The sequence below is a fragment of the Stigmatopora argus genome, chromosome 1, assembly GCF_051989625.1.
Source record: "Stigmatopora argus isolate UIUO_Sarg chromosome 1, RoL_Sarg_1.0, whole genome shotgun sequence".
Lineage (NCBI taxonomy): Eukaryota > Metazoa > Chordata > Actinopteri > Syngnathiformes > Syngnathidae > Stigmatopora > Stigmatopora argus.
Window position 1 is genome coordinate 3753399 of NC_135387.1, and position 288358 is coordinate 4041756.

At 41.6% G+C, this 288358-nt stretch overlaps 13 protein-coding genes, 1 long non-coding RNA gene and 2 other non-coding genes across 33 annotated transcripts in view; 11 read left to right on the forward strand and 5 right to left on the reverse strand.

Moving 5' to 3' along the window:
• The window catches only part of LOC144065338 (acid-sensing ion channel 1-like), a 36556-nt gene extending 23690 nt beyond the window's left edge, over window positions 1-12866 (forward strand). The window contains exons 3-10 of the mRNA XM_077588101.1: window positions 7942-8092; window positions 8187-8314; window positions 9052-9202; window positions 10906-10962; window positions 11086-11239; window positions 11414-11505; window positions 11613-11692; window positions 12169-12866. Of these exons, the coding sequence (XP_077444227.1) occupies window positions 7942-8092; window positions 8187-8314; window positions 9052-9202; window positions 10906-10962; window positions 11086-11239; window positions 11414-11505; window positions 11613-11692; window positions 12169-12285 (930 nt within the window). The 3' untranslated portion in view covers window positions 12286-12866. The remainder of the gene's footprint in view (window positions 1-7941; window positions 8093-8186; window positions 8315-9051; window positions 9203-10905; window positions 10963-11085; window positions 11240-11413; window positions 11506-11612; window positions 11693-12168) is intronic.
• Window positions 12867-20876: 8010 nt separating this feature from the next.
• LOC144077189 (glycerol-3-phosphate dehydrogenase [NAD(+)], cytoplasmic) lies at window positions 20877-31688 on the forward strand. Of its 3 annotated transcripts, none has more exons than XM_077604843.1 (8): window positions 20877-21116; window positions 27271-27448; window positions 27682-27822; window positions 27945-28083; window positions 28713-28825; window positions 29005-29241; window positions 29319-29387; window positions 30853-31688. In XM_077604843.1, exons 1-8 carry the CDS (start codon window positions 21073-21075, stop codon window positions 30955-30957), a joined length of 1026 nt encoding a protein of 341 aa, XP_077460969.1. In that variant the 5' UTR covers window positions 20877-21072; the 3' UTR covers window positions 30958-31688. The 3 variants fall into 3 exon arrangements, with proteins under 3 accessions (XP_077460969.1, XP_077460897.1, XP_077461052.1); XM_077604771.1 differs by having other exon boundaries at window positions 20881-21116; window positions 29319-29425; XM_077604926.1 differs by lacking the exon at window positions 20877-21116 and adding an exon at window positions 25615-26141 and having other exon boundaries at window positions 29319-29425.
• Window positions 31689-46455, reverse strand: g6pd (glucose-6-phosphate dehydrogenase). 3 transcript variants are annotated; one of them, XM_077604500.1, is made up of 13 exons: window positions 46389-46455; window positions 43810-43931; window positions 40627-40664; window positions 40394-40502; window positions 40084-40301; window positions 39797-39955; window positions 37142-37267; window positions 35236-35329; window positions 34989-35175; window positions 34655-34890; window positions 34471-34547; window positions 32833-32925; window positions 31689-32748 (listed from the first exon to the last, which is right to left on the reverse strand). In XM_077604500.1, exons 1-13 carry the CDS (start codon window positions 46408-46410, stop codon window positions 32658-32660), a joined length of 1572 nt encoding a protein of 523 aa, XP_077460626.1. In that variant the 5' UTR covers window positions 46411-46455; the 3' UTR covers window positions 31689-32657. The 3 variants fall into 3 exon arrangements, with proteins under 3 accessions (XP_077460626.1, XP_077460706.1, XP_077460787.1); XM_077604580.1 differs by lacking the exon at window positions 46389-46455 and adding an exon at window positions 46231-46382; XM_077604661.1 differs by lacking the exon at window positions 46389-46455 and adding an exon at window positions 46308-46367.
• Window positions 46456-50925: 4470 nt separating this feature from the next.
• LOC144077341 (adenylate cyclase type 6-like) lies at window positions 50926-100660 on the reverse strand. 4 transcript variants are annotated; one of them, XM_077605133.1, is made up of 24 exons: window positions 100528-100660; window positions 100194-100435; window positions 95533-95779; window positions 94539-95463; window positions 78120-78269; window positions 71715-71836; window positions 68038-68149; window positions 67151-67278; window positions 66909-67067; window positions 64808-64949; window positions 62549-62680; window positions 62296-62472; window positions 62118-62215; window positions 60320-60407; window positions 60129-60245; window positions 58102-58260; window positions 57809-57984; window positions 55550-55576; window positions 55446-55475; window positions 55230-55362; window positions 54085-54348; window positions 53802-54006; window positions 53595-53719; window positions 50926-51406 (listed from the first exon to the last, which is right to left on the reverse strand). In XM_077605133.1, exons 3-24 carry the CDS (start codon window positions 95550-95552, stop codon window positions 51278-51280), a joined length of 3618 nt encoding a protein of 1205 aa, XP_077461259.1. In that variant the 5' UTR covers window positions 95553-95779; window positions 100194-100435; window positions 100528-100660; the 3' UTR covers window positions 50926-51277. The 4 variants fall into 4 exon arrangements, with proteins under 4 accessions (XP_077461259.1, XP_077461174.1, XP_077461422.1 ...); XM_077605048.1 differs by having other exon boundaries at window positions 100194-100660; XM_077605296.1 differs by having other exon boundaries at window positions 62549-62677; window positions 100194-100652.
• Window positions 100661-112022: 11362 nt separating this feature from the next.
• On the forward strand, window positions 112023-162937 carry cacnb3a (calcium channel, voltage-dependent, beta 3a). 3 transcript variants are annotated; one of them, XM_077616326.1, is made up of 14 exons: window positions 112023-112440; window positions 119883-119975; window positions 139946-140065; window positions 142906-143028; window positions 143102-143217; window positions 143441-143520; window positions 143609-143628; window positions 143753-143830; window positions 144018-144076; window positions 144154-144254; window positions 144335-144486; window positions 148501-148596; window positions 153043-153391; window positions 156705-156825. In XM_077616326.1, exons 1-13 carry the CDS (start codon window positions 112375-112377, stop codon window positions 153355-153357), a joined length of 1419 nt encoding a protein of 472 aa, XP_077472452.1. In that variant the 5' UTR covers window positions 112023-112374; the 3' UTR covers window positions 153358-153391; window positions 156705-156825. The 3 variants fall into 3 exon arrangements, with proteins under 3 accessions (XP_077472452.1, XP_077472370.1, XP_077472299.1); XM_077616173.1 differs by having other exon boundaries at window positions 112072-112440; window positions 153043-153213; window positions 156705-162937; XM_077616244.1 differs by lacking the exon at window positions 139946-140065 and having other exon boundaries at window positions 112071-112440; window positions 153043-153213; window positions 156705-162937.
• A 3122-nt stretch (window positions 162938-166059) lies between these two features.
• Window positions 166060-193014, reverse strand: ddx23 (DEAD (Asp-Glu-Ala-Asp) box polypeptide 23). Its single transcript, XM_077600772.1, has 17 exons — window positions 192866-193014; window positions 191927-192084; window positions 191722-191829; window positions 191338-191431; window positions 191201-191266; window positions 190477-190615; window positions 190258-190391; window positions 186233-186345; window positions 175774-175917; window positions 175482-175707; window positions 175210-175355; window positions 174392-174569; window positions 173535-173777; window positions 173310-173461; window positions 173132-173240; window positions 166609-166783; window positions 166060-166509 (listed from the first exon to the last, which is right to left on the reverse strand). The coding sequence occupies exons 2-17, from the start codon at window positions 192082-192084 to the stop codon at window positions 166286-166288; spliced, it is 2409 nt and encodes an 802-aa protein (XP_077456898.1). The 5' UTR covers window positions 192866-193014; the 3' UTR covers window positions 166060-166285.
• An 11494-nt stretch (window positions 193015-204508) lies between these two features.
• Window positions 204509-210378, reverse strand: LOC144078456 (rho-related GTP-binding protein Rho6-like). The gene is made up of 5 exons (XM_077606530.1): window positions 210135-210378; window positions 209557-209644; window positions 206875-206984; window positions 206638-206772; window positions 204509-205225 (listed from the first exon to the last, which is right to left on the reverse strand). The coding sequence occupies exons 1-5, from the start codon at window positions 210252-210254 to the stop codon at window positions 204980-204982; spliced, it is 699 nt and encodes a 232-aa protein (XP_077462656.1). The 5' UTR covers window positions 210255-210378; the 3' UTR covers window positions 204509-204979.
• Window positions 210379-215808: 5430 nt separating this feature from the next.
• Window positions 215809-219889, forward strand: prim1 (DNA primase subunit 1). Its single transcript, XM_077614603.1, has 13 exons — window positions 215809-216232; window positions 216555-216712; window positions 216787-216893; window positions 216971-217044; window positions 217121-217257; window positions 217360-217418; window positions 217502-217611; window positions 217714-217805; window positions 217882-218014; window positions 218086-218155; window positions 218230-218339; window positions 219562-219660; window positions 219734-219889. Exons 1-13 carry the CDS (start codon window positions 216109-216111, stop codon window positions 219751-219753), a joined length of 1293 nt encoding a protein of 430 aa, XP_077470729.1. The 5' UTR covers window positions 215809-216108; the 3' UTR covers window positions 219754-219889.
• Window positions 219890-220742: 853 nt separating this feature from the next.
• naca (nascent polypeptide associated complex subunit alpha) lies at window positions 220743-231341 on the forward strand. The gene is made up of 8 exons (XM_077614725.1): window positions 220743-220848; window positions 221379-221453; window positions 228784-228869; window positions 229066-229143; window positions 229240-229386; window positions 230106-230234; window positions 230324-230446; window positions 230653-231341. The coding sequence occupies exons 2-8, from the start codon at window positions 221384-221386 to the stop codon at window positions 230665-230667; spliced, it is 648 nt and encodes a 215-aa protein (XP_077470851.1). The 5' UTR covers window positions 220743-220848; window positions 221379-221383; the 3' UTR covers window positions 230668-231341.
• LOC144087337 (small nucleolar RNA SNORD59) lies at window positions 228916-228987 on the forward strand. The gene has a single exon (XR_013304691.1). It is a non-coding gene; the product is annotated as a small nucleolar RNA SNORD59 (small nucleolar RNA).
• LOC144087343 (small nucleolar RNA SNORD59) lies at window positions 230507-230581 on the forward strand. The gene has a single exon (XR_013304699.1). It is a non-coding gene; the product is annotated as a small nucleolar RNA SNORD59 (small nucleolar RNA).
• Window positions 231342-232230: 889 nt separating the features above from the next.
• LOC144077832 (prostaglandin E synthase 3-like) lies at window positions 232231-237269 on the forward strand. Its single transcript, XM_077605857.1, has 9 exons — window positions 232231-232581; window positions 232653-232720; window positions 233648-233761; window positions 233867-233936; window positions 234003-234101; window positions 234183-234272; window positions 236115-236168; window positions 236254-236281; window positions 236368-237269. Exons 2-9 carry the CDS (start codon window positions 232701-232703, stop codon window positions 236391-236393), a joined length of 501 nt encoding a protein of 166 aa, XP_077461983.1. The 5' UTR covers window positions 232231-232581; window positions 232653-232700; the 3' UTR covers window positions 236394-237269.
• A 2682-nt stretch (window positions 237270-239951) lies between these two features.
• baz2a (bromodomain adjacent to zinc finger domain, 2A) lies at window positions 239952-266260 on the forward strand. Of its 5 annotated transcripts, none has more exons than XM_077605500.1 (30): window positions 239952-240078; window positions 241446-241569; window positions 241643-242245; window positions 247992-249647; window positions 249727-249984; window positions 250081-250464; window positions 250537-250597; window positions 252586-252694; window positions 252776-252877; window positions 252975-253197; window positions 253324-253385; window positions 253856-253921; window positions 255434-255808; window positions 255884-256138; window positions 257654-257868; window positions 257937-258011; window positions 258084-258255; window positions 258328-258390; window positions 258464-258608; window positions 258694-259244; window positions 260014-260530; window positions 261131-261286; window positions 261366-261526; window positions 261600-261662; window positions 262463-262746; window positions 262827-262962; window positions 263808-263954; window positions 264044-264291; window positions 264372-264515; window positions 264833-266260. In XM_077605500.1, exons 1-30 carry the CDS (start codon window positions 240076-240078, stop codon window positions 264990-264992), a joined length of 7518 nt encoding a protein of 2505 aa, XP_077461626.1. In that variant the 5' UTR covers window positions 239952-240075; the 3' UTR covers window positions 264993-266260. The 5 variants fall into 5 exon arrangements, with proteins under 5 accessions (XP_077461626.1, XP_077461710.1, XP_077461875.1 ...); XM_077605584.1 differs by lacking the exon at window positions 239952-240078 and adding an exon at window positions 240191-240297; XM_077605749.1 differs by lacking the exon at window positions 239952-240078 and adding an exon at window positions 240204-240403.
• On the reverse strand, window positions 266079-268311 carry LOC144078023 (uncharacterized). 2 transcript variants are annotated; one of them, XR_013301164.1, is made up of 4 exons: window positions 267724-268311; window positions 267583-267661; window positions 266916-267001; window positions 266079-266829 (listed from the first exon to the last, which is right to left on the reverse strand). It is a non-coding gene; the product is annotated as an uncharacterized LOC144078023 (long non-coding RNA). The 2 variants fall into 2 exon arrangements; XR_013301154.1 differs by having other exon boundaries at window positions 267583-268311.
• Window positions 268312-271150: 2839 nt separating this feature from the next.
• Window positions 271151-281358, forward strand: LOC144077816 (aquaporin-4). Of its 4 annotated transcripts, none has more exons than XM_077605954.1 (6): window positions 271151-271310; window positions 272381-272575; window positions 272657-272818; window positions 275066-275230; window positions 276461-276541; window positions 279533-281358. In XM_077605954.1, exons 1-6 carry the CDS (start codon window positions 271296-271298, stop codon window positions 279734-279736), a joined length of 822 nt encoding a protein of 273 aa, XP_077462080.1. In that variant the 5' UTR covers window positions 271151-271295; the 3' UTR covers window positions 279737-281358. The 4 variants fall into 4 exon arrangements, with proteins under 4 accessions (XP_077462080.1, XP_077462161.1, XP_077462242.1 ...); XM_077606035.1 differs by having other exon boundaries at window positions 272384-272575; XM_077606116.1 differs by having other exon boundaries at window positions 271151-271273.
• Window positions 281359-284704: 3346 nt separating this feature from the next.
• Window positions 284705-288358, forward strand: part of LOC144071214 (lens fiber major intrinsic protein-like) — a 3706-nt gene continuing 52 nt past the window's right edge. The window contains exons 1-4 of the mRNA XM_077596116.1: window positions 284705-285377; window positions 285458-285622; window positions 285702-285782; window positions 287333-288358. The exon at window positions 287333-288358 is cut by the window's right edge and continues 52 nt beyond it. Of these exons, the coding sequence (XP_077452242.1) occupies window positions 285018-285377; window positions 285458-285622; window positions 285702-285782; window positions 287333-287518 (792 nt within the window). The 5' untranslated portion in view covers window positions 284705-285017 and the 3' untranslated portion in view covers window positions 287519-288358. The remainder of the gene's footprint in view (window positions 285378-285457; window positions 285623-285701; window positions 285783-287332) is intronic.

The following is a 288358-nucleotide window of genomic DNA, read 5'->3' on the forward strand; positions in this document are numbered from 1 at the left end:
AGTTTAACTGTCTTTGCTCAGTACGACCCTGAATACAATAATTGAACTAGAGGATTTTTAATTTAGAGAATTTTTTGTTGTTGTTCTTGAAGCAACCAGAATTGTTTTCCCCTCATGGCAACAAAACAAGTCATTTTTTTGTCATAATGTTCCAGATCAAATCTCCGTCCTAAAGGTACTACAAAATATTAAAAGCAAGTCAATCCACAAAACTGACAAAAAAACTTAGATCCTAATTAATCTCTTTTTCAGCTACCCTGGCCCTCTGGCCGATATTTGCAGGCTGCTAGCACGCTATCCATAAGCGAGCTTTTTTTCTATTGTTGCCGTGTGATTGTTTTGTTATTCTGTGAGCGTTTACTACCTAGCACAGCATTAGAAGGATTAGGCATGATCATCAATTCTGGTTGGCACAAAAAAATGGGGTTTCTTTGATGCAGTTTGGGTAGAAAATTTGTTTTCTTAAAAAAACGTAGTCATTTTCACCTTTAACATGAAAATGGATCACAATTTTCATTCATTCATTTTCCGAACCACTTTATCCTCACTAGGGTCACGGGGGCTGCTGGAGTCTATCCCAGCTGACATCGGGGACTAGACGGGGGACACCCTGAAATGGTGGCCAGCCAACCGCAGGGCACGAGGAGAACAAACAGCCATTCACGCTCACACTTACATCTAGGGGCTATTTAGATTGTCCAACAAGCCTATCATGTACGAACATGCAAACTCCACACAGGTGGACCAACTTGACAAAATGTGAGGCTGATGCGCTAACCACTCAACCGCCGGGTCGCCAGGTTCACAATATGTTAAAATAATAATAATTCGAATTTACGCTGCATTTTTCTGTACAGGACAAAACATTTGTGTATAGTTACTTCTATATAGTCTAGGCGCAGGGGTGGCCAAGTCCGGTCCTCGAAAGCCCCTATCCAGCCTGTTTTCCATGTCTCCCTCCACCAACACACCTGAATCAAATAATCGGGATCGGTATGAAGCTTCTGGACAGCTTGCTGATGAGTTGATCATTTGATGCAGGTGTGGTAGAGGAGGGAGATATGGAAAACAGACTGGATAGGGGCTCTCGAGGACCGGACTTGGCCACACCTGGTCTATAGCTAGTGGGTTGAATATGTCCTCTTGTTTGACATCAATTGTTTCAACATTGAACGCAATTTTAACGATAGCAAAGACAGAACAACCATTTATCCAAGGCCCCAACTGTTAGAGTTTGAGTTTGATTCATTTAATTACAGACAGCAGATATTAATGAAGATACAGTCATACCTCTACTTACGAAATTAATTGGTTCCTAACTGTTTTCGTTACTTGCAAATTTCGTAAGTAGAGGTGTATTTTATATGTAAATTCTCTAATTCGTTCCACGGTCCTCACATATCTACCAACTAAACCCTTCACGTCAACATGTCCCAATTTTGTAAGAAAGGTGTGAGAAACACACAAAAATGAGAAAAAAATGATCACAAAAGTATTTATTAATGTCACAAAATGAATAACAAACCCGTGTTAAAACGCATGGGAACAAGAGAAAGCTACCGGGATGGAACATTGAGATAACACACAAACATGAACACACATTTAATAAAAACAACATTAAGAATACAAACAACAACATTAATCAACAACAATTATTATTATCGTTTTGTGATTTATTTGATATGTAATTTTACTTTAAGTCTCTACTTATGTTCTTACCTGCTTCTGCAGTGCTGGGAAAAAAATACAAAGACGATCGCCTTTGAAGACTTTTAATGTTTCTAAAATGCATAAGACAAACGCCGTCAAAGTGGGCACGATTCGTGAACACTTTTTCAGGATGTTTTTTCCACAAAGTCGGAAAATTCGTTTGTCCCCCGTTTATTTCTGTCTTGTGCTGTTGCAATGGCGGCTGCTTCTTCCGCAGCCTCTGCCTTCTCATTGAATTCCTTGTGTATTGCCGTGCGTTGCATTTACCAATGCTCCGTTGAGAGTTCGTTCAGGATGTTTTTCATATGCAGCGCACAAAATAAAATCCAACCTAAATTGTAAAAAAAGAAACACATTAAATTTGTTTCTGTGCCATTTTCCAATGGAAATCAGAGAGTGGTAGCCTGTCACTGACAAACGACAAGAAATAGTAATTACGGATAAAACTATGATGAACACTGTGTCCAGCCAATGATACGATGCGGTTCACGTCAGGTGTGTTTACTTCCAAGACATGAGTAAATGTTAAGGACATTGATTGGCTGCGTTAATTACGCGTTTGCCTGTGTTTTGCAGGATATCATATAGCTAACGGTTTGGTGGAGCTGCTGCCCATCCTTTATCATGGCGAAACGACTGGGCTTAGGCAGGGTCACTGAACAAGCCAACGTAAAAAAGAAGTGCGGTTCTTTTAAGATGCAATGGGACTCGGAGTATGCAAATAGAAGAACAAGCCTAAATTCCCTTACCATGCATTCACGTTACCTTTTTCCTCGATTCCACGTGTTTTCCCTAGTCCGGTTTGGTTTCATGTTTCGTTTCCCAAGTCTTTGTTATTTTGTGAGGTCCCTCCTAAGTTATTAAAGTTTTGGTTATGAGCACCATTTCCCTCGTCCTTGCCTGCTTCCCCGCGATTGGGTCCTAATTTCTCCTACCTCGCCTCAGCGTCTCCCGTGGACGTAACAGAACGATCCGACCACATGGACCCAGCGGGAAGCCATCGACGCCCGCGCCGACGCTCTCGCCGACGCCAGCCACCCAGCTCATACTCCACCGACCACATGGACTCAGCGGGAAGCTCCTGAATCACTTTTAGGGAATTTATAATGACTACGCCGCGGTGTTGGCACCTTAGAGACGTTTTGGCAGCAGAAGAGTCCCGGAATAGCAGCTCCACGGACCCCTACCGGAGTTCCCGTCTGGCCATCCACAATAGGACACCGCGTGGTGGCCGGTGGGTAAGCTCAGGTAAGACTTTCGAACACAGCCCGCTGATGACCGGGAAATCGCCTTGTTTTCTTGGGGAGGCGCAGCGGCGAGACTATTCCCGTGTGACAGGTTCACCAATAGATACACTTTAAGATAAGGAAGACATCGGACGCATATCAAGCTTTATCGTGTCGCGGAGGTGAGCGACGGTCGTGTCACGTCGTCCTCCCGGAGGAGGCGAGGAGCGGAGAGGAGGGAGGAGTGGCTGGACGCTTGAGCTCCCAAAGGAGCTCCTCACTCGACCTCGCCCGAGCTCCCGAAGGAGCTCGTTGCCCGACCTCGCCCGAGCTCCCGAAGGAGCTCCTCGCTTGACCTCGCCCGTCCAAGCTCCTCGCTCGACCTCGCCCGTCCAAGCTCCTCCCTCGCCCGTCCAAGCTCCTCGCTCGACCTCGCCTGTCCAAGCTCCTCGCTCGACCTCGCCCGTCCAAGCTCCTCGCATGACCTCTTCCGTCCAAGCTTCCCGTATTCCCGTGCCGAAGCCATGCTCAAGACTCCCCGTGCTGGCTGGACCGCCAGTCGCACCCGTGCCGAAGCCACGCACAAGACTCCCCCTGCCGGCTGGACCACCAGTCCCATCCGTACCGAAGCCACGCACAAGAATCCCCGTGCCGAAGCCACGCACAATACTCCCTGTTCCAGCTGGACCGCGAGTCGCATCCGTTCCGAAGCCACGCACAATACTCCCCTTGTCGGCTGGACCGCCAGTCGCACCTGTGCCGAAGCCACGCACAATACTCCCCGTTCCGGCTGGACCGCCGGTCGCACCCGTGCCGAAGACACGCACAATACTCCCCGTGACGGCTGGACCACCAGTCTAACCCATGCCGAAGCCACGCACAATACTCCCCGTGCCGGCTGGACCGCCAGTCGCACCCGTGCCGAAGCCATGCACAATATTCCTCGTGCTGGCTAGGCTGCCAGTCGCACCCGTGCCGAAGCCACGCACAATATTCCTCGTGCTGGCTAGGCTGCCAGTCGCACCCATGCCGAAGCCACGCACAATTTATTCCCCGTGCTGGCTGGGCCGCCAGTCGCACACGTGCCGAAGCCACGAACCAGGTTTCCCGTGCCGGCTGGCCCGCCTAGTTCCTGCCCGCCTAGTTCCTGCCCGCCTAGTTCCTCCCCGCCTAGTTCCTCCCCGCCTAGTTCCTCCCGCCCAGTTCCTGCCCGCCTAGTTCCTGCTCGCCTAGTTCCTGCCCGCCAAGTTCCTGCCCGCCAAGTTCCTGCCCGCCAAGTTCCTGCCTGCCCATAAGCGGCAGCGACTCGCTGGGCCCCCTGGACGAGGGGGTCAGCGGCGGCGACTCTCCGTCCTCCTGGACGAGGGGGTTGGCTGCGGCGACTCTCCGGGCCCCCTGGACGAGGAGGTCGGTGGCGCCACTCTCCGGGCACTCTGGGGGGGACTTTATCCACGACAGCGCACTCGTAACCGAACAAACAAATTTAAATTAACTTGGATTAATATATACAGACACACTCAAACATATGTTTAATGTAACTTTACACAAAACTGAATTCTAATTTATTTTTATTTATTTTTTACCTTCATTCTGCGGGTTAGCTGTTTGCCACGCCTCCACCCTCACGTTCGCTATCGATGGGCTGTTTGCTGTTGTATTCCCTTCAAAATATTCCGAAAATGATGCACACAAATGTCCTCACACTAGGATAACGTGTGCACGAGTATACTACATTACACAGAAAGCCCTCTTTTTGCCTGCGCATGTGCGTTGTGCGTTTTCTGGTCCATGTGTAGGAGAAACTCGTTTGACGAAATCGTTCAGTGCTCGTAGATATCTGTTATACACGAAAGAGATGCGGCAAAAAAGAGTGCGCTACAATGATAAACAGCCTCTCATGTCATGGCCACCTGGCTTTCTCGCATCTCAAATTTTTTCTCGTATCTAGAGCGAATTATTTGCTCGAAATTTTCCTCGTATCTCGAGCATCTCATAGGTAGAGCTGCTCGTATGTAGAGGTACCACTGTACTGTATTGACCACTCTGGATGTGTACTGCCACGTTGGTGCCACACGAAGCAGGCGCCGCTGGCAGATTTCGTCCAGCAGCTGTGTGCGTCGAGGTGATTGCGAAAAAAATGCAGCAAAGCCATTAAGGTGAGCAAAAAATATCTTGCATTTTTAAGCTTTGAGGCCCCCTGAGTCAGTACTAAATTGAGCCGATGTGCATAGCACATTGAATAAAGCTAACGGTGCTCTCTCCTTAACTTTAGCCTCCACCCCATTTAATCTAGAAGACATGACCGCTGCACCGTCATAACACAGTGCCACAACTTTACCCAGACATTCATTTTCCACCAAAAATTGAACGATAAGACCTGCAATGTCATTCGCTCACTTCCCACTGCTAACATTTTCAAATCTGACAAACCGCTCCTTGACACCTTTGCCAGTGACAACGCAGAACCAGTGCGAGCTCTGCTGCATTACTCGCGTCTGTCGTCTCATCCACCATTACAGAGACAAATAGTACTTTTTTAAATTTCCCTTCTGATATCTTCCTCCATCAGTTCAGCAATAGCAGTGATCAGGTCGTTTTGTATTTTGCCCAACGTGCCACTAAACACTTAATTAGTGGACAGGTGGAAATGTAAATCTGTGTTTCTCTCAGCGATGCGAGAAAGAAGTTCCACATATATTCCTTTGTTCGGGGGTGCAGCGCTTTCATCGTGTCCCCGAAATGAAAGTTCCTGCTTGCCCCCAAAAAATGACACGGTTTATCAAACTTTTTAAGATTTCCCTATTTTTCTGTACCTTTTCGTTGTGGCGCTCCGTTTCCCTGCGCACTTGCTCGCTGAACTGTAACTCCACTCAGGTTTCTCCAAAAGTTTTGGAGAGCAACGTTGCTTGTAAGTGTCCGGCAGTGCTTTGGTGTCTCGTTGCTGCTTTAGTTAAAAAGTCAAAATGTGCAAATCCAGTGTTGCTTCAAACACCATGTCGATCGGTGGCAAATAACCATCACTCCCAGCAATACAATTTGCAGTGTTCCTCGGAGCCCATGAGCCAGGAGTAGCGCTCGCTGTTGTTGTCTTGACTATTGCTATTGTTATACCAAGTGTCTCAGTGGTTGTGTCCAATTTTTTAAATTATCATTGTGTGTTATCTTCCTTATTTTATTTCTTCTGGGATACATCCAAAATAAATATGTCTAAAACTCATTTCAAAACATTCAAGGGTTTAGAGACAATGGCCCTTCATGACCCCTTATCTAAATCTTGTTGGACATTAATGGAAGGAGCTTTAGAAAACACCCTTCAAATTTGAGTGGTTTTGTTAGTGAAGAGAGCGGAAAAGTAGCTCATATAATCTAAATTATACTGTCTTGTCTCCACTGTGAGTTTTCTTTCATAACAGAGACGTCGCAATGTTTATACTAATCTTGTGTGTCCATAATTTGAAAATTTCTGATGTCGCACTTATGTCACCATTATAACACAAATTGTCTTACAATTAGTCTATAATTCTTATAAAGCGGGATTTATGGGTGCGTGAGTGTGTGTGTGTGTGTGCGTGCGTGTGCGTCTGTGTACGTTAAGATTCTCTCGCTACGTTTGTCCAAACAGTGCAACGTAGAGAGTTGAAATTTTTTACGGTGGCCAGAAACGGCTGTCGGGTCCTATTAGACGAGTGATTGAATTTTTTCACCTTCTCTAAGTGTGTAAACTCAACTTTTATTTGTTAAAGTTGTTAGCAGAGTTGATGTATGAATTTTTTTTTTTTTAATATGATGTGCCCTAAACACACCGCGTGGCTGATTGGTCGTAACGTAGAACGCCTTTCCACGTTATTTACAAATGTCATTTTCGGAATACTTTCTGCCAGCGAGTTTCCCGGTTGTCCCCAAAACACTTTTTTTCCGTCGTTACGGGAAGACTCGTGAGAGTAGGCTGCGCTGAACCAATTTAGTTCGAAGGTACGACGGCTTTCCACGTCATTTACAAACGTCCCTTTCAGAAAAATTTCCGCCAGCGAGTTTCCAGGTGCTCCCCGGTACACTTTTTTCTGTCGTGACGGGAGTTATAAACATCCACCGATCCATAAATCACGCTTTATCTATTCTTTAATCCTTATAAAGTTTGATTTATGGATGGATCTGTGTGTGTGCGCACCTGGAAACCACACTGGAGTGCTTCCGCTTAGTCATTTCCGCTTGAAGTTAGTTGCATGAACTAAGCAACAGCTATTGTGAGTTTTTATTCTTTTCATATTTTCACTTTGGTTTACAATGTTTTACCAGAAATAACACCCAAACATTGCTTAAATGGGTAAAATTCGCCAGCCTTTCTTTTGAAATTGACCATCAGTTTTCCTTACTTTTTCCTAAAAGGCATACTCCTGCTTCTGTATATATTATACATTCCTTTTTTGCATACTTTACATACATTTGCACCATCATTTTTCACAAATGATGCCAAAAAAGAGTTCTCATTTCGTATCGAGTTGGGAAAGGCGTAAACAATCTTCTGCATTTCAAAGTGGTGGCGAGGCTTCCACCTCGGGATTCTGCATCTATATCATGGTTACATAGCCCCGACCATGCTCAGATGCCTATTACTGAGAGTGTGGACTTAGCAAGGGCAATATCAGCTGTGGGGCCCGCATGCATGCAACTGAAATTTTCCTTTCTCATCTAACCCCTTTTTCAAAAGATATATTTTTAATAGCGCAACAATTGTCATTTGGTTCTAAACAAGCAAACAAGCAGGTGGGACCGGCAAAGCCGGGCCCCCTGCTTGTATCAAATAAAGCCTCCCTGATTTTACCAAAATGCATTTTCCTTTTAAATGCAGGGAATGGTCATGGGTTTTTCTCTTTCCCTTGTCCCCCTCATGTTCTCTTCTAAATGTTCACCCACAAAGAAAGACAAACATCCATGTTCCCTAGTGGAAAAACAGCGCTAAATATAGTATCATAAAAACTGGTTAAAAATCGGTTCTTATTTTCAGGTCTTCACTCGTTATGGCAAATGTTACACCTTTAACGCCGGAGGTAAAGATCGCCCTCCACTCCTAACCACCAAGGGGGGAATGGGTAACGGACTAGAGCTCATGTTGGACATCCAACAGGACGAGTACCTGCCTGTGTGGGGAGAAACAGGTCATTGAAACATTGCTCACTCACTCATGCAGGCATGTAGACAGGTGTGTCAGGTGACGATTCCAATGACGCCCTATTATTGGTCAATTTGCAGATGAGACATCATTTGAAGCTGGTATCAAAGTGCAGATCCACAGTCAAGATGAACCGTCTTTCATTGATCAGCTTGGTTTTGGAGTCGCTCCTGGATTCCAAACTTTTGTCTCCTGTCAGGAACAGAGGGTGACGATTTTTTTCTTTTGCCTCACTTCCACCAAAGCTGTCTTTTCCTGTTTATTTGCACCAGGAAAAAAAAACATTATATTGACAAAAGGTTCATTCTCTTTTCCATTGTCGTCTCATACTATACTTTTCTTGATTATATTTCTCATTTAATTATATCTAAATGTGTTCATGTTAGGGCTAATCCCCAACATCAAAGTAATCTTCAAGCAGAGGAGGCATCAAGCACGAAATAGTTTTAGACTCCATCGGCCTTCAGGAGTGGTGAAATGGCAGGCCGCTTTCTAAGATGGACGCTGCTCGCTCGCTTCTTTGTCTCTTGTCTCGCCCCCACCCTTCCGAAGAGGGAGGGAGCGGACGGACAGAGCACACGTCGATCTGGTAGCTCTGCTCGCGCCAAATACACCCCTCCTGAGGCCATGGGAGGGCTTTTATTGAAGGTAGGCGGAGACAAACTTTAGGCGGGAATACATGAACAAAGCAAGGGGCGGTGACATAGTAGATGACGCGCCTTTTAACCTATAGGTGTTATTGCTGTAAAATTCCTCAAGGCAGCGTCTGTGTAAAATTCTATTCTAGTTGCTAAAGCTGAGAATACAAAATAAGAATACAAGAGAAAGAAATACATTCCATATTTCACAGTTCACTCTACCAAAAGATAATCATTGCTTTTTTGTTTAGCTTTTGATTTTATTCCTATAAATGCCTAATAACAAAATTGTTGTTTAATGCTGCAGTTAATATATCTCCCACCACCCTGGGGTGACTGCAAGGTGTCACCCACAGACTTGGACTTCTTTGATACTTACAGCATCACAGCCTGTCGTATTGACTGTGAAACACGCTACCTAGTGGACAATTGTAACTGCCGCATGGTTCACATGCCAGGTAAGAAGCCATCCAACAATTATGTGTTTACTCTTAAAACTTTTGGAATTAGTTGGATTTCTGCAAAAACAACAATAATAAAACCAAAACAAAAATAGAGGAGCAATCTGAAAAATTCGGTATAATTCCAGCATCCCCATATTTCTGAGGCCATGACCTTTTAACCTCTCTTCTCACCTACACAGAAAATTTTAGTTAAATAAATTAATCCATTACCAAGTTATCGCAAAATTCCTTTTCTGACCTCTGAATTTAGACCTCCTTACCCCAAAATGTAGTCACATTTCATTTAACAAGCAAATCCTGCCAGTTTGTTTATAATCCTTTAATGTTTTTGAGTTATCTTCAGCATAAACATACAGTGGTACCCCGACATACGAGTGGCCCGACATACGAGCAATTCGGGATACGGGTAAAATTTCGAGCAAATATTCATCTTGAGATACGAGACAAATTTTGGTATACGAGCAGACAGCGGACGCGAGAGGCTGCTCATAAGAACATCATGGGCACTGTCCCTCTCCCCGCAACTCCCTCGTGTAATGTCTCTCTGGTCGCAACTCCCTCGTGTAATGTCTCTGCGAGCACTGGGCGGAGCGTTGCATTTTTTCAGTGATTTTTTTTCCCGTTAGTCATTGCGAATGGAGACGCGATCGCTAATACGAGAGTTATATATACTACTCGTTGGCAAGTGGTCGTGCGTTATCCTATTGTGAGGACATTTGGGAATATTTTGAAGGGAATACAAAAGTAAACAGCCCCTCTTGCATGTGAAAGTCAGGGTAGGGGCGGGGCAAATAGAGCCAACCCGGGAGAAGAAAGGTATCAAAATTTAAAACAAAATTAGAATTAAGTTTAGTGTAAGGTTAGATTAAACTTATTTTTGAGTGTCTGCATCATAATCCAAGTTCATTTAAATTTGTTTATGTTTTGTTACGAGCGCATCTAAATCCGTCTAATTTTAGTTCTATTAAACACATTTTAATACACTATTAAACCACAAGTTATTTGTTACTTTGTTAATAGATAGCGAATTAGAACAAATAAAACATTTTTTCCAATCCAATATCCTGTTTTTGGTGTTTTTTCAGAGGGTTGGAACAAATTAATTTGTTTTTAGTTCATTTCTATTGGAAAAGTTTGTTTGAGTTACGCGAAAATCGACATACGAGCTCAGTCCCGGAACGAATTAAGCTCGTATCTCGAGGTACCACTGTATTGACAAAGGCATTGAATTCAATTCAATTTAGTAGTGTTGCTTCACTAGATTAATTCATGATGGGATAAAGTACGTAACAGCAAATTTAGCTACACTAGCCGTAGTTAAGGGTGTGCGATATTAGATTATTAGACGCTCTCATTTTATTTGTAACTACAAAAAAAAATGAAAATCCACGCTGAAACTCGCAAGCGGAATCCACTCCTCTGTCCTCCGCTTGCTACTAGGACTCAGCACTGAAGTAATATATATATATATATATATATATATATATATATATATATATATATATATATATATATATATATATATATATATATATATATTGTATATATATATAATATAGTATATGTATATATATATATATATATATATTTTTTTAAAAGGGGTGACCCTACTTCGTGGATATTCGTTTATCCCGGCCTTGTCTGGTGTACATTAACCACGATAATCGAGGGATTACTGTATTGTGTTTTTGTTGCAGGCGATGCACCCTACTGTACGCCGCAGCTGTACAAAGAATGTGCTGATCCCGCTCTTGGTAAGAAATAGGCTTTGTTGTTATGTGGTATGGTCCTAGACAGAGAAAATAGATTTATTTGTAACATGGTACTGACACAATAAAAACAATTTTCCAGAGGATTGTTCTTTTCTTGCTCTACAGACTTTATGGTGCAGCGAGATAATGATTTCTGTGTTTGTGAAACGCCATGCAACATAACCAGATACAGCAAAGAACTGTCTTTTGTAAAAATCCCCAGCAAGGCCTCTGCCAAATATCTTGCAAAGAAATACAACAAATCTGAGCGGTACATTAAGTAAGTGTCACAACCACGACTTCCAAAACTATGGAAAATAGCCATTTTCTAATCATTATATCTTTAATGGAGCCAATTTGTTGATAAATATTTGACAACGATGTTCAACACAGTGTTATTGTCAGGCCACATCTTGGCTAACTTATGCCATTAAAATTGATATCTTTTTTGCAGGGAAAATCTCCTGGTTTTGGACATCTTTTTTGAGGCTCTGAACTACGAAACTATTGAGCAAAAGAAAGCGTATGAAGTGGCTGGACTATTGGGTACAGTCTTATATAAATCATTTACAAGTGGACAGAAAAATGTGTTTGACATTTGTGAATAGTAATTCTTTTATCTGAAGTATCACTGTGTGATTTAAATATTTCAGGAGATATTGGAGGTCAAATGGGACTTTTCATTGGTGCTAGCATACTTACCATTCTGGAGATTTTTGACTATCTTTATGAGGCAAGTGAATTTTGGAAAAACTACAGTGAACAAAAGAAAATGTACAAAAATAAAAATTGAGGTTAATTAGAAGATTTTGTGTTATGACTCCCATTTAACATGATTTTAAGTGTGATTGGTTCGTTCTTAAAACTGCCCCATTCCCATCTATGAGGGCACACTTGTGCCACTAAATTATCTGTTGTTAATATGTAATCCCCATTTTACAATCTATTGTTTCCAATTTAGTAGTTTAAGATAAAAGTCACATTAATGGTTAAAATAAATTTCAAATGGTTTATTTTGGTGTCAGTTTTTAAATGCCTTTTGAACACAAGATGCGTGTGCGTGTGTGCGTGCGTGCATGCATGCATGCGTGCGTGCGTGCGTGCGTGTGTGTGTGTGTGTGTGTGTGTGTACAGACTTTTTATTCTCTCTGTAGTTAAATCTAATCCCGTTTTCTTTCATCACCTGCCATGCTTCTTTTATCTTCTCAGGTGATAAAGTACAAACTCTGCCGCTGCTCAGATGAAAAGCACAAACACAACAACAGCGATCAAGGTACTGTGCTAAGCCTTGACGATGTCAAGTGTCCTGTCAGTAACTTTCATTAGGAGTCCTGCATTTCAAAGATTTTCAATGGACCTTGCCTAGTTTTGAGAAACAAGGCAAAGTTTGTCAACTGTGACTGCGGAAACGAAGAAAAGAACATTTAGGGCAGGATTGCAGTGACTTTTCAAGAGTTGGATGCCAATGTCTCATTCTTCTTTTTTTGACACATACAGCAGCACTAACTGTTTTACTAGGAGCAGTGGCCTGGGGTGCACGTAGAACTTCAGAGGCGCACAAATTAAACATCTACAATTTCAACAGCTCATCTGTGCATTACTGCCAACAACTGTGCTTCTGTCTGGAGCAGAAGTGTGTTGGTAACAAAAAAATATTAAAGGAATCTTTTTAAAGATAAAAATCTACCAAAAATCTGGCAAGAGGCAAAAGTTAGTTATTCAAATTTCAATCCAAATGTGTCAAGTTTGAGGCGCAAATGCCACTATGTAAGGGCGTGACTGAATGTTTCGTTGACGGACAAACCACACAAATCCACACAAACCCAGGGAGAACATGAAGAACTCCACACAGTGAAGACCCACCTGAGATCGAACCTACAACCTCTGAATGGTACCCGGTCGTTTGGTCGACGGACGTTTGGTCGATGGACGTTTGGTCGAACGGACGTTTGGTCGCCGGACAGTTCGTCGAACAGACATTTCGTCGACGGACAATTCGTCGCCAGACATTTCGTCGAACGGACAATTCGTCGCCGGACATTTCGTCGAACGGACAATTCGTCGCCGGATTCGCTCGCTCTCAAAATTATAAGCATGAGAGAGAGTTTACTGTTGAAAGCGATCAACCAGGTAATCTCTCGCTCTCAAAATTATAATCGTGAGAGAGAGAGTTTGTAATTGTATTGACAATGTCAGAGCATTAATATCTAAATCAAAATTATCAATAAGTTGCCTGAATTCAGAGCCCACGTCGCTCTGGTAGCTCTGTCCGGCCAAATACACACCCGAAAGCGGGCCGCGAGACTTTTTATTCAAGGTAGGCGGAGACAAACTTCAGGCGGAAACAACAAGGGGAGGTGCTATATACAAAGTGATGACAGGCCTTGACCAGTAGGTGTCACTAAAATTCTATTCTAGTTGCTAAAGCTAAGAATACAAGAGAAATACATTCCATATTCCACATCAAAATTATCAATAAATTGCGTATTACTGGCGTTGTGTGAACATGTTTTTCAAACTACGGCCCGCGGGCCATATACAGCCCGTTAGGCATTTTTAATCCGGCCCGCCGACGTCCAAATTGTAGTAAAAATCAATGACCTCATTCATTTCCCTTTGCCCTGCAATACCCGCGTTTCCCCGATAGATAACGCACTAGTCTAGACATTTGTTGGAGTGTAACTTGGAGACCAACAACACAGTTCCCACTGAAATGTGAGTATCTCTACTGTGTTAAAAATAGCAACTTGCACATGTACGCACAGCCGGAGTACAGTAGCTTAATTAACATGCCGCTCATCACTCTCAATTTAAAGACTGCTTTCTTTCCTTGAATAATAATATATTCTTAATGTTGAAAGTAAATTTGAAAATAAATTTTCCACCTTCAATTGTGTCTTTTTTCTTACACGGAATGTCTGTTCGACAAATTGTCCGGCGACCAAACGTCCGTTCGACCAAACGTCCGGGGACGAAGTGTCCGTCGACCAAGTGTCCGTCGACGAAACGTCCGGGTACCATGTAAGGGTAGTCTGGAGCCCAGGAAGACATCAACAAAATAATGTCAACGTGTTTGGTTTATTCACATAACGTAATTTTGTTTTGTGGTTTATGTGAAATAATATGGATAATTTTTAAGGAATTTTTACTTGAATAGTGCATGCCATATCCCAATTTTATTTTCGTGCCATCGCAGTTCAAATTGATCAAATCTCCAAATTTTACCTCAAAACATTGTAGAGTTCTACCTCATTGTACTGATTGCAAGTGCAAGTGGCTGAAATGAGTAAAATAGACACAATCTCAACAACTGTATTGGGCAGTAGGGTATTTGGGCCAAAAAAGAAAAAAGAAAGAAGTATGACAACAAGATTAAGTCATAGTGTTAGCAGGTAATAAAGAAATAGTATGAGACAAGAATAAAGTTGTTGCATTACTCCAAAGAAAAAAGTCTTACTATTAGTATGAGATGTAGTACGGGTAATGTAGCTAGATTAATGTCTATGTACTTTATGAAGCTCTTGAATGCCTCCATTAAAATTAACAATATTCAGATATCTGGTCTGAGATCTGGTGTGTTATATAATTGGTTTTATAAATAAGGTCAAATGAAACTATAATGAATAGGATTTATTCAAATACAGCCAAACCTTGACTTACGAATGCCTCTAGGTCCGAAATGTTCAGGTTATGAAATTTTTGATATGAAAATGAATGACTCGAGATACGAAAAAGATCCAAGTTACAAAATCCCCCAAAAAGTAAATGCATTTCCTTATCCGTTATTTTATTTTGAAAATATTGTTGCGGATGGATTGATTCTCACTTTAGAACATCGCTACTCTCTACTGGGCTCTCATTTCATCACTCTGATTCTATCTCATATAATGACAATAAAAGCATTCACCTCAATTCAATTGGCTGTCTCACAACAACCACTATCCATGTTTCAAGATTCTCTCTTACATACCTGTCCACCTCGACTAAATGATTGCAATTCCCCTTATTAAGCGATCAAAAATCATACAAATGCAACACGGCACACATTTTCACACATATAGGGCACAGGTAAAAATCTAAAATTTAGTACTAAGTGGACGGCTTCTGGGCCTTGTAGAACGGGCTATGGCCGCCATCTGGCGGCAAAACACAGGTATTACGTCTCCCATAATAACGGCCGCGGAGGGAACTATTTAAGTGGTGCAGGGCACATTTTCATATGCTTTATTTTATTTCATCTCATTTTCTGAACTGCTTTATCCTCACTAGGATCGTGGGGGGTGCTGGAGCCCATCCCAGCTGACTTCGGGCCAGAGGCGGTGGACACCATGAATTGGTGGCCAGCCAATCGCAGGGCACAATGACACAAACAACCATTCATGCTCTCACTCATACCTAGCCAAACCTCCGAGTACCCACAAATGTCCTCACAATAGGATAACGCACGACCACTTGCCGAGTAGTATATATAACTCTCTATTAGCGATCGCCTCTCCGTTCGCAATGACTAACGGGGAAAAAACACTGAAAAAATGCAACGCTCCGCCCAGTGCTCGCAGAGACATTACACGAGGGAGTTGCGACCAGAGAGACATTACACGAGGGAGTTGGGGGGAGAGAGACAGTGCCCATGATGTTCTTATGAGCAGCCTCTCGCATCCGCTGTCGGCTCGTATATCAAAATTTGTCTCGTATCTCAAGATAAATATTTGCCCGAAATTTTACTCGTATCTCAAATTGCTCGTATGTCGGGGCACTCGTATGTCGAGGTACCACTGTATAGTACAATGAGATTTACAGCTTCACCAAAAAGTGCACACATTAGTCATAAAAAGATTTATATACAGTAATACCTTGACATACGAGTGTCCCAACATACGAGCAATTTGAGATACGAGAAAAATTCTGAGCAAATTTTTGCCTTGAGATACGAGACAAATTTGAGATACGACTATACAAGATGGTTCCCGATGAGGCCATCCGGGTGGCCGAGTCTGCGAGAGGCTGCTTATGAGAACAGTACTGCTCTGCTTTCTCGCCGCATCTCTCTCGCATAAAGATATCTACGAGCACCGGGCGTACAGGTTGCAGCGGAATCCACATGGACTTGAAAGCAAAGCAAGTATCTGAAAAAGACACCAGCCCTTCAAAGCGAGTCGTGACTGGTTCGATAATTTAAAAAAAAACGAACTGGGATACACTCGGTTTTGAGGCATGGAGAAGCAGCAAGTTCCGACTCGAAAGCTACTGTGGAATACATCAACATCTTTGCCTCGGTTATCGCAGGTTTAATTTTATGTAAGATTCAACCTTATTTTTAAGTGTGTATAGTAATCAAAGTTCATTTAAGTTAAATTTAAAGTTAATGGTATGTTACGAGCGCATGTCCGTCAAGTCTCTCTCCTGTGCTTTCTTTCGCTCTGTCGTCCTCGCACTCCGCAGTAAGCCGCTACCATCTGTCTGTAGTGAGTAATTAAATATTTTCCTATTGAAGATCATAACCACTAGATAGGTATTTGTTACTTTGCGTGTAGGTGGAACAAATACATTTTTCCATTGCAATATCCTATTTTTGGTGTTTTTTCAGAGGGTGGGAACGAATTCATTTGTATTTAGTTATTTTCTATGGGAAAAAATGATTTGAGATACGAGTAAATTGACATACGAGTTCGTTCCCGAAAGCTCGTATCTCAAGGTATTACTGTACAATAAAAATGAAGCGAGGTAAAGAAAAAAAATGGCTGGAGTGCTTAGCACCAAACAAGAGCATTCACACCCAGAACCTCCAGTTTTAATTAATTGGATGACTATTGGGCATCAATGGCAGGAAATGAGTTAATGACAAGAACCTGGCTTGGTCTTTAATTTGTCCTTAAAAACTTTGACTTAGAGGCGTTTATCTTTTGTGAACGGATCGGTTGATAATGACAACAACAAATTGTTGAATACTATGTCCCCATCTAGGGCTCAGGTCGCATGTAGCACTGCACAGCAGTCAGGAATATGATCTACCAATGCAGATGAGGTTGTATACTGATAGCATGTTTACCATTGTGCAATGCTAAGGACAAAGGCTGCAGCTGATATCGGATGAGTTCATGTTGTTTCTAGCAGTGCCTGTTTGGAAGTTTGAATCTTGTAACATTCTGTCATATATTATTGAGAATGTAAAATACTTGCAGTATTTCACTTTGATCTGAATGCTAAACTACAATAACTAAACCACATGGCATGAAAATAAAAAATTCTATATACCAACTGCATAACAGCATTGTTTTAGGGTTGTCTAAATTGTATACAACAGTGATAAATTTGCTATGAATTTGTCTTCTATACGATGGCTTCAGTAAACAATCTGGATATTATGCTTTACATTTTAGCTTTGTGGCAATTGGTCAGATCTTGTATTGTAAACTACACCGCTTGATTGCGCTGTGCTTTGTATTCTCCGTGGAGTCTTCTGCCCCATTAGAAAAAAACAGTTTAATCTCCAAATATTAAACCATTTTATTATCTGACACGTTTTGTGGGCTTTTTGGATTATCAATAGTGTACATAACTCACAGCATTTGGAGATGCATGCTTTACTTAGATAGGTTGAGTTGTTTATTTTACTGCTTTCATTTTTATTACGATTATCTGATGATACAAAGAAATATGGAATTTAATCTTTTAATTGAAGTTAAAGTATTAATGTTACCTTTTATTTATTCTAATCTTTTCTGAGTCATAATTTGTGATGAAGATTGTTGCACTTCATGGTTTTCTTCCTCCTTTCCTTCACTGAGCAATCCTCAGTTCACAGAGAGCATATTATTCTTCCTAACTAATAGAAGTCCCTCTGTACAAGTATTCACATTAACTCAGAACCTCCAGGCAGTTACTGCCCTTAAATACTGCATCAATGTGAATGACTGGTCTGCATGACAAATGAAATATTTGCTGTGTGCATAACAGAAAAAATCATATATATTTTTTTGCTTACTCATTTGTATTTCATGTTGAGTTTTAAAGAGGCTAAAATGTCCTTCTTAAACTAAGATGATTTATTTTTAAACCTCAGACCACTAAACTGCTGAATCTGTACTTAATAGTTCCTTCATGAGTCTCTAGTCTCTTGTTCAAGTCTTACACAACAAGGTCCTCTTTTATAGTCTTTGAACACAGACATTTGAGAGTTATATATCTTTTGTGACTTTTCATATGCCAGTTTGTAATTACATTAGTGACATTAAACAAGAGACACAAATGTAAAATATCAGGTTTTCTACAGTTAATGTGACCTCTAACTGTTCAACACAATTGAAGAAAGGTCATGGTATTGGAATTGGAGTCCAAAGAGAAATAAGCCTATATTTAATTTTTTTGTAAAAAGTTGAAATTTCTTGTGATATCTATCAAATTTAGAAAAATGTGTCTCTTTTGTTGTTGTTTTCACAGATCCAATAATCAATTTAACAGACCAAAAATATTTTCCTTTTGTACATAATGCATCAGTTTTATTTTTTATTTTGAAGGAGTTAATCAGATGAAATGTACTTTGGTTTAAGAATGTGCCCAATTTACTCTTTGGATCATGTGTACATAGAAAATAAGATTTTAAAAAAAACATAACAAAAAACTTGGTCTTGATTTAGGTAGGCTTGGACCGATTAATGCCTTCTGAACAGATTATAAAATGCATTAGAAGCCTCTCTCTCTCTTTTACTGAACCGCTTTATCCTCATTAGGGTTGCAGGGGGTGCTGGAGCCAATCCCAGCTGTCTCTGGGCCAGGGGCGGGGGACACCCTGAATCGGTGGCCAGCCGATCGCAGGGCACAAGGCGACGGACAACCATGCACACTCACACCCATACCTAGAGGCAATTTAGAGTGTCCAATAAGCCTACATGCATGTTTTTGGAATGTGGGAGGAAACCGGAGTAACCAGGGGAAACCCACAAAAGCCCGGGGAGAACATTCAACTCCACACAGATGGACATGACCCAGATTTGAGCCCAGGACCCCAGAGCTGTGAGGCCGACGTGCTAACCCAGCGGTCACCAAACTACGGCCCGCGGGCCGGATACGGCCTGCCGGCACATTTGGACCGGCCCTCTGAACAATACCAGAGACGCTATCTGATTTTTTTCCTATTTGGCCTTGAAGACTGGGACGTTTTAATCTTGTGTTTGGTTCATTGCACCCCTGCTGAGCCCACAAATCATCCCAGTGAAGCGGGGCTTCACATTGCTTCTTTGGTGAGACGCGCGGGGAGAGTGTTTCCCTTTGATGCATGCGGGCACGTCCACCATTGCATGCACGAGCAGTGATACCGAGACATCTGGACGATCGCAGGTGAGGGCGGAGCCCTGGGACCATCATGGACTATTCAAGCATATAAAAACTGCAACCTGTTTGAGAACGGAATAATGGCGAAAAAGTTAGTTAAGAGAAAAATTGATTCAGAATGCAGGGTATTTAACCTGGAGTGGACAAACGATTATTTTTTTGTTCAATGCAAAGAAAAGGCTGTTTGTCTCATTTGTCAAGAGACGGTGGCGGTATTCAAAGAAGACAATCTTTGCCGACACTATGAATCCCGTCACAAAGACAAGTACGATAGCTTGCAAGGCCAAATACGAGCAGACAAACTCTCAAAGTGAAAAAGTGGACTACTATCTCAGCAGAACCAGGCATCCGTTCGGGCCAGCTTTCGGGTTGCTAAATTGATAGCAAGCAGCGGTAAGCCTTTCACTGACGGAGAGTTTGTTAAGAAATGTATGGATACTGTCGCGGATGAGGTGTGTCCCGAGAAGAAAGATGCATTTAATGCCGTAAGTCTGTCAGTGAGTACAATGACCAGACGCGTTGAAGAAATCGGGAGTAATGTATATGCCCAGCTGCAGCAGAAGACGAAAGAATTTGACTTTTTTTCATTAGCACTGGATGAAAGCACAGACATGCAAGACACAGTGCAACTGCTAATTTTTATTCGTGGAGTTAGCGCAAACTTTGAGATTTGCGAGGATCTGGCAGCCCTCCAAAGTCTCAAAGAGACTACAACGGGAGAGGATATTTTTGACAAAGTGTGCCAAACCATGGGAAAGTTGGACCTGGACTGGTCAAAGCTAGCTAGCATCACGACTGACGGGGCTCCTAGCATGGTGGCCGAAACTCGCGGTCTAATAATGGGACGCATGAACCGGGAGTTGGAAAAAAGGGGTCTCACCGCCCCGCTACGAGTCCACTGCCGAATTCACCAGCAAGCACTGTGCTGCAAAATGTTGATGGGGGATTCTGTAATGACGGTTGTGGTGTCGTGCATAAACTCCAGAGCAAAGGGAGAAGATTGTGCATGGCACAACAGAAAGTTAATGTTCCATGGCTTTTTTTCTATGAAGAACCCAGAGAGAGTTATTTAGTTATTATTTATTTCATAAATAGTGTTATTTATTTCCTGTTTTTTTCTGTGAAGAACTCAGAGAGGGTTATTTAGTTATTATTTATTTCATTAATAGTGTTATTATTTGTTTCCTGACTTTTTTTCTGTAAAGAACCTGGAAAGGGTTATTTGGTTATGTGTGGCTTTCTGGAAAACAATTAAAAAAAAAAATTAAGCTCCCCTACGATCGTCACACTTTTTCTGTTACAAACTGACACCGGCCCCCCATCAGAGAAGGGAAAAGTTATGTGGCCCTCACAGGAAAAAAGTTTGGGGACCCCTGCGCTAACCACTCGCCCCACCTGGCCGCCCTAATTGTAAATGTGTATGTATTTGAAAATAATTACATGTATTAACTTCTATTGTAGAAAACAAAAAATGGTTTTAATGTAAAAAAAACGGACAGACACAAGTGAGGTGAAGCGTGAGAGAGACATTTGCCCCCGTTACTTTGAGCCCACTATCCTCATGTCAGCTCAATGAATGAGTAATCGAAAGCTGGCTTGGAGGCAACGTGGACGACTGCAATGGGCGGGCCGGAGTCTCCCTTCTTGCGGGCCAATAACAACGACGGATGGGCTACACGGCTAGTCGCCTCGGCGTCGACATTGGCACATTTGGCAGGCAGCTGCTTTTGATTGCATAACCTCGCGTGGAGTTCAGCCGCTCATCGATTTTGCCTTTTCACAATGGCAGCCGCGAAGAAAGTCTGTATAATCGGCTCTGGAAATTGGCAAGTAGTCGCACCGATGCTCACGTGTATCCAATGCATAGACCAGCGAGAGCGAGAGGGCAAATGGCGTTAGATAGGGCGAACTTTAAGAGCACAGACAGCTCTTCTGTGGTCCCCGTTGCTACGGTTGCTAGCCTAATTAGCACCAGCACGCACCGGTCGCCAGTGCCTACAGCTAGCTAGTCAGGTGCTTCTTTTCTGACCGTTCGCTTTCTGGGCTCTGTCTTGTTTTACTTGATGCGTATAGAATAGCAACGTGCAAGGCATGTCGTGCTGTTTGTGGCGAAATGCCGGAGAGAAGTGTATTATGAAGGGCTCGCTTTTGGTAGGACTGTAGTGTGTCTGTCTTGAAAAAGATTGGTGACGTCGTATGCCGTCGGACAATTGTTGCCCAAAAAATAAATGCATTACAAACAAGTTTCCTGTAAGTTCTATTAAATATTCTAAAATTGATGTTGGGCTTCGTTTATTTATTTATTACTTTGCCAAGAATATCAGAAAATTTCAAAAGATTTTGATCTAAGGCATAGGGAATATTATCTTTTATGATTATGTAAACATGAAGATTATCAAATGAAATATCAGACCATAGGTATCAGATATATCATGTTGTGTAGTATTTATTTATTACTTAGCCCAGAATACCAGAAGATTTTGATCTGAGGCATAGGGAATATGGTCTTTTATAATTATGTGAGGGGTGGCCCGAGGGAAGCGTGTCGGCCTCACAGTGGGAGTCCTTGGTTCAAATCCAGGTCAGTCCACCTGTTTGGAGTTTGCATTCTCTTCCCAGGCCTGTGTGGGTTTTCTCTGAGTACTCTGCTTTCCTCCCACATTCCAAAGACATGCATGTTAGGCTTATTGGACACTAAATTGCCCCTAGGTATGGGTGTGAGAGTGCATGGTTGTCCGTCTCCTTGTGCCCTGCGATTGACTGGCCAGCAATTCAGGGTGTCCCCTGCCTCTGTCCCGAAGTCAGCTGGGATAGGCTCCAGTACCCCCCGCAACCCTAATGAGGATAAAGTGGTTCAGAAAATGAGATGAGATGATTTTGTGAACATGAAGTATACCAAATGATTGATCAGACCAAGGTATCTTAGGTATATTATGTTCTGTGGTATTTAAATATTACTTAGCCAAGAATACCAGAAGATTTCAAAAGAACATTTTGATCTGAGGCATACAGAATAATGTCTTTTATGATTATGCAAACATGAACTCTACCAAATGATAGACTAGACCACAGGTATCTTGGGTATATCATGTGTGCCCCACAAAAGCAGGCAAGTAGTGACGGTTGAATCAGAATTGCTGTAAAAACTACATTGACTGCACTATAAGTTGGTAAAATGACCTCTTGTAACACTTAAAGTAAGGAAACAGGTTAACAACCTTCCTCAGTTGGAATGGCTTTTTTACCTGCACTCAAAATAGATTGGATGTCTATCCTTGTCAATGGCATTGAAAAATGTTCATTCAACGCCAGCCCACTGAGTTCAAATAGATTTCCTGTCAGTCCCTGTAAAAGGCACTGAATGAGTTACCGTATTTTCTCGCATATTATTATTTTATGTATAATTTCATACTAAAGCAGCAGTCAACAACCACCGGTCCACCAGAGAAATAAATATTCACTTTTCAAACCTCATGAATGTCGAAACTAGCACAGCCTCCTACTTGAAATGGGAAAAGTTGTCATAATAATAATTGGTGATTCTTAATGATCCCATTTACTTTGATTTGCTTTGTGCGTTTGCTTTGTTGTTCTGTATAATCACCCTCTTGCTACTGCCACAATGAAATTTCCCGAATACGGGATGAATAAAGTTATCCAATCCAATTAAAGCTGCCAAAATTAAATATTGATACAGTGGTACCACGAGATACAAGCTTAATTAGTTCCGGGACTGGGCTCGTATGTCGATATTCTCGTAACTGGAACGAACGTTTCCCATTGAAATGAACTAAAAACAAATTAATTTGTTCCAACCCTCTGAAGAAACACCAAAAACAGGATATTGGATTGGAAAAAAATGTTTTATTTATTCTAATCGCCATCTATTAACAAAGTGACACATAACTATTGGTTTAATATTACTAAAATGTGTTTAATAGAACTAAAATTAGACGGATTTTGCAGAGGGTAGAGACGGAGGGACATGGAGGGAGGGGGGGCCCGAGCGGGGTCGACTTTTTTGCACCGGTGAATCGTAATATAACATAAACAAATTTAAACAAACTTGGATTACGATGCAGACACACTCAAAAATAAATTTAATCTAACCTTACACTAAACTTAATTCTAATTTTGTTTTACATTTTTTATACCTTTTCCTGGCCGGGTTAGCTGTTTGCCCCGCCTCCACTCTCACGTTCGCTATCGATGGGCTGTTTGCTGTTGTATTCCCTTCAAAATATTCCGAAAATGATGCACACAAATGTCCTCACAATAGGATAACGCACGACCACTTGCCAAAGAGAAGTTGTCTTGAATTAGCGATCGCTCCGCTAACGGGAGCTAACAGGCTAAGGGGGGAAAAAACACTGAAAAATGCACTGCTCCGCTTAGTGCTCGCAGAGACATTACAAAGAGGTAGTTCCGACCAGAGATATTACACGAGGAGTTGAGAGGGAGAGAGCCAGTGCCCCTGATGTTCTTATGAGCAGCCAACGAGAAGTAATATATACTGCTCGTATTAGCGATCGGTCCGACATTCGCGCTGAGTGACGGAAAAAAACTGAAAAAATGCAACGCTCCCCCCAGTGCTCGTAGATATCTGTTATACACGAAAGAGATGTGGAAAAAAAAACAGTGCGCTACAATGATAAACAGCCTCTCATGTCTTGGCCACCTGGGTTTCTCGTGTCTCGAAATTTTTACTCGTATCTAGAGATAATTATTTGCTCGAAATTTTACTCTTATCTCGAAATGCTCGTATGTCGGGATGCTCTTACGTCGAGGTACCACTGTACATGAAATTGAAAATAAAAACGATTAGAAATACAAAAATAAGAAATGAGATTAAATAAATGCAAAAATAAAAATGGAAATGAATATATAAACAAAAGTTTTTAAAAAAAGTAAATATACAATACAACAAATAAAAAGGTAAAAAAAATAACCTGCCTACAAAAATATATGTGGAAATGAATAAAAATAAATAAATGCATAAATCAACTCACTTTTTTTATTGTTGTTGTTTTTATTTAAATATTTTTTTTCAACTTTCTGTTTTTCCGATTAATTATTTTGAGGGTTGTTTTTCGATTTTTTTTCAACTTTTTTTATGAACTTAAAAAAAATGTCCTCAGTACTGAGTCATAGTTGAAAAAGTGGCCTTTGCTTACAAGTTTCAGTGTGGATTTTCACATTTTTTTGAATTTTAAACATTTGTTTTTATTTTTAATAATTAAATAGCGGAAAAAAATTGCAAAGTAGTGAATTTGCGATAAATGAAGACGCGATATTCGAGGGATTACTGTAATTGTTTTTTGCAACTCTGTTTTTTCCGAGTATCTTCTGAAGTTGTTTTTGAATTACTTTTTTTTTCCAACTCTGTTTTTTAACCCTAGAATGGTAAGCCTCTATTTCAGGGGTTACCTTTCACGCTTCTGAAATAGAAGGTTACCATGGTTACCGGGGGAAAAATGGGACCTAAGCAAGACGGTGCAATGAAGGGTACCCATTTTTTCCCCGGTAACCCTCTTTCAGAAGCGTTAAAGGTAACCCCTAAAATAGAGGGTTACCATTCTAGGGTTAATTTATCTTTGAAATTGTTTTTTGAATATATTTTAGTCTCTCTTTAAACTTGACAGCTTGTTAAAGAGGAGTCTTTCATACTGTTTTTTTTCTTTCATCAATTTACATAGAAAAAATGAAAATGTTGGAAGTTTTCATTTTTGGCTCGCCATTTTAACTTGGCATGATGTGTAATTTTGAAGCGCAATGTCATGTTCTGAATCTGTTTTGTATTTTGGACATTGTCAAAACATATACAATTATTTTGAAAGTTAAGTAGTAGTGTGCTCACATCCTTTGGTGGTGTGCTTTCTCACCAGTGGTTTCATGCAGTGTAGACGTTAGCTATGTCTACAATACGAAAACGTGAGTAATAATTTATTGCTGTTTATATTTCTTAGCAAGAATTAAATATTTAAAAAAGGAAACTATTTGAAAGCATTCGAAAATTAGATAATTTTGAGCTTTATTTGTGTACATGTACCCTGGTGAATGCAACAAGGAAAAAGGGTCACAAAATCTGAAAATTCTCTTTACCCACCACAAAATATGATTTTTGACATTTGGCAGATCTGCAATCTATTTCGCGCAATCAAGTTTTATTTTCATATGGGGCTATGACACTGGGAAATAGCCCAGTCTTTTATCACATTGATGGGGTTGTTATGAGTTTGTCAACCTTACGTAGGCAACTTGTGCATATACATTTGTTCAGGCAAAAAGCCCATTGAAATATGCAGGCTCAGGAGAAAAAAAAAAAAAAGAAAAATGAAGGGGAGAGGGGATTTTGTTGTTGTTGAAAAAAACAACCCAATAAAAAATTACTAAAAAAACAGAGTTGGAAAAAGGAAATGTAAAAAAACAACCCCTAAAATAAATTACTACTAAAAACAGTCTGACCTTTAAAATAAAAAAATGAAAATAAAAATCAGAAGAATGCAAAACCCTTCCATTGGTTTAGGAACTCCCAATATATATAAAAAAACCCTGAGAAAACCACTTCACTAGGGTCGCAAGGCAGTATGCGGAAGACCCCCTCAATTGGTTGCCAGCCAATCGCAGGGTACAAAAAATAGGGACAATTTAAAGTGGTCAACCAGCCTACTATGTATGTGTTCTTTGGTTTTTTTAGGGTTTTTTTTAGTAGGAAGAAAACGGGAGAAAACCCACACAGGCAGAGGGAAAACATGCAAACTCCACACAGCATGGTTGAAAGCACTCTTGATCTTTGAACTTTGAGGCGAAGATTCTAAAGACTCTTCCTGTGCTCACATATTAAATTAAATGTACATATTTTTGTATTTTTAATTTTGTAACTTATTTTTATACTATAGTTATTTTCCTTTTTTCCTTTTATTTAAATGTATTTAATTCCATATTTATTTGGGGATTTATTTTTTTGTCTCATTTTTTATTGTATTTGTAGTCATTTTTATTTTCACCGTAATGTATTCATTTGTATTCCGTTTTAGCAGCCTTGGTCCTCCATCACTATGCTCATGGGCGTCTCAAAATGTGGCACGATTCATTCATTCATTCATTTTCTGAACCGCTTATCCCCACAACGGTCGTGGGGGGTGCTGGAGCCTATCCCAGCTAACTACAGGCACCAGGCGGGGTAAACCCTGACATTTTGAAGCTACTTTCTAGTCATATTACTAGATCAATCAATCAATTAGTCTTTGTAGCTCTAATTGTAATATTTTTTTAATGATTTACTTTATGAAATAAACTGAATAGTTTTTGGACAAAACATTTTTTTTACTTGATCCTGATTCCAACAGCAAGTATCATTCAATTTGTTCTGTTCATGACCTATGACACAATCATGAATTTAGACCGGTACAAACCATATCTGGCAATACAGTAATTCCTTGATATACAATTATCCGAACATATGAGAAATTTGAGATGCAAGCATATGAGAGTCGGTTCCCTAGTATGCAAGAGGCTGCTTATGACCGAGTTGATAATCTGCAAAAAAGACAGTGGGTTCTACATAGACTTTAAAGCAAAGCAAGCATCTGAAAAAGACACCATCTGAACCCTTCAAAGGGAGTCGTGGCTGCTTTGATAATTTTAAAAAACGAACTGGGGGGAATACACTCGGTTGCGAGACACGGGGAAGCAGGAAGTTCCGATTCGAAAGCGGTGGTGGAATACATTAGCACCTTTGCCTCGGTTATAGCAACAAAGTTACACCCATTTAAGTGTGTATCGTAATCCAAGTTCATTCAAGTTAAATTTAAAGTTTATGTTTTTGTTACAAGCGCGTTCCCCCCCCTCCCTCTCCTCTTCCTTTCCTCTTTCAACACAGTCAATGAGTGTCTTCCATCCGACACACAAACTGAATTTTATGTTGAACAACATATTTTGGCCAAGTCTAAAACTAACTGTAACTTGTAAACAATACAGGGGCTCTGCCATTGCCAAGATAGTGGGTGCCAATGCTGCTCAGAATTCCAAATTTGACAGCATGGTAAAAATGTGGGTGTTTGAGGAGATGGTGAACGGGCACAAACTGACTGAAATTATCAACTCTGACCATGAGAATGTCAAGTACCTTCCTGGGCATAAGCTACCAGCAAATGTGGTATGTATGAATGTTGCTTTCTCATTATTTCCTAAACATTTGCAGCATATTGCTTTGCCCTTTTTGCTAATCCGTCATTGGTTGGTGGATTGTGCTTTTCACGTTGTTCATTGTTTTCTCAGGCTTTCTTTGTCTCAGTACACCCTCAAATATTGTAGGAAATTATATCAAATGTACAGTAATTTCATCAGTGTATAACTCATACTTCATTTGATTCTGTCGTTTCTCCTCAGCTGGCAGTTCCAGACTTGGTGGAGGCATCTTGTGATGCAGACATTCTGGTGTTTGTCATCCCGCACCAATTTATTGGGAAAGCCTGTGACACCATGAAGGGCAAGATAAAGACTGACGCACTAGGCATTTCTTTAATCAAGGTTAGATTTTGCAGTAAATGAACATTATACTCTAAAGAGCCATAAACTATTACATCCACTGCAATACTTTTCTGCACTGTGAATACTTAACAATTATGCGTTGTGATTTTTTTTTTTCCTAGGGAGTTGACGAGGGGCCCAATGGACTAAAACTCATTTCTGATGTGATCCAAGAGAAGCTCGGCATTGCAATGAGTGTTCTGATGGGGGCCAACATTGCCAACGAAGTAGCAGACGAAAAGTTTTGCGAGACCACCATCGGTAAATCTTACTTAGCTTTTGTCTCACCCAACTTATATTTTGCCAATGTCCAGCCAGTACAGACATGACAAACTTCAAAATGCACCACAGTTGCAGGTTTGTCCCTCAGTCCACCTAATGTAAATTAAGTAAAAAATTATAAACTGTTAGTATACTGTTATTGAATTGAATTGTGTTTTTGCATCCCACCCTGTAATGTACAGAATGTACAGTTATTATTACCTCTCAGTTTTATAATGCATTCTAAATAGCGTTTGTGTTCAGATTGATTGGCCTTTTTAGAGTGAAAAAATTTTCAGGTAACAGCCTAAAGCTGCAATTTAAGAGCAGCTATTCAAGCTGTTTCATTCAGAAAGACAAATCAGAAAGCTGTTTTCATTTCATTTCAAGTTACATGAAGAAAATTGTATTTTCAGTGAAGGTTCTATATTTAGCGCTTTGCTATTGTATGGCATGTGGTTTATTCTTTCTTGTTAAATAACAGCTGGTTTGTTTGGTATTACATCTCCACATTTCTTGACAGCCAACATAATATGGTATTTAAAACCGATCCATAGTTGAGGGGGAACAAAGAAAAGTATGCCATATTTGTCAGAAATTGTGGATTGTGTATTTCTTTTATTTTTCAGGATGCAAAAATGAAAACCACGGGGCTCTTTTAAAGGAGCTCATGCAGACCAGCAACTTCCGTGTGACTGTCGTGCAGGAGCATGATGTGGTGGAAATCTGTGGCGCTTTGAAAGTGTGTTTTTTTTTTTAAACTAAAAAATGCAAGCTCACAAAAACAAAAAAACAAAAAAAAAACAAAGGAATGTTTTGTTTTGTGAATGTGGACTCAACTCAATAGGCAGAAATATAGATGCAATCTCTCTCTTGGATATTACAGTGAATTGTCATACAATATTCTCCCCAATTTTATAGAACATTGTTGCAGTCGGAGCAGGTTTTTGTGATGGACTGGGTTTTGGAGACAACACAAAGGCAGCAGTGATCCGGTTAGGTCTGATGGAGATGATTGCTTTTGCCCGCATTTTCTGCACCGCCGGGACTGTGTCCTCGGCAACCTTTCTTGAAAGCTGCGGTGTCGCTGATCTCATCACAACCTGCTACGGTGGCCGCAATCGCAAGGTAGCCGAAGCCTTTGCAAAGACAGGGAAGGTGAGTGGGAGGAATACGTGCTTGAGATACTTCGAACTTTGGCAACATTTTTCCATTGTGTTTTGTCCCTTGTTCAGTCCATTGAGACGCTGGAGAAGGAGATGCTGAATGGTCAGAAGCTCCAAGGACCCGCAACTGCAGCAGAGGTCTATCTCATCCTCAAGCACAAAAACTTGGTTGACAAGTAAGCCTAGGAACAAATACGCAGAATCGGAGGACATTTTGCCTTCAAAATTTTCAACAAATAATCCTTCTTTCTCTGGTTTTCCGGTACACCAGTAACAGATACTGCTTGAACTAAACTATCAAAGGCTAAAAAAATGTATTTTTTATATTTGGCACAATCACAGTAAAAGGGTTGCAAATCTGTACTAATGCTAGTTTCTTCTCGTGAGCAAAAGCTAGTCAACTAGTCTTTGGTAAAATTGCCTATCCTGAAGGCACTTCTGATTTACTTATCTAGTCTTAAAAATGTAAAGCATTTTGTTCCTTTTTTGATTCAGTGCAAATACATTTCCCTAAAAAGTTTTAGTATTTGTATTACAGTGGTACCTCGACATACGAGCGTAATCCGTTCCGAGACTGAGATCGTATGACGAGGTTCTCGTAACTCGAGCGGACGTTTCCCATTGAAATGAATGGAAAACAAATTAATTCGTTCCAGCCCTCTGAAAAAACACCCAAAACAGGATATTGGATTGGAAAAAATGTTTTATTTCTTCTAATTCGCCATCTATTAACAAAGTAACACATAACGAGTGGTTTAATAGTAATAAAATGTGTTTAATCTAACTAAAATTGGGCAGATTTCGCCGACGGGAGACAGAGACGTTTGGGGGCGTGGGGGGTTGGGTTCTTTTTTTTTCCCACGACAACGCACTCGTAAACGGAACAAACAAATTTAAATTAACTTGGATTAATATATACAGACACTCAAACATACGTTTAATGTAACTTTACACAAAACTGAATTCTAATTTTGTTGTAATCTTTTGTTACCTTCGTTTTTCGGGTTGGCGGTTTGCCAAGCCCCCGCCCTCACGTTCGCTATCGATGGACTGTTTGCTGTGGTATTGCCTTCAAAATATTCCCAAAATGATGCACACATGTCCTCACAATAGGATAACGCATGACCACTTGCCAACGAGAAATAGTCTTTAAGGAACGATGGCGGGACCTTTCCTAAGAAAGAATAACAGGAAATGACATAGCTGAGCTTCCCACGTATTGATTGTGGGTAATGAAGTTTTATTCTGAGAAAGGTTGCCATTGCCTATGGGTGTTTTGTGCAGGAGTATACTTCATTACCCAAAAAGCCTTTTTGCATGCGCGTTGTGCGTTTCCTGGTCCGAGGAGGAACTTGTTTGAATTAATCGTTCCGTGCTCGTAAATATTGTTATACACGAAAGATATGCAAAAAAAGACCTGGCTTGGTCGCATCACGAAATTTTGACCGCATAACGGGCGAATTATTCGATCGAAATTTCCCCCGTAAGACGAGCGGTCGTATGACGAGGTACCACTGTACTTAAAAATGTCCTTCAATTACGGAATGACAAAAAAAAAATTGGTCAATAGAGTACACTTACTGCAAAATGTTCCTTTTACCAGGTTCCCCCTGTTCAATGCTGTCTATCAGATCTGCTACCAGGGCCATCCAGTCACAGAGTTCATCAGCTGCTTGCAAAACCATCCCGAGCACATGTAAAATGCTAACAGACTCAACAAGTGCCTTCTACATGGATAACGTTACCCACCTCGTTACTCATCCAAAATCCGAGGCGAACTGCCACTCCACTGCTGTCAAGAAAATCTGCAGCCTTGGCACCCACTCCATGGAGATTCTACATATCACTTATGTGTTGAAGTCAACCATTTTGTCCTAAATCATCCTGTCCTTAAAGTGCGTTGTTATTTTATGAATCATGATGAAGCTTGAAATATTTTATTGAATCATTGTACCATTGACAGTTATGGATACCCAATCCATTTTTACCTTTGGGGGGGTGCTTGCACCAAACTAATTACTATCCACTTTCCAGTCAAATGGATTGGACATCTATTGCTGTCAATGACAGCTATTAAGGTAACATTGTAGAACCTTTCTGAGATATGGACAGGTTTTACCAAAGTAATTGGCTGTGATGGCGTAAATAATGCTGTCCATTGCTGAAAGTCATTTTATCAAAATGTAACCCTGCTTAATGTCTTACTAGCTTTGTGTTCTCAAATCATTTCAAGACTTTGTATTACTGGTACCTATGCATTGCAACTATTTTTAAACAAGTGCCTTATGTATGAATTCTAAAGTGTTGCCAAGTGCATCTATTTGTACAAAGCAAATACAATGTGTTCCTAAAATGTCCATTCATTTGTTAACATTACTAACAGCTTGCATTTTTTTTTAAATGACACGTCATTTGTGTGAATAAACTGCCATGTAGACATTGGTTGAATTTTTTTATATCATACAGCACTAAAAAATATATGTTCAAACAAGATCAAGATGAAATTATTTAAAGGAATAATAGATGTGAAAGCTGTGCATTTATAACAATATCTGAAAATACAGCAGTACTTCAGTAAAGAACTTCTACCATTAAACTATAAAGCAAATTAGTTTATTAAATGATTTAAAATAATATTGCTAGCATGACATGATTGTGCAGAGAAGTGCACAGTTGGTCGTTAAAGAACATTCTGAGCTGATGTGTAGACTGCATCTTTCTAAAATATGGAATGAGCCTGTGTAAATTAAGTAACAATGTGAACAAACTGGAATGTGATCAGAGGAGGCAATGCAAGAGTTTTTTTACCATCTCATCCTAATTCCAACATAAATGCTGCAAAGATCAAATATCAGCATTTACCTCTATGTCAATTTACACTGGTAACAGACAGAGCAGGCAACAAGTGTTAAAATGCGACAAACTAAATGAATAGCTTTGTGGTATTACAATCACTATAATAGGGTTTTGCTTGTGCACAGTACTTCCCATGCTTCACTCTGCAGTTATAGTTGCCATCTTTTTGGTACAGTACAACACTCAGCTCAGTATAGCAGTTGACTAGGTAATAGAGGTTATGGACTAAATATTCAGATTTGTTTTGTTTCCAAACTAAGTTAACTGTTGCCCACAAGTGAATCAATATTTAAAAAAAATACAAATAAAAAAAAAAAACCACATAGTGGGATTAAGTCATAGGATCAACTTGGTTAAATTCATCATCCTTTTGAATATCTGATAAAGTGTCTCAGAGGAATAACCTATTTACCTGAGATATGATCACTTGAGTCTCAGCATGGATATGCTTTACTTTGTAGACCATATTGGAACATAGCGTGACTCACCCACCCACTGTGTTACACCCCACCAGACTATCCTACCCATCTTAATCCCAAATAGTAGCACAACTCAAAGTTTGTTGGGGTTTACCCATTTGTAAGTGCCTTCATAGCGGAATCCAACTTTCTTTACAAGCTCGTCTGCTTCTGCTGGGCCCCGGCTAGATTGAGGGCAGATTAAGGGGGGGGACAATGAATGTGTTTGTATCTTTTTCTGTCAATTGAAGAAATAAACTCTCACTTACCTTCCAAATTTGTAAGGAATAGGCTTTGGTTTATCTTGATCTATTTGGTGAAGGAGCGGAGTAAAGATCCTCCAGGCTTCTTTTAATTCATCACTGTAAAGAGCATTACGTAAAATCAGAGTAAACACTGGTTCCCAAGTTATGGTACGCAGCCTCCTCCTAGTGGCGCGCAAAAGAATGACTATATAGTGCAACCCTTAAATCCACATACCACATGAATACTGGACAGTTTAGTTGTATTCAACCTAATCTACAAAAGAGTCACTTTAAATGTTTAAAAAGATGTTTCTTTTCTCATATTCACGAACAAAGTGGGTCGAAGGGCGAGTGTTTAGCGCGGTGGCCTCACAGTTCTGAGATCGAGGGTTCCATCCCAAGGTTTGGACTTTTCTGTGTGGAGTTTTCTCCCCGGGCTTGTGTGGGTTTTATCTGGGTACACAAGTTTCTTCCCACATCCTAAAAACATGCTCGGTAGGCTGGTTGAACACACTAAATGTGCACTGCACTTGGCTGGGCACCAATTCAGTGTGTTCCCTGCCTAATCCCCTTTGTCTGCTGGGATAGGCTCAAGCACCCCCCATGACCCTTGAGAGAATAAGTGTTATAGAAAATGAATGAATGAATTTTGAAATTTTTACTGCCAGGCCCTTCCAGTAAAAATGGATTGGATGCCTATTGCTGTCAATGGCAGCCAGTAATTTAATGTTCATCTACCCACATGGTGGTAGGAGCCAGGTGTTCTCTGAAGTGGCAAGTGTAAAATATTTAAGAATCACTAGAATAGAATGTTTAATTTGTAAAGGTGTGTGCTCAATCGGGGCCAATTTCAGCCGCATGTGGGTCTTTGCTTCTTATATTTTGTATATACTGTGGCTGTTTCTCTCATTTCATGTTTCTCTTATTTTTATTCTCTCTTAAAACAAACAAATTAATTAGAGCCCATTAAAAACAAATAATACATTACATTTTTTTAAAAGAATTTGTAGGGCAGCCCAGCGGGTGAGTGTAAGCGTCTCGGGCTCACAGTGGGAGACCTGGGTTCAAATCCAGGTCGGTCCATCTGTATGGAGTTTGCATGTTCTACACGGGCCTGCATGGGTTTTTTCCAGGTACTCTGGTTTCCTTCCACTCTAAATTGCCCCTAGGTATGCGTGTGAGCGTGAATGGTTGTTTTTCTCCTTGTGCCCTGCGATTGTTTGGCCACCAATTCAGGGTCTCGCCCACCTCTGGCCCGAAGTCAGCCGGGATAGGCTCCAGCACCCCCCGCGACCCTAGTGAGGATAAAGCGGTTCAGAAAATGAGATGAGAAAATAATTTGTCAGATTGGATTTTTTTATGATGCTTCTGACGTAAGGTGTGGCTCTTTGACGCTCACAGTTTAAAAATATTGCTCTTTGCGTCTAACTCGTCGCCACCTCTGACAAAATATCACTGATCTTGGCCGTAGATTGAATATGGAGTCAGTTAGCCACAGAAGCTCGCTAGCATTTGGTCACAAACATTCCTGGTCATTAATATGCATGAATAATTGCACCTGTAATTGACAGTATTTTGTAAAGCCCCACTAAAACTGAACCATTGGTGACTACAATAGGTAAATGCAGGACCACTTTTCAAGTAGTAATGGCTCCTACAAACCTGCGTACAAAGTGCATCTGACTCCCACAGAAGACGTCCAGAATGAGACGTTCATAGGCATCTGGTAGCTTCACATCCTGTGAAAATAATGATATTTTGAAGAGAGCACTAGTTTGTAATGCTTGGAAAGAAAACCTTTCATCGGCAGTGAGAATACATGCAACATAACAAACCAACTACATACCTTATATCGGCTCTTGTAGGTAAGGTCCAGCTCCGTTTCCTCAGGGCAGAAGTACACGCCTGGTTTCTTGCTCATCATCTTGGCATAAACAGCTTCATTGGGTTGCACGCGGACCACCAGCTCATTTCGGCGACACTGATTTCCAAAAATATCCCCAGGGACATCTGTGAATTGCAGCCGCACCTCAGCCTTCCTCTCATTTAGGGCTTTTCCACAGCGGAGAATGAAAGGAACGCCTGGGGACAAATCAGGTTCCATTTTACTGTTGGCCGGAATAAGTGGAAGCAACAGAGAGGGTGTTTTGGATATTTTCCAAAGGGTTACTCAGTTTTACCATCCCAGCGCTCATTGTGCACATAGAGCACTGCTGTGACAAATGTTGACTGTGTGGATCCTTTGGGAACTGTGGGATCATCAAGGTAACCCAATTTGGCCTCGCCTTCACCCTCTGGGTCACCAACATACTGACCCAGCACCACATCTGACATCAACACCGGATTGATGCATTTCAGCACTTTGACCTTCAAGAAGAACAGCATGATGAAAGGCGTTATTTTTTTATATATATATATTTTTTGTACCTTTTCGTCCCTGACATCATCAGAGCTGGTGGAGGCTGGCTTTTCCATCGCAACCAGAGACAGCAACTGGAGCAAGTGGTTCTGCATGACATCTCTATTCGGTAGAACAAAAAACAGATTACAGAGGGGAAAATGTGACGCCCATCAAGGTAGCACATGATCACGCCGATTATGATGAGAGCTGATCATGTGACCGTCATCAGCATTATCTTCAAGTAAGGATCAAATGGATTCTACTGGTACCCTCCAGGGAAAAATCATTTTTGTGCCAAAAATTAATTTGTCTTGCCATTTTGGCCTAAAAAAAATAATTAATTTAATTTTCAGCAATAAAAGCAATAATTTAAAAAACGATTGCAATATATTTTGACTCGGGTGGCACGGCAGCTCGATTAGTTAGCACGTCAGCCTCACTGCTCTGGGGTCCTGGGTTCAAATCCAGGTCGGTCCACCTATGTGGAGTTTGCATGTTCTCGCTGTGCCTGCGTGGGTTTTTTCCAGGTACTCCGGTTTCCTTCCACTCTAAATTTCCCCTAGGTATGGGTGTGAGTGTGCATGCTTGTCCGTCTCCTTGTGCCCTGCCATCGGCTGGTCACCGATTCAGGGTGTCCCCCGCCTCTGCCCTGGAGTCAGCTGGGATAGGCACCAGCACTCTCCACGACCCTAATGTGGATAAAGAGCTTCAGAAAATGAGATGAGATGAGATTCTGACAGCCATAGTCTGCCAACTAACCATTAAATAATTCCCATACCGCGTCCAAGCGGTCAAGATGGCAGTCCCAAAGTTACCATCCCAAATCATTTTAAAAAATTGGTTTTTTGGATTTAGATTGTGGATTTACAACATAAAATCAATTCACTCATAAAGGGTATTAGTCTTACATTTATTATATATTTGCTCGCAATGAAGAACGCTTTGCTTTATTTACATTAGAAAAGTTATTCTAGTACATCTGCTTGCAACGATGTAAATGCTTTGCTCCTTAGTTAGACCAAACAACAGGAAGGTCGAATCCTCTTGGACTGCTGGAATGTGGAGAAGAACCTTCAGCTCTACATGACCTTCCTTTGTTTTGAGAGCTAATACGTATATTGAAACTAGGGTCCTTGACTATTTGACGTCTCAGTCCTGTTTCCCACCCCTTCCTTGAGAGCTGAGACATCCATTGTAACTAGGGTCCTTGAAGCTAATAAACAGGGAAAAGATGCGTGTGACGCCAGAACGAACCTGGACAGAGACCTGTAAGGTTCGATTCCCCCTTGAAGAAAACCCAGAAGATTGTCTTGTCTCTTTATTTGTGCGTGCATTTGGGAATGACTATTGGTGAACCTAACAGGGGCCTTTCGAATGAGCAATTGATGAAACGATACGGGAGACAAATTCACGATCCCAAAAATTGGCATTAGTGTGTAAATAAAGTTGCATTTCCAAGCACTCGGGGAACATTCTGTGCCTAGGGTCGTCAAAAACAAGTAAAGCCATGCAGAAAAAATACAATGCGTGCGTTGAGCCAATCAACTAGTCTAACGTGTCCCGTCCAATAATTAGGCACCTTGCGATCAAGCGGATTATGCACGCTGGTGTGTGCGTGCACTGTACACACTCAGCATTTGACTTTGAACGCATGGAGAAATGCCTACTATGTGCGTGCAAGCGTGCAGGTGCGTGTCTTTTGTGTTTTTCTGCACGCATTCCTTTGCAAATTTCTCGCAGGCTACAGAGAATGGCGGAGGAAAATTACTGCAAATAATTTTGGTTTGGCGACTAAATAATTGATAATTTGTCAACATAAAAAATATATTTATATTGCAAAAGCTCAAATGAAAATATATTTATGGAAATGTATTGCAATAATTTTCTGCAAATTATTTCTTGCCCACCACTCTCTTAGCACTGCCCTCTCACCGGATTATTCCGAAGTCATCAAAGTAGCCTCCTCTTCCCTGAGTGCCAAACGGTTCCTTAAATGTGAGGACAACACAGGCCACGCTGTCCCTGTTCCAAATTGGTCCAAAGATGCGGTTTCCAAATCTGTAAGAACATCAAATATAGTGTTCTCCATTACAAAGACACAGCTGCTCATAACTAGCTACTTTGTTAAATGATGTCGTTTACTGGGTGACCCCGGCAGTCAACGGAGAGAGCAGCAATTTAAATTTAATCCATGATTTGACAACAAATACATAATATAGATCGACCAATTATCGAGGATAATATTTGGACATTTGACGTATATCGGTAGCGGACCTTATTTTAATCCAACCGATCGATATGAGGAAATCATTTTAAAACTGGGTTATTTCGGCCCGGATGTAGCCGCGCCTCTCCTGTCTCTACTGCCTTCCGTCTCATGCGCTGTCACAGCGCATCATTAAGTCGAGGGCTTTGATGTTGTTGTAACTGCTCTGCTATGCTTCAATTCGTCGCCCTTTATTTGTAATAAACACACACCAGCACCAACGCAAATATAACACCCTAACCCTCTGTTTCACTGCTGCTATACAAATAAAGTTGAATTGTACATTCTATAATATACATCAACATAAGTTGTAACAATCCTTAATATATTTCTTAATAAATTATATGTGGAGATTAATCCATTTTGATGTGGTCATTTTTTGTCATATCAACATTTATATATTTTTTTATAAACCACAATAAGGGAATTATGGTTTACTCAATACATTCGTACCTCGTGATACGACAGCTCGTCATACGACATGCTCGTGGTACGACGAAAATTTCGATCGAATAATTTACTCGCGATACAATTAAAATTTCGAGATGCGACTAAGCAAGGTGGCCATGACATGAGATGCTGTTTATCATTGTAGCGTCTTTTTTTGCCGCATCTCTTTCGTGTATAACAGATATCTACGAGCACCGATCGAATTATTCAGACAAGTTTCGACCAGGAAACGCACAACGCCCATGAAAAAAGAGTGGTTTCTGGGTAATGAAGTATACTCGTGCACACAACGCCAATAGGCAATGGCACTTTCTCAGAATAAAACTTCATTACCCACAATCAATACGTGGGTAAGCTCAGCTGTTGCATTTCCTGTTATTATTATCGAATACGAGGAGTATTATATTACTTCTCGTTCGCTGCTCATAGGAACATCAGCGGCACTGGCTCGCAATTCCATCTTTGTAATATTTCTGGTCGCAACTCTCTCTCATAGGCGCCGTTAAAAGCGGTTGCGACCAGAGATATTGCAAAGGGGGAGTTGAGAGCCACTGATGTTCTTATGAGCAGCGGAGCGATCGCTAATATTACAAGACTACTTCTCGTTGGCAAGAGGTCGTGCGTTATCCTATTGTGAGGACATTTGTGTGCATCATTTTCGGAATATTTTGAAGGGAATACCGTAATTACTCGAATATAACACGCATATTTTTGCTATATAATTAATTCCAATAGTTGGGGGTGCGTGTTATAATCAATAACTAAAATAAATTACAAATTTTCGATCGAAAAAAGCATTGTCAAACTCACTCTGACGCACGGACATTGTGCAATTTCCAACTTTGAATTCAAAATACACGCATATTAAAGATCGTCAAGCCTCACAAACATCACAATCCTGCATTAATAAGCTGGAAAGTAGAATACTACATTGTAGTGTAGTACGTACTTGTATTTAGAAATATGTCCAGCGGGGGGCAGTACATTCCCTTGTTACATGTGATAGTCTTTCCCATTGTGCATATCTTCAAATCATTTATTTATTCAATTTGTATGTTCCTTTTCTTGTTTGAGAATGACAATAGATATTTGAATTAAAACATGGTATTGTCAATTGAAATGTAGTCAATGTTCAAGGAAGTCTAAAAGGTATTGCAACATAACATGTCTACATGATGTTTGTCCACTCTGTGTATCATCTATTGCCCTAAAATTCAAACGCTCGTACCTGAAGATTTCTCTATCCGGTTTTGAACAAAACAATCGTGAAACGAAGAAAAAAAGGTAAGATTTCTGATTTTCGTCAGCGGGAAATTTTAGGTGCGCACTATATTCGAGTACTGCGTTTTTCCAGATTTTTTTGGCCCAAAATTACCTGCGTGTTATTTTCGAGTGCGCGTTATATTCGAGTAATTACGGTACGTAGAACAGCAGCAAACAGCCCATCGATAGCGAACGTGAGGGTGGAGGCGTGGCAAACAACTAACCCGGCCAGAACGAAGGTTAAAAAAAAAAAAAAAAAAAAAATTAAAAGATTAAAACAAAATTAGAATTCAGTTTTGTGTAAAGTTACATTAAACGTATGTTTGAGTGTGTCTGTATATATTAATCCAAGTTAATTTAAATTTGTTTGTTCCGTTTACGAGTGCGTTGTCGTGGAAAAAAAAAGTCTCGGAACGGATTACGACCGTATGTCGAGGTACCACTGTACCACTTTGACAGGGTTTAGCAAAAATAAAAATAGGGCTAACTATTATACTATAATTCTTCCCATGTTTCAGCATCCCAAGTTAAATACTTTCAAATTCATACACAAACAAACACACACAAAAAAAATCTCTTTACTACAAATGGTAAATTTGATTGCTTACCTGAGCACCATAAGGTTTTGCACCATTTCTTTGCCTAGGTAGTGGTCAATACGGTAGATTTGGTCTTCAGTGAAGAGGGACGAGAGGTGAGCGGACAACTCTTCAGAGCTCTGAAGGTCATGTCCAAATGGCTTCTCAACAATAACTCTGGTCCAGCCACTACAAAGAACAGAAGTATCATTATTAATCCAATCTAAAACCTGAGCTTCGAGCATTTTGTATATTTGGACAGACTGAAGTCTTGTTTTTCTTTGCTTACACAAGCAAACATAAAAATGTAGACTGACCTTTCACTCATACAGTGCTGTTTGATGTTCTTGGTAACATTGTGATAAACTGTGGGTGGCAGGGCCAGGTAGAAGAGCCGATTTGCTTCTGATCCTTCAGGGAGTGTGAGGATTTCTTTATTGAGATTATTGAAGGAATCCCCATCTGCATATGTTCCACATACGTAAGAGTTCCTGCTGAAGAAGACTGACAAACGATCTGCTTCCGAGTCTGTCGCCTAGGCAAATGCGCAAATCAGGTGAAATTGCAAGTAAAACTATTATTTTGATGAGAAAATACTTTTATCGATATGCATTTGCGCACTGATACCTTGAGGTATGGCATGCAGGAAGTCCTGATATCGTCAACCGTCAGGTCAGAACGAGCAAAGCCAATAAAAAATGTTTTCTCGGGGAGAAGACCATCTCTGAACAACCACCTGGAAGAAGACTTCAGGAGTTACTCACAAGTAGCAGAAGTCCTTGTTTATGTTAGTATTATACACATCATCACTATCTGCAACATAGTGATACGCAAAATAGCAAGGTTTCAGGTTTACTTACCACAGTGTTGGGTAGATTTTCTTCTTGGCCAGGTCACCCTGCAGACCCAAACACACAAACACGTGTAGAATTTACAACAGGTTTACTGATGAAGTTAGTGAGGTCACCATAGTAACCAAGGTTTTCCCCTTCAACTACAAAGTTCAAAATGTGATGTGGTGAAGCTCATCATCACCCAATAGATTGTACTCTTAATGGGGTACAAAAGAAAACGATAAGATTCTGAGTTTGAGTGAGAACGGAATGTTGGTTGAAAACTAATTAACCAAGACATATTACTTTTTTTCAACACACAATTTGAAACCATACATAAAATAGAATGGTCATTTTTAAGTCATTCATCAGGATCTTAACACTACATTCAGACACAGTTAGCGAACTTTGTAATGTGCGGTATACAGTACACGTTTGTTGACATCATTAAATCCTATTGTTTACCAGAATTTGACAACTCTTGTGTAACGGAAAATCTTGGTAACAACGACCAACGGTCTTAATTGAACTATACAATAGTGGCATTGGACTTTTGGCTAAACAGGTTAAACTAGAGTGAAACTCACAGTTCCCCTTCCTTTTGTCTGCCAGTGTACCAACCTCAAAGGAAAAAGCTGACAGACAGTAACAATGCAACACCACCTCTCCTCTCATCAATGACCAAAAAAACAAGGAAAAAAACTGAACTGGTACTAACCCAGGCGGGCAGTAATTACACCTATTCATGCTGTTTTTATCTTACGTTACACTAAATTTAAACCTTCTTGTGCAATAACCAAGGCAAATATGTTAATGTATTCCACCACAGGTTTTAAGGCAGTACTTCCTGCTTCTCCATGCCTCAGAAACGAGTGTTCGTTTCGTCCAGTCTTTTTTTTTTAAATTATCGAACCAGCCATGACTCGCTTTGAAGGGTTCAGCTGGTGTCTTTTTTCAGATGCTTGCTTTGCCTTAAAGTCTATGAAGAACCCACTGGCTTTTTCGCAGATTATTCACTCGGTCACGCTATCTCCCTCTAACTGTTTATCTTTTATCCATATTAATGTGGATAAAAAATAAGGCCCTCCATCTCGTTATGAATGTCTCTGCGCCACTTGGAAATAATGGTTAGTCCTTTGGAAGGCTTGATATCCTTCATATCAACCTTCTGCTTAAGATGGTACATATTGTGGAAGTACTTCTCTCGTATTGGCGAGCGTGCTGAGTCACGCGTACACCAATCATGTTTTTCGATTATTCGTGCATAATATCGATTGCCATCATAAGCTATTTTCTTCTCACTACCCTTCATTGCATCGGCTTGCTTTGGACCCATTGTTTTCCCTTAATTATGCACTGATTAACGTACGCCCCAGTGCTCGTAGATATCTTTGAGAGGGAAATTCGGCGAGAAAGACAGTGCGCTGTTATTACAAGCAGCCTCTCGCGTACTCGGCCACCTGGCTGTCTCGTATGCTCGTGTCTCAAATTTGTCTCGTATCTCAAGGCAAATATTTGCTCAGAATCTTACTCCTATCTCAAATTTCTCGTATGTTAGGGCACTCACTGGTATGTCAAAGTATTACTGTACATACATTTTTGACTGTGTGACTAAATACACTTTTATACACCATGTTTTCAATCCATAATGCTGATGAGAATTGCTTTCTTATCATAGGCCTCAGGTTTTATAAACATAAAATTGATGAATACATGTTTGTAAAGGGGCATGTCATATAGCAAAACATATCAACACATTGGTGGATGCTCCTTTTTTCACTGACATTTCTTCTATTAATTGAAAATGATAAGCAATTCACAAGGTTTTTGAATGACGCCCCCTACCCCACTTTTATCAGTCCACCATCTGCAAATGAGTAACACAAACAACCACTTTTCAGTTTTACCCTTTAAACAAAAATATCTTAAGGATCTATTTGTACTTCAAGTGTTCAAATCGTCTACTCTCATGTGTCTTCAAGTTTCAGCAGGACCTATAGTGAAATTGCAGAATAGGTTGTTTCATACAAAGTATAAGCAAAGAGGAACCTGGAAGTGATGCTTTCGAAACTTTGGCTTATTGAGCAGCACTTGCATGCAAAAGCTTGGTGAAATAGCTTTCAACATTTCCTAAATGAGTTCATGTGCAAGTACAGCAGCATTTTTATTAATGCTTATTACATATACTTATGGAATGACCAACATCTCTAAGAGATAATCCAGGAAACAGGATGGTGAAAAGTTGCGCATAGTCCAAACTCAAAATGTATCACTAAATGTTTTAACAGAATTTAAAGTTTTCTTTTTTTCACCAGTCCACTAATTCATCTAGGAATAAGACAGCTAAGCCGTTAATAATAAGTACTGTATTTACTCGCATATAAGCCGCCCGCGCGTATAAACCGCACCCATAAAATTGCCTTAAAATGGTTGAATTTTACAATTTCTCACGTATAAGCCACCTCCTGAGTCACAATTTTCACCTCCATGTTCATGGTTTTAATAGGGAGTACAAATGTGTTACTTTGAAGGGAAAACCTTAAGAAAAATCATCGCATGTGGTATTTCTGAGATACTGTATGAATCAAAAGCACATTAGGGTCAATATCATTAGGAAGTTAATATGCCCGTCTTTGTAAATGCAAAATATCAAATTATTCAATTTGAAAAAAGAAATAAGTCTATCTTGATTAGAACCTGATGCTTTTTAATGACAGAAATTACAATTTCTTACCAGAAGTTTAAGATGTTGTGGCAGCCATATTGCTTCTAATGTCAAAATATCGCGATTCTTTCGATAGTTCATATCACTGCAATAGTTGTCACTTCTGACCAAGAAATAAAATGGAAAAAAATTAAAGTGTAATTTTGTTTTATTTCAAAATTAAGGCTACTCGCGTCTGGCCAGTCAGAGCACGTCTAACTAGGTAAGACGGGGGTGCCCTAGGTAAAATGGCGTCACCCCTAGGTAAGATGTCTTTTTATGTGCATGTTGTCTTTTTATGCGCATATAAGCAGATACTCTCGATTCAGTCATAATTATTTTTGACAAATGCGGCTTATATGCGAGTCAATACGGTAAATGTATCATATCAAATTTCGCTCTTGTGAAAGAGATTAATGAATATTAAGGTCTCAAGTTGCTTCTCTGATCCGGCCTTAAAAATCACACTCAAACACTGACTAGGCACCTCACGCTACAGTTCTCACCGAGGCTCCCATGATGATAAAGATATGCGCATCGGATTTTCGGAACTCATGATCATTGTGCAGCTCCTTCCTCAGCTCCCCGAACACCTCGGAGCGAGAAAGGGGAATGTTGCTCATTTTCTCTAAAAATAACAAAAAAACAAATAAGAAAAAATGGTTAGTTAAAAAGGACTTTAACACATTTTAAAATAAAACCGTAAGATAACAAAGTGAACCAAATGTAAGTGTAAAATTTAACTCCATATATATGGTGGTTGTTTTGATTGTAATTTACAATAATTCACAAATCTAAATAACACTAAACTTAATAAAAATAATATGTCGTTGGCAAGGTGAAAAAGTTGGGAATAATGTGTGAATTATGTAAATGATGATCGCACAAACTTTAGGAGACACAAAATAATCCTAATCCAGGATTTTAACATTGATGCTTTGGTTTTGTGCCAGATTATCCAAATAGCTATTACCTGAAACTATAACGTTTTTACTAGTATTTGTAAACACGCTGTTAAAATCCTTCTTCCTTTTCCACAAAATTGACATCCTGTGTATCATAAGTAGGAATTTTGTTGTGCTTAGTGACCTTAGTTTTTGGAGCATTACAGTTAGCATAGCCATATGCCTAATATTGCAGTTACTGACAATAAAAGATAGAATATTTTAATTATCAATAAAACAATTTATCACAAAAGGAAAAAAAATACAGCAGTAAAGTAATAGTTATTTAACCAGCAATTTTGTAGTGGTATTTAGTTGTTGTGTTTAAGATTATTGTTTTAAATTCAAAATAAGAGACAATTTATAAGTAAAAAATACAAATGTTTTAACACAACAAATCCAGTGAACTGATGCACTAATGACATTGTTAATATGGTTTGTTGTTACTTTATTTTTGTATTTTACGGGCATTCCAAAGTTTGTACTTGTTTTTTTACTGCAATTTATTAAAAAAATACTTGAGTCCACTTGTACCAGTCTTTTACAACAAAAGATATACATTGTATTTGAAATACCAATTGAAACACTGTCTCAACATTAAAATTCCTTGAGTGTGAATGCTGTGAAATTAGTTCCTCATCATTGACTCATTACTCTGAGTGAAGGAAGCTCCTCCACTTAAGTGTCGAGTTAAAAATTCTTGCAGTACTTCCTGGAACTACCAGGAAGTACAGCATTCATTTCTTTAGCCCAGGGGTGTACAAACTTTTTTCCTCCAAGATCTACTTTTCAAGAAGTTAACCTTCCACAATCTACTTTTTTTACAGGCCACTGACAAAGCTCACAAATTATGTATTGATATACCTCGCATAAAACTCCATTAACATGGAAGCGGTAGGGAACAGCGGTGAAGATCCACTCCCGATTGATGCTAAAGTTTACTGTGACATGCCGAATTCATTAGAGCTTAGCTAAGGAAACTGAAAGAGGGCAGGGCTCAAAATGTTATTGTTGTACGATCTACCGATAGTTCCTTGGAGATCTACCGATAGTTCCTTGGCAATCTACTGATAGTTCCTTGGCAAACCTACCGAGAGTTCCTTGGCGATCTACCGAGAGTTCCTTGGCGATCTACCGAGAGTTCCTGGGCGATCTACCGAGAGTTCCTGGGCGATCTACCGAGAGTTCCTGGGCGATCTACCGAGAGTTCCTGGGCGATCTACCAAGAGTTCCTGGGCGATCTAACGAGAGTTCCTGGGCGATCTAACGAGAGTTCCTGGGCGATCTACCAATAGTTCCTGGGCGATCTACCAATAGTTCCTGGGCGATCTACCGATAGTTCCTGAGCGATCTACCGAGAGTTCCTGGGCGATCTACCGAGAGTTCCTTGGCGATCTACCGATAGTTCTTTGGCAATCTACCGATAGTTCCTTGGCGATCTACCGGTAGATCACAATCTACGTAATGGGCACCCCTGCTCTAGCCCATTGAAGTTCAGACGCATCTTCTCCATGTAGCAAAGCGTTGTTTTACACAACATGGCAAGCACGTGTACCTGTCAAAAGCCCTCCAACAGCCACTACAACTCCCAGAAATAGCTTGCAACAAACTATAATGACATTAGTCAAATCCTCCACTAAATCCCGTATTAAGCAAAGCTCAACCTTTCCACTGAACATCTTAATAGATAACCCAACTCGTCAATATACAGTCCAACAGGGATTGCTTCGCCTGTCAATGAAAAAGTGAAGACATTTTGAGCACTGGCATGCAAACGCACCATTCAGCGATATTTGTCCTACATAAAGGTTCCGTGTGGTATTTTGCAGGGTACAGTGAATTATTTCTCTGGATCAATTACAAAAAGCGCCCTGTCATCAGTGTTTAGCTTCCCGTGATGTTATGACAACACCGGCCGTGTCTTTCAAGATAAAATTCAAACGCTTAAACAACGCCGGGAGGAACAAAAAAAGTCCTACTTACTTGCCCGTTTTCAAGAAGATAAACGCAAGACGACGGAATACACTTTGGATGAGAAGAAATACGCAAGGCAAACCCACCAAACCGGGACAGCGCGCTACTTCCCTGTTGAAGTGACGAGGCTGGAATTGTGAGATATTATTGGTTTGCGAAAAACTCACCAGCGCTCACTTGAGTTCCCATTGCTGTCGGACAACGTCACGATAGCGCTGGTGGGCGGAGCTAAAAGGAGATATACAGTACAGGCGTGTTAAGTAGTTTAGTTCAGCGTTTCCCAACCTTTTTTGAGCTGCGGCACACTTTTTGCATTGAAAAAATCTCAAGGGACACCACCATCTGAAAATCGTTTAATTTAAAACTATGTCGCCTATTTTAACAATGGTCATTCTCATCAAAGTTTTATCAGCAGGAATCACATAAACCTCCAAAATCTAATTTTTCACACTGACCTAATGTCACCAAAAGTGTCTGCGGATGCTGAACAACTTCTGGCAAAAATAAGTAATGTAATGTTTTTAATTGCATAATTTCATGACATTTGGACAATTATTACTTAAAAATATCCTAAATTTACGCAAAAAAACACCGTGTGCTTACACAGACTTTATGTCGCCAAAAGTTGATGCCCTAGAAACCAGACAACTTCCGGTTCATGTAAGAGGAAAAATAAGCAACAAAATCACCGTTTCACAATTTCTCTCTCATCTCATTTTCTGAACCGCTTTATTTTCACTAGGGTCGCAGGGGGTGCTGGAGCCTATCCCAGCTGACTTCGAGCCAGAAGCGAGGGACACCCTGAATTGGTGTGTGCCACAATTTGAATCTTGTAATAGTATAATCTATAATTTAACATTAATCATCTAATTTCATTTTCTGAACCGCTTCATCCTCACTAGGGTCGCGGGGGGTGCTAGAGCCAATCCCAGCCATCTCCGGGCCAGAGCCGGCCGGGGAACACCCTGAATCGGTGGCCAGCCGATCGCAGACAACAAGGAGACGGACAAACATGCACACTTACACTCAAACCTAGGGGCAATTTAGAGTGTCCAACCAGACTACCATGCGTGTTTTTGGAATGTGGGAGGAAACCGGAGTACCCGAAGGAAACCCACACAGGCAAACTCCATATTTCTCATCTTATATAAGCAAATGACAGCTTAAAGAATTATCCAAATGTATATATTTAATATGATTGCTTAAAATCCTATTCTACCCATTTTATGCTGAATATTTTCTCTATTAAAACAAACACAAAAATAAGGCACCAATTAACTCATTCATTACCAAACAATGCATAAACAATGTTTCTGATGTTTAAATGCTTATCCCTAAAGAACAAAAAAGAGTAGAAACAAATATTTTTATGACAGAAAAATGTGAATCTAATGTTTGTTTTTGTAAATTATGCATCGTTATGAGCACAGAACAGGATGTTTTGTGGCGTTTGAAAAATCTGTCAAAATCATGGTATAAAATCGACCCAATTACACCAGTTTTCCACCAAATAAAACATTTTAAAACTTGAGATATTAGAAGCATGTTTAGTTTAAAAAAATGTTGAACAAAAAAGTTTTACTTGCTTCTGATTTTAAACCAGGTCACATTCCATTTGCTGTGTTATATAAAGATATCATGCTCTGGGTTTGCAGTCACAATGGCTCTTTGAGGAAATGATGTTTCTCGCTATTGGGACGTTTCAATTGAAAGCATTGATAATAATTGGCGTATTTGATGTATGCATTTTTCTCATAATGTCAAATTAAAGTTAAGACTGTGCAGACCAAACATGCAGTAAATTGACCCATTCACAGGTCTGCTCCCATAAAAACCAATCAAAGGTGACAACTGTTCTACTGAAGATAGCCTGAGGGAGAAAATTGTTCTTATCAATTTCTTCTAAATAACTTTTGCACTGTCATGCCATGCAAGAGTTTTTACAGTGTGTCCTTTCGGAGGGCAGTGAATTTAACAAAAGTGGCCTTTATGTATCCTAATCCCTGCCTGGAATCTAATGTCCTTATCTAAGAGCCTAATAACCATATTGGCTTCCTCCTTTTGGAAACCGAATAACACGTTTGACAAGAATGAGGAAATGATTTTCGCAAAAGTATTTCTTCATGTACTTGGCTAACCTTAATGATTAGTAACTGTTGCTACAGTTTCTCCTTTTCCTTAACTGGTAGCAGTGAGTTTATTTTTATAGTATTCCAAATGCAAAGTGAAATACATTAGTTGCAACAACAAAATATCTAACACTAACGTTAGTAAATAAATTCAGACAGACTACGAGTAGAGTAGAAATTTGAAAGCATCAACATAATAGAGGAAGTGCAGTCAATTCTGCCTAACCGGTAAATCATGCACATTTGTGTACATCGGCCATTTTGCTGTGATGACCCAAGGTCAAATGCCTTAGCTATTATTACTGAGAAATTTAGAATAAAGCATGTAGTTGTTTGGGAAACAGAAATAATGCAACAATTTATGCATTTTATGTATTCATTTACCCATTGAGATCTTCTAGTACTTGGACCGAATATTTTCAGATTTACTGATGCGTTGTAGTTCACAAGTCTATTATAATGCATAGTGTCATACAAATGAGCAATCAATATCTTTTTTTAGTTTTCTTTCATCAAGGGGAAATTTTATTTTTCTGCCATAAGCCTTAACTTCTTTCGGCGATAGCAAAACACACCTCACTCAGGAAAAATACAAATAAAACAAGTACGGAAGGTCATTTATCAGGCCTGAGCACAATGCTATTTCAGTTGTGTAGAGACAATCTTCCTCTCCGGCTTCACCAAAACATCCCAAGAACGAATAACAAAATTAGTCCATGGACAGCCAACAGAATTAGAATACATACAATGAACATTTTTATCAACGCATGTCCATTATTTTAACCTTTCGATAATTGGTCACAGTTCACTTGCCCGTTGGGAGTTTTTCCTATTACATCGCCGTCTTCTGGTGTTTCTGTCACACTGGAGCGTGAACATCGTCAAACAGTAGCGATTGAAAGCACAAGGCTGCGTGAGCTGGCTTTGGTACAAACTAATTGCCACCGGCCAGTGTGGTGAAAAATTGGAGTCAGGGCAAAACAGATGGGTGATGAGCTGTTGCATGGCGAATATTCTCAACAAGCCCTTATTCTTTTTTTTTCCCATCAGCACTCCAGAAAGGGCCAGCAGGCACAGTTCCTATGTAATGTTCTTCTAATAATATGTCTCATATTAACTTAAGGCAATCAAAGTCAGCCGTCAGCACAAATGTTACTGAAAGACTGGTAAAATAATATAAGAATTGATGAGATTATCCTGAAAAATATGTGCAGCCTTCTACTTCCCCCTTGTCCAGTCACCACATAGTGGTATAGTACCAAGAAATGCAGGTATCGTATGTTCCGTTCTCTGCTGAGGTGCTGAAAAGCCTGACTGAGAGTTACAATACTGCAGGAGTGTCATAAAAACATTAAAAGGAGAAGACCAGTAAATTTTCCCAAAAAATGTGTTCACTGCTATGCCCACCAACAGGGCTCTCGAGTTATTTGCTGAACATGATCGCACTAATAACCAGTGTATATGAGGACTGAATAGCAGATTTCATTGGCTGCAGTTGAGTAGTTGTTTACTGTGAGCTTAAGCTTCACAAGAAAGCGTGCTGGTCTCTGATCCTTTTTCACTAGAATGGAATCATCAGAATAAGCATAATTAATCAGAATCGTCATCCTCATCATCATCACCATCACCATCATCACCATCATCATCATAACAACTTTAAGAATATAAAAATGATGGATACAGAAGTGGTACAAATTACCCTACATTGAAACTAACAAAAATGAACTGAGATACAACAATAAGACATGCTTCTAAGCGTTTACGTTTGACAAGAAAGCATTTTTGCTGTAGAATAAAAACCTCACAGTGAAAATAGTTATGCCCCTCCCTACAAAGCACAGTATTCAGTCATAACAATAAATATTTCTTTCCTTCGTCTTGTTTTTAAATTTCAAAATTTTCTCCTAAATTCCTTCGAGACGGCTTGCTGACAAAGCCTCCATTTCTGTTTCCACCAATTACACCTCCAAAAGGCGAAGGAGTGGTTGACATATTGTTACGGCTTAAACCAGCTGAATATCATCGGTGGCTCTTATTCTAGAAAAGCAACCAATGGGTTGTGAATAAAATCCAGCTGAAGCTACTTGTACTCCTCGGAGAACACGCGCGCACAGACACACACAGAAAAGAAGAATTTTCAAATATAGCCATCTTCAAAACATCCTTAGTCGTCTTGGGTCAGCTTAAGTTTGAGGGCACTATAATAATAATTTAGAGTTAATGCGCTTTGCTGCCGGAATGACAGATAAAAATAAATACTTTTTTTGTTACATATTTATGAAAAGAAAAAAAAGCAGTATTTACTGCCAGCAGCTGGACAAGAGGAAAAAGGAAAGGGTCAGGCCTTACAAAAGACTGCGAGAACATGTCTCGCCTTGCTTTTAGTAAATACTTTTGTCTTTGGTCAATATAGTCCTCCTCTTATTATACATATCCATACACAAATATGCATGTACGTACACACTTATTATCGTGTAGTAAACAGGATATTTGTGCACGTACTATATGTATTCACACTTTTTCATAAAGGACCTTTTGCACAATACATTTGACCTTGAAATAAATAATCTGGAACTAAAAGAGTAGTACCTTTTTTTAATTTATGTCAAAACAAAACGAAAAAGTAAAAGGAAGTAGCCTTATGTACAGCGTTAAATCTTCTTTTGACACAGGCTAAAAGGCGTTGATTTAAATAAACAGACTTTGCATCTTTCAAGAAGCCTGAGAGAGGCCAAATAGGAGAAAAAAACAGTTGTCCTCCGACTTGTGAGTGGGCCAAAATGGCCATCAATTGAGACATTTTTCTCTCCTCCCATCTTGGGATTCAAGTGATGGAGTTTCTGGATACTTTAGGCATTTGGTCACCATGTGAGTCCTCACTCTGTGGTGTTTGTCCCTGTACTAGCCACTTGCTGTTGCCGTGGCCGCTAACTGTTGGGTGGGCCATCATTGAGGAAGTAGGTTGTCATTTCCCCTTTACCTTTGACTTTAACAACCCCCCGACACTCCAGCACGTATCCTTTGCCTGCCAGGACCTGGTGGAGATCTGTCGTTACCTGGCAGTGGAAAAAAATCAAAATAAAGGTTAAATATGGACTAAATAAATATCTAAAGTGCTAGTTAGAGTGAAAAGTGAGCTGGAGCCAGGTGACTCTGGATAAAGAGGCTTAGTACTAACCAATCACAGCGCGCATGTAAAGGCAGATCATTTAAATACAAAATGTATGTAGCGGTAATTAATAATGTTACCAAGGAAAATATGCAACTTGACATTTGAACAGTTTAATCATTATTCTACAGTCTGGCATCAGTAATTATATATTTTCTCCGGCTTTTAATTTGTTGATAATTATAAAATGTTTCTCTCATCTCATTTTCTGAACCTCTTTATCCTCATTAGGGTCGCGGCGGGTGCTGGAGCCTATCCCAGCTAACTCCGGGCCAGAGGCGGGGGACACCCTGAATTGGTGGCTAGCCAATCGCAGGGCACAAGGAGATGGACAACTATGCACACTGACACATATACCTAGGGGGAATTTAGAGTGTCTAATCAGCCTACCATCTATGTTTTTGGAATGTGGGAGGAAAATTGAGTACCCAGAGGAAACCCACGCAGGCCCGGGGAGAACATGCAAACTCCACATTGGTGGACCGACTAGGATTTGAACCCGAATTCTGATTGGTTAAAGCAACAGTGTTATCGACCCTTGTTTAATGCAGCAGAGCCTGCAGAACTGATTGTGAAGGCCTTCAGGCAGATTTCTGACCCTGGCAAGAAATAATGGCTGAAATGTGATTGGTTAAATGCTTCAATATGAAAACACACATCTGGAAGCAGTGCAACCAGGGGGAAAAGCAATGAGAGGAAGCTAACAGACAATTTGGAATTATTTAATGAGTATTCATGGACAAAATATAATTAACATCAGTCTGTGATTCAGATATTTCTTAGGCCAGCAGAGAAGGCCTTGAAGGCTCTGACGGCACACCACTGCTGTAAACATTTGTTTACTACAATCTGTCTCAAAACTGAATAGGAACACGTGTGCTCTAAGGGTACCAGTAGACTAACTAGTCTAGCCTGCTTGCTTTTGTTGGAGTCAAGAAGATTTCTAAAACTGGATATCAAAGTTGTCGTTACTCATTCATTTTTTACACCGCCTAACGTCAGAGTCCCAGGGTGCTAGAGTTTAGCCCAGCTGACTTTGGCCGAAAGGCAGACTACACACTAAACTGGTCACCAGTCAGTCGTGTGGCACACAAAGACAGACAACCATGCACAATCACACTTCCATCGACTTGGACTCGATCCCACACAGTCTGCACTGAAGGCAGGCAAAAGAACCACTTCACCATGGGTGGCTGTTGTAGTGACTATCATACTCTCTGCTAGGATGTCTATAATGTCTAAGTATTGCAGTTTCATTATTTTAAATTAGTTAACTTTATGTCTTTGTTCCCAGTCCATTTATTTTCATTTTTTTTGGTAACATTTTGTGAAAGACCATCAAAGTATCGCAACCCTGGGCTTTCTTATAGTGTAGAACCTGTATGCTTTTGCTTCAATAACTTTCTCCATTTAAAAAAAAAAAGTCAACCCAACCGGGCGGCCTGGTGGCGCGATTGGTTAGCGCATCAGCCTCACAGCTCTGGAGGCCTGGGTTCAAATCCAGGACACGTCCACCTGCTGTGTGGAGTTTGCATGTTCTCCCCGGGCCTGCGCGGGTTTCCTCCGGGTACTCCGGTGTCCTCCCACATTCCAAAAACATGCACTGTAGGCTGATTGGACACTCTAAATTGCCCCTAGGTATGGGTGTGAGTGTGCATGGTTGTCTGTCTCCTTGTGCCCTGCGATCGGCTGGCTGGCCACTGATTCAAGGTGTCCCCCGCCTCTGTCAGCTGGGATAGGCTCCAGCACCCCCGCGACCCTAATGAGGATGAAGCGGTTCAGAAATGTCAATCTAACCCTTAGCTGCATATTGTAAACCCCTTGCCTCAATTTGCAGAACATTGCATTGGTATTGCTCCAAGGGGAATCACTTAAAACGCTCCTGTATATGTCTGCCTGCAATGACATGTGCCATTGGAGTCACCTAGCTTGTCGGCCTAGCATCCATATCTAAGAAGGAGACAGTGCTTTTGCGAAAGGTTACTTTGAAGCATTATCATACAACTGTAAATAAACCTATTTTTTCGCCAGCTTTGCCTGAATGATTGTGCTACCACCATAGGCATGTGACCCACCTGTATGCAGTCTGGTACACCTGTGCTGTCCATGCGACTCGCCACATTGACAGTGTTTCCCCAAATATCATATTGAGGCTTCCGTGCGCCAATGACCCCTGCTACCACCGGTCCAATGTTCAAACCTGGATATGTGAGGGTAAAAAAAAACTTACAGAAACCATTTTTTGAAAAGTTGGCACAAAAAACACAATGTTCTCTCATTACCTATCTTCATCTGAAAGTTGTTGAAGGAATGCTCGTTAATATATTTCATCTGTTCTCTCAGTCTCATAGCGTAATCAGCCAGTGCTGTAATGTGGGATCGGCCCTCTTTGTCATAGGTGGAGTCATTGAGGCCCGAGGCAGCCATATACGTGGAGCCAATGGTCTTGATCTTCTCCAGCTGCCTGTATTTCTCCTCGCTGATGATCTGCCAATGAATGACCCACGGCAAGAGTGAAACCTGTACTTTCGCTGCAATGTAAAGCAACCATGCAGAGTCTCGTACCTCATCAAAGTCAGCGATAATCTCATTGAGCAGACGTAGACATTCCACTCCCTCGTTGTTGGCCTCCAGTTCTACGTAGAACTCGGAGAAATTGCTTATGGAGGCAAACATGACTGCTACGCACTCACAGGACTGGTAGTAGAGCTCATCATTGCGCCGCTCACGTGCCAAGAAGTGCGCAGCCACGTCTTTAGGCAAAATATTGTGGAGCAGGCGGCGATTGTAGGCTTGTAGTTCCTCCATCTCCTCCTTTTCTTCAGTCGCCTAGGAATGAAGGTTCTTCTTTAGTTGGATTCAGAAAACCCCTTATCCCATGTTCAATTCGTCGCCGGACACTTCGTCGCCAGACAGTTCGTCGACTGGACATTTCGTCGCCGGACAATTCGTTGCCCGACACTTCTTCGCCAGACAGTTATGATAACAGACGAACTTAGGGTTTCGTTAAGAGGGGAGAGATTTGTTTTTGTCGAAGAGGAAGATATCGTTTTAATGGCAACTGACACTAATCTCGATTTATTGGCAAAAAGTATGCACTGGTATAGAGTTGATGGTTGTCAGGTGCACTATCGAACGTAGCTTCAATAAACCAGTGCAAACTTTTTGCCAATAAATCAAGAGATTAGTCCGAAGGGATTCGAGGGATACGATATATATATATATATATATATATATATATATATATATATATATATATATATATATATATATATATATATATATATACACATATATATATATATACACATATATATATACACATATATATATATATACGTATATATATGTATATATATGTGTATATGTGTATATATATATATATATATATATATATATATATACACATATACATACATATACATATATATATACATATACATATATATGTATGTAGATATATATATAAAAATATCCATAAACAGGGCATTTCCAAAGCAAAAAGGCAGACTACTTTCTTGAGCAATGGCTACTTGACTAGATAGGACTAATGTCATGTCATTCATTTGATTATTTTACGTTGAAGAGTTTTAATATAATACATTACTACTGCATTCTACGAATGAGGACGATGTAGTTTACATATTGCTGGTCAAAGAAAACGAACTTGAAATGTAACTATAACGCTCTCTGGTGGGCACAGGGCCTACCTGTAATTTCCACAGGAAGTCGAGGCGTGCAGTTGATTCCACCTGCTGTGCATGCAGGTAGAGTGCCAGTACAAAAATTGTGAGGATCACAGGCGTCATGACCCTTAGGGACACTTTGGTCACAACAAATTCGCTGAAAAGAGGAGATAAAAATGTGCAGTGCGGCAGATTAAGACAATGACAGAGAAAAATATGAAATGAAAATAACGGATTTACCACTGGCTTGTAGTTTCATTGAAACTGGACCTAAATTACAAAACAAAGGGGAAATCAGTTTTGAAATGTACATGGGGAAAATGCTCAAGAGGTCAATTACTTACCACTGAGTACTTGTTTCATTTTGATCACTAAAAAGACAGAGAAACAAGATTATAAATCCTCAAACTTAATGATGTTATAGTCTAAAACACAGGTTTCAAACTCAAAGACCAAGGGCCAAATTGGGCTTACTACATGATTTTATGTGGCCCACAAAAGCTAATCATACACATTTAATTCATGTTTCTTGCTAAAATACCTAAGTTGGACATTATCCTAAATAAAAATTCTAGATATTTTTGTTTGCTATAAATGGAATAATTGCTGAACTAAAGGTTTTTACTGGATTTTATTTTAATCCTTTCAGAGACAGTGAATTTATTCAAAAGTTATTGTTATCCTAACTCACTACAGGGAATGCCACGAGGTTTTGTGGTAGTTTGTAAAATAGGGAAATTTAATTTGAAGCACATTGACTGTCATTTGATTTCCAATCCATTTCAACTGGGAGAGGCTAGACTGGCAATCAAAGTCTTAAGCAATGTAAAGCCACAAGAGATATGAAACAAAACAAATAAATAGAAATCCCAATGTGTACCTTTATTTTTCTTTTTTTTAAATTTATCTGAGTTTGGTTGATTTTTTTTTTTAATTCATTTATGTTTTTCATTGATTTTATTGCTGAAAATGAGGTCTTTTCATTACTCGTGGCTTTTTATATTAGCGCTTTTAAAATACAGTGGTACCTCGACATACGAGTGCCCCGACATATGAGCAATTTGAGATACGAGTAAGATTTTGAGGAAATATTCATCTTGAGATACAAGACAAATTTTGATATACGAGCAGACAGCGGACGCGAGAGGCTGCTCATAAGAACATCACGGGTACTGTCTCTCTCCTCGCAACTCCCTCGTGTAATGTCTCTGCGAGCACTGGGCGGAGCGTTGCATTTTTTCAGTGTTTTTTTCCCCCGTTAGTCAGTGCGAATGGCGTATATACTACTTCTCGTTGGCAAGTGGTCGTGCGTTATCCTATTGTGAGGACATTTGGGTGCATCGTTTTAGGAATATTTTGAAGGGAATACAAAAGCAAACATCTAGGTTGCATCTGAAAGTCAGGGTGGAGGCGGGGCAAATAGAGCCAACCCGGCCGGGAGAAGAAAGGTATCAAAATTTAAAACAAAATTAGAATTAAGTTTAGTGTAAGGTTAGATTAAACTTATTTTTGAGTGTGTCTGCATCGAAATCAAAGTTCATTTAAATTTGTTTATGTTGTTACGAGCGCGTTGCCGTGTAAAAAGCCCCCCCCCCCCCATCCTCCCCTCTCTCTCTGTCCGTCTCTCTCTCCTCCCCTGCAAAATCCGTATATTTTTTTAGTACTATTAAACACATTTTAGTAATATTAAACCACTAGTAATTTGTTACTTTGTTAATAGATGGCAAATTAGAACAAATAAAAATGTTTTTCCAATCCAATATCCTGTTTTGGGTGTTTTTTCAGAAGGTTGGAACAAATTAATTTGTTTTTAGTTCATTTCTATGGGAAACGTTCGTTTGAGTTACGAGAATATCGACATATGAGCTCAGTCCCGGAACGCATTAAGTTCGTATCTCGAGGTACCACTGTATAATATTTTATATATTTATGTTTTTCTCAAAAAGAAATCCTTCAATTAATTTAGTCATTTGATTTAAAATTACACATGTATTTTTTGTTGCTTATTGCAAAATATGTTCAGGCAACACTAATACTACAACTGAATGTCAAATGTGGTGCGCACTGTACTATAAATATAAAGGAAAAAAACTGAATTTATGCACAAATGGGGTAAAACAATTTGCCACTCAACTTTTTGCATTATTATAATAGCATGAAAAAATCAAATATGGGTTCGCAGTCATATTGACCCTGAGAGTAAAAATATAACTACGATAAAGAGTCTATGAAGGAAAAAAGTTCACAAAATAATGACGTGTTCCTTGGGTTTTACAAAAATGTATTCTGCTTACAATCCCCCAAAATTACTGATTTTTTTTTTTTAGATAAATCACACCAGAGTAAAGCGCCACTAGTCAAAAAAATGCAAAAAGAAGAAAATTAAACTTGCGCTAGAGTATAAATGGCATGTAGGAGAATTTCCTTTCACCAGGAACAAATTATGAACATTATAGTGACAAAAAAATGGAGAACAACGGGCGTCTGGCAACACAAGAAAAATACAACATATTGTCTCAAAAACACTGTAAATTTTAGGAAGGAGCAGGACAACATGCGAATTAATGAAAGTCGACTATGGTCTTCCCAGAATGGATGCTTACATGGAATTGGAGGTGACAAAAAGGTCTGCATTGTCAAACAGTGCTACTTGTGGCCACTCGACAAGCAGCAGGAAGATGAGCTGGATGAGCAGCATCAGGGCCAACTTCCCAATGCTGCTGATCTGCAGGAACACTGAGCAGGCCAGCAGCGTCAGCAGCACACTGTAGCTGAAGTACTGTCAGAAACGAGAGCGTATCATCATCTCAAGCGCTTTCAAATGCAAATATGATATTAGGTCGCACAGTTGAATCTGGAACAAATGGGTTTCACTGGAGACGCACAATGAACTCACCTCAGGAAAGGGGCAGGAGGGACCTTGACTGGGACAGATCTCAAGACCCCCTTCGACAGACACATTCAAGCGGCGAATCACACATGGTGTCACCATGGCTGCGGAGGTGTTGGACTTCTCAGCAACACACTCTGCTAGGCTCTTGGTATCACATGAAAACTACAAAACACCAAAGACAGATTTTTTTTGCTTCCAGTGTGTTGGAAATCACATAAACGAGTACTCAAGTTACAACCGTGTTCCACTACTACGCTAGGGATGTACCCCGAATTCCCGTGTAAATCAGATTTTACCGTTAAAGTCAGAATACTTTGTATAAAAAAAACACAAGTACATCACCGTATTTACTCGCATATAAGCCTCCCGCGTGTATGAGCTGCACCCTTAAATTTGAATTAAATATGAAAGCGTAATTTTGTTTTATTTCATAATCACAAATGTACAATCATTTCCGTTCTGTGTTCCGAAAGGGACGGTGTTGTTTGCACGTAGACAAATTCAAAAAGGAGGTAACGTAAGCACAACCAGGAAATATATCCATAGCGCTATTCGTAGAGTTCACCAAGTGTCTGGGTACAATAATAGCATACACATTACGTACATATCAAGGTTTATATTTTAACGATCGACCGCAAGACCTTCAATCAGTCTTAACTATTGTGATGTGCTGACATGGTAAAAACTACGGTCAGAGCACATTTAACTAAAGCAAGATGGCAGCGCCCCGAGCGAGCAATAGCAGTACTCACGTCTGGCCAGTCTGAGCACGTTTAACTACGGTAAGATGGCCGTGCCCCGAGCGAGCAGTGACGGGAACGTGAGTTTTTTCACGTTTTATGCAAGATACGGTTTATTTTTTCCTTTAATTATATTCATAGAGGTCAAAATAAATTTTGTTTAGCGTTTTATCTATTTATCTTTTCTTTATTTTGAAATAAATGACCGTATATTGCCGCATTGTCTTGCGTCATGACGTCACGACAGCGCCATTTTGTCGTGACGTCATCATGTCATTGTCATCAACTTGCAGTTTTGTGCATGTCGTGTTTTTATGCGCATATAAGCCGTACCCTCAATTCAGTCATCATTTTTTGGCCGACAATAGCGGATTATTTAGGGGTTAATACGGTGATTCATTCATTGATATTCCGTACTGCTTATCATCAGAATGGTCGCGGGGGATGCTGGAGCCTATCCCAGTCAACTATGGGCGCCAGGCGGGGCACCCCCTGAATTGGGGGCCAGCAAATCCCAGAGTACAAGGGACAACCATTCATGGTGACACTAATACCTAGGGAGCAATTTAGAGTATTCAACCACCCTACTATGCATGATTTTGGGATGTGGGAGGAAACCGGAGTACCCGGAGAAAACCCTTGAGGAGAACATGCAAATTTCACACAGGAAGGAATTGGAAGCATGGAACACAACTACTGTAGCCCCTGCAGAGGCAAACAAACGTGGTCAGACGTGGTACGTTTAGGGGTCAGCCCGGAAAACACAATACTCAAAACCGCAAACCGTGGCATACAAGAAAAATGATTTGTTACATTACTGTCCTAATTCTTATGTTACGTGAACCAGAAGTTGTTTGGTTTCATAGACTTCGAGTGTACGGTCTTTGTGAACACTAAACTGCTTTTGGTGATCAGCAAGGCCTTTTCATACAGCGGTTAAACTTTGATATGAATGCAGCATATCTTTACTGCTCTTCGTCTGTTTTCTCTCCATTCTCCGATCTTTTTGTGGTGATTTATTATTGCATTTTTTGGCTGGGCAAGCATTGCTATAAAAGACAGGTTTATTTTCGGGGGCAGAATGAGAGAGAAAAAGATGGCCGATAAAGCAAAGATACTCTGATCAGCTAAACAGGAACTGGTGGTGCTGAGGACTATATAGCAGATGAGGAATAAGTGTCAAAATGTTGAAAGTTCATAGATCATTCAACATTTTGACACTAATAGATCGAGTAACCCAAAGTCTTGCTGTATTTAGATGACGGCGGTTAACTTTGATTTCAATCATACCATATTGACAAAGGCAGAGATGAAGACGAGGATAATGGTGAACACACCAACCAAAGTGCTGTTGGTGCGAGACTGGACAATCTTCTTAGAAACGGTCTGCATTGCAGCAGGAAAGAGCTGCAAGACAAGCGCAAACGTGTAATGATCAAAATTCACTGTTGAGAATATAACCTTTTTGTGAGGGCTACTACCTTGATACAAGAGTATATGGCACAGATGAAAAGTATGTTGGCCAGGATGATGAAAATACTGATGTAGATTCCCAGCATGACTGGAGTGCTGCAAGAAAAAGAACAGTTAATTAAGTGAGTATTAGTAAGTATTAAACATTACCACTGAATTTCCTCAGGAATCAACAGCAGGGGAACGTTTGTATAAAAAATGGCAAAGGGGGCAAGATTTCCGTAGGGCTATGGTTTTTTTTAATTTAATGATTGGTCAAATTGTCCAGCAAACACGCCATTTAAAGCTGAGTGTAATATTTTTAGATCTAACGAATGTAGACAATGTAAAAAAAATTAACAAACCATGCAAAGTGCAAATTACGAGTCTGAAATTATCACTTATTTGGGTCTTTTGAGGGAAAACGCACTTAATGGAGAAGCACTACCAATTTCGTCATACGCAGCTGTGTATGATGACACTTAGGCTTTTGTCGAGACAATGATGATGACAAAGCCTATGTCCGATTATTAAAGAGTTCGGGAGTGAGTCAATTTAGGAAAACCCGCCGACAATGAGACTCTGAGCCCTTCCAAATGAAGTTTCGAGCATTTTGATACTTTTGTCAAAATGCAGACCAGATGATGAAACTAATATTGCTGACTAAAATATAATAGCTTACCAGCTTGCTATTTTTAATACAACAAAGCTACTCACTTCTTTACATATACCATATTTACGCCCAATTTTGATGAACATTTTTTGATCCTAGCCTCATATTTTGATTGAGTTTTCAATGAAGGTTTTGGAATACCTTGGAGGATGCACTTTGCTTAATATTTCATTCAAAAGAAAAATAGGCAAGTAGGAGAGTTTTCTCCAGATACTCCGGTTTCCTTGGAAATTCCAAAAACATATATTGTAGGCTGGTTGAACACCCTAAATTGCCCCTAGGTATGTGTGTGAGCATGTATGGTTGCCCGTCTACTTGTGGTCTGCGATTGGCTCTTTTGGGGATGTGGGAGGAAACCAGAGTATACAGGGAAAACCCACACAAGCCTAGGAAGAACATGCAAACTCGACAGAGTGAGGACTAATCTGGGATCGAATCCTCAACCCCAGAATTGTGAGGCTGACACACTAACCACTTGGCCACCAGGCCACCCTACCGCCATCTATGGCACAAAAAAAGTTCATACTTAACCTCTTAGGACCATGGGTCCATTTTTGGTTCTCACAAGACTACAATGTTAAATTTTGGACTTACAAGGGCCTGGCGTCCACTTATGATGTGGACATCATTTTTCTCAGAAACTACATCATGTAAAAATATAATTCTTAGTTTTTACACTCATCAGGTCCCAATAAGCCTACATATCATCTCCTCCCATCTCATTTTCCGAACCGCTTTATCCTCAATAGGGTCGCGGGGGGGGGGGGGGGGGGGGGGGGGGCACTGGAGCCTATCCCAGCTGACTCCGGGCCAGAGGCGGGGGACAGGGCACAAGAAGACGGACAACCATGCACACTCCCACCCATACCTAGGGGCAATTCAGAGTGTTCAATCAGCCTACCATGCATGTCTTTGGAATGTGGGAGGAAACCGGAGTACCCGGAGGAAACCCACGCAGGCCTGGGGAGAACATGCAAACTCCACACAGTTGGACATAACCCGGATTTGAACCCCGGACCCCTGAGACCGACGCGCTAACCACTCGCTCCACCGGGCCGCTCCTTAATATCAAAGAGAAAATAAAAATGCACGCCTTGCAAGAGTTTGGGTCTTAGTAGGTTAATACTATATATGATCAGGTGTTGGCTACTCACTGTGGAAAAATGACAATCTGTATGAAGGATATGAAGCAGAAAACGAGCAGAGTGCAAGCAACGTAGCCACCAAAACGATCATCCACCTTCTTGGAATACTGGAAAAGTAGAACATAGTCTGATAAGAGGAAGCTTAAATAAATGAGCATTATTTTTTGATTCAGGTAGAATCACAGACCTTCTTCTCCAAACTAGAAGTTTGAAAGGTGAGCAGGAATTTTTTAACGTGATCTTTTCTCAGCTGGTCGATACTGCGTGCATCAATAGCCCGTCCCAGGAATTCATCCACCTCATCTTCCGGGTTCATGGTCTCCTGAACACCGCGGTTGTCTTTAGTGGACGCTTCATCGATACCCTGAAGGAGACAGATAACATGACAAATGGTCAAAATTTCTTTTTTAAGTAAAATCGGACGGAAGAAGGAAACTCACCATTTGTCTGAATACTTTGGAGTCTTTGGTCCTGGAGAATGTTCTGTCAGGGACCCAACGTGGCATCAGTCCTTCATTGGAGTTGGCTCTTGTTCTTTGCATCTTAGCCATCATTGCCTTTTCTTCCTTCTGCTTGGAGAAAAAAAACATGAAGGCTTTACCAACTGTTCTAATGTAAAGAAAAACAATGCACTAGTAGATGTCTTCTGTTCATTGGTGTAACTTTTCATTGGTTTGATATGCAACAGGCTTTCTTTGCAACTGGTTGCGAGCGCATGGAAATACAGTAATTGAACAAATTTCGCCGATAATGTAGACCAGACATGGAATCAAAAAAACGCAAAGTAGGATCACTCCTATTTTTAGTACCATACAACATGTTTTTGCGCTGATACCAAAATACAAGTACACAAGTAAAATGATCAAGAAGTGTATTTATTAAATATTACAGTTATATGCATATGAAAAGACTGTCATGTATCTAAATATAATCTATAAAAAAAAATAGTACTGTGATCCTTCTTCACTTTGCGGCTTCAACTTTTGCAGCTTCACTAAATCGCTGATTTTTTTTCGGACGTATTAAAAAAAGAAACTCGCAAGCGGAAGCCACACTTAATTCAGCGCCGAGAAAAAAAAATAGCCGGCAGTGGCCTTAATTTTTATAATAATAATCGGACATAGGCCCTGTCATCATCATCAACAACAAAAGCCTAATTGTCATCACACCCAGAAACTAGGTATGACGAAATTGGTAAATTTTATCTGAAAATAGAGCGGTCGGGAGCCTCTGTGAGGGTGTATTTTTATCAGAAATGTGAGACCCGGGCGACGTTACGGCGGACGTCGTGGTCCTAAACCGAAAATTGAGCTTGTTTGGCTCTCAATCATTGTGTTGATGTCCTTTCATCATGCCAGTTTCACTGCTTTATCTATGGTGTAAATCCTTCATTATGCTGGTTCATTTTTTTTATTCCTAGTGGTTAACACCTTCTTGGTGTCCTTGAAAAAGGATAGTGTTGCCGTTTTCTGAATGTTCGCTTCTTCTTTCTTGGTATACCCCATGGTAGATTCATTTATACCGCAATTGCGTGCTACGCCTTTAGCATATATATCAACATAACTTTTTTGAACATAATTTTCAATGGTGATTCAAAATCCCCAAAAGCTGGAATGGGCTCATCATAGTCTTTCTCCACTGGTGATGTGCACGATGGGAAATCAATTTGGATAAAAACAGCAAAAGGAAAGATGTCGTCCTTCTCAGCGCTTCGGCACATCATTCTTCTACAGTGAAATATCGCTTTTTCAGCGCTATGGCTCTCACAATCGTGCCCAACCTTCAGGCCTGGCTCCAGAGTGGGGCAACGGTGACCCACGTCCAGGCAAGGGAAAACGTTGTTCAATATTCTTGTTCGTCATAAGAGGTCTTCTGAGTCATTCTTTGTCTGATCCCTCACCTAGGACCAGTTTGCCATGGGTGACCTTGCCAGGGGCACAAGGCTCCAGACAACATAGCTCCCAGGATCATTGGGACACACAAACCCCACCACTGCAATAAGGTGATGACTCATCCGGGTTTTTATGCATTTCAACACATTTGTTGAAAATTATATCTATAAAAGAATGGATTCATTATAAATAATATTTAAAAAAAATCTCAAATTATAATAGCTTTGTGCCAAAATAAAAAAAATCAGTTGTATTAGATCTCACAGCTGTTTCTCTACATTTTTATTCAGTGTGGAATGTAAAACAGATCTCATATCTGAATTGGCTCACCACCAATTCAGGGTGTCTGTCCTCTGCCTGCTGCCCATAGTTGGCTGGTCCAGCCTCCAGCACCCCCTACCACCCTTGTGAGGATAAGCAGTACAGAAAATAAATGAATTAACAAATGAAATTTAATGTGAAAATGACAAAAAATAGACAGAAGAATTTTAAAGTCATAATTAAATTAAAAACCTCTACAAAAGATGCCAGATTGCATCAAAAACATACCAAAGTTAATAACACAAATCACAACATTTGGTATACCAAACTTATTTATTCCTTTGTTCATTATCCGTTCTGCTTACCCTCACCAGGGTTGCGGGGGTGCTGGAACCTATCTCAACCACCAGTAGTCAAGAGACACCATGAATTGGTTGCTAGCCAATCGCAGGGACTGAATTATGGGTAATTTATAATTCCCAACCACTTGATCACTTGAAGATTGTGCTGAGTGTCATTTAGGAAGATCTGCTTTTGATCACTGACCCGCTTCTGACTGCAGCCGAGCACCAGGAAGGTCTCGATGCTGTTCTCCTTTAGATAAGCATTCCTCTCCCCTCCAAAACCCGGCTCCACCTCGTAATCTCCATTTAAATATTGCAGTGTGGCTTTAGTGATGTGGATTCGTCTATAGGAAAAGAGAATTCCAAAACAAATGTTAACTTGTGTTTGCACTTTTGGAAAAACATATCCATGCATTCATTTTTGAAGTTTGGATTATTGCAATGCGGTATTTGAAGGTCACATCATTTACATTATTACAATTCAGTGGTGGGCGGTTCATTTTCTGGTAGCGCCTTCAACGTATCAATCCAACCCTCAAAAACTATTTTATTGCTATAAAACCTCTACTGCAGCTACAGCTGCGACACATAAAAAATAATCAATGAATTAATGCACAAAAATGGGGTAAAATCCACTTCCTAGTGGCATGTCATGATTAAATACAAATACTGGAGCTTTTCAGACATTAAAACCAGGCCAGGGGGTGATTTTCCCGGGAAAAGACAGCGATGAACGTCAATGGCGTACGGGCAAACATTGCCCGAAAATGGGGTAAAATCCAGCCGAAAACAGCATTTATTGATTAAATACAAATACTGGAGCTTTTTAGACATCAGAACCGGGCCCGGAGTATCATTTCCCCGGTAAAAAGACAGCGATGAACGTCGATATGTCCATACGTGAAATGACAATAAATGCACTAAAATACTAAAATTTGGTAAAATCCACTTCCTAGCATCATTTATTGATTGAATACAAATGCTGGAGCTTTTGAGACATTACAACCAGGCCAGGGGGGTGATTTTTCCCGGGAAAAGACAGCGATGGACGTCAATGTTGAAACGCCAAAAATTAAATTGGGGTAAAATCCACTTCCTAGCAGCATTTTGTGATTAAATACAAACACTGGAGCTTAAATACAAACACTGGAGCTTTTCAGATATCAGAACTTGGCCCACAATTGAAATATTATTTAGGAATATAGCCATATTTTACTCACCAAAAATCCTTTTTACACAATATCCATCCTCCTTTCTTTCTTCCTTCTTTCCTATCGCCATCGAAGCTAATGATGAAAGTCGAGCCTGTCCTGTCATATTTCCGGCATAGTCCGTTTTGAAAATGGCCTTAAATCCACACAACAATATACTATTTGCTTGTGGAGCTAAGTTAGCGCGCTGAAAGTGCCCCACACACCATTTTCCCGGCTGTAACAGGCTTGCTAGCTACGGAGTTGACCGCCCTTTCTTAATGATGTCCATTTTTTTCCTGAAAAAGTCCGTCTAGAAAATAGCTTTGTGAGCAAACAGAATCTATTTGTTTTTGCTTCTGTCGGCCATAGTGGGTGGAGTTTGCGATCTCGGCTGCCTCGGTACTGCTTTGGCCCGCCTACTAGCCAATCATAGTTTGTGAAAGCAATGACATGTCCCAGCCAACAAAATGCTAACGCCTATGAAAAATCATTGTGGGGTTGCCAACTTGAAATCTGATTGGTTAAAAGCAACAGTCTAGTTTAATGCAGCAGAGCCCGCAAGAACTGATTGTGCAGGCTTTGAGGCAGATCTGATCTGGCAACAAATAATGGCTGAAATGTGATTGGTTAAATGCTTCAATATGAAAACACACATCTGGAAGCAGTGCAACCAGGGGGAAAAGCAATGAAAGGAAGCTAACAGACCATTTGGAATAATAAGTACGTATAGATGGACAAAATATAATATGATTCAGATATTTCTTAGGCCAGCACAGAAGGCCTTGAAGGCCCTGACGGCCCGCCACTGTTACAATTATTTCCAGTACTTGCGTGTTTCGGATTTTCATGTGATGCAAAGAGCTTAGAATTAACTTGTGTTGAATTGTGCTATACAATTAAATTTGCCTTTCAATAGAAATTTTGGGGAGTTGAGGCTGCCATTGACAACGATAGCCAGCCAAATCACGTAAAGTGCGAGGATTAGCTGTGAATGCTCGTTTCAATGCCATTTACAGCACTGGACATCAATGAACGAATGTTTAGTCGCCCTTCCCAGTCCAAATGGATTGGACGTGTAGCGTCATCACTGGAAGCCACCCGGCTACCTACCCGGCTTTTCCTCCCGCTTCCATGTGATTAGCCAGTGTAACATCGTTGGACCACACGTCGAACTGCCACTTCCTGAGACCGAGGACACCGCAGTGCACACGTCCGCTGTGGATGCCGACGCGCATGTTGACGTTGACCCCCGTCACCTCGCGTACAAGACTGAAGGCACATGTGAGAGGGTTAGCATTTTTGCACAGCAAAAGCATTCCAAAGCAGGTTTTATAATTTGTCTTTTCACTCACGAGATTGCCTCGATCATGTCCACGCCCATCTCTACGCAGCAGTGGGCATGGTCTGCGCGAGGTTCAGGCAGCCCAGACACACAGTAGTAACAATCACCCAAAATTTTAATACGTAGACAGTGGTTCTCCTGGAAAAGGGATAAGCCATGATAGAGGAAAGAAAAAAAAGACATTGTGTGAATTTAAAAAGACAAAATTAGTTGAATATTTAGGAAAAAAACATCAACAAGCAGGAAGCAAAACTGAAAATATAGTTATTCTTTACCGCCTCAAGTTTCTGTTATCTATTAACCATTTTTGTTGTTGTTACATTGTTACATAACAATTGCAGTATGTCATATCCTGTGTTGTTCCTGCAGCTGATTTAGCCATATGGGCTGGCCAATGCAACTATGGTGCATCAGGAGCGTCCAGTACTTGAGGACAACGATCACTGTCAGCTGACTGTCAGACGATTGCTGCTGCTTACTGCTTTTTGGCCCTTCATAGATCCATTCCCCAACGGCTTGCCGTTCATTACACAGTCATGACTGTTTCTTTTACATTTCATTGTATGTCAATTTTTGAAATTTGTATTGAAAAAGCTCGTATGTTAAATTACAGGTTTTTTTCGTCATTGTCAAGAAAATGGTGTTCAAGAATTTTACGTGATAGAGAACTCTTTTGGATTCCGTACAGAGAAATTAAGTAAGAACAGTTGTTGGATTTTAAAGAATCAAAAATTAATGGTATAATTAATACAAGCAACCAAAGTTCTTCTGACTCAGATGGTGACAATAATCATTTTCCCACCACTTCTCAAGTTATTATACCGAACTATTTCTTCACAAAATCATCTATCAACACGCAAAGGTGCCAAGTTGGAACAGTTGACCGATCAGCATTACCGAGGCCAGCTTGTCAAAACGGGCGAAGAGTTCATTGAGTGTCATGACCAGTTCTTGAGCCGTGCACTGGGAAGCCAGGCTGGTAAAACCCTCGATGTCAGCAAAAAGAATACTGTGGACGCAAACAAAATGTACAGCATATAGAAGAAATAAATTTAAAACTGTGTAATTTCAGCTCAGATGCAGGCATGCTTTTCCTCTCTCATTCTCTCGCTCTCTCTTCTGCCTGCTCTCTAACACAAACAAGCGACTCCTCATTGTTGTTTCGACTGCTATGCTTCAATTTGCAGCTCTATTTATTGGGAATTAACACAAAGAAAGCGAGAGACACACACCAGCACCAACACAAATCCTTAACCCTCTGTTGCCTTGCCACCATACAAATAAAGTTGAATTGTATATTCAATAAGATACGTGAACATAAGTTGTTAGAATCTTCAATATATTTCTTAATAAGTTAATGGGTAGAATAGATAATTTTGACTTTGTCATTTCTGTAGTATATCTATATCCTATATACTATATCTAAATAAATGTAAAGTACCTTTCACCACATTTCAGGCTTCAAACATAAAAATATCAGATACATTTTGTTTGTCAAGAATCAACAAGTTGGACACAATTGTGAAGTTTATTGGATATTTTAAACCTTTTAACAAATAAAACCTGAAAAGTGGGGCGTGCATCATTATTCGGCCCCTTGCATGAAAACTTTGTAGTGCCACCTTATGCTGAAATTACAGCTGCAAGTTGCTTAGGGTAGATCTTTATCAGTTTTCCACCGAGACTCAAATTCTTGCCCATTCTTGAAGTTCAGGGCTTACATTATGTTTTTACACTATTCCTGCAAACGAATATCAGGTCCAAATGTCAGCTATCGGCCTCCTCTAACTACTAATACAGTAATCCCTCGAAAATTGCGGCTTCAACTATCGCGGCTTCACTACATCGCGGATTTCTTTTCTCTGGGATTTTTTTGTAATTAATTTTGTTTTTGTAATTTTTGTAAATTCATAAAAATGTGAAAATCCACGCGGAAACTCGCAAGCGGAAGCCACTCCCCTGTCCTCCGCTGGCTATTAGAACTCAGCACTGTAGTAAATAGATTTTTTTTTTTTGAAGTTCATAAAAATGTGAAAATCCACGCAGTTCTGAAAAACCTATATTGGTTTATCCCTCATAAATACACTAAACAAGCATAAATTCTTAAAGTGGAATTATTTCATATCCCAGAATAGGTGTGCAAGTGGTTACAGCAGAGATGGGCAAAGCGGTCCTCGAGGGCCACTGTGGGTGCAGGTTTTTGTTCCAACCGATCCAACACAAACAGTTTAACCAATGAGGTTTCTGCTGAAACAAGAAGCACTCGACTATAATCCACTTATTGCACTTTTAAGATACTAGATTGGTGGAAATGTTTACTCTTATAGGTTAGAACAAAAACCTGCACCCACTGCGGCTATTTTTGGAATAGTTTGCCCACACCTGGGTTAGAGTGTCAGCCACTCATTTCTGAGATCAAGGGTTCGATCCCAGGTCCGGACCTTCCTGTGTCGAGTTTGTATGTTCCCGTCGGGCTTGTGTGGGTTTTGTCCGGGTACTCTGGTTTCCTTCCACTTCTCAAAAATATGCATGGTAGCCAGATTAAACACTAAATCAGGGTTCCTCAACCACCGGGCCTGGGACCGGTACCGGTCTGTGAGCCACCTGGTGTCCGTCCGTCAGAGAAATAAATATTAATGTTTTATATATCACCCTCTTACTTGAAATGAGAAAAGTGGTTATAATAATAATAAATACAGTAATCCCTCAAATATCGCAGTCAATGTAGACCAGACAGGGCCTCGATAAACGAAAAACCGCAAAGTAGGATCACCCCATTATGATTACCACAAAATATGTTTTCGTGCCTATACAGAAATACAAGTACAAAAGTACAATTATCAAAGTGTATATTTATTAAATATTACGGCTATAAGCATATCCATACTGTGATGTATTAGTGTCTAAATATAATGTATATATTTAAAAATGTAACTACCTCAAATACTGTGCGCACAGTGAAAATAGTTCCTCTCCGCTTGATATAAATCCAAAACAAACAGGTAAATGGGAGATTTAGTGCAAGTACTCACCTGATTAAACATGGCAGGTAACAAAATGACTTAAAAAACAGCATTGTCTGTTATAAATGAATCTGTCAAAACATAGGCTTTGTTCTTGTCTTTTTAAACCATGAGGGTGATCGAATTTGTTGATTAAGGCTTGCTTTTCCATGAAGCCAGCCAGCAGCATCCCTACATATGTGATCGGTGTGAAGCCTGGCATTTTCAGTTCGTTTTCAAAAAACCTGTTCCGGAGCAGACCTCGCTTGCCGCCGGATCACCGGCCAACGCCGCGGGCACAGGCCGTGGAAGCTCCAGCCGACAAAGCCCCGGCCGACGCCATGGGCATGGGCCGTCGAATCGTCGGCCGACTGGCCGGGAAATTAAACTTTCACCGTAGCATCCACTATAACATTGACCGAGGCCTGCATTTCTAAAAAAAATCGCTGATGCTATCTGCCGTCCAATTTGCCAAGCAAGTTTTATTTTCAACTAAGCGCCATGGCGTGAGGTTGCAAGGGTCTCACATTTCAGATAAAAATCCAGCCTCACAGCAGCTCTTGACCCCTCAGAAAGCTCTATTTTTGGATAAAAATAATGGCCACCGCCCGCTGTCCGCCATTTTTTTCTTCTGTGCCGAGTCCTCTGTCTTCCACCATTTTCCTAATGGCAAGCGGAAGACAGTGCGGACGTAATCAATCGTTTGAATCCGCTTGCGAGTTTCAGCGTGGATTTTTACATTTATATGAACTTTTTTTATTCCATAAAAAAATCCACGATGTGGTGATTCCACGAAAGTTGAAGCCGCGAAATTCGAAGGATTACTGTAATTGCTCTTATGCTTGGGCCTTGTTACTTTGCAGTCTTGGATGTCGCCCGTGGAACATACACCCCCAAATACTGTTTGATTCTCACTTTGGAACCTCGCTACACTCTACTGGGCTCTCATTGGCTGTCTCACAACAACTACTATCCATGTTTCAAGATTCTCTCCATGTCAACCTCGGCTAAATGTTCCCCTTATTAATGATTACAATTTCCCTTATTATGCGAGAAAAAAAACGTACAAATGCAACGTGGTACATATTTACACACACACACACAGCACACGTTCAATCATCCAGTTTCTGAACCGCATTATCCTCACTATAAAAGTATAAAATTTACTACAAAATGCATGGCTTTGTGACGCGGACGGGATAAAAGGGGACTGCGCGTGCACATATCCACCTGGACATCCACCCTGTCCACCTCGGTCAAATACTCTCCTTATTAATGATTGCAATACCCCTTGTTAAGCGATAAAAACCGTACAAATGCAACGCGGCACATTTCTACACGCAAACACACAGACACATGCGCACACACGCATGCACACACACACACACACACACGCCACATGTAAAAGTCTCAAATGTAGTACAAAGTGGACGGCTTTCTGACACCAGGGAAATGCACATCCGCATATCATGCTTCGACAATAATAACAATAACAATAATAATAATAATAAATAATTTTCTCTAATGTTTGCGTTTCTCACATCTTTCATACAAAATTGTGTCCAGACTGACCTGACATTGTCATGCTTTTGGATATAGATCTTATGAAACATCATGTCTTCCTTCTTGGCATTGATGTCAGCCTTCATTTCCATGGCAACATGCCTTGGCAGCACTGAGAGCAACAGACGTTCCTGGGAAACATGCAAAATATTGTAACAAAATGCTATCTCTTATCTATCCCCGTATTTCATGACGGACACAGATAACATAGCCTTTAACTGTGAACACATTGAGGTATCATCGTCCTTCTAAATGGATTTTATTGGTGGGGACCATAAATAGAAGGCAGAGGAGCAAGCAGTCTGATATAGAACCCTTTAGGCAACTCACATTTACTTGAATGCGGTGTGTGCTGTGATGGTGAGCCAGAAAAGCAACAGCACACTAACTAGAAAAGGTTGCAATCTGACCTGAATTAGCACAGTGCACATACTCTTTCAAGCAGCACTCAGCTTTTACCCTATAAACTATTGTATAATTGTGGTCTTCACACAAGTTCAAATGAAACCAGTGTGTAGAGTTGATTTCGTCCGCACTGTAATGTTACCTGATGTGACCTCGCTGCTACTTTTTCATATCCTAAACTAAAACAAAAAGTAGATGAGACAATAGCTTGCTTTCATCTCACATTTCGTGAATTTCAGGCTGTTTGTAAATATTATCTAGATCTAGCAAAAATAATTTTCCAAAAGCCCCACCTTCACTCAGTATGTGAAGTGCCACACCAGGGAACAAAAAACTCTGGACCTGCTGTATGCCAACACAAAGGAGGCATGCAGCTCAGTCCCCCTGCCCCCACTGGGCCGCTCAGACCACAACCTGGTCCATCTGATCCCCACCTACATCCCTATGGTGAGGAAAATAAAACCTACCACGAGGATCATACAAAGATGGACCGAGGAGACCAGCATGGTACTGAGGGACTGTTTTGAGACCACTGACTGGGAGGTGCTGTCCAATTCAAATGGGAAAGACATTGACAGCTTGACCCACTGCATCACAGATTATATTAACTTCTGTGTTGAGAACATTGTACCCTCCAAGAAGGTCACTTGTTTCTCCAACAACAAGCCGTGGGTCACCAGGGATCTAAGGGCCCTCCTGAACAAGAAGAAGAGGGCTTTTAGGTCTGGGGAGAAAGAGAGTCTGAAAATGGTCCTGAAGGAGCTGAAGAGAGAGATAAGGAAGGGAAAGACCATCTACAGGAGGAAGCTAGAGAACCAACTCCAGAGAGGCAACACCAAAGAGGTCTGGAGGAGCTTGAGGACCATTTCGGGCCATGGAGGCAACGGTGAGAGAGACCCGGAGTCCAGAGACAGGGAGTGGGCCAATGAACAGATTCAGTCCTGCCCCCACTCCCCTGACCCCCCAGACCAGAAGCAACTCTTCCCCCTCTTTCTCCTCCTCCTCTCCCTCCCCCTCTTCCACTGGTCAGGGGAGTCATCACAGCCTTTGTTGACTGGTGTAGGCAAAACCAACTCTACATCAACACCAGTAAGACAAAGGAAATGGTCATCGATTTTTGGAGGAATCCTCAACAGACCACACAGGTGAACATCCAGGGCACAGACATTGAAATCGTGGAGAATTTTAAGTACCTGGGTGTTCACCTCAACAACAAACTAGACTGGTCCACAAACAAAGATGCCCTGTATAAAAGGGGCCAGAGCCGCCTCTACCTACCGAGGTATCTACGGTCCTTTGGAGTGTGCAGGACACTGCTGAGGACTTTTTACGACACTGTGGTGGCATCTACAGTGTTTTATGCAGTGTTCTGTTGGGGATGCGGGAGCACGGAGAGGGACAGGAACAGGCTGAATAAGCTGGTCAGGAGGGCCAGTGCTGTTCTGGGCTGTCCTTTGGACTCTGTGGAGGAAGTGGGAGAGCAGAGGATGCTGACCAGGATGATGTCCATAATGGACAGCACCTCCCACCCCCTGCATGAGTCTGTGAAGTCCCTCCGAAGCTCTCTCAGCAATAGACTGCTGCACCCTCGTTGCACGAAAGTGGGGGTGGGGTTATGCTTGAGGGTGGCGCCATTTATTAAGATCTTTGGTTGCCATTTGGCCTCAGCTGAGTCCAGGCTGAAAAATGACGCCCCAAACTTGGTGGTGTTAAGGTTTAGGTGTGCCTCGGAACTCCACCTCCAGACTTTTTCAACCTCCGCTTGAAGTCTGCTTTCCACCTCCTCTTTGTTCCTACCCCGACAAGCAAGAGCCAGATCGTCTGCATAGGCGCTGACCAGGGTGGAATCGTTGAACTTGTCGAGGAGGTCATTAATGTAGATGATGAATAAGAGGGGTGACAGGACCGAGCCTTGGGGGAGCCCTTCTTTGAAGGTTCTGCTCCTGCCGACAGTATTGTTGATCCTGACCCTGGCTGTGCGATTTTTGAGCCAGTTGGCGATCCATCTGATGAAGCGGTAGGGGACCCCCAGGTCTGCCATTTTTTGTAAGAGACCTGTTCTCCATACTTGCTGAAGTCAAAGAATGTTGCAAGCGTGCGTTGTCGTTGAGTCGACTGGAAGCCATCAGAGATGAACAGCGACAGTCACAGGGCTTGGTCCATCGTGCTTCTTCCCTTTCGAAAACCGGCTTGCCAATGGCTGAGAAGCTGTTTATCTTCCAACCACCAGGCGAAACGCTTCACGATGAGCCTTTCCATCGTTTTGCTAAGCGTAGAGGTGAGGGCGATGGGTCTGTAGTTCCCAACGTCCTTTGGTGACTTCCCTTTTTTGAGGAAAGGGATGATGGTGGCCACTCGCCAAGCTTGTGGACACCAGCCCTCTAGCCATCTGGTGTTGACGATATGGAGTAGTTCGGGAAGGATGTTTGCCGGGAGATTTTTTAGAAGGTCCGGGGCTATGTCGTCGGGTCCAGCTGCCTTACCCGGTTTAAGTTGGGACAGCGCTGTCTGCAGTTCAGTATCGGTGAGCAGGAGCTTGAGGACTTGTCGCGGTGAGCCGAGCAGTCTGCGGGTAGCTGTACGTAGAGAACGCACTGCTCGTCTGCTCCGCTTGTCACTCTTGCGTCCGCTGACCGAGGCATATTCCCTGATAAATGCTGTTGCCTTGGCTCGGTCACTCACGTACTCCTTGTTCTTGTAGACCAGGGACTCGCCAGATTGTTGTGTTTTGGTGCCTGGGAGGGATTTTACTAAGGACCAGGCTTGTACCGTAGATCTTGTCTCGGCGATCTTGGCGAGGTGTAAGCGCCATGCGTTTCTTTTCGCTTCAGTGGTTTTTTGTTTGATCTGTTGACAGAGTGCTATCCATTCTTTCCTATTTTGTTGGAGGTCTCGACGTAGTCGATTCCTTTCGCGGATGAGGTCCTTCTGGTCCTGTGTCAACAATGGGAGCTCCTTCTGGCGGATAACTTTGACCGGTATTGTAAGTGCTGCTGCCTCTTTCATGTGCTGCACTAAGAGGGAGAGTTTTTCCGGGGCTGTGGCTGCTGTGGAGATTACGGGTAGGCGATCTATGAGAATGGTACGATACCTCTTCCAGTCAGCTTTCGAGAAGTTGGGTCGTACTCTTCTTTGTTGGCATTCGACACGGAGAGCACGATTCCACCTAATCAGAATCGGTCTGTGGTCGGAGGTCATCTCGTCGATGGGTTCCCATTGCAGATGTTCGGCCGTGGTGGGGTCAGCGCTCGTTAGGTCGGGGGCACTCATGCCTGCTCCTTGTTGGTATCTGGCAGTCCGTGTCCACATGCCGTCATTAAGGAGAGTTAGGTCATGGTCATCGACCCATTGATGGATTGCGTTACCCCTGGGATCTGTCTTGGCAAGTATATCCCAGGTCGGGTGGTGTGCGTTGAAATCCCTGCAGATCAGGCCATGCTACGTGGGGAGCCGGTTTAACCAGGAGAAATCTTGGGGGGCAGGACAATAATCCGATGTCGCCGGGGGGGTGTAGGCGTTGACCAGTGAGAGGTGCCGCCTGCGGGCGATGGGAATGTGGATATGCTGGAGTTCGAGGGGGCCTGATGGGGACGCTGGAAGGATGGAGTAGGGGATGCCGCATCTCAGGTAGACAAGGAGACCCCCGCCTCGTCGCTGTTTTGTGCCTGAGCCCTCACGGTCTTGGCGAATCACGTTATAACCGTCGAGCTGAGGCGTCGGGTCTTCGAGTCCCAGTTTTGTTTCCTGGAGGAGGAGGATGTCAATTTTTAGACGTGCCGTCACCTCTTTCAGTTCGGTAGTCTTGGTTGCCAGGTAGTCACAGTTCCATTGAAGGATAATAAGACCGGCTTTCCGTGCCTCCGGTAGATCGGCAATCCTATCTGTGGGTTGTTGAGGGTGGGAGGGTTTCAGGTTCAGACAGCTCTGGCAGCACCAGTTATTGTTCCTGCGAAGTATGGTTAAAGCGTGTCTGGTTTCAGGGGCGCATTTGAGGTGGAATCCACGTTTGCAGGATCTACATGTCAGGGGAGAGCGTGAAACGATTAATTTGTTATTACAGGTGGGGCAGTTTGCGTTTATAGGTTGGTGTATTGTTATGGCTGTTTGGTGTGTGGAGGATTGTTGTGTCAGGGGTGGTGAGCAGGTCGGGCATAGCCAGTTTGCATTAGTTTGGGAGCGAGGTAGTCCAGAGCAAGAGCGGTGGGATTTGTTGGGGCAGTTCGAGCAGGGGATGGGGAAGATGGTAGGGGAGAAGGAGATTGTGCAGACACAGCATTTTTCTTTCGGTCCCACGTAGGCTGTGCGCGGAAGTGACGGCACGACGGCATTTCCGGAACAGGATCCGCAGAGAAAGCCTTGATAACTCTTTATCTGGGTTCGGGTCAGGCCGCTACAGGTCCTGTGGAAGTTTCGTCGGCAAGCGTTGCAGACCAGTGGGGTGAAGTCACGACGGATCGTCTTAGAGCATCCCGGGCAGGAAGGTCCCGGGTTCTCCTCGACGCCGCCTGCCCTTAGGAGGAGTAACCGGAGGTGTGGGGCAGGGCGGACATCTCCGGCTGGGTGAAAAACATAGGGCGCCATGTTCCTGGGTGGCTGCTCTGGGTGGTTGTGTTGGATTCGCAGGCCGCGGCGGGCGGCCTCTCGGGAGACACCTCGTGAAGGTTCCAACTGTTGTCTCCCGGGATGCTGTTGCGAGCCAGTGCCCCTGATGTTCTTATGAGCAGCCAACGAGAAGTAATATATTACTCCTCGTATTAAATAAAAATAACAGGAAATGCAGCAGCTGAGCTTACCCACGTATTGATTGTGGGTAAAGTTTTATTCTGAGTGCCATTGCCTGTCGGCGTTGTGTGCACGAGTATACTTCATTACCTAGAAAGCCCTCTTTTCCCGCGCATGCGCGTTGTGTGTTTCCTGGTCTGAATAACTCATCCGGTGCTCGTAAATATTGTTATACACTAAAGATATGCAAAAAAAATGCCATGGCCACCTGGCTTGGTCGCATCACGAAATTTTGACCGCATCACGGGCGAATTATTCAATCGAAATTTCCCCCGTAAGACGAGCATTTTGTATGACGAGCGGTCGTATGACGAGGTACCACTGTATTTGTATTTAATCATGAAACGCTGCTAGGAAGTGGATTTTTCCCCATTTTTGTGCATTAATTTATTGATTATTTTTAATGTGTCGCAGCTGTAGCTGCAGTAGAGGTTTTATAGCCATAAAATAGTTTTTGAGGGTTATTTCAGCAACACGCTTATTTATTTATATATTTATTCATGTATTTATTTATTGATTAACTTACTTATTACCTATCTATTTATGTCTAAAATGCCTTTCCTATTTCTGCATCCTCACCCTCTTCCTACGGTGACTACGAAATTTCCCGAATACGGGATGAATAAAGTTAAAGTTATCCAGTTATCCAAGTTAAAGATAAGAATTCAGATGCAGCCTACCCAATATAAATTAAAATCCAGGTCTCATCCACCTTTGTGGAGTTTGCATATTCTCCTGCGTGGGTTTTTTCCGGGTACTCTGGTTTCCTCCCACATTCCACATTGGACACTCTAAATTGCCCCTAGGTATGGGTGTGCATGGTTGTCCGTCTCCTTGTGGCCTGGGATCGGCTGGCCACCGATTCAGCTGGGATAGGCTCCAGCACCCCCCGCGACCCTAATGAGGATAAAGCGGTTCAGAAAATGAGATGAGATGAGAACATAATCGGACATAGGCTTTGTCATCATCATTGACTCAACAAAAGCCTAATTGTATGATGACAATTCAGGCTTTTTTCAAGTCAATGATGATGACAAAGCCTATGTCCGATTATTATTATTATTATTATTATTATTATTATTATTATTATTATTATTATTATTATTATTATTATTATTATCATAATCATTATTATTATTATTAAAGTGTCACCTCAGAAGTCAATTGAAATTTCAAGTGGTACTTTTGTCTCAAATGTATTAGAAAGTGTGTTTTATTATATCATACTTGTTGCTGATTCTCCCTCTGAAGATGTAGTCTGGCTTGAATGTATCCCCTGGTTTCCTGAAAGGCTTGTCTCTGAGAAACCTCAGCAGGGTAGTGGGTGCATATTCCAATGATGTTCGTGCACAGGAAAATAAGGACATTAGCACTCACCTAAACAGAAGAGGGAGAAAAGGGTGTTTTAAGAATTACATTATTGGCCTGCAGTTTCTTCTGGAAGGAATCAAAAAAATTTGAAGCAGACATATTTGCAGTAATATATCAAAATTCTAACACTAAATGAGTGATTCAAGTTCTAAATTATAATATCGCTTAGAGCAGGGCGATAAGACAAAAATTGTTATCACAAAAAAAATGTTTATCAGTCGATCTCGATAATTATCATGATAACTATCACGTCTTTTTTGTTTCAAATTTGAAACGTCAAACTTCTATGAATAAATTACTTTCCTCATTCAAATATGAAAGTAACTATGTTACCTTATTTTATAAGCAGAGTATATGAAATTATTTTAAACTGTATTTTTGTTCTGTTCTGCAATAAAGATAAGACAACTCCCTCCTTACACTATGAAAAGTAAAGAATAAAACCTGCAGAAATTTTACAGGCGTCTTCATTTTAATAAATTTGCCATCAAACCAAAAGTTGCTGTGCAATATGAAATAAATAAAATAATCAACTGAAGACATCACCATTGGCAAGCAGACTATTTTCAAACTCACAAAAAGAAACCGTGTAAATTTACGGTATTTACTCGCATATAAGCCGCTTTTGTCAGACAAAAAAATGATGACTGAATCGAGGGTATGGCTTATACGTATGCGCATAAAAACACGACCTGCACGAAACTGCAAGTCGACAACGATGACGTCATGACAAAATGGCGCCGTGCGACGTGACGTCATGCAAGCCCGGGAGGACATGCAAACTCCACACAGGTGACCCAACCTGGGGTTGATCCCAGGACTCCAGAGCGACCTGGATTTGAACCCAGGACCCCAGAGCTGTGACTAACGACTCAGCCGCTGGGGCCACATATATATACACCGTATTTATCCAACTATAACTCGCAAAATTTTGTACAAAAAAACTGAAGCAGACTTCGGGTGAGTGTTATACACAAATCCCGGTGAAACGCTGCCCTCCGCCGGTAAAAAAAAAAGGCCCCTCCGCAGCCATTATAATGGGAGAGATACAACCAACCAACTTTGTCCCCCAGATGTGGCGCGAAAGCCCGTTCTATTGGTCGGTGCTCACACTTAATCATGAACTCAAGAAGAATGGAATCAATTGTTTGGTGCGACTGATGATGATGAATCAGACTTTGAAAATTTTTAAATATTATGATGAAGAATCAGACTTTGAAAAAAAAATTAATATTATGATAATGAATTACACTTTGAGGATTTAAAATTGTAAATTCCTTTTGAGAATTGTGTTCATACTGGTAGTTTATTTTACCAGGTTTCGGTACCACATGTAAATAAATGAATAAAGTGAATAAATGTTTTGTCATGGCAATATGTGTTCATCATTTGTAAGTTACGAGTACCCGTGCAATCCTTGGTTTGAGCTAAGAAAAAGTGAAGAAAAAAAATTTATGGATTGTTTCCCAGTTTGTCCATTTTTATTTATTTCTTTATACTGATTGTTTTAACGACTGCTATGCATCATCACAAGCGTGTTGCTTCATCTAAGTAAGAGAAAGGAGAATGATGATAATCATCGGAAAAGTGAAAGTGCTCGATATGGCAAAGAAAGGGAATACTTCCACTGCCATCTCGCTCAATTTTAGAGTAAATGAGTCCAGAATTTGCGCTATAAAGAAGGACGAGGGTAACATTAGTAGGACGTCTTCCATCACTTTTGTAAAACAGCAAAGAGGGTTGTTACGACTCATAAGACAGAAATTTCTGTGGAAGCTACTTTGCCCATATTGTGGGCCGACTGCCTAAAGAATATAGCCTTGGATCTTGGTCCTGGAACCTACACTGCTATACCTATAGTTTAGTTTAGGTACGACTGTACAACAATAGTCCACCCACCTCCAATGTATCAACAATGATAAACACAGACCTAGAATGCCCTCTTGCGGTTCTTCATAAAGATAACAGGTGGAATGATATATTATGTAGATAATTTCACACAAGTCACAACTCTAGCCAAACAATAAAAAAACAACTTATTAACCGTAATTTAGATGGAAAATGTTTTAGATTTTGTCATGTTTATCACGTCTTTGGCCGGGCCCTCATGCAAGCACTAATTTAATTCATTCATTAACTCACTCGCTGCGATTCCCGAAAATAGATGCCCGACGTCTATGCCAGCCAAACCAGCCTGTGGCAGCCAATATGTTAACATTTACGATACAATAATTAAGATAATAGCCATAGTAAAAGGTACATTTACAAAGTCACATTAAAAAAATTAGAAACAAACATCCACTTAAGAAATTTAACCTAAGAAAAGGAAATACGTACCTGATTAAATGATGACACGCAAGAAGAAAAAGAGCAAAAGGGATAGCAATGATAAATTCAAAGCCGGATATGAAAGGGAGGAAGGAAACGAGTATTAACAAGTGGGATGAGGAAGGAAAAAGCCCGAAAAAGAATCTTGTGAGTGAGTGATATATACAGAGGACAGATTTAGGCCACAGTGACATGAGGCAGATGGCCGCCAGCGCTCTCTTCTGTTTACATTTTACTATTCAAGCAAAACCCAGCAAGGAGATCAAAAGTGCTCCATTGTGTTTGTCTGCAGGGAAGCCGCTTTCAAAATCTTTAAATAAAAATTAAAAAAAACTCCACCACATACTTATGAGGCACTATGTGCGGGTTCTTCTAATTGCTTGCTTTTCTCAAAAGGGTAAGGACTTGTGGCTTTGCAGAGTACACAGGAAGCTCCTATGTTTACACTATTTTAGCAGCATTAACCTGCTACTCATCTTTGCAACCGATGCAGGACGTGCTCATGTCCTTTGCGCCAATGCCATTTTAATCCCACCACCAACCCATTATCATTTTCCCTCTCTGGGGGTTGTTTTTCTCACATAGGCAAAAATAAACCAGAAATGATATTAAATAATTCACAGTCGCAAAGGTCGACCTTATTTCCTCTGGGTGGGGCAGATAGCAAGCTGACCAGTCAGGACAGGACCATACCCTAATCCCAGGATATCAAAATGGAATTTTGTAAGAGCCATTCTCATCTAGGCAGCATAGAAACAATATAGATTAAAATGTATTTTTCCATGAACTAGCTTCCACCATCTTAAAATGGTTTCACAAGTGTAATCAATAAATTATCAACACAATACATGATCCAAACACCACGTTCTCTTCCAGTGGCATCTTTCCTCGTTCATGTACTGGCTGTAAAATTTTAATGTTTGCTTGTCAAAAGTATTGATAGTGAAATTTTGTATTCAGAAACTATATCTGATTGCAAAAGTATCGATATTCATTGATGTACATTTTCACAACCACAGGTCACCAGAAAAGTTTTGTCATGAGGTGAATTTGATTTTACAACTTTTGATAGTAGATAATGCAGGATATCCCTAACCCGCGGCCACCACAGAAAATGGAGACGCTGTTGCGAGATGAACGCTAGTTCCAAACCAAAGCTCAGGAGAAGGGGATGATGGGGAAACATGTTTTAGCATTGTTAGCAATAGAAGCTAACGGAGCATGAACGCAAAAGGACAATAACAGCCAAAATAAGCGATTATGAGATGCAGGACAACACCGAGCCGACCCACTAAAAGATCCGAGCGTATTCTCCCTGGGGTTTTCTTTCTTTTCTTTTAAATGCCTCATAAATACCTGTGCACAAAGAGCAGCCTTATTGAAAATGTTCTTAACCTACTGTCCTCATTTAAGGACAGCCTGTAATATTTTCTTACTTGATATCAAGGTGTTTCCCCATTTTATGTAATTTTTCTGAAAACGTAGCAAACATCTAAAACTTGTTATCTTGGGTTAAAATGGGTTACGTTCACCCAACTTTTTTTTGTAAATGGCCATATGTGAGGTAAATTTACACTATTTTTGTGAGGCTGAAAATAGTCTGCTTGCCAATGGTGATGATGTCTTCAGTTGATTATTTTATTAATTTAATATTGCACAGCAACTTTTGGTTGCCATTCTTCCATCCTCGAAAGGGTTGTAGGGGTTTCTGGAGCCTAACCCAGTTGTCTTCAGGCGAAAGGCAGACTACACCCTAGACTGGTCGCCAGTCTGTCATGGCACACAGAGACAAACAACCATACTGCCACCAGCGGGAATTGGGCCCACGCCAGCCCACCCCAAAGTCAGGCGAGTGAACCACTACACAATGAGGCGGCTGATTTGAAAGTAAATTATGAAATTAAGACGCCTGTCAAAATTTCTGGGTTTTATTCTTTACTTTTCATAGTGTAAGGAGGAAGTTGTCCTATCTAAATTGCACAACAGAACAACAAAAAACTTTTTAAAAAATCATCATATTTCATATATTTTTTCTTATAAAGTAAGGTAACAGTTACTTTCATATTTGAATAAGGAAGAAACTAATTTATTTACTTATTCACAGAAGTTTGAAGTTTCAAATTTGAAACAGAAAAGTTGTTATCATGAGAATTATCGATAGACTGATTTTTTTTTTTTTAAATCGAGATAACAATTTTTGTCATATCGCCTACCTCTAGCTGCCACCCTCCAACTTTAAATGGATTGGAGGTCTACTATTGATAAACTCCTTTAAAGAGTTTTAATGTAGTTTTTAAGAGCCAAATTAGATTAGATTAAACTTTATTCATCCTATACTCGGGAAATCCACTTAGGAACACATTGTAGACCTAAATAAAATTTCTAATTATATATATATATATATATATATATATATATATATATATATATATATATATATATATATATATATATATATATATAAAATGTCAAATTTTTGAGTAATGTCAACGGCAAACAGTTTATTTTCTTACGGCGCTTTAAACACACCAAGTGATTGATCATGCTGATGAGATTATAGGACTCAGAGGGTTACTGTTCAAACTAATAAACTTGATTGTTTTTAGAAAAATAATCATTAATTTATAATTCGATGGAGCATGATGTTATAAGTAGATTAATTTGTTGCAGACCCATAGGGATAGACGGGGGACACCCTGAATTGGTGGCCGGCCAATCGCTGGGCATAAGGAGAATGTCAACCATTCACGCTTACATTCATACCTAAGGTCGATGAATAATCAGGATTGTGTAATGTTGTTGGAATGACTCTTCCTAAAACAATGAAGAATACCTAGCTGGATTCAGATTGAACTTTTTCAGACTTTTGAAAATAGAATTCATGCTTTTATGTGAACATATGTAAAGACAAAACTAAAAAAACGACTTAATAACAGGACCTTAAACTTGAGCGGATATTTGGGTTACAGCAGATGTGCCATTGAGAAGAATCTGGAAGTCTTTCGAACGTCTGTCTGCGTTAGATCAGGCTATGTATAGCACAAAATAGTAGCCCGAACACAATAACAGTGCTTTAACTGGAGTTGAACAGTTGCACCTTATGGTTTCTTTCGAGGTTATTTAATTCAATAATCATTCATTTAATTTATTGGATTCCCTGCCTCTCCCCATGACACTTGTGCTCAAAATCACATGAGCCTTTGTGAGAGAGCCATGCCGAGCATCTGTTTGGTCTGTGTACTCAGCTCGGGCCTCGTGTCTACACACAGAGCAGGCCTTATCACAAATAAGCAGAACTACACTTGATAACAAATTAACCACCGCCTTTTCACTGAATCTGCAGCTACAGCGGTCTGTGCATGATTCAGCACCCGAGGGGAAAAAAAGAAATTCCGAATACATTTGAATCCGGAACAATATATTTTTTGTATTAATAAATTGGAATTGTTTTAGCAAAATATACATTCGCACAGGAAGGCTGTGTGACTCCAACACTCATACTCACCTATTTTTAAAAAAACGCACCACCACTCTCAGATATTAAAAAACAGAGCTGCCAACCTCCGCCAGCCCCATTTCAGGAGTACCCTTGTCCCATTTCTGGAGTTTTATGTTTTCATCAGAAGTGAATGCGATTTGCTCAAAATCGATAACTGTTATTAATTATCATGTTTTTACATTAATTGAAATACTGTGTTTTTGCAAACTATTGAAAAAGTACAGCAAAATAAAAATAAGTATAAAAAGTGAACAAAGTATAATTTGTTGATCATTTATTGGCAAATTCTAATTTCCACAACACTAACATAAGCTCTTCAGCTGGTCCCTAACCCGCACTTGCATGTTGTGCAATGTGCAAATGTCGGTCCTTTTGGAGACAACTTCAACATAGGATATTTCGTCAAATACGAACCAATAAACTTCTGCAAGTGTCTGGGTTTCTTATTAGAAGTTTCATCCAAATTGGCATCCATTTTAGACTTATCCCGAGCAGGCACATTGATAAGACTTACCAGTGCTGTTGTGTACTCCTACTTCCTTTAGAACAGGGGTGTCAAACCGGTCCTCAAAGGGCCACAGTGGGTGCAGGTTTTCATTCCAACTCAACAAGAGGATACCTTTTGCAAGTGTAATCAGTTAATTAAAGTCAGGTGCTACTTATTTTAGAAGACACCTGATTGGTTAAAATGTCGGCACTGGATCGGTTGGAACAAAGACCAGGACCCACTGCGGCCCTCGGCGGAATCGGTTTGACACCTCTGCTTTAGAACAACCCAGGAAATAATAGGGTTTGTTTCAAAACAAAAGACTGGTGGTTTAGTCCGCTTTAATAATACTTACTTCCCTTATGAAAAAAAACGAAAACAAAAATGTTAAAGCGATAGAGGCTACACCTATGCCATCGATTCTGAATCGATTGCTGTTTGAGGTGAAAGAATAGTACCGTATTTTCACGACCATAAGGCGCACTAAAAAGTCTTAAATTTTCTCCAAAATAGACAGGGCGCCTTATAATGCGGAGCGCCATTTGTATGCTCCAAAGCCTGACTGAGAGTACTTCTTGCCGACATGCTTCTTATATAGAGAGAAGGCGGACATAGGTGGGGTCAGGCATGCGGAGGGTGTGTGTGTAAGGACACGCTAAAGGCACGCCCCTACCAGGTACCCGTATATAGTGTGGGCATGTGTTTATTGCAAAACAATTTCGGTTTGGTTTCTAAGGCCCCCCGAAAATGAATAATACAAATAGACACGCTTACAAAGCTCAGTTCAAGCCATCAATTATGCAGGGAAACATGGGAATAGAGCAGCCGCGAGGGAATTTTAGATCAACGAATCCATGCTTAGCAAATGGAGGAAGCAGGAGAACTAGCTTCGCCAAGACAAGAAGAAGAAGCTGAGTTGATTTGCGACTCCATGCGTGCCCATTGCCCATCTCACAGCAGCGGTGAAAAACCAAGTCACGAAAATGAACTCTGAGCTTGCCGTCATTCCCGGAGGCTTAACTAAAGAACACCAACCGCTGGACATCGGCATCAACCGGGCGTTCAAAGCAAAGTTGCGAGCCGCATGGGAACAATGGATGATAGCTGGCGAACACAGCTTTACGAAGGGTGGCAGGCAGCGCCGGGCTAGTTACGCCACTATTTGCGAATGGATTGTGGCCGCTTGGACGAACGTGTCTGCTTGCACTGTTGTTCAAGCTTTTGCCAAAGCCGGCATCATTTCTGTCGAGCCACATGGCAATGTGAGTGACTCTGACAACGAAGAGAGGGAACCCGGCGTTTTTGATGAATCATTTGGACAATTGTTCAATTCGGAAAAAGAAAATTAGGATTTTGATGGATTTGTGGGTGATGATTGATCAAAAAACGTGAATACATTGTAAAATGGCTAAATAAAATACAACCGAACTCAGTTTTGCTTCCGTGGCCTTTTTAAAAACCTGTTTTTAGCGCGTGTCCGTATGTTTAAGCTGGTGTATGTTTTAGACGGTGTATGTTTTGCCATGCCTGGCTGCGTGTTTTGGTGCGGTGCGTCTTGCGTGTGTGTCAAATACAGAAATAGCACTCGTTACTGACACTGCACCTTTAAATGTGGTGCCCCATATAGTCGTGAAAATACGGTAATCTATTAAACAGTACACATCCAGGCAATAATAGATTTTAATACAATTTTAAAACATTGGAGCAGGAAAGTGTGGTGGGGTCCTCATGGTGTTAAACTCCTCACCACACATTTCACTTGACAATCATGCTGGTGTGATTTCTGTGTCGAGAGTGTGACTCCAAGAGTGTTCTGTTAATGGACTTGCCAATGTGCTCTTCATCAAACATTAAATTATAGGGCAAAGAATTCAAAATTGTGAAAAGAAAGACTTTTTACAAGACCTAACTTGGCCTTATGCCAAAAATAAATCCTCTGTAATGTTGAAACTGTTGTGTGATATGGAAGAATCTCCTATCAGATTATTGTTTTGTATCTGGGTGTCTATATACCACAATATATCGGATGTTTGATTATTAGATGAAAAACTATACAGGTCCCTTCAATCACCCTATTTCTAAATTCATAATCACTGGCCTGCCACAAATGTTAATTGATTGTATCAAATGGTACTATAACCTCATTCATTCATTTCATTCATTCAATTCTTTCCCAGCCAATTATGGGCACGAGTCAGGGGACACCCTAAATCAGTGACCAGCCAATCGCAGGGCACAAGGAGGTAGATAACCATTCACGCTCACTCACACTCATACTTAGGGGCAATTTACAGTGTTCAACCAGCCTACCATGCATGTTTATGGGATATGGTAAGAAACCGAAACAACCAGAGAAAACAGCCCGGGGAAAACAACAGGCCACCTTCTTTGTAGATAATGTGTTGCAATTTTAATTGTCTTGCATCCATTGCTCGTGTACTAATGTTTGGCAAGGGGAGCCAAATGGCTAACTGTGGAATTCTTCAAATCCAATCAATGTAGTAACGCAATGCAAACTAGGCGCCATCAGGTGGCAAAAATGTGCTATGCAGGCCCAGGTCTATTTATTGTGAGAATGAGTTTTCGTTTAATTTATCAGTTTGTTTGTTTTTTGTTATTGGCTGCCGTTGACTGTGATATATGTCCAATCTATGTTAAGTGGGATGACTAACATTCGTTCATTTGCTGCCACCCTACCAATTCAACATATTGGACCTCTGCTAGTGACAAATTTATTCAAATTCACAGCTGAAACATTAAAACAGCCACGTGATTAGCCGTCTGTCATCATCAATGTCTGTAAAAGAGTTAAGGGCATCTTGAAAGAGAAACTCAATCCCATAATTTTAATTACATATATTTGAATATCAATAAACATCCAATCTGAGTGATATGTATTAGTAATGCAGGAAATCAGCGGAGGGGCTCTTTTTCAGCATTTTATGTCAACTATATTGTATTTTGAAGGTTTCTACAGCAATTAGGTCAAAAAGTGAGTCTAGCAAAGATAATTTTTGAATCACAACACCCCACCTGTTGTGTCGCTCTTCTTTCTCAATTGCTGACCACCCCCACTCCACTCATATGACCCGTGTTAAATTATGGAGCATCTCATTAAGACATCAGTGGGGGTGGAAAAGAAGCTCTGCACTCTGTCAAAAATCCTTAGCAGGAATACATTTTTAAAATGCAGTTTTCTTATTCATTCCTTCAAGGGGGCATATAGTTTTCTCATTCATTTTTTTAAAGGGGGTGGGTGAATGGGGCTGTTTTCAAGTGACAATTCCCAAACTGTTCACCAGCAGAATGGACTGGGTACTGGCTGCTTGAGTCATACCAGTTTCCATGGCAACCGCTGGACTAACTGAGCACAAGCACAGAGGGAGACACTTAGCAATGATGTTTATTCCCCATCATTCTCAGAAGTGATGTTGAACTGGTACTTCATTTCCCGCCTTCTTATTAACCCAATGACTAGCAGCTTTGGTGTGTGCATGCCCATGTGAACGCAGTCAACCGTAAAACTGTTACTTTGTAGAAACAGTTCACAAATCTTGTTCAGTATGGACTGCTTTTTTATACATGAGGCATGACAAGCTGTGCTATGATTCGCATCGAATACGGGATGAATAAAGCTATCCAATCCAATCCAATCCAATTCACAAAGCAGCTAGGTGTACATGTGATGGGACTTCTTGCTAAAATGCGGCTGCTATGTTAACCACACAAATTATTTAACAAGGAGCCAGTGGGGGGACTGCGTGGGGAGAATGTGGGATTTTCTAGCAAGCACACCGCCTCGCTGAGTCCTCCCTAACTCCTTCATGCTGGAGGTCTTATTGTATAGTTCAGTTCACGCATGACACACCTATTTTTACTCAAATTTGTAAACATATGTAAACATTTTATTTTTTCCAAGATGGCGCCATCACGCGGCAGCCAGTGGCAGTAGCTCTGGCCACTCTTATTTGTTTTTCGTGTTTTACAGCCTTTCTATCTTTTTTTAAATTACATTTTAATATTTCTTAATACATTCCTTTTACTTTACTTTGTACTTTATACTTTTTACTTTGTTTTTACAACTTTATTTGGTCTGTTAGCCTGGCTTCTTTCTGCTACTTCTTTTTTTGGAACCATTCAGCCATGCTTACGCTGTCATACACATGGGACTAGCTGTTACAATACGCAGCAGAAGGAGCAACACCTCAATGCTGCTGGAAATTCGGAGCTGGACAAAAGTGCCAGGAGAAGAAGCGACGCTTCAGACCAACCATTCCATCATGGGATAAGATGGAAGAGCTGTCGCCGCTTACCAGGCCCGAAACGGAGTCGAGGGGTTCTACTCTGCTACTGTTGTCTTCAGCTCCAGACTACTGAGGAACTGTGCAGATAAGCTTGGAAGAGTGACTCTGCATATTCTCTATCTCGGTCACAGTCTGCAGAAGTTCCGCATCTTGTGGAAGACTTTGTGTGTGGTTCCAGTTTTATCCAACTCTACAACGTCTTTTTCTTGAGTCTGTATCCGTTTTTGCTACCACCACCAGGATGGCGGCGCTCAAGTGGCAGCCGGTGGTGGTAGGTCCGTCCGCTCTTGCTCTTTTTATGTTTTTGCTGCTTTTCTGTCTTAATGATTTGATTTGGTGATTCTTAATGATCCCATATACTTTGCTTTGTACTTTGTGCTTTTGCTTTGTTGTTCTGCGGGCTTTGCGACTATTGTCTAACATGCCTTTCCTGTATCTGCATCTTCACCCTCTTGCTACTGTCACAATGAAATTTCCCGAATACGGGATGAAGAAAGTTATCCAATCCAATCCAATCCAATATGGAAAGTCCAGATCCGTTTGGGTTTGACCAACCATGGGCAAACCATGAAACATCAATTTATCAATTTTGGGTGGTGCCCAATTGGTTAGTGCGTTCATTGACTCTACGTCCATTTGTGACACTCATTTTAGTTGTCTGAGATAAACTTTATAGCCATGCACAGATCCACAAGGTTTTCTTTCATAGATACTTTGTTTTAATCTGCAGCAAACAAAACTAAATTAAGCTACAAACTTTTTGTATCTGTAGCCATGACAGACAGAAACCCAGTGGGGTTAATGGGTAAGCAGGGAAAGAGGAAATAGAACACAAGTGAGAAGCAGTGATTAATGACACTGTAAAACTAAGCCTCATAGTACACAAGCGGCTTTAGGAAAACACGCAGCATCGCTGAACCACGGTTATCTCAAAGCATTTATTCTCTTAACGAAGGCAAACATTGTTGAAGCGAATGATGGATTGCACTCCAGTATACTGTGTGCCCAATGCTTACACTCAAATTACAATGTTCTCATGAATGTGCTTCATATGGTGTTCCTTCTTTTAAAGCCTTAAAGTCTCATTTTAAAAAAATTCACTACCAGGGAACGATTGCTACACTGCCAATGATTGCAATAGACGTCCAATCCATTTCAAGTGGTAGAAGCTGGGAGTCAAAATAGATTTGGACATCTATCGCCGTCAGTTGCAGGGAATGAGTTCAGGTCATTATGTTTTCGCACTGTGTTGAGTCCGGTATTAAGTGGCAAGTAAAGGCCGTCCAACTGAGGTGGCTTCACACAGCCCACTGACCTTCGGCAAACCCCCAGGTCCTTGGCATGACGCACCAACAACACACCGTACGACCAGTCCCACAATGTACCTGTGAATTTGTCCATGTGTTGTAGTAACTAAAATGGAAGAAATTTTACCAGTATTTATATTCGGGCACTTCAGCTTCCTCCCACATCAGAAAAACATGCATGGTTGGCTGGTTGAACACGAAGGTTCCCCTAGGTACGAGTATGAGCGTGAATGTTTGTCGGTCTCCTTGTGCCCTACGATTGGCTGGACATTGATACAGGGATAGGCTGGGTTCCACCTCATTGTCAGAGTCAGAGTTGTCGCCGTGGGGTTTCGTAATAGTGATTCCAGCTTTAACGAAAGCCCAAACTACAGTGCTCACCGGCACTTTGGCCCAGGCATCGACAATCGATTCAGAATCGTCACGTAACTCGTGCGACGCTGCCTGCCCGTTTTTCTATGGAGGGTTAAAAGCGCTACGAGCGCATACATATACACACACACATTATATATATATATATATATATATATATATATATATATATATATATATATGTGTGTGTGTGTATATATATATATATATATACAGTCATACCTCTACTTATGAATGCCTCTACAACAACCATCCATTTTCTTTAACCCATTGTCTACTTAAACGTATTTATGCTTGGGGAAGCTGTAGCTGACTGCCTCGACCTGAACGGCAGGTGGGTTAAATTGTGCTGTGGGGGCAGGCGATGGGCCGTGTTGTCAGTAATAAGGACATTGACGAGTTAGTTGGTTGATGTGCACCAAAACGGACGAATGACTAAATGCAACGCTCGGCAATACACGAGGAATTCAACGAGGAGGCAGAGCCACCATTGCAACTGCACAAATCTTGTTCCCATGCGATTTAACACGGGTTTGTATATATACACTTTTTATTCATTTTGTGACATTAATAAATAAATGTATGATCATTTTCTCTCATTTGTGTGTGTCTTTCTTACAAAATTGGGACATGTTGACCAAATTTAAAGGGTTTAGTTGGTAGATGTGTGAGAACCGCGGAACGAATTAGAGAATTTACATTTAAAACACACCTACTTACGAATTTTTCAAGTTATGAAAAAAGTTCTGGAACCATTTAATTTCATAAGTAGAGGTATGACTGTGTATATATATACGTACATATATATACATACATACATATACACACATACACACACACACACACACACACATACACACACACATACACACACACATACACACACACATACACACACACATACACACACACATACACACACACATACACACACATACACACACATACACACACATACACACACATACACACACACACACACACACACATACACACACATACACACACACATACACACACACATACACACACACATACACACATACATATACATACATACACATACATACACATACATATACATACATATATATATATATGTACCGTATTTTCACGACTATATGGCGCACCGCATTTAAAGGCGCAGTCTCAGTAACAAGTGCTATTTCTGTATTAGACAGACATACAAGGCGCACCGCACCAATACACACAGCCAGGCATGGCAAAAATACACCAGCTTAACGCGAGCCATTTTCCAGACGGACTTTTCCGGAAAAAACGGACATCATAAAGAAAGGGCGGTCAACTCTGAAGCTAGCAAGCCTGTTACAGCCGGGAAAAGGGTGTGTCTGCCACTTTCAGTGCGCTAACTACGAGCGCTATCCCCGGCTCACGGGCGCCAAGGAACACTGCAAATTGTATTGCTGGGAGTGCTTGTTATTTGCCACCGATCGACATGGTGTTTGGAGCAACACTGGATTTGCAAATTTGTCTTGTTTAACCAAAGCAGCAACGAGACACCAAAGCTCTGCCGGACACTTACAAGCAATGGTGCGCTCCAAAACTTTTGGAGATACTCGAGTGGAGTTACAATTCAACGAGCAAGTGCGCAGGGAAACGGAGCGCCACAACGAAAAGGTAAAGAAAAATAGGGAAATCTTAAAAAGTTTATAGACTCCGTCATTTTTTTGGGCAAGCAGGAACTTTCATTTCGGGGACACGATGAAAGCGCTGCCTCCCCAAACAAAGGAAATTATGTGGAACTTCTTTCTCTCATTGCTGAGAAAAACACGGATTTACATTACCGCCTGTCCACTAATAAAGTATTTGGTACACGGTCGATTGGTCGCCGGTCTTTTGGTCGCCGGTCTTTTGGTCACCCAGAAGGTTATTGATAATTACCATTTAAATCGTTGCTCAAATTCCCTAAATACAAACTGCGAATTACTATTTGTTCATACTTAATGCCCTAATAATTATTAGGCTAAAGAAAAGCTCCAAATTTCCAGGACTTTTATTGTTTTTTGTTGGAGAACTTGTTAAGACCCTGACTGACGTAGCTTCTTAAAGGGACAACGCATGTACATACAAACTCTTATACACTCACACGTCGGCTCAGTGAAACTGCTCATGGCCATTGTTGGCTTTTATTGATGCGTAGACTGTGTTGTTTTACCTTGTTTTGTCGCCGGTCTTTTGGTCGCCCGTTGTCGCCGTCCGGGCGACCAAAAGACCGCGACCAAAAGACCGGCGACCAAAAGACCGGCGACCAATCGACCGCACACGAAGTATTAAGTGGTACGTCGGGCAAAATACAAAACGACCTGATCACTGCTGTTGCTGAAGTGATGGAGGAAGAGATCAGAAACAAAATAATTGTGTACAGTTAAAAAGGATTTTTGGTCAGTAAAATATGACTATATTCCTGAATAATATTTCAATTGTGGGCCAAGTTCTGATATCTGAAAAGCTCCAGTGTTTGTATTTAATCACTAAATACTGCTGGAAAGTGGATTTTTGCCGTTTCGCGTATGGACGTATCGATGTTCTTCGCTGTCTTTTTCCCGGGGAAATGATACTCGGGGCCACGTTCTGATGTCTAAAAAGCTCCAGTATTTGTATTTAATGAATAAATGCTTTTTTCGGCTGGATTTTACCCCATTTTCAGGCAATGTTTGCTGGTACGCCATTGACGTTCATTGCTGTCTTTTCCCCGGAAAATCACCCCGGTCCGGTTGTAATGTCTGAAAAGCTCCAGTATTTGTATTTAATCATTAAATGCTGCTAGGAAGTGGATTTTACCCATTGAAGGCACTACGAGAAAATGCACGGACCGCCACTGATATTTATATAGTACCATCGTCGCCAGTGTCGCCATTAGACCCGCATTTCCTTACACCCAGGTGTGTAAGATTTGGTTCAATTAGTAGGAAAAACCTGCTGTATTGTTTTCTTCTCAATAACAAATGTTACAATTATATTACAAATGCCAAATTCTTAAGGTATGTAACTTTTGTCAAAAATGTGGATAATTAATTATAACCAATTTACCTAAAAAGTGTGAGTGACCGTTGTTATTTGGCATGGGCATTTAACTACGTGGTCCCAATCTATTATATCAAAATATAAAAGCAATTAGATATAGTTACTGTCGAATAAGCTTTTAATTTACATGAAATAACTAAAGGAATTCACAGTGCCTCTACTGGTTACAGCCAAATACTTTATTGTTGGTACTTTATTTAGCCACAATCGCTTCAAAATGTGACGTATCCACACAATAGACATAATATTTCATCATTTTGTCAAATATTTCAATACCCTAACGTAATCTGATAGGGGCACTGGTTTAGCAATAGCCAGAGTGTAGTCCAGAGACAATATTTGCCTAATGTAGCAAATGCCCTGCTCATAAGGGTGAGCAGTGTATTACGTGACTCCTTTTTAGATGCTTGTTCATCACCATTGTGATACCATGAAAATCTGTGTCAAAGATTTATCACATTCTTCATGACTATTCATACATTCATTATCTGTACAGCTTATCCTCACAAGGGTCTCGTGGGGTGATTGAGCCTATTGCAGCCAATTATCAGCAGCAGGCGGGGAAACCTGAATTGGTTGCCAGCCAATTGCAGGGATCTTCTTGATTATTTCTGGCGAAATAAACTTTCGACACTCGCATTGGTTAGTGTTTCTGTTCATGGCACCAATGTCCCAGAATACCACACCTTTGCATGGGCTTTGCCAGGAGTGACCCAGATCACCGCCACTCAAAGACTTGGAAATTACAAATGTTTTCGAAGCTATAAGATGTGGTGAGAAAGATTTATACCGTAGATAGATTCAGATAGATAAAAACAAAAATCTAATAATAAAAGCAAGGAACTGAAAATCTTGTAGAGTTAATGTACTATGTGCCAACCAGTGTGAGCAAAAATCAAGTGGTGTAGCCACTCAGGCATCTAGCGTTCTTACCTGTTTCCACAGGAATTTATCTGTTTGGTTGATCTGCCAGGTGGTGACCACGTGTATGATGGACAGCACAGCGCCGCTAAGCACAGCTGCCCTCATCCTCACAGGCAAGAGGGTATAGATGATGTAAATGAAAAACACAGACCACCAGATGCCCTCTGAGGCACTCCGGGGTGCAACCATAAGCATCCCGAACACTTGGACTGACACCAACACGCCGATGACCAGGTAACTGACCATCCACATGTAGTCCTGATGGAAGCCGTTCCGGTTGCACACCACCATGAGAGCCATGAAAAGGGCCATTGCCACTGACAAGGCCGATGAATAGGCCATGTGGGGGGGTGCGTGGACACAGTGGAAGGTCAGCATAATGGCGCACACAATCACGAGGACTCCCATTAGCATGGTCAAAGAGCTCTGGTTGAGCCTGAAGAAGTATCGTTGGTATAGACGTTCCAGTTTGCGGGACTGAAACTTTTTCGATTGGAATACCCGCACCACCCTGAGCCAACAGTCGGCCGCCGTCACCACGCCAGCTGTGCCGTTAGTACCATCGTCTCCAGTGTCGCCATTACACCCGCTTTTCCTGCCTTTCAGCTCTCCGTCTTCAAAGTCCAAGTCCACAGATTTCAACGCCACTCCTTGGGGGACACTCCTTTTGCCGTAGTGGTCTTCCTGCCATCCGCAACGAGCCCCAAAGTTGCCCCCGCCTCCCACGGCCCCTGCCATCCCTCCACGGTGGTGCTGGTGGAGGGGGGCGCTGGAGGGAGGCTCCATTGCATCTGGATCCCTCAGACAGCTCATGTAACGTGGGTTGCAGAGAGATGAACCTCCCCTCCTTTTGGACTTCTTGCCATTGCGCTCCCCCCAAGCTGTCTTACGGTCATCCACTCTGGCGACTAGGAAACCACTGAACCAGGACATTCTGTGCAAAGCAGAGGCATGCAAACAAGTTAAAGACAAAGTAGTCAGAGCATAATGCTTAGTATTTTACCTGTTGGGGTTCTGGTACATGTCCCAGCCCTTTTCCTGGCAGCCGGCTCACTCATTTATACGAGGTTTAGAATGAGTGAGTGGGTTTTCAGAGCCACACTGTTGGGCTACACGCTATGACTGACCGGAAAGAGTCAAAATATGCCCGACAACTTCCTGTGTCTGTGCCAGAGATAATGCCGAAGCACAAAGGTTTTTGAGAGGACTGTTCTCTGAGGTCAGGCCTGCCTCCACGGTTTTCTCTGGGTCTGAGGGAGAAATTGAAATATATACAAACACTCAGTAAAGGGTAATTAATCAAAAGGTTTACATCTGTGATGGCATGTGAGCAATAAATCAACTTACAGTGGGAGCAACAGTGGCTTCATATATCCTGACAGATTTTATTCGGTTCCGATCTGATTTTTTCACGATATGTATTCCCCTTACTAAACCTATTTTTTTAGACGTTTATGGCTATGGAGTTTTAGTGCAAGTATCAAAGTGCAAGACAAATAATTGCAGTGCTAAGACTGAATTAAAAGTCTGAGAACATTACTTCTGCATCTGGCAATGTTATGACACATTATAGTGCAGTGACAGTATTTGATCGAGTCTGGTTTAGGTCCTCGGTGCAAAACTCCAGTTGGGTATGCTGACGGGTCTTGGGAAGAAACTGTCCCGGAGTCTTTTTGTTTTGGGTGAAATCTCTCTCTCTCTCATGATTATAATTTTGAGAGCGAGCGAATCCGGCGACGGATTGTCCGTCGACGAAATGTCCGGCGACGAAATGTCTGTTCGACGAACTGTCCAGCGACGAAATGTCTGTTCGACGAACTGTCCGGCGACGAAATGTCTGTTCGACGAACTGTCCGGCGACGAAATGTCTGTTCGACGAACTGTCCGGCGACGAAGGGAATTACGTGAGGATGCTTTTCATTGACCATAGCTCAGCCTCAACACTATAATACCGGACATTCTGGCTGACAACCTCTCCCACCTTGGACTATCCTCTTCCATCTGCTGCTGGATAAAGAACTTCTTAACCAACCGATCACAAACTGTTAGACTTGGTCCCCACCTCTCTTCCTCCATTACACTGAACACTGGCTCCCCTCAAGGCTGTGTACTGAGTCCTCTTCTGTACTCCCTGTACACATACGACTGTACACCAAACCACCAGTCTAACTCCATCATCAAATTTGCCAATGACACCACTGTGGTCGGACTCATCTCAGGAGGGGATGAGTCGGCCTACAGAGATGAGGTCAACAAACTGTCTTCGTGGTGCTCGGTGAACAATCTCACACTGAACACCACAAAAACCTAAAGAAATAATCCTGGACTTTCGCAAACACAGCACAGATCTGGCCCCACTCCTCATAAATGGAGTATGTGTAGACAGGGTCCAGTCCTTTAAATTCCTGGGGGTCCACGTCACGGATAAGCTCTCCTGGTCTACAAACACCACGGCAGTAGTGAAGAAAGCCCAGAAACGACTCAATTTCCTCAGGGTACTCAGGAGGAACAACTTGGACACTAAGCTTCTGGTAACCTTCTATAGAGCCACTGTGGAGAGCATCCTGGCATACTGCATTACAGTGTGGTACACTGGAAGCACGGCAGCAGACAAAAAGGCCATGCAGAGAGTGATTAACACTGCCCAGAAGATCGTCGGTTGCTCTCTGCTTTCACTGGACGACATTGCCAGCCCTCGTTACCTCTGCAGAGGGAACATTGTCGGGGACCCATACCACCCAGTTCCAGCTGCTGCCCTCTGGCAGACGCTACAGGTCTCACAAAGTACGGACAAATAGGCTTAAGGACAGTTTTTTTTTCCACAGCCATCAGGACTCTGAACTTGCGGTAGCACAACACACAATCCCTTCTGTGTAATAACTTCGGGGAGAGGTAACATGAAGGACGTTGGGCAGTGATCTGCCTCCTACTGGCTGACTGAAGGTAAGTGAGGAGACAGTGGGAGGTAAGTGATCCGTTTTTTTTTTCTTTGTTGGCATCTGCGAGGCAAACTTTTTCTGCATTCGCCGGGATTTGGTTGCGCTCGAGGGGTGATGCGATGTATCCATCACGGCAGAATGCCAACGAGTCTGAAATTATCACTTATTTGGGCCTTTTGCCGAGAAAACGCACCTTGTGGAGAAGCACTACCAATTTCGTCATACGCAGCTGGGTAGGATTACAATTAGGCTTTTTGTCGAGTCAATGATGATGAGAAAGCCTATGTCTGATTATTATTATTATTGCTTTGGATCCATTGCGTTTCCCTTAATGCCGCACTGACTAACGCAAAAAACACGGTAAAAATGCAACCCTCCGCCCAGTGTTCGTAGAGATCTTTCCACGAGGGAGCTGCGGCGAGAAAGACAGTGCGCTGAAATCATAAGCAGACTCTCGTGGCCTGGCCACCTGGCTGTCTCAAATGCTCGTATCTCAAGGTAAATATTTGCTCTGAATTTTACTTGTATCTCAAATTCCTCGTATGTCGGGGCACTCGTATGTCAAGGTATCACTGTACTTGTATTTTCGTATAGGCGCAAAAACAATAATAGGGGTGATCCTACTTTGCGGTTTTCCGATTATCGCGGCCATGTCTGGTCTACATTATCCGCGAAAAATGAGGGATTAGTGTATTTGGATTCTGGTTGCAGCACCATCTTTGGCCACCTACTCTATATAATGGATGCGCAGTCAAAGAAAATAAGTCTTGGTTCACAAGTAATTTCAAAGGTGCATGCTGTTGTTTATGGAGGATAAAACAGCATTGGTATAAAAAAACAGGATAAGCAGGTCAGGGTTTTCAAAAGTTGGCAATCAGACAGAAAATTGTGCTCAGTGCACCCTTTGAGAAATATACTTGGAGTCAGACCCCAAACATGGGATTTGTTCAGTCCAATTGAGATGAACTGAAACATTGTGTTTCCTTGCACAAAACACAGTCCTCTTGATAATGCATTTTGAGTGAACTACCGAACTTTGTAGTTGCAGTTTACAATCATTAGTGAGGATAATGGAAGAGAAATAAATACAGATAAATGTGGTTGGACAACAGGATACTGTCAAAATGAATCTTGTAATAGTAGATAATATTCACCATGGCAAATCTGTATCAGAGCGCCCTGCAGCACATCCTGAAAATCATCACAATAAAACTGCACGAAGCAAACACTGTCCTGTAACTCAAGAGGGTGTTCTTGTGCAAGTCCCAGATGAGCAAATGTTGAACGTGTGCCATGAAATCCCAGGTAAAATACATTACGCTCATTCTCATCAAGGTTCATCTTTCAAATAATGATTTCAATCAAATGTATGGAAACACAGTTACATTAGGAGGTTCTGTGTCGTTTCATTTCTACAGTAAGTGCGCTGACATAGAAAACATCTGTCTTCCTAATAACTAGACGGCGGATGATATCAGGCCTCCTGCATTTGGAACGAGGGGAAGCATGCAGTGTTGATGAAGCAAAAATAGCATTTCCGCGCTACATCTTGCCTGCCTGCGCCTTCTCGGGCACGTCCAAGTTTCCCCCTCCTCCACCTCCTCCAGGATTCAAGGAGACATCCCCTCCTCCCATTCCACCTTCTCCGGCTTCGTCCCTCCTCTCGCCTGCACAAGGTCGACCGGCGTGCACCCACTCATGTCGCGGTGGTCGCTGCGAAGGGGGTGGGCAAGGGCGTGGGGATGTCTATTCCTACAGGGGCCATTTTTTTTTAATCGGACATTGGCACTAACCCTCAACACCCCCACCCCTTTACACACATACACAAACAAAGTTATTCATCAAGCGGCTTGCTGTACTTTAGACGTGATGCTGCATCTTAAACTGTCATCCAAATAATCTGTCTGCCATTGACAGCGATTGACATCAAATCTATATCTTTTCTTGAATGATCAAATTCCAGTGCCATTTACAACGATAGACGTCTAATCCATTTGGACTGGGAGAATTGACAGCGACCCCCTTCCCAATCCAAACGGATTAGACGTCTATCGCCATCAGCGGCAGGCTACGAGTACATGTTTCTTTCTGCACGATGTAAATGGAAAAGAGGGAAAAGGCCACTCGCAGGCCGTGTGCGGGACCGCATTCGAACAGCGTAGGCTTCTCGTTACATAACAGCGTGGCCTATGTGACAACTATAGCAGTGACCATTCCTCAAGCGGGCCAGTGGACCGACACAGACACGCCGCTCGGAGCCATTTAGCCTTTTCCTTTTCGACTCAATTGCAGCAGTATCTTCGCCATCGTTTATTGACAGCGACAGCACATTCCTCAGCATTAGTCGGCGATTGCAATTTGCCTACAAACCTGCTGTCCCAGAGCGATTTGGAAACGAGATGTTCATATACGAGTGCAAGCGTGAGTGCCCAAAAAGAAACACAACGCAGCTGTATGTTGTTAACACTAACTAACACGCACCGGCCGCGTCTCATTTGCCAGCAAGCGGCACGAGCAGCAGCAGAATGGCGGCCTCCAGCTATGTCATTCACACCGCTTTGACGGAGGGTCGCCAGGCGGTTCCGTGCGAAGGCTAGTGGGACGCGTGTGGAGGAGGGTAGTGGGGTGCCTTGGATGACATGCGTGTGTGACATATATTACACAGGGCGTTCTATCATTCCGTATGCAAGCGGGCAGCTCATTGAGAGCAAGTAAGCGGACTCACCGTGAACATCCCCGCGACTGCAGCGGACGGGCCGATTCGGCGAAGTAGTCGGTGGAAGAGCATTGGTGGGCTTAGCTGTCCGTGGATGGTGCCGCCGAGTCGGTCAGCCTCCGTTTCTCCTCCGATAGTTCTCTTTCTCCACTCCCTTGCATCTCCTCCCCCTGACCCTCTCAGGCTCCGTGCACCGCTGTCAAAGCGAGGGAGATAGCGCCAGGGGTACGATATCGCACTTCCGCAAGTTACTTTAAAAATAAAAGTCGAGCGTACAAGAGATTAATCAACGGATGTTCACTAAAATTAGGCTACTTTTGCACTGAAATGTTCTTTTATTTACCTAAAGCACCTCAAAATAAAAATGCACGATGTATTCCCTCTATATATCACAGGGTCTCCCCTGTTAATAAGAGTAGACGACAACAATACTTGTATTTGATGACTTATTTAATGGTGTGGCGTTTTCTCATTTTCTGAACCGCTTTATCCTCACTAGGGTCGCGGGAGGTGGTGGAGCCTATCCCAGTTGATTTCGGGCCAGAGGAGGGGGGGCACCCTGAATTGGTGACCAGCCAATCGCATGGAACAAGGAGCCGGACAACCATGCACACACACCTATTCCTAGGGGCAATTTAGAGTGTCCAATCAGCCTACCATGCATGTCTTTGGAATGTGGGAGGAAACCGGAGTACCCGGACAAAACCCACGCAGGCCCGGAAGAACATGCAAACTCTACACAGGTGGACAAACCTGAATTTGCACCCAGGGCCCCCACCGTGAGGCCGACGCGCTAACCACTTATCCGCCGGGCCACCCGTGTAGTGTTTTTGTATCCATATTTCTTCTATTCATCCTTTCCTTTTTCTCTGTTTCCCTAAACCTTTTTCTGTCCAACTACTTTCTCACTGCATAGTACAACATAGTCCCACGTGGCACCTTAAAAATGGTCAAACAATAAAGACAAATTCAGAATTTGTGTGTCTGCTGAAGAGGACTGATAGGTGGAAAAGTTCTAGTTATAGCTTCTTTTTTATCTAGAGCTATTTCAATCAAGATGAACAACAATCCATGTGGTGTAGAGGCGAATAATTACGGACAGCCCTCCTAATTAATGGCAGTGAAAAAAGAATTTGAATGTATCGCACTTTACGGCATTAAAACATATCATTCACTTCCACCCCTCCCAATTTCAATGAATTAGCTGTCAATGTTATTGAATTAATTAATTTAAACCTCTTAGAACATCCCTCTAAATGAAAAAATGTAACTCTAAAATTTACAAAGAAACATGATATTCAATTGTAAACCTCAATTCTTGAACTACACAAAATAGAGTTTTGGTCCAATTTTAATAAAACAATGTAACTGCTTTTTTAATCTCTTTGCAAAAACCTCACGGTGAATAAAAAGTCTTCTAGTAACCTCACATATTGTTGTACTTGCTACCTGGATATCAGTGAATAATATAAGAATAGTATAGGAAAAATCTCCAAAATCATTTTTTTCTGAATTCCAGGTTCAGGTTGAACCATTTGTTGATTTCTTTTTTTGTTTATGAATAATTTGTTTAATCTTTTAAAAATGCCTTGGGCAGATATTTTACAAATGTGACTATATAAGATTTAATATTATTCATTGCACGACATGACCCGCCGAAATGTATGCTCTTATTTTGAACATCCATTTTATAAATATCCTGTGTAAGTAGGTCAAATTTTGTCTGGTTTGGTGCAGCTGTCCTTATCTATGCGCGCCTATGCCCAGTGCGCTCCCATTTAGGAAGGCGGCACGCCCTCTACCGGTTAAAGACGGTCCCTCCGGGATCAATGGGCGCATGCGATGAACCCCCACGTAAAGGCATTTTCTTATATGTACAGTAACACATTGAGATACAGAGTACCTGGAGAAAACCTACACAGGCCCAGGGAGAACATGCAAACTCCACACAGATGGACCAACCTCTTGTTATATGGCATATACCAGGGGTGGCCAAACCGGTCCTCGAGGGCCGCTGTGGGTGCAGGTTTTTGTTGCAACCATTCCAGCACAGACACTTTGACCAATGAGATTTCTGCAGAAAACAAGAAGCACCAGACTGCAATCCGCTGATTGCACTTGTAGGACACCAGATTGGTGAAAAGGTGTCCTCTTGATGGGTTGCAATGAAAACACGCACCCACTGCGGCCCTTTGTGGAATATTTTGGACACCCCTGGCTTACACAGTTTGAAATGATTAAAAAAAAAATAAAAAAACGTATAATAAGCATACATTTTAGCATACCGGTCAATATATACGTTTTTCCCATGAAAAACATATAGATTGACAGGTATGCTAAAATGTCAAGCCCTACCAGTGTTTCGGGTGGGGGAAGCGGACAGCAACACAATTAAAATGCCGATATATTAAGGGTCATTCCCTGGCAGTTTTCCACCCATGTAATAAAGCACCGACTGGCTGTGGCAGCGCCGACTGACTGACAAAGAGGACGAGGAGGAGATCAAAACCCCCCCAAACCAAGGAGCCAACAGGAGGACCTTCAAACTTTGTATTTAGTAAAAATGGGAAGATTTCTCATCTCATCTCATTTTCTGAACCGCTTTATCCTCATTAGGGTCGCGGGCTTGCTGGAGCCTATCCCAGCTGACTCCGGGCCAGAGGCGGAGACACCCTGAATTGGTGGTCAACCGATTACAGGGTAAGATCTGTTGCTGTTTTTTTAATCTAAAAGAGCAAGCAATGTTGATTGAGCCTTTTGAGGTATTAACCAAATGACCACCACATTCTAAATGTCACTCGTACTCATTAGTATCATCCTTCACCACTTTGCGGTTTCAACATTTGGAGCTTCAGTACATCCCGGTATTTTATATAAAGTATCCAAATCAAAAATGTTCATTAAAATGTGAAATTTCACTCGGAAGGTTGCAAGCAGAAGACAGGTGTTAGGGTTATTAGTCTTACATTATTATATATTTGCTCGCAATGAAGAACGATTTACTTTACTTGGCTTATTAACATTAGAAAAGTCATTTTAGTACATCTGCTTGCAATGATGTAAATGCTCTGCTCCTTAGTTAGACCAAACAACAGGAAGGTTGAATTCTCTTGGACGGATTGAATGTGGAGAAGATCCTTCGAGTCTACATGACCTTCATTTGTTTTGAGAACTAAAACTTCTATTGTAACTAGGGTCCTTGACTATTGACTTCCCATTCCTGTTTTCCCACCCCTCCCTTGAGAGCTGACGTCCATTGTAACTAGGGTCCTTGAAGCTAATAAACAAGGAAAAGATGCGTGAGATGCCAGAATGAACCTGGACAGAGATGAGTCGGTTCGATTCTCTCTTGCAAGAACTTCACAGAGGATTGTCCTGTCTCTTTTATTTATGCGTGCATTTGGGAATGCCTTTTGGTGAGCCTATCAACAGGAGATGAAAAATGGCAGAAGTAAGGGCACCTCCGCCCAACTCAGTGCCGAAGAAGAAGCGAAATATCACCGTAGAAGTAGAATGATGCGCCGAATAATATAAAAGGCAGAGATTGATGACATCTTGCCTTTTCCTGATTTGTTCGATTTGGATATCGCATCGCGCACATCACCTCTTGGAGAATGACGACGTCTTGCCTTTTCCTGTTTTTTTTAAATTGGATTTTGCATCACGCACATCACCTTGTGGAGGAAGACTATGCCGAGCCTGTTCCAGCTTCGTTTGGATTTCAAATCGCCCTTGAAAATCCCTTCTAAGCGTCCTGCGCCATCTAAGGCATCCAATGGGCCCAATCAAAAACAAAACATTATGACAGTAACTGAAAAGGTGAAGTTGCTGAGTATACTGAAGGAAATTAATGTGACGTGCATTACATCGAGAAAGAAGAAGCAAACATTTGGAAAACGATACCCTTTTCCAAGGACACCAAGCAACTGGTCACCACTATAATTAAAACCATATTTAAGATTGAGAATGCCAAACTGTAAATTTGTGGCCCCAAAAAATCAACCAGGATTATGGGGGATTTACACCTTAGATAAGGTCATGAAGCTGGCTCGGTTGGTAGCCACTGAAGGCTTCTCAGACATGACATTGGAGGACGTCAACACACTGCTCAAGATCCAATCAACCCCCCCAACTGATGAGGACCTCATCGAAATGATACAATCGGGCAGTGAGGAAGAAGTGGCAATGACGAGGATGAGGATTAACAACATGGTTTTAAAGAAATCTGCGGGAGTTCTTCAATATGACACAGTTTGCAACAACAGGTCCAGGAGATTGATGACAACATGATCAGATTTTTTTTTTAAATATTATATTTAACATTAAATTGAATTATTAATACATTTCAGTCTTTTCATATACCTGTAACTGCAACAATTAATAAATACACTCTTTGATAATTTTACTTGTGTATTTGTATTTTTGTATATGCGCAAAAACATGTACACTAGTCGAATATCACGGATAATGTAGACCAGTCAATAAATCAGATAATCAAAAAAAACACGAAGTAGGATCACCCCTATTATTACTGTATACCATACTAAATGCCTTTGCGCCAATACAAAAATAAACGTACACAAGTGCAATTATCAAGAGGTGTATTTGTTAAATATTACAGTTAGTGGCATATGAAAAGACTGGAATGTATCAATATCTTAATATAATCTATAAATTAAAAAATAATTTACGTACTGTACTCACCGTCAAAACAATTCTTCTCTGCTTGATTCAAATAAAAGAAAAACAGATTTTTGGGACCTTTAATCCAAGTACTCTTCATCAGATTCCAGAGGCATTGGATAATTGATGGAATCTTGAGAGGGCGCCGTAGGGGCAACAGGAGGAGTTTCTTTCTTTGAGAGGTTTTCGGCGCACAAGGAACATGGTGACTACTGTTTCTTTTCTTGTACAAATATGCTTTTGTACAAGGACATGACACTATTAAGACGATTGCCAAATTCAATGGCTCCCACCATGTTGTCATCAATCTCCTTGAGCCGTTGTTGCAAACTGCGTGCCATATTAAAGATCTCCTGCAAATGTTTGACCATGTTCTTTGTTTTAAAAAATGAGCATTGTAGGCTAGTTGAACACTAAATTTCCCCTAGGTATGGTTGTCCATCCCCTTGTGCCTTGTGTTTGACTGGGCACCAATTCAGGGTCTCCCCCGCACGGTTCTCATAGTTGGCTGGGTTGGCTCCAGCACCCTTGTGAGGATAAGCAGTAGGGAAAATGAGTGAATGAATCAAAAATACAATAATGATTGGGCGGCACAGTGAAAGTGTGGTTAAAATATCTGCCTCACAGTTCTGACTTCGTGGTTTCCATCGTCAGTGGATTCCGACTGGTAGCGAGCGTTGTCTCTTGACCTCGTTCCTACAACGTACTAATTTTCTGTTCTGGACTGTTTGGAAGACAGACGGAGACATACAAGACATACTCAGCCTCAGGGTCAGTTCTCACAAATCAGCAGGGCTTTATTACAAGAGAGACACCTCTTCGATTTCTGATTCCAGGTTATATATCCTTTTCAAGCAGGTAAAAGTGGGTGTTAATTTGAATATTAGTGGGTGTGTTTCAGTTTAGAAGAAACTTTACAAATATAGAGTTGTTTCCTATGGCCGGCTAGTCTAAGAAATTAAACCGTCCGCCAACTTGAGGGCCCGAGAACAACTGCATGATACCAGGCTAGACTTTGAAGTGTCTATTGCAACTTCCAGAACAATGAAACATCTGTTTCTAAAAGCAAACACAAGTCCCACATTGGAGTGTAAGACATACATGTAACTACTGTTATGTATTCAAATGTATACTCTCACCAGCCTATAACCCTTTTGACTTAACTCACACTGATCGTGTGTTGTTGTTGATTGGTGTAAGCGAAACCACCTCTACATCAACGCCAGTAAGACAAAGGAAATGGTCATCGATTTTCGGAGGAATCCTCAACAGACCACTCAGGTGAACATCCAGGGTACAGACATTGAAATCGTGGAGAATTTTAAGTACCTGGGTGTTCACCTCAACAACAAACTAGACTGGTCCACAAACATAGATGCCCTGTATAAAAGGGGCCAGAGCAGCCTCTACCTACTGAGGAGTCTACGGTCCTTTGGAGTGTGCAGGACACTGCTGAGGACTTTTTACGACACTGTGGTGGCATCTATAGTGTTTTATGCAGTGGTCTGTTGGGAATGCGGGAGTACGGAGACGGACAGGAACAGTTCTGGACTGTCCTTTGGACTCTGTGGAGGAAGTGGGAGAGAGGAGGATGCTGACCAGGATGATGTCCATCATGGACAGCACCTCCCACCCGCTGCATGAGTTTGTGGAGTCCCTCCGAAGCTCTTTCAGCAATAGACTGCGGCACCCTCATTGCAGGAAGGAGCGCTTACGCAGATCCTTCCTCCCATCAGCTGTCAGGCTCTTTAACAAAAGAAATGGCTCATTGTTAAGACCAACCGTATGTAAACAGACGCTCCCCTACTTACGAACATTCAACTTACGAACAACGGTACATACGAACATGTCTGCAAATTGTGTTTAAGTCGAAAAATGTTCGTAAGTCCAATTTTGTATTTTTTTCCGAGTAGTGCTTCTTTCCGCCGCTAATACGCTTGGGGCTGTGGGGCTCAGCTCACCCAGCATCTAAAATTCTTCGTTGCAATGCGGAAGTGCGTGACGTAGCTCCAGTGCGCAAAGAACCTTTTTCATCTGTATCATTAAATATCTTGTGCATCCATTATTGAATATGGTTGGTAAAAAGTGAAAGGCTTCTATTGAGGGAGTTGCAAGGAAGAGGCAAGCCATTTCATTTGAAACGAGTGGCAATAATAACGAAGCTTGATGCGCGTGAGAGTGGTGAGCGTTTCACGGGCATTGAATCGTTCGACCGTCAGTACCATTTATAAACAGAAAGATCGAGCAGCAGGACCCAAATATTGAACGTTGCACAAAGTTTGCAAATCAATTGAATGATGGCATACAGTGCTACCGCATCATTTATGATGAAAAAAAGAAGAAAACTGTGCAATCGTCGTTAGATCGCTTCTTTCGGCCAGTTTCTAATACATAAATCTCTCTCTCTCTCTCTCTCTCTCTCTCTCTCTCTCTACAGTACTGTACATATTCTCTCCATTTTATTAAATGTTTTTTTCAGTACAAACCAATGAGTGTTACTTATACAAGCCTTAAACATACAAATGCACTTATATAAACCTTCAATATACTTATATAGGCCTTAAACATAAATTATAATACAAAATATAGCACTGAATCAACTTACAAACAAATTCAACTTATGAACAATCGCTCGGAACCGAACTCGTTCGTAAGTAGGGGAGCGTCTGTACATGTACATTTATATGTATGTATATATATATATATATGTATATGTGTATATATATGTATGTATATGTGTATATATATGTATGTATATGTATATATATATGTATGTATATGTGTATATATATGTATGTATCAGTGGCGGTCGGTGCATTTTCTCATAGCGCCTTCAACGTATCAATCCAACCCTCAAAAATTATTTTATGGCTATAAAACCCCTACTGCAGTTAGAGCTGCGACCAATGTTCCCTCTAAGCTGCGCGCGTGCGCAATTGCGCACTACTCTCGTCTTCTCTGCGCAGCAGCAATCATATGAAGCGCAGATTTTTTTTTATTTTATTTTTTTACCCCTTTCCCCATGATGGCGCTGTTTAAGCGGCAGCCAGTGGCAGTAGCTCTGTCCACTCTTATGTTTTTCATGTTTTACATGAAAAATTAGAGGGAACATTGACATGCACCTGCTTGTGGCAGGTGTGATACTGGTGTGCCCATAGCGAGCAATGATGATGTCGTGACCGGATGATTCGCCTAAAGACGTTTCGCCGACGGACGTTTGACAGACGGACAGGTCGCCGAATGAACGTTCGTTCAAACAGCGTTTAATGATAAAATACAAATACTAGTATTTGTTAGTTTAATGATTAAATACAAATACTAGTATTTGTATTTAGTCATTAAACAATGTTTTCAGCTGGATTTGACCGAATTTGAGAGCATTTTGACCCGTTTGGCAAATGGACGTATATGGACGTTTTTTTGCCTCCATCGCGACATCATCGCAACATTTTACCGAGGAATTCACTTCCCTGGGCTCGGTTCTAATGTCCAAAGAGCTCCAGTATTTGTATTTGATCAATAAACGCTGTTTTTGGCTGGATTTGACCGAATTTGAGAGCATTTTGAGCCGTTTGGCGAATGGACGTATATGGACGTTTTTTTGCCTCCATCGCGACATTTTACCAAGGAATTCACTTCCCTGGGCTCGGTTCTAATGTCCAAAGAGCTCCAGTATTTGTATTTGATCATTAAACGCTGTTTTTGGCTGGATTTGACCGAATTTGAGAGCATTTTGAGCCGTTTGGCGAATGGACGTATATAGACGTTTTTTTGCCTCAATCGCGACATTTTACCGAGGAATTCACTTCCCTGGGCTCGGTTCTAATGTCCAAAGAGCTCCAGTATTTGTATTTGATCAATAAACGCTGTTTTTGGCTGGATTTGACCGAATTTGAGAGCATTTTGAGCCGTTTGGCGAATGGACGTATATAGACGTTTTTTTGCCTCCATCGCGACATTTTACCAAGGAATTCACTTCCCTGGGCTCGGTTCTAATGTCCAAAGAGCTCCAGTATTTGTATTTGATCATTAAACGCTGTTTTTGGCTGGATTTGACCGAATTTGAGAGCATTTTGAGCCGTTTGGCGAATGGACGTATATAGACGTTTTTTTGCCTCAATCGCGACATTTTACCGAGGAATTCACTTCCCTGGGCTCGGTTCTAATGTCCAAAGAGCTCCAGTATTTGTATTTAATCATTAAATGCTGTTTTAAGATGTATTTGACCCGATTGCTGTCATTTTACGGCTTGGTTCTGCTACATCTGCCCGCCCAAGAGTGCTTAATCCCGGGCTGCCATTGATGGTAGACTAATAAATTGAGAGTGATGAGTGGCAAAGGGAAATGAATCATTGACTTTTACTATAATTTGGACAACGCCGGCGGCGGGCCGGATTAAAAATCCTAACGGGGCGTATATGGCCCGCGGGCCGAGGTTGAAAAACTTGTACATACACGATCCGGGGGCGGGGCGAGCGCACGAATCCCGTTTCGGCCATTCGGCCGAATGAACGTTCGGCGGAACGTCCATTCCGCAACCTGCCCGTCTGTCAAACGTCCGTCGGCGAAACGTCTTTAGGCGAATCATCCGAGTACCGATGATGTCGCTCAAACTGGTACTCAGTGCGCTCAGGGAGGTTGTCTTTCTGCCCAGACCAACGAAAAATTAGAGGGAACATTGGCTGCGACACAAAAAATAATCAATAAATCAATGCACAAAAATGGGGTAAAATCCACTTCCTAGCAGCATTTCATGATTAAATACAAACACTGGAGCTTTTCAGACATTAAAACCAGGCCAGGGGTGCGATTTTCCCGGGAAAAGACAGCGATGAACGTCAATGGCCTACGGGCAAACATTGCCCGAAAATGGGGTAAAATCCAGCCGGAAACAGCATTTATTGATTAAATACAAATACTGGAGCTTTTTAGACATCAGAACCGGGCCCGGAGTATCATTTCCCCAGTAAAAAGACAGCGATGAACGTCAATACGTCCATACGTGAAATGACAGGTAAAATCCACTTCCTAGCAGCATTTATTTATTGAATATAAATACTGGAGCTTTTGAGACATTACAACCAGGCCAGGGGGTGATTTCATCGGGAAAAGACAGCGATAGACGTCAATGGCGAAATGGCAAAAATTAAACTGGGGTAAAATTCACATCCTAGCAGCATTTAGTGATTAAATACAAACACTGGAGCTTTTCAGATATCAGAACCGGGCCCACAATTGAAATATGATTTAGGAATATAGCCATATTATAGTCACCAAAAATTCTTTTTAACTGTACACAATATCCATCCTCCTTTCTTTCTTCCTTCTTTCCTATCGCCATCGAAGCTAATGATGAAAGTCGAGCCTGTCCTGTCATATTTCCGGCATAGTCCGTTTTGAAAATGGCTTTAAATCAACACAACAATATACTATTTGCTTGTGCAGCTAAGTTAGCACACTGAAAGTGCCGCACACACCATTTTCCCGGTTGTAACAGGCTTGCTAGCTTCGGAGTTGACCGCCCTTTCTTAATGATGTCCATTTTTTTCTGGAAAAGTCCGTCTGGAAAATAGCTTTGTGAGCGAATCTGCAACAGAATCCATTTGATTTTGCTTCTGTCGGCCATTGTGGGTGGAGTTTGCGATCTCTGGCTGCCTCACTATGGCTTTGGCCCGCCTACTAGCCAATCATAGTTGGTGAAAGCAATGACGTATCCCAGCCAGCAAAATGCGAAAGCGTATGAAAAAGCATTGTGGGGTTGCCAACTCGAAATCTGATTGGTTAAAAGCAACAGTCTAGTTTAATGCAGCAGAGCCCGCAGAACTGATTGTGAAGACTTTGAGGCAGATCTGATCTGGCAACAAATAATGGCTTAAATGTGATTGGTTAAATGCTTCAATATGAAAACACACATCTTGAAGCAGTGCAACCAGGGGGAAAGCAATGAAAGGAAGCTAACAGACAATTTGGAATTATTTAATAAGTATTCATGGACAAAATATAATTAACATCAGTCGATGATTCAGATATTTCTTAGGCCAGCAGAGAAGGCCTGGAAGGCCCTGACGGCACACCACTGTAATCTATAGATAAAAATTTGTAAATCCTTTAAGTACTGTACTCACAGTGAAAATAGTTCCTCCCCGCTTAATTTAAATGAAAAAAACAGTTTATTGTGAGCTTTAGTCCAAGTCAGATTTAGTTAGATTCGAGAGGCATTGGATCATCGATGGAATATTCAAGTGGCGCTGTAAGGGAGCTTTACAGGAGGAGCATTTGTACGAGGTTTTCGGCACACAAGGAAGTTTCTTTTTTGGTACAAATATACTTTTGTCAAGGACATGAAACTGTCCAGACGATTGCCATGGCTATGACCATGTTGTCATCAATCTCTGGGACACTTTGCTTCAAACTGTGAGCCATATTGAAAGTTTCTTGCCGATTTCTCAAACTACTAAGACCACGTTCTTCATCTCTATTGCCGTCATTGTTTTGGGATAAATTAGACTTACACTTCCTGGGACTTAAATGGAAATTGAACTTCCACGCTGCTCCTCCGCGGCGTCCAGCCATTTTAGCCACACAAAGGGCTCTATTTTCGGACAAGGGCAATGGTGTCCGCCGTAACGTCACCTGGGGCTCGCATTTCTGAAAAAAATCCACCTTCGCTGAGTGTCTTTGGGATCCAGTTCATCGAGCCAACTCTATTTTCAAATAAGCGCCACTGCGTCCGCCGGAAGATCCCACAGGGCTCGCATTTCTGATAAAAAATTCACCCTCACAGAGGCTCCCGACCGCTCAGAAAGCTCTATTTTCAAATAAAAATGACGCTGCCCGCCATTATTTTTTTCTCGGTCCTAGGTTGAGTGACAGTCCAGTCTTCCGCAATTTTTATAGTGGCAAGTGGAAGACAGAGAAGCGTTTTAGCGGGTTCCAGCGTGAATTTTGAATTTTTCTGAACTTTTTAAAAATACTTAATAAAAAAAAAACACGATGTACTGAAGCGGTGAAGGATCTCAGTACAGTATATATAACCATCCTTGGTGGTGGCCATATTGGTTTCTGATGTGAAAAGGTCCTATCAAACCCCAATCTCTCCCCACTACCATCAATGATCGTTTATGCCTGAACACAATAATGCGTAAGACCTATGTTACAATTAAGTAGCGAAATTATTACCGCGGTCTGCCCTCATTGTGAAGCTATTTTCACCAATATAAAGCAGTTTGGACACCACCGGTAGGGAGGCACTTAGAACATACAAACCTATGCTGGCAGCTTGATTCTCACAGGCGCATCATTTCATCGCCTCCCGTTTTCTGCTGCCACAGTGACAGGTTTTTTTTCTGTCTTTCTTTTTCCCCCTGCCTCTACGCGTCTCTCGGTCGATGATTTCGATGCGTTCGCGGTCGCCTACCGCCTCCCTCCACCCCCGGTAGCCCATGTCGGCGTGCCTCCCACCTCCTTCCCGCACCCCCGCTCAGGCTCCGCGGTGCCCGCCGTCAAAATGTCCACTCTGCCTGTAGACCCCCTCTCGGCTGTGGAAAGCGGTCCCCAGTCGCACTATTTCCAGGTAGGTTCGGATAGTTGTAGAATGCGATGAATGATTGACTGGTTCTCTAATTCGTGGCTACTCGGGGTTGAAAACGAATTCGTCGCATTTTGTCATAGGCTACTTTCTTCTTTCTCGCTTTTTTCTCCAATAAACTGCAGATGAAGCTTCGTTTTAGTGTGCTATCCAAACGATGTCTGGCCATCTTTCCACACGTTTCAATATTGTTGCAGTTGCTGCTTGTGGTTTATGATCGTTCCTTGTTCAATCCAGCATCTTTAAAACTAGCAAACAATGGTCGTCTGCTTCACCTGTAGTTATATTCTACTGGATTTGGACATTTCTCATTTATTCATTCTTATTTGGCCCAAATTGTGAGTGTATCACTTAGCCTGCATCTTCATGCAGACTTCATATGTGATTCCAGGACAGCCACAGTTGAAGAACAGGCGGGTCTTTTTCCACAATCGATAATATTTGTATTTTATATGCAATACACTAAGGGCGGCACGGCGGTGAGTGGTTAGCGTGGGGGCCTCACAGTGGGAGACCTGGGTTCAAATCCAGGTGGGTCCACCTGTGTGGAGTTTGCATGTTCTCCCCAGGCCTTCGTGGGTTTCCTCCCACATTCCAAAGACATGCATGGTAGGCTGATTGGACACAGTTGCCCATAGGTAGGAATGTGAGCGTGAATGGTTATTTGTCTCCTTGTGCCCTGTGATTGGCTGGCCACCAATTCAGGTGTCCCCCGCCCCTGGCCCGAAGTCAGCTGGGATAGGCTCCAGCGCCCCCTGCGACCCTAGTGAGGATAAAGCGGTTCAGATTTCTGATCTCATATCCATTTCAGGATCAGTGGTCAACACAGCAGACAACTTTTCCAAAGTAATCGTGATCTTAACTCATTCACTCATAACCCCTCTCACAGAGTATGGGTTATCGTAGTTAGTTAAAGAAGGAAATTGATATTGAAAACAGATATTAATGGCAGTAGACATCCAATCCTTTTCAACTGGCTGAGATTGAGAAAACAAAACAATTTAATTCCAATGTCAATTTTATATATTATACTAAAATGTTATTTAAAAATGTCTTTACTCTTTCACCGACAGTGGCACTATTCAAATGTTGACACTTAAATCCTGTAAGCCTTTATGGACCATGTGACTGTTTTTGCTTCTTTTTTTACAGTTAGGACTTTTAACCCTTTAGAGGGCAATTGACTCTTTTTGGTTATTAAAACCCCTAAAATATTTGCATACCGCTTATCCTCACAGGGATCCGGGGAAGGGGGCTGGGGTGCTAGATCGTACCCCTGCCATCCACGGGCAGCAGGAGGGAGACACCCTGAATTGTTTGCCAGCCAATCGCAGGGCAGAATGAAACAGACATGCACTCACAAATACAGCATCACCGAGTGGGAATCAAACCCAGACTGCCCACACTGAAGTCAGGCGGAAGAACCACTGCACCATCGGGTGGGCACAATTACTATTTATAGAGTATTACTTCATTCATTTTTCCGTATGCTACAGCCTTTTTTTCCTTTTATTCATTTTCTACACTAATAATCCTGTGTGTCGCAGCCTGTATCCCTGTTGAAATTCTGAAAAAACCAGGCTACACCCTGCTCTCGTAGCCAGTTGGTCAAATAAAAAATAGATTCGTCATTTAACCCAAATTTCATTAATTTAGAACTTAGACCCAATTATCTAAAGAACATGCAAACCCCAGACAGGAGGCCAAAGCCGAAAATTCAAAACCTGGATATTTGAACTGCAGGTACACAGTCGATTGGTCGCCGGTCTTTTGGTCGCCGATCTTTTGGTAATAATTAACATTTAAATCGTTGCTCAAATTCCCTAAATACAAACTGCGAATTACTATTTAGTCATACTTAATGCCCTAGTAATTATTAGGCTAAAGCAGGGGTCTCAAACTTGCGGCCCGCGGGCCAACTGCGGCCCTCGGGACGATAATTTGCGGCCCCCGTCTTAATATGAAAGATTAATGTTCGTGCGGCCCGCAAAATTGATATGAATGACACTTGTGTTCGGAGCAATGTTCCCTCTAAGCTGCGCGCGTGCGCAATTGCGCACTACTCTCGTCTTCTCTGCGCAGTAGCAATCATATGGCGCGCAGTAAAAAAAAAAAAATCGATTTTTTTATTTATTTATTTATTTTTTATTATTATTATTTTTTACCCCTTTCCCCATGATGGCGCCGTTTAAGTGGCAGCCAGTGGCAGTAGCTCTGTCCACTCATGTTTTTCGTGTTTTACAGCATGTTTTACATGAAAAATTAGAGGGAACATTGACATGCACCTGCTTGTGGCAGGTGTGATACTGGTGTGCCCATAGCGAGCAATGATGATGTCGTGACCGGATGATTCGCCTAAAGACGTTTCGCCGACGGACGTTTGGCAGACGGACAGGTCGTACTAGTATTTGTTAGTTTAATGATTAAATACAAATACTAGTATTTGTATTTAATCATTAAACGCTGTTTTCAGCTGGATTTGACCGAATTTGAGAGCATTTTGAGCCGTTTGGCGAATGGACGTCTATAGACGTTTTTTTGCCTCCATCGCGATATCATCCAGTATTTGTATTTAATCATTAAATGCTGTTTTAGGATGGATTTGACCCGATTGCTGTCATTTTACGGCTCGGTTCTGCTACATCTGCCTGCCCAAGAGTGCTTATTCCCGGACTGCCATGCCCGCCCAAGAGTGCTTATTCCCGGGCTGCCATTGATGGTAGACGAACATTGATTTTTACTATAATTTGGACAACACCGGCGGTGGGCCGGATTAAAAATCCTAACGGGCCGTATATGGCCCGCGGGCCGAGGTTGAAAAACTTGTACACACACGATCCGGCGGGGCGAGCGTTCGAATCCCGTTTCGGCGAAACCTCCGTTCGGCCGAATGAACGTTCGGTGGAACGTCCATTCGGCGACCTGCCCGTCTGTCAAACGTCCGTCGGCGAAACGTCTTTAGGCGAATCATCCGAGTACCGATGATGTCGCTCACACTGGTACTCAGTGCGCTCAGGGAGGTTGTCTTTCTGCTCAGACCAACAAAAAATTAGAGGGAACTTTGGTTCGGAGCTGAATGAACCAATCACGGTGAGGTATACGGCTCTGGAGGGCGGGACATCGGCCGGGCTGTCCAGTGCCTCGCTCACTCACTCATTCATTCCTCCAATCAGCTGGGCGGAGGAGAAGCCGTGAGGCCGATCACTCCGCTCGGCGCGCACACTCCTCCGCTGCTCTCAGCATAGAACTGAATGAGGCGCTATGATCCGTGATCCAGCCTGTCAGTGTCTGTAGCCATCTCCGCGATTGAAACGGAGAGCGAAAGTGCACATGCGCCACAAACCCGCGCGACTGAATGTGAAAGATCAACCCGAAACTCATTCCAAGTGGATAAACATATTACAGAGCCCCAGAAATGTCTCTTTCAAAGCCTGCCGTGAAGAGAAAGGTCGGTGATGAGCACAGACAGTTTCAAGAAAAGTGGGGAGTGCAATATTTCTTTGTTGAACACAGGGGCACCCCGACGTGTCTCGTTTACACTGAAAAAGTTGCGGTGCACAAGGAATACAATTTGAAACGTAATTGTACTACGAGACATGCTGAGGAGTACGAAAAATACCAGGGAGATGAGAGAGCCAACCAGGTTGCCAGTCTTAAAACACGTCTTCTGAGGCAACAGGATTTCTTCAAGAAGGCTACCAAAGACAGTAATGCAGCAGTCAAAGCTAGCTACGCCGTTTGTGAGTTGATTGATCCTGTGCTAAGTGATCCCAAATGGCTCATGGACTTGGCTTTTCTTGTTGATATCCCACATGAGCTTAATGTACTGAACAAGAAGCTACAAGGCCAGGGGCAACTTGTCAGTGCTGCCTATGACAACGTGAGAGCATTCTGCACTAAACTTGTGTTATGGAAAGCCCAGCTCTCTCAGACAAACCTTTGCCATTTCCCAGCATGCAAGGCTCTCGTGGATGCAGGCACACCATTCAGTGGTGAGAAGTATGTTGAGGCCATTTCGAAGCTACAGGAGGAATTTGATCACAGATTTGCAGACTTCAAGACACACAAAGCCACATTTCAAATTTTTGCGGACCCCTTCTCCTTTGATGTGCAAGATGCCCCTCCTGAGCTTCAAATGGAGCTCATTGACCTGCAGTGCAACTCTGCACTCAAAGCCAAGTTCAGGGAGGTGAGTGGAGAAGCAGACAAGCTTGGGCAATTTTTGAGAGTGTTGACCCCCAGCTTCCCTGAACTTTCCCGAAGGTTCAAGCGGACCATGTGCCTTTTTGGGAGCACATACTTGTGTGAGAAGCTCTTCTCCACCTTGAACTTCAATAAGTCCAAGTACAGGTCCAGACTTACTGATGAGCATCTTCAAGCTCTACTGAGGGTCTCCACTGCTTCCTCCCTCAAGCCAAATGTGACTATGTGAGAAGAAGCGCTGCCAGGTCTCTAGCAGCAAGGAGTAGGCAAGAGAAGCCGTGTTCAGAATATTTCATGTTCAATGTTCCATTCAAGTTCAGAAAGTTAAAGGTTAAAGACCTGTTAATACAGACATTTGAAACGGAATAAAAATAATTCATTTTCTCTACTTAGCCAGCCAGTGTATATCTACTGTATGCTCATTAGTATTATTTGGTTTTGTATTACTGATTGATTGATTTTTTATTCATCTTTAAGTTAATTTATTTAATTCATTATTTTTTGTTAAAAAATAAAGATATTTGATAACGTTGGAATGTTTTATCAGTCCTTTTCTTGTGGAAATCCTGATGCGGCCCAGTCTCACCCAGACTCGGCCTCTAGCGGCCCCCAGGTAAATTGAGTTCGAGACCCCTGGGCTAAAGAAAAGCTCAAAATTTCCTGGACTTTTATTGTTTTTCATTGGAGAACTTGTTAAGACCCTGACTGACGTAGCTTCTTAAAGGGACAACGCATGTACATACAAACTCTTATACACTCACACGTCGGCTCAGTGAAACTGCTCATGGCCATTGTTGGCTTTTATTGATGCGTAGACCGTTTTTTTTTACCTTGTTTTGTCGCCGGTCTTTTGGTCGTCGGTCTTTTGGTCGCCGGTCTTTTGGTCGCCCGTTGTCGCAGTCGGGGCGACCAAAAGACCGGCGACCAAAAGACCGCCGACCAAAAGACCGGCGACCAAAAGACCGGCGATCAATCGACCGCACACGGAACTGCGAGGCAAATATGCTAAGCAGCACTTCACTAACCTCATTTAAAGTATATTCCATTAAAATTCTTAGTTGTACAGTGGTACCTCGAGACACGAGCTTAATTCATTCCGGGACTGAGCTCGTATGTCGATTTTCTCGTAACTCAAACGAACGTTTCCCATTGAAATGAACTAAAAACAAATTAATTAGTTCCAACCGTCTGAAAAAACACCAAAACAGGATATTGAATTGGAAAAAATGTTTTATTTGTTCTAATTCGCCATCTAGTAACAAAGTAACACATAACGAGTGTTTTCATATTACTAAAATATGTTTAATAGTACTAAATTTATACGGATTTCGAAGGGGAGAGAGAGGGCGACAGACAGAGGGGGGGGGCGTTTTTGCAAGGCAACGCGCTGGTAAAATAACATAAACAAATTTAAATGAACTTGGATTACGATGCAGACACACTCAAAAATAAGTTTAATCGAACCTAACACTAAACTTAATTCTAATTTTGTTTGACATTTTGACACCTTTCTTCTCCCGGGTCCACACTGACTTTCAGTCAATATCAAGGGTTGTTTGAGTTTGTATTCCCTTCAAAATATTCCCAAAATGATGCACATAAATGTCCTCACAATAGGATAACGCACGGCCACTTGCCAACGAGAAGTAGTATATACGCCATTTGCACTGACTAACGGGGGAAAAAACACTGAAAAAATGCAACGCTCCCCCCAGTGCTCGCAGAGACATTAAAAAGAGGGAGTTGCGACCAGAGACATTACAAAGAGGGAGTTGCGACCAGAGACATTACACGAGGGAGTTGCGGGAGAGAGACAGTGCCCATGATGTTCTTATGAGCAGCATCTTGCGTCCGCTGTCTGCTCGTATATCAAAATTTGTCTCGTATCTCAAGATAAATATTGGCCCGAAATTTTACTCGTATCTCGAATTGCTCGTATGTCAGGCTACTTGTATGTCAAGGTACCACTGTATTCATTAATGTCATACTAAAACTCTGAATCAGTGGCCAGCCGACCGTAGGGCACCAGGAGACGGACAACTATTCACACCAGCACTCATACCTAGGGGTTATTTAGAGTGTCCAAGCCACCTACCAGTGGCGGGCCGTCAGGGCCTTCAAGGCCTTCTCTGCTGGCCTAAGAAATATCTGAATCATATATTATATTTTGTCCATCAATACTTATTAAATAATTCCAAATTGTCTGTTAGCTTCCTTCCCCATTTTAGTGCAATTTTTGCCGTTTCGCGTATGGACGTATATGGACGTATCAACGTTCATCGCTGTCTTTTTCCTGGGGCCGGTTCTGATGTCTCAAAAGCTCCAGTATTTGTATTTAATCAATAAATGCTGTTTTCGGCTGGATTTTACCCCATTTTCGGGTAATGTTTGGCGGCACGCCATTGACGTTCTTCGCGGTCTTTTCCCGGGAAAATCACCCCCTGGCCCGGTTGTAATGTCTGAAAAGCTCCAGTATTTGTATTTAATCATTAAATGCTGCTAGGAAGTGGATTTTACCCCATTTTTGTGCATTGATTTATTGATTATTTTTTATGTGTCGCAGCTGTAGCTAAAGTAGAGGTTTTATAGCCATAAAATAGTTTTTGAGGGTTGGATTGATTCCTTGAAGGCGCTACAAGAAAATGCACGGGCCGCCACTGCCACCTGCATGTTTTTGGGGATGTGGGAGGAAACCAGAGTACCCGGAAAATACCCATGCAGACCCGAGGAAAACTTGCAAAATGCACACAGCAGGACCAAAATGGATTTGAACCCAGGACCCCGAACTGTGAGGCCAATGCGCTAAACATTTATTCACTTGGCCACCCTTGATTCAATCATTTTCTGAAGCACTTATCTTTGCAGGGGGTGCTGGAGCCTATCCCAGCTAACTACGGGCAACAGGCAGGGCACAAGGAGACGGGCAACCATTCACGCTCACACTCATGCCTAGGGCCAATTTAGAGTTCATGCCAGCCTACCATGCATGTTTTTTGGCATGTGGGAGGAAACTGGAGTGCCAGGTCAAAAGCCACACAAGACCGGGGAAAACACACAAACTCCACATAGAGAGGACCAACTTGGAATCAAACTCTCAACCCCAGAACTGTGAGGCTGATGCGCTAATCACTCGGTCGCTGGGCCGCCCAAAACTACAATGTGTGATAGTATTTGAGTAACAGTATTGATTTGTGTGTTGATGTTGCTTTTGTGTTTGCACACAGCTGCCAAGGAAGCTGCCCAAACGCAAGAGCCGTTTCAAACGCTCGGATGGCAGCACGTCATCGGACACAACATCTAGTTTCATCAAACGGCAGGTAAATGCAATTCTGTCATTCTCTAGGTCGTTTTGTGGCATCTAAAGATCTGACGCATGCATTCATGTCAAGCAAGACAGTCATCATAAACAATTAATTAATATTTATTAACTGGATAGAAGCTGGTGTAGTGGTTCACTCGCCTGACTTCACTCCGGGCAGGCGCAGGCTCGATTCCTGCTGGTGGCGGTATGATTGTGAGTGCGAATGGCCATCTGTCTGTCTGTGTGCCCAATGGCTGACTGGCGACCAGTCTTGGGTGTAGTCTGCTGTTCGCCCGAATTCAGCTGCGATAGGTTCCAGCAACCCCTGCAGCTTTTAGAAGGATGCGTGGTCCAAAAAATGATTGATTGAATAGAATGGAAAGGCTGCATCGTTGATATTTTAGGTGTAGTTTCCCCTTTCATCAGAAGAGGGCAACAAAATGGTAGAGTTATATGACAAATCCCAGCAGAGAATCAATTTGTAATTAAAGTTTTTGGGGTCAACCACAAGTAAGAAATCTCTGCTGATTTGTCAAGGTAGTTATTTATTTATTATCTTTCTTCTTTTTTAATCCATGGCCTATTTTATTTAATGATAAAAAAGAATGCAATTTATTCTGTACACCAGGGGTGCTCATACTTTTTCAGCACCCAAGCTGCTAAAGAAATGACCACGTCAAAATTCTATAGCCTTTTATGTTTATTGAGAAATATATCAGGGATTCTTACAAGTTTCGTTCATGTTTGTAATATGTACTATATTCTACTTCACAATGTCCTAGCAGCCCAGTTAAGGGAAGTATCATTCATCTTCCATACTCGTAAGAGTTATGGGGGTTGCTGGAGCCGAAACCAACTGCGAACGGCAGACTACACAATAGACTGGTTGCCAGTCAGTCGTAGAGCACACAGAGAGACAGACAACCAATCAGACTGCCACCGAGCGGGAATCGAACCCGGACTACCCACACCAAGGAAGAACCACTCCACCATCGGGTGGCCGGGAAGCAGCAAACTGAATCAAATCAATTCTCATGCGAGCTACCAATGGTACCCAGGGAATCTACTGGTAAATCAACATAGCACCACTGCTGTACGTTAGCAAGTCGTGATACCCACAGGATTTCGGAGAAATGTAATGACAAACATTGAATTATCATGTTTCAGCGCCATTGATAAATGTCCAATCCATTTAAAATTGCTGCCAGACTTTCACAGTTAAATGGATTGGCCGTTTATCACCGTTAGCCAATGGGTTAACAAAAGCAGAAAAAAATCACGATTCATAATACACATGTTCATCACATGTCAAAAACATGGGTTTCAAGCTCCTGGCCATCTACATCCTTTTTTTGCGGTATTTGAAAGGAAAACATTTGATCACTCAAATGAATGTACTAAATATATTTTCTGTAGTCTGACTAGTCTTTTTCCCATTTTAAAACGCATAATGAATAAATCTATATTTTTAAAAGCATTAAAAATTAGGCCCGGTGGGCGAGTGGTTAGTGTGTCAGCCTCACAGTCCTGTGGTCGAGGGTTAAATCCCAAGTTGGTCCTCACTGTGTGGAGTTTGCATGTTCTATTCCAGCTTGTATGGGTTTTCTCCGGGTACTCCGGTTTCCACCCACACCTCAAAAACATGCGTGTAGGCTGTTTGAAAACTCTAAATTGCCCCTAGTATGTGTGAGCGTGAATGGTTGCCAATCTCCTCATGTCCTGCAATTGGCTTGCAATCAATTTAGGGTGTCACCCACCTGGTGCCCGAAGTCAGCTGGGATAGACTAAAGGATACCCCCCTACACACACACACACGCACACACACACACAAAACCCTTGTGGGGATCCACGGTTCAGAAAATGAATGAATGGCTCTTTCAACTTTTTGGTTTGCCCACCCCTGTTCTAAAATCGTCATATGTTGCTATGTGAACATTAGCTATGCTTTGTGATCTGTGGCAAGAAGTATTTACTCAAGGAAGGGGGGCAGCGACAATAAAAATGAAAGGGAAAAAAGGCTAAGTAGACATCTTCAACAGGAAACCTTACTTATCCTGATCACGGGGTTGTGGGGGCCTAAATGACAATCTCTAGATCCCCTGAAAATTTTGTGTGTAATATTCATGACATTCCCTCCGAAGACTTGAAGCATGGTTTCGGTAATAACACCGGCAAATCTCGGTCATTAGCTCGCCTTCATTTACATTTGACGTTGCAACAATAGGTGAGCTGAGAAAAAATGTTTAATGCAGGGGTAGGCCATTTCCCCCAATAGATTAGATAGTTCTTTTCTGTGATGGGGTGGGGTGTCCATGGAGGAACTGTGGCGTATGACTCATTTCTGCAGCAGCATGCTGCCAGAAGTAGGATTGAATGTTGCGAGACCCTGAATGTATCATGTCTTAATCGGAGGTTTTTGGAACACGGTCGGTTTCATCGGGTTGGGTCGCTTCTTTCTGCCTCCAGGTGCGGAACTGATTGGGGCTTTACGTCTTTGTTTACTTCATTTCCCCAATTTTAAATCCAAACCACCGAAGTCCACCTCCCTAGATTGATCCATTGACATGTCTTGACTTTAAAATCGATGCAACAGCACTGTGATTTATGCCAGAGAGCTATGAGCGCGTCATTTTTTGACATTGAATTACGACTGTGCGGTTAATAGAATGCCTGTCTTCATAGATATTGGGTGACTGGCGCTCTTGCATTATTTTGTTGGGAAATGAGTGGAGTTTTTCAGACTACTGATTAAAACAGTCATAACTCTAGTTACAAATGCCTCTAGGTATGAAATTTTCGGGTTACGAAACCCTTTGATATTCAAATGACCATGGCAACATTGGAAAACGAGATCCAACTTACGAAATCCCACAAAACGTAAAGGCATATCTTATATCCGTAATTTTATTTTGATATTGTCCCAGTAACATTGCAGCTTACTCCCACAACAACAACAACTCTCTTTTGACTGCCGTTTGTCGTCACAAGCTCTTTATTTTAAATTATTGTTGCGAATTAAATGAATTAGCAGGCCCTGTTATTAATCGGAAAACAGAAGATAAGAAAGTGGCGTGGGGTTGAGTGATATTGCAAGGCAATACGACCAGCCGTAATCCACCTCTTAGCAGCTCAACTCTATTGAAGCAGAAGGAAGCATTAAAAGTGACAACTCCTTGGCATGGCCTCTGTACTAAACGACGAGATGGAGAGACTTTTTCTCCTTTGGAGTTCTTTTAAAGGCTAAGTTGTTTTGAAACAATAATTTGAAGTTGTTTAGATGTGTTTATGCGTGTGTTCGTTTACTAACGTTAACTTCCGCCTTACTTTACTGTACTACTGCACGAATAGAACATGTTTTTGCATGCTTGTTATTCATTTTTATATTTTAATTAAAATTTAGGCTCCAGCACCCCCCGCCACCCTAATAAGGATAAAGCGGTTCAGAAAATGAGATGACATTTTTCTTATCATTTTCTTTCATGTATGTCTGTTTCTCACATCTTTCATCCAAAAGTGGAGCCCTAACCCATCTTTAAAGGGTAGAGTTGGAGGACCGGGTAACAAATTACAGAATTTACATATAAAGTACTGCTCTGCCTACTAAAAATCCAAGTTACGAAAAAGTTATGGAATCAATTAATTTTGGAAGTAGCGGTACGACTGTATTTATATTCTGTTCATCGTTCATTTTCTGAACCACTTTATCCTCACTAGGGTCGTGGGGGTTCCCCCCTTTCCCAGCTGACTTCGGGCCAGAGGCGGGGCACACCCTGAATCGGTGGCCTGCCGATCGCAGGGAACGAGGAGACGGACAACCATTCACGATCACACTCATACCTAGGGGCAATTTAGAGTGTCCAATCAGCCTACCATAAATGTTTTTGGAATGTGGGAGGAAACCAGAGTACCCAGAGAAAACCCACGCAGGCCCGGGGAGAACATACAAACTCCAGACATGTGGACCGACCTGGATTTGAACCCAGGACCCCAGAGCTGTGAGGCCGACGCACTAACCAATCGATCCGCCGCAATGCCTATGTACCTCTAACATATATTATTATTGTCACGTTGTTTGGGGTTTTTGAGTACAGGTGTGTGTATGTGTGTGCGTGCTCTCCTTGTGTGTGTGCTGTCTGAGTGATTTGTACGTGTCACCTTGTGTCCCTCCTGGTTTTCCGTTCCTCCCAAAACCACCTGTTTCGTGTTTATAATTATTTCGTGTGACGTCCATTTAACGGGACTGTTTCGTGACGTCATGGTGGAAGTATTATTCCTGTACTCCCGTATTCCCGTTCCTGTGTGCCATGTTATCTTGACTACCTCATGTTTGCCCAGTTACTCAGAAGTTATGTTTTTGCCTCTTTGTCGTTGTTGTGTCTTCCCCTGGTTATTTTGTCACTGATATTTGAACTTTTGGCATTACAAGCCTGAGTTGTGCTGGAGCACTGTCATCGCCTTTTTCTCTGACCCGCATCCTGGGTTCTTGGCTTCACACACATGAGGGGAAAACATGACAATTATATAATACTAATTCTAATATATACTATTATATACGGCGGCTTGAGTGGTTGGCACGTCGGCCATGAGCTCTGGGGTCCTGGGTTCAAATCCAGGTCGGTCTACTTGTGTAGAGTTTGCATGTTCTCCCTGGTCCTGTGTGGGTTTTCTTTAGGTATTCTGGTTTCCTCCCACATTCCAAAAAAACATGCATGGGAGGCTGATTGGACACTCGAAATTGCCCCTAGGTATGAGTGTGAGAGTGAATGGTTGTCCGTCTCCTCGTGTCCTGCGATCGGCTAGCCACAGATTCAGGGTTTCCCCCGCCTCTGTTTTCCTCCTACATCTGAAAAACTTGCACGGTAGGCTGGTAAAATGCCCTTAGGTATGAGTGTGAGCGTGAATTGTTGTCCGTATCCTTGTGCCCTGCAATTGGCTGGTCACCAATTCAGGGAGTCCCCTACTTGGTCCCCATAGTTGGCTGGGATAGGCTTCAGCACCCCCGGCGGCCCTTGTAGGATAAGTGATATGGAAAATGAATGAAGGAAGTAATATAATGACTGCTTCAATACCCTTCCGTGATCGGTGTGCTTAAAACAAATGATGGCAATCAACTGGATTTTTTTTTAAACCAGTACCGGCATTTGAAAACCCCAAATTGGTCAACCTCTAGCCATCATTGGTATTTTTCTAAAGTTATTGTGTGGTCAATGTAAAAACTACTACTATCGCGTGTATTAAACTCAATGGCCAGTGAGTTCAGTTTCATGGTGATGTATTATAGAATCGGTAGTGACAATATTAAAATTATGCTTTTCGATTCTTTGAGGTTGAGCATTCCAATTATTGTAAAGCTGAATTCATCAGGTCTTTGATTGTTCTTCCACAAAAAAGTAACACGAGGCAGCATTTGACCATCATGGGACAGGTTACATTGACAAAGATATCATACCGGTCTTTAGTAATTATAAGTTCACGGAGCCCTATTTTTGTACACAGTGCCTGCACGTAAATTGCGTCACACCTTTTTGCTAAGATAGGTGTATGTCGCTGCAATGGTACATCTTTGTAAACATGGCCAGCACAAGTGACAAATTGGTGGATAATTTTGTGGACATGACACTAGGGCTGTGCTCCATTGCAAGTCATACAGATGCAGTGATTTTAGTAAGCTTGGGATTGAAGCGTCAGCTAAAGAATCACGTAAAGCAGATGTCTTTCATTCATAATTCTTTGTGTGTGCCTTTCATGGCATTCTTTACTCACCCTGACCCCTTTACCATAGTTTGATGATGATGATGATGTTGCACATTCAAGCTGTTTCGCCATAAGATTTTATTGCATTATCTCCCCTTTCCCATGAGGTAGCCACACTTTATATTGTCTATAAATTGTTGATGCATCTCCCATTTCTCCAAACCTCTGTCAGTTGTGCCCCATCTCAGAGCTCATAAACATTCATCTCTTCTCTGTATTTCTAGTCCGAGGATTGACTCCATCCATTAACCCCATTCCCCTTTTATTCTGCAACTACTGGTGCACTGTTGCTTTGCAGGGCTCGTGAGAGCTCCAAATTTGTTCTTGTTATCTAACAAAGCCAAACACTCATGAGAATAAGAAGCAATCACGAGTAGGTTCTGTGGAGTTCTCACTATATATTTCATCCAAAATAGGTTGTCACAATCTACTTTTGGATGAAATTGCACCTGGTCTGCGTTCTGTATTACAAATGGTTATCATACCACTGTTTCATTTCATTTACTAAAGATGAAGGCTAATGAACTACACACTAACGTTAGTAATGATCATGTGAAGATAAAGCATATGTAGTCGTGAGTACGTCTTCAAACATAACGTTTTCAAATTCCACTTCGGTCAACAGATAATCAGTTATAGCCGTGTAGTTCAGCACAAAAATAAAAGAACAGATTTCTGCGTTAACTATCGCCAAGGGAGCGAGGGTTACTTTTTACTTCATTTGGTAATGCATTGACAGCATTCAATTTTATTTTTTTCCTCCATCAATTTCAATTACCGTCCAACATATGTACACGTAAAGATGCTATCTTTGCCCCTGTCAATTGACGCACATGCTAAACAATCTACCACGAGCTTGTCAACTGTGTTCATATTCCAAATATCATTTGACCATCTCTGAGAGTAATGTAGGAAAACTCAAAAATACATCATCTGTACAAGTATCATTTTTTCTTTCTCTTCTTTGTATTCTTCATTGATTGAAGGCATCTCCAATGCCTATCCATGTGTTGTTTCTGAATTTGTCACGACTCTTTTGTAACTCACAACAAGTTTTTTTTTCTGAATTGGTAGACGAAATCATTAATTCAGACTGTTCTAGTAGCCTTTCTTTAAGTATCTGGACACAAAAACAAAACTGTGCTTGTAAACAGAATTAAGACAAGAACAACTCAAATTGAAACAGATCCTATCATTTCCAGAGTTGTTCTAAAGGAAGTAGGTGTACACAGCACTGGTAAGTCTTATCAATATGCCAGCTCGGGATAAGCGCAAACTGTGTGGCAATTTGGATGAAACTTCTGAGAAGAAACCCAGAAACTTGCAGAAGTTTATTGGTTCATATTCGACGAAATATCCCATGTTGAAGCCATCTCCAAAAGGACCGACATTTGCACATTGCACAACATACAAGTGCGACTTCAGCGTGGCACATGGTGGAGTTACTGACTCTAAAACGCACATAGATAGACCCAAACACAAAGATATACTTATTTTCATTATGCTGTACTTTTTCAAAAGTTTGCAAAAACACAATATGTCAATCATGGTAAAAAAAATGATAATAACAGTTTGATTTAAATTGTCCTACGTTTTTTTTCTATTTTATATAGATTTTGCGCAAATCGCATTCACTCCTGATGAAAACACAAAACCCCGGAAATGAAACAAGAGTACAGACGCTCCCCTACTTACGAACATTCAACTTACGAACAACGGTACATACGAACATGTCTGCAAATTGCGTTTAAGTTCGAAAAATGTTCGTAAGTCCAATTTTCTATTTTTTTCCGAGTAGTGCTTCTTTCCGCCGCTAATATGCCTGGCACTGTGAGGGCTCAGCTCACCCAGCATCTACCTTCTTCGTTGCAATGCGGAAGTGCGTGAACGTATCTCCAGTGGGCAAAGAACCTTTTTCATTTGTATCATTAAATATCTCGTGCATCCATTATTGAATATGGTTGGTAAAAAGTGAAATGCTTCTATTGAGGGAGTTGCAAGGAAGAGGCAAGCCATTTCATTTGAAACGAGTGGCAATAATAACGAAGCTTGATGCGCGTGAGAGTGGTGAGCGTTTCACGGGCATTTAATCGTTCGACCGTCAGTACCATCTATAAACAGAAAGATCGAGCAGCAGGACCCAAATATTGAACGTTGCACAAAGTTTGCAAATCAATTGAATGATGCCATACAGTGCTACCGCATCATTTATGATGAAAAAAAGAAGAAAACTGTGCAATCGTCGTTAGATCGCTTCTTTCGGCCGGATTCTAATACATACATCTCTCTCTCTATACAGTACTGTACATATTCTCTCCATTTTATTAAATGTTTTTTTCAGTACAAACCAATGTGTGTTACTTATACAAGCCTTAAACATACAAATGCACTTATATAAACCTTCAATATACTTATATAGGCCTTAAACATAAATTATAATAAAATATATAGCACTGAATCAACTTACAAACAAATTCAACTTATGAACAATCGCTCAGAACCTAACTCGTTCGTAAGTAGGGGAGCGTCTGTACTCCTGAAATGGGGTCGACGTAGGTTGGCAGCTCTGCTGTTGACCTAGAAAACATCTCTTACTGTTGACCCAGAAAACAAAGTTTATTATGGAAAAAAAGAAGAAAAAAAGTACTATTATTGTCTTATCCTTATCTGTGTATTACAGGTTTGCATGAGGTGAGACATTGAAGCTAGGATAACTAGCGTATTTACTCAAAAGACAAAGTCAAAAGCCTTTATTGTCATTATACAACAGTTGCGTATAACGAAATTAGTGGTGCTACTCCACAAAGTGTGTTTCCCAATAAAAACATAAATAAGTTATTTAAAAAGTCACGTCCGGGCAAGGTAATTCAAAAATATTGCACAATCTAAGACATTGCACATTGTTATTGCACAGAAGTATAATATACAGACGCTCCCCTACTTACGAACATACGACTTACGAACAACAGTACATACGAACATGTCTGCAAATTGCGTTTATGTCGAAAAATGTTCGTAAGTTCGATTTTGTATTTTTTTCCGAGTAGTGCTTCTTTCTGCCGCTAATACCGCCTGGCGCTGAGGGCTCAGCTCACCCAGCATCTACCTTCTTCTGCCCTCTTCGTTGCAATGCGGAAGTGCGTGAACGTGTCTCCAGAGCGCAAAGAACCTTTTTCATTTGTATCATTAAATATCTCGTGCATCCATTATTGAATATGGTTGGTAAAAAGCGAAAGGCTTCTATTGAGGGAGTTGCAAGGAAGAGGCAAGCCATTTCATTTGAAACGAGTGGCAATAATAACGAAGCTTGATGCGCGTGAGAGTGGTGAGCGTTGCACATATACAACTTGAATCGTTCGACCGTCAGTACCATTTATAAACAGAAAGATCGAGCAGCAGGACCCAAATATTGAACGTTGCACAAAGTTTGCAAATCAATTGAATGATGCCATACAGTGCTACCGCATCATTTATGATGAAAAAAAGAAGAAAACTGTGCAATCGTCGTTAGATCGCTTCTTTCGGCCAGTTTCTAATACATAAATCTCTCTCTATAAAGTACTGTACACATTCTCTCCATTTTATTAAATGTTTTTTTCAGTACAAACCAATGCGTGTTACTTATACAAGCCTTAAACATACAAATGTACTCATATAAACCTTCAATATACTTATATAGGCCTTAAACATAAATTATAATACAAAATATAGCACTGAATCAACTTACAAACAAATTCAACTTATGAACAATCGCTCGGAACCTAACTCGTTCGTAAGTAGGGGAGCGTCTGTATAAAAAATATATATATAAAAATATAAGCCGCATTTGTTGGGCTAAAAAAATGATGACTGAATCGTCTGGGTTTCTTATTAGAAGTTTCATCCAAATTGCCTTCCATTTTGCACTTAACCCTAGCAGGCATATTGACAAGACTTACCAGTTCTGTGTACGCTTACTTCCTTTAAAACAAACCCAGAAATAATAGAATTTGTTTCAAAGCAAAAGACTGGTGGTTTAGTTAATCTTAATAATACTTACCGTATTTGCTCGCATATAAGCTGCTTTTATCGGACAAAAAATGACTGAATCAAGGGTACGGCTTATATGCGCATAAAAAGACAACATGCACGAAACTGCAAGGTGACAAAGAGGAAACACCATAACGCAAGACAATGCAACCTCATTTATTTCAAAATAGAGAAAAGATGAACATATAAAATGCTAAACAAAATTAATTTTGACGTTTATGAATGAAATTCAAGGAAAAAAACATATCTCACTGTTCGCTCAGGGTGTCACCATCTTACCTAGGACGCCGCCATCTTACTTAGGGTGCAGCCGTCTTACCTAGTTAAACGTGCTCAAACTAGCCAGATGCGAGTAGATGTGTTCGTAGCGTTTACCATGTCAGCACATCCCAATAGTTGTTACGGTCTTGCGGTCGATCATTAAAATATGAGCCTCGATACCTGCGTAATGTGTATCTCATGCTATCACTGCGCTGAGGGACTTGGTGAACACTATATTGCTACGGACACGCTTCCTAGTTGTGCTTACGTTCGTGACCGGACGATTCGGCGAAAGACGTTTGGCCGACGGACAGTTAGCCGAAAGACGTTTGGCCGACGGACAGTTCGCCGAATGGACGTTTGTCCAAACGGACGTTTCGCCGAACGGGATTCGCGCGCTAGCCCCGCCCCCGGATCGTGTGTGTACAAGTTTTTCAACCTCGGCCCGCGGGCCATATACGGCCCGTTACAGATAACATTCATTTAGGAATAACAAGGGCATTTATTCACAGCCAAACACACGCAGAACAGTACGTGACAGAAGAAATAGAAACTTACACCAGCATAGACAACGTTGAGATTAATCTTTGAATTAAGGTTCTCAGCAAATCATTTTGAATATATATTCCCTAAAATAATGGGAAATTATTTAAGAACAGTACGTGACAGAAGAAATAGAAACTTACACCAGCATAGAAAACGTTGAGATTAATCTTTGAATTAAGGTTCTCAGCAAATCATTTTGAATATATATTTCCTAAAATAATGGGAAATTATTTAAAATTAAAATATTGTTCTTATTGGCACACATCACTAGAACTAAAAGTGAGATGCTATTTGACCGGTCTTTTCTCTAACATATCATAATATTCATCCAACGTTTATTAATTGTAATTTCTTGTAAACTGTGTGTGTGGGAAAAAAATTAAGTGTTTAATTTATTATTTTATTAAACAAATAAAAGTGGGGATGTTTCTCATTGTGTTGTTTTTTCTCAGTGCCAGGCACGTAGCTCCAAGCAAAAGACTCTAAATCTCAGGCTAGTATGTATGTGTACATATACTGTACGTGTGCCCCTTTGTGTGTTTGCATGGCCATGCATTTAGGGGAAGTTTTGCATGTTTACCATTCCTTTCAGCTTTAGTCCTCTTGCCAAGTGGTTTAGGTTGTTTTTACCAGTGCTGTGGGTCAGCAAGGGTCACCAAAAGGATTATTGTAGTTGAGTGACAAATGGATCACAAAACAAATTCACTGAACACTGCTCACCATCAGACGTAAACAACATGAATAAGACTATATAAGTCAACTGACACAAAATCCGTTAGGCAAAGAGTACCATCCTCTGAATGCAAGTTTAATAATGAGTCATTTGGGAGTAAATAGAAATGATTCAAATGAATTAGTCAAGAGCCAGTACAAAGATAATCATTTTACTTGCTTTTTAATATTAAACACATTATCAATAAGCTGCCATTCAAAAAAATATTTTATTAAAAAGAAGACAAAGCAAATTCACAGATAGTGTTTTTATTAAAGCAGTAAAAAACTTACAATTAAACACTTTAATTTTTTCACACACAGTTTACAAGAAATTACAATTAATATATGTTGGATGAAATTTATGATATGTTAGAGAAAAGACCGGTCAAATAGCCTATATGGCCCCATATGGCAACAACAAGACCGCTTTCTACTTCCGCTATAAATCTTCATCTCAAAATGTACTGCCCCCCGGTGGACATATTTCTTAATACAAGTACGTAATACAATGTGCTGCCAATGTTTTATATTTTTTATTTTATCCATGCGTTTAAAGTAGTAGCCATTTGCCATGCTTGGAGCTACGTGCCTGACACTGAGAAAAAACAACACTAAAAGACTTATGTGAAATTCTAAGTGCCTTGAACAGACTAGAGGGCTTAGAGAACAATACCTGAAAATGCCATGGAACACACTTTTACTTCTAGTTTAATTTTAAATAATTTCCCATTATTTTAGGAAATATATATTCAAAATGATTTGCTGAGAACCTTAATTCAAAGATTAATCTCAACTTTTTCTATGCTGGTGTAAGTTTTCTGGAGTAGGATTTCTGGATTTACAATTTCATTACAGTAGTATAGAACTTACTGTTACTACTACTTTCTTTTCTCTATTTCTTCTGTCACGTACTGTTCTGCGTGTGATTGGCCGTGAATAAATGCCCCTGTCCCAGTCCACCAGATAGTGCAGGCCGCGACCACGGCGGCGAACGTCCAGAAGCCGTTCCACAAGAAATGCCGGGCCCCCATCGATCATCAGCGGAGGGGGTGGGGGAGAGTTGGGGGGGACAGCGGGCTCGTCGTGACTGGCTTGATTTGGGAAACGTGGAAGGTGGGGTGGATGCGGAGAGGCGGTGGGAGCTTGAGGCGCACGGCGTACCCGTTTGATCTCATAGGGACCGATGAAGCGGGGGGACAGCTTCCGGGACTTGGTCCTTAGGGGAAGATCTTGGGTGGACAGCCATACCTTTTGACTAACAAGCTAGGTTGGTGCGTGGGCACGACGGCGTTTAGCCTGCCTTTGGGCACGGGCGGAAGCGTGCTGAAGCACAGCACGGGCCTCTTCCCAGACACGGCCACATCTGGTCAGGTGTGCCTGGACGGAGGGCACGGCAATATCTGCCTCCAGGGAAGGAAATAAGGGGGGTTGATAGCCTAGGGAGCACTCGAAAGGGGACAGGTTGGAGGAGGAGTTAGGGTGGGAGTTGAGGGCATACTCAATCCAGGGCAGATGGTCGCTCCAGGTGGTTGGGTCGGCATGGGTGGCGCAGCGAATCGCTGCCTCCAACTGCTGATTTGTGCGCTCACACTGACAGTTTGACTGCGGATGATATCCCGAGGAGAGGCTTGCTGTGATCTTAAGGGCTGCACAGAAGGCAGACCAGACGTGAGAAGTGAATTGTGGACCCCGGTCGGAGACGATGTAGGCCGGGATTCCGTGCAGGCGGAAAACATGCTGCGTAAGGAGGGCGGCCGTCTCCTGGGCTGAGGGTAGTTTTCGGAGGGCGATGAAGTGGGCAGCCTTGGAAAACCAGTCGACTATGGTGAGTATGACGTGTTACCCTGGGATTCAGGAAGGCCCGTGACGAAGTCGACCGCAATTTGAGACCAGGGACGGCTAGGAATTGGGAGTGGAAGGAGTAGACCGGAGCTCGGCTTGGTGGAGGATTTGATGCGGGCGCACACTTGGCAGGCAGATACGAAGGATCGTGTATCTGCCCTTAATGTCGGCCACCAAAAGCGTTGGCGCAACACCGCCAGTGTGCGGGCAACCCCCGGGTGGCAGGTCAGGCGGGAGGTATGGGCCCATTCTAGCACCTTGCTCTGCATTGGGGTCGGAACATAAAGGTCCTTATGCGTACCTCTTCCTGGGTCCGGTTCCAATTCTTGGGCCCTCAATACTTTGGCCTCCAGCCCCGTCCTCATACTAGCCACCATGCAGGAGCGAGGTAGGATAGTTGGGGGCTCCTCCTCCGAGTTCGGGGAATGGAAAACGCGGGATAACGCATCCGGCTTCCCGTTCCTGGAACCTAGGATATAGTTTAGCGTGAAATTAAATCTACTAAAAAACATGGTCCACCTGGCCTGGCGAGGGTTCAGCCTGCGGGCCGGCCTGAGGTATTCAAGGTTCTTGTGGACCGTCAGAACTGTGAAAGGCTGGCTAGCCCCTTCCAGGTGGTGCCGCCATTCTTCCAGAGCCATCTTCACCGCGAGCAGTTCCCGGTCATCAATGCCGTAGTTGCGTTCTGCTGGAGACAGCCTATGGGAAAAGAAGGTGCAGGGGTGCAACTTCCCATCCGCCTGTTTGCGCTGGGAGAGGACAGCGCCGACCCCCACCTCCGAGGCGTCGACCTCCACCTGGAACTGCAATTCAGGGTCTGGGTGGGTGAGGACGGGAGCAGAGGTAAAACAGGACTTCAGATCCATGAATGCCGCTTCCGCTGCATCTGACCAACGGAACGGGAGTTTCGTGGATCTGAGTGCTGTGAGGGGGCGGCAACACGGCTATAGTTCCTGATGAAACGCCTATAGAAGTTTGCAAACCGGAAAAAGCTTTGCAACTCCTTTCTCCCCTTGGCCCTGGGCCACTGAGTTACGGCTTCCACCTTTGTGGCATCCATCCGCACCTCTCCGTCGGCCACCACGTACCCCAGAAAGGTGGTCTGCGAGACATGAAATTCACATTTCTCAGCCTTTACGTATAGGCGATTCTCCAGGAGACGTTGCAACACCTGGCGCACGTGCTGTTTGTGCTCCTCAAGGCTGCGAGAAAAAATCAAGATATCGTCCAGATAGACGAATAGGAACTGATTGAGCATATCACGGAGCACGTCATTAATCAGTGACTGGAACACTGCCAGGGCATTGCAGAGGCCGAAAGGCATCACTTGGTATTCGAAATGGCCCAGGCGGGTGCTGAAGGGCGTCGTCCATTCGTCCCCCTCCCAAATTCGGACAAGATGGTAGGCATTGCGGAGGTCTAGCTTTGAAAAAATGCAGGAACCGTGCAGCGGGGTAAAGGCCGAGTCGATGAGCGGCCTCGATGTGTGTATATGTGTATGTGTATATTGAGCCGCAACAGCTCTTGCAACTACGGCAAGCAGCCCCCGACTGTACTATTTTCCCCGCAGAAAAAGTAGTGCCTAGTGACTGCTGGGATATATAGTTCTTTTGTCAACCAATTGACAGCGGCCGTCATTTAATAGGGTGGATTTACAAAAGAACTCCTGCCGCTAGATGTTAGCATCAACAAAGCATTCCGTGCTAGACTGCGAACTACCGTATTTTTTCGCGACTATAAGGCGCACATAAAAGTCTTAAATTTTCTCCAAAATAGACAGGGCGCCTAATAATCCAGTGCGCTTTATATATGGACCAATACTAAAATTGTTATCATGATAAAATAAAATGAATCAGTTGATAGGGTACACCGACTCTACTATTTTCCCGTAGACAAAGTACTGCGCAGTGACTGCTGGGATATGTAGTAGTTCTTTTATCAATACACCCAATGGATTGTGGCCTGTATACATTGACATCAATACAGCTTGACAAAGCATGGAAAGCACTGTTGGAAAAGTTACGCTAGCTACCAGCTAGCTACTATTTACGAATGGATTGTGGCCTGCATACATCGACATCAATACAGCTTGACAAAGCATGGAAAGCACCGATGGAAAAGTTACGCTAGCTACCAGCTAGCTACGAGTTACGAATGGATTGTGGCCTGTATACATCAACATCAATACAGCTTGACAAAGCATGGAAAGCACCGTTGGAAAAGTTATGCTAGCTACCAGCTAGCTACTATTTATGAATGGATTGTGGCCTGTATACATCGACATCAACACAGCTTAACAAAGCATGGAAAGCACCGTTGGAAAAGTTACGAATGGATTGTGGCCTGTATACATCGACATCAATACAGCTTGACAAAGCATGGAAAGCACCGTTGGAAAAGTTACGCTAGCTACCAGCTAGCTTCTATTGGCGAATGGATTGTGGCCGCCTGGACGAACGTATAAAACTCAGCGTTTTCGATGACTGCTGGGATATGTAGTAGTTCTTTTGTCAATACACCCAATTGGGCAATTGTTCAATTCAGACACAGAAAATTAGGACTTTGATGGATTTGTGTGTGATGATGACGTGAGTAAGTTGTAAAATGGCTAAAGTAAATAAAGTACAACCGAACTCAGTTTTCCTTCCGTTGCCTTTTAAAAAATATGTTTTTAGCGTGTGGGTGTAGCGTGCAAGAACTATATATCCCAGCAGTCACTGCGCACCGGAAACCGGAAAAAGAGTCTGGGACTGCTTCCGGTAGCCAGCGCTATTGCGGTTAGATATTCATATATAATATATTGGATTGGATTGGATAACTTTATTCATCCCGTATTCGGGAAATTTCATTGTGGCAGTAGCAAGAGGGTGATTAGACAGAACAACTAAGCAAAAGCACAAAGTACAAAGCAAATCAAAGTAAATGGGTTCATTGAGAATCACCAAATCAAATCATTAAGACAGAAAAGCAGCAAAAACAAATTGAGCAAGAGTGGACGGAGCTACCGCCGCCGGCTTCCACTTGAATGGCGCCATCTTGGTTGTGGTAGCTAAAACGGATACAGACTCAAAAAGACGTTGCAAAATTGGACAAAAACCGGAACCACACACGGGAAGTCTTCCACAAGATGGGGGACTTCTGCAGACTGGGACCGAGGTAGAGACTATGCAGAGTCACTCTTCCAAGCTTATCCGCACAGTTCCTCAGTAGTCTGGAGCTGAAGACAACAGTAGCAGAGTAGAGCCCCTCGGCTCCGTTGCTGGCAAGCGCCGACAGATCTTCCATATACCATGATCGAATGGTATGTCAGAAGTGTTGCCTCTTCTCCCGGCACTTTTGTCCAGCTCCGAATCTCCGGCGGCACCAAGGTGTTGCTCTTTTCTGCTGCGTATTGTAACAGCTAGTCCCATGTGTGTGACAGCGTAGGCATGGCTGAATGGTTCCAACAAAGAAGTAGCCGAAAGAAGCCAGGCTCACAGAACAAAGAAAGTTGCAAAAACATTAAAGTAAAAAGTATAAAGTACAAAGTAAAGTAAAGAGGAATGTATTAAGAAATCTTAAAATGTAATTTAAAAAAAGATAGAAGGGCTGTAAAACACGAAAAACATAAGAACATACAGAGCTACTGTCACTGGCTTCCGCGTGACGGCGCCATCTTGAAATAATAATAATATATAACATATATGCGTCTAAAACGGTGCGTTCTTTGTGTGTTTAAAATTCAGAAATAGCGCTCGTTACTGACACTGCGGCTAAAAATACGATGCGCCATATAGTCGTGAAAATACGGTATATATATATATATAAATATATTATATATGGATCAATATTGAGCCGCAACAGCTCTCGCAACTACGGCTTACAGCCCCGACTCCATTTCCGGTGCGCGGTGAATGCTGAGATATATAAAACGGCGTTGCATTTCGGTTGTGCTGTATCTAGCACATTAATTCTATGTCCGTCGTCATTCCCAGTGGAAGTCTCAACTGTGGTCCGAGCTTTCAGGAAGGTAGAAATTACTGACTCGATTAATGACGACTTTGGTTGTTCAACATGAGTTATTATGCTATTGCTGTGTCACGAAAATACTAATACTTTAACCTCAGAGTAAAAAAAATGTTGTTTATTCATGTTGGGAGTGAATGGAGTTGTCAGAAAGCTGATTTGTAATCTATTAATAAAGTTTGGCTGACCTATCTGACTGTTTTGTTGACATTCCCTTTAGCGCAGCACCATCTAGTGGATGCATAACGTAACCCCAGCCTCTACTGTAGACCCGTATAATGTGGTGCGGTAGACCAGTGTAATGCGGAGCGGTATGCCTTTAAATGCGGTGCGTCTTGTGTGTGTGTCAAATACAGAAATAGCACTCGTTACTGACACTGCGCCTTTAAATGCGGTGCGCCATATAGTTGTGAAAATACGGTACTTGTGTGTACTATTGCTTGCGCGGGGCGCCGCCATGTTACCGTAGGTACGTGCTCTGACCATAGCGTTTACCATGTCAGCACACCACAATAGTTAAGGCTGATCGAAGATCTTGCGGTCGATCGTCAAAATATAAACCTTGATACCTGCGTAATGTGTATGCTATTATTGCACCCAGTGACTTGTTGAACACTACGTAGAGCGCTCAGGGCATATTTCCTGGTTGTGCTTACATTACTTCCTTTTTTAATTTGTCTACGTGCAAACAACACTCTCCCTTTTGGAACACAGAAAGGAAACAATTGTACATTTGTGATTATGAAATAAAACTAAATTCCGGTTTGGTTTTTATTTTTTTTCCATCGAAAAAAAATCGAGATTTTTCCACATTATAAGCAATTTGGCCGTCACATCTTAAACTGGTAAGAAAATTGTAATTCATGTCATTAAAAAGCATCGGGTTCTCATCAAGATGGACTTTTTTCATTTTTCAAATTGAATAATTTGATATTTTGCAGACATATTAACTTCCTTATGATATTGACCCTAACAATGTGCTTTTGATTCATACAGCGAGGGTGCTGGAGCTAATTCCAGTCAACTATGGGCAGGAGGTTGCATATATAAAATCAGTCCCAATCTATGGAGAAATTGAAGTGTTCAATCCAAACATATATACAACCAAACATACATGTTTTTGGGATGCCAGAATACCCAGAAACAAACAAGCAGGCACAGGGAGAACATGCAAACTTCACACAGGTAGGCTAGAGCCGAGATAAAACCCTTGAGCTCATAACTGTGAGGCGGATGTGCTGTCTACTTAACCACTGTGCTGCTTCAGTGCCAACTATTTTATTGATTTTTTATTTTTTTTTACAAAAATGAAAGAGAGGACAGACATTTGGGCAACTGATTTAAGTCCAGCGTGTTATGTGATTCCCTGCTTTTTTTCTTCTTCTCTACCATGATGAAAAAAGGGTTATGGTAACAGGGCTAGGTGCATGTTGTGGTAGACAAACAATACATTATAATAAAAATGTTGAATTAAAAAAAATCCCAAAGTTACGTGACGGTAAAAAAGAAATAAAACCTCCCAAATTATATTCACTTTGCCTCGCGTTGGCACATCGGTGGCGCCAACACTAACTTTAGCGGTGCTTAAGTCATAATTTTTCTTTTGATTTGACTCCCTTGCACGTGCCACATATACTCATTGATTAGCAATAGCGTAACAATGTTCTAAAAATAATTTTGATACTTATGGTACTTTAAAAGTGATGAATTTTTACCTTTAAATTCTGGGTATAGTTCTCAAGGAATTACATTTAAAAATATGAACTGTTTATGGCTCTCTCGGTCCAGAAGGTTCTCGACCCCTGCTCTAATGGGAAATCAAGAGAGCCTCAAGCAGGATGCAGAACAAAATAATTCAAAATAAAATAACAGATACAGGAGTAAATTTACATTTGGGGAATTTTGTAACATGGATCTTGTTTTCGTATATTGGAACGGTCATCTGCATAATTCAGATGCTAAAACTCTCCCAGTGCCCACTTCCCCATTTCAGGATTTTTGGGTCATGCTGACACCAGTGCTATTCAACAGATAAATACCGGATACAGAAACTGTATTTACATTTTGGGGGATGTTTGATATCGTTTGATGTTTTGTAACTTGGACTGTTTTTTGTATCTTGGGACAGAATGGCTCCCATCAAATGCATTTGATATCCTAAATATGTCGTATGTAGAAGCATTTATAAGTGGAGGTACTACTGTATATCCGTGGTTAGTCCTATATTGTGCTGTATTGTTATACCTATTTTAAGTAATGGTTATATTCTACTTGACTTTCCTTATCCAAGTTGGTAAAAAAAATCTGGAAGGAAGACACAAAGGTGATAGAAAAACCTTGCTTTAAATTTGATCGGGTATACTGATCCCATTTGAAGCACTGTAAACTCGGTTTCCTTCGTTTGATTCATTGTTTTGAACACAGCGCAAAAAACAAACTGGTGTGTCCTTAAATCGCTAAGAATGAAAAATGATCACAGGCATAGATTTTGCTAATGAGAAGTTGTCTGTGGAGAATAAACAAGGCAAAAAAGAATGTTTATATGCTGCACTGTGGGGGATGATGGGATGGAATGGGTCCAAGCAGGAGAGAAGAGGAAGCGGTTTGCTCCTTTGTGCTATATTTGGTCTTCCAGATGATGGTGGGTGTGGGAGAGCAGCACATTGTGTTGCACTGTACACATATAGGCTCACACATGAGCGTGCTGTTGCGGGGGACAGCTGCAAATAAATGCAAACCCTAGCACACTAGAATTGGCGTCATTGTGGAAGCTGCAACGCGAGTGGTATAATGAGTACATAAAGATTCTTCCATTGCCATCACATTGTCCCCCAGGGTTCAGCTGATTCCTATACCAGTAGACCATCGGATTCCGACCTGTCCGCCGAGGAGGACCGCGAGGCGTATCGGCGTGAAGCCGAGCGCCAGGCACAACTTCAGCTCGACAGAGCTAAGGTGGGACATGCACATATTTTATACAAGGGAGTGATTTCTTGTCGTCATCAGTGATAATTCAGAGTTGCTTACCTCATTCGCTGCCATCGAAGACGGTTGCTGCAAGTTCTCCCAGTCATAATGGATTTGCCGTCTCTCAGCATCAATGACAGCCACTTAAAATGATATTAAAGCTGCTAGAACAATAGGGATGTTATTTATCTATTTTTCCCATTTCTTTCAGTGTAATGAGTGTTAAAATGCCAATGTCACTTATTCAACAACATTAAGGGACTAAGAGCAGTGGGCGGCCTGGTGGCGCGAGTGTTTAGCCCGTCGGCCACACAGCTCTGGGGTCCTGGGTTCAAGTCCAGGTCGGTCCACCTGTGTGGAGTTTGCATGTTCTCCCCGGCCCTGCGTGGGTTTCTCCCAGATACTCCGGTTTCCTCCCACTTTCCAAAAACATGCATACTAGGCTGATTGGACACTCTAAATTGCCGCTAGGAATGGGTGTGAGTGTGCATGGTTGTCCGTCTCCTTGTGCCCTGCAATTGGCTGGCCACCGATTCAGGGTGTCCCCCCGCCTATGGCCCAGAGACAGCTGGTATTGGCTCCAGCACCCTCCGCAACCCTAATGAGGCTAAAGCGGTTCAGAAAATGAGATGAAATGAGATGAGTAAGAGCAGTAGGAAGGTTATTGAGCTGTTTCCATAGTTTCAGTACTGTAAGTAGTAATATGCTAAAGTTGCTTGTCAATGGAAAAACAGTTCATTTTTAAAACAGATCTGGTTCGTCGATCATTATCACTGGATGTTATGTTTTAAGTGATTAGTTAACAAATAGCCCCAAATGGATTAAAATAACATATTAATATGAGGATTCAAACGATTTATTAGTCAGATTAATTTTTTATTTTTCTCAGAACAACTACTACATTTACTAATATGAATTGCGTGTTTGAGTATGTGGATTGTGAATTATAGAGTGATTTTATTGATGAGAAAATGTCCAGTAACTGCCAATGGCGAGTCACCACATATTCTTGCATTAACAATATATGAAATCTAGCGTGCAGGATTAAAGTTTCATAGAGTGCATTAGACCTTAAATCTATGACTTGTTACCTGTGTTGTAAGCATTTGTGGTGACAAGCCTTTAGCCCTTGGAACAGATTTGTTTACAATTTTAAAATCTGATTTTTTTTTGTCAATGGGAATCCAAACAAATTTGGTGTAGCTTTGGTGCGTGTGCGGTGAAGCAGAGGAACGGACCCAAATGCAGGGAAGGTTGCAGGGAGGGGGAATGGGGTGGACTCATTGTTTTGATAAGCAAAAGTTGTTCACAATAATAAAGCCAGAGCTGCCAACCTCCGTCGAACCCATTTCAGGAGTACCCTTGTCCCATTTCTGGGGTATTTCCGGGGTGAATGTGATTCACGCAAAATCGATATAAAATGTAAAAAAAAAAAAAAGTGTAGGACAATTTAAATCTGATAACTGTTATTATCATGTTTTTACATTAATTGAAATATTGTGTTTTTGTAAACCTTTGAAAAAGTACAGCATAATGAAAATTAGTTTATCTTTGTGTTTGGGTCCTTCTACGTGTGTTTTACAGTCAGTAATTCCACCATGTGTCACACTGTAGTCGCACAGGCATGTTCTACAATGTGCAAATGTCAGTGCTTTTGGAGACGGCGTCAAAATGGGATATTTCTTCAAATAAGACGCAATAATGTTCTACGAGTGTCTGGATGGCATATTGATAAGACTTACCAGTGCTGTGTACACCTACTTCCTTTAGAACAACCCTGGAAATTATAGGATTTGTTTCAAAACAAAACACTGGTGGTTTAGTCTTAATAATACTTACTTCCCTTATGAAAAAAACGAAAATGTTAAAGCGATAGAGGCTACCCATGCAATCGATTGCCACGCTGAAGTCGCACAAGACGAATCATTCGTCAGAACTTGTAACTCGGATGATTCACAATACACTTGTGTTACCGAATTCTTCCACTTTACATTGCAGATGAATCAAGATGCGGAAGCCGTAGCGATCGTGTGAATTTCGAGGCATTTAAATTGGAAATTTGGTACTTTTTCGAAATGGTTGCTTAAAAAAAATTGTGAACATTTTGGGGGATTTCCGGAGTTTAGGGAGGTTCTCCGGATTCCCAGAATTTGCGTTCCAGAAATTCCAGAGTAGTTGGCAGCCCTGTAAAGCTCTAAGACAAAACACAGGAAAGTAGCAATAAAAAGTATAATCAAACTTACGTGGACCAAGTATCACCAGGAGAACTGAACATGAGCATGACAACGCAGGAAAACGGAGACGGTCTGACTGGGGGCAGCCACTGAGGAACGGTTTAGGCCACAGGTGTGGGTAAGGTAAACTATTCCACAAAGGCCCACAGATGGCGCAGGTTTTAGTTCTAACCCATCAAGCAGGCACCTTTTAACCAATCTGCTGTCTTAGAAGTGCAATCAGTGGCTTGCAGTCAGGTGCTTTCTGTTTTAGTAGAAACCTCATTGGTTAAACTCTTTTGGGTTTGAGCGGTTGGAAAAAAGACCTGGAGCCCCTGCAACCTTTGAGGACCGGTTCTCCTATTCCTGTTTTAAATTGACAGACGGGTTTATAAGACTATCAGAGGCAGGTAGGTGACATGAGAGGCAACGAATAAGGAGAGACACCAGTTGAAATAACGGGGTAATCACAAGGACAAGTCACAGAGAGGGAAAAAGACAAAGAAGAAAAAATCCCAAAATAAACACAAAGAGCACCTAAACCTTAAAGGTTAAAGGCCACGCTGTCGTAAAACAATGCCATCTTTCACATCGGGTGACTTTGTTTTTGTCCAGTCCAAACCTGTAGCGTTTGCAGTAAAAACCAACGTGAGTTACTGCGGCGCTCTTGATGATGACTGTCCCGTACAAGGAGCTGCAGTCAACTTTGATGCCAAAGACTTTCTGCACATCAAAGAAGTAAGTGAGTAGTACTCTTATCGAGAAGCTCGATCTCAGCATTTAAACGGGACATGTTTGTTCGATGTAACAGAAGTACAGCAATGACTGGTGGATCGGCCGACTAGTCAAAGAGGGAGCTGACATCGCCTTCATTCCGAGCCCACTCAGACTAGAGGCAATGAGACTAAAACAGGAGCAGAAACAGAGGTATTTTGCTTCTTGGGGATTATTTCAAAATTAGGTTCATTACTTGTATGTAGGAATTAGCCTCGGCATGACAGTTCAAGGAATAACAGAAATAAGACAGTAATAAAATAAAATTGTGTTAAAAATGTAAAAAAAATCAGAAATCAGTCCATAATGCGTTATTCAAAGTGAACTCATATTTTGTTCATTTTTTCAGTGTGTAAAATTTTATGTTTCACTGCAGGAAAACAGGCGGAAACTCTTCCAGTTTAGGAGACATGGTAACTGGAAGCTGGAGGACCACTCCACCATCTGCAGGCGAATGTAAGTACTTGTACAGCTTTTTTTTCTTCTTTAAAATACAGCTTGTGATTTACCTGAAACAAATTAATCACGTTTTTATTTTCAAAAGCTAAACTGAAGCAAAAACAGGTAGGTTTACCCCATAAACACTTTTCGGATTTGAGATGTACCCCCGGCCATCAATGTTCACCAACATTTTGAAATTACTGTCATACATTTAATCAATCTCCCTGTGTTGCCTTTTGTACATCAGGAACAGGTCCCACCGTATGATGTGGTTCCCTCCATGAGGCCAGTGGTGCTCGTGGGACCATCACTCAAGGGTTATGAGGTCAACACTGTTTTATAAAATAAATACAACCATCCTTCTGCTGTTACTTAAACTTTTTACCACTAGTAAATGTCCAAGCCATTTGAAGTGGGAGGGTAGGATTGCACGTCTAGCCCCATCAATGGCAGCCAATAAGTCAATGATAATAACTATACATTAAATGGTAGTTTATTCTCTCATCCTGTAGGTTACAGATATGATGCAGAAAGCGCTTTTTGACTTCCTAAAACACAGATTTGAAGGAAGGTCAGTAGAGATTAAATAATAATATTGGTCTTTACAAATACTGTACCATGTTATTGCCACTTTCACTGAAACTGCAGGATCTCCATTACCCGTGTCACTGCCGACCTGTCCTTGGCTAAAAGATCTGTCCTTAATAAAAGACCCATCATGGAGAGGTCCAACACACGCTCCAGTCTGGGTAAAAAAAATCTCAATCAAAAGCTTGATTCTTCTCAATACACAACAATTTAATGTGGAAACTGTTTGTGGTGGACTCAGCGGAGGTTCAAAGTGAGATCGAGAGGATATTTGAGCTGGCCAAAACGTTGCAACTTGTGGTTCTCGATGCGGATACCATCAACCACCCCACACAACTCTCCAAAACCTCCCTCGCTCCCATTGTTGTCTACGTCAAGGTTTCCTCACCAAAGGTACTGTCTGCAATAACTTCTTTTTACCAATTGTATCCATCAGCAGCTTGCAAGACATGCGGAAATGGGGCTGTGTCTGGATGTACATCACAACAAAGCGCTATCGATAATACACAATGTAGGGTGTTACCGTATTTTCTCACATATAAGCCGTATTTGTAACTCAAAAGAATGATGACTGAATCAAGGGTACGGCGAAATGGCTTATATGCGCACAAGACTTACAGCGTTGCTATACTCTTTTTCACCAATAGATATCGGCAAATTAACATTTACTATTTGTTGGTTATTTTCTGTTTTGCAATAAGAATACAACCATTACTGGATAGACTACTAACTTCCTTATGATATTGACCCTAATAATGTGCTTTTGATTCATACACTATCTCAGAAATACCACGTGCGATGGTTTTTCTTAAGATTTTCCCTTCAAAATATGGTAATTTATTCCAAAACAAGTCCCCAAATTTGCGTTTTCACAATTTCCGCTAAATTTTTGGATTTAAAGGCACTCTTCGGTCATTATTATTTTATAAATTGACGAAATATATTTGAAGATAATTGCTGAAATTAAGAGCACAAACCTAGAAAAAATGAATACAGTAATACCTCGATTATCGCGGTAAAGTGAAAATCCGCAAAGTGGGGTCACCCCTATTAAAAACAATATACCGTATTTTCACGCCTATAAGGCGCGCATAAAAGTCAAATTTTTTCTCCAAAATAGACAGGGCGCCTTATAATGCAGAGCGCCCTTTGTGAGCGCCGAGCGGGAGCGCTCGCGGGGGCGCCGAGTGGCTGGCGACAGCGCTGGCTACCGGAAGCAGCTTATTTCCGGGTTCCGGTGCGCAGTGACTGCTGGGAAATATAGTTCTTGGGCGCTACACCCACACACTAAAAACACGCTTTGAAAAGGCAACGGAAGCAAAACTGAGTTCGGCAGTGCTTTATTTGGACATTTTACAATTTACTCAAGTCATCATCACCTTTAAATCCCTCAAACTCCTCATCTTCTGTGTCAGAATTAAACAATTGCCCGAACGAGCCTTCCAAATAGCCCCCCCCCTCTCCGTTCTCAGAGTCACCGTAATTTCCATGTGGCTCCTTAGAAATTATGCCGGCTTTGGCAAAAGCTCGAACAACCGTGCAAGCAGACACGTTCGCCCAGGCGGCAACGATCCATTGACAAATCGTAGCGCAAGAAGCCCGGTGCTGTGTTCGCCAGCGATCATCCACTGCTCCCACGCCGCTCGTAACTTTGATTTGAAAGCTCGGTTGATGCCGATGTCCAGCGGCTGTAATTCTTTGGTCAAGCCTCCGGGAATGACGGCGAGCTCTGAGTTCATTTTCATAATCTGGTTTTTAACCGTTGCTGTGAGATGGCTCGCCGTCTGTTTTGATTTGCGACTCCATGCGTGCTCGCTATTGCGTATCGATGTTAATCCATATATAATATATATGCGTCTAATGAAATGGTGCGTGCTTTGTGTGTCAAAAAATACAGAAATAGCACTCGTTACTGACACTGCGGCGTAAAAAACGATGCGCCAAATAGGCGTGAAAATACGGTATGTATTATTATTCAAAAATTGTTCAGAGCTGAGTCTTAGTAGCAAGAGTGGCTTCTGGTTCTGAGTTTCAGCGTGGATTTTTACATTTTTATTTATATAAATAAATAACTACATTCTTCAGTGCTGAGTCCTAGTACCAAGCGGAAGACAGGGGAGTTGCTTCCGCTTGCGAGTTTCAGCGTGGATTGTCACATTTTTATGAACTTAAAAAAATAATTAAAAAATGAAAAATAAAGAAGCCGCCTCGTGGTGTAGAGGTTCACTCTCCTGACTTCGTTGCGGGCAGACTCGGGCTCGATTCCTGCAGGCGGCGGTATGATTGGGAGTGCGGAGGGTCATTTGTCTCTCTGTGTGCTCTACGACTGACTGGCGACCAGTCTAGGGTGTAGTGTGCCTTTCGCCCGAAGACAGTTGGGTTAGGCTCCAGCAACCCCCGCCACCCTTTTGAGGATGGCGGTATGGAAGATGAATGAATAAAAATAAAAATTCCCCAGAAAAAAATCCACAATGTAGTGAAGCAGCGATAACTGAAGCGCGAGGTAGCAAGGTGGCACTGTACTAATTCTCTGAGTTAGTATAGCCAGAACCTGTTCTGTTTGTCGCAATATCGTCTGCCTCAACTTTTTGTAAAAACCATGTGCTTGTCAAGTTCGGTGCCTTCCTACCTTCTGCAATCTGCAGTTTTATGGACAGCGGACTAACTTCACTGAAATGTGACTATCATACTAAATGAAGTGGCTAATAAGGTAATGTTCACGACAAATCAGTGAACCTATAAAAACCTACAGGTCACAGGTAATCTACTTGACCACTGAGGACGCACTTCCCTTGAAGCCCACCCACCTGTAATCTTTGTGTCAAAAACATGAATTTGGGGGGTAGGGGTGGATAAATCTGAAAATACAGAAAGTGAATTTGGAGTAAATTCACAAAACCCGGGAGCTCATTATGCAGATGCCGCGTGAGAGAGATATCAGTTTCGCATGCAAAAAGACAGGTGGCGCAACCATGAAAGTATGGTATCTAGACTAGAGCAAAGGTCTGGGCACCGTAACCATAAAAAACAGGAATTGCAAAAGTTACATTCTCACCTTTTGTGCTGTTTTTTCTCCTTCCTACTATTGCCTTATGCATTTTATCTTGGGTTTTTAACATTAACCCGCACAAGGGACTAAAGATTGAAATTAGCCTTCGACTATAATCTTCCATATTTACATGTATATGTTCATTAGTATGTATTCTCCCTTTATTAAATAAATCAAACTCATTAATAATCTTTAAAAGGGCAACAAAATCCAGTGTTTAGCGCATCGGCCTCATAATTCTGAGCTCGAGGGTTCGATCTCAGGTCCGTAACTTCCTTTGTGGAGTTTGCATATTCTCCCCGAGCTTACGTGCATTTTCTTCGGATACTCCAGTTTCCTCCCACATCCCAAAAACATGTATGGTAGGCTCGTTGGACAATCTAAATTGTTCCTAGGTAGGAGTGTAAGTGTGATTACTTGTCCGTCTCCTTGTGCTCTGCGATTGGCTCGCCACCACTCCAGGGTGTCCCTCGTCTGGTGCCCATTGTCAGCTGGGATAAGCTCTAGCAATCCTTGCGAGAATGCGTGGTATGGATGATGAATGATTGAATTTTTAAAAGGATAAAATACCATTCCGCTTCAGACTAAGTGAGAGAAATACTCAGAAACACAGCTATTTTTGTCCTTCTGAATTGTATTATGGCTGGTATGGTTCAAACATACATGATTGTGTTGACAGAGAAGACATGGTAATGGAAATTGTATCAATACTAGTAAGTGTTGGTAGTTTGATTGACTGTTTTCGCGGGAGGGCTGTGGTTTGAGCACAATCAGCCGGACATGCCTACAGCTTTTTAAATTCTTTTTTGCATATACGTACTCATTTTTATTCATGCAAATTTGGCAGGCATATTAACAACAGTCATTACTTTTGACCAAATGAATCAAATTTTACTTTGACTGGACAGTGCCTTTAAAAATCATTGCCCAATTAGTTTGCATTCGCTAGCTTCCTTTAGCTTCTGCTTGTTGACACAATTGTCGTCGAGGTTAGGGTTTTTAATACAGTTAGGAATAGACCACCTAATAGTGACGCCCTCATTTCCAGATGTGCCCGTGTCTTGCAGGCTGTAGAGCTAGCGGTCTGAAAACTGGTCCTCGAGGGCCGCTGTGAGTGCAAGTTTTTGTTCCAGCCGATCCAACACAAACAGTTTAACCAATGAGGTTTCTACTGAAACAAGAAGCACCTGATTGCAATTCACTGATTGCACTTCTAAGATACCAGATTGGCGGAAAGGTTTCCTCTTATAGGTTGGAACGAAAACCCTCACTCACTGCGGCCCTTTCTGGAATAGTTGGCGAAACAGACCCTTCTCTTTTTAATAGCGACACTATGTGGACAAATGCTTCCCTTTTAGGTGCTTCAGAGGCTGATCAAATCCAGGGGGAAGTCTCAGAGCAAGCACCTGAACGTACAGATGATGGCAGCAGACAAACTCTCTCAATGCCCCCCTGTGAGTGGTCTATCGTTATCCATTCAGAAAATGTCAAAGAAAAATATGTGCCTAATGATCCAGAACCTGGTGACAACTAAATTACATTCATAATTATATGCATGTATTGATTTACCTGTCAAGGTGAATGGTGGCAATGCTAAAAGGCAGAAAGCAATCAGGAATTAACAAATGATTTTAATGATCCTGGACAACAACGGGAAATGTATACAGAGATGACAATTAAATTGATTCTTAAAAAAGGAAGGAAGAGAAATGGCTCAAGGTTTCCTTTGGGAATTGGCAAATTAGGAATTCCGCTAAATGTTTGAACACCCCGAGTTATTAAATATACACAGCAAATAGTCCTGGATGCCTTTGGAGCTGTTCAGCCGTGCCTCCGCTGTTATGCGCGCAGGATCAGCTATGAGCAGTGGACGATAGTCCCGGAAGAAGAGGCGACGCTCTAGACCAGGGGTCACCAAACTACAGCCCGCGGGCCGGATACGGCCCGTCAGCACATTTGGCCCGGCCCTCTGAACAATACCAGAGACACTATCGGATTTTTTTCGTATTTGGCCTCCAGAAAAAAAATCCTAGCTTTGGCGTGGGTCATGTTGATGATTATTAGGATATTAAGGATTGGATAAGCTTTCCCTGTCAAAGAGAGAACGGAATAATGGTGAAAAAGTTAGGTAAGAGAAAAATTGATTCAGAATGCAGGGTATTTAACCTGCAGTTGACAAACGATTATTTTTTTGTTCAATGCAAAGAAAAGGCTGTTTGTCACATCTGTCAAGAGTATTCAAAGAATACAATCTTCGCCAACACTGTGAATCCCGTCACAAAGACAAGTATGATAGCTTGCAAGGCCAAATACGAGCAGACAAACTCTCAAAGCTAAAAAGTGGACTACTATCTCAGCAGAATACATTTGTACGCCAAGCTCAGCTGAACCAGGCATCCGTTCGGGCCAGCTTTCGGGTTGCTAAACTGATAGCAAGCAGCGGTAAGCCTTTCACTGACGGAGAGTTTGTTAAGAAATGTATGGATGCTGTCGCAGAGGAGGTGTGTCCCGAGAAGAAAGATGCATTTAATGCCGTAAGTCTGTCGGCGAGTACAAGCACCAGACGCGTTGAAGAAATTGGGAGTAATAATATAATAATAATCGGACATAGGCCCTGTCGTCATTATCACAACACAAAAGCCTACTTGTCATCACACGCAGAAACTGCGTGTGACGAAATTGATGGTGCTTCTCCATAAGCTACGTTTAATCGGCAAAAGACCTAATAAGTGTAAGTTACGGACTTGTAATTTGTCATTCCGCTGTTGAGGATACAGGTCGCTTACCTCTCGCTTACCTCTCACTGTCTTCCACTTACCTTTCCTCAGTCAGCTAGTAGGAGGCAGATCACCAACCAAACATCTGTTCATATACCACAGAGCCGTAATGTATACCGTAATGTATATGCCCAGCTGCAGCAGAAGACGAAAGAATTTGACTTTTTTTTCATTAGCACTGGATGAAAGCACGGATGTGCAAGACACAGTGCAACTGCTCATTTTTATTTTTATTATATGTTCCATGGCTTTTTTTCTATGAAGAACCCAGAGAGAGTTATTTAGTTATTATTTATTTCATAAATAGTGTTATTTATTTCCTGTTTTTTTCTGTGAAGAACTCATAGAGGGTTATTTAGTTATTATTTATTTCATTAATAGTGTTATTATTTGTTTCCTGACTTTTTTTCTGTAAAGAACCTGGAAAGGGTTATTTGGTTATGTGTGGCTTTCCCGAAAACAATAATTTTTTTAAGCTCCCCTACGATCGTCACACTTTTTCCTGTTACAAACTGACACCGGCCCCCCATCAGAGAAGGGAAAAGTTATGTGGCCCTCACAGGAAAAAGTTTGGGGACCCCTGCTCTAGACCGAGCATTCCATTATTGTTATGGGAGCGTGAGATCTCTCCCCGGTCAGATGGAGAAGCTGTCGGTGCTTGCTGGGCTGCAACGGGAGAGTTGTGTGCTTTGAAGCCCCCCCCCCCCACCGGCCTCTCCAATGCTGCTTATCAGGTGATAGGACAGCTTCGGAGGATCTAGGCATGGAAGATGATCACCTCCAGACCACGGAGGGCACTGTCCAGATCATCTTGAAAGAGTGATTATGGATATTTAACCTCAGTCTCAGTCTGCAGAAGGCCCTCACCTTGTGGACTTCCTGTGTGTAGCTCCAGTTTTTTACCTAGGTCTTCAATGTCTTCTGTGTCTGTGCTTGCTACTGTCTTGCTACTGCAACCAAGGAAATTTCCCGAATACGGGATGAAATAAAGTTCTATTCTAATCTAGATTAGATTAGTACTTTCATCCCATATTTGGGAAATTTCCTTGGTTGCATTAGCAAGACAGACACACAAGACATTGTAGACCTAGGTAAAAAAAATGGAGCCACACACAGGAAGGAGAAACATGGAAGTTGAGGTTCCATATGAGTCCGGGCACTGGGCTGATGTCGTTGCACCTATATGAAAATAGAACTCCCTCCACGGCTAATTGACGGCTATATGGCGCAGAGGAGCAAAGTGGAGGTTTAATTTTCCAGCCGGTCGGCCGGTGGGGAGCGAGCTCTGCCCTGCAACCCGGCCTCGGCCGGAACAGGCAGCGACAAGTTTTTGGGAAGAGGATGCCTTCCTGGGCATTCTTATTCATAAATGAACTGAAAATGCCTGGATTCACACGGATCGAATGTGTGAGATGCTGCTGGCTGGCTTCATGGAAAAGCCGGCCTGAATCAACAAGTTTGACCGTCTTCATGCTTTAAAAAAAAGAGCAAATGTTTTGACTGATTCGTTTATAACAGACAATGGTGCTTTTAAGTCGTTTTGCTACCTGACATTTCGATACCGCGCTTAGTCAGGCGAGTACAGTAATCCCCTGAATATCGCGGATAATGTAGACCAGACTTAGCCACAAGAACCCAAAATGAACCTAATACAACTAAGAACAAAGCTTTGCTGCCTGTTTACAGGATGAGCAACCAGAAGGCCTGGATCATGAAAGCCTTCACAAACTGTTTCATTCTGAACGCAAAGCTGTACCTCGCTGAAAGGGCTCCCCTTCAAATACTTGGACTCAAACTCATTAATTAACCAGTTTTTTTATTTATAACAAGCAGAAAGGAACTATTTTCACTGTGAGTACAGTACTTTAAGTATTTTCAATTTTTTTATATATAGATTATATTTAGATATTAATTCATTAGTCTTTTAATATGCTTATAGCTGTAATATTTAATAAATACACTTCTTGATAATTTAACTTCTGTATTTGTATTTCTGTATAGGCGCAAAAACATCTAATATGGTAGTAATAATAGGGGTGATCATATTTCCTGGTTTCTCGATGATCGTGACCATGTCTGGTCTACATTATCCGCGATATTGAAGGGATTACTGTATATGCCATTATGGGCAGATTACCCTGAGGAAACCCATGCAAGAACATGGAAACTCCACACAGGTGTTATGAACAGGCGTTCATAGTCGGCTAGCTGAACTGGAACTTTAAGGTTGCGGGGAGTGCTGGAGCCTATCCCAGCTGACTCCGGGCCAGAGAAGGGGGACACCCTGAATCGGTGGCCAGCCGATCACAGGGCACAAGGAGACCGACGACCATGCACACTCACACCCATACCTCGGGGCAATTTAGAATGTCCAATCAGCCTACCATGCATGTTTTTGGAATGTACCCGGAGGAAACCCATGCAGGGAGAACATGCAAACTCCACACAGGTGGACGTGACCTGGATTTGAACCCAGGACCCCAGAGCTGTGAGGCCGACACGCTAACCACTCGCCCCACCGGGCCACCCTTAATATGTTCAAGATAAAAGATCCCTTAACGAGCAGCAGTGAGAGGTCGTTTATGATAGGTGTGGCTGCGAATTGAGCAGGACACAGCAGGCAGCAGAGAAAGAAAATAAGCACTCCATCTGAGCCAAAATAACACAGTTTCAAATGGATTTCTTCATATCGGCCGATCGGATAAAAAAAAGGCGAATACCGACATACGTCAAATTGCCAAACATCCATTTTCAAAGTAACACATTTGTACTCCCTATTTAAACCATGAATATGGAGGTGAAAATTGGGAATCAGGGAGCATCTTATATGAAAGAAATTATAAAATTCAACGATTTTAAGGCAGTTTTAAGGGTACGGCTTATAAGCAGAAGCGGTCAATATGTGAGAAAATACGTGTGTATATCTCATCTCATTTTCTGAACCGCTTTATTCTCATTAGGGTGGTGGGGGTGCTGGACCCTATCCCACAACCATGCACTCACATATTTTTTTAATTTTATTTTATTTTTTATTTTTTTATTTTGGGGTGGGGGGTACATATGCCAAAATGTCCTGTTTGAATTGTTTGCTGCATTTTCCAGATTGTCTTCTTTTGCCTTCAGGATTTGTTTGATGTTATTTTGGATGAAAACCAGCTGGAGGATGCTTGTGAGCATTTGGCAGAATACCTGGAGATATACTGGCGGGCCACTCATCTCCCAGGCACCACCCCACTTAATCCTCTTTTAGAGCAGACCCTTATGAGCCCTCCGTCCGCCATCTCCAGTCTCCAGGTGAGCTGCCCTGATCTCGTCTCCTGGTCTCTGGTGTTCCGTTTTAGCTGTTTTTCAACCTCTTTTTATTATCACTCTTGTGTTTTGGATTTAATTGTCTCCGCTTGTGTGTCCTCTCGCTCATCCATGCTTAACATTTTCTGAAATGCAGGAATTAATTGAATGATGGCAACCTTTGGTGAGTAGTAGGGTTTTTCCATACACACTTGTAACACCTGAGCCAAACATGGGGACGACACTGTTTTATTCGTGCGCCACATCCCTCCTCCTCCTTCTTGAGTTGGCAGTCTGAGCTGAATCAACACTGAATTCACCGCAATGAACGGCACATGGAGCCAAAAATGACCAAATCAGCGTGTCATTTGGCAGAATCTCCTCATTGCTCCTCCTTGTCTGTTGAGCCGTTTCCACGCATGCCTCGTAAATGCGCCTCCCCTCGCAGTGGCATATGACACTATGTGTGTACTTCTTGTTTCACAATAATAGTGATAAGACCAAAATGCAGTTTGTGTACTGTACACTAACACTTAGTATTTCATAGTAGCCCTTCATTCCCTTCATCTCCACTCTTTCCTTTGGCATTTAATCTGTTGTAACAATGTCTGTACGCACAGACAAAACTGTGCAAACACCTAATCAAAATGGGCTTACTTTACTAAAAAGAAATATTACATTCAACACTTAAAAAAGTTGTTTTTATCCATTATTGCCCCCCTGCTGGCCACCAAAACTAATGTTGCCCTTGACATTTCACAAAGTCCACCCCCCAAATTAACCAATCAAACATCCTACCCACGTTGTTTAGCAAGCATGATTCGTCAAACTCTCAGATCCCCCATTATCTAATTGATTCATTTGGTGGTTTTGAGATCGTCAACTGCCATAAAACTTTACAATGGTAGACAAAAATGATCATACCAATGTCCAAAATGGTGAAACAATGTGCTAGTAGAATATCTAAATCGAACAGGAAGGACCCTATGAGTTTATTAGTAGAAATGCGGTTCTGTAACTTCCAAAGGCAAAATAAACAACTGGATTAAACAATATGGACGTACGACATCACTTCCAGCTAAATGTCCAAAATTTATTTCCTACGTATTCCCTTAAAATAAGATTAAGCTAAGGCCAGAAGCTAACTAGCGAACTTGTCTGAATTGTTTTAGTGAAGGCAAGGGCATTAATAAAACTAGATATGAAACTTCTGGTTATTATTGAATATTATATCTTAGTAGTGTGTCATCGCTATAACATTTAAGTATAGCTGTTCCATTAGCTAAAGTTAGCTAACTTCATGTCTTGACCTTATTTTTTGTTATTTGGACAAAACATTTTGTGAATCGATACCTGATTAATCTAACGTTGAGCTGGGCAATATAACAATAACGCAAATTATCGTGAAATAATTTTTGTCAACAAAAATATTTATAACTTTTAAAATTTGATAATTTTAAACTGCAATTACACCACCCGACCACCACGGAGAATGGGTGTGCTGTTGCGAGATGAACGCTAGTTTCAGACAAACGCTCAGGAGAAGAAGATTATGAGGAAATGTGTTTTAGCATGTTAGGAATTGACGCAAAAGGACAATAACACGGCCAAAATAAGTGATTATGAGATGCAGGACAACAACGAGCCCACCCACTAAAAGATCCAAGTGAATTCTTCCTGCCGTTTTCTTTCTTTTTTTAAATACCTGTGCGCAAAGAGCAGCCTTATCGAAAATGTCCTTAACCCACTGTCCTCATTTGAAGAAAGCCTGTTATATTTTTCTTACTTGATATCAAGGTGGTTCCCCATTTTATGTAAATGTTCTGCAAACGTTGCAAAAATCTAAAACTTGTTATCTTGGGTTAAAATGAATTACGTTAATCCAACTTTTTTATTTTATTTTTTTGTAAATGGCCATTTGTGACATAAATTTAGTCTTTTTTTAGTTTGAAATTAGTCTGCTTGCCAATGGTGATTATGTCTTCAGTCGATTATTTTATTTATTTCATATTGCACAGCAACTTTTGGTTTGAAGGCAAATTTATAAAAAAAGTTTCTGCAGGTTTTATTCTTTACTTTTCATAGTAAAGTTTAAAGTTAAAACACTCAAAAAGAAAAATATATCATATATACTGTGTATATATATACACTATATATATTCATTCTGAAAAGGTCGACCCTCCCCATGCTCCATCTCCATCTACAGAACAACAAAAATACTTTTTAAAATCATCATATTTCATGTTCGTAATTCGTTCCGGGACTGAGCTCGTATGACGATTTACTCGTAACTCAAATGAACGTTTCCCATAGAAATGAACTAAAAACAAATTAATTTGTTCGAACCCTCTGAAAAAAAAACCAAAACAGGATATTGGATTGAAAAAACTTTATTTGTTATAATTCGCCATCCTTGAACAAAGTAACAAATAACTAGTGGTTTAATAGTACTTAAATGTGTTTAATAGTACTAAAATTAGACAGATTTCGCGGAGGGGAGAAAGAGACGGACAGAGAGAGGGGGGAAGACTTTTGCACGGCAACGCGCTCGTAACATAACATGAACAACTTTAAATGAACTTGGATTACGATGCAGAGACACTCAAAAATAATTTTGATCTAACCTTACACTAAACTTAATTCTAATTTTGTTTTAAAATGTGATACCTTTCTTCTCCCGGGTTGGCTCTATTTGCTCCGCCTCCACCCTGACTTTCAGATGCAACCTATCGAGGGTTGTTTGCTTTTGTCTTCCCTTCAAAATACTCCCAAAATGATGCACAAAAATGTCCTTACAATAAAATAACGCACAACCACTTGCCAACGAGAAGTAGTATATACGCCATTCGCACTGACTAACGGGAAAAAAACACTGAAAAAAATGCAACGCTCCGCCCAGTGCTCGTAGAGAGATTACACGAGGGAGTTGCGACCAGAGAGACAGTGCCCATGATGTTCTTATGAGCAGCCTCTCGCGTCCGCTGTATACTCGTATATCAAAAATTGTCTCGTATCTCAAGATAAATATTTGTCCGAAATTTTACTCGTATCTCAAATTGCTCGTATCTCGGGGCACTCGTATGTCGAGGTACCACGGTATATGTCTGTCCTTTTTTGTACTTACATTTCCCGCTGAAAATAAAGTTGCGAACAAATTAATTAATTCTTTTACATAAACATAAAGGGAAATTCTGTGGCAAGTAAAATTTGAATGTTTTCCTACTCCAAAATAAAAACAAATAAATTGATTCTGATCCTCAGGGAACGGCGTGATTGGGCCAGATTTGACATAACGCCATGGCGTCAGGGACATCAATAGTCTAGACGTGTTCTCTTGAAGCAGCCAAAGTGGCTATAAGTCCTTCTTCACACGGTGTTTGCATTCTTTTGTCGCCCTATTTTTGTTTTCATCCACCAAACACGACAGCTGTCACGAACAAGAAGTGTGAAGCCACTTGTTGAGAACGGCTCCATATCATCATGCTACTTTTCCACAGAGTAGTGAGGCAGCGGGCTTGGAAGCTGGGGAGCAAGACGAAGAAGAGGAGGAAAAAGAGCCGGGCGAAGAGGCCCTCTCCCCCTTGGAGCAGGACAGTCTCATGCCATCGGACGAGGCCAGCGACTCCCTGTCTCACAGCCAGAGGGGCAGCTTGGGTCAGCGGGGCAGAGAAGAAGACGAGGAAGAGGAGGAGTACACCTCTCCCTGCCACGGCCGCACGTGCCGGGGTGTTTACCCCGCCCACTGCGGGCACGGCGACGGCCACAACGCCAACAGCCACGAGTCGCAGGACAGGCTGCTTCAAAGTGAAGCCCAGCAGGGTCACAACCAGAGGAAGAACCGCCTGCACAGCCGCCCTTGGCCTCGAGACACCTACTGACCAATCCACGAGCCAAGGTCTCTTTTTAGAGCATTGCTTTATGGAGGACTAAAGCTGCCAAAGTTCAAAAGAAATCAAGATACAAATAAAAGTGAAACTAAAAGCGACTATAAAAACAAAAATAAGATTCAAAAAGGAAATGTGGAAATAAATACAAAAATAAATAAATATATAGAGAGAAAGCAGGTGTCTCAAACCGATTCCGTCGAGGGCCGCAGTGGGTCCTGTTTTTTGTTCCAATCGATCCAGTGCCGACATTTTAACCAATCAGGTGTCTTCTAAAATAAGTAGCACCTGGCTGCAATCAACTGATTAACTGATTACACTTGCAAAAATTATCCTCTTGTTGAGTTGGAATGAAAACCTGCACCCACTGCGGCCCTTTGAAGACCGGTTTGAGACCACTGATATAGAGAGAGAGAGATTTAAAGTTCAATCATCAATTGATTTGTTTCATATTCATTTCATTGTCATTGTGAACATGCAAAAAGAAATGTGATTCATTGTTCATATAAAATTTGAATTCAGTTCCATGGAACCTATCCCACCCAACTTTGCTCACACTCAGAGTTATTGGCAATTTAGAGTGTTCAACCAGCCTACCCTGCATGTTTTTGGAATGTGGGACGAAACTGGAGTACCTGCAGAAAACCCATGTAAGCCCAGGGAGAACATGGGAACTCCCCACAGGAAAATTCGGACCTGAAATTGAACCCACGATCTCAGAACTGTGGGGCCGACGTGCTAGCCTCTCGACCACCGGGTTGCCGGACATTTAATATTATTCACCTGATTTGAAAAACGTCTTGCATATTCAGCGTGATAATGAAATCAATATGAGAGAAAAGTGCTTTTATTTGCTTATCTATTCTCATCTCATCTCATTTTCTGAATCGCTTTAGCCTCATTAGGGTTGCGGGGGGTTCTGGAGACTATCCCAGATGCCTCCGGGCTAGAGGCGGGGAACACCCTGAATCGGTGGCCAGCCGATCGCAGGGCACAAGGAGACGGACAACCATGCACACTCACACCCATACCTAGGGGCAATTTAGAGTGTCCAATCGGCCTACCGTGCATGTTTTTGGAATGTACCTGGAGGAAACCCACGCAGGGAGAACATGCAAACTCCACACAGGTGGACGTGACCTGGATTTGAACCCAGGAGCCCACAGCTGTAAACCCAACGTGTTAACCACTCGCGCCACCGGGCGGCCAGCTTATATTTTAATCCATTTAAATATATTTTTCTATTTCCACAGTTAATTTTCATTTTTGGGTTGTATTTATTTTTGTATCAATATTCATTTTGATTTTTCGTGTTTTTATTTTTAATTTATTCATCTTATTTTTGTATATATAGTCATTTTTATTTTCACCCTTTTTTATGTATGCATTCATTTTTCATTTTAGCAGCTTTGGTCCTCCGTACACAGTATCTTCACAGAGGGGGACATCAGATTGTTAGCAGGGCTACTGTGCAATGGCAAACTTCTGCTTTGCCTATGTTTCTCCATTGTAGGATGTCTCCATATACAGTAAACTGGCCTTAAAGCGGAACATGTTTAGGTATCTTTATTGATGCATGTAATAGTGTGATTATTTTGAATTTTTTTGCACATTAATGCCAGAACAGAAGTTGAATGATCTTAATGGCTCAATTGTACTGTACAGTAGGAATGTTTACTCTTGAATCCACTAGTGGAATATTTTCACATGCTTTTGCATATTGTAAATACTGAATGTACACTTAGTTTGGTCAAATTCCTTCTTGATTTGGTCGCTTGTTTCAGATAATGTACACGCTTCTACTGTTACATTTTTTTTTTAAACATAGGCCAGTGGTTCTCAAAGAGTGATGCAAGTGCCACCGGTTTTACATAAGAATTGACTGAATTACATGTTCAGACGATTTTTAAAATTGTATTCAAACCATTGCATATATGAAGTACAATTAAGTTGTATATTCAACTTAAACTACAAACAATTTGCATTGAATGTTATAGTCATGTTTATTTTCATAGAAATTAGGAACAACAAAGTATAATACCACTTAACTACACTACACCCATTCAAAAGAAAAAAACTTTAGAGTGACATTATCGGTCATAACCAGAGTTGAATACTATTTTTATTAATTGTATTTGTATCAGATTTTTATCAAGATGTTATTAACTTCAACAGTAATACCTTGAGATACGAGCTTAATGCTTTCCAGGACCGAGCTCGTATATCGACTTTCAACTTTTCCCATAGAAATTAACTAAATACAAATTAATCTTTCCCACCCTCTGAAAAAAACACCAAAAAACAGGATGTTACAATGGAAAAACATTTTTATTGGTTGTAATTCTCCATCTATTAACAGAGTAAGTAACAAATAACTAGTGGTTATGATGTTCAATACTAAAATTACCAATTTCGTCATACGCAGCTGGGTATGACAATTAAGCTTTTGTCGAGTCAACGATGATGACAAGACCTATGTCCGATTATAATTATTGAATTGAGACATTTTTCAGTACAGTGGGCAGAGAGAGAGAGAGCGAGAGAGAGAGAGAGAGAGACTTTTCGCGTGGCGCTCGAAACATAACATAAACATAAATTCAACTACGAGCGGCTGGCCACCGATTCAGGTTGTCCCCCACCCTGGCCCGAAATCAGTTTGGATAGGCTCCAGCACCCCCGCAACCCTAATGAGGATAAAGCGGTTTAGAAAATGAGATTAGAGATGACATCAATTTAACTTAAATGAACTAAGATCGCGATACAGACACATTTAAAAACAAATTTTAATCTTACTTTACACTAAACTTAATTCTAATTTTGTTTGAATTTTTTTACTTTTCTTCTTCCGGCTTGGCTCTTTTTGCCTCGCTTCCACCTTCACATTTAGTTGGAGTTTTTAAAAGGAACCTATCTAGGGTTGTTTGCTTTTGTCTCCCTATTGCACCTGCTTGCTTTGGACCCATTGTTTTTACCTTAATTCTACACTGACCAACGCAAAAAAAAGCACAGAAAAAATTCAACGCTCCGGGCAATGGTCGTAGATATCGTTACACGAGGGAGATGCGTCGAGAAAGACAGTGCGCTGTTATCATAAGCAGCCTCTCTCGTCTCGGCCATCTGGCTGTCTCGTATGCTCGTATCTCAAAATTTGTCTCGTATCTCAAGGCAAATATTTGCTCGGAATTTTACTCTTATCTCAAATTTCTCGTATGTTGGGGCACTCGTATCTCAAGGTATTACTGTACATGCATTCATTCAATATAACCTACGCTGCTAATAAATACATATCAATATAAAGAGTAATTTAAATCCTATAATAAATAATGGGACCCTGTGACAGTGGTTTTTCAGCCTGACTTCAGTGTGGGCAGTCTGGATTCAATTCCCACTCGGCGATGTGGTTATGAGCGTGAATAGCTGTCTGTTGCGTATACCCTACAATTGGTTAGGAACCAATTCAGCCCTGTTTGCTGCCTGTAGTTGGCTGGGATAGGCTCCAGCACATCCGTGAACCTGATGTGGCTAAGGGCAATGGAAGATGAATAATAAATTGTATTAGGTTTGTTTGTTTTTTTCAATGAAGAAAAATTGTCCTATATTGTGTTATTAAGTACATAACTCTCCACCACCCCCACTTTTGTGTACATTGATGTGATTTGCCTTTTCCACCTTTTTTTTGCCAATACCTGGCATTCAACAGACTAACATTTAACACATTGTTAATGAAAAACCTATCAAAAGAATATTGAAGACCTCAGAACAAACAATTTAACCTTGTGAATGCTTGAAATATTTGTCACACTACCTAAAACAGGTTTGGTGGTTAAAAATCAAATGTTATATGCAATGTACTATCAAACATCAGATATATGTATGGCAGCAAATTTGGAACACATTTTCAAAAACAAATTATATTCAGTCCCGATGGTGCTACTCAGAAAGCTTTTGCTGTAAAATATTTGAGAACCACTGATTTAGGTGTTGTCGTATTGCATACAGTGAAATTATGACACTGCAGTTGAAGTTACATTTCTATGCAGCCGTCCGGGTGTCAGGTTAGAAAAAATATATACGTACCGTATTTTCTCGCATATAAGCCGTATTTGTAACTAAGAAAATGATGACTGAATCAAGGGTATGGATTTACAGCGTTGCTATACTGTTTTTTACCAGTAGATGTCGGCAGATTAACATTTACTATTTGTTGGTTATTTTCTGTTTTGCAGTAAGAAAACCATTGTTGGATGAATTACTGACTTCCTTATGATATTGACCCTAATAATGTGCTTTTGATTCATACAGTAGCTCAGAAATACCACGTGCGATGAGTTTTCTAAAGATTTTCCCTTAAAAGTAACACATTTGTACTTCCTATTAAAACCATGAATATGGAGGTGAAAGTTGTGAATCGGGGGCGGCTTATATGCGAGAAATTGTAAAATTCAATATTTTTAAAGCAATTTTAAAGGTGTGGTTTATACGCACGCGGCAGCGGTAATTTTCATAGGTAATCTCTATCCAGATTACTAATCTGTGGGGACAGAGTACTGAATTGTGGGTACAGTTTACTAAACTGGGGGTACAGATTCACTGTGGATACAGATTAGTAATGAAAAATGTTTTGGTGTACCCTGACGCCCGGGGGCTCCGTACATTTCTGTCACCACCAGCGCATCTCTTTCGGTCTCCTACTGCACACTCACCCACACCTACGTAAAAAGATGACGGGCAGAGTGAATGTAAGCAAAACAAAAGGGAATGTTGGTGCCCAGTCCTGTTGTTTAAGTCAACACATGAAGGACATGGTGCTTGGGGGCAAAACTCCGAGAATATATGTTTGCATGCCTCAGGGTGTCTCTGAAGCAAACATTCGTCTGATTGTAGCACATTCCTAATTGTAGCATCCCCAGGTTTTGTCATTCCGCCCATTTGTGTACTGCGGTTTTACCACGAAAGACCCTCAGGTTGTCCCTCAGCTCCTCTAGACAACCACGTGGTGAGTAGTGACCATCTAACAGGGTCAATATCATCTGATTGAAGGAATTACTCGCTTCTATGTCACGCATCTCCTGTTTTGTGTATATTTTGAAGAAGAAGAAAAACGCATGATTGAGAGAAAAAAGACAAAAAAAAATCTATGCAAGCACTGCATGAATTTTGATTCTTTTTAATGTTAAGTATTTGGGTATTGCACCGTTTCTGATTTTTGCCCGTTGTCTTGTGATAGTGATAGACGTCTCTGGGCTGTTTTTTCTTCACCTACCACTAGCAGCACTCAAATTTACTATCCCACAAATTCAGGGTGAGCTGGGAACTCATTTACTCGACGCACTTTGAAATTTCTTCACTGAAAGTGATCTTCAGATCAAATTGATGAATGATGTCCTGCATGTCTTAGCTCTACAATTAGCTATTTTCGTTACTTTAGAGTGGACCAATGATTAAACAACCGATGAAGCAGTTGAAGTTGATTTATGAAGCACAATTTTTACAGAGTTATCATCAGTGTCCTATGTCTTATTCTGTATGCAATACTAAGCCTGACATTGAGAAATGAAAAGCCTTATGCCTTCTAAACTTCCTTGTTATTGTGAGTAGAAAGAAAAATAGAAAAAAATTGCACTACTTCTTTTTGGGGATAGTTGCTTTGTAATGCAATAACTGCACTAAATCTAACTGCTTATCCACCACACTAGTGTGATAACACACCTCTTTCCGCCACACTACAAACGGTGTATAAAATGAAACAATTCCTGCCTGACACTGTAAAGAATGCTTTGTATTGAAATAAGATTTACAATGCTAAGTAAATTGTGACTTGGACAAAATAAACACATTTTATGTATTTTGTTTGGGTCTCTTTTGTGAACTTTTGCTCAGTTTCAGGAAAAAAATCAAAGGGCCAACTTTCATGTGTTAAGCAGAGAATCAGAATTAAAAATAAAGTTTGTGTTTAAAAAAACGTTTAAGTAGCAACTGGTCAAAACATTTAGGCTAAGACAACCAATGACCAAAATAACTCAATTTATCACATCATAAATGCATACCTTAGTCATATAGTGTTCGAGGCAAGGAAGGCTACCGGTCCAGACGGCCTCAGCTCCAGACTGCTGAAAGACTGTGCGGATCAGCTTGGCAAAGTGATTCTGGATATTTTCAACCTCAGCCTCTGTCTGCAGAAGGTCCCCACCTTGTGGAAAACTTCCTGTGTGGTCCCAGTTCCAAAGACTGCAAACCCCAGGGAGCCAAACCACGTCAGGCCGGTAGCATTAACCTCTCACCTGATCAAGACATTGGAGAGAATCATCCTCAATCACCTCAGCCCCCTGATGAATGCAGAGCTGGACCCTCTGCAGTTTGCCTGTCTTCCAGGCATTGGTGTGGAAGATGCTACCACCTACCTGATGCACAGGTCTCTTTCACACCTGGAGAACACGGGAAGCATGGTGAGAATGATGTTTTTTTACCTCTCCAGTGCGTTCAACACCATTCAGCCGGTTCTACTGAGAGGGAAACTGGAAGAGGCTGGAGTAAGGAACCACCTAGCCGCATGGATCATCGACTTCCTCACTGAAAGACCACAATATGTGAGACTCCAGGACTGTACGTCTGATGTGGTAACTTGCAGCACGGGGGCCCCACAAGGCACAGTGCTCTCCCCACTCCTCTTCTCCCTCTACACATCAGACTTCAAACATGATACAGACACCTGCCACCTCCAGAAGTTCTCTGACGACACCGCTGTTGTTGGATGAGTGATGGACAGGAACGACCTAGAGTACAGGGGTCATCACAGCCTTTGTTGATTGGTGTAGGGAAAACCACCTCTACATCAACACCAGTAAGACAAAGGAAATGGTCATCGATTTCCGGAGGGATCCTCAACAGACCACTCAGGCGAACATCCAGGGTACAGACATTGAAATCATAGAGAATTTTAAGTACCTGGGTGTTCACCTCAACAACAAACTAGACTGGTCCACAAACATAGATGCCCTGTATAAAAGGGGACCAGAGCCGCCTCTACCTACTGAGGAGACTACGGTCCTTTGGAGTGTGCAGGACACTGCTGAGGACTTTTTACGACACTGTGGTGGCATCTACAGTGTTTTATGCAGTGGTCTGTTGGGGATGCGGGAGCACGGAGAGGGACAGGAACAGGCTGAATAAGCTGGTCAGGAGGGCCAGCTCTGTTCTGGGCTGTCCTTTGGACTGTGGAGGAAGTGGGAGAGCGGAGGATGCTGACCAGGATGATGTCCATAATGGACAGCACCTCCCACCCCCTGCATTAGTCTGTGGAGTCCCTCCGAAGCTCTTTCAGCAATAGACTGCTGCACCCTCATTGCAGGAAGGAGCGCTTCCGCAGATCCTTCCTCCCATCAGCTGTCAGGCTCTTTAACAAAAAAATGGCTGTGTTAAGACCTACCGTATATATCCATGTACATCTGTGTATGTATGTATATATACGTTTATATATAGGTATGTATGTGTATGTATGCATATATACGTTTATATATAGGTATGTATATGTATGTATATATACGTTTATATATAGGTATGTATGTGTACATATGTGTATGTATGTATATACAGTGGTACCTCGAGATACGAGCTTAATCCGTTCCGGAACTGAGCTCGTATGACGAGATTCTCGTAACTAGAGCGGACGTTTTCCATTGAAATGAATGGAAAACAAATTAATTCGTTCCAGCCCTCTGAAAAAACACCAAAAACAGGATATTGGATTGGAAAAAATGTTTTATTTCTTGTAATTCGCCATCTATTAACAAAGTAACACCTAACTAGTGGTTTAATAGTAATAAAATGTGTTTAATTTAACTAAAATTGGGCAGATTTCGCCGGCGGGAGACAGAGACGTTTGGGGGTGGGGGGGGGGGTTTTGGTAGTATTTATTTCCACCACAACGCACTCGTAAACGGAACAAATTTAAATTAACTTGGATTAATATATACAGACACTCAAACATAACGTTTAATGTAACTTTACACAAAACTGAATTCTAATTTTGTTGTAATCTTTTGTTACCTTCGTTTTCCGGGTTGGCGGTTTGCCACGCCGCCACCCTCATGTTCGCTATCGATGGACTGTTTGCTGTTGTATTGCCTTCAAAATATTCCCAAAATGATGCACACAAATGTCCTCACAATAGGATAACGCACGACCACTTGCCAACGAGAAAGTCTTTAAAGAACGATCACGGGAGCTTCTTTCCTTAGAAATAACAGGAAATACAATAGTTGAGCTTACCCACGTATTGATTGTGGGTAATGAAGTTTTATTCTGAGAAAGGTTGCCATTGCCTATGGGTGTTGTGTGCACGAGTATACTTCATTACCCAGAAAGCCCTCTATTTGCCCACGCATGCGCGTTGTGCGTTTCCTGGTCTTAGGAGAAACTCGTCTGAATTAATCGTTCCGTGCTCGTAAATATTGTTATACACGAAAGATATGCAAAAAAGACCTGGCTTGGTCGCATCACGAAATTTTGATCGCATGACGGGCGAATTATTCGATCGAAATTTCCGCCGTAAAACGAGAATTTTGTATGACGAGCGGTCGTATGACGAGGTAACACTGTATATATATATATATATATATATATATATATATATATATATATATATATATATATATATATATATATATACATATATATATATACATATATATATATATATATATATATATATATCAGCAACACACTTATTTATTCATGTATTTATTTTATTTATTAATTTACTTATTACCTATCTATTTATGTCTAAAATGCCTTTCCTATATCTGCATTCTCACCCTCTTGCTACTGTGACAACGAAATTTCCCGAATACGGGATGAATAAAGTTATCCAATCCAATCCAATATAGTACATATTATAGTGATTGAAACAGTAAAAACTAGTGGGACAGGAAAAAAGACTATGATGATATTTATTTACTACACAAACAACTCATTTTAATATCAATATTTATTTGTGATTGAATTGTATGTTTCCAACTTCAAGCACAAAATATTGACTTTACAAAGATGTCCTTAAAAGAAATGTTTTAATCTCTTGCAAATAGGATTTGTTTTCTGGATGGTAGCCGTCCTGAATACAAAAGTCACATTCTAACCAAATGTTTAACAGAATTAAAATGAAAAATACACTCAATAAAGTCATTTGGAGATGTTGTTTAGGCAAATATTGTCTCCTCTCGCCTCTTCTTGGTCAAAATGGTTCCAGGTTTGTGCTGAGCATCTGGGTGGTTAGCCAACTCTGGGGGGCATGTTGACACAGGGCTCTCGAGGATGGCCTGCTTCAAGTCATAGAAGACAGCCGAGTCCTCCTTGGTGAGGAAAGTCATGGCCATGCCACTCTTACCGGCACGACCGGTACGACCAATACGATGGATGTAATCTAAGAGAAATCATCAATGAAATGTCACTCTAGATGTCCAGAACACATCAAAATGCATTCCCAAAAATATTATTTGATGTAGTGTGGCGAGCATCTTACCCTCAATGTTTTTAGCCATGTCATAGTTGAGGACCATGGACACATCTTGGATGTCGATACCTCGACCGGCCACATCAGTCGCCACCAGAATGTCTTTGGCACCCGCCTTTAGGTTGGAGAGAGCAAACTCTCTCTGCTCCTGACCTTTGCCACCGTGCAGTGTGCAAGCATTATACTGTGAAGAGAGATTGCAACAATTTCAGTTGTTATGAACACTTACAGAATTTTTTTTTAATTATTACGGGCATTATTAAAATTGTTACGGTACAGTACGATGACAATATTTTTTGTATGACTCTCGAAAGAAAGGTAAAAGATTATGATTAAGGATAGGGATTATTCAAAAGTGATGGAATTCCAGTAAAAGTTATTTGGAATTACTGTAATTTTTGGACCACCAGACTATAAGCCACGCCCACCACATTTTTAAGAAAACTGTTCACAAAGAACAGAGGCATCAAGCCTGCCAAAGCAGACTACAGTGAGTAGAAGGGCAACTTGACAACCCCCGAACGATGTGGCAAAGCATACGGACCCTCACCAACTACATGGGCCGAGCTGCGACTCCTGCAGACTCAGATGGGCACAGGCAGAGGACCTAAACAACTTTTTTGCCCGCTTAGAGTCCCAAGCCCACCACCCGGTCACACCACCTCAACCTCCAGTACATCCCACATCAAGCTCGGGAAGAAGCTCCCCCCACTCAATGTGGAGGTAGTGGATGAGAGACGTGTGCTCCGTGCAGTCAACCCCAGGAAGGCCACAGGACCGGTTGGAACACAAGGCAAAGTACTTAAGGCCTGTGCTGACCAACTGGCAACAGTCTTCACAGACATTGTCAATCTTTCACTAGAACAAGCCTGCGTCCCAGCCTGTCTAAAATCGGCCACCATCATCCCAGTACCCAAAGAAGTCACCCGCTAATAATCTGGGCGACTACCGCCCAATAGCTCTCACACCAATAATCAATCACTCAGTGCTTTGAAAAATTGGTACTGAAACACATCAAAACCTGTCTTCACCTCATCCAGGACCCACATCAGTTTGCATATTGGCTGAATAGATCCACCAAATATGCAATAACCACCCCCTCCACGCTGCACTGAGCCACCTTGAGAAAAGAGGGAGCTATGTCAGAATGCTTTTCATCGACTACAGCTCAGATTTAAACACCTTAAGATCGGACATTCTAATCCCCGAGTTGCTAATCTGGAGCTTCCACCTTCCACATGCTCCTGGATTAAGGACTTCCTGGTCAACCGACCCCAGCACGTGAAGCTGGGTCTCCACCTATCATCTGCCCGAACGCTCAGCACCGGCTTGCCCCACGGCTGTGTGCTGAGTCCACTAGTCTACTCGCTCTACACACACGACTGCAGACCCACGCAGCCTGAGAACATCATAGTGAAATTTGTGGACAATACAATGGTGGTGAGGATGATCCCAGGGGAGAATGAGAAGGCCTACACAGATGAGGTCCTTGGACTCAGCGAGTGGCACGCTTTCAAAAACTTGGCGCTGAATGTCTCCAAAACTAAAGAACTCATCCTGGACTTCCGACGGAACACGACTGATTCGTCCCCCCTGTATATCAATGACGAATGTGTGGAGCAAGTGGAGACTTTCAAATTCCTCGGGGTCCACATCTCTGCTTATCTCACTTGAGCGGCAAACACCACAGCACTCACTCGTCAAGAAGGCGCAGCAGGGGCTAGATTGAGCAACCAAACACCAACCTGCTGATGACCATCTACAGGTCTGCCATTGAGAGCATGCTGACCTACGCTGTGTCAGTGTGGCACTCAAGCTGCCCAGAAGCCGACACTAAAAGACTACAGAGGGTGATAAACACAGCCCAAAAGATCATTAATTCCCTAACCTTTACAGCATCTACAATTCCCAGTGCCTTAGAAGGGCAGAGAGATCATAAAAGACAATACGCATCTCGGCTTTCACCACTTCAACCTGCTCCCCTCTGGAAGGCGCTACAGAGCTATAACATGGAATGTGGGATGCACTGTTTGGACAAACGTAGAGTGAGAATGTTAACATAAAACATCCACTCATCCATAAATCACGCTTTACCTATTCTATGCTACCCGAAACACTTTTTTTCCTGTTGTAACAGAAAAACTGCGAGACACGATGGTGCTGGACGCGCTGACCAAATGTAGTTGTAAGGTAGGACGACTTTCCACGTCATTTACAAACGTCATTTTCGGAAGAATTTCTGCGAGTAAGTTTCCAGGTGCACACACACACCCAGATATCCATCCATAAAAACGCTTTATAAGGATTATAGAATAGATAAAGCGTGATTTATGGATGGGTGGATGTTTTATAACTCCCGTCACGACAGAAAAAAAGTGTTCCGGGGAACTCCTGGAAACTCGCTGGCGGAAATTCTTCCGAAAATGACGTTTGTAAATGACGTGGAAAGGCGTTCCACCTTACGACCAATCAGCCACGCGGTGCGTTAAGGGCACATCATGTATAAACAACGATTCATACATCAACGGTGCTTTCAGCTTTAACAAATAAAAGATTGAGTTTACACACTTAGAGAAGGTGAAGAAATTCATTTGTCTATCAGGATCCGACAGCCGTTTCTGACCACCATAAAAAAATTCAACTGTCTGTGTTGCACGGTTTGGACAAACATAGTGAGAGAATCTTTACATACACACACATCCATAAATCACGCTTTATAAGGATAATGGATTACTATTTATTATTTATTTATCATTACTATATATTGATTATCTATGTGTTTGTTTGTTGTTGTGAGCAAACTATTCCAGAAAGGGCCGCAGTGGGTGCTGGTTTTCGTTCCAATTTATAAGAGGAAACCATCCAATCTGGTATCTTAGAAGTGCAATCAGTGGATTGCAATCAGGTGCTTCTTCTTTCAACAGAAACCTTATTGGTTAAACTGTTTGTGTTGGATCGGTTGGAACAAAAAGCTGCACCCACAGCAGCCCTGGAGGACCGCTTTGCCCACCTCTGCAATAGACTCAGCGAGTGTTGTGCTCTCAACAACTTGGCGCTGAACGTCTCCAAAACCATGAAACTCATCCTGGATTTCAAACATGGGAATAGAGCAGCCGCAAGGGAATTTTAGATCAACGATCTGTTAGCAAATGGAGGAAGCAGGAGAACGAGCTTCGCCAAGTCAAGAAGAAGAAGCTGAGTTGATTTGCGCGTGCCCATCTCGCAGCAGCGGTGAAAAACCAAGTCACGAAAATGAACTCTGAGCTTGCCGTCATTCCCGGAGGCTTAACTAAAGCGCCGGGCTAGTTACGCCACTATTTGCGAATGGATTGTGGCCGCTTGGACAAACATGTCTGCTTGAACTGTTGTTAAAGGCACTAACAACAGATGCTTGAAAACCGTTGGACATCGGCATCAACACAGCTTTACGAAGGGTGGCAGGCAGCGCCGGGCTAGTTGCGCCACTATTTGCGAATGGATTGTGGCCGCTTGGACCAACGTGTCTGCTTGCACTGTTGTTAAAGGCACTAACAACAGATGCTTGAAAACCGCTGGACATCGGCATCAACACAGCTTTACGAAGGGTGGCAGGCAGCGCCAGGCTAGTTACGCCACTATTTGCAAATGGATTGTGGCCGCTTGGACGAACGTGTCTGCTTGCATTGTTGTTAAAGGCACTAACAACAGATGCTTGAAAACCGCTGGACATCGGCATCAACACAGCTTTACGAAGGGTGGCAGACAGCGCAGGGCTAGTTACGCCACTATTTGCGAATGGATTGTGGCCGCTTGGACGAACGTGTCTGCTTGCACTGTTGTTCGAGCTTTTGCCAAAGCCAGCATCATTTCTGTGGAGCCACATGGGAATGACAGTGACTCTGACAACGAAGAGAGGGAACCCGGCGTTTTTGATGAATCGTTTGGACAATAGTTCAATTCGGACACAGAAAATGAGGACTTTGATGGATTTTTGGGTGATGATTGATCAAAAAACGCGAGTACATTGTAAAATGGCTAAATAAAGTACAACCGAACTCAGTTTTGCTTCCGTTGCCTTTTTAAAAATGTGTTTTTAGCATGTGTCCGTATGTTTAAGCTGGTGTATGTTTTGCCATGCCTGGCTGTGCCTTTAAATGCGGTGCGTCTTTTGTGTGTGTCAAATACAGAAATAGCACTAGTTACTGACACTGCGCCTTTAAATGCGGTGCACCATATAGTCGTGAAAATACGGTATTTATACACAGGGCACATATTTACTCACATAGTCTAACCCTAAGTCTAAAATTTACTACAAAGTGGACGGCTTTCTGACACGACTGGATCAAAGGAGAATGCGCGTGCGCATGTTTTTTTTTTTTTTTTTTTTTTTTTTCATTCAAGATGGCGCCGTCACGCGGAAGCCAGTGACAGTAGCTCTGTATGTTCTTATGTTTTTCGTGTTTTACAGCCCTTCTATCTTTTTTTAAATTACATTTTAAGATTTCTTAATACATTCCTCTTTACTTTACTTTGTACTTTATACTTTTTACTTTAATGTTTTTGCAACTTTCTTTGTTCTGTGAGCCTGGCTTCTTTCGGCTACTTCTTTGTTGGAACCATTCAGCCATGCCTACGCTGTCACCCACATGGGACTAGCTGTTACAATACGCAGCAGAAAAGAGCAACACCTTGGTGCCGCCGGAGATTCGGAGCTGGACAAAAGTGCCGGGAGAAGAGGCAACACTTCTGACATACCATTCGATCATGGTATATGGAAGATCTGTCGGCGCTTGCCAGCAACGGAGCCGAGGGGCTCTACTCTGCTACTGTTGTCTTCAGCTCCAGACTACTGAGGAACTGTGCGGATAAGCTTGGAAGAGTGACTCTGCATAGTCTCTACCTCGGTCCCAGTCTGCAGAAGTCCCCCATCTTGTGGAAGACTTCCCGTGTGTGGTTCCGGTTTTTGTCCAACTTTGCAACGTCTTTTTGAGTCTGTATCCGTTTTAGCTACCACAACCAAGATGGCGCCATTCAAGTGGAAGCCGGCGGCGGTAGCTCCGTCCACTCTTGCTCAATTTGTTTTTGCTGCTTTTCTGTCTTAATGATTTGATTTGGTGATTCTCAATGAACCCATTTACTTTGATTTGCTTTGTACTTTGTGCTTTTGCTTAGTTGTTCTGTCTAATCACCCTCTTGCTACTGCCACAATGAAATTTCCCGAATACGGGATGAATAAAGTTATCCAATCCAATCCAATCCAATACTGCCCTGTCCACATCAGCTAAAGGCTCCCTTTAATCATTGCAATTCCACTAATTAAGCGATAAAAACCATACAAATGCAAGGCGGCACATATTTTCACAGACACAAACACACACGCACACTCATCGGGGACACCTAAAAGTCTAAAATGTACTACAATAGCTTTCTGACACCGTCGGGTCATGGGGAAATGCGCGTGTGCATGCCATGCTTTGACACGTGATTTTAAGACATTAATAAATCATTTTCTTATAATTTTCTGTCATTTTTGTGTGGAGTCGTACAGTCGTACCTCTACTTACGAAATTAATTGGTTGCAAGACTTTTCGTAACTTGAAAAATACATAAGTAGAGGTGTACTTTATGTGTAAGTTCTCTAATTCGGTCCACGGTCCTCACACAGCTACCAACTAAACCCTTTAAAATTGGTCAAAGTGTCCCAATTTTGTATGAAAGATGTGAGGAAACACGCAAAAATGGGAGAAAAATTACAAGGAAATGATTTGTTAAGGTCTTAAAATAAAGAAAGCACATGAAAATGTGCCCGGCACCACTGAAATATCTCCCTCCACGGCTGTTGTAGATGTAATACCTGTGTTTATCCGGCAGGTGGCGGCACGAGCCCATTCTACCAGGGCCGAAAGCCGTCCACTTTGTAGAACATTTTAGACTTTTACATGTGCCCTAAGTGTGTGTGAAAATATGTACCACGTTGCATTCGTACAGTTCTTAATTGCTTAATAAAGGGAATTCAAAATAAAATAATGAATAAGGAAATGCATTTACTTTTTGGGGGATTTCGTAACTTGGAACTTTTTCGTATCTCGAGTCACTCATTTGCATATAAAACATTTCGTAACTTGAAACTTTTGTACCTAGGGGCATTCATAAGTAGAGGTATGACTACTGCTCTACTTACGAAATTCTAAAGTTATGAAAAACGTTCTGGAGCCAATTAATTTCGTAAGCAGAGGTACAACTGTACTTGTATAATGATAATAAAAGCATTCTATTCAATTCAAGGCCTCATATCACAAAAAATAGCTTAAATTCCATTTCGCTGTTTCAAAAAAATTTACAGTACTACTGCGGCATGACGTCACGAACAGAGGCAATACTGGTTTTGCCTTTACTCACATGCCCTCTGATGGCTACCTTACTCGTTTTTCATGGATCCGTGTGAGTCTTGACTTATGATTTAATTGCGATGTAAAAAAATCTGTGATATGGGGCCTTTAAAACAAATGTATCTCAGGTGTAGTTCCACATTTAATAATACACAATGACTTACGCCCATTTTTTCCAAGGACTTAGCCAGCACATCGCATCCCTTCTTTTGGTTCACAAAGATAATGATGGGGGGCTCGAAACCATGTGCTAACACCTCCAGCAGTTTCTTCCTGTACCACAAAAATAACAAGACCCGGTGTCAGAAATCTGGCGCTAGTCGTTATGGTCGTGCATCTCACCTCTTCTCTCCCTCTGACATGAGCAGCACTTTCTGTTCAACTCTCTCGTGAGGTTTGCCCGCAGACCCGATGTACACCACGGCAGCACGTCTCAGGTAGCTCCTAGCCAGCCTCTCCACAGCCGGAGGCATGGTTGCTGTGAACATGACCGTCTGCGAGGCAACAATCAAAAATTAACAAGGACAGATGGAGCGTGTAAACGGCAAAGTAAAGGGATTTACATACTTGTCTGTACTTATGTTTCCCGGACTCAAAGTTCATCGTCATTTTCTCCGGATCCTCGGCCTCCTCAGTGTCAGGTTTCTGATTGGTCACTGGGATGTACTCCAGAATTTTTTGGACGTCTGGCTCAAAACCCATATCGATCATACGGTCGGCTTCGTCCAGGACCACGTAGGTGCAGCGGCCCAGGACCAGGTAGCGATTCTCCAGTACGTCAATTAGACGACCAGGGGTCGCAATAACAATCTGTTGGAACATGTGGGCAGACCTTTTTATCCTCTCAGCACGGTATCCATAGAATACTCACTGACTACATGTCGGGGTAGTCAGTAAAACCCTTTTTCCAGTGTTGGCGATTGAGATTATGATTGATTTTAGCCAAACGCTTCATTTTGTTCCAACTACTGTGACTCCAAGAACACTAACTTGGATAATCTGAATAAAAGCTCGACCAACAAAATGTTGATCATTTATTCCGAGTCAAGAATAGTAACATACAAACATTTTTGGTTACAATATGCTTTTAATATATTTGTTTAAATGATCTACTATAGCAATAGAAGCAGGCATGTCTAAATGGGATTATTGATTAATAATCTTACCAGTGATCTTTTTTTCTCCCGGTGCTAGGGTAATACTAAACTTTCCTGCAAGCTCACAGTTAATTGCGGCCATCTCAACCCCTCACCAGTTAGCACGCAGATACCAATATTCGGTTTTAACACAGGTTGTACCTGTGTCACGATACTATCGTCTCACACCACGTGAGAGCATTGTGACTCGGAAGTTTGTAATTCGATTTGCACAACTGAAGTTCAAGACCCTATTAAATAAAAAGTCAGAATTCAGTGGCATCTCACCTCACAGCCCATCCTTAGACGGAAGCCCTGGTCCTCTCTGGAGATTCCTCCAATAACAGCCACAGTTCGGATACCCAGTGGTTTACCAAACTTGATGGTTTCTTCCTCAATCTGCTGTGCCAACTCACGGGTTGGGGCCAGGATGACGGCGTAAGGGCCCTGATCTGAATCCTCGATCCTGTACCGAGGATATGCCATAGATGGAATTGAGGGGCACCGAGGAAGACAAGATACCAATATTTTTTCTTTTACCTGCATTGTATCACAGACATGCCAAGTTTATATTCCTGGTAGTCTCCCTGATAATGTTAGGAATAAGACGTGTGCGCCTATGTTGATGTGAAGAGTTGTGGTCTTCAAGTCTACCCATGTTATTCTCTGATAAACAAGGCATTTAATACATCAAGCCTCAATGATTAATCGTGCAATTATGTTATTTTACTAAACTATGTCTTGTTCGAGAATTCAAAAAAAGAGTTTGAGAAGTGTTGAGCATTATTATTAAGGTATTCTATCGTGTTTTAGTATATGTAATCCTAAGTAGCAAGAGGCTACAGCCAGTCGCGAGTGGCTCAGTGGCTAGTACAGTGCATGTACAACTTTCTTCAGGTACATTGTTATTGCTAAATGTGTGATTAGTTGAAGTCATGTGAATACTTTTGATATGTTGTATGATAAATGTTCTTTATATAAAACATTTGCGATTTCAATGCGTCACTGAATAGGTAAAACAAAAAGATGTCATTTGTCTGAGTTAATTTAGTTATCATAACCTTCTCCCTGAAATAGATTTTGGAACTTGGGATGTCTGGTATCACCTGTCAATTTTCGGTAGGGTGGTGATCCAGACGAGCAGAGGGATGAGGAAAGCAGCGGTTTTACCGCTGCCTGTCTCAGCCACACCAATGATGTCACGGTTCTGCAAGCCAATAGGGATAGCCTGTCTCTGAATGGGGGTTGGTTCCTGAATGTTGAGAGTGGGAAAAAAATTTGCAGGATAAAAAAAAAATGCACAGATGCCACCCTGTGACACCATGTAGTAGGAAAGTTGCATTGATATTAGCTAGCTGATATGAGTCAACATGCTAACCTTGTAGCCACATTTGTCGATGACCTCAAGGATGTGTGCTGGCAGCTGGTACTCCTTCCAGTTCCTGATGGGATTCGGAATCTTTCCTCCCTTTGTGGTGATGCTGTAGTCCTCACGAAAGATTCTCCAGTCTCTGTCCGTCATCTCATCCAGCTTCTTTTGAGACCAGTGCCGGTCGTCCCAGCGCTGCTTGGCTTCTTTTTTACGCATCTTCTTTAGTCTTGTCCTGAGAGCAATGAGGCAGACAGAGGTTGAGTTGGGGTGAGGAGGTGGGAGAAGAATGTATACTCACTCTTCCTGCTCCTTTTCCTCCATTGTGCGCCTTTTCTCCATCAGGTCACCATAGAATCGTGACTGCTCTCTTTTCTGTTGTTTGAGGTCTATTCCGGCGATGAAGCCACGTCCATAGAGCTGCACCGAATGTTTTTCCTTGTATCTGTGGCAACATTACATTGATCATAATTAATATTGTTTATGTATGTTAACGTAGTCTGAAAAAAGTTCAAATATTCAAGGGTGCCATGCAAATTGTCCAGAAATAATATACATTATTGTCCTTTAGTCACAATTACTGATTTACAATAAATGGTAATTGTTGGGTTAATTCTGGGATGTTACTATATGTTCATTTGGAATTAATGGAATAAAGCCAAAAGGAAGTTTTATTAAGGAGATCATGTGCAAATTTATAATATAGGGGGGAATGTTGGGGTAATTCATTATTATAAATGTGTTTGCAATGAATATAAAGCCTTATAATATTATGCTTACTATATTAATCAATATATTTGCTTATTAGGAATAGTAATACTCATCCTAAATGTGTAACTATATTAAACAATATAGTTATATGTGTTGATCGCTTCCAACGAAGACAAACGCCTACGCCAAGGTCGCTCTCCAGGACAGAAGCAAAGGACATAAAACAATCCACTGAGTTCTTGCTCCGAGGACTGATTACTGGAAGATACGCGTCGACCTCTTCCCCAGATGCGAGTTCAACAGGGAAGATCGGTGAAGGACGCTTAAATTGTTGTTGGCTCAACGGATGGCTATCAATCAACTTGTATATTGTTTTTCCTTTGTGACGCTTGATATGGAATTGTTTTGTTTCTTGCTTACGCAATTGGATCGATTACTCGCATATTGTTTTAATTTGTGACGCCAGGTTGACGCTTGGGTTGCTTGATTATGGAATTGTTTTGTTTCTTGCTTACGCAAATGGAATTGATAACCTTGTAATTGTTTTGATTTGAAGCCTTAAATAGGCAGGACATAATGCCGCTCTTTAGAATAATCTTGGGTGGGGCGAGCTGCCGGATGTATTCTCTCTTGCAAGAATTAAATGTGATGTGACTACAGATGCCTTTTTTATTGAAAGCTGAATTGGGAAAACCTAAGGAATAAACCTACTATTGGATGAACCTAACATTTGGTCCTTCGAGTAGCCGGGGTCAACACATCGATAGGGAATCCAGACGCTGCGGTTTAATATCTGGAGTGACCGTGCACGGCGAGAATCCCTTTTCCAGGCCGGACTATTTCTCAGCAGCGCCTGTTTTCTAATCGGTTGACGACTATCCTCTTGGTAAGCATCTTTCGACATTTCTGCCGAGTCCGCGTGTGATGGCTGCATATTGTTGACGGGTTCCGAGTGCGCGAAGGGCATCACACGCGAAGGCCTTATTTTGAGAAGTAAGGCTCGCGTCCTGGGGATTAGCGATTTTAAAACCCTGGGTATACTAGTCGATGCCAGGTAACGAGACAGAGCATGAGTCTATAAAACTTGGGGCAGTTCGGGGTGTCCTGTACCGCGGTCCGGATAGGTACAAATATAACTCTGACAGTATATCAGGCTAGGGTATACATTTGTGTTGCGTGTGTTACGTGTGTCGTTCCGCGGAAAAAGACGGTGTCACATTGCATCTCCTTGCAAGTTCGCCGCAGAGTTTGTTGAAAGATGTTTTTCCTTTTTTAATTAAATATTACTAATAATGATTTAAAAGGTTTGAATCATTATTCCAACATTTGGTATGTCCTTCCGCGGAAAAAATAAATAAATTTACTAACTGATAACTGAGTGCACGCGAGCTCCATCCAAAGATGGGCAGCTCGAATAAAAAAGCGGCTAGAGACGACGATCCAAAACAGCGTCTGCCGTGTAGAGATTGAAATTTGTTGAAAATCAAAGCGCTACAAGGGTTAAACACCTAAATTTATGGATAAACAAATATGGGTTTGCTGGCCAGCTTAAATATGCATGAAATATTAAAACCTGCAGGATAAAATAGGCACTAAGCATAGAAGTAATCTATATAATATGTGAAGGGAGATACAAGCGAGGCGGCTTGTTCCACAGAAAAAAGGAGTGATAAAACGGGTCCGTTGTGTGAAATAAAAAATAAAAGATAGCGCGGGCTACTCGGCTGACGGGGGAGGATAGGAATGTAAGCCAAGAAGTTGGAAAAAAAAAACAAGTAAATCGGGTTTTCAAAAATACTATGTGCGTGATTGCCTGGACAAAAAGTCTCTAAAAACAAGGCAGGCCTGCTCAAAATGATTTGAATGAGGATGTTGAGCTAAATTTTAAACCAGAGATCACATTCTTTGTGAATGAATTCAATTGGAATTTTTTGTGTGATGCTGAAAGTTGTAAAATTGCAATTAAAATGGTTATTTCCAAGTGCTAGGCATGCTTTGTTAATAGTAACTAAATGTACTGGAATGAAATGGCTTATTGTGGCTTATCCTGGTTTCGTTCCCGTCTGCTAGCGGGAATATTTTGGTTAACAGAAATACAAAACAGCAAATTAAATGTTTAGCGGGGTTGCCAAAACTGCGTTTTTTGTCATACTCTAAACTTGCCAAATAATGTGTTGATTGGGGGGAAGCGCTCTGTTTTGGTGCGGCGGACCGCACAAGCGACTAAAAATTTTGGGGGACCCCTTCCGTGGAGAATATTACAATTATTGGCCTTGAGCGCTGAAGCAAACTTGAGGGCAGAAATGGGTTTTGCTATGATATAGTTGTGCTTGCAGCATATTGTGCGTTGTAATTGTACACAGGAGGTGAAACATTGTGCAGAAAGAAAAAGAGGTCGCTTAGGAATGTCAACATTGATAAGCTGCTTCTGCAGCGAGCGTGAAGGTCACAGTCAGCGGCTAAGGGCGCGCTTCCGTTTAAACATTTCAGAATAAGACAAGGGATGCAGGGTTCCGCGATGATCTTCGCATTTATTTTTGGGATTTAATCAGAAATGTCTTTCGAGGTGATAGAAAATCTGTTTGGCAAAGATTGATTTGGTAAAAGCTTTGGAATTGGGAATAATACTATTATTATTATTTTATTTTTTGTTTTGTGAAGTTCAAAGGGCTCTTGATTGAAGAGAGCTAGTTTTGGAGGATAAAACGATATTATTACAGTTTTTGAATGGTTGGATACTTCAATATAGGTGATTGGCTGGTTAAAGAAAAATGAATGGAATTTTGTTTTTGTTTTTTTTACAATATTATGGCATATTGGTGACAATTTGAGGGTCCTCTATTAAGCATTGAAAATTGTAATTAGGAAATGCCTAGTAAAAGGTTGATTTCTCTAATTTAATTATTGTAGATTTTCCTTGCGGTAAACAGGGAGCTATAAGAAATGGCTCTTATCTTAAGTAAACATAGTATGGGGTGATTTGCAATTTATGTCTTAGGTATTAAGGGTTATTTGGTTGTTAAAGAAATCAGACATGAAATTAACAATGCGGAAATGAGAAATTTCATGGCATTCGTCCAAATTGTTAGGTAAATTGAACCTGGCTGGGGTAGATAAGATAATTGGTTAAGGATAGGCATGGTTTCCCTAGAAGAAACATGGAGCGTCTTTAGGTGCACAAAAGACTTTCCTTGTTTGACCTGAAGGGGGCGTATGCTTTGCTATAGGTCATATTGATGACTATTGGGACGTTATTACTGTCTATTGCTTTAGAGGCATACACATTAAGAATTTAGCCAAAACTTACTGCATTGCAATTATGGGGTTAATACACCTGAATGTTACGGTGATAACGATTGGCAATAACAAGCTTAGATAAAGGGGAATATCTACAAAAAAAATAAAATCTAAATTCAGGTGGGGCCTTTCATGGTGTGAAACAAGTGATGAAATAATGTCTATGTTTTAAAAATAACATCTCCAAATTATAAAATATCAACCTTGGAGAAATGCTTTAAGTAGATGGGTTGACTAGAATGGGCAAAATTCGATAACATTGAAAGGGGGGTAACTTAATGCAGAACAATGAGATAAAGTTTTTTTACAAACGGTTAAAATACTAAAAGGGGGTGTGTGTGTGTTTCAATGTGTCACAACTTTTCCGTTATTGCATTATTGGCGAATAGATATGTGGCATGTGGATCTAATACATTAATTATCTAGTTTCTTCAGGCATCAATTTTGCGGTTCGAGGATCTACTAATGCGGAGTGGATCCAGACCTTCCGGAGTGTGGAGTATTCCTGGTGTCCTCAAGAATTCGTAGGTTTTCTCTGGGTACTCCAGTTCTACTCCAACAAACCAAAATTATGGATGATTGGGGGAGCACTCAAAGCAAATTCCTTGATTATGAGTGCGAGCGTGGATGAGTGTCTGTCTTTTGTGTTTTAATTGGCTGGCCACCAAGATATATCAATATTCTAATATCAAGGTGGAATATTTCTGAAATCGCTGATAAGCCTTTCAAGGACGGCGGTGGCAGAGTAGGACAGAAACAAAAAGAAAAGAATTTCGCCAAATGAAATTTTTTGATTTCTGCAATGGGAAATTTTGGGAACCTGGGGGACTAAACAAAAACAAAAGACTTATCTGGGAGGGCTGCCATTTTGAGTCATGGTAAATTTCATGCCCCAAAAAAGGGGGAGGTTATATATATTCAATCTATATGCAGATATATGGCCAAAACACGGGCGATTCCCCCTCATGTCAAGCTACAAAAGCTACATATCCATTTCAAAGGATACATATGGATTTAAACAGATTGGGGAAACCTTGTTGCAGAAACTGGTCTAGATTGGCAAGCTTGGATGACACACCCGTGCAAAAAAAAAAAAAAAAAAAAAAACATCAGGCCTTCGATAAAATTAAACCATACGGTGGGGGCATTACAAATCATTATTCAGACTGACAAATTAACTTGTGGATCCTTGTCTGACGTTTTTCCTAAGTCCATGGGCAGGTGGAGAAGACTCTTTTTACAAAAAAATCTACAATTGTGTCTCAACAACAATGTCTATGGAGACGGTAAGAAAGTCGTCAGAGATGGAAACACCCGGATCCGCCATAGTAAAATTAAAATCTGAAATGACCAGATAATTCATTTCTGCAACGGGGAGTTCCCAAAACGGGAGGCGGTAAGAAAAATTGGTTATTGTTGATGGAAAATGCAGCTATTACTATAAATCAAACCTGCATAACATGTATGGGGCCCCGCCCTCTCTTACGAGCAGTACCCGCGCAAATTACTCCTGATTGTGTAATGGAGATAATGACAAATGAAAATGTAAGCCCCAATTGTGAGAAATGGAATAATGTCTACCCAGTTACAAGAACTTTTCAACACATGTCGCTTTTAAATCATTTTACCTGCTTAAAACCTTACAGGGCATGGTCTGAAGCTGGAGGCGATAAATGAGACGTGGTGTGCCCACGTCCTAAAACCGACTACACCCTGGTACCACGTTCTGACCTATGGTGGTGGTGGGGTCAAAACAAATTATACGACTCCTGCCAAAATGACAGCAGGACTTTGTGCCTTGGTCTCACTGCTGTTACCAGTGTCTGTTTTTCCATCTACAGTAGAGGAGATACAATTGGCTGCACAGAAATCCGGTATGATGGCGGGCCCCTCGCGATGGCGTCGATCGGCATGGAGAGAGGGCGATCCGACATACATTGATGCGATTGGCATCCACGGGGCCTACCAGATGAGTATAAGTTGGCTAATCAGATCGCAGCAGGTTGGGAGTATATTTTTCTTTTAATTACTCCAAACAAAAATGTTGATTGGATAAATTACCTGCATTACAATGTCCAAAAAACTTGGAAACTATACTGAACAGGGATTTGTGGCGATAAAGGAACAATTGGCAGCCACCAGTCTTATGGCGTTCCAGGATCGCATAGCAGTTGATATGCTGCTTGCGGAGCAAGGGGGCGTGTGTGCAATGTTTGGAGATCAATGTTGCACCTTCATACCGAACAACACGTCACCCGGTGGGTCCCTCACCCAGGCCATTAGTGGCCTGCAGACCCTCAACCGCAATATGAAGGAGCATTCTGGAGTCAGAGAATCCGCCCTTGAAAGCTGGTGGCATAAGTCTTTTGGGAGGTATAAGGATTTGGCCAAATCTGTTGCATTTTTCCGTAGCCCTTTTTGCTACGATTTTGACATTATGCGGGTGTTGTATTATTCCCTGCTTAAGATCTTTGATAAGCCGACTTATAACCACTGCGATTGCCCCTACAAACTCTAAATTGCATGATGAGACGTGCTGAGAGCAGCAGTGAATTTCAAGAGCATGGTAGTGCCGAGGATGAAAAATATGGCGAAAATGATTTTGTTTTCTGCTTTCAGACCTGCCGAACGAGTAGGGCCTAAGCGGGCAAAATTAAAACAGCCAACGGAGATATCCCTCTCTTCTTGGATTTGCCATAAAATAAATAACGAACATATAATAAAAAAGGGGGGAATGTTGGGTTAATTCTGGGATGTTACTATATGTTCATTTGGAATTAATGGAATAAAGCCAAAAGGAAGTTTTATTAAGGAGATCATGTGCAAATTTATAATATAGGGGGGAATGTTGGGGTAATTCATTATTATAAATGTGTTTGCAATGAATATAAAGCCTTATAATATTATGCTTACTATATTAATCAATATATTTGCTTATTAGGAATAGTAATACTCATCCTAAATGTGTAACTATATTAAACAATATAGTTATATGTGTTGATCGCTTCCAACGAAGACAAACGCCTACGCCAAGGTCGCTCTCCAGGACAGAAGCAAAGGACATAAAACAATCCACTGAGTTCTTGCTCCGAGGACTGATTACTGGAAGATACGCGTCGACCTCTTCCCCAGATGCGAGTTCAACAGGGAAGATCGGTGAAGGACGCTTAAATTGTTGTTGGCTCAACGGATGGCTATCAATCAACTTGTATATTGTTTTTCCTTTGTGACGCTTGATATGGAATTGTTTTGTTTCTTGCTTACGCAATTGGATCGATTACTCGCATATTGTTTTAATTTGTGACACCAGGTTGACGCTTGGGTTGCTTGATTATGGAATTGTTTTGTTTCTTGCTTACGCAAATGGAATTGATAACCTTGTAATTGTTTTGATTTGAAGCCTTAAATAGGCAGGACATAATGCCGCTCTTTAGAATAATCTTGGGTGGGGCGAGCTGCCGGATGTATTCTCTCTTGCAAGAATTAAATGTGATGTGACTACAGATGCCTTTTTTATTGAAAGCTGAATTGGGAAAACCTAAGGAATAAACCTACTATTGGATGAACCTAACAGTAATAAAGTTTGATTCTATACTATCGTAAACTATTATCTTCTATTGCTTTCTTCCCAATGAATTTCTATCCAAATCTTTTGTACTCTATTATGTATCTTTAATGTGTTCTTTTCTACAGGCATAGTAAAAAAATAGTTAAAGGGGTTTTATTTCCAATTGTTATTTCTGGGAGGACTTCCACGGCGACGCACTCGTAACAGAACAAATTTAAATTAACTTGGATTAATATATACAGACACACTCAAACATACGTTTAATGTAACTTTACACAAAACTGAATTCTAATTTTGTTTTAATTTTTTTTTACCTTTGTTTTCCGGGTTGACTCCACTCGGACGTTCAGCAGGAGTTTGTAAAAGGAACGCATCATGAGTTGTTTGTTTTTGCCTTCCCTTCAAAATATTTCGAAAATGACGCGCACAAATGTCCTCACAATACGATAACGCGCGACCACTTGCCAGCTTGTCAGTGCCTCCTTTCTACAAAATCTGAAAACTCTTGCCACTTCGCTAGCATGTCTTTGATATCCTTTGTAGCCAGGCGGCCCCCCTCTTCCACCTACTCCTCGCTACGAGTTCCCGCAACACTCTCCTGGAGCTCGATTAAATCCTGTGTCATCAGTTCTTAGTGGTGCGGCGATTAGATCATTCACATCTGCCTCGTTAACCTCCAGCCCCAAGGAATTTCCAAGTGACACGATATCATCCTTTATTTATATATTTATTCATGTATTTATTTATTAACCCACTTATCTATTTATGTCTAAAATGCCTTTCCTATTTCTGCATCCTCACCTCCTTGCTACTGTGACAACAAAATTTCCCGAATACGGGATGAATAAAGTTATCCAATCCAATCCAATAACAACGAGCAAGCTCTGTGACACGGGAAAATGCAAGTTCCGCCCAGTGCTCGTAGATATCTGTTATACACGAAAGAGATGCGGCAAAAATACAATGATAAACAGCCTCTCATGTCATGGCCACCTGGCTTTCTCGCATCTCGAAATTTTTCTCGTATCTACAGCTAATTATTTGCTCAAAATTTTCCTTGTATCTTGAACATCTTGTAGGTAGAGCTGCTCATATGTAGAGGTACCACTGTACTAAAATTAGACGGATTTCGTGGAGGGGAGAGAGGGACAGAGAGAGTTTTTGCACGTGCAACGCGCTCGTAACATAAACTAATTTAAATGAACTTGGATTACAATACAGACATACTCAAAAATAAGTTTAATCTAACTTTATGTGACATACTAGAGTGTTTGATCTATTAGTGTGACATACTAGAGTGTTTGATTTATTAATGATTGAATGTTGAGAATGCACAACGAGTTTGGATTGAATGTGCGTATCGGTGTTCGATTGTTGATCCTTGGATCCACATGGCAAGTGTGGGGCATGTTAAAGAAGATCGGTATTCGATTATTGATGTCTTAGCAAATAGCTTGAGGCACGGGAGGTGTGTTGAATCATTACAGTAAAAGTTGGATTGAAGTAACAACAACATCTCACTGTTCTGATTATTTCCCCCTGTGTGTCAAGATCGAATGCAGGGTGTAACATTTACACTAAACTTAATTCTAATTTTGTTGACATTTTTTTTACCTTTCTTCTCCCGGGTTGGCTCTATTTGTCCCGCCTCCACCCTGACTTTCGGCTGCAGTTTTTAAAAGGAACCCATCGAGGGTTGTTTGCTTGTCTTCCCTTCATAATATTCCGAAAATGATGCACACAAATGTCCTCACAATAGGATAACGCACGACCACTTGCCAACGGGAAGTAGTATACTCCTCTAATATTGGCGAGCAAGCTCTGCCACGCGTACATCATTCTGCACTGATTAACGGGGGGAAAAAAACCACTGAAAAAATCCAACGCTCCGCCCAATGCTCGTAGAGACATTTACACGAAGGAATTGCCGGGAGAAAGATAGCAGCCTCTTGCGTCGGCTGTATGCTCGTATATCAAAATTTGTCTCATATCTCAAGGTAAATATTTGCTCAAAATTTTACTCGTATCTCAAATTGCTTGTATGTCGGGGCACTCGTATGTCAAGGTATAACTGTATAGTGCTTAGTCGAAAGTTGCATGAGTGGCTTCCGCTTACGAGTTTCAGTGTGGATTCAGCGGAAGCCACTCTTGCTACTAGGAGTCAGCACTGAAGTAGAAAAATATATATCCAGTGGTACCTCGACATTCGAGTGCCCCGACATATGAGCAATTTGAAATACGAGTAAAATTTCGGGCAAATATTTATCTTGAGATACGAGACAAATTTTGATATACGAGCATACAGCGGACGCGAGAGGCTGCTCATAAGATCATCATGGGCACTGTCTTTCTGGTCGCAACTCCCTTGTGTAATGTCTCTCTGATCTCAACTCCCTCGTGTAATGTCTGTGAGCACTGGGCAGAGCGTTGCATTGTTTTTGCATGTTTTTTTCCCGTTTGTCAGTGCGAATGGCGTATTTACTACTTCTCGTTGGCAAGTGGTCGTGCATTATACTATTGTGAGGACATTTGTGTGTATCACTTTCGGAATATTTTGAAGGGAATACAAAAGCAAACAACCCTCGATAGGTTGCATCTGAACGTCAGGGTGGAGGCGGATAATGAGGCAAATAGAGCCAACCTGGGAGAAGAAAGGTAGAAACATTTAAAACAAAATTGGAATTAAGTTTAGTGTAAGGTTAGATTAAACATATTTTTGACTGTGTCTGCATCGTAATCCAAGTTCATTTAAATTTGTTTATGTTATGCGACGAGCGCTTTGCCGTGCAAAAAGTCCCCCCCCCCTCTTTTTTTCAGAGGGTTGGAACAAATTAATTTGTTTTTAGTTCATTTCTATGGGAAACGTTCATTGGAGTTACGAGTAAATCGACATACGAGCTCAGTCCCGGAACGAATTAGGCTAGTATCTCAAGGTACCACTGTATATATTTTAAATAATTAATAGCAGAAATAAATCTGGAAGTAGTAAATCCGCGATAAGTGAAGTCGCGATAATCGAGGGATTACTGTAGTGACCCCTGAGAGGACGAGCAAGAAATGTCACTCCATAATAGTATTGAAGAACATTTGTGCCATAGATGAAATATCGTTTGTTTGCTTCAAATATAAGCAGGGTGTTGTGGAGTGTCTTATGGGAATGACACTTTGTTCGAAGCTAACTTACATTGGGTTGTAGTCAACTGAGGTGTCTTCAGAAGCATCCCACTCAAAAACAAATTTTCTGTCATTCAGGTGACGCGTTCGGCGGCGTTTCTTCATTCCACCCAAGTAACGTTCCTGTAAAGTTGAAAAGAAATTCATTTTTGCATTTCAATTTTTTTTTTTTTTAGAAGCAATGAACAATTGTTTTGAATATATACAAGATTCTATCTGTTTACATTAGTGTTGTCATCTGATCATTTACTCTGTTGGTTCTTTTTAACCTGTCTGAATACATCCATGTCTTCATACCACAACTTCCCAATACAGTGGTACCTCATCATAAGACCGCTCGTCATACAAAATTCTCGTTTTACGGCGGAAATTTCGATCGAATAATTCGCCCGTCATGCGATCAAAATTTCGTGATGCGACCAAGCCAGGTCTTTTTTGCATATCTTTCGTGTATAACAATATTTACGAGCACGGAACGATTAATTCAGACGAGTTTCTCCTAAGACCAGGAAACGCACAACGCGCATGCAAAAAGAGGGCTTTCTGGGTAATGAAGTACACTCGTGCACACAACACCCATAGGCAATGGCAACCTTTCTCAGAATAAAACTTCATTACCCACAATCAATACGTGGGTAAGCTCAACTATTGTATTTCCTGTTATTCTTTCTAAGGAAAGAAGCTCCCGCGACCGTTCTTTAAAGACTATTTCTCGTTGGCAAGTGGTCGTGCGTTAACCTATTGTGAGGACATTTGTGTGCATCATTTTGGGAATATTTTGAAGAAATGCAAATACAAATGCAGCACAGATCTGGCCCCACTCCTCATAAATGGAGTATGCGTAGACAGGGTCCAGTCCTTCGAATTCCTGGGGGTCCATGTCACGGACAAGCTGTCCTGGTCTACCAACACCACGGCAGTGGTGAAGAAGGCCCAGAAACGACTCAATTTCCTGAGGGTACTCAGGAGGAACAACTTGGACACTAAGCTTCTGGTAACCTTCAATAGAGCCACTGTGGAGAGCATCCTGGCATACTGCATTACAGTGTGGTACGCTGGAAGCACGGCAGCAGACAGAAAGGCCATGCAGAGAGTGATCAACACCGCCCAGAAGATCATATGCTGCTCTCTGCCCTCACTGGATGACATTGCCAGCCCTCGCTACCTCAGCATAGCCGGGAACATTGTCACGGACCAATACCACCCTGGTCACAACCTGTTCCAGCTGCTGCCCTATGGCAGACGCTACGGGTCTCACAAAGCACAGACAAATAGACTTAAGGACAGTTTTTTTCCTACAGCCATCAGGACTCTGAATTTATGTTGGCACGACACACAATCCCTTCTGTGCAATAACAATGTGCAATATCTTAGATTGTGCAATACTTTAGAATTTACCTTGCCAGGATGTGACTTTTTATGCTTTTATATTACTATTTGTTTTTTTTAACTGGGAAAACGCACTTTGTGGAGTAGCACCACCAATTTCGTTATAAGCAGCTGTGTATGATGACAATAAAGGCTTTTGATTTTGATTTGATTTAAGTTTTTCTGAATGTGTTAAATAATTTTACATTTTTAGTCAGTGTGTCTCGGTGTGTGTGTACATATGTTTACTCAGATGCCACTCGCAATTACACCCCTATGGAAAACATATTTGCATTTCTTGTTATTTTCCTGGCTTAACAAATATTTTTCTTGTGTTTTTTTTCTCTTTTTGAGCACACAGAAACTCAGCTGTAATCATCAGCGTGTCTTCACATTCCAAAAATGAGAGACTGACATTTTTAGCCTTTATCAGATTTTTTTTACTGGGAAAACGCACTTTGTGGAGTAGCACCACCAATTTCTTTATACGCAGCTGTGTATGACAATAAAGGTCTTTTGATTTAGCAAAGATATATGTTTAAATGTACTCAATGACCACTGTATAATACTGATGTTAACACCTATATTGGATGTGTGTTGTAAAGGCTTATGTATACGCGTGAATTTTTGGGCCTCACAGTCCTGAGAGAGGATTTGATCCCCATTCCAGACCATCCTGTGGAGTTTGCATTATCTCCATGGGCTTGTGTGGGTTTTCTCCAAGTCCTGCGGTCTTCTCCCACATCCCCAAAACAAGCAGGGTAGGCTGGTTGAACATTTCCCTTAGGTATGAGTGTGAGCATGAATGGTTGTCCGTCTTCTTGTCCCCTGCGATTGGCTTGCCACCAATTCAGGGTGTCCCCGACTGGTGCCACAAGTCAGCTGGGATAGGCTTCAGCACCCCCCGCGACCCTCGCAAGAATAAGTGGTAGAGAAAATGAATGGATTAATGTAATAAGGCTTTAAAAAGGGCTGTCAGTGCTGAGGTTCTGTACGCTGACTGTCAATAATACTACCAGCACTAACTAGTGTTAAAAGTGATGCCATTAGCATTTTCCTCTGTCCACAAAACTGTGCAACTTTGAATCATCCGACCCAAAATACAATTCTGAAGGATCAGATAGCATGTTTCTGAGTGCTTCTGTCAGTCAACAGAAGAATGGTCCAGTATTTTATCCTTTTAAACCAGTCTACATGTGCTTTGTGGACTTGGAGAAGGCCTTCGACCGTGTCCCCTGGGGAGTCTTGTGGGGGGTACTCCAGGAGTATGGGCTTCCGGAACCCCTTATACACGGGGTCCGGTCCCTTTATGACCGGTGTCAGAGTCTGGTCCGCTTAGCCAGCAGTAATTCGGACCTGTTTCCAGTGGGGGTTGGACTCTGCCAGAGCTGCCCTTTGTCACCAATTCTGTTCATAACTTATATGGACAGAATATGTACACGCAGCCGTGACGTTGAGGGGGTCCGGTTTGGTGGCCACAGTATTGCATCCCTGCTTTTTGCAGATGATGTGGTCTGTTGGCTTCATCAGGCCGTGATCTCCAACTCTCGCTGGAATGATTCGCAACCGAGTGTGAAGTGGTCGGGATGAGAATCAGCACCTCCAAATCTGAAACCATGGGGCTCAGTCAGAAAAAGGTGGCATGCACTCTGTCAGTGATCAGGTCCTTCTCCAGGTGGAGGAGTTTAAGTATCTTGGGATCTTGTTCATGAGTGAGGGAAAAATGGAGCGGCAGATCGACAGCCGGATCGGTGCAGGGTCTGGAGCGATGCGGACTCTGCCCTGTGGTGAAGAAGGAGCTGAGCCAAAAGGCAAGGCTCTCTATTTACCGGTCGAGCTACGTTCCCACCCTCATCTATGGTCACAAGCTGTGGGTCATGACCGAAAGAACGTGATCCCGGATACAAGCGGCTGAAATGAGTTTCCTCCGCAAGATGTCCGGATTCTCCCTTAGAGATAGGTGAGAAGTTCGGTCATCCAGGAGGGGCTCAGAGAAGAGCAGCTGCTCCTGCGGATCGAGAGGAGCCAGATGAGTAGGCTCGGGCATCTGATCAGGATGCCGCATGTCCCACCGGGAGGAGGCCACGGGGCTGACCTCGAACATGCCAGGGAGACTATGTCTCCCGGCTACCCCGAGAACGCCTTGGGGTCCTCCTGGAATAGCTGGATGAAGTGGATGGGAGAGGGAAGTATGGGCTTCCCTGCTGAAGCTGCTGCCCCCGTGACCCGACTTAGGATAAAGCGGAATATGAGATAAGATGAGAGAACATAATAATGAATCGACGTACCTACATTTTTTTTATAACGTATCCCTTGTAAAATGATATTTCGCTGTCGAGATGCCTTTAGTACACCATTGTTATCGGAACAGTTGGTATGCCCCATTAGATAGCTTAACAAGGGGAGGAAAAAAAACTTTTTACATTCGTCCTTTTGCCGTTATAAACATGTCTTTATCACACTTATACCATGTTCTTATTGATTTTTTAAAAGGTTGTAGAGGGGTATGGCAGCACATCACTTTTGCAAACGGAGCATACCAACTGTTCTGGTAAGTGAGGGGTTGAGGCTTTTTGTCAGATAAACAACTACATACCACAGTTCTCGTTACTGTTCAAATGGCAACGTGTATCCAAAAGGATACATTTTCAGTGACAAATTTCAAACCTTGATGGCCTGAAGTTCTTTGCCTTTGTCTTTTTCCTCTCTTATTTTTTGTCTTCCATCATCCTCCTCGTTTCCATTGCTCTCTCGATCAATCCGCTCTCTTCGTTCCCGCCTCTCTCTATCTTGCGGATCCTCTGCAAGAGACGTCAGCTGTAAGTACAGACAGCTCCACAGTGCAGCAGACTTAAGTGACTGAGTGACCCAGAGAACAACACACACCAAGCATTTTTCTTCCAATGTCTTGAAAAACTCTTCTCTTCCTCCTTTCCTCATCCATCACCTTCCTTTTCTCCCCGATCTCTTGCTCCCGCCGCTTTAACGCTTCAGCTTCTCGCTCTGCTTTTGATAGGAACTTTGGCTGAAACACAGACAAAGGCACCTTTGAATACTGTGATCCTTCTTCACTTCGCAAATTCCCTACATTGCAGATTTTTTTCTGAGAGACATTAAAAAACAATTCAGAAATTTGAATAAATCTACGGTGAAACTCGCAACCAGAAGCCAACAATACAGACTAAAAGCCTTGTTCTTTCAGTTCCCATGTTATTGTTAACAACTGTTCATTGACAACACCTCATTTGTCACTTAATCAAGACAGACTTCAGTAAAATGTTTAGATCAAAATAACAGAATAGGCTATTTACCGGCTGGTCAAACTCTATGTGCTCAAATAACTCAGCTCACAGCTTGGTCCGAAGGAAAGAAATAGAAGCTTATATCTGTAGTATTTGTGTCAGTGCAATATCCTACAGAACACGTATCCATCGTTCCATATACAGCATATATTAGGCATTTTTCCAATAAAAATGATTGATTTTCTTGAAAAATAAAAAGGCTATAGAATGTGGCTCAGTGAAGTCAAATCTATTGAATTCAGTTAAATACCCCCTGGGGTGATAGAGGGACTTAAGGCTGGGCAAGTTCTCCTCAGAGAACTCCCTACCTTTGCCTCTGCTTCTTCCTCCGCTTTTTTCTTTGCGAGGAGTTCCTCCAAAGATAACGGCTGCACCTGAAAAGAGGGAAGATGGGTTAAACGGCCTTTCCAAATGTTACAACATAAAATTCTCAGCCAGATCAGACCTTTTCTTTTTTCTTTTTGTCATCATCATCTTCCTCTGCTTTTATTTCCTTCTCAACTCTTAGCTTGACATCCTTCGATTTAGGTGAAATACTCCTTGGGAAAATGTAACAAAACAATTTAAAGCGGTCCAACCAATCAAGAGAACACCGTTTCAGCAATCTACTATCCTTCCTACAAGTGCAATCAGTAGATTGCAGTCAGGCACTCTATGTTTTAGCAAAAAACTCATTGGTTAAACTGTCTGTGCTAGATCAGTTGGACCCACTGTGGCCCCTGAGGACCAGTTTCCCCACACCTGATTTGGATGTATGTTTTAGGAGCATTGTAGGAACCCTGAGTTCCCATATGAAAAAAGCCAGTGGGAAAAACATGAAGCTTTGTACCTGGAGCGTCGACTGCGGTCTTTATCACGCCGATTACTATCCTTACGGTTCCTGTCTCTGTCCTTTTCTCTGTCACGTTCCTTTTCCCTGTCTTTTACACGGCGGTCTCTATATTCACATTAGAAAACAAAAGATGATACAAATTAAACTACAGCAACGTACAAAATGTACCATTGTATTTGAGAAGTTCCTAATTAACAGTTACCTCTCTGCAGATTTTGAGTGATTCCGATCACCAGATCGACGCCGTTTGCGAACAGGTGATGGTTTTCGCTCTCTTTCCCGTGAGCGGCTGCGTTTCTTCTCTCTGTCTTTGGTCCCTGAGGAGTCAACATCTTTCTTATCCAAGGAATCGGCTGCCATCTGAAGGGATACAGATTGCACAGAGATGATTGATTGCATTGCCTATGTACAAAGAGATTTCATCTCATTTTCTGAACCGCTTTATCAACATTAGGGTCATGAGAGGATGCTGGAGCCTATCCCAGCTGACTCCGGGCCCGAGGCGGTGAACACCCTGAATCAATGGCCAGCCGATCGCAGGGCACAAGGAGCACTCATACCTAGGGGCAATTTAGAGTGCCCAATCAGCCTACCTTGCATGCTTTTGGAATGTGAGCGGAAACCGAAGTACCCGGAGAAAACCCACGCAGGCCCGGGGAGAACATGCAAATTCCACACAAATGGACGTGACCTGGATTTGAAACCAGGACCCCAGAGCTGTGAGGCCGACGCGCTAACCACTCGCTCCACCGGGCCGCCCTGTACAACGAGATATTTTATAAACTTCCTTAGTCTTTACAATCACATAGCTTGCGCATTAGGTACAGCTGTATCAAAAGAGAATGTATCCTTCCCAGCATGACCATGCCAACTTGGAGTAACATACGATAATGCTGGATATGCATACATGTGCATGTAGATATGGACTTTTAATTGTGTATTTTACGAATAAAAAATTAGAAGATAAGATAACAGAATACGTTTCCTTTCAATCTGCTGTTTCATTGCACATCGTGAAGCACTAGCACGAGCACTACATTGAGCTAAAAAAAAATAGCAACAGAGTAAATTCCGTGTCAACAAAACTTATATTAAGACTGACTTTATATTAAAGCCAAATGTCAATAAATCTTTAACTTACCTATATCACTTGTAAACAAAACACCAGCGTTAAATGTACGTCGTATAACGAAAACTGTATATAATTCGACGCAAGGAAAGTCAACTAAGAATTGTGGGAATTGTAGTATTGAAGGACCTTAGCTTGAGTTGGACATGCCACTTGTAAACTACATTTCCCTGCAAGAAGAAATGCCAAAGTTTTTGAACACCTAAACGCCTGTTCAAAAATAAGGACATTAACTGCTCAACTCCAACACAAGGTGGCAAGCGTGTTTTATGTACATTTCGGGTTCATTGACCGTAAATAAGGAGGGTCGTGAGCGACTGATTATTGGCCTCACAGTCCTGGGGTTCAATCTGAGTTGGGTCCTCACTGTGTGGAGTTTGCGTGTTCTCCCTGGGTTTTCTCCTGGTATTCTGGTTCCTACCACATCCCAAAAACATGCTTGACAGGCTGGTTAAACCCTCTGAATTGCCCTTTGGTATGAGTGTAAATATGAATGGTTCTCCGTCTCTTTGTGCCCTGCGATTGACTGGCCACTAATTTAGGGTGTCCTCTGCCTGGTGCCCATACTTGGCTGGGATAGGCTCCAGCATCCCCTGCAATCCTTGTGAGGATAAGCAGTCCAGAAAATAAATTAATAAATAACTGTAAATGACGGGAATGATTCGAAAAATAAATGTGTTTAGTTGAATTTTTATTTTATAACACGTCATTTTTTTTTCCTCCAAATCTAGTGTGCTTATGTTGTTTTATATTTACACCAGTGGTGGTCCGTGCATTTCCTAGTGACGCCTTCAGCAAAAACTATTTTATGGCTATAAAACCTCTACTGCAGCTACAGCTACGACACAAAAAGACATCAGAAGCGGGCCCGGAGTATCATTTACCCGGGAAAAAGACAGCAATGAACATCGATACGTCCATACGGGAAACGGCAAAAAAAATGCACTAAATTGGGGTAAAATCCACTTCCTAGCAGCATTTAATGATTAAATACAAATACTGGAGCTTTTCAGACATTACAACCGGGCCAGGGGGGTGATTTCCCCGGGAAAAGACAACAAAATATAATTAACATCAGTCTGTGATTCAGATATTTCTTAGGCCAGCAGAGAAGGCCTTGAAGGCCTTGACGACACACCACTGATTTACACATTATACTATCATACGCCATATCAATTGAATAACCATATCTGTTATATAAAGATTGCGTTCATGTTTGTTCCCAATTCTCACACATTGCGATTGACAAATTTCGGGGCATTCTGGTACGTTACATCACACGGGTTTTTAGTAGGTTCTGAAGGCAGAGGCGTTTCCCCTCACTGGAGGTGCAAAGGATGGTAATTTGTGTGAAGTAATGTGTTAAAAAAAAACATTAGAAAAACAACAATTTTATGTGATCTCTTTGCCAAAGATAATTAAAGCCTTTTTTCCAGTTCCTGCAACAACTACTGACCAAACTACCATGTGTGAAATTATTGCCAATCACCCTATATGGAAAGCAGAAAGATGCATTCTGGTTAACTAAATATTTGAATCAGTTGTGCTTTTGAACCATCTGTGGTGTCTACTTACAAAATTTCCAGGTCATGAAACCATTTGATATGCAAATTTCTGTTCCAATATACGAAAACAAGATCCAAGTTAAGAAATCCACCAAAACGTAAATACACTTCCTGTATCTGTTATTTTATTTTGAAATTGTCACGGTAGAGTTGTGTCCTGCTTGACAATCTCCTGTCTGCTCATTGGTTGTCTACTCCATGTTTTGGTTTTTTTTCCCCAGTGTGGGCAAAGCAACTTCGTTCATTATTTCAAATTACTGGTGCGTATGAAATGAAGCGGGCTCTGTTATTCATCCGTGAGTGATATTGCAAGTTCTATTTAATGCTAAGTTGAATTCATAATTATCAAAATAATCACATGGACAGGAAATACAAAGGAAAATGCCCAAACCAGAAAACATGACAAAAATACTCATGAAAATCAAAATTACAAAACAAGTTCTGGAACCAATTAATTTCATAACTAAAGGTCCCACTCTACTTTTCTAGAAAAAAGAAACTTTTGTACAGCCATTATTGTAACTTTGCCCAATTGTCTCCAACTGCTGCTCTTGTTGGCTAATGCAGAGATCTCCAACCACTGGTCCGCGCATCAGTACTGGTTTTTCAAACCACTTAGTTCCATTCCGCCGGAGAAACAAATATACCATATTTTCACGACTGTATGGTGCACCGCATTTAAAGGCGCAGTGTCAGTAACGAGTGCTATTTCTGTATTTGACACACACACAAGACACACCACATTTAAAGGCGCAGCAAGGCATGGCAAGCTTAAACATACACCATCTTAAACATACGGACACACGCTAAAAACACGTTTTTAAAAAGGCAATCCAATCAAATTTTTATACAAGGGGACTACAAATACAGGCAGCCCGGCGGGTTGAGTGGGTAGCAGGTCGGCCTCACAGCTCTGGGGTCGTGGGTTCAAATCCAGGTTGGTCCACCTGTGTGGAGTTTGCATGTTCTCCCTGGGCCTGTGTGGGTTTTCTCCAGGTACTCCGTTTTCCTCCCACATTCCAAGAACATGTATGGTAGGTTGATTGGACACTCCAAATTTCCCCTAGGTATGGGTGTGAGTGTGCAAGTTTGTCTGTCTCCTTGTGCCCTGCGATCGGCTGGCCACCGATTCAGGATGTGCCCCGCGACCCGAATTTAGGATAAATTGCTTCAGAAAATGAATGAGTGAATGACTACAAATGTAATGCACGGCGACTCTCATCTCATTGAAGATCTTGTAGAATCAAACAACTGCAGAATAGTACCTCTTTATATTCTAGACTTGCTTTCCCCTCCACTAAAAGATCAAGAGAACTGTTCGTTGCCCTTCTGAAGGAGAAACTGTGTTAGTTGAGTTGATAACTTAGTGAATAAAATAATGAGGGAAAAGTAATAGATAAAACAATACCCTTTACCCGACGATTAAAAAAAAACACAATTCATTGCATTACTATTACTTGATCACACAGTGAAAAGCAAACAAAAAACGATCTTATTCATTCATTTTCCGAGGCGCTTATCCTCAAGAAAGTCTTGGGGGTGCTGTAGCCCATCCCAGCCAACAATGGGCTGGGATGGGCTACAGGGGAACACCCTGAATTGTTTGCCAGCCAACCAAAGGGCACAGGAAGACTAATAACAGTGCATGCATACACATATTAAGAGAGACACTATTTGATGAAATCACTTAATTAAGTCCAAATGTCCACTAAGAATGCAATAACCACCACCCTCCACGCTGCACTGAGCCACCTTGAGAAAAGAGGGAGCTATGTCACAATGCTCTTCATTGACTATAGCTCAGCTTATAACACAATAATAGCGGACATTCTTATCCCCAAGTTGCCCAACCTGGGGCTCCTAAATTAACATAGCTTCCTTACGTGCTGCTAACCACTTTAGTCATTTTTTCTTTACCCTACTTCATTTTTAGTGTATATATAAATCTTTTTATGACTACTGATTTACTGATTTGTTTTTATGCATGCCCTTTATGGTGAAGCTTTAAATCTCATTATGCTAGTATAATCACAATAGAGGCTTTCAATTTAATTAGGCTATGACAGGTGATGTCAGCAGTTGTTGGCAGCTGGAATTGCTGTGCACACGTTCCAAGAAAAAAAATCTTACCATTTTTAAATTTTTGGTGGTGAGCATTAGTGGTGGGAGCAGTAGATCAAAAACACAGAGATGAATAGAACCTGTTTTGTACATACATTAAGGCAATCACATTGAAGTAATCTCAACCTGTGAAAAACGGTTGCACAAATAATTTGAGTTTTAAGCAAAATGTATAATAGAGAAAATGAGAACAGAACTCACTCTTGACGTGCCCTCCGGGTGTGCGAAACTGGGCACAGGGACATCAAAGTGAGTGCATCTGCTTGACGGGGTTTAGTTATGGCGTGGATGAACGGTAGCTGATAGGTAGAAGGGGTGTTGATTTGTTGTACTTCATAGAAAACTATTAATTACGTGCAGGCACAAACTGAGTCTTAGTTCTGCAATATTCCCAAAATGAAACATGCCTCACTTACTCCCACTGGGCAGAATGAGGAAATATGGAGGGCAGATGACATAAACTGCTTAGTATACGCAGCACATTTGACACACATTCATACACCATTTCACTGTGCATGAATGCCCCCATGCTGCAAATAGTGCCATTATAGCTGAATGCATTGAAACATCTAGGTTCATGGTTAAAAATGACTTGGTTTTAGGGTGTTTGAATGTTTACTGGCATTTTAACCCTTTATAGGCACACTGATTCATTTTATTTTATTATTATTATATTTTATTGGCTATTCATTGGCCGCGCAAGATGACCAATTGTTTATGAGAGGTAAAGGCTGGCAACCGACAGAGATCAAATCGATTGGACGTCTAGTGCCGTCAATGGGACTGAAACAGGAGCATTCACAGTCAGTCGCAGTCCTAGTTTATGTGAATTGGATGTCTGGTATTGTCGTTGGCAGACAACTAGTTAGCAAATTTTCTTATTTTTTAAATTTTATTTTATTTGATATATTTAAAAAATGCCCCTAAAAACATAAAAGATAATCAACTTATTTTAAATACATTTCATCTCTTTAAAAAAATGGCTAAAAGACAAATAACTATTTTTTCATTTATTTAAAATGTTTGTTCATTTTCTATTCTTTTTATTTTTTTTAAAATATAATTATTATTTTTTCAAATTTAGGATGGTGTTGGGGTCCAAAACTACAGTGTATATTTTTATTGTTATTAATTTATAATTTCCTTTATGCCGCCTCAAAGTGTGTAGACTGTAGAGGTTCACTCGCCTGACTGCGGTGCGGGCAGGCGTGGGCTCGATTCCTGTTGGTCCCGGTGGTCGTTTGTCTTTCTGTGTGCCCTACGGCTGACTAGCAACCAGCCTAGGGTGTAGTCTCCCTTTTGCCCAAAGTCAGCTGGGATAGGCTCCGGCAACCCCCGCAACCCTTACAAGGATGCGCGGTATGGACGATGAATGAATAGATTTCCTTTATTAATTTTTCATACTAATATTCGTTCATTCATTCATTTTCTGAATTGCTTTATCCTTAAAAGGGCCGTGGGGGGGTGCTTGAGCCTATCCCAGCTGACTTTCATGCACGAGGCGGGGGAGACCCTGAATTGGTGGCCAGTCGATTGTAGTTTTTCATAATAGTATAATTAATAATAATAAACAATATAATATGATTATGATTGAGGGCTGGCATCCACATATGTGGACATCATTCATTCATCTTCCATACCGCTCATCCATGAAAGGGCCTAACCCAGCTAACTTCAGTCAAAGACAGACTACACCCTAGACTGGTCGCCAGTTACCCGTATGTGGACATCACAGTTTGGGTAATGTAAGCCACACCACTACATGAAATGTTAATATTATTGTGAGGCTAAATTTTTTAAACCAAAAATAGTCACCCTATAAAGGGATAAAAGACAAAATCAGTGCTACACAATCTTACACATTAGAGGATAGAATAAATTGTATGTGTTAATTGGGTGCCTATTTTTTGATCAACAAAAACCCCCAAATGACTGCAGAGAGACAAATGGACAACATAGTGACTCTGATACTGAACCACATTATGGCACACTGGAGATTGTCTTCTATCCAGCTGAGCCCAATACATGCCCTGCATTTCTCAAAACAGACAAGAGTTATGATGTCAATGCAGCTGTGGCACCACTTACTATTTTGTATGTATCTGCACTGGCAAGGGATGTGAAAATGTGCTCTATATGTCAGTGCGGAAAGCTGATCAGTAAGCAAGGAGCATAATATTGCAAACCCCCATCAGCCCTATGTCTGCTTTTCTACTGCTGTATCTCTCTCATAAGAGACAGCCTCATCTGAGTGTTTTTATTTGTCCGCATTACCATCTCTGATAAATGATGTGCTGGCGCTGTAATGAGATACGCACCGTGGCGTTCATTTTCTATGAAATCTCAGAAGGTTAAAGACAAAAATCTGCTCTGCCTAAAGTCATTCCTCTGTCAAGTTCCTGAGCTGTGGTAAGATGCAGGCTTGAATCCATCCAGGAAATGCAAAATGTCAAGACAGGAGAGATCACTTGACCTGGCTAGTTCAGTAGTTCCTATCAGTATGCGTCAGTGGCAGACGTGTCATTCTTGGCCTGGAGAAACTTACTTGCATGCATGATTTGTTATCCAGAAGTTGTGCTGGATATGGTTATAATTGTCTCCATAATTCAGCAGTGTGGCCATTTCATTCTTCTTCCCTACACCCAAATGCAAATGCGCATACTGTACTGTAAAACTAGTTTTGTTTTTATCCTCCTACTGTTGTGGAAAAACTCACTTTTATTAAAATCATAAATACGAATTGTCCAGTAGCTGCCCATGCATTTAGTATTTAGGTCATTAGTGGAGACTTACCCGTTTTAATACATCTCTTAAGTACTACAATCATCACATTTAGCACAATTATCGAAACCATCAATACTAAGCAATAACACAATATAACAGCAAATCTTAAGTTAGTCTGAATTAGAAGTCCGTGAAAAACAAATCATCTCATCTCATTTTCTGAACCACTTTATCTTCATTGGGGTCACAGGGGGTGCTGGAACCCAGCTGTCTCCGGGCCAGAGGCGGGGGGCACCCTGAATTGGTGGCCAGCCAATCGCAAGGCACAAGGAGACAAACAACCATGCACACTCACACCCATACCTAGGGGCAATTTAGAGTGTCCAATCCGCCTACCATGCATGTGGGGTTTGCCGGAGCCTATCTCAGCTGACTTGGGGCAAAAGGCAGACTACACCCTAGACTGGTCCCCAGTTAGCCGTAGGGCACAGAGAGAGACAGATAACCATTCGCACTCACAAACATACTGTCCTCAGCAGGAATCATGCCTGCGCCTGCCCGCACCGAAGTCAGATGAGTGAACCCCTACATCACAAGACTGCTCCATACGTATTGTCATGTAATACTGCTAAAACTTTATTCTGGGACTAATATTATGACTTTTGTCTTTTTGACTTTATGACTAATGCTATGACTTAAATCTGGTAAGCCTATTTTATTTTTCTTTCTATGTTTGGCCCTACTACTCAGTCACAAAGGTCTGCCCTTACCAAGTATGTTTTATTTTTAATTTTTTTTTTATTTAGTTTCAGTAATAGTTAATACACTACAATTTCTTATGCCTTGAAAGATGAATCAAACATTAGGTAAAATGATACTTAAAGAGAGACAGACAAAGAGGAATCCATGTTTACGGAGACTAGATGACATATATCAGAAATTGTGTCAATGTATTGTCGTTGTGCTCGTGCGATAAGATTGCCACGAATCAACACTGTCTGAATCCTGAGTGTAACTGTGATAGCTGAGGAATGCCAAATGTTCAGCCATTACATCCATGTCATTTGGAGAGCAGACCGTCGTCAGGTCCTGATAAGATTTCTTGCAAATCAAAGGAATACCAAAGTTAATATACAATGAATTGAGGCCGGGTAGATAATATGGCATGCTACATTTTAAGCCAAGTTTCAGTTGAGAAAGAGAGAAAAAGTGTGACTGCATTAGTTCTGAAGAAATTAGATGAGCGCAAAAATAGATTTAAGTCGTGGATTGCATATCCAAACTCCACTACTTCTGCAAGTTTTGTTGCAACCCGAGAGATAATAAAGCATCGTGACCGGATGATTCGCCGAAAGACGTTTCGCCGACGGATGTTTGGCCGACGGACAGGTCGCCGAGTTTCGTCCGTCGGCAAAACGTCTTTCGGCGAATCATCCGAGTACCATAAAGCATGGAAAACCATTCACAGATGGTGAAATGGCACATCACACACGTTCATTGTTGTTGTTTTGTTGAATCCTCAAAATAAAAGTGACATAAAAAAGTTGATTTCTTTATTGCATTTCTTTAATTTCATCAAAGCAATGAAACATAAATTATTAATATTGTCATGAAATTAAACTTGGGGCAGCATCGTACAGATCAGTCACATGGTTCTCAAAAGAATGCACTGCAGGGAAAATAAACATTTAATCATGGATGCTCATGATGTATTTGTAGCTAACTTAGTCATTTTGTAGTATGCTGTATAGTTATAGTAGGATAATGGAGATATATATATATATATATATATATATATATATATATATATATATATATATATATATATATATATATATATATATATATATATATATACATATATATACCACATGTGTTACATTCATTTTAGGGCTTCAACATTTTTTGTGACCCCTGACATATTTGTTTTTTTCTGTCCGATGTGGGCCTTTCAACATTTTGGGTTGCCGACCCCTGGTTTAACCATTAAAGTTCCTGCTGAAACAGGCAGAACTTGAATGCAATCGATTGATTACACTTGTAAGACACCCAATTGGTGAAATGCTGTCATCATGTTTGGTTGGGCCGCCTCGTAATGTAGAGGTTCACTTGCCTGACTTCGGTGCTTGCAGGCGTGGGCTCGATTCCCGCGGGTGGCGATAGGATTGTGAGTGCGGATGGTCGTTTGTCTCTCTGTGGGCCCTACGGCTGACTGGCGACCAGTCTAAGGTTAGTCTGCCTTTCGCCCAAAGTCAGCTGTGTTAGGCTCCAGCAACCCCCGTAACCCATTCGAGGATGCGCAGTATGGAAGATGAATGAATGAATGTTTGGACTTAAATCTTACACCGTTTGTTGAATACATTGAAGACCCCTTTCCTAAGTAGTGTCATGCATTAAAATTAGATTTTTTGAAACCACCCCAGAAATCTTTGGCTGAACAACCGCAACACGTACAACGTTGGGGCAACGAAGTGGGGTTTGAATTATGCCCAAAACCTAGTGTGCAGTGTCATTTTATCCCACCTGAGCTACTCGAATAAGATGACCCAATTTGAGAAAGTCACTTTTATATTTTCAGATTACCAATACAAAGTGACAGGTTTTTAAAATGAATCATACAAATGGATGCAGGCCTACATACAGTATGCTGTACATGTGGCTTTGCACATGCATGATTGTGTTTGCTGGGGGAGGGGTTTTATCCCCAAGGCTGCTCTCATGCTTCAGTGGTATTACCTACAAAGGTTTGTTCTGACACAGAGGATGGCCATAGTATATTTGTGTCTGGCACAACTGCGAAAAAAAAGAAATCCTAAACCAAGTGAATTCATTCATCTGCCATACCACCCATCCTCGAAAGGGCAAAAGGCAGACTACACTCTAGACCAGGGGTGTCAAACCGGTCCTCAAAGGGCCGCAGTGGGTGCAGGTTTTCATTCCAACTCAACAAGAGGATACCTTTTGCAAGTGTAATCAGTTACTTAAAATCAAGTGCTACTTATTTTAGAAGACACCTGATTGGTTAAAATGTCGGCACTGGATCGGTTGGAACAAAGACCAGGACCCACTGCGGCCCTCGGTGGAATCGGTTTGACACGTGCCCTAGACTGATCGCCAGTCAGTCACAGCGAATACAGAGAGACAAGCAACCATCCGCACTCCCAAACATACCGCCACCAGCGGGAATCAAGCCCACGCCTGCCCGCACTGAAGTCAGGCAAGTGAACCTCTACACCACAAGGTTGCACATATTTGTTCAGTAGATTGACAATTTTCAAACAGTAAGTCACTCTAACAGGATACACTTGCTAGGCGAACGCCACATTACACTAAACTCACTGGCTGTCATCAACTGATGTAGACATCAAATCTATCCAAACAACTATTGCCATCAATTGATGGATTTTCTTCATGGTTTAGTAATTGACACAGCGCATATTTTATTAATGTGTTAAAGAGCACATATTAAATTGTATATTCTTGAGTCACAGTTTAATAGAAAGAAATTGGCCTTTCAGTCATAAAATTGTATAGACAAATAGGCCTTGTCCTGGTTTTAATAAGACTGTAAAATGAAATCCTGTCACCTTGACTGGGGGAAAAGGACATAATATCCCTTTTGCTTGAGAGATAATAGACTAAACACTGTCTTTTCTTGAATTTGTTTAGCCAAATAGTTGGCTCTACTTAGATATGGCTGTTAATTTTTTTTAATCATAGTAGAAAATGTGCTTTTACATTTTTTATACCACTTTTATTTAAATAAATATTTTGAGGATGAAAAAATTGTTTATGGCAAGAACAAATACAGAATTCAATCAATATTTTAAGCCATTTTCTGTCAAGTTCACCGAAACATTATTTTAAACAGGCAAGGACATGTATGTACAAAAATAAACCAAGCAAAGGAGCAAACAGATGTTTTGTTTGGGAATCCAAATGCTCTTAAAGTACTGTGGAACAAATCATCAGTATTGGAGAAGTTGTTTCAATGTTCTTCTCTCGCTTGCTACCGATCCGGTCTTTGAGATTTCTATCTTTGTTAGCAGACCACATGACTTTGGCCATGGCTTGTGTCTAATGCTACGAATGAAAGGTGAGGCACCCTCTCTCCATCTCTGTGTAAGACAGGAACCCTGCACACTGTTGCTAGGCAACATGTTCAATTCCAGTGGTCTCTATTAGCAGACAACCCCAGTCTTCTTGGTGCAGACCTACAAATCATCTAGCCTTCCATTATCTTAGCAGTCAACAGGCACAAATGCCTGAAGAATCAAGTGAACACAAGAATTGAGACAGGTTCAAACACAAAATAAACACTTAACTAATTGGTTGTGACTAAAAATTGCTCTTCTAATTCCATATAAATGTCACCCACTCATTTTTCAGTGCCATTGATGGTAATAGATGCCTCATCCATTTAACTGGAGAGAGGCTGGCAGCTCCCACTCCAAATGGATTAAACATCCCTCGCAGTCAATGGCAGCCTATGATTTGAGATAGCTAGTAGTCTAAAAAGATTTTTTTAAAGCCTTTCTGCAAACATGACCAGCTTATTCTGCTCACCCCTGCTGATCAGGATCATGTCAGGACATGTGTAGTAATGCTAACAAGGCAAACGTTGCATAACTACCCAGCTACTGACCAAGTTTCTTAAAGGCTCATGAAAAATGAACTAAAATTGTGTATAAAAAAATAAAATAAAAGAATATTGCAGGCATCTCGAGATGATGTTCTCACATTCAACATTTAAATCAAGGCTTAAAGTTGATGCGCCTCTAGACTGTAAGGTACACGAGTGCTGAGTCATATCTCATCCCTTGAGTTCATCCTCCCACTGAATTTGCAATCCAGCGGTCTTTGTGCGAGACCACTACCCTTGCTGCTACTTTCTTCACTGTCAGCTTTAATCCACATGAAAACTAGCAAAGTGGCAGCGAGGAAATTAAGCTTTCAAGGACTGATGTTTTAGGGGGTTTCACACTGTGGTTCATTGCGCATCTTGGTGCCATTCAAAAATGACAACATTGAGGCAAAACAATACTACTTATAGACATTAAACCTTTGTAAGTAACATATATGTACACCTGCACAATGTTAGCTCAAGTACAATATTTAAAAAGGTATGCCATAATACGTCATGTTGACTTTGGCTGAATTATTTAACGATGCGTGGTTGTAATAGTAAAAAAAAACTACAGTTTATGTCTCATCAACAGTAACTAAATGTATTTACTTTTAATGCATACTCATTGTAATCCCTCAAGGGGATTTTTTTATTTACACTCTGCTGCATATATATACATATAATTTTAGGCACACAACACAGAACCAAAACACACACTCACATGCATGCAAGAAGAGAACCACAGTAATCGTGTGTCTGATTTTTGCTACATCCTCACGATATGCAGGTGTATCTAATAAAGAGTCCAATTAGTTGATTTCGATGTCTTCCAGACAGATGGATAGCCATGGCACTGCTTTGAATTTTAAATGGGTGATAATAAAGGTAATGTGTTAAAATGCAGCATTCATCCTATCCACTTAGATCTTGGATGACCTCAACCCTGCAACGAGTCAGGTCTGTTGATCTGTCTCAGCTCATAATGGGTGTATATCAGGACAAGTGAAGAGTATCTAGTCTATTAAAAATCCACATCACTCTGCTGAACCATCAGTCGTTTACTTGTCCTGTTGTGCATCCACTGTGTGTTCACATGATTGTGCAGCTTTTTGACTTCTCTTTGCTAAAAGTGGAGGAGACGAGCTCTGTCTTGCTGGGCAGTTGTAGGAGTCTCTTGGAGAGGCGGCGGACCGGGCTGGGCTTGTCGGTCGGTTGGAGTTTGTTCATGCAGGCCATGGCTGCCGCACGGAAAACACTGTGGATGCTCTTCTCTGACGTGAAGGCTGAGCACTCCAGGTACGCCTCAGCTCCGAGCTGCTTAGCCCAGGAACAACCCTGCCGAGAAGAGCAGAAGAAGTTGTAATTACTTGGCCCAGTAGCCCTGTATAAACCCCGACTGTCACAGAACAGCTGGATGTCATTTACATTTTGAGGTGTTTTTTGAGTGTATAATCCTCGCAGAGAGTATTAGCTCAAATTCCACGTCTTGTAGTGTGAGCCCGAGGGTGAATAATGTGTGGCCATCCTTTATATAATGTGGAGTTCCCCTTAAAGTCATACCATCAGCTCAGGGGGTACTTTACTGAATTTGATAGAGTCGACTTAACTGAGTCACATGTCATAGTCTCTTTCCTTGTAAAATAAACGAAAAAAGGCAAAACACAGATTCAATACCACACCATTACTCTCTGACAGGAATGTCAGAGTTGTTACCAGAAGGGATGCACATGGGTTGGCTTCTTCGCGCACTGGAACCTCCTCCGTTTCGTGTCACTACTGTGGCAGTCAGTGTTTTAGTCCCCCCGATTCTCCCTCCAGGATAAGCTTCAATGATAAAATCTCCACAGAATCATGTTCTTCAGGACTTCCTCCTCTGATCTACTTTCAATTTCATCCAACTTGTCACACTACAAAGACAAAATGTCTACTCGACTACCTACTCGTTTTTTATTTGAGTCATACACTCACTGCCGGATCCTTACCTCCTCTAACGTTATCGGTTTCAACTATGCAGAGACACCTCATTACATACATTACCTTTATTGTACAATTTCAATCGTTATGAATCTCTGTGAGTCTTTATAATTAATTTTTTTATACTCTTGTTTTAGAATTTTATCATTTATTAGTGTGTAAACATTTGTGATAGTGGGACGAAGCACAAGAAGCACAAACATGAACAGGACCAGCAAGGAACAGGACCGAATAGGGCAAGGTAGAAACGGGCATGAACAGCAGATCTGACAAGAACTGACAAATACACAGACATAGGGTGGGTGAGACAATTAGGCATGGGTCACATGGGTGACACGAGAGGCAGTGAGCAGGAAAGACACCAGGGGCCACGGAAATGACAGGTGAAGTCAATGAGAAATCACAAGGAGAAGTGAAGTCAATGGGCAATCACCAGAAAAGGTTGAAGTCAATGGGCAATCACAAGTTGACACAGGAAAAAGCCAAGACTACAAATTTAAACTAAAGTCCCAAAAGCCATCACCCAACATTAAGAGTAGAAACAATTCCCTAATTTTGCATGATTCTGGAGTCTTATTTTTAAATACTTGAGGATTTTTTTTTCTATAATTTAAATTTTACAGGGTGATTCTGTGGCCGTGTGGCATGTCAAAGAAGTTTAGGTCCTCCCTAAAAATAAGGATAGTGCTTGCTTAATTTCTCCATTGAGGTTGATTGTTGAACCTCACCAACAGCAAATGTAGCTAAAACAAAATAGGGGAATGAGAACATACCTGCTCATGGGAGATTGGCGTCTGTTTCTGATTGGACAGTTCCATACGCGTGCACACATCTGTGCGCAAATCTGTTTTGCATCCTATTAGCAGGATCCGTGTGCAGGGGCAAAAATCCTGTATCTCTGCTTTCCACTGCAAAAAAAGGCTATTATTTTAGTTGGATAACACAAGGTTGTTTGATTAATGTCAACACCTACAATGGAATTTTTGTATTCACAGTCTAGCTGTTGTTACCTTCTTCAGCGCATTGTCTACTGAGTCTGGTCTGCTGATGTCAAAGCACAAAAGCACTGCATCTGAGTCACTGTAGCAGAGGGGCCTAACATTGTTGTAGTATGGGGAACCTTTAAGGGTGGAGGAAGGTACAAATTTTACATTGGCATCAGTGATTTTCTATATTATCGTACAATGAAATCAAGCACAATATGCATGAAATTTGGTTGAGATCACATTTCATACTTTGGCTTCCTCTGACATTGATCGACAAACTAGAGTTACTCATGCTTTCATCGTCCGTACCATGCATCCTCAAAAGGGTTGTGTGGATTGCTGGAGATTATCCCACCTGACTGGGGGTGAAAGGCAGACTACACCCTAAAGTGGTCGCCAGTAAGCCGTAGGGCACACAGAGAGACAGACGGCCATTTGCACTCTCATCCATACCACCACCAGCGGGAATGGAGCCCGCGCCTGCCCGCACCGAAGTCAGCCAAGTGAACCCCTACACCATCAGGCAACCAAACCAGAGTTACTGAAAAATTATACTTTTTTAAAATTCAGTGAAAAAGCCATCTTCTGGTGATGAAGCTATTTTGAGCTTGTGGAATGCCTCTGTGCTAAAAGAAACTGACAGGATGTCGATTCTCCATTGTCTCCACATAACAATAACACCAAGATTTTATTCCACACACTTCCAACATTTTCCTGAGGAGTGTAAATATCTGCAACAGTATTTCCTTGTAAAAACTAAAACTATAAATATATCAGAACCTGATCTAGTAATATTAAATTCTAAGCAAAGAACTTGGCCTCTGCAACACAAGACTCCTACAACTCAGTCTGTATCTTCAGCTTTACATAACAACCAAGGAATGATATAAGACAAGGGAGCCCACACTAGGTACTTTTCAAACAACTGACCTAAAATGGTCAGCCTACATATATATAAAACCTAATATATCACACTATGCATTATACAATATATTATTTTATTTTGCATATCACCATACATATGTTAAGCAAGAAAAACAAATGACTATTTACCTATATACACAGAAATATGCTGTATTTCAGCACACTGAACAACAAAAGAGAATACTGAGGATATTTTTGGTCATTACCTTGCTCTGACAACGTGCAATGAAAGGGAATTCAATCCAAAATAACCTTTTGTTTTATAATAGTCATGTGGGGTTTCCAATCATTTCCCTTTATCAGTCAAAAAGTCAATCTAGCATACTGTCAGTGTTTTTAACTGTAGGACAAGTTGAATTGAAGTTGAATGTGTCACATACGTTGTGATTCGTATGAAAGCCAAAGCTTGACTGTTAGCTATATAAATAAATCCAAATTCAATGAAGAATGAAATGACCACTACTATTTTTTTATTTTCCAAATAAGGTGACACCTGACATCTACCAGCCAATCTGATATAAAATGTGAGAAATAAAAGGCAGTGAAATTGAGGGAAACATCTTACACTTAGCATACCTACACATTAAAGACCCGTCTGCCTATCCAAATAAAACAGACAAGACATGGTTTTATTACATGGTATCAGCCGCATTCTCTTGCGTTACAGCATTTCGTGCATGTCAAGTCTAATTTGTGCACATATAGGCCGTACCCTCGATTCAGTCATCTTTTTTTTTTTGTGACAAATACAGCATATATGCGAGAAAATATGGTAAGTGGGGGAAAAAAGGACATTATTAGTACTACCCCCTGCATGTCTCAAGCAACCCTTTTACTAAAATAAACAAGCTTTTTGCAAGTCAAATGGCACAGGTCAACCTTCTCCAAACATAGTGCCACAGTCTATGCCATTATAAAAGAAATCTATATTGGAGAGGACAGATTTTCCTTTATTGATCATACTTATATAACATTTTCATTATGTTAGTGTTCCATGCACAGTTTCACCCACTTACATATATTCAGATTTTAGTATACGAAGGAAGAACCTGTTGTGATATCCAGAAGAATAAATATTTGTATTGGCCGAACTACACTAGTCACTGATTATGAATATTTTTGGAACTTGTGATAGTCATCATAATAACGGGATCTTCATCGGTTCGAGTACATTACTCCTCCACTAAATCTGACAATGACAGGAGCTAAAACCTTGAAGGAGTGCTTGTCACATAGCATTTTCAATATTTTTTGAGAGCCATATAATCCTATCATATTTTATTACATCAATCTACTCTAAATTTTTAAAAAGCTTAATATCCTTCTCTATATGAAAATCAGATAAATATCTGAATTTCATCACTTTCTGCTTCCCAGTGTACATTTCCAGGTCTATCTATGGGCGAGTTGATAATGCGTTTGATTTGTAGCACAATTACATAATGGGAAATAGCCAGCACAAATGCATATTTGGAGTACTCAAGTGTGCTCCGTGCACAGTATTTCATTTTGTGTTCAAGAAAATTTATTTTTTGCTAGTTATTGTCCCCTGTCAGTCACTCACAGCTATGCACACAATCTCTATTTTGGCAGTGAATGTTCATGTCGCAGTGTGCCATTGACACTGACGGACGTCCAAACCAATTTGACTGGGACCTGGCAGCGTGTGATAGCGCTCAGAACCTCCAAGTCAAACTGGGAAGCATATATGTCACAGCAAATGGCATCCAACAAATTAAGAAAACGGGGAAAAAACAGTTAATAGCAGTGATAAATTGGTACCTGATGTGTCCCAAAGACTGAGCTCAACACGTTGGCCGTCAAGCTCCATAGAGGCAGTGTAGTTCTCAAACACAGTCGGGACATAGGTCTACAGAGGAGGGGGAGACCTTTGCGTCATTCATTTTAAGATGAAAAAAATCATTGCAATATTAACATTATACAATATGCAATTTGTGTGATATCATTACCAATATTGAATTTATTTATATTACCAAGTTGAATGTGTCAAAATATAGGAAGCGCCTCTCATAGGACACAAAGCAACCACAATAAATTCATTTTTATATTAATCCCTCTGTGCAGTGATGACCAAAACTGGTCGTTTTTTTATTTTTTTATATTACCTATTTGTATGAACACTTTATTCGGGGCGTCCGAGTGAGATACACATCAGTACAATTGGCAAATTGCATGTAGCAAGTTTTGACACGCATACGACGATAATAAACTTAATGTAGAGGTAGCTGGCATCTATTTTGAATTTGTCTGAAATGTTTACAGCTCTGATTTAGATTAATGAGAGAAGATGGCGAAGCTCGCATGCTGACGATGGCGTGGTGCAGGAATCAATCTCTTACCTCCGGGTAGCAGTCCTTGGCCAGCACTTGAAGCATGGCGGTTTTACCGCATTGAACATCACCAACCAACACTAATTTGCAGCGCGCTACAAAAGGTTGCGGAAGGCGTCTTTCCTTCATGCTGGGGATCAATTGTGGAACAATTAACCAGTAGAGAACAAATCAAGACAGCCTGGCAATATCCTAAATCCACCCGGCTGTAGCTTGAGCGTCTCCTTCGGGCTGATTCTTGGTGTTAAAGTGAGCGAACCACTGCGGGAGTTTTATATTGTGACGCCAACCAATGGGCAAGCGAGTGTGCATTCGCGAGCCAAAACTGGGGGAGTGTCGTGCATAAGACTTCTCATCTTATTTTCTGAAACGCTTCATCCTCATTAGGGTCGCTGGGGGTGCTGGAGCCTATCCCAGCTGACTCCGGGCCAGAGGCGGGGGACACCCTGAATCGGTGGCCAGCCGATCGCAGGGCGCAAGGAGACAGACAACTATGCACACACACCCATACCTAGGAGGAGATTTAGAGTGTCCAATCAGCCTACCATGCATGTTTTTGGCATGTGGGAGGAAACCGGGGTACCCGGAGAAAACCCACGCAGCCCCGGGATAACATGCAAACTTTACACAGGTGGACGTGACCTGCATTTGAACCCAGGACCGTGCTAACCACTCGCTCCACGAATCCACCCCGCATAAGACTTCTGGGTTATTATTTGCACTTCATCATTACATTTAACAGAGAGGAACTGTCCCAAGTGGCTTATTGAAGGCAGAATGTGTCAAATTATTCATTCATTTTCTGAACCGCATATCCACACAAGGGTCGCGGGGGTGCTGGAGCATATCCCAGCTAACTAAGGGCACCAGGTGGGCAACACCCTGAAACGATGGCTAGCCAATCACAGGGCACAACGAAGGAGAACCATTCACACTCACACTCATACCTAGGTGCAATTTAGAGTGTTCAACCAGCCTACTGTGCATGTTTTTGGGATGTGGGAGAAAACTGTAATACCCGGGAAAACCCCTGCAAGTCCGGCGAGAACATGCAAACTCTGAGGATCGGCCTGGGATCGAACCCACAATCCCAGAACTGTGAGGCCGACGCACTAACCACTTGGCCGCCATGTCAAATTATTAAAATTATCGTATTTATTTTCAGAACATGTTGCATGAATTCTTGGTTAAGATTTCACTCATTTGTACTCCATCTGGTATGGGGAAGTATCAGGTTTGCCGTAAGACATCCACAAAACCATGCATAAAGAATGGGGAAAAAGGTGCAAAAAGGTGCCCGACGACCGTTCTAAGATTCTGGTGTCTGTTAAGGGCAGGGGGCTTGGCCAGCACCTTAAGGACCAGCAGGGAGGCCCGCCGGACCGGCTACTCCCACTCCTCTCCAAGGGCCGACGTGGACGCCCGCCGGATAGGCCCCTCCTAAGCCTCGTCTCAGGCCGGCGCGGACGCCCACCCGACCGCCCACCTCGAAGCCTCGTCTTAGGCCGGCACGGACGCCCGCCTGACCGCCCACCTCGATACCTCGTCACCGGCCGGCGTGGACGCCCGCCGGACTGGCCACGCCCACGCCTCGTCATCGGCCGGCGCGGACGCCCGCCGGACCGACCACTTCCTCGCCTTATCTCTGGCCGGCGCGGACGCCCGCCGGGCCGGCCACTCCCATGCCTCGTCACCGGCCGGCGCGGACGCCCGCCGGACCGGCCACTCTTACGCCTCGTCACCGGCCGGCGCGGACGCCCGCCGGACCGGCCCCTCTCTCGTCTCTTCACGGGCTGGCGGGGACGCCCCCGGACGATGAGAACGGAGCTCAAATGCCCTCCCTCCCTGCCTGATTTTTGTCTTTCGCTTTTAATGGACATTCGGCATTAGGACGTCTAGGATCCGTCCGTTAGAGGGGAGGTACTGTCAGGAGTGGCCTGTTTGTCCCTCCTGACGTGCCGTCAGGGAGCAGCTGCAGTCAATCTGCTGATTGCTTCCTGTTTTGTTATTTAAGGAGCAATGAGTCATAGGACCATTGCCGGATCGTACTTCTGTTCATGCGTGCGCGCAGCATGCTGCCATTTTGTTTCCGTGCCATTGTTGATTTACAGATCCCTGTTGATTTATTAAAGGATGTTGTTTGAAGCCAACTGGCTCGATTCAACTCGCGTCTCCCGCGCAGGAGTCCTAATATATTCCCGATCGCGCCGCGACGACGCAGCGACGCAATGAGCTCGTAACACAAAGTAGTATTTAATGTGTGTGTTGAGGGTGGACACTTACCTTGAAATGAACACATTTTTGTTTTGTGAGGGGAAGAAAGTCTTATGGTGAATAATATGGTTTTATTTGTGTGTTTTGGTGTGTGTCTCTGTCTTTTTGTCCGCATGCTGTGTGGTGTGGCTCTTTGACTCTCAGTTTAAAATTTTTGCTTTTTGTGTCTAACTTGTTCTCCACCCCTGCGTAAGTGTAATCAGGCATAATGTTAAGGAAAAGGGGAACGTTTACAAACCATTCTTAGATTTCTGTGTGCGTGTGTGTGTTGGGGCGCATTTAACACCAAACTATCTGTACTTCCTTGTTATGTCATCATTAGTCATTGTTACATTGTTACCCATGCATCTCTGTTCGAGTCTATATGTGTATGTACTTTATCAAATCTCCCGAGAACTACGAAATGTGCCCTTTGCAAACATAAATACATTTGCATCAATTGCCTTTAATATGAATGTCATTCCGACTAGGTGTTATCTTGAGCTAAAGGTTAAAAGATGTTGTTTTGATTTATTTATTTTATTTACTATATCAGTCAATCATTTGTGTACCACTAGAAAAGACCCTCGCTGGTGGTACTCGTAACATACACCACAAATTCCAAATTGAGTTTACTTTTACAATTTAAGTAACATTCAAGTGGTATACACGAATTCAACATGGCTACCTACACACGTGTAATTTTAAATATAAATTTGGATGTGTGGCGGCCCGGTGGAGAGAGTGGTTCGCGCGTTGGTCTCACAGGTCTGGGGTCCAGGGTTCAAATCCTTGTCGGTCCACCTGCGTGGAGTTTACTTTCTCTCGCCGGGCCTGCGTGGGTTTCCTCCGGGTACTCCGGTTTACTCCCACATTCCAAAAAACATGCATGGTAGGCTGATTGGACATTCTAAATTGCCCCTAGGTATGGGTGTGAGTGTGCATGGTTGTCTGTCTCCTTGTGCCCTGCAGTCGGCTGGCCACCGATTCAGGGTGTCCCCTGCCTCTGGCCCGGAATCAGCTGGGATAGGCTCCAGCACCCCCCAGAAAATGAGATGGGAAATTTGGATATTTTCCAAATGTGATATTTGTGAGTTGATATCTTCATTAAACAACTAAATATGACTGCTGCCGAGAAAGGGAAACTGAGGCCCCGTGCTGTCATGATTATGCCACATACTGAAGATGACAGATGGCTCCAGTAATCTGAAATATACAGTAACAGAGAATACTAAAATGTCACCAATTTTAGAGGAAATAGAGCATATGATTAGAGGACAACATAGTAAGCTGTACCCTTGATTCAGCCATAATTTTTTTAGCAACAAATACAACGAGAAAATGTGCTATACATATATATATATATATATATATATATATATATATATATATATATATATATATATGTATATATATATGTGGGGTGCAAAATTAACATTAGCATCATTGATTTTATATATTATTGTTTGCACAAAGAAACCAAGCAGATATTTGGATGAAATCTGGTTGAGATGACATTTAATTCTTTGGCTCCGGCTCCCTCTGACATTGCTCGACGGTACCTGGAGAGATTACCTGGTTGATCGCTTTCAACAGTAAACTCTCGCTCTCTCTCAATATTATAATTTTGAGAGCGAGCGAATCCGGCGACGAATTGTCCGTCGACGAATTGTCCGTCGACGAATTGTCCGTCGACGAAATGTCTGTTCGACGAACTGTCCGGCGACGAAACATCCGTTCGACGAAACGCCCGGGGACGAAGTGTCAGTCGACGAAACGTCCGGTCACGTGATCGACAATCCAGACTTATTCATTCATTCATATTCCTTACTGAGCATCCTCATAAGGGTTGCGGACCATTCGCACTCATAATTATTCCACCACCAGCGGGAATCCAGCCTACGCCTGCTTGCATCGAAGTCAGGCAAGTGAAGCACTACCCCATCAGGTGGCTTACAAAACCATCATTTTGCTGGTTAAGGGATATAGCAGTAGCATGACATACTCAGCTCAGCCAGGCATCAGGCTATTTATTTATGTTGGTCAACTTGCTTCATAGCAGCTGCCAATATGACCTACATTTAGCGAACACTACTGAGTAGTACTGAACCTGGCCAAGCATGTTTTAAAAATTAAGCCATCCCGCTATTCATGCATGTTCAGTCAACAGCGCCAACATGTTTTATAGGTTTTGACATCAATATGCATAAAAATTGTAGTTAACCATTGGTTCTATTGTCGAATTATACAAAATGTAGAACTGATTACATATTAATAAATCATATCACCAATAAACATTCATTTTTAGAACTGAAGGATATTATTCTTTTGTTGATCTGGCTCTTTTATTGTTACTGGTTACATTTTAAATTTTTATTCAGGTACAAATGTATACTGAATTTATTTGATAGTTCTGCATTGGGATGGCAACCTATTCAGGGTGAATCCCACTTTCGGTCCGTTGTTGGCTCGGACAGGCTCCAGGGGGAAATGAATTAATGGAGGAAAATTTGAAAGTTAGCAAAGGTTGGAGGAGGCGCGGTTGAAAATGTGTTTAGCATATCTACCTAACAGTTCTGAGTTTGATGGTTCAATTCCCAGCTAGTTCCGACCTTCCTGTGTGGAGATTTTAACTTCGTGGGGCTCCTCTTAGTAATCTGTTTTTATTTGTAATTTATTTTTTATTTTTTTGTTTATCTTTACCACATCACCATTGTACCCAGGTGGCCCGGTGGATGAGTGGTTAGCGTGTCGGCTTCACAGTGGGAGTCCTGGGTTCAAATCCAGATGGATCCACCTGCATGTTCTCGCCGGGCCTGTGTGGGGTTTCTCCGGGTATTCCGGTTTCCTCCCACATTCCAAAGACAAGTATGGCATTTGACACTCTAAATTGCCCCTAGGTATGACTGAATGGTTGTTTGTCTCCTTGTGCCCTGCGATTGGCTGGCCCCAAATTCAGGGTGTCCCTCGCCTGTGGCCCCAAAGTTAGCTGGGATAGACCCCCCGCGACCCTAGTGAGGATAAAGCGGTTCAGAAAATGAGCTGGGAGATGAGACCATTGTGCCCTGCAATTGGCTGTTATCCATTTCAGGGTGTTCAATGCCTACTGCCCACAGTTGGCTGGCATGAGGCTTCAGTACCCTCGAGAACTTAAGAGCTGAATCGAAAATAAATGAATGAATTAAAAGTACACCACAATTACAGATTTAGACCTCTTGCGCCCCCTGGAGTTAGAAAGGTTTAAATGTCAGCTGTGGTTGAAATTTTGCAGTTTTTAAAGCATGGCGGACCTTTACAACCTTGTTGTTTAGGATTACATACTCAAAATGTGTTGGTTTTATATTACGCAACAATACACCCCACGCGGCGACCTTTCATCAAAAATCTTATTGTGTATCGGCGCTAGGACACACCAATTTTCCCAGAATGCACCTCGGTTCCTGATTGGCATAGCAAAGCTCGCCTATGTCACAGCAGCGAAATCGAATTTAAGGGATAGCGCATATTAATTATATTATTGTAATATTGTCATTTATGTTTCCATCTGAGATTTAAAATCTAGAGTTGTTTTGCTGTCTCGGTTACGTCATGACTTAGATCGTTTCTCATTGGCTCTGTGTGATTACGTAGCCATTTTCCCGCGCTGTGTTCGCTTGTCAATTTAGCTTTGTTGTGAAACTTGTGAATCTGATGTATTACTGGCATTTTACCGACCTGAATATACTGCAAAATGCCGTCAGCTTCATCGTCATCTTCAAATTACGACTCAGCAAGTCTACCGGATTTACTCCCACTTTACTACCGTCGACTCTTTCCCTTTTCACAGTACTACCGCTGGCTCAGCTATGGAGGAGGTGAAACCCCATAATAACGTTTTGTGTGCTAATGGTATTACTTGCTTTTTAACAACCTGCTTGCCGTTGACGGCGATAGACGAACCTGATCTCCTGGCTAAAACGAATGTTTTTTACTTTGACCGCACAGTAACTACGGCATATTACTACTTGTATAAATGAAACATGATCATTCAATGCCACCAATCTCAATTCAAATGGCACCTGTGGTTTACAATGGCAGTAGAAGTTGGAATATCTTTACCACGCATGTTACAGTTAATCATCTGAATGAAATGACACTCATATGTCTGTTTTTTTCTCTCTCCATTTACAACATCAGTGCAGAAAAATTATTTCCAGAACCGAGAGTTCTCCTTCACCCTCAAAGACGACATATACATCCGCTACCAGTCTTTTACCACTCCGAATGAATTGAAGAAGGAAATGCAGAAGATTAACCCTTACAAAATTGATATTGGAGCAGTCTATAGTCACCGGGTATGAGAGAGAGCATAATCCTGCAATTCGGCAGCATTCCATTATTAACACTGTTTGTTGATTTTTGTTCTCAGCCCAGTCAGCATAATACAGTCAAGTCTGGAACCTTCCAGGCTCTGGAGAAGGAACTGGTGTTCGATATTGACATGACTGATTATGATGATGTCAGAAGATGCTGCAGGTCAACTAATAATCAAATGTGTTTTACCCCCTTTGGGGTTTGGAGAGACCCCACTTTAGAGTAAACTTTGTTTACAGTGCTGCAGATATTTGTTCCAAGTGCTGGACCCTGATGACCATCGCTATACAGATCCTGGACAGAGCTCTTCGTGGTATGTCGTCATTTGTTGTACAGTATGTCCCTTCAATGTCTTAAAATCATGTTGATTTGAACTTGTGTTATTCTAGTGGACTTTGGTTTTCAGCACCTCCTGTGGGTGTATTCTGGCAGAAGAGGTGTTCATTGTTGGGTGTGTGATGAAGCCGCCAGGACACTTTCAGTATCTGCTCGATCCGCAGTGGCAGAATACCTCAGTTTGGTCAAGGTAACAGATTTTGGGAACTCTTCATGAATAAATAGGGTAAACTACTTTCACCAGAAGTTGACCCTGCCTTTGTATGTTTGATTTTTTATTTTTTTTCCATAGGGTGGTGAGGAAACAGTGAAGAAAGTGGTGCTGACAGATCCAATTCATCCCTTTATTAGGTATTTCTCTGTAGTTTTGCTATTGTCCTATACGTCAACAAAAACATTGTTTAAAAATGAGTTTTTATTTCTGCTTTCAACAGAGAATCTCTGACAGTGGTGGAGCGATACTTTTCTGTGTATGCATTGCAGGAGCAGGACATACTGGGCTGCAAAGAGTCTGTAGAACAAGTGTTGGCCCTCGTTCCTGATGATATCATTTTTAACTTATGTTTTTCAACTTGTCCTTTTCATCTGTAAAAAAATAAAAATTAAAAATAAACAGGAAATTGAATTGCCCTTAACAGGAGTCTACATGTTCGAAAAGAGTTACAGCAAGACTTCATAAATGAAAACAATCCCCAAAATAGGTGGCAACTCATCATGGAACAAGCCAGAAAGAAACAGGTTGGACTATCTGTGTTTATGTTCAATAATTGCATTTCTTTTCATTATAAGATTATGACATGCTATTTTATCTTAGGTGACTGCCAAGAAGGGCCAGCACTTTGAGAAAGAAATCATGTTACAGTACTGTTACCCACGACTGGATGTGAATGTCAGTAAAGGGGTGAACCATTTGCTGAAGAGCCCCTTCAGTGTCCATCCTAAAACAGGTAGAGTGTGAGGGGTTTTCTATCATGAAGTGGAGTTACAATGTGAAATTATCTTTTTCAAAACTGGTTAGGGCGAATCTCTGTTCCCATGGACCTCACAGAACTGGATACGTTTGACCCCTTCATCGTACCCACTATAAGGTAAGACACAATTTAGTATCTCATGTTGTGTCTAGTTGATATTCTGTAATCTGGGTGATTAAATCCCTTTGTAGTTTAATCTGTAATGAGTTGGATCAAGCCAGGGTGGATGATGTTGAAGAGGATGAAAACTCAGAAGTCAAGGAAAATGAGGAAGAACCTGCAGAGAAACATAAAATAAGAGGTGACTTTTTGGAAGCCATTCAATTTAAGCAAAGTAAAGAATGTAGAATGTAGAAAACCGCCCCTTTACAAATGACTGATTCTTGGTCATAAATCGGTGATAGACACTCATTCCATATCTGTTATATGTGTGCAGAGCTGCCAACTTCTCTAGAATTTCCGGAGTTTACTCCGGGCAAGCAACGTAAACTCCGGGACTCCGGACAACTCCCTAAACTCTGGAAATCAAAAAAAATGTCACTTACATTTTTTTGGAAGCAACCTTTTCGGAAAAGTACCACATTTCCAATTTAAATGCCTCGAAATTCACACCATTGCTACGGCTTGCGCATTTGATTCAACTGCACTGTAAACCGGATGAATTCAATGACACGAGTTACAAGATTAGACAAATGATTCGTCTTGTGCGACTTCAGTTGATTTGGAATCGATTGCATAGGTAGCCTCTATCGCTTTAACATTTTCATATTCGTTTTTTTCACAAGAGAAGTAAGTATTAAGGCTGACTAAACCAGCAGTCTTTTGTTTTGAAATAAATCCTATAATTTCCGGCGTTGTTCTATCTAAAGGAAGAAGGCGTACACAGCACTGGTAAGGCTTATCAATGTGCCTGCTTGGGTTAATCGCAAAATGAATGGCAATTTGAAAGACATTTCTAATAAGAAACCCAGACACTCGCAGAAGTTTATTGGTTCATATTTGACGAAATATCCTATGTTGAAGCCGTCTCCAAAAGGACCGACATGCATGTGCGACTTCAGCATGACACATGGTGGAATTACTGAATGTAAAACACACATAGAAGGACCCAAAATCAAAGATTAACTTATTTTCATCATGCTGTAATTTTTCAATAGTTTTCAAAAAACACAATATTTCAAATCATGTAAAAACATGATAATAATAGTTTGATTTAAATTGTCTTACTTTTTTTTTTTTACATTTTATATTGATTTTCCATGAATCGCAATCACTCCGGAAATGGGACAAGGGTACTCCTGAAATGGGGTCGATGGAGGTTGGCAGCTCTGTGTGTGTAATTGTTACTTTATTCTGGTCCTCTGCCCATCTGTTTGTTGCAAAGTTAAATAATGCAACTTATGTGTCTAGAATATTGTGTGTGTGAAAAACACATTTTCCTTATTTACATTTTTAGCCATCCAATAATATATATAAATTGAGAAAATAAGTAACTAAATCTCTCAACTCCCCTCTTTTCACAGACTTCAAAAGAACCAGTCTGGCAAAATATATCAAGTATTTTGATGCATTTTTGGAGGGGCTCTCTCAGTCACGGAAAGGAGAACTTCTCAGAAAGAATGGTATGTTTTGCTCTATGACATAGATGTTGATGCATATTTAAGTCATTAATTTTCCTCATACTCTTTTTTTTAGATCTTCAAAAGGAATTTTGAGCTGACCATATTCTTTTGGAGCTTCCATATGGGTGCATTTTCTTTGAAAACAACAACATTATTATTCATCTTGTTCATATTGTGAACTGTCTATTATGTGGTTATTGACACATTAATAATTAAACTTCAAAAGGAATTTAGTCTTCTGTTTGTTTTACTCTTCTGTTGTATGGTAGTTTTAGAATGTCCTATTCATCTGATATCAATTTAAAAAACGGCATTACGCAAAAAAAAAAAATCCAAACATCCAAATTTCTCATCTCATTTTCTGAACTGCTTTATCCTCATTGGGGTTGCGGGGGGTGCTGGAGCCATTCCCAGCTGTCTGCGAGCCAGAGGCAGGGGACACCCTGAACAGGTGGCCAGCTGATCACAGAGCACAAGGAGATGGACAACCATGCACACTCACACCCACAACCATGCACACTCACACCCATACCTAGGGGGAATTTAGTGTCCAATCAGCCTGCCATGCATGTTTTTGGAATGTGGGAGGGAACCGGAAAACCCAGAGGATACCCACGCAGGCAAGTCTACAATGTATTTTCCTGTGTCTGTGTTTCCACCTTCTTCCTACTGCAACAAAGTGAATTTCCCAAATACGGGATGAATAAAGTTTAATCTAATCTAAAAAGCGAGCGTACTGTATAACATGTTTCTACCGAACATTAGATGTCCAAACATCATTAGAAATGAGATGGAATGTACATTTTGGCTGAATTTGGTAATAATTTAACACTTTTTTGTGTATTAGGAAATACAGTTTGGTAAATATCTATCAGGTGTTTTTTATAATTAAGATAAATAGATTTATTCTTTAATTGTAATCATTTCATCCTTACATTTGTCTGCTTTCTTTATTGACAGTTTCACTTAATTATACTTTAATATTATGAATTCTGTCATCCTGACCGTAATTTGGGTTGACTGAATTTGTAAAATATAGTTATTTTTGTGACAAAAAACACCAGTGTGGTGAACAGATGGATTTGTTGGTAACCCGGAACAGGAAATTGTGCCAAGCCGGATATCCGATTCGAAACTGGGGTCACAAGTTCTCTCTCGTTGCCATCTTGGGTATAGCATCTTCGGTCGGTGAGTGTCTCCATTCTAAATCTAATGCCATCCAGTTATTTCCTAAATATTACAGTCCTATTAACAGTCTTCAACAATAAATTCAAATTTTTGTTACTAGATAATAACGCAATTTCCCTGTATTTTCCACGTTAAATATATGTGCCTTGTACCGCGGTTAAGCTACTCAAAATGGGGGAGAACATGCTTTCTTTATTTGATGTGTGGCCTGTAACAATCACATTGGTAGTTCGATTAAAATTATAGCCTTTAAGATAGTGACAACTCGTTTAACATTTAAACTGTGTTTTATGTGTAAATCAATGTGGTGCGGCCAGTCCTTAAATAATTGTTTGTAGCATAACGTGGCTAATTTAAAGGTTCCGAGCTAAAGCATGGGTTACCTTACTAGCCCGACAAGTTCAATTAACTGTGACTCATAGAATATACATATCTTATTAATAACAAAGCTAATGTACTTGACAAATCAAACATCGTTAACTTAAACATGTTTGGTTTACCTATGAACTAACTGCTCCGTCTTTTGTTAGCAAACATGCCCGGCGAAGCAACAGAAACGGTCCCTGTCACCGAGCAGGAGATGCAGCAGCCACAAGTGGAGACTGGTTTGTACATTTACATTGTCATAAGCAAGCATGCATTTAGAAATGCTGTAACTAACAGGAACACTGATGTTGTCCTTGGTTCTGCACTCTTATCGTGCTAATAGATCTCTTACATTTGGTATTATGTTTGAGGGGCTTGAGCTGAATTGGTGTAAGATGAGTGGTCTGTATTTGGTGTGCCTGTAACAGCTGATAGTCGTTTTGACTGTCAGCTGCTGTGCGTTGTACATTTGCTGCTGGTTTGTCTTAAGGAGAAGTAACCTAGAACTTTGTTCAGTTTTGTTTAGTGTTATGATCTGACAAATTGATTAGTTGTAGAAAGCATGTTGTGTGTTCACTAAAAGCATTCTTACAAACTCCGGAGACTGAATTAAGCCATCTATATAGTGGGCTTTCACCAAAGATCCCTGCCAACCTTTCGAATTGATTGGACATCTGTCTCCATCGAAGGCAGGCAGTGAGTTAACAGTGACCTAATACACCATTCCTCAAGTCTACAATGTACATTTATTTAATGGCCTGTTTAAATTCCAGCTACACACAAAGACCCAAAAGTGATTTTTGTGAATTGACAGCCAAAAAAAAGGCCCATATCAGGATGCTGTGATAGAGCAACAGAAAATCATTTGTTAATGTCCCGATCAGATACCTTGTATCGGCGTCCGGCGCGGCTACCTTTGGGGTATCGGCGTCCGGCGCGGCTACCTTTGGGGTATCGGCGTCCGGCGCGGCTACCTTTGGGGTATCGGCGTCCGGCGCGGCTACCTTTGGGGTATCGTCCGGTATTGGATTTGGTTACAAGATCGTATCCGCTCAGAGTAGTTGCATGTGTTTTAGTAGTGTCATGCTTTTAGTCTGCTGTAAATCACACCACTATGTAGAGTTGGCCGATGTGACACAAATTATCACGATAAAAAATAGTCTATCGATAATTATCACGATAACAATCACATCTTTTATGTTTCAAATTTGAAACTTCAAACTTCTGTGAATAAATTACTTTCCTCCTTATTCATATATGAAAGTAACTGTTCCCTTACTTTATAAGCAAAGAGAATATGAAATTGATTTTTTTCAAAAGTATTTTTCTTGTTCTGTTGTGCAATAAAGATAAGACAACTCCCTTACTATGAAAAGTATAGAATGAAACCTGCAGATGTTTTGACAGGCGTATTTGTTATTAATTAATCTTCAAACCAAACGTTGCTATGCAATATCTCATTTCATTTTCTGAACCGCTTTATCCTCATTAGGGTCATGGGGTGCTGGAGCCTATCCCAGCTGACTCCAGGCCCGAGGCAGGAGACACCCTGGATCGGTGGCCAGCCAATTGCAGGGCACAAGGAGACGTCAACCATGCACACACTCACACTCATCTAGCAATTTAGAGTGTCCAATCAGCCTACCATGCATTTTTTTGGAATCTGGGAGGAAACCGGAGTACCCGGAGGAAACCCATGCAGGCCCGGGGAGAACATGCAAACCCCACACTAGTGGACGTGACCTGGATTTGAACCCAGGAGTTCAGAGCTGTGAGGCTGACGCACTAACCACACGCCCCGCGTGTGCAATATGAAATAAATAAAATAATCAACTGAAGACATCATCCCCATTGGCAAGCTGACTATTTTCAGCATCACAAAAACAGACCGTGTAAATTTAGCTCACAAATGGCTATTTACAATAAAATAAAATTAAAAAATTGGGTGAACTTAACCCATTTTAACCTAAGATAAGAGGTTTTAGATTTTTGCAATGTTTTCAGAACATTTACACAAAATGGGGAAACACCTTGATATCAAGTAAGCAAATATTAGAGACTGTCCTCAAATGAAGACAGTGTGTTTCGGAGATTTTCAATATGGTTGCGTGTGCGCGGGTATTTACGGGGCTTTTTTAAAATTTTGTTTTATAAAAGCAAGGAACGCCAGGGAGAATTCACTTAGATCTTTTAGTGGATCGGCTTTGTGTTGTCATCTCAATCACTCATTTTGGCCCTGTTATTGTCCTTTTGCGTTCATGCTCCTTGTTAGCCTTTGCTAACCAGGCTAAAACACATTTCCTTATCATCTCCTGGGCATTGGTCTGGAACTAGCATTCATCTCGCAACAGTGTCCCCGGTCCCTGGTGGTCGGGTGGTGTAATTGCAGTTTAAAATGATCAATTTTTTATCAAAAGTTTTTATTACTGTTATTGACAAATTATTTTTCGCGATAATTATCGATATCATTTTATCACCCAGCTCTACATACCACTAAGCAATAATTTCCCCTGAGTAAGAATGACAGTAACAGATTAATGTGTTGTACATACTTCATTATATAACATATTTCAATTCTTGACTTTAAAACAACACTGATTCATCATTTACTGGTTACAGTATATTTTGCATAATTTTTACTGTCTAAAAATATGGGACACTTCGACACTAGACTGAACAGATAACAAGAAAACAAAGAAGAACAACCATCTTTTTTTGCACAAAGAATGTTTCGATCAGTTTCTGGATTTTCTAGAATATGTATGAATTTGATCTAGTTTTTTATTGAATGTTTTTAATATTATCGTTGAGAAAATTATTTCACGATTACAAATCGTTGTCGTTTTACCACCATTGTCTACTTTTATCAATATTAAAAGAAGGCTCTCCATCTCGTTATGAATGTCATTGCGCAGCTTGGAAATTATGGTTAGTTCTTTGGAAGGCTTGATACCCTTTATAGCAGGGGTGGCCAAATCCGGTCCTCGAGAGCCCCTATCCAGTCTGTTTTCCATATCTCCCTCCTCTACCACATCTAAATCAAATGATCACCTCATCAACAAGCTGTCCAGAAGCTTCATACCCATCCAGATTATTGGATTCAGGTGTGTTGGTGGAGGGAGATATGGAAAACAGACCGGAAAGGGGCTCTCGAGGACCAGACTTGGCCACCCCTGCTTCCAAAAGGACTAACCATAATTTCCAAGCTGCGCAATGACATTCATAACGAGATGGAGAGCCTTCTTTTAATATTTAGTATGCACGACTGACCAATATTAATATTCAGGATTGGGGTCAATTTTGATTCCATCTATGCATCTGAGGCAGAGGTCTCCAAACCGGTCCTCGAGGGCCGCTGTGGGTGCACGTTTTTGTTCCAACCGATCCAACACAACAGTTTAACCAATGAGGTTTCTGCTGAAAAAAGAAGCACCTGACTGCAATCCACTGTTTGCACTTCTAGGATACCAGATTGGTGGAAAGGTTTCCTCTTACTGGTTGGAACGAAAACCCGCACCCACTGTGGCCCTTTCTGGAATAGTTTGGGGACCACTGATCTAATGGCTGACATGGTTAATAAAGGAAATGTATATTCTTTTCTCCTTTATTTACTGTATGTCGGCTGAAATTCTGTACTTTCACACCTAAAATCGGAAGTTGTGTGTCTTGTTAGGGTGACCAGTGATTGTTAGCTTGAGCTCTAAAATTTGAAATGTCAGGGCTAAAATAACACCTGGTGAGTTTGCTGTGTCGAATTGAAAATAAGCTCTGCATTTTGAATGTCTTACATCAAACCTTAGTGAAAGGAAAGAATCACTATTCTAACCCTAAAATTATGGTTGTGTCTTGGTTTGATTTTTTAACCTGCATGGGAAACACTTGAGCATACCCATTTAAATATAAATTAAAGTTTTTTTTTATTCAGCTACACCACCAGCCACTGCTTCCACCCAGCAGAATCAAACAGGCTCTGGCCCTACTGAACCCAAAGGCAAAGATGCCAAAAGTGCTCAGGTTTCCTCTGATCCAAAGGCTGTTCCTGGCAGAAGGAAACGCTCTTCTATGTCTGCCTCTTCCTCCTCTCCCACATCCCCAAAATCCACTCCTTCAATCCCATTGTCACCGGTTCAATCCCCCTTAGCTTCCTCACCTTCACCTATTCAGGGTGCTCATTTTACCCCAAAAGTTGTGAAGGCAGGCAAAGATGAAAAAAAACAGAAAAGCGAGTCCTTTTTGCCTAAACTTACCTCCCAGGATGTCAAGTTCTTTGGAGAAAGTAATAAGTCATTGGGTACTAAGCAAGTTTTTGATCTTAACTCTGCCCTAACTGAGCCAAAACATACATTGTCACCTGGTGTAAAACCTGTTGCACACCCAACAACACTTAAAGTTAGCCCAAAGCCTGCTGTGGCAGCTTCAGATTATCTTGCTTCTAGCCCTTCCAAATGTTCTGAAGATTTGCTGCCACATGCATCTGTTCCTGCTGATGATGATCTGCCACCGCTCATTCCACCTACAAAATTTAACAAATTTGCAAATAAAAGCAGTCCCAATGCCCCTATAGAAATATCTAAAATACAATCTCGATCTGGTCAAATCAAGGCAGACAAAGAACTGGAGCCTGAGGAAACTGTTCTAATTAAAGAACTTGCTAAAGCCTCAACTGCCACTGCTAAAACAATACATCAATCTCAGACAAAAGGCACCGAAACGATTTCAAAGGACAATCCCAGCTTTCCTGGGACTAAGCCATCTGCTCCTCTAGGGGTCACAAAGTCAGCCATCAAGCTCAAATCTGCTCCCATGGAGGTGGCAAAACCAACCTCTCAGGTTGGACATACTCCAGTGGGGGCTGCTGAACCAGGCTCACGAGACAAAAAAAATCCTAAGGAGGCTGTCAAAGCAGCCCATCAGGTTAAATCAGATCCTGTGCAGTTTGATTCTGTAGACGCGCTGAAAGCCATCCCACAAGACACGTCTGTTAAACCTGCTACAATTGATATTGCCAAGCCACAGGTGCAAGAAAAGCTTGCTTTTGTTAAATCTGCGAAGCCTGTGCCTTTGGAGTCTTCCAAGTCAGCCCCAGAAGGCAAGGCTGCCAAGCTAACCGGAGAGAACAAGCATGTCCCAGTGATGGCTTCCAAGTCACCACCACAGGGCAAGTCTACTCCAGTAGAGGTTGCCAAGCCAGCCTCTCAAGAGAAATCTGCTCCTATGAAAGTTGTCAAGGTTGCTCCTGTGGAGGGTTCCAAGGGCCCCAAGCCGGCGCCGCAGGACAAGGCCCCCAAGCCGGCGCCGCAGGACAAGGCCCCCAAGGCGGCGCCGCAGGACAAGGCCCCCAAGGCGGCGCCGCAGGACAAGGCCCCCAAGGCGGCGCCGCAGGACAAGGCCCCCAAGGCGGCGCCGCAGGACAAGGCCCCCAAGCCGGCGCCGCAGGACAAGGCCCCCAAGCCGGCGCCGCAGGACAAGGCCCCCAAGCCGGCGCCGCAGGACAAGGCCCCCAAGCCGGCGCCGCAGGACAAGGCCCCCAAGGCGGCGCCGCAGGACAAGGCCCCCAAGGCGGCGCCGCAGGACAAGGCCCCCAAGGCGGCGCCGCAGGACAAGGCCCCCAAGGCGGCGCCGCAGGACAAGGCCCCCAAGGCGGCGCCGCAGGACAAGGCCCCCAAGGCGGCGCCGCAGGACAAGGCCCCCAAGGCGGCGCCGCAGGACAAGGCCCCCAAGGCGGCGCCGCAGGACAAGGCCCCCAAGGCGGCGCCGCAGGACAAGGCCCCCAAGGCGGCGCCGCAGGACAAGGCCCCCAAGGCGGCGCCGCAGGACAAGGCCCCCAAGGCGGCGCCGCAGGACAAGGCCCCCAAGGCGGCGCCGCAGGACAAGGCCCCCAAGGCGGCGCCGCAGGACAAGGCCCCCAAGGCGGCGCCGCAGGACAAGGCCCCCAAGGCGGCGCCGCAGGACAAGGCCCCCAAGGCGGCGCCGCAGGACAAGGCCCCCAAGGCGGCGCCGCAGGACAAGGCCCCCAAGGCGGCGCCGCAGGACAAGGCCCCCAAGGCGGCGCCGCAGGACAAGGCCCCCAAGGCGGCGCCGCAGGACAAGGCCCCCAAGGCGGCGCCGCAGGACAAGGCCCCCAAGGCGGCGCCGCAGGACAAGGCCCCCAAGGCGGCGCCGCAGGACAAGGCCCCCAAGGCGGCGCCGCAGGACAAGGCCCCCAAGGCGGCGCCGCAGGACAAGGCCCCCAAGGCGGCGCCGCAGGACAAGGCCCCCAAGGCGGCGCCGCAGGACAAGGCCCCCAAGGCGGCGCCGCAGGACAAGGCCCCCAAGGCGGCGCCGCAGGACAAGGCCCCCAAGGCGGCGCCGCAGGACAAGGCCCCCAAGGCGGCGCCGCAGGACAAGGCCCCCAAGGCGGCGCCGCAGGACAAGGCCCCCAAGGCGGCGCCGCAGGACAAGGCCCCCAAGGCGGCGCCGCAGGACAAGGCCCCCAAGCCCGCCCCGCAGGACAAGGCCCCCAAGCCCGCCCCGCAGGACAAGGCCCCCAAGCCCGCCCCGCAGGACAAGGCCCCCAAGCCCGCCCCGCAGGACAAGGCCCCCAAGCCCGCCCCGCAGGACAAGGCCCCCAAGCCCGCCCCGCAGGACAAGGCCCCCAAGCCCGCCCCGCAGGACAAGGCCCCCAAGCCCGCCCCGCAGGACAAGGCCCCCAAGCCGGCGCCGCAGGACAAGGCCCCCAAGCCGGCGCCGCAGGACAAGGCCCCCAAGCCGGCGCCGCAGGACAAGGCCCCCAAGCCGGCGCCGCAGGACAAGGCCCCCAAGCCGGCGCCGCAGGACAAGGCCCCCAAGCCGGCGCCGCAGGACAAGGCCCCCAAGCCGGCGCCGCAGGACAAGGCCCCCAAGCCGGCGCCGCAGGACAAGGCCCCCAAGCCGGCGCCGCAGGACAAGGCCCCCAAGCCCGCCCCGCAGGACAAGGCCCCCAAGGACAAACATGTGGTGGCTGAGATGGTTCAGGCAGAGAAATCAAATCAAAAGGCCGAACCCAAATCAAATGCAAAAACAAAACAAGTTAAGAAAAAAATTGTTGAGCAGTCTCCTGTTGCTGACCCATCTTCCGAAAAGCTGGCATTTGCTGAGGCTGTAGTCCAACCTGATGTTGAGGTAATAAATTCGGTCCCATCGTTCAAAACTGCCCCTACAAGTGATAAAACCCAAGCCCAGTTGGAGACTTTGGTCAACAATGATGAGGGTATTTCTATTTATCTTCTTTCTTGTTGCTCTATGTCCTAATGTCACGTAAATGGGTAGTTTACCACACACATAAGCACATTGTTTGAATCTCTTTACTAATCTTAAAAATCAAAACTTTAAAATGTGATGTTAATAATTGGGTTTTATTGTGAAGCGATTAACGATTTGGTTGATTATATATTTCCGCCCCTTAATATTCAATGCAGTACATGTGGAATGTTGGGGGCAAGCTGAAATTCTGATGTATCAAACATGTTTAAGGATTTTTCAGGAGAAGAAAATGTCTATTATTTTCACTGCTGCATTTTCTTACAGTAGGTGTTTTGATGAAAATTTTAGGTTCTGGTACAGAGTCGGAGAGTGATGATTCGGTCCCTGAACTGGAGGAACAGGACTCTGCACAGACACAGACACAGCAAGCACAGGTAAGGAAGGCTAAAGCCCCTTTTGTGGTATTGGCCAAACATTGTTGCTTCGCTGATGATTTAGACATTGACTTTCGTTCTTCTGAGCCTTCTGAAGCCAACCTTTGTCCTGAGAAGTTTTTAGTTTTTTAATCAAAGGTGCTCAATTTAATTTTCTCGGTCCACGTAAATTTGGATGAACTTTTGCCTGCCATAGGTTGCAGCCGCCGCTGAACTAGATGAGGAACCGGTCAGTAAAGCCAAACAAAGCCGCAGTGAAAAGAAAGCACGAAAGGTAATCTTGAATTGCTGTTTTAAAAAAACTCCCTTTTGAGTTCCTCGACTTAAATCATTACTATTGGACTTTTTTTTTGTGTGGATTTTTGTATAGGCGATGTCAAAGCTCGGCCTCAGGCAGGTCACAGGCGTCACCAGAGTCACAATTCGCAAGTCCAAGAACATCTTGTTTGTCATCACCAAACCAGACGTCTACAAGAGCCCGGCATCAGACACCTACATAGTGTTCGGGGAAGCTAAGGTATAACACCCGATAATACATTGTCATGCCGCCCTCATGTAGCCAGTCGCAAGGAAAATCCTCTTGAACTACCGTATTTGTTATATATAACGCACAAAATTTTGTGCCCAAAAACTACAGCGTTATACCCGAATCACGGTGAAACACTTCCCTTTGCCGGAGAAAAAGTCCCCTCTGCGGCTGTTATGTATAATGGGAGACGTAGAACCTGTCTTTGTCCGCAAGACGGCAACAATCTACCTTTTTTCCCTCAAAAGCCAGCCTCACTAAATAGCCTTCTGCAACTTTATAGGGTAATAGTAGGACTTTTTTTTTTTTTAAAGTTGCTCCGGGGAAACGAGTCTGCCCAGGGAGTGCTATCCTTGCTCAAGAAAAATGCAGTGAAGTGTTTGGTGAATCTGATGATGATCAATCAGACTTAAAACAATTTTAAATATGATGAATTACACTTTAGAATTTCAAATTGTAAATTCCATTTGAGAATTGCATTTATGTTGGTAGTAGTTTGTTTTACCAGGTTTTTGTACCATATGTTGTGAACAAATGTTTTGTCATGCCGACACGTTTTCAGCATTTGCCAGTTACCAGCACTGGTGCAATCCTTGGTGTGAGCTGAGGAAAAACTATTTTTAAAAAAATATACAAATTTTTAGTTCCAAATTATGGGTACACATTATGCTCGAATTAATACGGTATTTTGTGATCACGTTATATTCCAGATCGAAGATCTGTCACAGCAAGCCCAGCTTGCTGCCGCAGAAAAATTCAAAGTTCAGGGAGAAGCTGTATCAAACGTTCAGGAAAACACACAGACGCCAACAGTACAGGAGGAGAGCGAAGAGGAAGAGGTGAGGAGTAATCAAACATTAGGCAAGCTGGCAAATGTCCCATTATTCCCTCTAATTTCCTCAATTTGTTCCTCATCCTGCTGTTTTAGGTTGATGAGACCGGAGTTGAGGTCAAGGATATCGAACTCGTTATGTCACAAGCCAACGTGTCACGGGCAAAGGCTGTGCGTGCGCTGAAGAACAACAACAATGATATTGTCAATGCTATAATGGTAAGTTATCTGAGGATGTTTAATGTGATGAATCCATGTCAAATAGTTTCCTGAAAGAACTCTGCAGTGATGATTGAAACAGTGACTTTCGTTCTTCTGAGTTTGTCTGAAGCCAAGATATCTGTCCTGAGTAGAGATGCTCTTTAATAGCTTGGTAAGGAATGAAATAATTATTGTAGTTGACCAATTCTTTCTTTTCATTGCAGGAGTTGACGATGTAAATCCTTTCAAGAAGTGTTTGACGAAAGCTTGCTGATTCAATATTAGCTCATTTATAGAATTTATACCCAAGATGGAAATAAAATGTCTCAACAATATACAAAGATGTTTCTAATGATTTCTATAGATAAATATTTAATTTTGTTTGTTTGTTTGATGGTTTGCTCATGAGAAACATTCACCCATTTATATGGAAAATCACTGTGGCAGCTTCCTTGGACACCTGCTGATTGTTTGGGGAGCCTGGGACACTGCCCTTATAAGAAAGTGCAAGCATGCTGCAGACGAGCTGTGCGGAATTCTTTCGACTTTACAGAACAATACACTATTGCGAGACATTGCATACACTGTCAGATGAGCATAAATTAATTGACAATGAAGCATTGTTCTTTGCTGTTGGTTCTGTACAATAACACATTTTAGCGCCGAAAAAACTGCTCAAAGTTGTGTTACTTGATGAAAACATTTTGTTGTGGATCTAAATGAGGATTAACCCTTTAGTTGTAAAGAACTGAATAACTACAAAGTACATATAACAATTGATTTTTATTTATTTTTTTGTCCTAGCTGCTTTGATGATTAATTTCCTGTCTAATTGTAGGCTTATCTCTAATGTTGAGACCTCACAAGGGGATATTGTGCTCCACTCTGCTGTATTAAAGATCCAACATTGGAATTGACATTGTTATTTAGAACCAAAACAAAGTTCATCAGTTTAATGACAATAAATAAAAAGGTTAGACACCTGGGCAAAAAATAATAATTCAAAAAAAATATATATATTTGAAAAATAATTCAAAAATTATTTTGAAAATAAAGAAAAAAATTCTAAAAAAACCAACCCGAAAATAAAAAATTTGAAAAGCGAAGAAAAAAATACAAAAGACAACCCCAGAAAATTAAATGAAAAACGGAGGTTTCAAAAAACGCCAAAAATTACTTTGAAAATCAAATAATAAAATTATTTAAAAAACAACCTGAGAAAAAAATATTTTGAAAAATGAGGGGGGAAATTAATTAAAAAAACAACCCCAGAAAATTAATTTAAAAGCTGAAGATTCAAGAAATAATTTAAGAAAAAAAATATTAATTAGAAAAACGTCTAAGGCATTTTTTTAAGGTAAATGCAATAAGCTTGCGTAGCATCCGGAAATATATCCGGCAAATAAAAATGGGAGTTTGGGTGGAATGGTGTTGCTGTGGTAACATTAAACAATCCCCAAAAAAGGTCAATTATATGTCCAGAATTAACCAGTCTGAACAGGATCTAATAAGATCATAAAATGGATGTAATAGTTCATCTTTGAGTGCCATTCACGGTGAGACAATTCGATCCCTGACAGCCCCTCTGTCAAATTGGATTAAACGTCTATTGCGGGCAATGGCAGTGAATGAGTTAATCACCTTGACGCGTTAAAATACAAGGTTCACAACTATTAAAAGGTCGCGGTAAATGTAGACCAGACATGGCCACGATAATTGAAAAATTGCAAAGTAGGATCACCCCTATTATAACTAGGTACTCTTTTTTAGTGCTGAGTCCTAGTAGTAAGTGGAAGACAGGGGAGTGGATTCCATTTGCGAGTTTGGTGGATTTTCACATTTTTATGAACTTTAAAAAATATATATAATTAACAGCAAAAAATGGCAAAGACGTGAATTCGGGATAATTGAAGTCGCGATAATCGAGGGAAGACTATATTTAGGGGGAGATGTCCGTTTTACGATTAGACGCAAATTTGTAAAACAGAAAAGAAGTTGGGACGTGCTGAAGTCGTATCAATCGCGTCAGGTGGCGGCGGCAGCAGCCCTCGACACGACAGTCAAAAACGAAACCTCTAGAAAGGTCTAGTCGAGTGGACGTACGCCTTCCTCCATTGCTATTCACGAAGCCACACTACGTAACAACACACTCGGTCAATTTTCTCCCCTGGCTTGGTGACGTTTTGCGTTGCTCGTGTGTAACTAACGCTTCTTTACTCCACAGCCATTTGGCGTTCTCTTCGCGAGACTGTTTTGTCCCCCAAAGAAGACAATGACTTCCCATCAAGAAGCGTAAGTTGTATGACCCAGTCAGGGCTGAAAACTGGAAATACTTATTGCTAACATTAGCCTCCCGATGAACATGCTGCGGTAATGGCGGGAGACTGGCCTTTACCTAGCTTAATTGTGAGCTATCATGAACCAGCTATGTGTTAAGCAAATTCAGTCCACTTTTTAAAATAGTCTTGATCGTGTTCCTTACTGTGTACGCAAAGATCCGTTTGGAATATGACTACTTTATTTAGTTTTACGTTACGGCGTATGTCAGGTGCACCGCATGGCTCAACTAACTCTTCTTAGGCGTGTTAGCACATAGAATTCATTCAACTGCATTTTTGCCGCTTCTAATGAATATCAGATTCGTGCTTAAGGACTGCGGGGTTCTTTTGAGGTTTTATAGTCGACAGTATAGCCATCATTGAAAATAAGAATTTTATGAGTGATCCAGGTCATTTTCCGTTCATCTATAAAGAGGATTTGGCTCATCATGGTAGCAATTCATTGAATTGTCTGTAGAGGTTTGTAGAGGATCGTGCCAATTGAAATGCACTGTATACTTAAAATATTTCAACTCAACATTAATTGTAACTTTCCGTCAAGAATGAGTGGCATATTTCAACCAAAATTACCTTTAAACGTAAAATTAGGAGACTTTTTAATACGGAATGTTCCTCTGTCGTTTGATGCTGTCGTCACCTGATACTGACATTTATTTTTTAACAAAGTAGAGGAATGGATTATATATCAGTACTCCAGCCTATTAGCCTGTTATTGCTTTTGTTTAAATGTAGTTTTAAATTATAGTTAAATTTGTTTGAACAGTATTGTTGTAATTTTGTCTTTTTTCCAAATCTTATGAAGTAAAATTTGAAATGCAAACATTGTTTATTGAACTATAATGATTGATTGAAAATGAATTCTTTGTTTTTTTCTTCACAGGCATCCAGCCAGTGCCAAGTGGTACGATACTAGGGATTGTGTTTTTATAGAGTTTTGTGTAGTGGACAGCAAAAATGTAAATGTCACTTTTGACAAAACAAAATGTGCTTTCAGGTATGGAATATTCACTTGAAAATGAATTTGGTCAGACCCATAGACAAACAAAATCAGACAAGGGAGGGTGCGGTAATAAAATGTTGTTGTTTTTAACCCCTACAGTTGTGTTGGAGGAACTGACAATGTCAAACATGACAATGAAATAGAACTTTTTGATGCCATTGATCAAAATGTAAGTATTGTATTGCTTCACTTATGTGTTTCCCCATCCTCACAAGCAATGCCTTTCTGAGTCCAGGATTCCAAACACAAACGCACAGATAGATCTGTGTTGTGCTACTTGCGGAAAGCACAGCCAGGCAAGTCATGGCCTAGGCTTACCAAAGAGAAAGTTCAGGTCGGTTGGCTTTCGAAGTTGTCAAACGTTTTAAAATTACCTAAAGGGTTGAATGACTTTTTATGGGGTGTGTCTCCACAGCCACGGTGGGTCAGCCTTGACTTTAACAACTGGAAACAGTGGGAGGATGACTCGGAGGAGGAGATGGGCAACTTTGATCAATTCTCAGATGTAAGAACTCTTGAAATATACAATATTTTTTAAAGCCAAAATACAGGTCTCATTCTAAATTCCAACTAAAATGTGACTGCCATAGTTATAACACTTGACATGACAGATGCTGAATTTAAGAGTATGTGCACAGTACTTGGAATGATTACATAGTTGTTTGTGGATAAAATATATGTAGTACTACTATTTGCTATTCTATGGCCTAAGGCAGGGTTGGGCGAACTGGTCTTTGAGGGCTGCTGTGGGTGGAGGTTTTTGTTCCAACCGATCTAGTACAGACAGTTTAACCAATGGAGTTTCTGCAGAAACAAGAAGCACCTGACTGCAATCCACTGATTGCACTTGTAGGACACCAGATTGGTGAAATGGCGTCCTCTTTATGGGTTGGAATGAAAATCTGCACCAACTGCGGCCCTTTTGTGGAATAGTTTGCCCGCCGCTGCCCTAAGGGCCCCACTGGGTCTTTGTTTAGTATACACAAGTGTCCAAACCGGTCCTCAAGGACCACACTGGGTGCCGGTTTTCATTCCAACCAAAGAAGAGGTTACATCACCAATCTGGTGTCCTAAAAGTGTAATCAGTGGTTTACTGTCTGTGCTGGATCAGTTGGAACAAAAACTTGCACCCACTGTAGTTTCGACACCCCGGGCTTAGCACAAGCAGCCACATTTACATCACAGGATTAGCTATTAAAGCGCCACTAGGAGTCACTATTGTTATGTTAACCTTTCTGTCTGTTATACCACCTCATTTTTTTTTTAATTTGGAAAAAGCATTAGTTAATTTTCATTATGCGGTTAAAATTATTTGACAAATTGGTTCCAGAATTACTGTGTTTTCACGCCTATAGGGCTCACCGACTTAAAAGGGCGATGTCTCAGTTGCAGGTGAAATTTGTGTTTTGCCCAAACACAATGCAATTCAGCTCAATGGGCGCAACATTACGGTAATGCTAGCATGCACGCTAGTGTATGTTTCATGCTGGCACTACCATAATGTTGCACATGTTTTAAAAAAGGCAGCAGGAGCAAAACTGAGTTTGATTGTGCATTATTTACGTTATGTGTGCTCACGTTAATATAAGTCAAAGCATTTAAACATACAAATCCGTCAGAGTTATGGCCGTGGGCTTTTGATGCAGACCCGCTTGGGTGAATGCTCGCCTTGCTAGCCGACACATTAGCCCAGGCATCCACAACGCTTTTTAACAAATCTTCGTGTAATTCGCTCGATGCTGCCTGTCAGTCTTTGTACAACTATGTTTGCCATCGGACATCTATCACTCCCAAGCCGTTCGCCTTACATCCCCGTAAACTCAGCTTTGTTCATTTCAAATACAGTAAATGAGGACATTGCTAGTTTTGTGGCTGATGATTGATTTAAAAAAATAACATGAGAACACTGTTAGCTACAAACAAATGCACTTAATCTCAGACCACTACATATTTTTTCAAAACAGAATCTAACATGCAACATAGGCTATCATGCATGCGCTTATTAGTACGGAGCGCCTTATGTATATTTTGAATACAGAAGTTGCCCTGTAACTGAGACTGTGCCTTTGATGCGCCATATGGTCACGAAAATACGGTACTCTACTTGGCAAATGTGTATGTTTGTCAAACTTTTGTCACGGAACCCAAACATGAAGGAAAAAACAGCCATTTAGTTTTTGGTCAAAATAATTGATTAATGAAAAATACAAATTTAGTTATTGGGTGCTGGAGTTTTCCACCTAACACCAATGATGCGCTTTATGAAGTTGTCCAAAAAAGTGATAAGGGGTATGCAAAATAGTGTACACCAATGTTTTATTGTTGATTTTTTTTCTCCTTCTTACAGATGATGAATAACATGGGTGGTGATAATTTCCAACCTGACCTGGATGGTGATGAGGTAAGATTTTTTTGGGTTTTTAATACAGCTTCATTCAGGAGACTTTCCCATGTTTTACTTGATTGTTCACCTTTTCATTTTTCAGGATGACTCTGCAGACAGTGATGATGAAAGTAAGAAATCCTTTCTTTCTCATTTAACATAATTCTTGGTGATTTCTGTGTTTTTGACTGGAAAGTAATCATAGTTCTCCTTTCAGAAATGCCAGATTTGGAAGTGAACTGAGATCCCATTGAAGGAAAAGATCAATAGACAAAGGAAGCAAACAAAATTGACACTTTTACACTTTTTTTCAAAGGCAGTGAACATAAAAATAATGTACTGTTGGCAGGCGTAATTAAATGCATAGCCTGTGCTCTATGCTACTGTGAAGCTGCATGGTAGTGTACAGAGCCGCTATCTCCACTTCCATTTGCTGTACTGCACGTCGGGTATCTTGCTTTACTGTTATATGACCAACGAAGCACATGATATTGGAAAAAGCTTGTCCCCAATTAAGCAATATATGTTGATCAGATTGACTAACAGTTTGTGATTTATGATTAGTTGAACTTTTGTCAAAATGTTGTGGTTTCAAGTCAGATAATAGTGTAGAAGAAAATGATTTAAGAAAAAAATACTTGCGGTCTCTCAAGCCTTCCATGTGCAGTGAATTAGATAACCAGTCTTTTTTGTTTCTGTAACTTAAAACTTCCTGCTTACATGTTTCCATTGTTTATATGAAATGACAGATGGCTTCATATGAAATCAAACATGTTTCATCTGTCCAATAACTATACTGAGATATTGTGAATGGAGTATTTCCCCATTTGAATATCTTTACTGCACCTCTCTCGACCATCCCAACATGACCTGACTCTGCAGAATTAAGTTCAAACTGCTTGCAGTCTTCATCTTCTGGCTTCTATGCTCCCAATCTACTATAGAACCTTGCTAGTAACGGTTGTGTCTGAAAGATGCTGTGCTGTATAATGACCAAATTCTATTTACACGGTGAACAAAAAATGTACGAGGAGACATGTTGAATTTCAGTGCGGTGAATATTCTTTTTTGTCTACATATTTCTAATAAACAGAGAAATCTCAGATGCTCACATCTAAACTGACATGACTTTTGTATTGATGTGCAACAAAATATTGTCCCTACACAATGAAAAATCTTAACACACACTTTATTTAAACAACAATTACATAATAATGCTTACTCAAAGTATTTAGGATTGCATTGTGAATTGCTTGACCTGATAGTGGAATAAATGTTTACACTTGAGTTGTTTTTCTAAATAAAAAATTAAAGTTTTGGGAAACAGGCATTTTGTGATGACAATTACACCAATGAAGCAGTGGCGGGCGGTGCATTTTCTGGTAGCGCCTTCAACGTATCAATCCAACCCTCAAAAACTATTTTATGGCTATAAAACCTCTACTGCAGCTACAGCTGCGACACATAAAAAATAATCAATAAATTAATGCACAAAAATGGGGTAAAATCCACTTCCTAGCAGCATTTCATTATTAAATACAAATACTGGAGCTTTTCAGACATTAAAACCAGGCCAGGGGGGTGATTTTCCCGGGAAAAGACAGCGATGAACGTCAATGGCGTACGGGCAAACATTGCCCGAAAATGGGGTAAAATCCAGCCGAAAACAGCATTTATTGATTAAATACAAATACTGGAGCTTTTTAGACATCAGAATCGGGCCCGGAGTATCATAGTCCGTTTTGAAAATAGCTTTAAATCAACACAGCAATATACTATTTGCTTGTGGAGCTAAGTTAGCGCGCTGAAAGTGCCCCACACACCATTTTCCCGGCTGTAACAGGCTTGCTAGCTTCGGAGTTGACCGCCCTTTCTTAATGATGTCCATTTTTTTCTGGAAAAGTCCGTCTGGAAAATAGCTTTGTGAGCAAACAGAATCCATTTGTTTTTGCTTCTGTCGGCCATTGTGGGTGGAGTTTGCGATCTCGGCTGCCTCGGGTACTGCTTTGGCCCGCCTACTAGCCAATCATAGTTTGTGAAAGCAATGACATGTCCCAGCCAGCAAAATGCTAACACCTATGAAAAATCATTGTGGGGTTGCCAACTCGAAATCTGATTGGTTAAAAGCAACAGTCTAGTTTAATGCAGCAGAGCCTGCAAGAACTGATTGTGAAGGCTTTGAGGCAGATCTGATCTGGCAACAAATAATGGCTGAAATGTGATTGGTTAAATGCTTCAATATGAAAACACATCTGGAAGCAGTGCAACCAGGGGGAAAAGCAATGAAAGGAAGCCAACAGACCATTTGGAATAATAAGTATTGATGGACAAAATATAATATGATTCAGATATTTCTTAGGCCAGCAGAGAAGGCCTTGAAGGCCCTGACGGCCCACCACTGAAATGAAGATGGGCTTGACCACGTGTATTTTATGAGTTGTAACAACTAGAAAGTGTAATTTGGGACAGTCAAATTGATTAGCTAAAATAGCACTGACTAATATAAAATATTGTGTGGCCATCTCTATAAAGAGAAAGACAACACCCTTTTCACATCCATTCCTGTAGAATCTTGTTTTACAATTAAAATATTTGAATTTTCCATTGTGTTATAGTGGACAGAAACAAATAAAAACCTTCCAGTTCAAATGGATTTCCATCAGTGGCAGCCAATGAGTTCAATGCTTGGAGCAATCATTTTACACATGAAAGTTATTTAATGGGTACTATTGCCTTGCCCTAAGGCCCGGTGGATCGAGTGGTTAGCGTGTCGCCTCACAGCTGTGGGGTCCTGGGTTCAAATCCAGGTCGGTCCACCTGTGTTGAGTTTGCACGTGACCGGACGTTTGGTCAACGGATTCGTCGAACGGACGTTTCATCGAATGGACGTTTCGTTGAACGGACGTTTCGTCGAATGGACGATTCGTCGAATGGACGTTTGGTCGACGGATTCGCCACCGGACATTTCGTCGAACGGACAATTCGTCGCCGGATTCTCTTATAATCATGAGAGAGTGAGAGAAAGAGAGACAGCTCTCAAAATTATAATCATGAGAGAGAGAGTTTGTAATTGCATTGACAATGTAAGAGCATTAATATCTAAATATCTAATATCAAAATTATCAATAAGTTGCGTATTATTGGTGTGTGTGTACATGTTATTCGTCGCCGGATTCGCTCGCTCTCAAAATTATCAATAAATTGCGTATTGGATTGGATAACTTTATTCATCCCGTAGTATTTGGGAAATTTCATTGTGGCAGTAGCAAGAGGGTGGGTGATTAGACAGAGCAACAAAGCAAAAGCACAAAGCAAATGTTGTGCGCTGCGATTGGCTGGCCACCGATTTAGGGTGTCCCCCACCTCTCGCCCGAAGTCAGCTGGGATAGGCTCCAGCACCCCCTGCGGCCCTAGTGAGTATAAAGCGGTTCAGAAAACGAATGAATGAATGCCTTGTCCTAAAAGTACAGTGCAAGAAGCTTGGGTGACGTTTTCAATGACGTTTGTTAGACACCGTCTGAAAAAGTAGAAACTCTGAAGCGATCGTGAACTTTACAACGGCAGTTTTTGACGTCAAAGGCGTTTAAAATTTGTCTTTCAAAGCAGTCTTTGATCGCTTTCAATAAACCAGCTCAGCCGCCCACGTTAACTTCATAATAGAGAAATCATTTGAAAGAGAAAAACGATCATGTGTCTTTTGTTGCGTCTTTGACACAAGACTTTTCCGTCAAATGTACACTTCCTCTTCGGACTGGAGTTCCCCTCTGCCATCGCAACAAAATGAAGTGCGTACAGTGGATGTTTCCTGTTTTCACGCTGAATTACGTACAGTGGATGTTTCCTGTTTTCACGCTGAATTACTTTATAAAATGATCTACAATATTTGCTAATTTCTCGTCCGTGAAGCATTAGCAAAAGATTACATATGGTATGTGTTGTTAACCTCGGTTCTTTTGTTGATTTTAGTTGCATAGCAATTTTAGAAACGACATAACTACTTAAACGCCACAAGGCATTTTACTTTGAAGCGTCGGTTTATTGACCGGACATGGGCAAGCATTGTATAGAGGCTTAAGGCGCTGGTGCTGGCTTTCTGTGAAGGCTGCACGGGACCATATCAGCCATGTTGCTAATTTAAAACCCACAGGTTAGGCAAGAGTTGTATATTATTTATCGCCGTAGCATCGTCGTTCCAAGCCTTCTAGGACGCGAGGTAGAGACACCCGTGCCATAGAGACCCGCGGAATGGAAAGGTTTGCAGGAGGGAAGTGTGGTCTCAATATAAGTTTTGATCTCGCAGGGTGGGAAGATGATGCTCTGCGAAAACTGTTCGTGTGTATTTCAGCGTAAACAATGTAACTTCATCAGGGTGCTAGCTTGCGTTAGCCGACGAACAAAGGCAGCGCGAACACAGCTGTTAAGACGGAACATGTTGCTAAATTTCCACCCAGAAGAGTCATATGTATACATATATCCATTACGGGATAGAAACCAGCGTGGTTGAGTATTCACGGCGCATGCAGGCGATCTGCTGAAGAACGATATGGGTTAGCTTCATTTAGTAGCAATGACTCGCTAGGTTTTCCATTGTGATGATTTAGCGTAATAACCTTGGAATGGAAATGCTTGTGTTTCTCTCCGTTGTGAGCGAAAAGCTTATACACGTTTTCTCGTCTTGAACTCTTAATTCACCACATCCGAAAGGAGACTAGCATCTTTCTGGCATGAATTGTTCTTGTGAGAAGCGAACTAGTGAATGGCGCTTAGCTAAAGCAGCTCTCGTCATGGCCTCGTTGAATTAGGAAATCATGTATTTAGAAGGTGACTTGGGTTAATATGACGACATTAATCAGGCCTTTTGGGTGACTGTATCCGATTCGATTCTTTGACTATACGACTCGGAAGAAGCGTGTTCTTGTGCTTGTATTTATCGCGCATGTTGTGTACATGTTTAGCAGCGTCTCATCAAGCCGGACTGACGAACCTCCTGTGGGCTTTAGTCTACTTTTGCGTTGCGTCTCGCTGGGCCTCGCTGGCATCTGCTAGTCGTCGTCGCCGCCTCTGCGTGCGACATTTTGAAGCGTGTTTTGGAGCAAGATGGTGCTGAGAAGAGGTGCCACTTGACAATTTTTTTAAATAGGCGGCTTCGACTGATGGCATATTGATATGAACTCATACCACAGAATAGGAAAATGGTGATGCACTGTGTGTTGAATCCATATTTGCGGTGTTGGGAGTGTGAATGGTTGCGCCTGGCTGCCTTGCATGTGTTAACATGTCTTCTTACTTTTGTAGATGGAGGCAAATAATCATTTCAACTATGGCACCCATTCCTCACCAAACTCAGGACTGAAACGCTCCTCAGGGGATTCCCATTATACTAATGGTTCCTCCATGAGTTTTCCTCACCAAGGAAAGAGTGGGTATCTTTAAAGATGCAATCTATAGTTATGTTCTACAATGCAACTGCTAATGTTTCCTCTGCTTGACAGATATGAATGGCGAAATGAATGTGAATGGCGTCACTACTGTGCTCGGGTCTGGAACACCTACTTCACAACCACCTTCCAGTCCATACCCGCTTATCAGCAACCACCTTCAAAGCAGCCTGGGCTACCTATGGGGAGGACATCCTCAGTTCAGTCCGGGCATGGCCACATCTCCTGGCTTGCACCAGAAGCAGTCGACACCGGGCATTGTACAGCCTCAGTCACATCACTTCCAGGCCCAAGGGCCATACCAACTGAATGGGGATATGGATAACTCCCAGCAGTCGCTTCTGGCAGCCCCATCAAACATTCCCGCTACTGGCAGTCAGTTCTGGAATAGAAGTAACCCTGCCCCACAGGGTGCTGCTTACGCTTCACGCAGTATGTTTGGAGCATATGAGAGTCAGGCACATCGTGGCATTTCTCCACCACAAAATAACCAGCAAGTGTCCCCGCCATCATCCCAGCACCATCTCCACTCCAGCCTGCGGCCACCAATTCACCTCCCGCAACATTACGGCATGTTGTCGAACGGGATGCCAGTCTCCCAGGAGCAGCATGTATCTCTGACATCGTCACAGCACTCAAAGCAGTCTACGTCACAAGGTAAGAGGATGCAACATTTCTAGAGCAGTGCCTTAGCTTGATGTTGTCACTGTAATGTTTCACTGTTGATTTTGTTTTTTTGGTGACCCACAGCAATTGTTGTTTGTAACAAACAGAAAGGCCTAACAATTTGTCCTTGGTTTCATCAAACCACAACACATTGTGTTTGCGAGATTTTTTTTATTGTCCGATAACACCAAGGTTGAACGCTCTTGCTATACCCAAAAGCTTGGCGTGTGAACTTGTTAGATTTTGAACCAGAAGATTTGTTCTGCTCCTCGACAAAAGAACAACAGTAAACACTCTGTATGAAGGAGTTTGGATATACCCAAGTTTGCCCAAACATCAGCCTGCTACTCTACTACTAATGAAGATTATGATAATGGTTCCATTCAGTTCACTTTGGTCCACTTTATTATTTATTTTTTCCAGCTGACACAGAAGCTGTAAAAAATGGCAATTTAGGAGAATAAAGGAGTAAATAAGATTAATGATTAAATATTGAAGAAATTGTATCTAGTCAGCATGTATACAATAATAAGGTAATATATAATATAATAATAAGGTAAGATCGAAGCTTATTTAAACATTCATTCATTCGTCTTCCGTACCGCAAATCCTTGTAAGGATTGTAGGGGTTGCCGATTTCGGGTGAAAGGCAAACTACACCCTGGTCACCAGTCAGCCATAGGGGGCACTGAGAGACAATCAACCATCTTATTAATAGATCTAAGTCAAATTAATTGTGGAACCTGTTTTAAAGTGGCCTTTTCTCTCAATGTAACCAGAACCTCAGTTTTTTTTACCAGATCCTTGAATTTTTACCTTTATTTACTAATTTCCATGATGACATTGTTTACATTTTTTAAATTTAATATTGTTCCAAAAAGTAGACATACGTTGGGCCATCTTGTCTGCTTACCATTTTGGAAATTCAAACTGAGTGCCAATTAATGTTTCTACTGGTCTCCCACAGTGTGATGCGAAAGTGATGGCACCCTTGGTATGCCCAAACCATACCCATACCGATCTACACCCAAAATATCTTGATTGGATTTTTTTTTCTGCAATGTTATTGGGCACACTTATAGACCAAGATGGTCCATGACCCCCAACTAGCTTATTTGGTATATTTCAATTGTGAAATTAGATTGGCCTTTTCTTATACAGTCATACCTCTACTTGGGAAATTAATTGGTGCCAGAACTTTTTTTGTAACTTGAAAATTTCGTAAGTAGAGGTGTACTTCATATGTAAATTCTCAAATTTGTTCCAGTCCTCACACAACTACCAACTAAACCCGTTAAAATTGTTCAGTGTCCCAATTTTGTATGAAAGATGTGAGGAAACACAAAAATGAGAAAATTATAAGGGAATGATTTATTAATGCCTTAAAATAAATAAAGCATATGGAAATGTGCCCGGCACCGCTGAAACAGTTCCCTCCGGGGCCATTATTATGGGAGACGTAATACCCGTATTTGTACGCCAGATGGCGGCAAGAGCCGTTCTACCTGGGCCGAAAGCCGTCCACTTTGTACTAAATTTTAGACTTTTACGTGTGTCCGTGTGTGAAAATGTGCCGTGTTGCATTTATGTGGTTTTTAATCGCTTATGGGTCATTGCACTCATTAATAAAGGGAGCATTTAGCCGAGGTGGACAGGTATGTAAGAGAGAATCTTGAAACCTGGAAAGTGGTTGTTGTAAGACAGCCAATTGAATTGAATGCTTTTTTGTCATTAATGTAATAGAATGAGAGCAATGAAATGAGAGCACAGTAGAGGCTAGCGATGTTCTAAAGCAGGGGTCACCAAACTACGGCCCGCTGGCCGGATACGGCCCGTCAGCACATTTGGCCCGGCCCTCTGAACAATACCAGAGATGCTATCGGATTTATTTCCGATTTGGAAAAGAAAAAAAAAATCCAGATTTTTTTTTCTTCAAAAAAACAATCCTAGGCCCCGCTCTGTCAAAGAGAGAACGGAATAATGGCGAAAAAGTTAGGTAAGAGAAAAATTGATTCAGATTGCAGGGTATTTAACCTGGAGTGGACAAACGATTATTTTTTTGTTCAATGCAAAGAAAAGGCTGTTTGTCTCATCTGTCAAGAGACGGTGGCGGTATTCAAAGAATACAATCTTCGCCGACACTATGAATCCCGTCACAAAGACAAGTACGATAGCTTGCAAGGCCAAATACGAGCAGACAAACTCAAAGTGAACTACTATCTCAGCAGAATACATTTGTACGCCAAGCTCAGCTGAACCAGGCATCCGTTCGGGCCAGTTTTCGAGTTGCTAAACTGATAGCAAGCAGCGGTAAGCCTTTCATTGACGGAGAGTTTGTTAAGAAATGTATGGATGCTGTCGCGGAGGAGGTGTGTCCCGAGAAGAAAGATGCATTTAATGCCGTAAGTCTGTTGGCGAGTACAATGACCAGACGCGTTGAAGAAATTGGGAGTAATGTATATGCCCAGCTGCAGCAGAAGACGAAAGAATTTGACTTTTTTTCATTAGCACTGGATGAAAGCACGGACGTGCAAGACACAGCGCAACTGCTCATTTTTATTCGTGGAGTTAGCGCACACTTTGAGATATGCGAGGATCTGGCAGCCTTCCAAAGTCTCAAAGGGACTACAACGGGAGAGGATATTTTTGACAGTGTGCCAAACCATGGAGAAGTTGGACCTGGACTGGTCAAAGCTAGCTAGCTAGCATCACGACTGGCGGGGCTCCTAGCATGGTGGGCGAAACTCGCAGTCTAATGGGACACATGAACCGGGAGTTAGGAAAAAAGGGGTCTCACCGCCCCGCTACGAGTCCACTGCCTAATTCACCGGCAAGCACTGTGCTGCAAAGTGTTGACGTGAGAGAGATTCTGCTCTGACAACTGAGCTGAACTTTTATCTGTTAAGATTGTGCATGGCACAACAGAAAGTTAATGTTCCATGGCTTTTTTTTCTATGAAGAACCCAGAGAGAGTTATTTAGTTATTATTTATTTCATAGATAGTGTTATTTATTTCCTGTTTTTTCTGTGAAGAACTCAGAGAGGGTTATTTAGTTATTATTTATTTCATTAATAGTGTTATTTGTTTCCTGACTTTTTCTGTAAAAAACCTGGAAAGGGTTATTTGGTTATGTGTGGCTTTCTGGAAAACAATAAATTTTTTAAGCTCCCCTATGATCGTCACACTTTTTCTGTTACAAACTGACACTGGCCCACCATCAGAGAAGGGAAAGGTTATGTGGCCCTCACAGGAAAAAGTTTGGGGACCCCTGTTCTAAAGTGACAATCAATGCATCCACGACAATATTTTCAAAATAAAATAACAGATAAGGAAATGCATTTTAGTTTTGGGGGGATTTCGTAAGTTGGATCTTTTTCATATCTCGAGTCACTCATTTGCATATAAAATATTCTGTAACCTGAAAATTTCATTCCTGGAGGCATTCGTAAGTAGAGGTATGACTGTACTATTTTACTAGTTTTGGAGTGAACTATAACTGTTTGCCCCTGAAACAGCCCTTTCAAATAGTCAAATCTTCACTCCTAGTGTTGTAAATATATGCACTCCATCAACTGTCCAGAAACTTGTCGCCGTGTGAAATTTGCCGTTGATTTACTCAGACGTGTCAACAGTAGAGTTCGACCAATATGGGTTTTTTTTCAGTAACAATACTGATTATTATAAAAAAATGACTAATACAAGCACTGAACTTGATAAAACTTTATTAAATCACACAAATACAAAATATTTGTACAAAAAATAAAATACATTTTCAATACAACTGGAGTATTTTAACTTGGTTTAACTTTTCAAAAGTGCAGGTTTTCTCAGGCTCAGCATTCACTATTGTCAATACAAGTAAAATGTGCATTTTAAATTTGCAATTGCTAGAGATAGCAAAACAAAGTTACATCATTTTCACAGAAATGTCAACCAATCAGTAGTCTCAACTGAGCAGCACAAAATTTTGGTGCAAAAAGCAAAGTTGTTCAGCATGCTTCACCGTGAGATGGTTACTCTTACGTTCATAAATTGTAGAAGCTTCAGTGACGATTTTCTTATTAAATCACTAGTATAGTTATTAAAATGATCTGGAAGGCATCACAAGTTCCCACTAACATGTCACAAAGCAACTGGCTGTTCTCCATCATACTTTAAAGCCACTTGCAAAGGGTCAAAAAGTGCAGATTTTGGTAAACCCAGCTTGTATATTACTAGAAATGATGTTAAATTGATTTACATAGCCATGTACAGTGGTACCTCGAGATACGAGCTTAATTCGTTCCGGGACTGAGCTCGTATGTCGATTTACTCGTAACTCAAATGAACGTTTCCCATAGAAATGAACTAAAAACAGATTAATTCGTTCCAACCCTCAGAAAAAACACCTAAAACAGGATATTGGATTGGAAAAACATTTTTATTTGTTCTAATTCGCCATCTATTAACAAAGTAACAAATAACTAGTGGTTTAATAGTACTGAAATGTGTTTAATATTGCTAGAATTAGACGGATTTTGCGGAGGGGAGAGAGAGGGGGTTGTGGGGGACTTTGCACGGCAATACGCTCCTAACATAACATAAACAAATTTAAATGAACTTGGATTACGATACAGACACACTCAAAAATAAATTTAATCTAACCTTAGACTAAACTTAATTCTAATTTTGTTTTAAAATTTGATACCTTTCTTCTCCCGTGTTGGCTCTATTTGCCCCGCCTCCACCCTGACTTTCACAATAGGATAACACACGACCACTTACCAACGAGAAGTAGTCTCTTATTAGGAATCGCTCCGCTAATGGGCTAACAGGGAAAAAAAAAACACTGCAAAAATGCAGCGCTCCGCCCAGTGCTCGTAGAGACACTACACGAGGGAGTTGCGACCAGAGACATTACACAAGCGAGTTGCGGGGAGAGAGACAGTGCTCATGATGTTCTTATGAGCAGCCTCTCGCGTCCTCTGTTTGCTCGTCTCGTATCTTAAGATAAATATTTGCCTTAAATTTTACTCGTATCTCAAATTGCTCGTATGTCGGGGCACTCGTATGTTGAGGTACCACTGTATCTAGAATTATTACAGTGCCCAAAGTGCTGAATGATGGATAAAGATGGAAATTAGCCCTCGGCTACAATCTTACATATTTACATATATACGTATGTTCATTAACATGAATATGTTCATTAGTATGTGCTGTCCCTAATTAAATAAAACTCAAACTCTGAGTCCACACAAGTTAATAGTTAACTGTGCATACTTCAGGAACACCGATGGATCAAGATGGTCTACAAATTACTTCTCCGCTATTATAATTGATCAATATTTGGTCAAAACAAAAACACTGTGGCTGTATTTCAGGGAACTTTAATACTCTAAAGCACTGTCACAATTTCTTCATGTTAAGTTCAGTTTGTTGCTTACAGTTTTTTTAGTGTTTGTCATGTGACCTGTGTATCGCTGTTTACACATAAATGTAATTGGCAACTATGTAAAGACATTTTAAAATGTTTGGTAGGAAATTGATAACCTGGCTTATCGAATAATGTCTAGCAGCATAATAAAATTTGCTGATGATTTACATTGTTTGAATAAAGGGCGTTTATCCAAAAACCCTGTAATACTACTTTAAGATATAATGTTTTTTTTTTACCAATACCTCCGCATTTTGCAAGTATATAATCACTTCATCCATATATTTTTATTTCTGATTGAGTGGTGATGTTTTCATTCTCAGCACATGAAAGCAAGGAGGCAAACAATGTCTGCAATCGCACAGAGGAGACAGCTGTTGCTCCCAAGCCACCCAACTCTTCCTCAACTTCTGTCAGGCACACAAGTGATCATGAGAGTTCTGAGAAGCTAGTTGTGCAACCACCAGAGAGTGTAAGAGTGAGTGCAGCAAGCACACCACCTCGGCCACTTGCTGCACCTTTATCATCTGCAAAACCATCTCAGGATAAGATGTCCGGTGCGCCTGCAGTTGATTCTCCCATGGCTTCCCCTGCATCTACTATTGGTCCTCACCACGATATCAAATCTACTCCACCCCAGTCTTCATCAGCTCCTTCCCCCAGTTATTCCTCACCTCCTCTTTCTCCTTTTGCTACTGAGATGACACTTCCTGCATCTAAACATCTTGTGGTGGGTTCCTTGTCTTCCTCCTTACCTACAACACATCCAAAATATTGTCCACCTCCAGGCTTGACGGAGAGTGGTTCTGGATCTTTGTGGGTTTCTTCCTCTTCATCTGATGCTCAGCATCAGTCGCTTTCTAGATCAATTACAGCTGTCTTAACACCTGCCATAGTGTCCACTTCATCATACTCTGGTTCTACCCCCATCTCATCTCTTCAACAAATGGTTCAAGGCTCTAAGCTCCCTCTGATTTCAGCTCCAACATCAAACCTATCAAAATGTGATGCATCAGGAAGCATTCGTGCCCCGCCAGGGTCGTCTCCTGGCATGTCTCAATCGACACATGGAATGCCTTCTACTGTTAATAAACCAACAGCCATGCTCCAGCATGACTCTTTGTACACTGCTGTATCTATTGGTTCTGGTCACTCCAATGCCTCAGTATCACCAATGCAAGAGCAGCTCAATTTACGTTCCTTGTCACCCCACGACAGTCCATCAGCCAGCCCTCTCATTACCTTACCTCTACGAACCACGCAAGGTAGCAGGTCTGCATCGATTTCAAACCCTCATGCCTTGGCATCCGTGCCTCCTGCGACATCTTCCAAAAGGATTCAAAGTTCTGACCCTGAGCAGAATCCTTCTACTTCATCTCCTGTCAGTGTGCTGAATCAGTTAGTTCTGTTGCCAGAGCACCAGGGTCAAGGTAACAAGGAGAAATACTTATTATATGGGAAGGTCTCAATGACTGCAGCAGGTCCCCCTCATTTAGAGTCAACCAAAATTAAAATGCAAAAAGCTTCTGACCCTCAGAACTCCTCTGATCTTCCAGGCCAATATTTGCAGAGTCACCGAGAGTCCACTACCAAACACTCCTCACTGATAGTTGAAGCTGGTTCTGACCACTCTTCGCTCACCTCCCAATATGGAGACAGTTCGATCTGTAGCACGCCAGCAAGAATCCATATCCGTTCCTTATTGGATAAGTCCCCTGCTAACAGCACCCCATGTATAAATGACTCCAGCACCTTTGGCAACTGCTTCCGTCTGGGAAATGGCAGTTCTCAGTTTTCCAGTATTTCTCGCACAGAACAACCATCTTCTCATTATGAGACAACTGGAGATGGCAGCTCATCCATGGACTATTCAAGTCTGAACTCCACACATGAGCGTGAAATGTCTGAGGCAAGTGAGTCCATGCTAGAGTCTTCGCTTAACAATAATTCATTTGGATCCTCTCAACGACATTCCCAAGGTAACTTTGTTTAATTCTAAGGTTAAACTGAACTTGAGCTTTCAGAACTCAATAAACATAATACAATGTGTTTGTTCAGTGACTGGAGCAGACTGGACTCCTGTTGGCCCTCATGCACCATCCCCCAATGTCACTGGAATGGAGTTCATTTCTACCCCAACTTCTAAGATGAGCGGGGAGAATTTTATTGCCTTCAGTACCCCTGTATGCAAACTTGCTGACCACTCACTGAAGCCAGTTGCAGATCAGGTTTTTTCAGCCACTGGAGGCTCTCTAAGAAGCCCAGGAAAACCTTACAAACCCCAGTCTCCAAAAGCATTATGGATTAGAAAATCAGGTTTTTATGTTATTATAGACTGTCTTTTGTGATCAAAATTTATTTACGTCAACAATATGTATTTACAAATAACATGCATTTGTATTCTACTTCAAGCTCCCGAGGAAGCAAAGAGAAAACCCCGTAGTCGAACCCCAAAGATGGACAACATCAATTCTGCAGACGGGCAAATCCTAGAGGGGGGACCCAAGGGAAGGAAAAGAAAGGTGTCTCTCAGACCAGAGCAGGTCAAAGAAACATTGGACAAATGTGACCAGATTCAGCCTCCGTCTGAAGAGATTGATACCATCACAGCCACAATTGAAGCAGTTCTCGCCAACACATCAGCCCTCAGTTTACCCTTTGACAAATCCAAGAAGATTAAAAGAGCAAAGAAACATGAGCAAGATGGGAAAGACGATTCCACACCAAAAGATGACACTGCGGAACCTGCCAGTGACGCTGAGGACAAGGTTGATGTAATTTCCACGCTAGGTAAAGGTGAGGAAAATTTATTTTTTTAGTTTATCACAATGAAAATAGTTCTCTTTTGAGCCTTTTTTTAATAAACAGGTACTCCCGTCAAGAGGAGGGTTGCAACAGAACAGCAAGTCCAGTTCCCTCTGCTGCATGGGTAACTTCCTTTTTTTTGCAGTTTCGATGAATAAAATCAGATTCAGATTAGATTGTTTCTAGGGTTAACATTTTATTATTTTTTAATTGTGCTGAAATCCTAACAGTACCTTCTCACAGATACACAAATGTCATCCAAATTGTTCTGTCACCTTTGGAGCTAGGTAAATGTAGCACCTCATACACAAAAAGACCGATTATGTTGACCAGGTTTTCTCTCAAGATGGTTTTATTTTTTGCTGATGATTGTCCCGTAATGTCCCTACCTCATTCGTAAGTGTGTCCATCTGAAGATTGAAGGTGCTAATTAGTGTGTAGTAATTACCGGATAGCAGATTGGGTGAAAAAAGGTGGTATTTCCCTAATTAACTCTTTAATCACTCTCAATCTATTGTTTGTGCTATTAAAGTGTATTTCGATTTGATTTAGCCTTAGGAGTCGATTCTGGCTGATCCATTAAGATAGTGTAATTGCGTGCAGTTGCTTGCTCAATTTCTAATGCTTGATCTGTAAAATAATTAACATAATCAACATAACATTTTTACATCTTTCCACAATGGAGTATGGTCATTCAAAGAATACCAAACTTGTAATACTATTGAGAGAAATGACTGAAATTCAAGGAAGCAATAGTGATGTCCCCAGACGGACTTTTTGACTTCTGGTCCAATCTGAATTTTCTCATGCTATCATTTGGCGATACGGATCTGATCCCCATATTCTTAGACGACTAAAAAATACTGTATTTATTCGAGTATAATGCACAAAATTGTATACAAAAAACCCTGAAACAAGAATCCTGGCGAAACACGAACAAAGGCTACTATCAGTAACACAATGAGCCGCCAGGACTCAAATCCTGCACTGCCAGACGTGTCCCTGCTGAAACCAGTACACATCCAGGCCCGTCTGGAGAGAGCATTTGGATGATCCAGAAGAGGATTTGGAGAATGTGTTATGGTCAGATGAAATCAAAATAGAATGACTGATCTGTGTAAAGGAAAGAATGAATGCGGCCATGTATCGAGTGATTTTGAGTGAAAATCTCCTTCCATCAGCAAGGATATTGAAGATAAGACGTGGCTGGGTCTTTCAGTATGACAATGATCCCAAACACACAGCCAGGGCAACAAAAGAGTGGCTTCGTAAGAAGCATTTCAAGATCCTCGAGTGGCCTAGCCAGTTTCCAGATCTCAACCCCATAGAAAATCTGTGGAGGGAGTTGAAAGTCCGTGTTGCCCAATGACTGCCCCAAAATATCACTGCTCTAGAGGAGCGCTGCATGGAGGAATGGACCAAAATACCAGGAACAGTGTGTGAAAAGTTTGTTAAGAGTTACAGAAAACGTTTGGCCTCCCTTATTACCAACAAAGAGTACATAAAGTATTGAGATGAACTTTTGGTATTGACCAAGTATTTATTTTCCACTATGATTTACAAATAAATTCTTTAAAAATCAAACAATGTTATTTTCTGATATTTTTCCCACATTCTGTCTCTCATGGATGAGGTTTATCCATGTTGACAAGTACAGGCCTCTCTAATCTTTTCAAGTAAGAATGCTTGCACAATCGGTGGTTGAATAAATACTTATTTGCCCCACTGTATAAGTTGTATCGGAATGGGCCCTAATTGGTAAACAATAGGTACGCCTACAGTGAAGTCATTTTGCGCACCTAATGAGGTTACAAGTGAGTCTGTCAGAGAGACTTCACCTGGAAATTGCACCGGGAACAACTGCCATTACCTCTGTATCACGACTACGAAAACGTTTCAAGTCAATCTCCACTGGTTGCAAATGCCTGTGGCAATCAGACAAAGGAAGTTACAAAGGCTCTCACAAGAATGTGCGATAATGTTAGTATGCTTGAGAATACTTTGTGAATGCTGACAAACAGGAAGCGGTATAAACTACCCTTAAAAGCTGACCGAAAAAAAATGGGTTAAGAATTAGTGCTACCCTTTAACAATGACTGTCTCTCTTGACAGATGGAAAAGAGAGATTCGTGTAAAGAAGTTGAATGATCGTATGAGGGGGGAAACGTGGTATTACACGCCTTGTGGACGAAGAATGAAGCAATTCCCAGAGGTTATAAAGGTAATTTTATTTTTACTCCAAAACAAACAAAAATATGTATAATTATGAGTGGCAGACATTGTTATTGATGATGTACCTCAGTACTTGAAGAAACACCAGGGTGGGGTCGTCACCAGAGAGCACTTCAGCTTTAGCCCGCGGATGCCTGTTGGAGACTTTTATGAAGAACGGGAAAGTCCCGAGGTTGAGATTTTATTCGTTATCTTTATAGTTCTGGTCACTGTAAATGTTTTAAATACATTAAACAATGACGTTCTTGTTTCTTTATGATGTGTGGCAGGGTGCGAAGTGGTTTCTTTTGGCTAATGAGGAGATTCCCTCTATGATCATGGCCATTACTGGCAGGCGAGGTCGACCACCCAACCCTGAAAAAGAAAAACTTAACAGGGGTCGTTGCCCAAAAACAGGGCAGGCCCGTCGCCCGGGTAGACCCCCCAAACCCAAGATGATTGACTTCCTTAGTAAGGTTGATGCCAAGCTGTTGAAGAGACTGGAGGAGAAGGGTGGGTGTGATGATTAATTCGAAAGACTTTGATCAGTAGGGTTTATAGTTGTGGTGGTAGTACAATCTTTGTCCAGGTACATTGAAATATTTATTTTGTTTGACTAATCCACAATTGCAAATGCAGAATCACTTACAGAGGAAGAAAAAGAGAAAATGGCAAAGATCAAGAAGAGGATGAAGAGAAAGGTCTGTAAAATATCCATAAAATCACACTTTTGCAGTTAGGTGTGGCCAAATAATTTTCCCACAAAGGTGGTGTTTAGTCTTGGCACAGGCGTCAAAATACTAAATAAAAAACTTGTTTGTGCAGATTACCTTAGTGACAGGATCAATTTTCCTTTCACCTTGGTATCACCTATGATCTTGCAATCAAGTGACTATTGAGTCGCTTTGTCTAACAGCTTAACCAACATTGCTAAAAACTGACAGACTGAGCTATGCTAGTTTGTTATAAAAGTAATTAACAAACATAAACCGACCCAAATAAATCTCATCTTCGATGTCAATATATCAAGTTAGGCGGAGTACTGTATTTGTGTGGTACAAAATACAGTCCCACATTTCACAGTTTGACCCTGGGCCACAAGGATGACATCCTTGTTTTAGATTATTCTGATGTGACTCTGTTTCATTTTTATTTTGTTTGAACTGCCTAGGCCAGAATAAGGAGGAGAGAGGATGCGAAAATGAAGAAAATCAGAGATGACAAAAAGAAAGCCAAGGTATTTTCCTTAAAATATTTGCATACAACCCCTAGCAAAAGTTGGAATCGCCAGTTTTGGGAGATCACTCACGCATGCATTTTATTTTGCAGAATAAATTCAGATCACAAACATAAAACAATAATAAATTCCTCAATTTTCCGGACCGCTTATCCTCAGAAGGATTGCGGGAGGTGCTGGAGCCTATCCCAGCTTACTACGGGCACTGAATTGGTGGCCAGCCAAGCACAGGCAACCATTCACTCTCAACCAGCCTACTGTGCATGTTTTTGGGGTGTGGGAGCAAACTGGAGTACCCAGAGAAAACCCGCACAAGCCCAGGGAGAACATGCAAATTCCACATTGTGAGGACCCACCTGGGATTGAAGCCTCCACCACAGAACTCTGCGGTCACGCAGTTTTCACAGGTTTTAAGACTTGGGCTATTTGCAGGCGATGACATCAACTGAATGCATTTTTCTCCAGGGAATGCTTTCAGACTTTTTCTCCTTATGTAATGTCATCTTCCCCAAAAATATTTTCAATTGAAGGGATAAGAGAGCTGTCCAAAATGTCAAAGCAAACTTGTGTATTTGAATATTTGTCGTCATTTAGCTTCAACCCCTACAAAGGATCTAAAGATGGAAATAAGCCCTCGGCTACAATCTTCCATATTTACATATGTGCTGTCCCTTATTAAATAAATCAAACTCACTTTGTCCATTGTCAATTCGGGACTCCTCCCTAAAGGTCCCCTTCATCCAGTCATCCAAAGTCCATGATTGCCTCTTTAGCCCCTTGCAGTCTTGTTCTTTTCTGCTTAAGCGTCAATGGTTTCTTTTTAGTTTTCTGTATGAAAAACATTTCCATCGGGCGATTTTGCACATTTCTTTGACACACATTCACCCCAACTTCCTCCCAGTTCTTCCTTTGTTTTGTTGTGTTTCAAGACATGTCCTTTAGTTGCCTCCCTTGACGCTTAGACGTCTTCTTTGATCTTTCAATATGGCTGACTAACAACCTTTTCCACTCTATTTATTTGGTCCGGATCTTGGATACCACTGACTGAATAGCTCATATCTTTGTAAACCATATGTGTAGAGTTACCTTTATAGCCATGATTCTTGTCAATTCCTTTTGTCCACCAGCCCTCCAAGGTCTACCTGCACCCTTATTTAACTGCTTCTTAACGAGCCGATCTAATCTGAGGCATGTGCTTAATTAAGGAAAGGAAATTGAAGGTGCTGTCCTTATTTTCTATTTGAAAGTGATTCCATATTTTTTCCCCCGTGCTTGGTTTATCAAAGTAATATTTACTAACCACCTTAATGTTTTTTAAATTTGTTTCTTCTAGTGTTTTTGAATGCCACAAAGTTGCACTTCATTATTTTGTAATGTTTGTGATATGAGTTTGTTCTACAGAATAAAATGTCTTGGGTGAGTATTCGCCCAAGACTGGTGATCCCGTACTTTATACTAAGGGTATTACAGTCACCACAGTTTTGTATGCCCTGATGTGGGTTTCTATTTTAGATTTTGGAAATTCAGGCTGAATCCCAAGATTCTGGGATCCCACAGACAACTGAGCTTTCATCCCAGTCAGTTGATGAGCCCAGGAAGCCCGGTCGCCGACGATCTGTCAAGGTTGAGACTCCTCCTCCTGTCCAGCAGACTGATGAAGAGAGAATAGCTCAAGGCAAGAGGGTGCTGAGTGCTCGCGGTAAAGCCAAGGCTCTGGCTAAAGTTCAAGCAGAGGCAGAAGCAGCTGCACAGGCTGCCCTGGCAGAAAAGAAAAGTGCAGAAAGGAGAGTGCAGACCCAGAGACGTCTGGAGGAACGGAGGAGGCAACAACTAATTTTGGAAGAGCTGAGGAAACCTACTGAAGATATGTGTCTCACTGACCACAAAGTGAGTTTTTGGCATGTTTAAACACACAACTTTGATTGTAGATATTAACATTATACTGGTCTTTCTATCTTACAGCCCCTGCCGGAACTCTCCCGTGTCCCCGGTGTGATTCTTTCAGGCACCGCCTTTGCCCACTGCCTGTCTGTGGTGGAGTTCCTTCATGCTTATGGAAAGCTGATTGGCCTCAATGTACCAAAAGACATCCCCAGCCTTGCAACCTTGCAAGAGGGTCTACTCGACATGGGCGATAGCCAAGGGGAGGTCCAAGATCTGCTCACAAAGCTAATGCAGGCCGCGCTTCGTGATCCTGGGCTGCCATCATATTATCAAGTGTGTAATATTTATAATTTGCCTAAGCATTTTTACTCCGTTTTACTGTATACAGGGGTGTCAAATACATTTTTGTTGCTGGCCAAGTTTGAATTATGGTTTGGAGGGCCGATATGTCTGCCAACTAGGATGCCATAATTAATTATAATTGACTAATGTCAATAGATCATTTATAGACTTAAAAATGTATCCATGTCCTGTTTTTAATAGCCAATATTCTTTCATTTTTAGAATTGTTAATTACATATTTTAATACAATAGGAAACTGTTATTTTTGGGTTTATTAAAAATGACAATTCATAAATATTCAAATTCTTATATTGAAAAATAAAAAGGCAAGCTGATGCCTTTCATTTTATTTTTTTCACACATTTTTAGATTTTTGAAAAACATTTTAGGATTAAAAGTGGAGGAAAATGAAATATTCACTTTTATAGATCTTTTAAATTTTAATATTATTAAAAAACTTTTTTTCATTTAAAAGAAAACACAGTAAATATATTTGACTTATTTACATTAAAAAATAAGTGGAAACATTATTTTATCATGATGAATTTAGAATTAAAACACCTTGCTTAATTATTTTCTGAAAAAAGGCAAAAAAAATCTATATTTAGATTCTTCTTGACACCTGAAGTCAACACATGATTTTCGTTTGGGGTTCACACACCTGTGCACCAATCTGTCCCAATTCTGGGTTCTATTAACTCATTTGCTACATTATATATTACTGCATTAGTTGGCATTGGATGTTAATGGTTCAATGTCATTGACTGTGATAGAGGTCTGATCTATTTGGACCGGTAATGCTTGGCAGCCATCGCATGCTCATCTGTTACCTGTCAACCCTCTCAGTCTAAATGGATTGGATAATTATTGCTGTGAGTGGCAGCCATTGGGTTAATTTATTAACATTAAAAGGAACGACAACATGATTAGTGAAATAACTTGTGTAAATGCAAATATTTTCCCTAAATAGACAAAATGGTACTTTGCAAGCATTGTTAAATGTCTTTTACTAGGGCAGAGTAATTTTAAATTTAAAGATTAAGGGGCAGAATTACATCAATCCTAGTGATCCACCACGGCACTTTAACCTCCTAGAACCTGGTGTCCACGTGTGGACATCACATTTTTGGTTGTCACAAGGCTACAATGTTAAATTTTGGACTACAAGGGCCTGGCGTTCACTTATGATGTGGACATCATTTTTCTCAAACTACATCATGTGAAAAGATAATTCAATGTTTTTACACTCATTAGGTCCCAATTAGCCTAAATAGAAAATAAAAATGCATGCCTTGCAAGAGTCTAGGTCTTAAGAGGTTTATATTATGCATGACTAATGTGTGTTGTCTTTCCCTTTAAAGCAATAGGAGGCTTGTTGAGCAGTTGCCATAGATTTTATGTTGTAGTGGTATTATGCCAATGTTTCTTTGTGACCAATGATAAGACAGTTCCTTTTTATTGCACATCTAATTTAATTTAAAACTCCTTTTAACTCTCCTCCATCAGTCGGTAAAAATCCTTGGGGAAAAGCTGGTTGATCTTCAACTGACGCGCAGCACAGTTTCCGAGGTGCTACGCATTTTTCTAGAATCTCATGGCTACGAGACAGAAGTGTGCAACACATTGAGGACCAAATCCTTCCACACCTTGCCTCCTGAAACCAAGGCAGCCGTGCTCTGTTTTGTGGTGGAGGAGCTCAACGGTAGCAACATAGTGACAAGGTTTGAAGCACTCTTATGATTTTACAATTACCAAGTTATTTCTCACTAAAATTCTCATGTCTACATAGTGACATTGACAATACACTGGAGAACATGTCGACTTACAGGAAGAACAAGTGGATAATTGAGGGGAAACTTCGCAAGTAAGACACACTATAAACCAGATTGAAGATTATCTTGTAATGTCAATGACGAGTGTATTTGCATTTATGCAGGCTCAAAGCTACACTTGTCCGTCGCACCGGCCGCTCTGAAGAAGAACTGTGTTTAGAAGAAAGACGACGCAGTGCCCGAGTGGCTGAAGAAGCCAACCTTGTTCTGGAGGAGGAGAGCATCCTGGAGAGAGGCAACCGCCGTGGTCGTAAAGAGGAACCTAAAACAAGTGATGTGTGTGCTGAAATTAAAAATGTTATTGCACAAATGAGCATTTTTACTCTTTCGGGTATCTTTTCATCACAGAGTGAAAGCCCCAACAACGCCAGTGTGCATGAGCTGGAAAGGCAAATAGATAAACTCACTAAGGTAAAGAAATTTCATTAACAAAACATTTGATCTGTAACGTGTGAAATAACCATAACTCATGGGTGATTCACAGCGCCAAGCTTTCTTCCGTAAAAAGCTGCTTCAGTCGTCTCATTCCATGCGGGTGGTCATCTTGGGACAAGATCGTTACAGGCGGAGGTACTTGGCGCTACCTCATCTCGGAGGAGTTTTGGTTGAGGGTCCTGAAGAGCTTCTGAGTGAGTCTGGGTGACGCCACGAATGTCAAAATGAATTTTGAACACATCACCGACTGGCTTTATTTTCTGTATGCTCGCGTCACAGCCTCCGGGGATATTGTTATAGCAGAGGTGCCAGTCACTTTCCTCCAAAAGGAGCCCAAAAAAGAAGAGGTCCCTATGACTACTACTCCACCTCATACTACACCTTCCTCACCTACCCCTCAAACCCAGATATGTTCCCCAGAAGAAGACGCCCTCCCTGGCACCGCATCACTTATGAGCACACAAAAAGGACGAGGTCGTCCTCGAAAAATCAAACCGGAAGTGGAGCTCCACCTCCGCACGGCAAAAATACGGCGCCAGCGAAGGAGTAGCGCCAGGTCAATGGGGGGTGAAGATGGGCCGGGGTCTCCGGTCACCACATGCACTCAAGATCTCTCGCAGTCTGCTTTCCTGAATTGGCTGAGCCAATCGAGGCATGCACTAATGGGTGATGCTGACTCCACGGAACCTCTAGAGGGCAGTGAATCAATAGCAAGTGTGAAGGATGAGGCAAAACACGACGGGGGCTTAAAACAAGAAAATGACGAGAACACAAGTGCCCCCCCTCAGATGCCAAGTACAATGCCGACAGAGTCTCTTCCACTCAGAGAGGTTTGATGCTGTTTTAACCATTATTAGAGGGACATTCAGTATGAATGTATTTCTCCTGAAAGACAGTTGCAAATGTTGTCAAAGTATTTTATGTAATAATAATAATAATAATCGGACATAGGCCCTGTCGTCATCATCAACAACAAAAAGCCTACTTGTCATTACACCCAGAAACTGCGTATGATGAAATTGGTGAATGTAGGCAAATTGTTTAAGGAAAAATGTTGAACTACAAAAACAACACTGCTTACAAGCACAGCCTTTTTGTGATGTTAGTAAAATTATGCATCAACAGACTGATGGAGTCACAGAAGCAAAAGTAGATGTGATACTGATTATCAGTTATGTCGCAAGGGAGAGCGGGGAATCTGGGATGCTCATATTTGCGTTTGTTATTTTCGCCGCTATTCGATATTAGACAATGAGTTTCTTTGCCCTGGAATCCACACAATACCGGATTTATTTCAGTGTTTTTTTCTAGAAAACCAGCCAAACATGATGGTAGAGGAAACCTGTGGCGCATCAAGTTTTTGTTATCAGAAAAGTGCCAAAAAATAGTATTTTTTTAAATGAAAAAACAAACAAAAACCCATTTCTGTTTACATATCAACCTTGCACTTTTCAATGGTATCACCAGATACTTCAGATTATGCCTGCAAGGCTTATTAAGCACCAGGGGAAACCAATGTCTGTCCCTTTTAACATCTTACAATTTCTCATGTTTGGATAAGAATATTTTTTGTATTTACAATTTGTCTCAATTCCCTAGTTGGACACGCTGATGACATCTGTAGCTGAAGCTCCTCCTGTCCCGGATACACCAGTGCCACCAGAGGAAATTCCCGCTGCCCCACAAACTTTACCAGATTGCACACCTCCACTGCCTGCTCTACTTCCTCCCGCACCAATTCCCCCTGAAGCACCAATTCCCCCTGCAGCACCAATTCCCCCTGCAGCACCAATTCCCCCTGCAGCACCAACTCCCCCTGCAGCACCAACTCCCCCTGCAGCACCAACTCCCCCTGCAGCACCAACTCCCCCTGCAGCACCAACTCCCCCTGCAGCACCAACTCCCCCTGCAGCACCAACTCCCCCTGCAGCACCAACTCCGACCTCCCGCACCAGGCCAGGTCGAAGACGGAGAAGGGGCAGTAGAGGGAGTAGCCCAGCCCGCAGGGGACAACGAGGTGCCACAGCTAAACGCAGAGGTCGTCCTCCCGCTTCTGGTTTCCAAGAGCTTGAGCAACAGTACTTTATACAATTGGTAGTTAAACCCATACCAGCATGTAAGTAAGAATACATTTGTTGCCACTGCTGACACTGCAATGTATAACTTTGGCAGTGACAAACGAACTAGATCTCTGAAATTGAACTGTTTTTACACTGAACTGCTTAAATTTAAAATGGGAAATTAACTTATTGTTTGATCAATTGGACGTCTATTGCCGTCAGCCCCCCTGAAATGTGATCAGTCAGTGTCAGCTATCTCTGTTCAAATTGATTTCTCGTCTATCACTGTCAATGGCAGTCAATTTATTGATAATTTTGGGAAACAGTTTTGCCTTTGGTTCGACAGCAGTTTATTCATTTTTTTTAACATAACTGTTTTTCAGAGTACAAACCAATCTCAGCTTTTCTCTCATTGGAATTTTTAAATTTTATGGTGGATGATCTTGACATTCAACACTTTAAAAAAAAAGATCTGGCTAGTTGTGGGCATGTGTAATGACCATATGGAAAAAAGCAAACTGAAAAAAAAACGGACCCATTTTGAATGCTGCACCCAAAGAATAAACAGCTGTCAAGCAGCAATTTTAAATCTTGTCCACTGTAATTAATGTGACACTAGGAATGTAGTTAATGTAAGTGTTGCCTCATTTTTGCAGCCATGGTGCGTGGCTGGTGGTGGATCAAAGATCCAGAAGAGCTATTTGGCACACTGCAGGCTCTACATCCGCGAGGCATTCGAGAAAAGGTGCTCCATAAACACCTGGCCAAACACATGGAGAGTTTAACGGAGATGTGCTCCAAATCTATCAATGGTGATTCTGAATGAAGACGCTTCAAACACTAGCATCAGACTTGTTGGTCTAACATGGTTGAAATGCTCTCTGCTGCTAGATCCTATTTTTGACTTGAAGGAAGAGAAGAAGGAGCGGCTGCTCGAGGCCCTGCAGCAACCTTGGCAAGTACAGGATAAAGCAATGGAGACAGACAAAAGCGTACTCCGGTGGGTGGAGGACCTAGAGCAGCGAGTCTTTGCTGCTGACCTCCATCTAAAGGTGAGAAAACTTGATATGTCACTCATTTTTCAGCAACACAAAACTAATTCTTGTCCTTTTGTGTCCCCTTAAGGCGGCTCCACAGAGTCTCAATGATGCTGAATCTAAGACAGAGGCACCAGCTGTAGAATTTCAGGTAGTCAGAAAACTAGCATATCAAATAGATTCCCCTTTCTCCTAGTAAAAAAAGCAAGTCATTTTTTTTACCTCAATAAATGGTGCTAACAGGAAAAAACCCAAAATATATATAGTTTTTTACCAGTTGGTTTTACTTTATTTTAGACAAGTAATTTTTGAATCACTGGACTTATATAGCCAAAGTAAAATTCTATGGGATCTTAAAAGTTTTGTTTATGTAGGCCTCATGTAAATGACTCATGTGTCAATGGCAAATTTCTTACACCTTTGCTATTGGAGAAATAATGTTCAGATAAAAGATGCTGCTTATTACTCATCCCATTTTGTGACCTTAGTTAGACCCACACATAAATGCTGAGTGTAAAAACAAAGAATTATCTTTTTACATGATGTAGTTTCTGAGAAAAAATATGTCCACATCATTAGTGGACGCCAGGCCCTTGTAGTCCAAAATTTAACATTGTGGTCTTGTGACAACCAAAAATGTGATGTCCACACATGTGGCCGTCAGGTCAAAGGAGGTTAATGTATTTTTATTTTTTATAAGACCCTGATATCACATAGAGGCTAATTGGTAGTTCTTTTGGTTTATACCTGTATCAAGAAAACATTTTTTCTTACTTGGGGAAACGAGCCTTCAAGTCTATAAACTCACTGGTGTCAAATGTAGAAACGTGTAAGGTTTCAAGTCAAGGCCAGTGACAACATTTTCATTTCACTTCCCCAATGCCCACCCCATTTGTACAACAACACAAGGCAACGTTTTTCTAATCTCTGGTGTGTTCGTTTCCATTAAAGGCTTATACAGTCCCCGAGCGGGACTCAACCCGGGCTGACCTCCAGTACTACGAACACGACACCGACCCACGTGACGACTGGATTGTCCGAACCAAGAAAGAGTGGTCCGGCTTACCCCGCATCGCCACTCACCCACTGGACTTGGCTGTGCTGCGTCTCGCCAATCTTGAGAGGAACATTGAGAGGCGCTACCTGAAGGAGCCGCTCTGGAACCCAGCTGATGTGATGCGCCTCGCTCCTCTCACGCCGACACCAGGAGAAGAGCAACCTATGGATGTCATAAGGTAGAAAGAAGGGATTGAAGACTATTTTCCCCCTGTGTGTGTAATTTGGATGCATATTTTGTTTTTTTCTCCGCTTCCAGTCTTGAAAGTGAGATCACCTCCAGGCTCAGGACTTGGCGGCAGGCTTTAGATCGCTGCCGAAGTGCCCCCCAGCTTTGTTTGTGTTTGTTGCAGCTAGAGAAGGCTATTGCTTGGGAAAGATCTGTGACTAAAGTGGTAAGAAAGACTTTAACTCTCACATAGGTGTTCTGGTAGTATAATTTCCTTGTAAAACAGATTTAATGACTTTAATAATTCATAGAGCATCTGCTTAGAACAGTGGTTTTTATTACACTGCCTGGAGGGAGTTCTCAAATTCTCGTTTATGTTGTACGATTTCTTTGCTTGTAAGACATTGCTCCTCTTCTGTTGGTGGAGAACAAATGGCGATGAGTGATTAGTGCATTGGCCTCAGAGTTCTGAGATGGATGGTTGAGACCATCATCCATGGAGTTTGCATGTTCTCCCCGGGCTTCTGTTGATTTTCTCTGGGTACTCTGGTTTCCGCCCACATTCCCCTAAACATGCATAGGAGGCTGGTTGCCTAGCTATGAGTGAGCGTGAATGGTTCTAATTTAGGTATGTGGAGTGAGATGGCCATTTCAGAACATTGTACTTGTTCCTCTGCATGAATGCCTTAGTAGAATTTGAGCAGTGTTTAGGGCCGTTCTCTTGAAGTATCCACCCCTGGCGCAACTTCAACAGATTCTTGAACAACAGACATACATTGAAGTAATTGTAAAATGGAGAACATGCTAAATAGGCATCTGTTAACAATAAGTTAATTTCCCATTTTAAATTTAAGCAGTTCAGTGTAAAAACAGTTCATTTTCAGAGATCTAGTTCGTTTGTCACTGCCAGTTTTTCAGATAAGTATAGCCCAAAAGTCGCAGTTATATATTAGTTGCAGGCCTAGCCATACTATAAAAAATGTGACTTACAGTAGTCTGAAAAATGCGGTAGTTAAAACTAGCTCTAAATGCCTTTTTTAACTTTACAATTTGACCACAATTTTGCTACAGACGTGCCAGATCTGCAGAAAAGGTGACAATGATGACAGTCTGCTTCTGTGTGACGGCTGCGATCGGGGATGTCACATGTACTGCCTGAGGCCTAGGATCACGCAGGTGCCAGAGGGCGATTGGTTTTGTCCAAATTGTGTTGCTAAGGTGAGAACCGGAATCGTAACAGAAAGCAGCTTGTTACCGGGTCGTGTTATTTCGGGTCCTGAAGCCTCACGTTGCTTGACCTTTGTCAGAAGGAAAGTGAATCACCGCAGTCCAAAAAGCGTACCCGGGTGAAAAAGAAGCGATATGAGGAAAACAGCTCGGACGATGATACGATGACAAGACGGAGCTCAGGGATGTCCACTCGGCACAAGGAGATGACGACCGCCGCAGTAGCGGCTGCCCCCTCATCTTCATCTTCTCGTCAGTCAGGAGATGGAGGGGCTGCCAAGCGGCGTCGCATGACCACACGTAACCAGCCGGACCTCACCTTTTGCGAGTGCGTTCCGTTCCATCTTCATTCTTTCTTGTACAGCTCTCCTCAGCAAATGATGTTAATCTTTTCAATTTACCTGCTAGAATCATCCTAATGGAGATGGAGGCTCATGCAGATGCCTGGCCGTTTCTTGAGCCAGTTAACCCCCGACTGGTGACAGGTTACCGCCGCATTGTCAAAAACCCCATGGACTTCCTCACAATGAGAGAGAGACTACTGCAAGGAGGGTAGGTTTTTTTCCACGCCATCCTGAATGATTTGAAGGAACATAATTGAACTGTTGCACTGTAAATATGCTATGCAGGTTGTCCCCCAAAAATTCAATTTTTAAAAGCAAATTTCTCAGAAGCTACCAAAGGATCTCAATGAAATTGAGATTTTGAACACAAGTTTCATTCAAATTTTAAAGAGAAATTGGAAAAAATTCTAGTCAAGCAGTAGTTGTCAAGTTCTTGCAAAACGTTTTCATTTAAATTTTGTGTCCCGGGCCCCTGGCAAGTTTTTCCCCAATTCATTTTTAATTTTTTTTTTGTTGGTGTCTCAGGTATTGCAGCTGTGAGGAGTTCTCGTCAGATGCTCAGCTGGTTTTCAACAACTGTGAGCTGTTCAATGAGGACACATCTGAGGTGGGGATGGCAGGACACTCCATGAGGCGCTTCTTTGAGAGCCGCTGGGCAGAGTTCTACTCAAACAAGGAAAAATAGAAGCATGCAACATTGTTGCCCGTCGGTGCTTGTTCACCACTGCAAGAGATCTTACTGATAAACTCAGGAGGGTTCTCAAGCTATGTATTTTTCATGTACAGATATCTCTGTGTAGAACTGTGTATATTTCCGCATTTGTTTTTCCCCACTGGCCTGGTCTTATGGCCTGCTACTGAACGGATTGGAATTTCGTTTTCTTGGTCCTCACCTCTTGTCTGCTGTTTCCTCCCGCCACACCCATCCACAAGTTTTTGCTTCAGTTCCTTCTGGTCAAGGAGGGTCTATTTGGAATATTTGGCTCCCATTTTGCCACTGAGCGAACGTCTTCACCCTGGACCTGCATTGTAACCCGCAGCAAAAGAACTCAGACATTTCTTACACGTTCAAAGGAATTGAATTGAATGGGGTCTTACACCTAGACTTTTTTGCTCAATATATTTTATTATATATTCTATATATAAATATATATGAAGATGACAATAGCTGCGATTATTTAATAGCAATAGCTTGTAGTGAATGTGTACAGAAACTCATAGATTTGTCTAGACGATTTATGACACAGGCCAGTTAAACTAGATGAAATTATGAGTAGAGGTTGTGTAACCTCCACAGAGCTGCGTGCACATTCACAGACTTCATAGGAGTCCTCCAAGTCCTTGTGGATGTGAGAAGCTTGTTGTACAGACTGCATAATGGCCACCATCACTATTAGGTTTCTGAAAGGTTCTGTTCTAGTGGCAACTCACAAAGGTTGTAAGTAAATTCTAGCTGTTGTAAAGGATTGAGTATTTGAAAAGGTGCAAACATCCAACGTCAAGTCGTCTTGATATTGTACAGTTTAGAATTGCAGAAGAACTAAAGTACTGGCTACATTCCCGACTGGTTGCATTCCTGGTTTCCGTTGCTTTTTGTGCTGTTCATGGATCAGCGCAGGGTGGGCCACTCTGCTTGTAATCTGACTGCAGCAGGGCCACACTGCAGTCCAACTTTTATTTGAATGCATTTCTTACACTGACCTCAGATCAGCTTGTTGAAAATATACATTATTCCTTTTGAGAAAGACAAAAAAAATGACCAGAAAACCAAATGTGGTGTTATGTGACTTTTTAATAATGTACAGTTTTGGTGACCTAAAATTTTGTTCCTTTATATTTTTAGGACCAATTCGTTTTTAACAAGATGTATTACAAGACTGTTGTATTAAGGTGATGTAACACTTGTGCATCTGTAGAATGTACTGTGAGTTGAAATAAATAAATAAAAAGTGACTTTTTTTTTCTTGGATAAGCACATCACCTTTTTCAGTCCCAACTGACTTTGGGCCAGAGGCAGGGGACAACCTGAAACCGTGGCCAGCCGATTGCGGGTCATGAGGAGACGGACAACCGTTCACACTCACACTCATACTTGGGGGCAATTTAGTGTCCCCAATCACCCTACCATGCATGTTTTTGGAATGTGGGAGGAAACTTGTTACCCAGGGAGAACATGCAACCTCAACACAGGTAGACCTGGATCTGAACCCAGAGCTGTGAGGCAGACGCACTAATCACTGAGCCGTCTGGCCGCCCCCCTGAGAACATCATTGTGAAATATGCGGATGATATAACAGCGGTGGGGATGATCACAGAGGGGAATGAGACGGCCTGCAGAGAGACTCAGCGAGCGGTGCGCTGTCAACAACTTCGCGCTGAACGTCTCTAAAACCAGAGAACTCATCCTGGACTAATCACGGAACAAAGCTGCTCCCGCCCACCTGTTTTTCAATGGCGAATATGTGTACTGAGTGAAGACATCCAAATCTCGTGGGTCCAAATCTCTGCAGATATCACTTGGGCTGCAAACACCACAGCAATTGTCAAGAAGGCGCAGCAGAGGCTACATTTCCTGAGAGTACTCAGGAAGGAGCACCTGAACACCAACCTGCTGATGACCTTCTACTGGTCAGCCATTGAGAACATGCTGACCTATGCTGTGTCAGTGTGGCACTCAGGCTGCACAGAAGCCGACTGGAAAAGACCGCAGACAGTGATCAACACAGTCCATAGATCTGTCCACCATCTATGGTGACTAGAATGAGCAAAGAGCATCATAAAAGACAATACACAGTCCAGCTTCCCCCTCCAACCTGCAGCCCTCTTGCAGGTGCTACAGGGCCATAACTGCCAAAACAAACGGTCTCAAGGACAGTTTCTAACCAAGAGCCGTCACCAAAATCAACTCGAGTTCTGCACCTAGGAGGACCTAATCAAGACCAATGTCTTATCCTGTACTCGCACTAAAACTCCTTAGGCTGCTAACCACTTTAGTCACTTTTTGTACCTACTTATTTATTAGAATTAGATTAGAACTTTATTTCAGCCCGTATTTGGGAAATTTCATTGGTTGCAGTAGCAAGACAGACACACAAGACATTGTAGACCTAGGTATAAAACTGGAGGCACACACAGGAAGTCCACAAGGTGGGGACCTTCTGCAGACTGAGACTGAGGTTAAATATGCAGAATCACTCTTACATACATTCCCACAGTAGTCTAGGGTTTTTAAAGATCATCTTCCTTGCCTAGATCCTCCTAAACTGTCATATCACCTGATCAGCAGCAGCGGAGGGGCTGGTGGGGGGCTTCAAAGCATGCAAGCAGCCCAGCAAGCACCGGCAGCTCCTCCATCTGACCGGGGATAGATCTCACGCTTCCATAACAATGATGGAATGCTCGGTCTGGAGCGTTACCTCTTGCTCACAGCTGATCCCGCGTGCATGACAACGGAGGCACGTCTGAACGGCTCCAAAGACGTCTAGGACTAGCACAAAGAAACCAAGCCATGCGACGGGTGGGGTCGAGTCGCAAAGGTCGCAGAACAGCAAAGCAAAAAGGACAAAGGACAAAGCAAAGTATATGGGAAAACATTAAGAAATATTAAAATGCAATTAAAAAAGATAGAAAAGCAGCAAAAACACAAAACGAGCAAGAACGGACGGAGCTACCACTACCGGCTGGCACTTGAGTGGCGCCATCCTGGTTGCAGTAGCAAGAATGGATACAGAAACAAGAAAAAGACATTGTAGAGTTGGATAAAACTGGAACCACACACAGGAAGTCTTCCACAAGGTAAGGAACTTCTGCAGACTGAGACCGAGGTTGAAAATATGCAGAATCACTCTTCCAAGCTTATCCGCATAGTCCCTCAGTAGTCTGGCGAATCAACAGCAACAGAGTACAACACTTCATATACTCCATTTCCGGCCTGGTAAGCACCGACAGCTCTTTCATCTTATCGGGGAGGGATCTCGCGTTCCCCATAATAATAGATGGAATGATTGGCCTGAAGCGTCGTTTCTTCTCTCGGCACTTTTTTCCAGCTCCGGATTTCCAGCGGCATCGAGGTGTTGCTCTTTCTTTGTTCACAGCTGATATCATGTGTATGACAGCACAGGCATGGCTGAATGGTTCCAAAAAAGAAATAGAAGAAAGAAGCCAAGCTAACAGAACAAAGAAAGTTGTAAAAACATTAAAGTAAAAAGTATAAAGTACAAAATAAAGTAATTAAATATTAAACTGTAATTAAAAAGGATAGAAAGGCTGTAAAACATGGAAAACAAATAAGAGTGGACAAATCTACTGCCTTTATTGATTATTTATTTATTGTATTATTATTATTTATTTATTATTTGTGCACTTCATTGTGAAGTTTTAAATATCATCATACTTGTATAGTGACAAAAAACATTCAATTCAATTAAATAATTATTCATTGGCTACTATTGTTGGGGCTAGACTTCTAAACCATTTTAACGGGCAGGGGATAAATGAACAAGCGTCAGCATTAAGTGTGTTCACTTAATGAGTTACAAATATTTCCAATAAGTTACTGAGGAAGACTTAAAAATGTGAGTGTGCTTAATTCATATTTGAAGGAAGCACAGCTTTTTGGAAGTTTAATGCTTTATCGTAATAAAAAGCTTTCATTGCTTTCCCCTGCGATACAACGAGAAATTCACCGGAGACAAACAAGCCCAAAGGTTTGCAATTTTTAAGCATTGCTGACTCCGTGGCCATCTGACCATAACAATGTCAATTTTCTATTGGGCTTCTGTGATCATGTCTGTCATTGTACTGCTCAAATTCTTAAAAAGAAGTGATGTTTACCATGTATTTCTGCTCATACATTCATTTTCTGAACCGCTTATCCTAGGGTCGGTCAGGTGGTTATCCCAGTTAACTATGGGCAGCAGGCAGGGGACACCCTGAATTGGTGGCTAACCAATCACAGGGCATATCCCCAAAATATTTGTTGCCAAATGTCATCATTAATCACATGGATCACATTTTTTTGTCTTGAGAGTTTACGTGTTTAGGTTAAAAGATCATTTGAAAAAAGCATGATGGGGCAAATGAGTTGTTCTCAAAGAGTGGATGGGGTCATCAGTGGTACGCTGGCTTCCTTTAGTGGTAAGCAAAAATAGAAGAAAAAAAATTGAATTAACTGTTCAACAAGCTTTTTGAATACAATACAGTTCATTAATGAAGTACAGTAAAAATCACATTTGATGATTTTTTTTCTTGCTTGATCACTGTTTCATGTTATAATATAGGAATTGTGATTTAAAATGCAGGGTTCCTAGAGCACTCACAATGTCACCGCCACTGAGTGGGGAATTGATCCTACGTTGCCCTCACCCAAGTCAGGCGAATCAACCACTACGCCATCAATGACTTGGAGATTGTTTTCCTGACCTATTTATCAAAAAAAAATATCACCACCTTGTGGGAGCATCGTTGTCGAGAGGCTTTTACTGCAAATCATATCATATCACGGGGTACAGAGAGGTTCATGCCTCAGTGATAATTTGCTGTCAGCCTCTCCCAGTGAAAATGGGCTTGATGTCTATCGATGTCACGTTTGTCTTGCCAGTAAGTTCTTGTTGGCCAGAGAAGTGTTTGCACGTCTGCTCGGCTGGAAGGAGGCTCCTGTCTGAGGGACATGCTCCTCCCCAGAAGGGGTTACCATCACCGCCAGCTGCTTCAAGTTCAAGTGGGAAAACTTCTCACCTTGACAGTCTTAATCATGTCCGCCTCGTGAAACAGTTAACCGAAAAATTTACAATATGTTAAATATATCTTTCTCCATCATTCTCTCAAATCCCCCAGTTGGCACTTTGTGTATGGGGCCAAATTGTGTAAACGTCAGCACTCTGGGTAGAGGGGCTGAAAAGTCCCCACGCCAGCGGGTTCCAGTGCGACTCCCCCCGCCCATCACTGCTGTGCCCGCTCCACACATTTGGACTTAGTCCCACAAAGGGGGGATAACAGTTTGACAGTTGCCGTGATAAGAAGGGCCTAATCCACCTCATAATAGGCCAACCCCTCAACTCTAACCAGTTCATTCTGGACCCAGTCTACCAGATTGAGGGGCTCTGACACCCGGAAGGTCCAAATCCAAACACCCTATGATGGGGGGGGGGGGCCCAAACAGAAGGTCCTTCACATCTTGGGATGCTATGAGATTAACTACATTTATGTGACGCCGAGAGGATGAAAATGATAGAATACGCCCGTTCTTTTCAACTTCAATGTGTTCAACTATGTTTGTTTGATATCAGTGATGAAAACAAAATAAAGTGCGCCCAGATGCGGCAACACAATAGGCGTCATGGCAACAGGATTATGAAAGGTTTCGTCACCATGGAGATCAGAGAGATGCGACACAAGTAGGCTAATTTGTAGCCGTGATAATGGATGTTCTGAATGGGCATCAAATTGTAGGTCAAAACAGACATTTGATGTACTTTATGCGCTCTGTTTTTGCTCTTAATGTGTTATGTCCTCAGGTGGAAATCTCAACCATCCCAATGTTGCATTCGTAGTTCCAACCTTGGCAATTGTGGTAGCCAAGTGTTCCTGTTTTTGGGTTCGAGCACATGGTGCCTAGACTTTTTAAGGGGCCACAATCACTTCACTTTGGAGACAAGTGAGGATGTGATCAAGGTCACCAACGCAGTGTGACTGGACCCTGCTAGAGAAGGGCGGTATAGGAGGCTACAAAGAAGTACACGTGTGATGACTAATGTGCGCATATACACATTACTGAGGGAACTTTTTCATTAGGAAGGAAATTTGGGGGATGGTGGGGGTGTGGGTGGGGGAGGAGACTGTGTTCTTTTCTTCTTCAAGAGACCTCTTAGAGTCTAATGAAGGATGGAGTGACAACCCTGAACGCCTCACCACCTGACAGACGGACAGATGCCATCAAAGAACGGACAAACCTCCTGATCGCAGCCGGTGAGACATTTGGTGCGTTTAAATGACGTGGCATGAGGTGAGGAACATTATTTTATTGTACTGCTGTAGAATGGGTTATTGGGAATTATGTTTTCATTTGTAATTGATTCCTGGCAAAATTCCTGGAATTTTCAAAGTCGGATCCTTATCATGGTATTTAACTGAGACAAAAACATATTGAAAGTTCGATCCTAATAGGGAATTTATTTATATAGTTGCCCAATATTATTTTAAGCATCTATGTTAGCGTAACTTTTACTGTAAGATTTAAATTCTCTTTGTGTTGCAAGAACTAATGTGAGTTAAATGGAAGCATTGGATGAGGCACGTAGTTAAAAAAATCTAGAAAGTGGGTAATCAGAACAATCTATTTTACAAAACCAAAATTGTAGGTTTAATGTGATTAAATGTATCTGTGTATCAGATAAACCGTACCTTAAAATGCCCCCTCAAATCTCCATTAATACCCACAAGTTTAAAAAAAGTAATATATCCAAAATACCACATCGTAACCCTGCATGTAAATATGCACGTTACATAAATGTTTTGAAATATTTAAGTTGTCATAGTCCAATCAGCATAAAATTAACAGTGTACATACTGTACGTCCATACTCAAAATGCATTTTCCACTTATGCATGTTATTTTTTAAAACAAATTCATACATTATTTCTATTTTTTTTACATTTTAATATTTTTTTTAATAAATGGTATTCATAATTTCATCTTTATACCATATATATTATGAACAAATAAAATGATCAATGAATCAAATGTTAATTGAAAAACAAAATTGAAATTAGTAATTAAAATATACACTGGGTAAAATACACTAAAGTAGATTTTTTTGTTCTTGTTAAATTTCATAAAGTTGAACTCTTTCAGTGTCTTTGACGATGATACATGTCCATTCTGCTTATTTTCATCCTTTTCTGTGAAATTAAATGCGACGTCTAATTAATTTTAACTGTGAGGCTGACAGCGAATTAACATTCATCTGTTTGCTGCCATCCTCCTTATTTGAACACCTACTATTGCTGTCAAATGAGTGTAATGAGCGTCAATAGCTCAGTTTTGAGAAACGATGTTTTGTGCCCTCACCCCGAGGAGCTACGAAGCCGTCAGTTCTGGCGAGCTGTGGTAGCAGAGATGATCGGCACGCTGGTATTGGTGAGTGCTGTGCTGGGTGCATCCGTACTGGGTCATGGGGAGGACACCGGGAGACCCTTATACTCGGCGGTGGCAGTCGGTGCAGTCATTGTACCTCTTGGACACTGTTTTGGTGACATTAGCGGGGCACAGGTACCTCAGATGATTCGATTTTTCTTCTTCTTGTTCCTTTTTATTCTTTAATGTGAAAGTATTTGTGTTCTTTGTGCTCAGGTTAACCCTGCTGTCACGTTGTCACTGCTGGCCACCCGGAGGCTGGAGGTCATGAGGGCTCTCTTTTATATCACTGCCCAGTGTTTGGGGGCGTCTTTAGGGGCTTGGGCCCTCTATTTGGCTTTGTCCCACAAAAGCACTGCAGACTGCTTCGTCAACAGGGTTTGTTCTTTCAGAAAACATGGTTTACATCAGAGGTGTCATTTTTGTGGCGGGACACAATGTAGTGATGGTTTGCCTCGAATGATTGCCTCATATTATTATAGGTCTTGGAATCAGAAGTCAGTTAAAGAAGGAATGATAAATAAGGACAATTTTTAACAGTAAAATTCTGTCATTTTCAGAATTCCTGCAGAATCTTAAAGAGACACTGTCACATTTCGGGGTACATGCGCCACACGCAAATGTAATCCCAGTTTAAATGCCCCAAAGTCGATAATTGGAAGAGACTTGTATTTAGGGAGTCTTACCCTCACCTGTGCAGTTTCATTGTTGTGGCGGACAGCATTTTAGTAGATTTTTTTTCCAAGCAATTCAACCGTGTTTTTTGAAACAATGATTAATAAATTGTGATATCACCAGATGTAAACCAGACAGGGAAAACGTTGCGATTTCCCAATGTGTTGTACAGTAAATTGCACACAAACAGTGGGGAGGCCAGAGAAGTGTTGGGCTCTGCAATGCTTCTTTGCCACACATTTAATAGCGACATAAATCTGAGGCCCAATCAAACCAGGCCATAATTGGTTTAACAAATCTGTACCTCTGACAGCACGTCACATGTAAACGCTGATTAAAAAAAAATAGATTCAGATAAATAGATGTAAATTTCTTGTACCACTTCTGGCATCATGTTCTTTTGCTTTGTTCTATTTTGGATGCAGAGGAAGTTCTTGGTCGGGTGAAATAGAATGCTGCATTTTTTTGCTTCCTGCACCTTTGCCTTTAATTGCTCCTAATATTTTCCTCTTTGCAGAGCCAAACATTGTAGCATACTGACACTACCGTTTGTTTTCTTTATCATTTTTTCCAAGTAAAATTCATATGAAACAATTATACACCACACGACTGTAGTATAGATGAAGAGCAAAATACAGTCCCCTAAAGTGACAGTAGATAGAAAGATAAATTAACCTACAGTAATATAAGTAAGACAAAATACTCAACATTCTCTTTTTCATATATTATTTTTATTCGAGCAAAAATCAGTCCACATGTGAGTATAGAAGGGACAATTTACATGTAAAAAAACAATGCCATTGCAAAAGCTTAGGAAATGGTGTGTGTATCTGATGTCACAAGTGTTGGTAGACTCACAGTTGATTGGGTAAAACACAACTGGCATATTAAAATGCTGCTCATGGCAAGTGTGCCAAATTACTGGAAATACGTAATGGGCATTTATTGTCCACTATTATTCAGCAAAAAAAAATCAATTTTTGTCATTTTTCAAATTGTTAATCAACCCTCCTTCACTTGAAAATAAAGATTACATTTTTTTTTTTTTTTTACATTCATTTACCTGGATAGTGTCCTTAAGCCATTTAGGCAAGCAGGTTTTTGATTGGTTGAAATTTATACTCTTCTATATTACATGAAGGTACATGTCAAAAACTTTCAGGCATTCTAAAAGTTCCTAAATTTTGGTGAGGTAGTTAAATCTGCTGCAAAATTGACATTACATTTTGTTGTAGATCAGGAGTGGCGAACGCGTGGCCCTCGAGCCGCATGTGGTTCCCAGCCAAAATGAATGTGGCTCTTTGCTTCTTATTATATATTTTTGTATATTGTGGCTCTTTGCCTCGTTTCATGATTCTCTTAATTTTTATTCTGTCTTAAAACACACTCAAATTCATCAAGGCCCATTGAAATAAATAAATGACATTTATAATTAGCCAGATTGGATTTTTTTTTGCTGCTTCTGACGTAAGGTGTCACTCTTTGACTGTCTTAAAAATGTTGGCTCTTTGTGTCTAACTTGTTCGCCACAGCTGATTTAGATCGTCCTGAAAAGTTCCTTTCAAAAAGTAAAAAAATGCCACTTTATGAAACCTGTACGAACCCTGCTTTTGTCATTGATCAAATATGCACGTCTTCACAGCCAGACGCCTTTTGTACATGCGCCGGCTTTATACACACAATTAACTCATTGACTGCCATTGACAAGGATAGACATCCAACCATGTGTCTCTTTTCATCCATCTGTTGTAGATTTAAGAGTTTGCCCCTCGCAGACGTCCAATCCCTTTGAACTGGCAGGTCGGCAGCATGTATTGTTCAAAGACCTTGGCCGTATTTGGCAGCCAATGAGTTAATTTGGGTCAAATTGATTGTAATTTTAAGGAACTGCATCATTTTAATGAAAAATGAAACAAATGTCTTCCGGCGTCTTCGCTGCTTGTTGTGCAGGTGCCCATCGACTTGAATGCAGCACAGGCTCTCGGCATTGAAGTCTTATGCACCTTCCAGTTGGTTTTCACTGTTTTCTCAGTTGAGGCCCAGCGGCGAAGGGAAAGCCCAGAACCAGGAAATCTTGCTATTGGACTGGCACACACTGCTGGCGTGATGATAGGGGTAAGAGCAGTTTGATGCTGTTTTTATCTTCATCTTATCTCATTTTCTGAACCGCTTTATCCACTTAGGGCCGTGGGGGGTGCTGGAGCCTATCCCAGCTGACTCTGGGCCAGAGGAGGGGGACAGCCTGAATCGGTGGCCAGTCGATTGCAGGGCACAAGGAGACAGACAACCATGCACACTCACACTCACACACCTACGGCCAATTTAGAGTGTCCAATCAGCCTCCCATGCATGTTTTTGGAATGTGGGAGGAAACCGGAGGACCCGGAGGAAATCCATGCAGGCCCGGGGAGAACATGCAACTACACAGGTGGACGTGACCTGGATTTGAACCCAGGACCCCAGAGGTCTGAGGCCGACATGCTAACCACTCGCGCCACCCCTATGTTTTTTATCCTGTACTAATTAATTACAGTTTAACAGTCTACACTTACTTTAATGTATAGCAATGTAAATTGTAGATAGAAGCATACACTATATGCGTGGTGTGGTGTTGTTCAGGGGTAGAATAATCCTGCCCCAACGCAGAAGTTGTGGGTTCAATTGACTATCCTGGTGACCTTGTCTTAGTGTTGTTGAGCAAAATACTGCCCCACATTGCTTCTGATGCTGCATCATCAGTAGCTTTACGAGGATATCGTGTCAAAGTAATTTGAGTTCCTTGAAGGTGGAAAAGCTCCATTGAAGTGTACCATACTGTATGATATTGTATAGTATGCTTATTTACTTATTTTCTTTAAGTCATCAAACAAATGTTAATATCAGACAAATATGACCAAAGCAAACAGAAACTGCTGTCTTTAAAAAGCAATTATAATCATCACGGAAAAAATATACATTCATTGTGTGAAAAAGTCTTTGCTGCCTAAAACCTAGTGAATGGTAGGACCACCCACAGCACCAGCATCAACAAGCCTTGTTTAATTTTACAGAGGGTGAAGATTTTAAAATAACCTTTAGTTAAAATAGGCTTTAAAAAAAAAAAGGTTTATTAATGACGTTATAGGGTTTATTGACATGAGAGTGAATGCCTCTAAATTTCTTTGTGCTCTGATGGACTAGGATGGGCTTATATTATTTACACCACAAGGCACTGTAGAAGATGAAATATGATTTGGCACATTTTGGCTAGTTTCACACCCTAGGCTGAAATCATCCAATTCCGATTTTTTTTCTTCAGAATTATTCATTAGGCTTGTGGTTGCTTACATGTTGTTTTTCGAGCAGGCTCGGTTTTCTGGTGCCAGTATGAATCCTGCTCGCTCTCTGGGTCCGGCCCTCGTCACAGGAATTTGGGAAAACCACTGGGTGAGTACTCTCAATCCTAATACTGTCTGTCTGTCATATTGCACCAACCAAGTGTTTCAAGTGTTTCACTGAAAAGACAAGGTTCTATCACTCCATTGCATCACTCTAACAATTTGTCCATCTCAACCTCCAACCATATATAATGTAATATTTTAATACTCATGTCATATACATATATATATATATATATATATATATATATATATATATATATATATATATATATATATACACACACACACACATATAACAGTGGCGGGCGGTGCATTTTCTGGTAGCGCCTTCAACGTATCAATCCAACCCTCAAAAACTATTTTATGGCTATAAAACCTCTACTGCAGCTACAGCTGCGACACATAAAAAATAATCAATAAATTAATGCACAACAAAAATGGGGTAAAATCCACTTCCTAGCAGCATTTCATGATTAAATACAAATACTGGAGCTTTTCAGACATTAAAACCAGGCCAGGGGGTGATTTTCCCGGGAAAAGACAGCGATGAACGTCAATGGCGTACGGGCAAACATTGCCCGAAAATGGGGTAAAATCCAGCCGAAAACAGCATTTATTGATTAAATACAAATACTGGAGCTTTTTAGACATCAGAACCGGGCCCGGAGTATCATTTCCCGGGTAAATAGACAGCGATGAACGTCGATACGTCCATACGTGAAATGACAAAAAATGCACTAAAATTAGGTAAAATCCACTTCCTAGCATCATTTATTGATTGAATACAAATACTGGAGCTTTTGAGACATTACAACCAGGCCAGGGGGGTGATTTTTCCCGGGAAGACAGCGATGGACGTCAATGGTGAAACGCCAAAAATTAAACTGGGGTAAAATCCACTTCCTAGCAGCATTTTGTGATTAAATACAAACACTGGAGCTTAAATACAAACACTGGAGCTTTTAAGATATCATAACTTGGCCCACAATTGAAATATTATTTAGGAATATAGCCATATTTTACTCACCAAAAATCCTTTTTACACAAAATCCATCCTCCTTTCTTCCTTCCTTCTTTCCTATCGCCATCGAAGCTAATGATGAAAGTCGAGCCTGTCCTGTCATATTTCCGGCATAGTCCGTTTTGAAAATAGCTTTAAATGAACACAACAATATACTATTTGCTTGTGGAGCTAAGTTAGCGCGCTGAAAGTGCCCCCCACACACCTGACATGTCCCAGCCAGCAAAATGCTAACGCCTATGAAAAATCATTGTGGGGTTGCCAACTCGAAATCTGATTGGTTAAAAGCAACAGTCTAGTTTAATGCAGCAGAGCCCGCAAGAACTGATTGTGAAGGCTTTGAGGCAGATCTGATCTGGCAACAAATAATGGCTGAAATGTGATTGGTTAAATGCTTCAATATGAAAACACACATCTGGAAGCAGTGCAACCAGGGGGAAAAGCAATGAAAGGAAGCTAACAGACCATTTGGAATAATAAGTATTGATGGACAAAATATAATATGATTCAGATATTTCTTAGGCCAGCAGAGAAGGCCTTGAAGGCCCTGACGGCCCGCCACTGATATATATATATATATATATATATATATATATATATATATATATATATATATATATATATATATATATATATATTCATATATATACACATATAAACTTCTACATTTCCGTGGGACTTTATCCACGGCAACGCACTCGTCACCCAACAAACAAATTTAAATGAACTTGGATTAATATAGACAGACACACTCAAACATACGTTTAATGTAACTTTACACAAAACTGAATTCTAATTTTGTTTTAATTTGTTTTACCATTCGGTTAGCTTTTTGCCACGCCTCCACCCTCACGTTCGCTATTGATGGGCTGTTTGCTGTTGTATTCCCTTCAAAATATTCCGAAAATGATGGACACAAATGTCCTCACAATAGGGTAACGCACGACCGCTTGCCAACGAGAAGTAGTCTTGAATGAGCGATCGCGGGAGCTAACAGGCTAAGGAAGGAAAAAATGCAACCGCTCAGCCTACCCACGTATTGATTGTGGGTAATGAAGTTTTATTCTGAGAAAGTGTGCCATTGGCTATCGGTGTTGTGTGCACGAGTATACTTCATTACCAAGAAAGCTCTCTTTTTGCCCGTGCATGCGCGTTGTACATTTTCTGGTCCATGTATAGAAGAAACTCGTGTGAAGAAATCGTTCAGTGCTCGTAGATATCTGTTTTACACAAAAGAGATGCGGCAAAAAAAGACGCTACAATGATAAACAGCCTCTCATGTCATGGCCACCTGGCTTTCTCGTATCTCGAATTTTTTCTCGTATATAGAGCGAATTATTTGCTCGAAATTTTCCTCGTATCTCGAGCATCTCGTAGGTAGAGCTGCTCGTATGTAGAGGTACCGCTGTACTTATGTTTGTGTCATGAATACATGCTAACAATGCTAGCCCCTCTGCTAACTAAGCAGCAAACTTAGCTTAACAATGATCCATCTCTCATCTCATCTCGTTTTCTAAACTGCTTTATCCTCATCTAAGGTCGCGGGGGGTGCTGGAGCCCATCCCAGCTGACTTTGGGCAAGAGGCGGGGGACACCCTGGATTGGTGGCCAGCCAATCGCAGGGCACAAGGAGACAAAAAAACATTCACGCTCACACTCATACCTAGAGGCAATTTGGTGTCCAATCCGCCTACCATGGATGTCTTCGGAATGTGGGAGGAAACCGGAGTACCCGGAGAAAACCCATGCAGGCCCAGGGAGAACATGCAAATTCTACACACAGGTGGCCCGACCTGGATTTGAACCCAGGTCCCCCACTGTGAGGCCGTGTTAACCACTCAGTCGACGGGCTGCCCTTAACAATGATCCACAACCCCAATAAACCTAAATGATCAAGAAAATGAGGCCCATGAATCACAATGGAGCACTTCTTTGTCACTGAAAAAATTTTGATGCTGTCTTATCATTCGAGAATAGCCAATGAAGAATTCCATAACAATTTCTGTTCACCTGCAGGTGTACTGGATTGGACCGGTCCTCGGGGCAGTTCTGGCCGGCATGTCCCACGAGTTCTTCTTTGCACAAAGCGCCTCCCGCCAGAAGCTTGTGGCGTGTCTGATGTGCAAAGACATTGAGATTGTGGAGACGACCAGTATGACTGGCTCGTCCCTTTCCACGGTGACTCAGAAGGCCAACAGATCAAAACAAGCCCACAAATAAGACAACAATTGATGGCACTAAGTGAGAACACACAAAGGCTGAATGTTTGTTTGCTTGTTTTGGAGCTCAGAGACCATATTTTATTCTGTCGCGCACTGTTTACATTTGCAAACCATTAGACTACACAATGCATGCTAATTGAAACCCTCCTAAAACCAAGCCCACGCTCATTGTTGTTGTGTACGTTGCATCCTGAGGGCAGCGAGGCTTTGAAATGCTAAAGAGCTTCAACAATGATTTTAGTTGCTGCCTTGGTGTTTGTCTCTTCTCGTAGGCCTTCTATTCACAATCAAACAGATCCAAGCAGATTAATAGCTAATTAGAGGGAAGCACATTCAGTGATTATAACTAGTGTTGCAAGGAAACCATTTATTGGCTCTCAATCCTGTGTGGTTTTGGCCAATGCTGTACTGATACCCCACTTTTGGGAGGAAATGTATATAATGTATGTATATCAGTGGCCGCCCGCCACTGGTATATGTGTGTGTGTATATATATATATATATATATATATATATATATATATATATATATATATATATATATATATATATATATATATATATATATATATATAGAGCTACGGGGTAAGAGTGAAAAGAGCAAAATGTGATTTCATGCAGGAGAAAGTAGAATACCTGGGGCATCTGATAGATAAGGAGGGACTGCACCCCACTGCGACAAAAGTTGCAGCCATCGTTATATATATATATATATATATATACATACATACACACATATACCAGTGGCGGGCGGTGCATTTTCTGGTAGCGCCTTCAACGTATCAATCCAACCCTCAAAAACTATTTTATGGCTATAAAACCTCTACTGCAACTACAGCTGCGACACATAAAAAAATAATCAATAAATTAATGCACAACAAAAATGGGGTAAAATCCACTTCCTAGCAGCATTTCATGATTAAATACAAATACTGGAGCTTTTCAGACATTAAAACCAGGCCAGGGGGTGATTTTCCCGGGAAAAGACAGCGATGAACGTCAATGGCGTACGGGCAAACATTGCCCGAAAATGGGGTAAAATCCAGCCGAAAAAAGCATTTATTGATTAAATACAAATACTGGAGCTTTTTAGACATCAGAACCGGGCCCGGAGTATGAAAGTGGCGCACACACCATTTTCCCGGCTGTAACAGGCTTGCTAGCTTTGGAGTTGACCGCCCTTTCTTAATGATGTCCATTTTTTTCTGGAAAAGTCCGTCTGGAAAATAGCTTTGTGAGCAAGTCTGCAACAGAATCCATTTGTTTTTGCTTCTGTCGGCCATTGTGGGTGGAGTTTGCGATCTCTGGCTGCCTCACTATGGCTTTGGCCCGCCTACTAGCCAATCATAGTTGGTGAAAGCAATGACGTATCCCAGTCATGAAAAAGCATTGTGGGGTTGCCAACGCGAAATCTGATTAGTTAAAAGCAACAGTCTAGTTTAATGCAGCAGAGCCCACAGAACTGATTGGGAAGGCTTTGAGGCAGATCTGATCTGGCAACAAATAATGGCTGAAATGTGATTGGTTAAATGCTTCAATATGAAAACACACATCTGGAAGCAGTGCAACCAGGGGGAAAAGCAATGAAAGGAAGCTAACAGACCATTTGGAATAATAAGTATTGATGGACAAAATATAATATGATTCAGATATTTCTTAGGCCAGCAGAGAAGGCCTTGAAGGCCCTGACGGCCCACCACTGATGTATATTATATATATATATATATATATATATATATATATATATATATAATATACATCAGTGGCAGGCCGTCAGGGCCTTCAAGGCCTTCTCTGCTGGCCTAAGAAATATCTGAATCATATTATATTTTGTCCATATATATATATATATATATATATATATATATATATATATATATATATATATATATATATATATATATACATACTTAATATGCATACATACCTACATCCTATCTATACATATACATATATACAGAGCTGCCAGCCTCCCTCGACCCCATTTCACAAGTACCCTTGTCCCATTTCCGGCGTGATTGCGATTCACGCAAAATCTATATAAAAGGTTGAAAAAAAGGGAGATTACAATTTAAATCAAACTGTTAGTTTTTACATTATTTGAAATATCGTGTTTTTGCAAACTATTAAAAAAGTACAGCATAATAAAAATAAGTTTATCTTTGTGTTTGAGTCCTCCTACGTACATTTTACAGTCAGTAGTTCCACCATGTGTCACGCTGTGGTCGCACTTGCATGTTGTGCAATGCGCAAATGTTGGTCCTTTTGGAGACGGCTTCAACATGGGATATTTTGTCAATTATGAATCAACAAACCTCTGCAAGAGTCTGGGTTTCTTATAAGAAGTTTCATCCAAATAACCATCCATTTTGCACTTAAGCCGAGCAGGCATATTGATAAGACAGAAGACAAATCATTCGTCAGAACTTGTATTTCGGATGATTCACAATGCACTCGTGTTACCAAATTCTTTTGGTTTACAGTGCAGTTGAAGCAAGATGGCCGGAGCCGTAGCAATGGTGTGAATTTTGAGGCATTTAAATATGAAATTTGGTACTTTTCCGAAATGGTTGCTTCAAAAACAATTTAAGTGAACATTTTGGGGGGATTTCCGGAGTTTAGGGGGGTTGTTCCCGGAGTTTGCGTTGCATTTCCAGAGAAACTCCTGAATTTCCGGAGGGGTTGGCAGCCCTAACTTGAATTAAAAGTAATTTGGTCATGCTGCTTAATGCCACTGAGTTTCATTTATCTGCTCATATATGCTTACGGAAAAATACGGCATTGGGCTTGCATTTAATGACTTTAAAGTTTGAGGGATCTTGCATTTACTCATTGTCAGCCACTTACAACTTTAGACACAATTAATTTAAACTGGAAGGAATAAATGAGAACGCTCATATTTCAGTTCCATTGATGGTCCTAGACTTCCAATTCATTTGATCGTCTCTCCCTATCCAAATCGTTGGGACGTCGCACGTTGCAAATGGCAGTCAATGAGTTGATATGTAATTTTTGTTCTGTCTATGGTTTTTGTAATTGATTTAGGTGTAATTTTATTTTGCATGTATTATTGAAATGTTTCCTAATATATAGAGAACATTCATTTACTTTCGATGTGCGTACATCATGTTCATCGCCAACCTACATATGCTTAAAAAACTTGTAACCTTTTAACCAAGAGCAGCATTACAAATAGCATCCCATAGACAAACCCCTGTTGCGTTTGCTTCAAGTTTATAAACTATATCCTTTGTAAACTCACTCAGTGCTGTGCATTCAGTTATTTATACCGGTCTGTTATCAGAAAAGTTGGTATGCATCGTTAGTCAACGGCAGCCTCGCTTATACTTGAGAAGGGGAGAATGAATGAATGAATGAAATGGAATGTCTTTTTATCTCCCCATTTTTCGGTAGTTTAATTAACGTCACCCATTTTTTTAATGCATTATGGGATCCAGGGAGTATTCATATTAAATGTATTGTAGCAAAGGTATCCTTGCTAAAATGGAAAACCTTAAATAAGGTCCAGAAGTAGTGACAACCATCCTGACCAGGCCATCCTGACAACACAAAATCAGATTTTTTAAAAATCAGAGCAAAGGAGTTTCTGTCTATAACACAAAGGATTGGATTGGATAACTTTATTCATCCCATATTCGGGAAATTTCATTGTCACAGTATTAAGAGGGTAAGAATGCAGATACAGGAAAGACATTTTAGACACAAATAGATAGGTAATAAACAAGTTAATAAATAAATACATAAATAAATATATAAATAAATTAATTAATAAATATATAAAGAAAAAAAAACAATCAGTTGTTCTCAGTTTGTGCCCATGTTTTCAGCACGTCACATCTTCAAACAGGTTTGATGTATTTAGAATCATATCATCAGAATGAGTTTACAGTCCCTTTAATATGTGTTTTGTAGGAAATTGCTCTAACACGAAGATATTTTCACCGTCAGTATAAACCAGGTCCTGACAAGTCCCTTTAAAAACAAAATTTGATCTACAGTAAACTAATCTACACACCCACACATTGTGCACAAAAGCCGTAACTACGGCCTAGCTGGCAGCATTTTACATTGTGTGTCTACTTTCCAACATGTATAAAAGGCAGTTGAAATGGCAAAGTCAGCAATCTGCATTCACTTCCCCCTCCAGCAGAAAGAGTGCTCTGGACTGCTCAGTAACCCCAGCATGCACCCATTGCATCCCCAGTGCACCTCTGACTCACCCACAGAACTTTCAGGGCTTTGCTATTATTCATTTGGGGAATGATTGTTGACTATGTTCCACAACATGAAATTAAAACATGATGTAAGAGTCATTCTCTTAAGATTGTTGTTTTTTTCTGTATGAAAATCTCAAAATGAAGCATTCAGTACTCACACTACGCACACATTTAACATGTTCATCGGTTAGCATTAAACTGGACGACTTGCCTTTACGTTTTTGTCTTGTCCTTGAGCATCGTTAGCCGTCACGCGTGTTCCACACAATGCTTTCACAGGGTCAGGCTTTTCGCTACATGGGTCACTTCACCGGCTTTTCCGCCCCGGGCCTCGACTGTATTATCTATGTGCGTCAGCGTCTGTCAGCGTTTGTGTCCCTTGATTGTCACAGTTATGATATGTCAACAGATGACATACGACTTCCATGGAAAGATAGCGTCCACCGCTAGGCACCAGCAGCTCTCAATGTTTTGTGTCTTGAAATTAGCTGGAAAAGCGAAAAAGGAAATACTTTTTTTTCTTGGCGACACTCACTTCGGAAAAAGTGCTGCGGTTCAGTCTCGTTTTATTGCTTTCAAAGGTCTCTTTGACCCTTGTGTAAAGATGACGGAGAAAGGTTACATTTGTTTAATTTAGGATGCCCGTGGATGCTGCCCCTCCCTCCCTCAGTCCTACTGGGGGGATTATGGCGTCATTTGGGGCCCCCACAGGGTGTGTTATAAAGCCTGAGTCGAGCCCTTTACGCTCCGTCAGAGAGGCTAAAGGTTTACCGGACACTGTACCGGTCAATCTGGAAATCTCTCCCAATACATCTTTCGAGTTGGTGTCCACCTCTACCTGAGACTTTTTTAAACTACACTCCCACTCAGCTGACACTTATGTCTTTGAAACAGGTGGACAAAGGTGGTAAACGAGCAGAAAAAGGTTACGCCACTTGGTGAAGATCCCGTTGGTGGATTTTCTCAATTCTGTAAAGGACTGAAAAGGTTGAACTTTTGTCTGATCGCTGCCAAAGAAGTGCTTACCGCTAAAGTGCAACCATGTGGGAGTTTCGATCCATGAGTTTCTGGAGGGCGGTTTTCGCAGAGTTCTTCGGGACCATGTTCTTTGTATTTTTTGGTCTGGGCGCCGCCTTGCGCTGGACCACCGGGCCCCATCACATTCTCCATGTGGCCCTCTGCTTCGGATTGGCAGGCGCCACCCTCATCCAGTCCATCGGCCACATCAGCGGCGGTCATATTAACCCGGCTGTTACCTTCGCCTACCTGGTCGGGGCCCAGCTGTCACTTTTCCGTGCCTTTTTCTACATTATTGCCCAGTGCCTCGGCGCGGTCGCTGGCACTGCTGTGCTGTACGGGGTCACGCCTGCCAACATGAGGGGAAATCTGGCAATGAACACGGTAAGCGGTCACTGCGGAGCTTTCGATTAAATCATTTCAATTGTAAAAAACAAAAAAGAATCAATCCCACCTGTCCACAGCTGCAACCTGGCATCAGTCTAGGGATGGCCACTACCGTGGAGGTAATCCTCACCATGCAGCTCGTGGTGTGCATATTCGCCGTGACTGACGAGCGGAGAAACGGGCGCCTGGGTTCCGCCGCCCTCTCGATCGGCTTCTCAATCGCCATCGGGCATCTCATGGGGGTGAGCTGAATTGCAACCGGGAGGCAGTGGGCTTGCGAATGTGTGCCAGGATGTGATAATTAAATACGTTGTGTTTCAGATGCACTACACTGGTGCTGGCATGAACCCTGCCAGGTCCTTCGCCCCGGCGGTCTTGCTCAGAAACTTCCTCAACCACTGGGTAAGATCATTATATCTATCGGTGTCAATACATTAACTGACATTATGGATGTGACCTAGTGAATGATTTTTGCCACCCCTCCCAGTCTAAATGGACTGAGTGTCTCTCTACATCAATGGCAGCCAATGAGTTAACTTAGGATATAACATCAAAACAGTCACAACAATAGTAGGAAGATTACTCATCTATTTAATGAGTTTCAGTCTTTTATATCACGGGTGTCAAACTCAAAGCTAGGGCCAAATCTTGCTCGCTAAATAACCATTTGGCCCGTGAAAGTAAACATATTGTTTCTCGCTATTATAAGATTTAAATATAAAAAAATATAGTCATTGGTGAAAGATCAAGGACACCTGGAAATCAGGGTATATTTTATTATTTTGCAAAATAAAACACAACAAATAAATCATGAATGAATACCAGAATACTTAGTTTTTCACATTTAAAAAAAGTTTAAATTAAAGAAAACCAAAAATAAATTCAAAATAAATATTATTACTTTGCCCTACCCTTTTTTTTACTAAAACATTCGAATATAAGAGTAGAAATGAAAATATGTAAGAATATTTGCTATTATAGGCAGTTATTATAGTGGTTAGCGCGTCGGCCTCACAGCTCTGGAGTCCTGGGTTCAAATCCAGGTCAGTCCATCTGTGTGGAGTTTGCATGTTCTCCCCGGGCCTGCGTGGGTTTCCTCTGGGTGCTCTGGTTTCCTCCCACATTCCAAAAAAATGCATGGTAGGCTGATTGGACACTCTAAATTGCCCCTAGGTATGAATCTGTGCGTGAATGGTTGTGTGTCTCCTCGTGCCCTGCGATTGGCTGGCCACCGATTCAGAGTGTCCCCTGCATCTGGCCCGGAGTCAGCTGGGATAGGCTCCAGCATCCCCCGTGACCCTAATGAGGATAAAGCGGTTCAGAACATGAATGAATGATTGAATGAATATTTGCTATTATTCCATTCTTAGCAATTTTCTTACAAGACATCCCCTTCTTGACTAGCTATTTGCAATGATTTTGTGTTTCAAGTGCCGCAGTACATATACTGTCATCTATACACGAAATTTACTCAAAAAGCTAGATTACATTCCCATATTTCAATATAAAAAAGAGTTCGTTTCTACTCAGTTTTTATAAGCAGTTGAACATCATTAACAACCATTTCTACACGTCAGCAAACATAGGTGTTCCAAAAAACAACAACGTGCCAATGGACATTTTTTATGTCAACAATGTCAATAAACAGTTCAATGGCCATTAAAATAATTGTTCACCCATCTCATAATCGAGTAGTTGTCAATGAGTTGATTGATAGAGCACCATTAGTTGGGGTGACGTAATGGCCCATCAAAGGAAACCATGACTTTGATTTGGTCTGCAAAAACGATGATTTTGATGCCCCTTTGTCAAAAGTGGTAATATATCAACATTACTGTGTGTTAAATTGAAAAAAAAAAGTTCTATTTTAGAGCAGATCTGGTTTGCCTATCACACAATGAGTGAATCACGATAAACTGCTTGTTGTAAAACTGCAATGTTTGTATTTGTAGGTATACTGGGTGGGGCCCATAATAGGTGGTGCGCTGGGCGCCCTTCTGTACGATTTCATTCTGTTCCCACGTATGAGGGGCCTGTCCGAGCGCCTAGCCACATTGAAGGGGAGCCGACCCCCGGAGAGGGAGACCCAGCAGGACACCCGTGGGGATCCCATCGAGCTCAAGACGCAAGCCTTGTAAACCCCAGCCCTCATCCCACCTCGGGGTAGAAAATGAGGGCCATGCCCCCCTCTGTATTAAGAAGTGGACTTTGTGTTTGTGATAAAAGGCAGGCCCGCTTGCCTCCCGTCAGTCCAGTCAGGCCTGCATCTGAGATGGAGAGGAGCATGCCAACTGGGAGGGTGTTGCTGTTGAATTGAGTGTGGGGGCGGGGCTAGAGCTTGAATGTCAAATAAGAACAAATCACGGCACAGGTGAGGGGTGCAGGGCGTGGGTGAGAAACACTGGGTTTTTGCTTCTTTACAATTGAAAGTGAAAATTGGCGTGGTTTCCTACATGCAGCTCACATATTCTCCGTTGTAGTCCCCCAAAACCCCCAGCCCCAGCTTTATTTTGTTTTCTGCACTTCACACACAAGACGTGATGTATGATTACATTTGACCAGGATTTTACATTTTACAAATGGCCACAATTTATTCGTGGGTGTGTGAAAACTGTTGTGTGAGAGTGAATGTGTGTGCACGTGCCAGCTTGTAAATGCGGGTGTCTTTGCAAGTGTGCATGTGTGTGCTTGGGTGTGAGGGATGAAGATTGCCAATACAGTACCTCTTTTTTCATTTTCATTGCAGCACGACCGTTTTGTACTGATCACTATTCCTTTTTGTGACACACAGCCTCCCCTCACTGTGATATTTGTAACAATATCCATTTTTACATAAACCCATCCATAAGATTTCCGCCTATCTTAATCTGCACAGACGCAAAGAGATAGAATCTGAGAATTGGAAGAAATCGAGAGGTCAGTTTTACATTGAGTCTATTGTTTTGATCTATAATCCTAATTGGGATTACAACAGTGTT

What these genes read in the sequence shown, in the direction of transcription:
- LOC144077832 (XM_077605857.1), top strand. Translation starts at nt 232,701, where the DNA reads ATGACTTCCCATCAAGAAGC. An exon ending in TTGATGCCATTGATCAAAAT is followed by an intron (nt 233,937 to 234,002) that starts GTAAGTATTGTA and finishes TTCTGAGTCCAG; the next exon opens with GATTCCAAACACAAACGCAC. An exon ending in ACTTTGATCAATTCTCAGAT is followed by an intron (nt 234,273 to 236,114) that starts GTAAGAACTCTT and finishes TCCTTCTTACAG; the next exon opens with ATGATGAATAACATGGGTGG.
- cacnb3a (XM_077616173.1), top strand. Translation starts at nt 112,375, where the DNA reads ATGTCCACTCTGCCTGTAGACCCCCTCTCGGCTGTGGAAAGCGGTCCC. An exon ending in CTAGTTTCATCAAACGGCAG is followed by an intron (nt 119,976 to 139,945) that starts GTAAATGCAATT and finishes ATTGTCCCCCAG; the next exon opens with GGTTCAGCTGATTCCTATAC. An exon ending in TCCACCATCTGCAGGCGAAT is followed by an intron (nt 143,521 to 143,608) that starts GTAAGTACTTGT and finishes TATTTTCAAAAG; the next exon opens with CTAAACTGAAGCAAAAACAG.
- ddx23 (XM_077600772.1), bottom strand. Translation starts at nt 192,084, where the DNA reads ATGGCAGCCGATTCCTTGGATAAGAAAGATGTTGACTCCTCAGGGACC. An exon ending in TCAGTTGACTACAACCCAAT is followed by an intron (nt 175,918 to 186,232) that starts GTAAGTTAGCTT and finishes ATGTTGCCACAG; the next exon opens with ATACAAGGAAAAACATTCGG. An exon ending in ATGTCAGAGGGAGAGAAGAG is followed by an intron (nt 173,241 to 173,309) that starts GTGAGATGCACG and finishes TTTGTGGTACAG; the next exon opens with GAAGAAACTGCTGGAGGTGT.
- LOC144077189 (XM_077604771.1), top strand. Translation starts at nt 21,073, where the DNA reads ATGGCAGCCGCGAAGAAAGTCTGTATAATCGGCTCTGGAAATTG. An exon ending in ATAATCGGCTCTGGAAATTG is followed by an intron (nt 21,117 to 27,270) that starts GCAAGTAGTCGC and finishes TAAACAATACAG; the next exon opens with GGGCTCTGCCATTGCCAAGA. An exon ending in TAGGCATTTCTTTAATCAAG is followed by an intron (nt 27,823 to 27,944) that starts GTTAGATTTTGC and finishes TTTTTTTCCTAG; the next exon opens with GGAGTTGACGAGGGGCCCAA.
- LOC144077341 (XM_077605133.1), bottom strand. Translation starts at nt 95,552, where the DNA reads ATGTACCAGAACCCCAACAG. An exon ending in CCATATACTCTTGTATCAAG is followed by an intron (nt 60,246 to 60,319) that starts GTAGTAGCCCTC and finishes CTTGTCTTGCAG; the next exon opens with CTCTTTCCTGCTGCAATGCA. An exon ending in GTGTACCAGACTGCATACAG is followed by an intron (nt 51,407 to 53,594) that starts GTGGGTCACATG and finishes TTCCACTGCCAG; the next exon opens with GTAACGACAGATCTCCACCA.
- baz2a (XM_077605500.1), top strand. An exon ending in ATTGAGGGGAAACTTCGCAA is followed by an intron (nt 258,012 to 258,083) that starts GTAAGACACACT and finishes GCATTTATGCAG; the next exon opens with GCTCAAAGCTACACTTGTCC. An exon ending in CTGCTGACCTCCATCTAAAG is followed by an intron (nt 261,527 to 261,599) that starts GTGAGAAAACTT and finishes TGTCCCCTTAAG; the next exon opens with GCGGCTCCACAGAGTCTCAA.
- LOC144077816 (XM_077605868.1), top strand. Translation starts at nt 272,318, where the DNA reads ATGAGTGTAATGAGCGTCAATAGCTCAGTTTTGAGAAACGATGTTTTG. An exon ending in CAGACTGCTTCGTCAACAGG is followed by an intron (nt 272,819 to 275,065) that starts GTTTGTTCTTTC and finishes CTTGTTGTGCAG; the next exon opens with GTGCCCATCGACTTGAATGC. An exon ending in CTGCTGGCGTGATGATAGGG is followed by an intron (nt 275,231 to 276,460) that starts GTAAGAGCAGTT and finishes TTTTTCGAGCAG; the next exon opens with GCTCGGTTTTCTGGTGCCAG.
- naca (XM_077614725.1), top strand. Translation starts at nt 221,384, where the DNA reads ATGCCCGGCGAAGCAACAGAAACGGTCCCTGTCACCGAGCAGGAGATG. An exon ending in GTGAAAAGAAAGCACGAAAG is followed by an intron (nt 229,144 to 229,239) that starts GTAATCTTGAAT and finishes ATTTTTGTATAG; the next exon opens with GCGATGTCAAAGCTCGGCCT. An exon ending in TAGTGTTCGGGGAAGCTAAG is followed by an intron (nt 229,387 to 230,105) that starts GTATAACACCCG and finishes GTTATATTCCAG; the next exon opens with ATCGAAGATCTGTCACAGCA.
- LOC144078456 (XM_077606530.1), bottom strand. Translation starts at nt 210,254, where the DNA reads ATGAAGGAAAGACGCCTTCCGCAACCTTTTGTAGCGCGCTGCAAATTA. An exon ending in CCAAGGACTGCTACCCGGAG is followed by an intron (nt 209,645 to 210,134) that starts GTAAGAGATTGA and finishes CCTCCTCTGTAG; the next exon opens with ACCTATGTCCCGACTGTGTT. An exon ending in TAGACAATGCGCTGAAGAAG is followed by an intron (nt 206,773 to 206,874) that starts GTAACAACAGCT and finishes CTTTTTTTGCAG; the next exon opens with TGGAAAGCAGAGATACAGGA.
- g6pd (XM_077604500.1), bottom strand. Translation starts at nt 46,410, where the DNA reads ATGGGAACTCAAGTGAGCGCTG. An exon ending in GCACAATGAGCGCTGGGATG is followed by an intron (nt 34,891 to 34,988) that starts GTAAAACTGAGT and finishes ATTTGTCCCCAG; the next exon opens with GCGTTCCTTTCATTCTCCGC. An exon ending in CCTACAAGAGCCGATATAAG is followed by an intron (nt 34,548 to 34,654) that starts GTATGTAGTTGG and finishes TTATTTTCACAG; the next exon opens with GATGTGAAGCTACCAGATGC.
- prim1 (XM_077614603.1), top strand. Translation starts at nt 216,109, where the DNA reads ATGCCGTCAGCTTCATCGTCATCTTCAAATTACGACTCAGCAAGTCTA. An exon ending in AATACCTCAGTTTGGTCAAG is followed by an intron (nt 217,258 to 217,359) that starts GTAACAGATTTT and finishes TTTTTTCCATAG; the next exon opens with GGTGGTGAGGAAACAGTGAA. An exon ending in AACAAGCCAGAAAGAAACAG is followed by an intron (nt 217,806 to 217,881) that starts GTTGGACTATCT and finishes ATTTTATCTTAG; the next exon opens with GTGACTGCCAAGAAGGGCCA.